The sequence below is a fragment of the Sceloporus occidentalis genome, unplaced genomic scaffold, assembly GCF_023333645.1.
Source record: "Sceloporus occidentalis isolate IW3139 unplaced genomic scaffold, rSceOcc1.0.p SCAF_3, whole genome shotgun sequence".
NCBI lineage: Eukaryota > Metazoa > Chordata > Lepidosauria > Squamata > Phrynosomatidae > Sceloporus > Sceloporus occidentalis.
This window is the reverse complement of record NW_028316983.1, coordinates 65,946,180-66,233,607: the sequence shown is the minus strand read 5'-3', so window position 1 is coordinate 66,233,607 and position 287,428 is coordinate 65,946,180. Positions and strand designations below refer to the sequence as shown.

The window sequence follows — 287,428 nt, the reverse complement described above, 5'->3', positions numbered from 1 at the left end:
AGTGTGTTTAGGACCGCAGAGGAGCAGAAGGGGCCTGACCGCCTTAAAGGCCCCAGATCCCGCCTGATTTTGGAAGCTAAGTAGGGCCAGCCTTGGTTAGTAATTGGATGGGAGACCGCCAAAGGCTAGGTTTCCTAGGAAGGAACTGGCAAAAGCCACTCTCAGTACTCCCTGCTTAAGAATTAAAAGCTGGGCATCCAACAAGAAAACACTCTGAATAAATTCCCAGGCTAAACAGAGAGGCTGAATCCGTACTGTAAGTTTGATCCAGTTTGACACCAGTTTAACTGCCGTGGCTCCAGCAAGTGTTTGGGTGTCTTGTCTGTTTTTCTGGGAAACCTTACTCTTTCCTCTCCTGGCCCAAATTCTTCAGCTTCCATCGCCTCTCCTTTCCACTCTTAAACTACCCATTACACTCAAAGCAAAAGGGCCAGGAGGTCCTCAGAGGTCATCTAGTCGAGCTCTTTTCCCCCTTGGAAAGGAGGCACTTTTGGTGGGACTTCAAGCCATGGATCTCTTCCATGGAGGCAGAAGAAAGATCATGGATGGAGAGCTAGTAAAGAGTGAGTGGGCAGTTGCGGCCGAAGATCCTAGAAAGCTACAGTAGATCCCACAAGGCAGCTTTCGAAGATTTTCTCCCTGGTCTTGACCCACGCGTGGATCCCCATATTTACGGAATTAAAGGGTCTGGGAATTCCCAAACTTTGGCCCTCCAGATGTTTTGGACTTCAGTCTGAAACATCTGGAGGACTCAAGTTTGGAAATCCCTGAGAAGTAAGACTTTATGAAGGACTTTGTTGTCTCATTTCTTTCAGCTCTGAGGCTGCATACTGTCACACGGAGACAATTAGAAGTATAAACGGTGATTATCCAGTGAAAACCTCTCATTTGGAGATAAAGATTTAATCGTGACATCACGATTAAAGCACCATTATCCCAGGAATATCCCATGAAAATTGCACAGATGGGACAAAAGGTTTCACACCACGTCACAATGAAAAACCATTAAAGTGTGATTATCCCAGGAACAACCAGGCAATAAACTCTTTGTGTATTGCATGGTTATTTCCAGGATAATGGCTCTTTATGTGTAAAATGTTAATCACTTTTCAATTGCGATTGTGTGATTTTCACAGGATGATCACCATTTAAACTACCAGTTTTCCCCCATGTGATAAAGTAAAGTGACACGTGCCTTTCCATGCCATCCCCTGGTCTCTCAAAGGCACCCTCTCCAAACAACAAAACAACAGACCAACCCACAGATTAACATGTAAATCACTTCCTCTCAACCAAGGGTCACATTGTGTGTGTGTGTGTGTGTGTGTGTAAATGAGTGGGATGTATATATGTGTATACACACACACACACATATCCCACTCATTTCCATGCCAGCATTCGCCATAGTTGCCAGCCACAGATGCTTGCAAGATGTCAGGAATAAACTCATCCAGAACACAGCCACAAAGCCTGAAAAACCCACCAAAAAACCCTAACAAAACAACACTTTGCCCTTAGATCACCCATGTTTTTAGTATTTGTGGATGACTGCCTTTGCACATCTGGTAGGTCACTTACCACCAAATCACAAGAGGGTGAGGATGGAGTTAAATGCTCACTGGACGCTTATTTTCCTTGGTTTCATGGGCTTAATATTAGACTGGCAGCATTATCTGAACACATCATTCTTTCCTATTTTGTCTCGGTGTGTGTTTTTGCATGCCTGTGAGATATATACCCTAAGGAAACAAGCTGGGAAAGAATGATGTGTTCAGAGATAATATATATGATTAAGGGGAGGAAGCCTTCTCAAGTCAAAGAGGAGAAACAAGTAACACGTGTAAGTGATGGAAATAATTTCTTTAATTTACTTTTCAAAAGGGGGGGGGGGAAGGCTGCCACCCAAGGTAAAGGGGGAAGAGAAAAAGCCGAATTATTCTCCTGTTGTCAGTTGTTTATGCATACATTTGCATATTATTAAAGGAAATAATATACTTATTATTAATGGGTGTTATTACAGGGTGAATGAATCGGTGGCACTCAGCCTTCTTTGACCTGGTCCCCTTCAGATGGACAACAACTCCTTTCATCTTTCTTTCTTTGTTTCTTTCTTTTTAAAATATATTTACTTTATTCAACAATTAGTTGCATACATAAACAAAAACACACACACACACAAACATACATTTATATACACACACAAAAAAAGAAAAAAGGGAGAAAATAAAAAAGTAATAAACACAGACAACACCTATGTCCGTCCCTCCCCTATTAAAAAAGAAAAGAAGAAAAGATAAAAGAGGGGGAAAAAAGAAAAGAAAGAAGACACCTTTCATTCTTAACTGTTGGCTATGATGGCTTGAGCAGGTGGGAGGCGCAGTCCATGGCATGCATAGGTTGCAACACGCATGATTTTAGAAGAGATATTCCATCCTAAGAAAAAACAGGTGATGGCCAAAGAAAAAAATGAACGATATATCTCAGTAATTCCTAGTAGAGATAATGTTGTTGTCTAACATGGCATCTGCCATCTTCAGATTTTTTATGACAGAACTTACAAAAATGCCAGTCTATTTCTGGCCACAAATCAAAAAGCTGGTTATGATTTGGAGATCCCTATATGGCTTAGATCCAGACTAAATGCCTGAACCTGAACCACTCACTCACAAACCACAAGGTTGTGAGTTCAATACCAGCCAGGGGCTGTGGGTCAACTCAGCCTGGTATCCTTCTGAAGTTGCTAAAATGAGTACCCAGCTTGTTGGGGGCAATTAGCTTACACTTTGTAAACTGCTTAGTACATCAGTAAGCTGTATAGAAATGTACCTGCTATTACTTGCTATTGCTTTCTGAGGGACTGCATCTCTTTATATGAGTGTTTGGGCTCTTAAGATCTTCCAAGGAGACCCTTTTCGTGACCCTACCACCTTCTCAGTTTTGTCTGATGCAAGCAAGCCATACTCCCCAGGCTTGGGTGGCTCCCTCCTTGTTGCCATTTCATCGTTGAGTGAAAAACTTTCTCTGCCCACAGGCTTTCCAGGAATTGACTGAGAGAGCTTTTAATGGTGCATTGTTTTATGATGTGCTGTTTTTCTCATTTTTGTCTTTTGACTTTTAATTGATTCATTTTAAAGAGTTTCAGTCTCATGTTTTTAATTGTATTTTAATAAAAACGTTTTATATAGTGTGATGTCGAAGGCTTTCACGGTTGACATCCATAGTTTTTCATGAGTTTTTGGGCTATGTGGCCATGTTCTAGAAGAGTTTATTCCTGGCATTTCACCAGCATCTGTGGCTGGCATCTTCAGAGAATGATAGCATGGAAGAATGCCAGCATTCTCTGAAGATGCCATCCACAGATGCTGGGGAAACATCAAGAATAAACGCTTACAGAACATGGCCACATAGCACAAAAAAACTCACAAAAAACTATTTTAATATAGTTATCGCCAACTTGGGTCCTATACTGGGAGAAAGGTGGGGTATAAATAATATTTATATTCCTAAATAATATTTTACCTCTCTTTTCATAACTGTTTTTAATTGCATTTTACCTTTTGTAAACTGCTTTGATTCTGAATATTGATGTTTCTGAGTTTAGATAGCGAACATATGTTTTGCTGAGTGAAAAGTAAAGCTTTTCAGTTGATATAAAGGTTTGTAATTTATTATTCTAATCTCCATAATCTCCACCTTTAATAAAGGTTTGTAATTTATTATTCTAATCTACATAATCTTCACCTTTACGCTGCACAATGACTTAGTCCCATTGAGTTTAAGGCTCCATTCTAAGTATGACTATCTGGATATAATCCACTGTGATTCTTTTTCAATCCTTTGTACAATTTGAGCAGTGAGACTAGTCTTTCACTTCACTTGTCCAATTAAATTTCAAAATGTGAATTGAATGGATCAGAGCTGAAGGGTGCCCTCAACTGTGAGGCTTAAATTGGTACTGGCAATGAGCTTTCTGTTTTTATAATATGAGCGTACAGTCCAACCTTCACTATTTCTATTTCTTTATTAGTTACAATACTATTCCACATTTCATCTAGCAAGTTCAAGGCAGAATGCATGACTCTTCTCCTCCCTACTTTATACTTACAATAACCACATGAGCTAGGTCAGGTTTAGACCTGGCTGTAGCTATGCCAGTCTGGAGTGGGCTATGCTTCTGTGCCTGTTGGACACTGCCTGGTATCCCCTCTCAGGTCCTGCAATGCAAGGAGGAAGAGGGGGTAATGTACCCTGTAATACTTTAGAGGTGAAAACTGGATCCCTGTGGCCAAGCAAGATCAGGTCAAGATGGCATAAACTATTAATGAGTAAGAACAGGCAAGCTAGGATTGGCTGCAACAGTTTGCTCTTCCTTGAGCAGCAATGGAAATAAATTGAGGATAAGGGGGGAAAGTGGGAGGAGGAGAAAAAACAGGGACGTTTGGAAACCATCTGGAAAAGTGGGATGACAGAGGATGAATTGGGACTGTCCCTGTGAGACAGATGGAGGGCATGGAATAGTGAGGCATGTGATGGCAGGTCTAGCAGCCTCACTCATGCACTGCCAATAGAGCAAAAGGAAAGGATGATGCAGAGTCAGCGGCATCCCTAGGGTTGGTGTCACCCAGTGCAGTAACTCATGGTGTCACTTCCCCACATTGACCTCCTCCCGTTTCATGCCATGCAGAATCCTTAGCAATGTTTTTTTGCACTGTTACTCATAAATTGTAATTCTCATATAGCACTGAGCATAATGCTAACAGTTGTGACATAAACAACTAGCAAAATTAAAATGATACTTTCAAATTACAATTTTATATGCACAACCTAAATGTATTTATATATGCATAGTGAAGATTTAGTTAAAATGTGATTTTTAAAATAAATTTTAAAAGAATATTTAAAAAAAATTTAAAAAATTAAAAATTAAAAATTTGAATTTTAAAAAATTCTGGGGCCTCTCCTTTCTCCTCCCACTGAGCTTCACCCCACTCCCACCATCTTTTAAAATGTTTTAAAGGGAAGCAGATGAATGCTACAGCCCATTTCTGCCAAAAAGTAGATGTTTGAGGAGCAGTGGTGTCACCCCCCCCCCCCCATTTAGGGTTTCATCTGGTGCTATCCACACCCCCTGCACCCGCTAGTGATGCCACTGTGTTGAGTTAGGCTATTTATGAATTCCTGTTGGAGTAAAGACATTGTGGGAGAATGATCTGACACAAGTGATTTTCCCACATTCAGGGTGATCAGCTTCCTGTCCAGAAGGAATTTCAAAATATCCTCCATTTTGACTATGGTGAAGAAGTATGAATTGACATATGTATTAGTGTTTTTACCTTTTATTTAGTAATGGCGTACATTTTTCTTGAATGTCCTACATTCTGTGGTGCCTTGTCCTCCTTTGCAATTCAGACATCTGGCCATCCTGCCCACATTGCTTGACTCCAACAGGAATAGAAGTGGGGTGCATTTGTAAATATCCATGTTCCATATTGCCCCACAGCCTTCTCTCTCAGTAGCATGTGAGGGAGGCTGCCATATCTACTGCTGATACTGCTATCTTTCCCTCCTCCTTCCATGGCAGAGAGGATGCAGAGGGAGTATGTTAGTGTGTGTGACCAGCACTGGGAAGCAGGTACAATGACTGCCCTTTAAAAAGAGAAGGCCCTCTTGGAGCAGAGATTGCTAGTGGGGAGGGTATAATAGGACATTTTTACTTTTGCCCCTGGGCCAGCAGCCCTTAAGTTACTCCACTGGGACAGAATGAAAGACAGTGTGTGGCCGAAGGTTACCCAATGAGTTTCATGGGTCAGTAAGGGCCAGAGCCTGGATCTCCCAAATCTTAATCCTTTTCAAAAGGCTGCTTTTTGTGTTCTGTTCCTTTTGAACATTTGCACATGTGCACCAATGATGAAAGAAGGGTTCACAGGGCTCATTTATTAGCATTCTCTGAAATGCTTGAGTTTGGTATGTGGTGGAATGATTGTGTGATTGCTTTGCCACCACTCAGCTTGCAACTGAATCCATGTGTTTGTGTCATTACCATGCAGCTGAAGATCAACTTGCAAGTAAGACATGTGGTAATGTCTCACATGGATTTTCTCAAACCACATTCCTAGCACATCAGGTTGAATGTGAAAGCCTCTCACTGCTTTAAAAAAAAACACCAGCGGATTCATACAAATGTTTTCTCTTTCTACTAGGTTTTAAAGGAGGAGGAGGAGGGAGGCTATGTTCAGGATAGCATGGGATCTGCATGATACCAGAACCATGCCATAAAAATACAGAATTTGAGACCATGCACCTTTTCTGATATCCTGAGAATCTTAGATTTTAACATTCAACATGCAAATTTGAATATGGACATGGGCACTGCCTGGTGAAATTTCAAACACTGAGTGAAAACCTAGGGTGAAAATAGTTCACAGTGGTATTTTCAGAGTCGGGACAGGGCTCTTGTGCACATTCAGTACTAAGTTTTGTATCTGAATGGTACAGTTCTTGGCATTACATTGCATTCAATGTGTATATAACTTGATTTTGCTTTGTCTTCTGCTCTTATCTCTATCAAAACTACTACCTGCCATGTAAAATCAACTAGTCTGTGTAAATCTGTTTAACTTGTATGACATGTAAAGACTGCAGAATCTCTTGTTTCTTGGTGTAAAACATGACTTTAGCATGGAACACCAGAGATTTAAAAAGATATTTTCAAAGCAACAGGGTAGAAACAGTGAAACACTGGACAACCTGTCTAATTGCTGTTTCCACAATTTTTTGGCCCAGCTTTGCTCTCTTTGGATTTGCTTGCCCTGATGTACTGATAGTGTGCATTCATATGGTGTTTGTGTACAAATAAACATACCACAGGGAATGTGGCACAACTGCAATTTGGAGATCTGGCAACCTTTTTAGAGGCCTCATAAGATATGGCTGTAGGGACACTGTCAAGGTGCTGGGTCATCCCTCACTTCTATTTTTTTAGTACTAAATGCCTCAGTCTCTCTTCACTCTTCACTCTTCACTCACTTTCTGCTGTGCTTCACCAGAAGAAGCAATCAGGGTTTTAAGATGGTGATAGTGGAACAGAGTATCAAATTGCACAATGGAGAGAAATGCATACATTTTAGTTTGTTGTTCTTGTTGTTAGGTGCCCTCGAGTCGACCTCAACTCATGGTGACCCTGTGGATAAGATATCTCGGAGACCCCATATCCTCTAGCTCTCTGCTCAGGCCCTGCAGGCTCAGGCCCCTGGCCTCCCTGATTGAGTTTAGCCATATGGCTTGCAGACTCCCCCTCTTTCTCTGCCTTCCACTTTTCCTAGCTCCTGCAAATAATCCTGAAATAACTTACAATATTTTATAAACTGACTGTTGGCTTTCCCCTCAAGTAAGAAAGTCAATTTATCCATTCTATCTCTATAGTCTTTTCAATCCACACCTCTTCTGTAGTATGGGACTTTGACATTTTTTACTTCTCATTACATAATCTATTTGATTTTTGTGTTAACAATCCGGTGATGTCCATGTGTATAACCTTCTTTCTGGCTGTACAAAAAATGTATTTGCAATGAATAGGTTGTTGGCTTCATAAAAATCTATCTGATGCTCAACTACTTTGTTTCTTTTGCCTAATCCAAATCTGCTACTGTTTTTAATTCTCTTTTGCTTCCAATTTTGGCATTGCAGACACCTATGATCACCTTGACATTCTGTGTTGCTATGCTGTCAATTTCTTCCTGTACACCCTCATAGAATCTTTCAATTTCTTCCTGTTCTGCCTTTGTGGTTGGTGCATATACATGAATCATGGTGATATTCATAGGTTTTCCATGGAGCCTTTTTGAGATGATTGTCTGATTTTGCAATTGTATCCTTTGATGTATGTAGAGAAATCTTGTAGAGCCTTTGAGACTAATTGAAATAAAGAAGTTGGTAGCATGAGCTTTTGTAGACTTCAGTCTACTTCCACAGATGCATACAGTGGACCCTTGTTATACTGTGCGCTGGGGTTTGGTTCCAAGATCCCCAATTGATAACAAAATCCGTGGATGCTCAAGTCCCATTAAATATAATGACATAGCAAAATGGTGTCCCTTATAAAAATTGGAAAATCAAGGCTTGATATTTGAAATTTATACTTTTTTTGAACATTTTCAAACTGTGGATGCTTGAATCCATGTGTAAAAAATCCGTGTAAAAGAAGGGCCGACTGTATGTGCATCCCTCAGGGGGAAATTGTCATCCATTCATGAAACTTCAGTGATCACCACTAATTTTTCTAACTTTTGCAACATTGGTGGAAAGACTCTCTACAATTACATAATCTCCTCTTCTCTTTCCAAGGACTTGTCAAGGAACACTAGTCACCACATTTGTGCACATAATCTACAACCCTAGGTGAAGTACGATATTAGAAAACCAGTATAGAAGAGCAACTGCAAGTAACATTATGGAAATACCTTGGAGAAGAAATTATTCCTTGGTCCTTAAATATGCATATTTGGATTACAAGTTACCTGCACACTTTGGTCTAGTCCAGGGGATTTTCTATCCAAGACTGACTGAAAAAGGATAACAAACTACAGTTTGATCCTGCTTGGTTTTACACATCCTGAAGAAACTGTCACTCTTTCTCTTACGTACAAAGGGATAAGAAGAAAGGGGGGGGCATCATGCAAGCATCTGCAGCCCATTCACAAGCATCTAAATCAAGACTGGGCAACTTGTGGGCCTCTAGCTACCTTAAGACTCCCATCAGTCCCAACCACTGGTTATGCTTGTTATAGCTGATGAGAGTTATAATGCATCATCATCTGGAAGGTAACAAGTTGCCATCCCTGGCCTAAACTAGAATAATTTGAACCAGGCATTAAAGTCCATAAAACACCTGAATTTATTAATCCCTAAAATGGGTTCACTGTATAGTAACCTTTTCAGAGAGAGAAAGGACAGTGCCAGTCTAGCATCTTTGGAAAGGCAGTCCCAGAGCCTAGGGACGAGCAACAAGAAGGCCCTTTCTTGTATTCCCACCAGATGTACCTGTGAGGGAATTGTGACAGAAATAATATCCTCCCCAGAAATTATGCAATTATACAAATTGGTCTGACAAAACAGATATGATCATGGCAAGTAAATCCAAACTAAAAAACACCATACTATAAAGGCTGTTCTTACATGCATGCACGCACACGCACGCACACGCGCACGCGCACACACACACACACACATTTTGTTAGGTTTCTTTCACTCAGAAATGTTGACTATGCCTGAAAATTTCAGCTCTGCAATGACATTAAAAGGTTATTGGCAATTTCCTTTCATAACAAATAGGATTTAAAGGTTATGTTTCAAAACACTCCTTACTTGTATTTTTCTGAAATCTGGCAGCCTCTCAGAAGGAACTATAGTACTACACTTACTAGTGTCATCAAGTTCTATCAAATAGTAAACATGTTATTCTCAACTTGTATGTTCACCATGCTGACATATAAATTAGATTTAATGTGACCACCCATGTTTTTCAGTTTGTATAAAATTGTTGACATACATCGGCAGCAACAGTCAATGGAGAGTCAGAAAGTTTCAGAGTTTTATAAGTGGGATTTCAATCCAGACCTAAGTCAAACTGGAAAACTTCCAAAATGGCCTGGGTGAAATTGAGCTCTTTCCATATTGCCCAGTTGGGGTCTGAATCAAATCTTGTGGTTGACAAGTCATCTGCAGTACACATTCAGGTGGTCTCAGATCATGTCATAAATAAGAGGAAAACAGCAAAGGCCTTTTCCAGAGCAAACAGCAATGAATGCCAAATTCAAATGCAACTCCTTCGCCCAACTGGGTCTCAGTCTCAGCTGACAAATATTTTCAGAGGCACTTAGAAGCCAGGGACCTAACAAAACCTACACCAGTCAGCCTGACATCCTCCAGATGTGTTCAAGCGCAACTTCCATGCTGGCTGGGGATGATGGGAGTTCTGGTTCAACACATCTGAAGGGCACTATGCTGGGGGAAAGCTGGCATACAAGGTAATTAACAACATTTCTCCATGTATTCACTAGAAGAACAACATTAGAGTGCAGTGGGAAGTGGATTTAATTCAGAAGGCTTTCAAATAAGCAACTGCCATTTATGTTGCCCCACAGAAGGAAAGCAAACTAGAATAATGATTTGCAGTACAACAAAGATCGTTGATTCAGTCCAGCTCCTTGTGGCCTTTTATGAGTCAGAAGGCAGAAAATCTGCCTTTTCTAATGGAACATTGGATTTTAAAACCGGGATGAATAATAGGCTTCTATAATATCCACGTCAATCTCTTCCACCTTTCACCCAACCCAGTGTTCTATATATGTTCAAGAGGAGCATCCTAGTTCCTATGGTAATCCATAGAAACAGGAAAACAGTGACAGGAAACATAGAAAGGGCCAGTCAATTTAGTGAGGGGATACCATGGGTCACGCATCCGGTACAAGTACGCCCCTGGCTAGGGCCTCCTTCCTCTGTCTCCTTTCAACTGCAAATGTACCAAACTTTCTAGTTTGTTTCCCTAGTGAATAATGACCGCAGGGATTCACGCTTTGGTTTATGTAGTGTCGTTTGTCTAACAGAACTCGGAGAGAAGTTTCATAACTGAGAGAATCTAATAATTATACCTTTGCTTGCTTTGAACTTTCATTGCTTTTTCAGGTTATTTATGTGTCTTTCCTTTAAAAAAAAAGTTAATGGTGTTAAAATGATAGGGAACAGTAAGTTCAGGTTATAACATCTGAGCTCCTTGCTATTCTCTCTTGTTTTTTATACACTGTATATATTTCTTGTCCTCAGTTCTCATGATCTAAAACAAAGTTAAGCAACCTATGAGTAAAACTAAAGTCAGCTCTCCTTATCCACGGATTTTTTATCCACAGATTCAAGCATCCACATAGAATCATAGAATCGTAGAGTTGGAAGAGACCACAAGGGCCATCCAGTCCAACCCCCTGACATGCAGGAAATCCCAATCAAAGCATCCCTGACAGATGGCCATCCAGCCTCTGCTTAAAGACCTCCAAGGAAGGAGACTCCACTACACTCCAAGGGAGTAAGTTCCACTGTTGAACAGCCCTCACTGTCAGGAAATTCCTCCAAATGTTGAGGTGGAATCTCTTTTCCTGCAGCTTGCATCCATTGCTTTGGGTCCTGTTCTCTGGAGCAGCAGAAAACAAGCTTATTCCCTCCTCAATATGACATCCCTTCAAATATTTAAACAGGGCTATCATATCACCTCTTAACCTTCTTTTCTCCAGGCTAAACATCCCCAGCTCCCTAAGCCGTTCCTCATAGGGGGATGATTTCCAGGCCCTTCACCATTTTAGTCACCTTCCTTTGGACACGCTCCAGTTTCTCAATGTCCTTTTTGAATTGTGGTGCACAGAACTGGACACAATATTCCAGATGGGGCCTGACCAAAGCAGAATAGAATGGCACTATTACTTCTCTTGATCTAGACACTATACTTTTATTGATGCAGCCTAAAATTGCATTGGCCTTTTTAGCTGCCGCGTCACACTGTTGACTCATGTTCAACTTGTGGTCTACTTGGACTTCTAGATCCCTTTCACATGTAGTCTCATTGAGCCAGGTGTCCCCCATCCTATATATCTGCATTTCATTTTTCTGCCCTAAGTGCAGTACCTTACATTTCTCCTTGCTGAATTTCATTTTGTTAGCTTTGTCCCAGCTTTCTAGTCTATTCAGGTCATTTTGAATTTTGATCTTGCCATCTGGAGTATTAGTTATTCCTCCTAATTTGGTATCATCTGCAAATTTGATGAGTATGCCCCCAATTCTGTCATCCAAGTCATTGATAAAGATGCTGATTAGCACTGGGCCCAGGACAGAGCCCTGTGGGACCCCACTGGTCACTTCTCTCCAGGATGAAAAGGAGCCATTGTTGAGCACCCTTTGGGTTCAGCCGGTCAACCAGTTACAAATCCTTGTAACACTTACCTTGTCTAGTCCACATTTTACAAGCTTTCTTTGCAAGAATGTCATGGGAAACCTTGTCAAAGGCCTTAGTGAAATCAAGATATACTATATCCACAGCATTCCCTTCATCTACCAAGCTGGTAATTTTATCAAAGAAAGAGATAAAATTTGTCTGGCATGACTTGTTTCTCTGAAACCCATGTTGATTTTTTGTGATTATGGCATTGCTTTCTAGATGTTCACAGACTCTGTTTAATGATCTGCTCTAGAATCTTTCCTGGTATTGATGTCAGACTAACTGGATGATAATTGTTGGAATCCTCTTTTTTTCCCTTTTTGAAGCTGGGGACAACGTTTGCCCTCCTCCAGTCTGCTGGGACTTCTCCTGTTCTCCAGGATTTCTCAAAGATTATTGCCAATGGCTCCGATATTACATTTGCCAGTTCTTTTAATGTCCTTGTATGTAGTTCATCTGGTCCTGGAGACTTAAATTCATTTAGATTAACAAGGTATTCCTGTATTATCTCTTTGCTTTCTGTGCTGAAATTCCCCTATTCTGTCTTCTGCTCCATTCTCCTCAAGTTGAGCACCCTTTTCTTTTTCTGAGAAGACTGAGGCAAAGAAGGTGTTGAGTAATTTTGCCTTTTCTCTGTCTTCTGTTAGCATTTTGCTATCTTCTCCATGCAGTGGCCCTACCATTTCCTTCTTCTTCCTTTTGCTGTGGACATATACAAAATAGCCCTTTTTATTGTTTTAAACCTCTCCAGCAAGCCTGAGTTAATTCTGCACTTTAGCTTTTCTGACTTTACCCCTACACGTGCTCGCTATTTGTTTGAATTCCCCTTTGGTGATTTCCCCATTTTTCCATTCCTTATACATGTTCCGTTTCAAACTTAGCTCAGTTGAAAGTTTCTTAATCATCCATCCTGGTTTCTTGAGACACCTACCATTTTCCTTCCTAACTGCAACTGTTTTAAATTGTGCCTTCAGTATCTCCCTTTTGAGAAACTTGAGAAACTTTGAGAAACAGCTTGAAAATATTTCAAAAAGTATAAATTCCAAATAGCAAACCTTGATTTTCCATTTTATATAAGGGACACCATTTTGCTCTACCATTATATTTAATGGGACTTGAGTATCCACAGATTTTGTTATCCACAGGGGATCCTAGAACCAAACCCCAGGATATCACAAGTACCCATTGTACTGCCTTATTAGGTGTCTCTGCCACAGGGACATAGGGAGGGGGGGTTGGGGGTCCGGACCCCCCCTTTCAGGCCCTGGGGGCCTTCAAGCTCCTTCCTCCCCCCTCCTCCCCTCCATCAAAACCACAGAGAACTCGGAGAGGGAAAAGGGGAAAGACAAAAGTTGCAAGCTCAGAGAGAGAGAGAGAGAGAGAGAGAGAGGAGGGGGAGGGAGGGGGTCCTTGTGATTTCTTTCTCTTTTGTTTCCATCGGAGTCCGGCTTCCACTCCTCCGCCTCCTCCTCGCTCCTCCTCCCTTGTGCTTTTGCCAGAATAAAAGTCTCTTCAGAAGAAGGGAAGGAAGGGGGGAAAGGAAGGAAGAATGATAGGGAGGGAGGGAGGGAGGGAGGGAGGGAGGGAGGGAGGGAGGGAGGGAGGGAGGGAGAACTGAAGAAAAGAAGGAAAAGAAAGGGAGGAATAGGAAGGGGAGAAAGGAAGAAAGAAAAAGGAAGGAAGGAAGCTTCTAAAGGGAAATATAAAAGAAAGAAAAGGTGACTTTTAACTTTCCTTTCAGCAGTTATATCCATATACAATATAGTAAAATAATAATAATAATAATAATAATAATAATATCCCTTACCCAAAATGCTGAGGACTAGATGTATTTTGGATTTTGGAGTTTTTCACAGTTTGGTATATTTATATACAGTATGTCTAATGGGATATACAGTATGTCTATGGGAGATGGGATCCATGTATGTCTCATATGCATCTCACAGACATAGACTGAAGGTAATTTAATACACAATATTTTCAAAATAATGTTGTGCTTCTGCACACTGAGCTTCAGCAAAACCCTGAGACCACTATTCCTTGTATAATTCAATAATTCAGTAACTGATCTAAACCGGGGTAGGCAACCTACGGCCCGCGGGCCGGATGCGGCCCGCGAGCACTGTAGGACCGGCCCCTGGCCGACCCTGCCGCCGATTGCCGCCGCCGGAGCGCTCCTTTTCCCCGCGCCTCTGGCCTCCCAGGGGGCGGGGTCAAGCGCTGGGGCCGCCGAGCGCTCCGTTTCCCCGCCCCCTGGGATGGCCTCTGGCCTCCCAGGGGGCGAGGGCAAGCGCTGGGGCCGCCGAGCGCTCCGTTTCCCCGCCCCCTGGGATGGCCTCTGGCCTCCCAGGGGGTGGGGGCAAGCGCTGGGGCCGCCGGAGCGCTCCTTCCCCCCGCCCCCTGGGATGGCCTCTGGCCTCCCAGGGGGCGGGGTCAAGCGCTGGGGCCGCTGAGCGCTCCGTTTCCCCGCCCCCTGGGATGGCCTCTGGCCTCCCAGGGGGCGGGGGCAAGCGCTGGGGCCGCCGAGCGCTCCGTTTCCCCGCCCCCTGGGATGGCCTCTGGCCTCCCAGGGGGCGGGGGCAAGTGCTGGGGAAGAAGGAGGAATGGAGGAGGAGGAGGGAGGAAGGGAAGAGGAAGGATGAAGAAGAGGAGGAAGGAGGAGGAAGGAAGGAAGGAGCAAGAGGAGGAGGGTGGGAGGGAGGATGAAGAAGAGGAGGAAGAAGGAGGAAGGAACCAAGGAGCAAGAGGAGGAGGGAGGGAGGGAGGATGAAGAAGAGGAGGAAGAAGGAGGAAGGAAGGAAGGAAGGAAGGAGCAGGAGGAGGAGGGAGGGAGGGAGGGAGGAGGAGGAGGAAGATGAAGACATGCAGTCTTTCTGAAGGTGAGACAGTGTGACTTTCCAAAGTGCATTTCTATGTATTTTCAGTGCTTTCAATGCTGAAAGGTGTGCTTTTACAAGGAGAGTGGTAGTGATGATGATATGTCAGTTTGTGGGACATGCAGTCTTTCTGAAGGTGAGACAGTGTGACTTTCCAAAGTGCATTTCTGTGTATTTTCACTGCTTTCAGGCACACACCTCCTCCTCCCCCCGGGGCTTTGGCAGCCCTGAGGTGTCTTTCAGAGGACACCTCAGGCCTGGCAAAGCCCCGAGGACAGGAGCTGGGGCCGCGCGCCTGTTGCTCCTGCCCCTCATGGGCCCTTACTGCTTCTCTGAGAGGCAGCTGGGGGCCACGGAAGGGCAGGAGGAGCAGGCGCGCGCCTGTCATCCCCTCTCCCAATCCACCCCTTCTAGCTGTCTCTCAAACAGCGGGAGGTTGGGAAAGGGAGCAGAGAAAGCCCCGCCCCCAGAGGGTGGAAGCTCTGCCCCTGGCACGCAGCCCCACCCCCAGAGGGTGGAAGCTCCACCCCCGGCACACAGTCCCGCCCCCGGAGGGTGGAAGCTCCACCCCCGGCATGCGCCCCCGCCCCCGGAGGGTGGAAGCTCCCCCCCTTTCGGCCCCCCAGTTGTCTCAGGGACAGCAACCCGGCCCCCGGCTCAAAAAGGTTGCCTACCCCTGATCTAAACCTTCAGGATTCCCAGGTGTCCTTGAGTTGGGGTCAGACCAGATGCTCTCAGGGTCAGTTTTGGGTTTTGGAATAATTCAGGTTTCAGAAGTCCAGAGAAAGGAGACTCAGACTCTACTCTGGACATTTCTTCTGATAATGAACTCAGGTTTTCAAAAACAGTCATTCTGGATTTTTGCAACAACAAAAAAGAGGAGGGTCTGTGATGCAAAAAGCAAGAGGCTTCCTTCCAGCCTTGTTTTTTCTCTTTTTTAAAAGACAAATAGAATAATATACAGTTAGCTGGCCCCTTTTTAGCATGTCAATGGGAGTGCTTTGATGGAGAGTTCCTGCATGGCAGAATGGGGTTGGACTGGATGGCCCTTCTTGGGGTCTCTTCCCCAAAACTCTATGATTTTATGATTAATTAATATATGGAATCAATCTAAGATGATGAACCAGGGCTCTGGAGTCCTATGGCCCTGCTCCAGGCAATGCTAGACTGCAGGCCCCATCATCCAGCAGCACCACAGACTGCTGGGAACTGCAGTCTAATAAGGCTGCACACTGCAGAAATAATCCAATTTGACACCACTTTAATGCTATGGAAAATCCCGGGATTTGTAGTATGTTGTGTCACCAGAGCTCTCTGACAAAGAATGCTAAATGTCTCACAAAACTACAATACCCAGATATTGTTGTTGTTGTTGTTATTTTCTTATATCCCGCCTTTCTCCCAATATACAGACTCAAGGTGGTTATTCTCCATAACATTAATCTATAGTATATCTTTCTACAATGTAGATGGACACCTCCATTACATAATTTGTTGGGGATGCTTTGACTGGGAGTTCCTGCATGGCAGAATGGGGTTGGACTGGATGGCCATTCTAGGGGTCTCTTCTAACGCTATGATTCCATGATTCTATAGCACTCTGAGCCTACTGTGATTTTAATTGTTTTTAAATGTATAAAGGTATAAAGTCTTATAATGCAAGCCATGCACTGATGGACTATTGCACTATAATTTTTTATTGATTGATTTTATACCCTGCCTTTCTCCCAAAATAGGATACTGTACTCTTAAAGGGGTTTGTTTTTCATAAAAAGAAAGGAAGGTATAATGTCTTGGAATTTAAAATTATGATAGATAGATAGATAGATAGATAGATAGATAGATAGATAGATAGACAGACAGATAGATAAGTCTTGGAATTAAAAATCGTGTGTGTGTGTGTGTGTGTGTGTGTGTATGAATAATAATAATAATAATAATAATAATAATAATAATAATATGTTTTATTTATAGACCGCTATTCCGCAATGATCATAGCGGTGTACAGTAAAAATTGGCCCTCTGAGGCCAAGATGACAGTTGAAAGAGGGAGGAGCCTCTTCCTTCAGGCAGTCCCTGACGTTGCTGGGTCTGCCTGATCGCTCCCTCTGAGGCCAAGAGTATGTCTTGGAATTAAAAATCGCTCTTGGAAGTGGGAATGAAATGTTGTGCGGATGCAGGCTGGGTTCTTAGCTCAGCTCAGAAGTTGGAATGCAGTGTCTCAAAGCATGAGTAGAGTGTCTCTGAGCATGAACAGAGTGGCTGCCGCTCATTGCGTGAGCAGCTGCACTTTGCTTTATCGAGCTGAATTTATCTGATGTAAACACCTTCAGAGGAAGGACTCAGTTTGCATCTGCACTGAAAAAATAATCCAGTTTGATGCCACTTTAACTGCCCTTGGCTCCATGTTGTGAAATGCTGGGATTTGTAGTTTGATGTGGCACCTGACAGATGACTCAACAGGTCCTCAAAACTACAGATCCCAAGATTCCATAGCATGAAGCCATAACGGAAGTTAAAGTGGTGCCATCGAGGTGTCGAGGGTAAACGCTCGACCCTCTTTTTGTGTCTTGGGGGGGGGCTCTTAGCCTCTCAAAATGGTGGCACTTAGTCTTGACCCCCCCCCTTCCCAAAATCCTGGCTACGTCCCTGTCTGCCACAATACTTCTCAGTCCCACCATAGCCATATGGATAACAAAAAGATTGAGGGGGAAGAGGGAGAGAGAGAAGGAGAGGAAGGAAGGAAGGAAAGCAGGCAGGCAGGCAGGTACAAATATGAGTTAAGAAACTCATGACAAAGTGGTAAAAAAAGCATAGCAACTTTCAGAAAGAGAGAGATGATCTCTGGGGGAATGTGGCACCCAGTTGAACATTTGTTTTCCATGTATGTACTAAGTCAGAAGTGGGAATCACTGGGAATTCAGATGTTGAACTGCAACTCCTAACAGCCCTTGACAGCACAGCTGATGGTGAGGAATGCAGTGCAACAACATTCGGGATATGTGTGTGTGAGCACAAGTCCCACCCTATCCAAACTGATAGAAATGAGGCTGCAAAATATGTAAAATACGTAGTTGGAAAGACTTTCATATTTAAAATTCATACTTTTTGTGGGGAGAGACTTTAGTAAGAAAGTGGCCGTTGGTCTTAATTTCTTTTCAAGTTTTTGACAGTGGCAGCCTGTAGCATACTTTGAACATAGATTGTTTTTCTCATTTTATATTCTTGTAAATGTTATACTAAAAACTCATACACCCAATTCTATACCAGTATGTTTTCTGGCATTCTGTTCTTTAAAAGTAACATTAGTATCACTATAGATCTATATATATCTATAGATATATAGAAGGCAGACAAAGAATGGAAACCAGTTTTTCTACTCTGGAAGTTAAAATGGACAAGTTTTGGGGAAAAAAATCATTTGAAGAAAGACCAATAGATAGACTGATGAAAGAGAAAGAGAAATTAGAGAGAGAATTGGAAAGAGAAATTAAAAATAACAATAAATAAACAACAAACAAACAGGGGGTTAGAACAAAGGGGAAAATCATGTACACATAAAGAACAACAAGGGAATGGGGAAAATATATTTGGAAGAACATAATGATTCAAAGAAATACTAGCAAGACTAAATGTGAAGTTGTTATAAGTAAAATGTAGGATATGTTAAAATGTAGGATATGTTAAATGTTTGTTTGAAATTTAATGTGATTTAATGTTTGTTTGTTTTAGATATGTAATTTCTTCTGTGGAATCTAAAAGATACACAATGTTTGTATTAATAATAAATCACACACACACATATATAAAATAAGTAAAATTAGTATTTCACCAAATGGACACTAATTTCCCATGTGTCTTAAAGCCAATAACATTTGTTTTCACAAAGCTTTTTATTTTGTCCCACCTCCCTGTTTATCTTTGGAGTAATCTTTAAGACTATTTTTAATCTGATAAGATTCCATGTATTCATTAATTTTCATTAAAATGCTTATTTTAATGTTATGTTTCTTTTAACTCCACTCTCCATTTGTATTATGTAAACTCTATGGCACATAGTTTACTGTCCTAAACTGGTTTTTTGAAGATTTCCTCCACTATTTTTAAAGAAGTGTTGGGGAATGTGTGGCCCTTTAGATATTGTTGAGCTGCAGCTCCCATCACCTCTAGCTGGAATAACCAGTCATAAGGGATGGTGGGAGTTATAGTTCAAAATATCTGAAGAGATCCATGTTCTCCATCCTTATTTGTTTGTGGGTTTAAGTTACTAATTCTAGGGCAAGTACCATACTGATAGCGTACTCTTTAGTAAATCTCTCAAAACAGAACAAAAAGAACTTACAACCACGCCCTAAAATGCACAGATGTCACTAACAGAGTGAGTAGGAAGTATACATCTAGTAGCATATCTACTAGTGGTAGTATGAACCACTATAGGGCCATTATATATGTCTCCCACTGCCAATTGATGTTTTCCCCCTCATCCACCACTTCTGTGACTAATCTTTCTCCCATCACCAGTTTTGCCTGCCTGGCATAGATTTTATATTCTCAGGGCAGGAACTATTTTATGTCTGTGTTTTGTATGTTGCATAACCTACCATTGGCACAAAATAAATGTTTCTTAGTAGAATGATGTACTGTAAACAGGATACAATATGAAATTTCATGAAGCATGTTACACAGAAACATATAAGTACAATGCAGAAACAAAACATTAAAAGTTGCAGTAGGAGTGTGCTGATATCTAAAAATTTATGATTAAGGATAGTTTAGTGGTAGTGGTCAGGACTGAGAGCTTGGTGTTTATTTTTTTACAACTTTGACTTGTGTGTGTGTGTGTAGTCACAGAGAGAATGATGGCATTGTCCCTCCCAAATAAGATTTCTGCTCCCCCCCACCAGTGAATTTTTCTTTCAGTCCCCAAATTTCTAGCATTGCTGTAACTTAAACCTTCAGCTGAGCACTTAGAAATACAGTTTAGGCACCGAAAGAAAGGGGACAGGTAAAGTTACCCAGGAAATGCAAACACAGCAAAATATAAGAATTCTAATTGTGAATGATTTCCAGTGTCTCACTCTCTGCAGTGCTAGAAATTTGGGGACTGCAGGAAAATTTCATTGGGGGCAGAATTCTTATTTGGGAAGTCAATGCGCTCATCCCACCCACCCTCATAGCTGCACCCTGTACCATGTGTGTATCATGCCAGATATTTTCACTAGCCAGAGAAAGAGTCATCTGGCAGAACTCCCACACTAGTATAAGATGTGGCCACAAAAATGGTGATTTGTTTTCTCCTTAACACTTCTCCATGTATTGTCAACTTTACAAAAACGATAACCAAAAACCAGCCTTTGCCATCCAGACAGCCCTGGACACAGGCATGTATGTTCCATTTTTACTTAGATCCAAACTGGTGCTGTTTTTAAAGAGAAAGAAAATGGCAAAGCCCACACTCAAATAATAGTGGTATTGACGTAAACCAACAAAACCCAGGAAATTCTCTGTTAAGGCAGCCACACTATCCTTGACTCACCCTGTTGTGCCTTGTGTATTGCAACAGTACATATGTTATGTAAGGCCACCTCATTCTGACAGCTTGGTAATGCTTATGCTAAAGCAGTTGAGTGCTGATCAAAATACATGCCTCAGAATTGTTGTCGTTCCCCACCTCCTGCTGAATAGGGAGCAGATGTAAATTGAAGCAACCATTACTCAACTTCTGATTCATTGCATTAGGACAGGCTTTCTGAGCCTCTGCCTGCATTGGTTTTGAATGTCTCTCCTCCTTCTCAGAGTTCACTCCCATCCTTCAATACTGCAGTTTGGAAGTAACTTATCATAAATAAGGAATTATGTGTAATTATTTCACCAGCATTCCCCAATAATGGAGAAAGGCATAATTTCACACTAATTGTCATGCAGCTGTAACTTTTAGTTACTTTGGGGTGGAACAGATGGGCACAAAAGAGTGGCCCAAGTCTGCTCTGGCCAGATGTGGGTCGGAACCTTGCTGTTCACACAGCCAGCTCCCAAGGCGGGCTGTGGATGCAGGGAGGAATTGGACTCTCCCGGCTCATTTTTGTTCCTGTCCTAAAGAGTGGAGTGCAGCTTTGGCATGACTTCCAGCCACTTTGGAGGCATGCATCATTTAAGCAACATGCCTCCAAAGGAGCTGGAAGGTGCTTCATTTGGCACATCAGTTTGGGCCTTTTTATACCATGAAAACCACTGGGTGGCCTTGGGCAAGTCACATGCTCTCAGCCACAGGAGTAGGTAATGGTAAACCTCCTCTGAACAAATCTTGCCAAGAAAGCCCTATGGAGTTTATCACATGGGAGGCTAAATGCCTAAATCTCATTGCAGAAATGGGATTTAAATCCCAGAAAAATTCACACAAACTGGGATCATTTTCAGACTCATTGGAAGCATTGAGCATTAACGCAAAAATAACCCACACAGACAGTGAACAAAATCGGCCACTTTTTACTTTCGTGGGAATCTGAAAGTATTCTCAGGATTTGCAGGATTTGTGCACTTTCTGTGTGGGTTATTTTCGCGTTAATGCTCAATGACCCTGACGTTGTAGGAAAATGATTCCACTTTTGTGGGATTTGGCCACTTTCAGTGGACGTTAATGCTCAAAGTCGTGTGAAAATGATCCTGGTTTTGTGGGATTTTCCCATTTTAAATCCTGTATCTGCACAGGATAAACCCCATGTGATAAACTAATTTATGGTGACTTATGGTCACCATAAATAGCAAATGACTTGAAGGCAGCAACAACAATTATGTTAATGAAGAGCAATTATGTCAGTGAAGAGAAGTGCATAGACACAGGTTTGGAAGCATCCCTATCACACATCACTTTACGAATTAGATTACATCTTATCTTTGTTATAGTTAGATATTCTGTTATAAATGTAAAAGGGGGGGGGGGAGGAAATTATTTGTACTGTATTGTATTGCATTAGAGTTATATTGCATTTTATATGTGTATTGGCTTTATTATTGTATTATTGCATTGTATTTTATGGATTTGCTTTAGCAATGTTGTAAACTGCCTTGATATTTGGAAAGACGGTATATAAATAAAATGTATTATGTATTATTATTATTTAATAGTTACAGGACTATGGCTAAATTAAATAGCGGAGGAACACCAGATGCTTGAAGTGCTGGCTTGTTTTTCTGCATCTTTCTCTGTTGCTAATGTTAAGGCCACACTGAGGTAGACAAAAGTGGAATCTCTTTTCTGCAACAGGCCAGTGGTTTGTAGCATTTGGATGCTTTCAAAGAAGTCACTAAAAGTAACTATTTTACTTGCTTTTCCGAAGCACAAAAGCAAAAATTTCACAGCTGTAACACTGTAACTACAATGTTTACCAACTATTGGAATGAAAATTTTAGCTAATTAGTTTTAAAAAGTAGCTTTCTAGGCTGTCTGAGTACTCTTAATCCTTTGTATTGCAAGCTAAGATCTTGTATCATCTGTCAACCAAGAGTCCACTTGGTGTGTCTCAAGGCATTTGTACCTGCTAAAGATAACAGGTCCTTAAATCACCCCATCCCTGACCCTGAGTCAATAGCATGACATCCCTCTCAACAAAATCAAAGGAGATGAAATTACTCACAACGGGATGAGATGACCTTAGGCAGAATGGGAAATCATTCATAATTGTTGGGAAAGAAGAGAAATTGGAAACACAGTACTAGAACAGGGAAAGCACACATGATGAAACATGAAATGGTGATACCTTCTTGATTCATAGAGAAAGCATTGTTTTATTGATACTGGACACTTTCCACATTCCTATTTTATTTTTGGTCCCATAGTGCAGGAGAGAATTTCTATTGGACAACAGCAAGCAGTCCCATTCCAGCCACATTTCCAGCAAGCCTTCATCTGGCCATAAGTCATGACTGTAACATCTTCAGACAATAAAGTGAAAGGGAAGGCCATCTGTAAATCTTACAGTATTGATAGAATAAATGAAATAATCAGATAAGATGGGGCCATTTTCATGGGGCAGGTCTAAACATATGATATACAAGCCATCTAGAAGATTCAGGTAGCCAACTGTTGCATCCAGTGTTTGACTTATACACATAAAGCTATATAATATAAGGAATATGCTCTGTCAGACAAAAACTTATAAAGCCCTTATACAGCCAGGGGCAGGTTATTTAAGCCCATTAGAGCTCTAAAATCCTCCAGAGCAGCTCTTCTCCCTGTCCCACCACCTTCTGAGGTTTGTTTCATGGGAACAAGGGAGAAGGCTTTCCCAGTGGCTGCTCCTAGACTTTGGAACTTTCTCCTTAAAGAAGCTGCTCTTCTTTCGGCAACAGATAAAAACATTTTTGTTCCATCTGTTTTTTTCCCCCCAAACTGATGAGGGTTGGGCTTTTAAATGCTGTGTGATTCAGATTTTAAGATATGTATGTAATTTTAAAAAATACATTTTAATATTTTTAATCTTTGATGCTTTTAATTTTATAAATTTTAAAATTGGTTTTTAAACTTTTTAAAATGCTTTTTGGTTGTTTTTATTTTGTATTGTTTTAAATTTGTGGTCAGCTGCCTTGTGCCCCTATACTGGGAGACAGGTGGAATATAAATAAGTAAAATGATGATGGTGGTGGTTCTGATGGTGGTGATGGTAATTCTTGGGAGTTATATGAAGTGCCAGCAGTTTTATCTGGCAAAGGGCAATAAATGAATGAATCATACTCATTCCCTCTACACTCTCCAAGGCATGTCTGATGATAATATGAGAACTGACTTTTTCTTTCTTTTCATTCCTTTTATTAGCATTTAAAAATCCTACCTATGCACAAGTTTCTCTAACAACATCCAAATAACACACAATATCTTCTCTGTACAAGCATGCACCATAAGTTTAAAATATGATTCCCTGCTTCTAATCTGCACTTCTAATTATAATTTCAAACACAAAGTATTAATTCTCAAAAGCTGCCAATATTTCCATCCCTCCTCTGTAAAAATTGCAAAAGGGGTTCTCACTTTTCCTGTAGTCTGTCCACTGATTTATTTCTTAACAAAGTCATTAATTTGTCAGTTTCTGCCAGGTCCATGATCTTCACCATCCACTCTTCTGCCAACAGAATCTCCATACGTTTCCACCTTTCCCTCTAAAATAAAGGTGTTTTCATTATCCAGCATTATCATTTTTAAAAAAATCTGTACCAGACAACAAGCCACAAAGTATGTTTTCACATCAGGCAATACCAAACCTCTTTCAGTCTATCTTTCTGCAACACCTTAAACCTTACTCTTGTTTTTTCCCCTGTTCAATGAATTTGGTCAAATCGTCCTGTGAGATCTTAAATAGTTTGTTATTCAGTATTATTGGGATGGTCTGAAAGAGATACAACATCTTCAGTAAAATGTTCATCTTAATCACTATGATTCGTCACAATAAAGATAGTTCCAGTTTATCCCAACTCTGTAAATATTGTTTAATTTCCCCCAGATCTTATTGAAATTATCTTGATATAATGCTGAATTCTTTTCTGAGATGGTATCTCTGTGGTATTTAAATTTCTTCTCTTTCTTAAATCCTGAGTGGACTTTATCAATGGCTGCTCTCAAGTTCTCAAAATGGCTACAGAGGAAGCCAGCCTGGTCATTTCCCAGTTGTTCTTCTGCTGGTGGTAGCTAAGCACCCTTTTATTCAGGGAGACATATACTGTAGTAGCTGGTTGATTACCGAAGAAGAGGATGAAGAAAAAAAATACACATAGGTACCTTAATTTGCCTTTTCACAATGCTTTGCTTTCTCAAATTGTTTTAAATTATGTTATTCCAATTGTGTTTTAATATTATCATTTGTGGCATTGTCCCTCCCAAATTTTTATTTTTTTATCTTTCTTCTCTCTTTTATATATTCTTTTCTTTCCTTTTAGGTTAATGGGTATTTTGTGTGGTGTTTTATCTTATATGTGTTATGTAATGTCAAATGTATTGTTAAATGTTTAAATGTTACAATCTTCAATAAAATTTCTTTAAAAAAAATATTATCATTTGTGCTTTAATTCTGTCATATTAAAATTCACTGAAAGCCACACTGAGTCTCATTTTAAAATAATAAGGCGGGATAAGAACAAAGAGACTATAGCCATCTTGGGTTCCATCCCAGGAGAAAGGTGGAGTATAAATCCAATAAATAAAAATAAAATACTTTATGGTCAGTTGGTAATCATCTGGCTCAGAAAGAACCTTAATATGTAGGTTTTTTTGTGGGTTTTGGGGGCTATGTGGCCATGTTCTAAAAGAGTTTATTCCTGACATTTGGTCAGCATCTGTGGCTGGCATCTTCAGAGAGTGCTGACCTGGAAGAGAGTGGGTATATATATATATATATACTGTGTGATCCTGGGTAAGGAGGAGTGATTCCCATGTTAATTTGTGTATTTTTCTGTTGTTGATAGCCGGGCCTCAGGGTAGGAGGATATGCAAAAAAGGATTAGTGTCTGCTAATTGGGGATCATTGTCTGTCAACAACAGAACAATACACAGATTAACATAGGAATCACTCCACCTTACCCAGGATCACACTATCTATCTATCTATCTATCTATCTATCTATCTATCTATCTATCTATCTATCCTCTCTCTCTCTCTCTCTCTTTCTCTTTCAGGGGTCAGCACTCTCTGAAGATGCCAGCCACAGATGCTGGTGAAATGTCAGGAATAAATTCTTCTAGAACATGGCTACATAGCCCAAAAAACCCACAAAAAACTATGGATGCCAGCCATGAAAGCTTTCGACTTCACAACCTTAATACGGTTGATATTCTATTGGTCAAAGAGAAACCTTAATGAAGAGTAAAGTAATTAGGATTATCAATTTCACAACCATCAGAGAGTTTGACTCATTTATGGGAGATCTAAATTCTAGTTCCAACAGAGCCATCACTTGGTGACTTTGCACCAGTATATATAACATTGTTGTGAGTCTGAATGGAGAAAAAATATGCTGCAATATATGTTGCAATAGAGGAAATCTGGAGGAAAAGCAGGATATAAATGTCGCTATTAAACAAAATAAATAATTAATTTGCTCCAAGACAGCATATATATCTTATCTCTAAACTGAAGATTGCACCTTTAAATAGCTATACCTTTTCTCAAGACCAGCAGGCAGGCTAATAACAGACTAATAGCAGGATAAGCATCATAAGACTATTTTAGTCTCTGAAGCTTTTTTAGAATTTCCTGTGAAGGCCTTTGTTAAAAACTGGTGTTAGATTATCTACCTTTCAGTATTCAGGTACCAAGGCTGAATTGAGCGGTAGTGTTACCATGGTTATTTCATGACTGCGTAGCTCCAGAACACTTAGAGCTGATTCAAATGCTTAGGAAAGGCACGTAATACACTTCTCCTGGGACTATACCATCTCGGAATGCACATGGAGATCACGTGGCTGTGCTCAACATCATGTCCCTGTGCTAACTGTCTTTCTACAGATCTAAAGCTGGTGTGCTAGTCTTTCCCATGAGGTGCTTGTTTCTTATTTGCTGAGCTTTTGTATTTACAAAGGATTTTTTCTGATACTGAGGTTCATTAAAATGTTTCAGCCTGCTTTAAGAGAACATCTGCATTGCAGGTTTGAAAGAGAATTCAGTGTTCATTACTGTAGTCAGAGAGTGATGGTTGGCTTCAATCCAGTCCGTGGTTCTTAGATATTTTGCATGAATTTGGGAAATCACACTAACAATTCCTTGTCCAGAGCATTTCAGACCAAAGTAACCAGAGGTTCTTCAGGTTTGTTAGAGACTATAGCTGTATAAGTCTCATGTCAACATACCCAAGGAAGGAAAGGAAACATAAGAAGGTCTCAGAAAGTAGAAGATAAGGATTTGTCTATTTTGTTTCAATTAACTTGTGCTTGGTTGACTTTGTATGGAATGACAGGAAGTTGTTAGTGTAATTTAAATAGATAACTCAACATGTTACTAAGCAGTGATACCTTTATTGGCCAACTGAAATGCACAATATACCTGTTGCAAGCTTTAGAGTGCATTCCAGTTGGCCAATAAACGTATCACTGCTTGGTGGATTTTTGTTTAAATTTATTAGATGGCCAACACAGCTACTCCAGCATGCTTTCAACATATTACTGTACTACGTATCTAGTGCAACCTGGGCAAATTAAATTTGCCCTTCGTTATTCTCAAGGTTAACAGCTTTCACAGAAACAACCAGGTTGTCATATGTTTGTATATGTTTGTATATTTGTGGGCACAGGGTAGCAGAAGGACATTCCTCAAGTAGTTATAAGCAAATGAACTTTTACTTCTACAGGGTGAGGTGTTACAAAGCTCTTTATGTGTACACACCATCCACTCCCCCTCCTCTGGAAATTAATTATGTACTCTGAAAGGAACAAGAAATAATGCAACATGCTTTTCTGTGTTGAGAAGTGTTGATCCAAAAAATGATCATCTCTTCAGCCAGTTCCTCTTCCGCTCTTGAAGCGTGGCGGTAGCATGGCAGGAATAATGGGGAGGGAAGCAGAATTGATGGAGTGTTTCTTCCCCTTGTGTGACAAGGCAGGACTGTTGATATGACTCCTCCAAAGAAACAGCAACCAAAGTATGTATCTCTTACCTAACATTCCCCAATCAGCCTCCCTTCAGAAGTTTTGATGCGATGCTCTAATTCCAGAGTTCACAAATGATATTTTTGGGCTCCAATTCCCACAATGCCCCAACCAGCAGTCATTTGTTGTACTAGTTTGAGGAATTCTGGGAGCAGCAGCCCCAAAAGTACATTTTCACATTTCTTTTAAACTCTTTCAATGTCTGAAGGAGAGGAGAGGGATTTGGGTGCAATACATAGAATACTGGCTCGTACCATTGGTCCATGTAGCCCAGTACTGTCAATCCTGACTGTGGCAACAGCTCTTTAAGGTTTTGATAGGATTCTTTCCTCACCCTGCCTAGAGATCCCTAGTGGTCTCTTAAGCAAATACTAACAAGGCTTGACCCCACCTCATTTCCAATATCAGACACAGTTCAGAGTGTTCAGGTGGCACTGCTGGCACTGTAGCCTATTGCCCAGTAAACCTGGTGATACAAGGTGACCAGATGCCCTCCTTTTCCAGGAAATGTCCTTCATTTCTGCCTTCTCTCCAGGAGGAATTCCAAAATGTCCTCCATTCTGAGCCTGTTTAAGAAGCATATATTCACATTTATATGTGTGTTTGTAGATTTTATTTGGTATTGTCCTCCATTTTACTTGAATGCCTTACATTTTGTGGTGCTTTGTCCTCCTTTGCAGTGAAGACATCTGGTCATCCTATTGCTGACAGGAGGTGCTGAAGTGCCAATCCACACAAAGTCAACAACAGTGATACTCCCACTCTGGTTTAAGGCTGGCACTAGTAGTGACTGAAGTACTCAGGCTCAAATCCAGGTTATTGGAATTACTGTATTACAGTGACACTGCAGTGTAGTGGTCTGAGCATTGAACTAGGATTCTAGAGACCAGAATTTGAATCCTGGCTTGGCTATGTAAACCCACTGGATGATCTTGGGCAAGTCACAGGAGTTTATCACATGGGAGGAATTTCTCTTAATTTTGAATGAAAAGAAAGTGGGGCCCGAAGCATTCATGTGTCACAGTGTCACTGTGAATTCACTAGTTCAACGAATTTACGTGAATTTGAATTGTGTTTGAACTGACTTCCCATTGCCTGAAAATAGCTTGCCATTGCCTGAAATTGCATGTGATCACCTCTCACACAATAACGTGAAACCCCATGATTGCGTTCGGACTGACTTCCCCTTGCCCGAAATTGCGTGTGGTAGTCTATCACGCAATAACGTTAAACCCCATGATTGTGTTCGGATTGCTATTGGGTTATACTTCCAATTTCCTTTGTCTGATAACGTCCAATGTCTCTCAGATTCAGGGGAAGGCTATGGCAAACCACCTCTGAACAAATATTGCCAAGAAAACCCAATGTTAGGTTTCCCTTTGAGTTGCCATAAGTTGGAAATGACTTGAAGGCACACAATAATAATTCTCCATTCCGAACTAGTCCATATTTTGAGATTTGCTGGAGAGGTCTTTCACTCTGTCCCACTACCCTCACAGGGACACCTAGTGGGAACATAGGAGAGGGCCTTCCCAGTGGATGCTCCCTATGGCACCCTCCTTAGGGGTTTATCACACCGGAGGAATTTCTCTTAATTTTGAATGAAAAGAAAGTGGGGCCAGAACGCATTCACATGAATTCGCTAGTTCAGCGAATTTAGGTGAATTCGAATTGTGTTCGAACTGACTTTCCATTGCCTGAAAGTAGCTTGCCATTGCCCAAAATTGCGTGTGATCACCTCTCATGCTACAATGTGAAACCCCATGATTGCGTTCGGACTGACTTCCCATTGCCCGAAATTGCATGTGGTAGTCTATCACACAATAATGTTAAACCCCATGATTGCATTCGGATTGCCATTGGATTATACTTCCAGTTTCCCTTGTTTGATAAACTCCTTAGTCTCATTCCACAGACAGGTGAAGCCCTTCCTGTTTTGACAGGTCTTTGAGGACTGAGTATACAAAGTCCATACCACCTAAACAAAGTGCTGGATTTACTACCTGTTATTTTTGTTGTGCTGTGGGTTTTTTTTTTAAATGGGTTATGTTTTTTAACTGGTTTTAATTTATTTTATTATTTTGAAAATTTAATTACCCTTTAATGTTAGTATTTTGTGAATTTTAACTCTTTGGGTTTTTTATCTGTTGTAATCTGTTTTGTCCCCCCCCCCCCCATCTGTTTTAAGCCAGCATGATTTGTTGGCTTGAGCACTGGACAATGACTCTGGAGAGCAGGATTTGATTCCCTGCTTGACCATGGAAACCCACTGGATGACCTTGGGCAAGTAATATACTCTCAGCTCCTGAAAACTCTGTGATAAATTGCTATAAGTTGGAAACTACTTCAAGGCATATAACAATAACAAAACTTTCTTGAATCCCAAACTGGAGAAAAGGCAGGAAATAATAATAATAATAATAATAACAATAATAATAATAATAATAATTGTAGAAGCATGGAGTTGGAAGATACCATAGGTGCCATCCAATCCAACCCCTGCCATGCAAGAATCCCCATTCAAAGCATTTCTGACAGATACCCATCCAGCCTCTGTTTAAAAACTTCCAAAGAAGGAGCCCCCACCATACTCTGTGGCAGCTCACTTCACTGTCAAACAGCTCTTACCAACAAGACATTCTTCCTAATGTTTAGGTGGAATCTCATTTCCTGTAATATAAATCCTTTGCTCCATGTCCTAAACTCTGGTGCCTACAACAGGCAGTTCTCTCCTGCCTCTATACCAGAAGAGTTCCACTGTAGAACCAAAAAGGGAAGCTATACAGGGTTCAGAGGCATGGCAAGGGGACAAGCAACTACTATATGTGGCCAATCTGACACCTCGGCCCCAGAGTTTCAAAATATACTTTTTAACAGCACATTATCACTGCCATCGACCTCTGTTAATCTTAGGTAAGGTTGCTGAGAAGGGAACAGAGGACACCTGATGTCATGACCTCAGAGTCCAGAAGTGACCCAGACACAGTAGCAGTGCTGACAGAGGTGAATTTCCAGAATGTCAGAGTTCTATAAACAAGCAGAACTGTTAGGTCTTGAAATAGAGCCAGAAACTTAGGACTGGTCCAGGGTATTTTGATGTCTAAAGCAGAATACATAGAGGGTACCTTCATTCCATATCCAGAAATAGACTTATCTTGCAATTGCATATACACTGGTGATGTGCAAGCGTGTCACCTGAGAGTAGCAGCCTAGCAAAGAGTTACAGGGAGGGCAGGCAGTGAAGGAGATACAGTTTGGACCTCAGGCATTTCACTTCCATTCCCCATCCCTTGGCATCTCTTGACTGAGTTAGCTGCTTCACTTTGCCTAGCAGCAGGGCAGAGTGGAGCCTGATACTCTACCAGCAAATTCATACCAACCAAAGGTACATTAAAGCTGGGCTAGAGCATAGCCCGTTGATCTCTTTTCAGTACAAAAAATTATTCCAGGGACATTGGCAATAATATTAAAGAAGAGCCTGCCTTTGAACATGTACTCAAAATTTCCTTCCCATGGTATATTGTATCTCCACTAAAAAGATCTGGATGAGTTGTCTGTGTGTCATTTACTCTTTCAGAACCACAGACATAAACTGGATGTGCATTCAGACATGCATTGCACTGTACATACCATAGCAGATGTCTGTTGCCCTACATTTCTTTCAGTGATCATACAAGTGAGTGTCCTCTACCATATTCTGGTGAAATAAATCACATGTAAATACACATTTCACTGATGTTTTCAGCTGTAAAAAGTTTTCATCGTAAAAAGGAGGGAAAAAAGAGAGAAGAAAGAAAGGCAAGCAGGCAGGCAGGCCTTTAAAACTACAGTAATTGGTTTTTATTTTCATATGAGCTTTTGTGAATATAAACCCACTCTTCTGTATTATTATTATTATTATCTATTTATATAGTGCTGTAGATTTACACAGATGGATGCAGTACAGGGTGATAATAAAGGCTCAGATATAAATATGTTCAGATGTAAATATGTTTTATACCTCAGCATTTATTACCACTCTGTATTGCATCTGAAGAAGTGGGTTTATATTCACAAAGTCCCATGTGAAAATAAAAACCAATTAGTCTTAAAGGTGCTGCCACATTTCTTTTTCTTCTCCCCCCACACTTTGTGTTACTAAAGAACTGTGTTGGGTTCTGAGTAACTTTTTTTAAAAAAAGTGCAATTCAAAGTGTTGGCTATTACCTTTAAATCTGTATGTGGTTTTGGGCCAGAGTATCTTAAGTACTGTTTTCTCCCATGCTTTTTCTGGCCATTTGATGCTTGATGTGTAAATAGGTATGCTTGACACTCAGGACAGTGTTGTGACTGTACAGACAGCTCGACAGGGACTGCTCTATGCCACCCCTGGAAGCACTGGGTTGGGGACGCAGCAACTGCATGCCACGCCCCCAATCTGGTTTAAAAAGGAGCCGCAAAATGTGGCTCTTATTTGTGCTGTACAAGGGGTGCCAAAAGCGCCCTGGTGCGGCATTGTGATGCCCCTCATGCAGAGCACCGTTTGGGCGCTGCGCATGAGGGATGTCATCATGGCACACGATTGTACAGGCTCACTGTTGTTTTTTTAGGTGTGGTCGGTGGAAACACAGCACAGTTAATGGTTTGTGTGTTGGGCTGTGACTCTGGAGACCAGGATTTGATTCCCAGCTCCACCATGAGACTCATTGGGTGACCTTGGGCAAGTCACATGCTCTCCGCCTCAGAGGAAGGCAATCACAAACCTTCTCTGAACAAATCTTGCCAAGAAAACCCTATGATAGGGTTTCCTTAGGGTCACAATTAGTTTGGAATTACTTGAAGGCACACAACAACAACAACAACACACCCAAGTGTGGCGTTCACTCTTCCTGAGGATTCACATGGATACCACATTGCAATTAAACAACAACAGTAAATGCTATTTTAATCTACAGAGATTTTAAATAATAAACCTCAGTATTCTTTTTTTAAAAATCTCTACTGTTTCTTGTGTTTTTATTCAGTACGTTTTGAAGTGATACTATTTCATTGCTGGTTTTGGATCTGATTCCTTTGCAAACTGCTTTGAATACATGCAAAGTGGGTCTACAAACCAATGAAACAACATATCATAATAAGTTTAGAAGCTCTCAGGACAACACTTATACTTTCACATAGGCATGAGCCTTGGTCACTCTCCATTTATAAGATTAGAACTTCTATAGCCATTTCAGAGTTGATGGTGCAAAACTGCAGCTGCTAAGCAAAGTAAAACAACAACAGGTACAATATCCATCAAAACATGATTATTGTATAAAACATACCTACTAGATCGGGGTGAAGGACCTATTTCTGTGTCAAAGAATTCCATTTTGAGTAAGCTGCCATGGCTCACATGGCCAGTGCTGAAACCAGCAACCAGACCCAAAAGTAACCTCACCCCTTCTCTTTGAGTATATTGCTTCTTTCTCTCTCCCTTTTTCTCTTTTTGTAGATATTGTAGATTTGGGGAGGGACAGATTGCTCTTTAGAGGCCAGAATCAATCAACTTCACATGACTTTTCATTAGAGTTGCAAGTTTATACGGCCTGGCCCCTTTTCTCCCATCTGCAGAGTGAGATGGAGGAATCTCAGAGTGAGAGTGCTTCCTTGAGAAGTGTGGATACATATACATTTTCCTCATTTGTTAGACTTAGTGTTTGTTAATTGGAACAGCATATTATGTGCAATTGTAGTTGACACTTAAGGTATTATACTTAATGACATCACCCTTGCAACATCACTACGGCTGTGACATCACAAAGGGTCATCCTTAAGTCCCAGGTTCTGGCCGTCAAATCTCAGGGACTGGGATACTCCTGACCTGGCAACCTTGCTTTTCATGTTAGGCTGATGGTCACTGAAGAAGAGGCCAAGAGCCTCTTAGGGCTACTGCTACAATAGTACAGTCAGAGGGCATGAACCACATTCATTAATAAAGCAGGTACCTAGCATTTAACTGAAGCACCAATTATTTCAAAAGGGCACGACTGCAGGTGAATCATGCATCTATCAATGCCTGGACATTTAAAATGTAGCATGCCATCATAAATAGACCAACAGAATCCATCCCACAAAAGAGTGTCTAATGATTTCTTTGTTGAACTTCAAACAGTTCCAAACCATGTGTTTGTGCTATCTATCTCTATCTCTATCTCTATCTCTATCTCTATCTCTAGATAGATGCCGTGTGTGTGTGTGTGTGTGTATGTAAAAACCCCACTGAGTAAATGCCTCTTGCATACTCTGGATAAACTATTGCCTCATGCAGGCACACTAATGTTGTTTTTTTTCTCTCCTTGTACATTTTTCTAAAAATATTTGTTCTGAGGCTAGTATCTTAGTGTGCCAAGTTTTAACCCAAACGAGGAGGAAGGAGAGTGTGTTCTAGTTTGAGCAAGAATCCTTTATGTTTTGGAAGTTTACAGTAGGGAGTGGCTTAGGCAGACTGAACTGTGCAGCAGTAGTAGCAGAAGGAGCAGCGCTGCCCTCCGCTGCTAAATGGAGCCTAGGCCTCCACACGTCAGTGGGTATAGGCTGTGTTTACAGCTAGCTGGGGCCTCTGAATTACACAATAGCCTGCCTACTCTTAGCACATTCTGTACCAGTTGTAAGCACTGGGTGCAGCAGCTGCTCCAGATGACAATTTAAGTGCTACAATAGATAGGTCTAAACAATTCTCAATTACCTTCCTTGCATTAGGGGATCTTCGCAATCATGGCATAGCCCCATTGCTTTACATTACAGCCTGTCAGTGCAAAACCAGGGACAGGATGTTCCAGCGCAGAAGGGATTAATGGAACAAACTAAAATGACTTGCAGCCACCTAAGTCTGCATTCTTTCTCTCTCTCCTGAAGACTTATTTTAAAGGAGTCAAGAGGATTCGTGGTATTTCATTTCCCAAATGAGTGGGCTGCATTTATAATAAGAGATGTTTTTAGCTGTGTGGCGCAAACTTTCAGAAGGAAACTTGAGTGACGAGTTTGTTCCAGCTTCCCCTATCCCAAATATTTACTGGTGACAATGTAAAGAGTACTTTATGTGCTGTTGCCTGAAGTGAATCAGTATGGGTAATTTGTGTCATCATAAGGCCCTGTGCTCCTAATGAATGAATTTTACATGCCTGTAAATTGACTTAGTGTTGAACCAAGTAGACTAAAGGGAAGTAGCAGTTGTTACAAAACCACAGAACTGATAACATGTCCTTGTTTCTGTACTACTGCTCTGATTATTCTAGTGGTAACATTCCAAATATTAAAAAAGATAACAAATACAAGTGACTCTAGGTGGGTGGGGTTGCAATTAAACTTTGTTATTCAAATGTTGCCGGGACTTCTTATCACATCCTTGAATGTCTCCTGATAAATTCTACAGCCGTTTTGTTCAGAACTATACATACTGTGTTCTAGTTTCAAGCTACTCTTTCCATGCACACTTTGATGCATATACACAAGAACAAGAGAAAATCAGATTTTGCATTCAGAATTCATGATATACATCTATGATGCTTACATAATTTGACAAATTGTTGCACATTACAGTCTTTGGGTTTTTTACTTGTTCCATCCTCTATGGCTTAATGAAGTAGACTATAAAGACATCACTGATTTATACAAATGATATTTACCCTAGCCATTCATTCCTTTTTGAGGAATAATTATTTATTAGCACTTGGATTACTACCCAACCTTTCCAAATTTTAGGTCTGCAGACTTTGTTGGACTACAGTTTCTTCAGTTCCCAGACAACATGTTCAATACTTGAGAACTACCCTGGCCCTGGCAAAATTATGGAGTCTGTCCTCTCTGTACTGTTCAGGAGACTCTGGGGCAGCCTGGAGTACCCCGCCCCTGTTACCTTGGCCTTCATTGCCATACAACAGCAGCTGTCTGCATGAGAATTCCACTGGGCTGCTCTATGCATCTGCAACTGCCACGGTTCCCTCACTTCTGAGGTCAGAATGAGGCACCCAGTGATGGCCACATGCTGGGTGCCTCATTTTGGCTGCAGAACAAGCTACAGGTGGCACCAGATGCACTGGGCAGCCCAGTGGCATGCCTGTGCAGATAGCCACCACAGCGTGGAAAAGGAGAACTCTGGATCTCTCCAGAAAGCTCCTGGTAAGATTTTAAAAAAACATTATAACATTGTTATGCTCCAGTTCTGGTGTGGAACATGCTGGATGTCATCTGGACTTCCCACACCAGAACCAGCTTTAGGGCCGTGAGTCATCTGAATTGGATTATTCCAGAATGGACAGGGAAACAGGCCTTTTGGCCCATGCAGACAAGAGCTAAATTTGAGTGAATAAAGCAATTGTAAATAAAACAATTTTATAAGCAAAATATAATGCAAACTGGTCACATTAGGTTTCTAACAGTTGGTTCTCTGGATCAGTTTGCATCAGATCTATGAGGCAACAATGAGTAGACACACAGCTCAGGACAGAGATGTTAGCTTTCTTCTCCATCATCTCTGCTATGTAGCAGTCTATGGCTTAAACTAGATTTCAGGTGTTCTACCAGTTGCGTACTACTTGTTGATTTGTCAGTTCCTTGCCTTCAGGTATTCTGGACACTATTTATCTGGGGATGATAGGAATTGTGTGACACATCTGGGGTGGGGGTGATATTAGATTAGGAAAAGCTCACCTGGACCATTGACCATGTTTGTGAGAAAGTCCCACAAAGACACTCAGAAACTATCTGGATATATTACAATCCAGGGAAACTCCATCATTATAAATCCCACAATATGTATATGGAAGTCAACAGCAGAATGCAAAGCTCCCTTGACAGACAGAGAGTGTTAACTGGTGATGTCCATACTATGGACGCAGTCCATACCCTGGGTTTTAGGAGCTATCCAATGAGCACAGCCTATTTTATGTGAAGAGCTTAGCATCTTAGACAGTTCCTTAAAGCATGGAATAAAACCCAGAGCAGATCCACTGGATCCTTGACAGAGAAGCCACTGGCTGCCACAGCAAGACAGCAACCTATCCTTCACAACCAACAATCCAACCAACAGTAGGCTCTCCCACTCCCACTCACCATGTTACTGCCAATCCAAGTGAACAAAATGCAGCTCCTCAGAAGTTCCTGGCCTATCACCCTCATCAGTTCTAGGCAATATAGCCAATAGCATCACTAGGTGGGTGCAGAGAGTGCACCAAGTGACATCCCACAAAAAGGGTGACAACGTGATGAGGTCCTCTTCCTGCTAAGGTGGAGCATTGAGCATACCCCTCATACCTTTGTTGCCCACCAGCTCTTTCCCTGGGGAGGGAGCTCAGTCTGTGATGAAACTATGAAGGGTGAACTGTGGGGGGTCAAATGGGGGGCAGGCAACTGCTGCCAGCCCCCCCCCCCCCCTCAGCAGCCCACTCTGCATCGGGTGTCACCAAGCCTGCTGACACCACTGAATATAGCCAATGGAGAAGAATTCTGGGAGCTGAAGTCGAACAACCTCTGAAGAGGCACTTGCTCATCTCGGCTCTAAACCAAGCCCCGGTTATGTCCTGTCACATGTGTGTATCCAGATATCATTTGACACAGGAACAGAGTTGCTGTGAGTATCATGAAATCCTGGGCACCACAGTTTAAAAAGGATGTTGAGAAACTGGAGCATGTCCAAAGGAGAGCGACTAAAATGGTGAAGGGTCTGGAAACCATGCCCTATGAGGAATGACTTAGGGAGCTGGGGATGTTTAGCCTGGAGAACAGAAGATTAAAAGGTGATATGATAGCCCTGTTTAAATAGTTGAAGGGATGTCATACTGAGGAGGGAGCAAGCTTGTTTTCTGCTGCTCCAGAGGCTAGGACCTGGAGCAATGGATGCAAGCTGCAGGAAAAGAGATTCCACCTCATCATTAGGAGGAACTTTCTGACAGTAAGGGCTGTTCGACAGTGGAGCAAACTCCCTCAGAGTGTAGTGGAGTCTACTTCCTTAGAGGTCTTTAAACAGAGGCTGGATGGCCATCTGTCGGGGATGCTTTGATTGAGAGTTCCTGCATGGCAGGGGGTTGGACTGGATGGCCCTTGCAGTCTCTTCCAACTCTATGATTCTATGAAACAATGGTCCCACTCTGTGACAAGGCTGCTCCTTCCCATTACAGGGTGAGTTGTGGTTACTGCTTAATTTGTTAGAATAAGCGACAGCAACTACGTATATGCAAAAGAGACCTTCACATCGAAAGGTCTAAAGAATCAGAGCCATTGAAACTCAGACCTAAATACCATCAGTACAGAGGAAAACAAACCACAGGCTAAAAATGTTACTTTCTGGACTACAGTTATCAGAATCCCCTAGGGTGCATCTACAATGTAGAAATAATGTAGTTTGACACCACTTTAACTGCCATGGCTCCATGCTAGAGTTTATGGTTTTGTAAGGATGCACCAGCACTCTTGAACAGAAAAGGCTAAAGACCATGTTCATTACATCCATGGAATACAAATGATTGTGTTGTTTTTTATAATTAAGATGTCATTCCTACATCGAGTACATTCATTTCTAGGAAATTGGCAAATTGCATGCATCCCACAGTACTGACTTTCTTGAGGCAAAAAAAAGCAAGATTGTTTTATGATTCAGAGAAGGGGGGCAGCTGAGTGGTAGCGCTGTCACTTTGCTTCCAAAATATTCCTGGCATAGTCTCTGGAATCTCTGAATAGGGCTAGGAAAGACTCCTATGGGTACCTAGAGCAGGGAAAGAGGGAATTTTTCATCCCCAACATCCATGGTGGAATGTCATATCATTTTGGCCCAATGTTGACACCAAAAGTCTCTTCTAGCTGTGATACTGGGTTTGTCAGGGCTATTTCAGGTTTGGGGGGGGGGGGGGGCTGGAACTGTTATCAACAAATTTTCTGGTGCTAATTCCCTGAAATGAAAGGGGGGTTGCAGTAATTTTGGAAAGCAACCAAAAAGATTGTTGTTTGGGCTATCAGTGTTGTACCTTCCCCACTCCTGATGTAGACCATTATAAGCTAGATGGACCAGTGCTCTGATGTGATAGAAAGAGGCTCTGGGCCCTCTTAAGATGTCATGATACCTGAGGTAAAAGACTAGATGGTGCTCACCTCCATCCTGGCACACAAGTTCTGTCCAATATTTTACCACCACTGTGAGCCTCTTGCCATTATCCACCACTTGAGTTGCCTGCCTCCCTCTGCCTTTTGGCAACTTCCTATGCTTCCATATGGTGAAAGTAGTCCTATATGTGTCAGTCTGCATCTACACTGCTGAATTATTGTAGTTTGATACCACTTTACATGACATGACTCAATGCTATAGAATTCTGGTGTTTGAAGGTTTGTGAGATATTTAGCCTTCTCTGTCAGAGAGCTCTGATGCAATAAAAACTAGAAATCCAAGGATTCCATAGGATGACACCAAAGCAGTGTCGAATTAATTCTGCAGTGTATCAGCATTAACTGGGACCAGAAGTACAACTTTGTGCATAAGACCATTGTCATTCTATGTTTTGTTTTGTTTTTAAGCAGGAAAGAACAAAATCAAAATCCTTTGGTGGCCAAGTGCCACAACAGACAACCACAAGGAGCATTTTAAACACCAGCAAGGCTTCTTTCTCCCAATATGATCTCACAATGGAGAGACTGAGGGAGGACAATGCCAGGAGTGGTGAATTACATGTCCTTCCATCATTATGACTGGGAAGAAAATTTTCCCCAGGACTGTGGACAACCTCACTCCAGTCCAGAGCCACAGTCTCTGTGTGCCTGGTCTGAGGAGTCATGATCCCCTCCAAGTGTCTAAATTTGGTGGGGATAGTTCCAATTAATCCTCTGTCATCCCATTTTTTTCCTGCTGCTTTTCAAAGGTCTCAGTTTCTCTCTCCTCCTCCCACTTTCTCCCTTCATCCTCACCCTCCTTCCATCACAGCAAACTGAATTCACAATACAAAAATACTTTGCACTCTATTAAATCAGCAGTAGGGGGAAGACGGTGTGGAATCTTGTCTTTCCCTGTAGACTCAGGCAAAAGCAAAGAGCTGAACCCTCTCCTAGCTAATCTGTTCCTCCTCATTAATAAATTTTGCTATCTTGGTCACACTCCTGGCCAGTTCCTTGGCCACACATGCCCTGGATTTCACCTGTGAAATACTGGAAGGCATGGGCCATTGTGGGCAGTGGAGGGAAAGGAACTGGGAGATTGCCTGTAGGTGATGATACCTAGTAAACTCACAATGTGCCCCAGGTATCCTGCCACAATGCTGGGCTCTGAGGAAGGACTTCTCAGAACCTGGCCAACTCTGTGGAGAACATGGAACACTTTCTACTTAATCTACCCACCCTTGTAGCAATAGGAGATGGTGGTTGTGATAATGGCAAGAGATGGCAGCAACAGTGGGTGGCACTTCTTCCACCTCAGATGACAAAGCCTTAACACTCTTGACAGCAATGCTCTGTCATTTCATGACCTTTCCCCTTTTTTTCCATCTGGTCATATGTGCTTCCCACCCTCCAGCAATTCAGCATATTGCTTTACAGACATTTTTTAAAAAGCAGTGACAAGAAGAGCAGGTTATTTCACATAATGTAATAAGGCAGCCCTATCCACTATACTGACCTGGTTGCAGGCAGAATGGGCAACGACAACAAAGGACAACAGTAGAGTAAGATCCTGGTCAAGTACACAGCTACCACAAATGTTGAGTATGAACCAGATTTGTCTAGATGCCTGGAAGGAGTTGCATGAATAGCTGCCTGGCTTCTTTAAATTTTTGCAAAGAGCAGCTGCTTGGGTGGTGGGCAATGACTTGGATTAGGACTGCAATGGATCATCTTTTCCCTCTGGTGTTTTTCTATTGCAAATTGCCTCCACCTTATTGTCCTATTAAGAAAAGAATAAAGAGAAATAGCCACTTTGGAGGAGCGGGTTTTCATTGCAAACAAAGCATGGGAAGAAATGTTAACATCTTCCTTCATGGAATCATTTCCATCTCTTCCAACCATAATTTACAAATATTTAAAGACAGTAGAGGTTACTCACACATCTGTGACCCATCGCCATTTTGGACTTAAGAAGTTTTTTGGTTTCTGTTTTATTAAATTTTTATGTGCCTCTCTCTAAAACACTGAAATCTGAACCATGCAAGCACAACACATATCATTGCCCACACGAACTCCTCATTTCTCCCAACCTAGACCAGTGATGGGCAGCTGTAGCCCTCAAAAAATGTTTGGCTTGCATCTCGCATCAGCTTTAGCCATAGTATCCCATTATGAGGAATGCAGGTGTTGGAGTCAAAACACATCTGGATACTCATCGCTGGTATAGAAAGTGAAGGTGAGCTACTAGTTAATCATATTAATCCCAATACTCATCCAGGAGTAGCAGTGTTGGCCATATAGTAAATCAAAAATCCACCAAAAAATTATACCTTTATTGGACCAAATGCATGTTGCAAGCTTTTAAAGCTCCTCTGGCTTCTTCATCTGGCAAGTTGTTAAAAACCATACAAGAGGAAAAAAATTGAAGATGTTAGTCATAGGTCTGCATTTTGCATCTGAGGAAGTAGACTGAAGTCTTACAAAAGCTCATGCTGCCAGCTTCTTTATTTCAGTTAGTCTCAAAGGTGGTACAAGATCTTCTACATACTGATTCTACAGACTAACACGGCTGTATCTTTGAATTCTACCACTTGAGCAGCATTTATCCCAGTGTAAGTCTGTTTGTTCAACCCAGATTAGGATACCATTTATGTATAAAGTCCTACAAATGCATTTTGGTATCTACACATGTCTAGAGCACCAAGAGGATTGCATAAGAACTTATGGTTATGCAAATATTTCTTCCTTGCTCAGTAAAAAGGTCAAGAAGCTGGTATAGACCATGGCTTCCCCTTGAATGCATTAAAACTTGTTCTCATTTAAAAGCCCTTTACATTATGAAGAGAATTTTAAATTCTGTTTCCCTTTCTAACTAAAAAAACCCAGGTATTTCTTTTTTCTATTTGACGTATGGTAGGAGGGGAGGGGAGGGGAGGGGGGAGGTCTGAAGATGAAAGGCAGTGGTAATTCACTCAATGCCATACATACATACTCTTCAACATTTCACAGATGAAAACCAGGACATGTGTGGTAAAGCAACATCAGGATGTGGTCAAAATGGCATAAATTATTGAGGTGGAAGAACAACAAGCTAGGAGAAAATACAGCAGTTTGCTTTTACCTGAGCCTGACCTACTAATGAGGGTAAGATTCTTCTCTTCTCTCCTTCACCCCAAAGTTAACTGAGTGCAAACTACTTGTGCCTTTTCAACTCATTTTGCAGCAACTGAAGCAAGCCAAGGACAAAGGGAGAAAGTGGAAAGAGGAGAGAGAAATTGGAACATTTTAAAAGCAGCTGGAAAATGGGACTGTCCCTGACAAACTGGCACAGTTGGAGGGTATGGGCATAATATATCTCCATGTCAATTATGGTCCATGAGTTCATGCTTTCAAAGCCTTCAACCTTTGTATCATATTGTCCAAATCCAAAGTTTGCCCTACATCAATCCCCTTAAAGTTGACCCAGTGAGGTCATTTGTCCTTTTGAGTTGTGAGTCCTCAGAGTCGTTCCAGGTGTTTTCTAGGACTGTCTGGTATCAGTGTGCTTAATGAGGAAATGATGAACAAACCCTTTTTTTCTTCCTGGCTCACCAGGCATTCTTAGCCAACAGCAGCCTGGGGCCCACTCTTCCCCAAACTGACTGCCCTCTAGACAGTATGTATTCCTTCCTCAGTCCAGATACCAGCACCAAAATAATGGATACCATTCCCACAATGCACACAGGGTTCTATTGCCTGTTGCTAGATCTAAATTAATTGAGGGTTTGTACACTGCAGAGAAAGGCAGGCAGAGAAGTGTTCAGTTTGATTTCTGCTCTTTTAATGATCTGAATGGCTTTTTAAAGGCCAGGTCATCCTCCTCACAGATAGAAGCAAGCAGGCAGACATACATAACTGACAGCAGGATGTAATTGAGCCTGGAGCAGGGAAGTATAAATAAAGTCCAGCTTCTGAGTGCTGGACCAGAGCCACTTGTAACACAAAGTACATTCCGGCCTGAGTGTAACAAACCGTACCAATCTCCTCCCAGGCTGCGCGACTTGAGGATTGAGAGTGGGGATCTGAGGGGAAAGGTTTCCTGCTGAGGAAGTTGCAGGATGTAGAATAAGAAGTGTCAGGTACTGTACAGCGTAGTGATGGGAGCAATGTAGCCAGTTTAGAAAAGATGCTTTTCAGGACTACAACTCCCACAATACCCCAGTGAACTGATTTGCTATTAAAAGCCCTCTTGCCAAACTATGGGATCCTTTCTCCAAAGAGCATCCTTTCTTTTCAGGTGTCTTATTCAGTGAACCCCAAATCGTTAGAAGGAGCTGACCATTGACCGACTTTCCTCCTCCTTCCCCGTTTACCTCTTGATCTAGGTGGTCATCATTCCTCAGCTTCTTTTGCTGCTTGTGAACCATGGTCTACGTACTTGCAATATGTAGTTTGGGCAGTTGGGAAAGCTGCTTTTGAAATTGGGCAGTTTCCTCTGACCATGTTGTTGTTGTTGTTGTTGACTGCCCTCAAGTTGACCTCGACTCATGGCAACCATATGGATGAGATTTTTCCAAGACCCCCTATCCTTTCAGGCCCATGGCCTCCTTGATCGAATGTATCCATCTAGCATGTGGTCTTTCTCTCTTCCTACTACCTCTACCTTTCCTAGCATCATTGCCTTTTCCAACGATTCATGCTTTCTCATAATGTGGCCAAAGTACAACAGCCTCAATTTAGTCATCCTGGCTTCCAGATACAGTTCAAGTTTGATCTGTGGTGTCCTCAACATTCTTCTCCAGCACCATCTCTCAAAGGAGCTGATTTTCTTTTGATCAGCTTTCTTCACTGTCCAGCTCTCATGTCTATACATGGTGATGAGGAATATGATGGCTTGGACCTTACACTTTAAGGTCTTGTCCAGTTCTTTCATCACTGCCCTTCCCATTCCTAGTCTTCTGATTTTTTTTGATTGCAGTCTTCATTCTGATCATTATTTGATCCAAGGTCTGAGAACTCTGACTGTGAAGAGAGCTGAAAACCTGCAGCAAAATGTGAATTATTTAAGTGCATGTTAGGGGGAGAAAGCAGCTGTTGGGATCAGGTGCAGGTGTTGTGAGGATGGTCCACACCTTATTTGGGGGTTTGGCCCTGCATCACGTAAAGAGGATGCAAAAAGCCTGAGGGAATTCAGGATAATTTGTCCATGTAGACAAACCCTGAAGTGTTCAGCAACAAAATTTTGGACCTTATCACACAAGAGGCAAAGTGCTCAAATCTCATGGATAAATGGGGTTTAAATTCCGGGAATATTCCGCAAAAGAAAGATTTCAGACACATTGGGCTAATTGAACATTAATACAACATTAACCCATGCAGAAAGTGGGTAAAATCGCACTGCTTTTTACTTTCGAGATTTTTCCAAAAGTAAAAAGTGGAACAATTTTGTGACCTTCTGCAGGGTTAATGTCACATTAATGCACAATTAGTCCAATGTCATCTGAAAACAATCCCACTTTTGTGGGATGTTCCTGGATTTATATCCTGTTTATCCATGAGATTTGGGCATTTTGCTCCTGTGTAATAAGGTCTACTGCAGGGGGAGGCAACCTTTTTGAGCCGGGGGCCGGGTTGCTGTCCCTCAGGCGACTGGGGGGCCAAAGCCAGGGGTGGAGCTTCAACCCTCCGGGGCGGGGCCACGTGCCGGGGGTGGAGCTTCCACCCTCCGGGGCGGGGCCGCATGCCAGGGGTGGAGCTTCCACCCTCCGGGGCGGGGCCGTGTGCCAGGGGGTGGAGCTTCCACCCTCCAGGGTCGGGGTCACATGCCGGGGGCGGAGCTTCCACCCTCCGGGGGCCAGGTCTCCCCATCTTTGCTGGCCCCTGACGGGGCCCCAGGCCCCATCAGAGACCGGCAAAAAAGCTGGTGGGGGCACCAGCGCTGGAGGGCCCCCGGAGGGCCCCAGCGACGGCACCGGGCCTCCGAGAGGCCCCCTGCCGCCGTCGGAGCCCTCATGGAGGGCCCCAGCGACGGCAAAGAGCCCCCCCAGAGGCCCCCTGCTGCCCTCGGAGCCCTCCTGGAGGGCCCCAGAGACGGCAACGGGCCCCCCAGAGGCCCCCTGCCACCCTCGGAGCCCTCCTGGAGGGCCCCAGAGACGGCAGCGGCCCCCCCAGAGGCCCCCTGCCGCCCTCGGAGCCCTCCTGGAGGGCCCCAGAGATGGCAGCGGGCCTCCTAGAGGCCCGCTGCCACTGCTGCCGCGGCCGCCCATCGCGGCTTTTTGCCGCTCTGGGCACCGCCATTTTGGGCGGCAAAATGGCGGCGCCCATAGCAGCCTCTGGGGCTATGGGCGCCGCCATTTTTTTGCCCAAAAATGGCAGCAAAGTCTCGCGCAATCTCGGGGGAGGTCGTGCGAGACTTCGCCGCCATTTTGCCGCCCAAAATGGAGGCGCCCAGAGCGGAGAAAAGCCGTGATGGGCGGCCGCTGCGGTAGCGGCGGCAGCAACAGAAGCCAGGGGCCAGGCGGCAGGCCTCTGCGGGCCGCATCCGGCCCGCGGGCCGGAGGTTGCCGACCCCTGATCTACTGTCTCTATGATTTGCCTTTGAAAAACATCATTGTGTAGCAGTGTCATCATTTGAAAAATAAAACTGTTAGCTCAACCTCATAGCATCCTTTAGCTCCCTTCTTCGACAGAGCTTGGAAGAGTTACTTTTTTGTTAAACAATTCCCAAGTTTTCCCTGGCCAGCATGGGTACATTTTGAACTAAAACTCCCCAAACCCTCCAGTCTTTTTGGACTACTGTACTCTGAATCCCTTAGGCCATGCTGGCTGAGGGATTCTGGAAGGTGTAGTCCAAAAAGTAACTTTCCCAAAATGCATTCTTAGGCGATACAAACACAGTAGTTGGTTCTTTTTTTTGCTTCCATTGATTACATGACTTCAGGAGGAACCCTGCTTCTGTAAAATTATACTGGAACCCAAGTCCACTGGATATAGCTGGACTGAAAATCCCATCAGCACTAACTAAAACAAATGGAGGATGATGGAAGCTGCAGGCCACAAATATCTGGATGACTACACGCTCCCCATAACTGTTTTAGATGGCTCCCCGGTCAGAAAACTATTTGTTCATAAACGATTCCATTGTGTAAAATAACATTTCAGTAACACAACAATGTGGATAGGTTACAGTGACAGGGAGCTTTCCATGCCTTGTAACCTGTCCCAAAAGTAGTGACTGAGTGGGTAAAACCTGTATGATTACTTTTCTCACACCATGTATGTGAATAGGTCAGTTAAATCTGAACAAGTGGTTCATGAGTAGTTGGTGGAACATCTAGAAGGCAGCAAAATATCCTTGTACTATTAACTGTTAACAAAAACCCAGTAAAACTAGGAATGCTAATCACTTTACATTTCAAGAACTGAATGATGTATTATTGAGCTACCAGAGTATTTTTCTTTTTTAAAAAAGTCTCACTGTAGTTACAAACAGCTTGGCAGCATACTTTCTCATTGTAAAATGGGTCCAAAATGGGCAGGTGAAATGCCAAAGGGAGCATCAAAGGCCATTTTTGTGTCTCTTAAGCCTTCCCATATTCCGCAAGCTCCTTTTTCTTGCTAAAGGTGAATTGCTTCTCCCAGAAGCCTCCAGGAGTAATAATTTAACTTTTAAACAGGTAACAGGGCTTTCCTGCATGTCGCAACATTACAAAATTCCTGTTGTTGCTTTTTTAAAAAAATCTAGAAGTGAAGTTCTAGTTTGGGAGGATTTTACTTTGCAGTCCATGGCCAAAACCCAGAGCGTCCAGGGGGCAGATAATTGGTCCCAGATCCACTACAGTTGCCTTCCCCAATTTAGAATGAAAATAGTATGTTGTTTGATCTTGTGGGACTGTGCAAGTTCAGAAAGATTGTTGTTAACAACTGCCTGGCCTTCTTGAAGAACCACAAAACATTCTGATAGCAAGGGAGGAGAATGGACTATGATAACAGAAAGATAGAGCCAGTTTTGATCATGGTGGTGTGAACAAAGTGGAACTTCAAGGCATAATGCAGGGGCTGGATTTTCTGCAAAGAGGAAACAAATGATTCAGACCGATTCCATATGAACCTGGCAAGGACCGAGGTCGATAAGACAACTGCCTCTGGTGGCAGATACTAAGGAGTAGAAACTGGCAGTGAGATACTGCTGGACAGAGCTGGACAGTATGTGCCACGTGGCCTGCCCTCAAACTTTCTACACAAAACTGCTGCCCCCAGGAAGATGCTGATCCAATGCAGGTATCAAGATTCACTTGCCAGTGTGATGAGCTTTTAAACATGCTGTGGGAAGGGTAGCATCTTGTTCTTTGCCTCCAGTGGCAAAATATATTGGGATAACAATGCTGAAGGTAAAGGCATCCTCATAGTATAATTTCACCTAGAAGAATAGTGCTCTCATTTCACAAGAAATTTCTGCATGGTTTATTAGAACAATGTGTGGCCAACATACTGGTCAGTGCAGTATCCAAAACTGGCTGCATATACCTCCCCCAAAGGGTCCAAAAATAGGATTTTTTCCACCTATAATGTAACATATATATTCCATGCAAGGGACACATGGTATGTATGCACCCAGAGACTGCAGGTAGGCTAAGAACAAAGCTAATGTCTAAATCAGTGTCCTTGCTGGCTGCTGAATTCTGAGAGTCATGGTTCAAAAAAGCAACTTCTCCAGGCTGCATGTAAAGAGAAACGGTGATGGTAGAATGAAAAGGCTTTATGCTGGGGTCTCTCAGAAACCACTATGAAGTATTACTGTAAGTGTGTGACAAACCTGTGTCTCCCAGGAGACGGTGCTGTACCCCTGCATGTCAGCTCTGTAAAGGGTCTCATGTCATTGAACTTGTTTGCCTCACTAGATCTGGGGGAGAGGGTGATGCTTTACATTCAGAAATAACAGACAGGCAGCAACGGGGAGGTGACCTGAGTTAATCTCTTATGAAACAAGTGGTTTGCTGTTTTCCCCACCCCACCTCAGCCATCCCTGTGCTACCCCATCTTTATGCAAGGGCTTCCTCCTGACTTTAGAGTCCCAGTCCCCCACCCTCCATAAAGCTGAGGAAGGGGTGGGGAGGGGAGGATGGCTGAGCTGCAAACCAGCCCTCAGTGCAAGCTGAGAACACAAACAAGAGTGAGAAGCTGATGTGAGCTGGGCTACGTGCCAGCGAGGCAGAGCTGGAACACAATGTACAGAGCGCAAGGCAGCAAAGGGAACAGCCTGACTCAGCAGCCGGGGAAGTGGGTGTGCTGTGTCGCTAGATAAACCACTCCTGCGGGCTTGTGGTCAGCAGCATCAGTCCTCCTGACACACAGCACCAGGCTTCTGAGAAAGCTGCAAAGGCATAAAGAGAGACATTCATAAAGGCCAGCTGTCTGTCTGTCGTTTGCTGTTTGGCCTGCCATTCCCAAGTGAAACACACACCCATGCACACATCCATAGGCCAGAAGTACACAAGATCACATTGTTGCATCGTATATTCCTCTGACTCTGGTTTCTGTTCAAAGATCATTAAGAGCACTAACGGGTGTCATTTTACCTGATGCTAAAATGGATGGGCTTGTACTCAGAATGAGGATGCTCACAAGCATTACAAGGCTGCTTAAGTAAGGCAATTGGAAATTCATGAATGGCACAAATATTACACCGTGAATGTTACACACTACTTTCAGAGCTCCTCATTTCCACTCAGAAATAACAGAGATCAGTTCACTATTAATGATGTGTAGTTATGACTAATCATTTACTGCTACAGTCTGGGATGAACAAAATACTCACAATGTGCATCCTTTACTTTAATCTTTCTTTTACAACCTTGTCAAAAAACCTTAGTACCACATCTTTGCCCAGTTTATTTTCAAGTACAGGTAGACAGATTTCAGCCTTTAGCTAAAAGCAAAGAAACAGACCTAGAATCCCCAAATCCACCAATCTCAGGGATGAGAATTGTGCCACTCCCCAGATGTTGTTGAACTACAGGTCCCAGCAGCCATCAGTATTGATAATGTTGGCTAGAGTTGCTAAGAATTGCAATTCAACAACACTCAGAGCTATTAGAACCAGGTCTAAATTCATGGCCAGGGCGTAGAGTCAATAACCCAGTCTAGTAAGCTATGGCTATGTTGGCTGGCTGGAGAATTCTGAACCCTGAAGTCCAAAAAAGTTAATATTTCCAAGCTTGGGTATTATTTCACTACAAACCAGTTTTACTTGTGACTAAGGATGGAAAGAATATTTGTCCCTTCTTGTTTCCTGGAAGAATAATGGATTTCCTGACACTTAGGAAATCCCCACTGAGAAGAATAGTACCCTGGCAAGATTCTTCACACTCTATGAAGTTTCTCAGAGATTTAGTCTGTGTCAAAGTATATGTTTTTTTCCTCTGTGCACAAAAAAGTGTTGCTGTTGTTTTTCAGGAAAAACAATCCATGGCCTGTTACAGACTGCCAAAATAAAGCTGCTTCGGGTCTCTTTGGAGGTATGCTGTTTAAATGATGCATGCATCCTAAGAATCCGAAAGCTGCACCAAAGCTGCACTCCAGTGCTTAGGAATGGAGTGTGGCTTTGGCGCAACCTCCGGACTCTTAGGACCCATGCATCATTTAAACAGCATACCTCCAAAGAGACCCGAAGCAGCTTTATTTTGGCAGTCTGTAACAGGCCCATGTTTCTGTGCAACATCGTTTCCCAAGAGACTTTACAAAGTGCAAATATGCGTATCTCTGGCAGATTGCACAGAAATTTTTGTTTTCTCTTATAATGAGGAGAAAATTAATGAGACTATGCTTGCATGGCAAGATAAAAAAAATGCAAAGATTTACATCCATACTTGTGACTAGAAAACAACAGGGTAATGGAAACCTTTGTTGCAAATCCAGTAGATTTCAATTTGTCTCTCCCCCCCCCCCCATTTCAGAGCATACAAAAGATCTGTATATTGATCAATGGAAGACAATGTTGCTGAGCATGGGGATATTTTATCTAAAGAATTCAGTGATCTTTCCTGATTTATATTGGAGCACTGGCTAATTTCAAACTGAGATTATTTGTAATTTATAGATTGGAAGCGGCTACTTTTATATTTCTCATCAAGTGAGTCATAAACTTCAGGCACTCACTCGTTGATTGGGCTAAGGCTCAAATACTCTGCATATGTTTGTAGGGCCAGTGAGGCTTCACCACTTGAATATCTCCTTTCTTTAAGCATTTATGGACCAAAGATGGAAAAAAGAAGACAATACTATTGGTAGCACAGCAAGCACACATATACACGATAACCCTGACAATTCTTTCACAAACTAAATATTTCAAGGTTCTTGCATGAGGCACTTTTTGACATAAGAACTTATCATTGTCCTTGGCATACCTCCTGAAAGAGAGATCAAGTACACAAGAAAAATAAACAGTTGAAATGGTGGCACTCAATAGAACCTATCTCCATGTGGTTCCTTCCTCCCAGGATAAACTGATGGTTTGGAGCTGGGGAAGCTCACTTGTCTCAAATGGTGGAAAGATGTGAAAAAAATCTCAGCTTAATCTCAGCTGACAGCAGTGTGAAAGAAGTAAAAAGAGAGCACATCTGTGGGTGAAATGGCTCTCTTCCCAGTCTGGCAAACAAACAAATAAAGACTAATTTTAAATGATTTTTTTTAACAAATCTTGATTGCTGTCTTAATTATCTTTTACAATAGCAGTTTGTCATTTTTTAAAGGAAATACTTGAAAATAGCTGCAGATCTCAACTCTCTACTTAATAAAACCTTTTGGCTCCATGATCCAAAACATGTGCATAATTTAAATAACTGATTTTTCTTCTGCAGTGTCCACTTCATCATCAAAACTAATGCTGTATTATGGAAATCATGACCCCTAAGCCTGTAAGTCTGTATAATTGTTCAGTCCTATTCAAAATAGCTTTGGTCTCTGTGGTCAGAGGAAAAAAGAACTGCATCAAGTGCAGGTCCTGGTACAGGTATTTTTGCTGGCTTCTCTGAAACCTTTCTGCAGATCATCTGAAGTAAGCTTCCAAGCTCACAGTGATTTGTGGAGTACATTTGGAGATCCTCTGTGCTACAGGACAGCCACAGATCTTAGTCAATGCTGTAACAAAGATGTTCATTTTTGTGTGCAAATAGAAACACTCTCATACAAACTATGTCAAACCTTCACCAGCAGTGTCATTCATATGTTACAAAAGTAATGAGCTTTTCTGCAGTGCATAACATTTCAACCATGCATGAGCATTTAAATAAAAATTGCTAGAAAGTTTAAGTTGTGCTTTTATCCCTGTTGAGCCAGAACATGGAAAAATTCCTCTTTGGGATATACAATTCAAAGACATAGGCCCCATTCCCACTGGGTGATAAAGTGACAAATCCTGCTGCAAGTCAGACCCAGAGCAACTTCCCGAGTCGTATTCGAATCACGTCCAACATTCCGATTACAAAAGGGAGCAAACAGACTCAGTTTTTCTTGACCCATGCTCTCGTTCCCATTGATATTTCTCCATTGTATTTTGATGTGGACTTTTTTGTTCCCCATTCCCATTGCCTGTCTGGAACTGGTTTTTCCTTTCTTAAGCTGTCAATCAAGTGCTTAGGCGATTAGATTTCACAGTGACATCAGTTGCTTTGATGCATTTTGATGCGGGCAATTTTTGTTCCCCATTCCCATTTGCGTCTTTCAAACCTGTTTTTCTGGGGGGGGGGAAGAGGGGAGGCTGTGGTCAATGGATCACTGAAGCACCTGAGGACTTGGGCAGCTAGGCGTCATTGTGATGCTGGCCAGACGCTGGAGCACTGAGGTGCTTAGGCGCTCAGCAAAAACAGAAAAAGAAAAAAAGAAGAAATAATAGTTATAAAAAGGGTGTGCAGTGGATCTCCTCACATGTCTATGTGAAGCGGGGGGGGGGGGGAGAGGTTGGAAGGGGGGCATTGTGTGCTTACCCCGTTTGGAAGCCAATGGAGCAATTTGCAATGTTCCCACACCCGACAGAGCACTTAGGGGATCAAAAGCTTAATTTAAAAAAAAATTCTCTACACACGCGATCACCTTGCCCTGTTTCCCACTCCACCAGGGGAAAGGCTACTACACAAATGGGGGAAAATGGTGCCGGGAATGCAGGAAAGAGAACAAAGCTGGTGACACCCCCAGGACAGCCCCTTGAACATTGCTCCTCCCCTCCTAAAATACCAATTTGGACACCCATCGTTTCCATTAGTTTGCCCCGGATCCAACACAGCAGCTGCTAAAAAAACCTCTGGAAAAGTGCAGTCAGGATAACCTGTGTTATCCACCACTGATTCGGGTTTTCGCTGGAGAAATCGATCAAAGTAGTATCAAACGCGAATTCAAATGGGAACGATTTTCCTTAAACAAGACTCGAACACGAGTTCAAATGGGAACAATGTCCTTATAATCCGATTCTTGATTTGCTTTATAGCCCAGTGGGAATGGCGCCATAGATATGTTAGTCTGGAAAATCAATATGCAAAGGGATCTTTAAGCACCTTTGAGACTAACTGAAAGAAAGAAGTTGGCAGCATGAGGTACGAAAGATCATGCTACCAACTTATTTCTTTCAGTTAGTCTCAAATGTGCTACAAGATCCCTTTGCATATTGATTTTTGGGATATAGTTCCCTGACTCTCACAACTGGAACAGACAGAGATCACGGGAGCTGTAGTACCAAAAAGTAACTTTCCCAAGCTGTGTCAAGAACTGCTAAATACCACCAGGTGAGTGAAAAAGGAAGCAATCTAACTGAACAGTGCACATATGTAATTATTTGGGTTTTGAACATGCAAAAGTTAATAGATAAATAACTGTCCTAAGAAAAGGTGACAGATTCTTGGTATAATTTTTGTTTTTAAAAGTATATAAACCAATGAAGGCATTTCTGAGACTGTGCACAAAGACCCATATATCTGAGAGACAAAGAGAGTGGGAAAGGGAAAAGAAAAAAGGAGGAGAAGTGGACTGAAAAAATGAAGTGATGAAGGATGAACCTGAAGGGCTGGCTGAGGAGAAAGAACATGATGTGTTGAGTGAGTCTGAGTGGCATGAAGGGGAGCCAGGAAAGGAAAGGGGGAGGCAAAAGGTTAAGAGGCCTCTGGAAGAGTCACAGAGCTCTTCAGGCAAATGTAAATGAAGAAACTACAAAGGCTAAGAATGGAGGAAGAAAAGAGGAATGAGCAGTCAAGGATGAAAAGAGAAAGTGTTTGGTTAGAGCTGCCTTTCCCAGCCTGACACAATCTGTGTGTGTATGCTTGACTATAGGTTTTTGTTGCACTACAACTCCCATCATTCAACCAGCACAGACAATGTGTCAAACTACTCATCTTACCATCCAATGCATGTATTGGTTGAGGCAGAAGGGGATTGCTGCCCCAGGACCAGGAAGGCTGTGTTAGAGGGTGAAAGTGAATACCATCCGTCTCTAGTTGGGATTGGTTCTTTTTCTTATGAGATATCTGCACAAGAAATAGTATGGCCCTAAACACACTGCAAAAGTAATCCAATTTGAGACCGCTTTAAGTGCCCTGGCTCAGTGCTAGGGAATCCTGGGAATTGTAGTTAATTATGACACCAGATTTATCTGACAGAAGGCTAAATGCCTCACAAAACTACAGTTCCCATAATGTCCTAGCATTCAGCTAGGGCAGTTAAAGCGGTCTCAAACTGGATTACTTCTGCAGTGTGTTTTGGACCAAATTCAACAGAGGAAGCTTTTTCCCCAGTATGTGAATACAGCAATCAGATTGCTCTGCCTGCTGGATTTCTGCCTGTCATGTAGTATTAAGAGTCACCTTTAAGACATAAGAAAACCCTTGGTGGAAAAAGAGGGGGAAATGGTCATCCTAAATATTAGTAATCTCTTCTCAAGAATCAATGTATATTTCCATACTTTACCCTTAATAAATAGGAATTCAAAGATAATTTATTCCTAAAGATTTAATACAAACACACACACGCACACACACACACACACACACACATTCCTATTTGTTTCAAGAGCATTCAGCAGAGCTGGGGGAAAACAGAAAGAATAGATTGTCCTGGACTGAGTCTTTTGCTTCTTATGTGCTAAAACAATAGTAATGACAATACTTTTTTCTCATCATCCATAAATAACAAAGCACATTGCAGAGAAGGCAGATGTAATTAAACTCATTGTACAGCTAGAGAATGGAAGTGGAGAGGAATTACACAACTAAGGAATTGGAACGATTGCACAGTAGTACAGGAGCCTAAGGAGCCCAATACAATGTGCTTCAGATGTTTTGGACTACACCTCCCATTATCCTTGAACATGGGCCATATCAACTGAGGTCTTATGGAAATTGTATTCCAAAGTATCTGGAAGGGAACAGCACCCTGAGGAAATCAATAACATACCAATACCCAGCAATTACATCTGCCAGAGAACCACAATGGCCTGCCTTGAAATGTTCTATTGATGCCATTCTCTCCAACATTCCACAGATGAGCACTGGGACCCATGTGGCCAAGCAACATCAGTGTGGGCAAGATGGCAAAAGTCATTAATGAGGAAGAACACACAAGGTAGGTGAGGCTGCAGGAGGTTGCTTTTGCTTGAACCTCCTGGGAGAAGCAAGATCCTGCCCCCTCCTCTCCTCCATGGCTGAACTGAGTGCAAACTAGTTTTGCGAAGTTAAAGGCTTTCACTAATTTTGCATTTTGAACTCAGTTTGCAGCAGTGTAAATAAGCTGATCACAAAGGCATAAAGTGGGAGGAGAAACAGGGACATTTAAAAGCAGCTGAAAAATGGGACAACAAAAAGATTGGTACTGTTCCTGCCAAATTTGGGACAAGTGGAGGGTATGTATCATGTTGCTGCTAGACAATTATGTTGGTCACCGAATCGTAAGGCCTCTGAAGGATTACAACAATATCCTGTCTGGTTCAGATATAGAGCTCATGGCTCCACTTCCATCCCATGTGGGGCCTGGAATGTGCACCAAAGGCAGTGGCTGGAAAAGCTGATTCATCTAAAGGACAGGCCCCCCCCCCCCCACCTTTTAAAGGGAAATTCCTTCCACAGATAGCTGAGATGCTCTTTGTTCTCTCCACCAAGGCTAAGCTGTGGTGCTTCATGTTCTCTCCCATGGCCCTGGCGAGCACTCTCTGTCCACAGGAATGTGCCAGAGATTGGGGAATTATCCTCCCCTGCAGAGTGGTAGGAATGGCTGCCAACCTCATTTCTGTTGGAAACACCAGATTTCAAGGTGGGGGAAGATCTTCTTGGATAGGTGCCTGTGAAAGACCTAGCAATCTTTTCTGAAATGCTGTTTGTAAGACCTGTGCGGTCCTTGCAAAGTTTAAGCATAGGGCCATTTTGTAGGAACACAAAAAAGTTGGTTCCTGCCTGCGTAAATGACACAGTCCCCACATGCTGGCTTTGGTGATCAGGACCAGGGACCTGGAAGGAATATCTTGGACTTTGTTTATTTATGCATTATTTCAGGTCACATTAGCCTCCTGTTCTAAAAAGCCTTCCAATTATTCCTAACAATTCTACCAGGAGTTGGCTTCCAGGCTACTGCGAAGGTTGAGAAATGGATGCAGAAAGTATAAATGAGAGGAGCACCCCCTTCTTAGTCATGTTCTCTCCCCAGCTTGAAACTCCATTTACCTCCACTGAGAACATTTCCACCAGAGGGATATGTGTAAAGGCACAAACCCTGCACAAAAAAACATGTAGGTTGCCCCTCCACCTGTTCCATGCCATTCTGCAGCCCCAAATTTGCTTATATGAAAATTAGCTCCATCAAATTCACTAGGAACTTGAAGAAAAAGAATGTTTCAAACTATGAGCATGTGTAAAATACGTATGTTGCTCCCTGCTGCTACAATGTATTTTGCCCTTTATAGCATGTCCTCATGTTCCCCTAGAAAACTAGATTTTCTAGTTTTCCGTGGTTGGATTTAGATAGACCAAAGCAGTTTGATTTCCCTGAGGACTGAACACAGGGGGTGGACAAGACAGAGGCTCCGAGGGACTCCTGGCGAGATTGAAAATAAATATATAAATAAAAGAAAATGTCAGCATTTCCCTTAAAAGTGAAGCCAGCTGTTACCAGATGGCTCTGCTTATCCCTGTGTGCTATCAGTGCATCCACGTCATCTTGTTCACAGCTTTGTTACCCAGGAACAGCCAACCTGTGGAGAAAAACCAGGGTCAGAAGGAGGGGCAAAAAAGAGGAGAAGAGACTGGCGTGAGCCACAGAGGCCAAGAAAAAGGAAGGCTTGTCTCCCTATTCAGTGACACCAAAGGGAAGATGGGGTGGGGGTGGGGGGGAAGAAGACAGGGAGAAAAAAGAGTGGCGTTCTATTAGCCACCTAAATAAACTGCACACTGGTGACGGCCCAGGTACCTCTCCTGCCAGGCTGCCAGCCAGCTCTCTCCAGGAAACCCCCTCGTAAAAATAGTCTGAGTTGCTAGTTTATGGTGATGAGAGGCCAGGGAGTTTGCTTTCCACTTCTGGATGAGATGAGCAATGTACAGGCTCCAGAGGAGCCTGGGGGAGGTGGTGCATTAGCAGCTTGGGTATTGTCTCAGCATTGACAGAGCAGGGGTTAAAAAGGTGAAGGCCACAAGCCTGCCTGAGAAAGAAGAACAGAAAGAGAAGGGGGCTGTGTATGAGAGAGAACAGAACATCCTGTACCCTTGAGCATTTTTTTTTTAAAAAAAAAGGCCCCTGTAAGGGCGGAGGAGGGAAGGAGGGAGTAGGGGAAGGAAGACAGGAACTGTCTTTGGGGAGTAGCTGCACGGAAAGAGTGTGTGGTCTTGGCGTGTGTTTTCTCAAGAGCAAATGTGTCTGGGGCTGCTTCATGCACTCCAAGAGCAAGCCAGCCGGAAACAGTAGGCAGGGCAATGACCCACACAGTGTCAATCCGCTCAGTCACACTCTACCACTTAGCCTACAAGTAGACAGGCTGGCTATATACAGTGGACCCTTGTTATACGCTGGGGTTTGGTTCCAAAAGATCCCCCGTGTATAACAAAATCCGTGTATGCTCAAGCCCCATTAAATATAATGACATAGCAAAATGGTGTCCCTTATAAAAAATGGAAAACCAGGGTTTGACATTTGAAATTTATACTTTTTTGGAACATTTTCAAACCGTGTATGCTTGCATCCGTGTATAAAAATTCTGTGTATAAGAAGGGCCGACTGTATACTTCCTTTTGCAGGACATGTCCTGCCTTTCAACCTTCTCTCCAGGAGAAATTCCAAAATGTCCCCCATTTGGAGCATGACTAAGAAGGATGGATTTACAATTATGTTAGTGGTTCCTCCCTAGATTTGATTTGGTCATGTCCAACATTTTTCATAAATGTCTCCCCTTTTGTGGTGTCTCATCCTCCTTTGCAGTTAGGGCCTCTGATCACCCTGCAAGTAGAGAGGAAGCAGATGGCACCCTGGCCTAGAAGTTGGGAGGGAGCTTCCATGTCTGCATACAGAGGAAACATTAGTACCTGTTTGCACAGATCAAAATGGAATCTGAGAGAAAGAACCATAGGATATGCAGTTAAGGATGAGTACATCTTTCAGTTCTGCTGTCCTCCCCACTGGAATTTTTTGATTTTATTTTATTTTATTGATAAATTCTGATTTAATTTGCACCAAATCCATTACTTAACCCGACGACGGCCTGCTGTGACGCATTTAACAACTTCTTTGCAGACAAAGTCTCTCAGATAAGAGCCGACTTAGATGCCACCATTGAAACAGAGTCGATAGGCGAGGCGTCCAGTGACTCCGCCGATGTAGTTATACTGGATCAGTGGCAATCTGTGAGTACCGAGGACGTGGACAAGCTGCTTGGTAAGGTGAGGAAGACAACCTGCCCTCTCGACCCTTGCCCATCATGGCTGGCCGTTCAGGGGGGGGATGCATTGATGAGATTCCTCACGGATATCATCAATGCATCCTTCAGGGAAGGACATGTTCCATCTTGTTTAAAGGAAGCGGCGGTTAGGCTGCTTCTGAAAAAACCTTCCCTGGACCCCCTGGATATGAGAAATTATAGGCCTGTGTCACTGCTGCCATTTTTGAGCAAGGTGGTTGAGAGGGCGGTTGCTCTTCAGCTCCAAGCTGTCTTGGATGAAGCCGATTATCTAGACCCATTTCAAACCGGCTTTAGGACAGGCTTTGGGGTTGAGACTGCCATGGTTGCCTTGACCGACGATCTGCGTCTGAGCATCGACAGGGGTAGTGTGACCCTGTTGGTGCTCCTAGACCTCTCAGCAGCTTTCGATACTATAGATCACGGCATCCTCTTGGACCGCCTGAGGGGCTTAGGTATCGGGGGCACTGCTTTGCAGTGGTTCCGGTCCTTCCTCTCGGGTCGGTCCCAGAGGGTGCTGCTTGGGGACTGTTGCTCAAGTAAGAGGAACCTCATTTGTGGGGTTCCTCAGGGGGCTATTCTGTCCCCGATGTTATTCAATATCTATATGAAGCCGCTGGGTGAGATAATACGGAGTTATGGTGCTGGGTGTTATCAGTACGCTGATGACACCCAAATCTATTTCTCCATGACTCGTTCGTCGGCCTCGAATTCCAATGGCATCTCTTCTCTCAATGAATGTCTTCAAGCGGTAATGGGCTGGATGAGGAAAAACAGATTGAAACTGAATCCAGATAAGACGGAGGTGCTCATGGTAGCGGCCCCGAAACCAAGAATTGGGTTGCAACCTCCAGTCCTGGATGGGGTCACACTGTCCTCCAGTGACTGTGTTCACAGTCTGGGGGTGCTCCTTGACTCGTCGCTCCTGATGACAGATCAGGTAAATGAGACGGTCAGGAGCACCTGCTATCAGCTTCGGCTGATACGCCAGCTGCGCCCTTTTTTTGAAGTAAGGGATCTCGAAACTGTGGTGCACGCACTGGTAACCTCACGCCTGGACTTCTGTAATGCACTCTACTTGGGGCTACCCTTGTGCTTGGTTCGGAAGCTTCAGCTGGTACAAAATATGGCAGCCAGGCTTGTCTCAGGAACATCTAGGAGGGACCACATTACTCCGGTTTTGAGGTCCCTCCACTGGCTGCCTATCAGCTTCCGGGCCCAGTACAAGGTGTTGGTTATCACCTTTAAAGCCCTAAATGGCTTGGGTCCAAGCTATCTCAGGGACCGCCTCCTCCCGTATAATCCTCCCCGCGTTCTCTGGTCCTCTGGGAGGAACTTACTGCAGCCTCTAAAATCTAGGCTTGCGGCGACCTCCCAGAGGGCGTTCTCTGCTGTCGCCCCCAAACTCTGGAACGACCTGCCAGATGAGATCCGTCAGATAACATCATTAGACAGCTTTAAAAAAGCGGTCAAGACGGATCTCTTCCGGCAGGCCTTTCCAGATTAACCATCCCGGCCCAGGTTCCCTGATTCCCTCATTCCTCCCGTGGCCCCATCTTTAGTGATGGTTGAGGATCTCCAGAGGGACACCAGGGTTTTTAGTTTGTTTTAATTATGTTTTATGTTTTGATATTGTGTTTTTATTCTGTCATATTTTTTAATACTTTCTTAAGGAGGGGAGGGATTATAATGTTTTTAATTTTATATTTTACTCTTGTTATATTTACTGTTGTCAACCGCCTGGATTGGTTCGCCACAGGGCGGTATACAAATAAATATTATTATTATTATATTAATATTATTATTAAAGTGAAATTCTCTCCTGTTCCTAATTGGGACAAACAAATTGGGACCCACTAGGGCTGACCTCCAATTAAAGACACCTTGGTTAACTAATCAAACTGATTTCATCAGTTAACTCTGCTTCAGTATGCTGAGCCTCTTTTCATGCTACACAATTATAGCAATATGATTCCACTTTAACTCCTGTGTCTATAGCCTATAGGATCCCGGAATATGTAGTTAGGCAAGGCACCCGAACCCCTGGGCTGGGAATTCTAAATGCCCTCTCCCTAAACTACAAATCCCAGGATTCCATAGGATGGAACCATGGCAGTTAAAGTGGGCTCATAGGGCTATGATTGTGTAATGTAAAAGAGAGCTACGATAACAGTTTTGAAAATGGAAAGAGGGCACCAGCAGCTTATGGTTTGAGTCGGGGGGGGGATTCACTTTGTCATTTTGGGGTGACCCCCCCCCATGCCCCCAAAAGCACATGTTCTTTGTTTTTAGGTACTGTACAATTATGTTACCGCAGGCAAAGGCAGAATGATTCTTTCTTCTAAGATGGTGTTGTCTGCAGCTTTTAGCAGTACTGATGAAAAACAATGGACTGAAACAAACAAGGAAGAATCTGTGTTGTCAACTAATGAAAGGTTCCTCTTTAGTCAACTGAATGATTTAAATTGTAAAACTAATTAATCCATATTAACCAAACAGACATACTACTCACTATTAACAACCAACAAAGGCCACTGTGAAAACTTCCTATCATACCTTTCCATCGGGTCAGAAGTTTGAAGTCCTATTAAGCTAAATGAGTAGAATAGCCTTTATATCCTCCAACATTTTACAGATGAAAACTGAGACACATGTGGCTGAACAATGAAAGAGTGTAGACAAGATGGCAAAAGTTATTAGTAAGGAAGAGCGGATAAGCTAGGAGGTGCTGCAGCAGTCTGCTTTTGCCTGAGCCTACTGGGAAGAACAAGATTCTGCCCTCCTCCGCTCTCCCCTTTCCACACTTTGAACTCTCATTTCCAGCAACTGAAGTAAGGTGAAAACCAAGGAGGACAGTGGAAGGAGGAGAGAAAAACTAGCAGATTTTAAATGCATCTGAAAACACAAAGAATTAATTGTGACTGTTCCTGCCATATTGGAACAGTTTGAAGGCATGAGCCTCTTCCTTTGAGACTTAATACACATTACTCATCTAAAGAGTCCCACCTTGAATAATCATTAATTTGAAAGTATAAAATAGGAGTGGGGAAACATGATTGTCCAGATGTTTTTGGCCTCCAAGTCTCAGCAGCCCTAGCCAGCATAGTTAATGGTGAAAGATTATGGGAGCTGCAATCTAAAAACATCTGGAGAGTCACAGTTACTCACCCATGGTGTAAAATTACCTAACACCACCAATGCTTATGATTAGTCTCTCTACAGTCTTAAACACAATTTCACAGGGATGCTAGTTCCTATTGTCATCAAGTGTGGCATATCTGTTATACAGCCAGCTGTTCAGGTCCTGTGGAAATGCAGTGACAAAATTTGTGCAACACACAGTAGAGGGCAGGAGGTGCCTTCTGCCAAATGTGGTTATTAAGCCAAGTACAAACAGTACTTGGTGTTTATCACACAGAGTTTATCTGGAGTTTATCACACGGGGGAAATCCCATGCAGAAATGGGGGTTTAAAATGAAAACAACAACAACACAAAAGCGGGTTGATTTTAACATGAGGTCATTGTTAAGGTGGTGTTAACCCTAACGGAAAGTAAATGGAAAGTAAATCCCGAAAGTAAAAAAGGAGTGGCTTTTGTCTACTTTCCGTTCAGGTTAACACCACTTTAACAATGATGTGTGTGAAAATCAACCCGTTTTTGCGGGGGGGGGGGGGGGGTCCAGCTTTTAAATCCCATTTTTGCTTGAGATTGCCCTCGTGTGATAAACTCCAGAGACAAGCAGTGACTCTCTTTGCAATGGCTGCATTAGGAAAGATGTAGAAATAAGCAGACAAATGTCATAACACCACAAAATAAATAACCTGGGACAAAATGTTAGAAGGTGCTACTGAGAACAATAATAAAGGTTAAAGCAGAGTCCTACAATGGGGAAATGACAGTTAACAAAGAAAAATGAATAACAGGTAATGTTTGGAAAGTTAAAATTACATGCAAGTAGAATTTTATGGACAGAGGCAATTTTTAAATGTTTGATGTACAAACCCCAGTATGATGTTCTGGATCAGGACAGGTCAAGTTGCATCAGTCACAAAGTTGTGTTTTCATGGATTGAGTCACATTGCTTATTAGCTCCTACATTGCTCTCTGCAAAATCATTCACATCAGAATTAAGAAATTGCACATATGTGAAATAGCTTCTGAGGGCCATGTCACAGGTTGCACTTCTCTGTTCTGGAAAGCAAGTCAGGGCCAGGAAAAGGTGTGTTGGCCACGTGTCTCACATTTTCACATTTCCCACAGCTTTGCAGATGACTTCCCCTGTAAATGATTTTAACCATGGGAATGTTCCAGCAAGTCACTTTTATGCCTAAAAATAATGAAATAATTTACAAATGGCTTCCTCAGAGAAGGTCTGGCAATATGAAAGGCCTTCTTGCCAACAGGGTTAAGTCATGGGTCTATTTTGAAAGTAGGATCTATAATAAAATGTTACAGCACAGAGTGCTGTTTTTCAGCATTCTAGACATTCCACGCCATTCCTCCTCTTCTCATTTTTTCCATTTCCTCTAGCCAGTAACCATTGTTACCTGAGCATGCTCAGACGTCGGTGGGCTGTTGTTATTTTTAAATCTTTTCCCTTTTAGGTTCCCCCACCCCCATTAAGATGTAATTTGTTTTACTTCTGCAAGCGTTGGGATTTCCTTGAGGCAGCTGGTACATCCCTGCACAGACTGTGCCAGTTTGGCTAAAAAAGGAACAGCCAGTGATGCAGTTAGAGATGAATCTCAGGACCAAAGTCCAGGTCCCAACAGAACAAGACTCTCCCCAAAATAACCATCCTGAGACTGGCAGGTGATGAAGGCAGTGGCAAACAGAACTGGGCTGACCATAGTCAACAAAACATCTTTTCTATTTAAAATAAATAAATAAATGTTTAGGCAGGAAGGGGGAAACTGGACAGACGTGAATATGGTTATAGATGCTATAACTTTACAAATATATTATCCTTTTCTACAACAAAATGAAGTTTATTCCCAAGTGATCTGCTTAGAATCAGGAAAGAAGATGCAAACTCCATTTTATTCTTGCAATCGAGAGGGTTACGTAACTGGGTTTAAAGTGTGAAAATGCTTTGAGGGGGAATATTTTTAAAAAGTAGTTGGGAAATCATGGAATGTTTGCTTTGTTTTTCTTCTTTTGCTCTAATATATTGGAAATGTATAACAAGTTGTAAAGCATGGAATATGAAGGTCTGAGGGGGCGGGGGGAGTAATCCAAGATCCAGGTAACTTGAAGGATTGTATTGCCCCACATGACTCTGCTCATGTTTTGAGATCTTTTGGGGAGGGTCTTCTCTTTTTATCACCACCTTCACAGATGGGAACATGGGAGAGAGGACCTCTTCGGTAGCTGCCCACAGGCTCTGAGACTCCTTTTCCAGAGAGCCAGACTGCCATCCTCCTTGCTATCTTTCCACAAGCAGGTAAGGACACTTTTGTTCCATCAGTCCTTTGAGAACCATTTTTAAAGGGAGGGAACTGGCCTTGTGTAACATGCTGAATTTTTTTTTTTATTTGTACCTCCTGGATTCCCTCAAACCTGGAAAATTGCAATTTGGGTGAGAACATGCCTCTGAGGGTGCACAGTTTTGAACTTAGCAACTGTTTTCTACTACCCAAGGCTTCTAACATACCCACCTTACTTTTGTTAAAAGCTCTAGAAATGTATGAGGCTTGATTTTTTGATGCCATGTTTTTCTCACTGGTGCAAGCAGATCTCTGCCACAGCTATGCTGGCTCCAAGGTTTTTTGGCTGGAGATCTTCTACTCTCCCTTTTACCAAATCCTACATTCTTTGATCCAAATTTACCTCCAGCTTTCCATGCTCTTCTTCTTCATTTAAGTATTTGCCTTTTTTTAAAAAAAGTTGCTCCTAACATTACTGAACACAGTTGAAAATTCCCAGAACTTGGCTGTGAGATTCTGGAAATTGCAGCCCCCTACCAAAAAACAAAATATAACCCCACAACATTTCCAAGGCATGTATTCACCTCAGAATGTAGTTGGTTGTCGGGTTCAGTGAAATGCATACTAAACATTGTGTGTCTGAAGGCAAGATAAATTCTAACTTCAGTCAATGCTGGTTCAGATAATCCATTTCATGATAGAGCAGCCCTTGACCAACTTAAGGGTTTTGCTGCCCTCTTCTGGGGCCTGTCAAATGTTCTGTAAGGCATCTGAAAGCTAATATCTGATATTTGCTCTGAGATCCTATCCTTGAGCACTTCCACTGCCTGCAAATGAACATTCATTTAACATGCAGTTGTAAATACGTGTGTGTATATGTGCTATCAGGTTGCCTGTCGATTTAATGCAATCCCAATGAATTTCATAAGGTTTTCTTAGCCAAAGAATACTGTAGAGCAGCAGTTCTTAACCTTTTCTTTACAGCCACCCCCTCCCCTTTTTAATAACTTTTGTTGTCACTGAGGTAGAATTCAAAGATACATCTGTATTAGTTTGTAGAATCAGTATGTAGAGAGATCTTGTAGCACCTTTGAAACTAACAGAAAGGAACAAGTTGGCAGCATGAGCTTTTGTGGACTAAAGTCTACTTCCTCAGATGCATTTGGACGTAGAAAAGTCTATGAAAGCTCATGTCTATGAAAGCTCATGCTGCCAACTTCTTTCTTTCTGTTAGTCTCAAAGGTGCTACAAGATCTCTCTACACTTTTTTGCCACTGGCCAACAAGACTTAACTCAAGATTTAAAACCCTAAAGTGCATCAAATGTTTGTTTAAAGTTGCTCCTCAAGGGTTTTCAAATTTGGAGGGAAGGGAGAAGTAAGTAAATGCACAGACTCCAATTACAATATTTATTACCAGAATGAAGCCATAGGAACTGAAAATAAACTACTTGTACATTTGAATAAAAGAATGAATGAGAAGGCTGCTGCTGCATTTCAATTACAAGCCTTGATAGAGGTAATTTCTGAAACTTGTATTCTGAGGCTTGGAAGATTCCTTATAGGTGGGTGAGCAGAGGCTGTGAAGCCCCACATAATGTCCAAGCCCTGAAGCCCCCCTCCTCTGGAACTGTGTGTCTGTATGTGTCTGTGTATGTGTATGAGATAGAGAGAGAGACCCAGTAGGCAGCCAGCTAAGCAGGAAACCCCATTCCTGGTAGGTCGGTCATTGGTCTGTTTGGGCCTTGGAAACCCACCATTGGCCTCCTATTTCACACCATACAGAATCCTTAGTAATGGGTTTTGTTTTGTTTTGTTGTTTTTTTGCACTAATGTTATTCGTAAACCATAATTCCCATATAGCACTGAATGTAACATTAATAGTTGTGACATAAAACAATGAGCAACATTAAAAGTACACCTTCAAATTACAATAGCATATTCACAGCCTAAATGTATTTACATACACATAGTGAAGATCTGGTTAAAATGTGATGTTTTTAGAAAATTTTAAAAATTAAAAAAAATTAAATTTTGAAATTTGAAATTTTAATTTTTAAAAAATTGGGGGGCCTCTCCTTTCTCCTCAAACTGAGCTTCACCCCACTCCCACCATCTCTTAAAGCATTTTAAAGAGATACAGATGAATGCCACAGTTTCTGCCAAAAGGTAGGTATTTGAGAAGAAGTGGTGTCACTCCCCCCCCCCTTTAAGGTGCGGTCCACACACCCCTACTGATGCCACTGCTCTCAGCCTCAGGGGAAGGCAAGCACAAGGCACTACAAAATGGAGAACATTCCAGAGAAATGGAGGACAGTATGAAAGGAAAGTTCAAAACACCTACAGAAATATGAATGAATTCCTTCTCCAAATGGGAGACCTTTTGGAATTCCTCCTTTACAGAAGGTGGGAATTGAGGTCAAGTCCTGGAGAAGGAAGACCTCTGGTCACCCTCATGCCAGGCAGGCAATGAGGTGTGCCCCCTGGGAGGAGAAGTCGCAGAAGCCGTTGACGCCTCACTGAGGGCCTGGGCCAAGAGGGAGAGAGGGAAGGAGGAGGAGGAAGAAGGGAGAGCTTGCTTTAGATCTGCACACTCCACTGCAGCCAAGTAGTTGGTGCAAAGGGGAGAGTGTGAGAGGAGAGGCTGGGCAGGTTAGGCTGGTGTGCGAGGCTCCCAGGCTCATGGGCCAGGGACCAGCTAGATGACTTCAGGGGTGCCCTTTCAGAATTCCTCCCTTCCTCTGAGGCCACCCATCCACCAACCCATCGCTGGGGGTGTTCCCACTTAACTTTTACACCGCAATTAAATACACCGATTTCGATAAAACCGATGTAAAATACCACGCTGTTTACCCCACGTTCTGATTCGTGTTTTTTTTCCATTCCCATTTATCCATTTATTCCTGTTTTAATGTTCCCGATCGTTCCCATTTAAGAAATAGATCGATGTATTTAGAAGCCGAATTTGCATATAAACCGGTTTTGTGGCTGTCAATCAATATTCGTCATTTGATGACGTAGTATTAACCCGGGTTAACATAACCCGATGTATGTTCGATCTTCGTTCCCATTTATCCAACTGTTATCTATTTCTTTGTTTTTGGCGCTTTTTTTTTTTTGAATGGACCAATAAGGCATCGCTTAAGCTGTGAAACATCATGAGTGCTTCTGCCTTTAAAAGTCCGCCCCCCCGCGCAGTTCCCTCTCCCTCTTGTGCTAGTGCTTCCCAGCCATGGACCCTTGAGGCGACCTACAACATATTTTTACCGTGATTAGCAGCGATGCCTTGGGTCTGAGGAGGGAAGGAGGGAAGGAGAAGTTGGCAAGGGCCGTTTCTTTTTCCCTCCTTGCTTCCCCAAACCGAAGGCAGGGATGCCTTGGGTCTGAGGAGGGAAGGAGAAGTTGGCAAGGGCCGTTTATTTTTCCCTTCTTGCTTCCCCAAACCGAAGGTTGCGATGCCTTGGGTCTGAGGGAAGGAGGGAAGGAGAAGTTGGCAAGGGCCGTTTCTCTCCTTGCTTCCCCAAACCGAAGGCAGCGATGCCTTGGGTCTGAGGGAAGGAGAAGTTGGCAAGGGCCGTTTCTTTTTCCCTCCTTGCTTCCCCAAACCGAAGGCAGCGATGCCTTGGGTCTGAGGAGGGAAGGAGGGAAGGAGAAGTTAGCAAGGGCCGTTTATTTTTCCCTCCTTGCTTCCCCAAACCGAAGGCAGCAATGCCTTGGGTCTGAGGAGGGAAGGAGAAGTTGGCAAGGGCCGTTTATTTTTCCCTCCTTGCTTCCCCAAACCGAAGGCAGCGATGCCTTGAGTCTGAGGAGGGAAGGAGGGAAGGAGAAGTTGGCAAGGGCCGTTTCTCTCCTTGCTTCCCCAAACCGAAGGCAGCGATGCCTTGGGTCTGAGGAGGGAAGGAGGGAAGGAGAAGTTGGCAAGGGCCGTTTCTCTCCTTGCTTCCCCAAACCGAAGGCAGTGATGCCTTGGGTCTGAGGGAAGGAGGGAAGGAGAAGTTGGCAAGGGCCGTTTCTTTTTCCTTCGGTCACTCTCCCAGGCCCCAGCGAGGCCTTGGACAAGGTTTAAAAATGTAGGACCTTTTTTAAAATTTCCTGGTCAGGAAATTTTTCCCGGTTTGGAGGTCCCCAGGGATGGCAACCCTATGTTCACTGGAACGTTTATGCCAGAACTGCCTGGTCTGATGCGATGTGGAAACAGCATTTCAGAGAATGCCTCGTGCGATTTTTAATATGCTTGTGAAGGAGCTGCGTCCTCATCTGAGAGACACAAGGCTGCGAAAGGCTGTCCCCCGTAGAAAAGCAAATAGCCATGGCCATCATGTACCTGGCCCAACCCATAATTTGCACAGTTTGGAATGGAATGTAGCACTTTAACTTGCCCTATGACATGCTGCCCATAAGGGATAGTAGCAGCTATCTCAGTTAACCAATGTTTGTTGTTCTCCCGCTTTTCTGTTGGTTTTCCAAGGTTTTGTGTAAAGCTGGTATTTCTATGTGCATGCTACTAAGAAAATGGTTTTTATTAAGAAATAAATGTTGTTTTTCATATTGTTTAGAAATAATAACTTTTTATTATTCATAGCATAATTCCATTTCTGCCTGTAAATTGTTAACTCCACAAAATAATAAAAAATAAAAATAAAAATAAAAATAAAATAAAAATAAATAATAAATAAAAATAAATAAATAAACCCTGATTTCTTTAGTTTGCAATTTTGAACAAGCCTCCTTATAGGTTGACGAGAAATCTTTCAAAACAGAAATAAACTCCATAAAATTTTAATTAGTTTTATCAAAAAACATTTCCTTCCACTGCATCTCTTTCCTCAGTCGATCATTGCTGTTTTCAATCATGAGTTTCACATTATTTTTCAGCACTCAATCAATTGTTCGCACATTTTCTCGCAACTAGTCTTTTCATGCTTTTTCTTGATCATTGCTAATCTTTCAAAAGTCTTCAAAGATGCAATTTTGCGGGCAGCGTCGGTTGCTGAAATAAGCAGAAAAAAATTTCTTTAGACAATGAATTCCTGCATGGAAACACACACTATCAGAACTTTTCCCCAGTCTTGGCTTATCTGATGTATGGGTTCTTTCAGGCTTGCAAAATGTCACTAGAGAGGGAATTCCTGCATGGAAGATCATGCATGCCTCTAACAAAACCATGTTTATTACTGAGCTGGGCATCCACGATGGCAAGGCCAATTCAATGGCAGATGTTTGAAAGTTGCCAAGAACACTGTCATTAGAGAGGGAGTTCCTGCATTCTAAGGTCACTCACTAAAAGCGGGTCCCCTGGGGTGACTAGACTGCTGACCATGAAAGGCTTGCCATCCTTCCTTTTGTCCTGCAGGAAGTAGTGCATGACAGATTCCAAGGGAGCAGCAGGACTGCCACCTTGCAAAGTGTCACTAGAGAGGGAATTCCTGCATGGAAATCATGCATGCCTCTAACAAAACCATGCTTGTTTATCAGCTGGCCATCATAGAGTGGCCATTTAGGTAACCATACAGTGATGGTTTATCCAAATTTAAATATTCCCATGTATATTCCTATCTTTATTTCCCTCTGGATTTAATATTCCCATTTATATTTCCCTCTGGATTTAATATTCCCATCTATATTTCCCTCTGGATTTAATATTACCATGCATATTTCCCTCTGGATTTAATATTCCCATTTATATTTCCCTCTGGATTTAATATTCCTATCTTTATTTCCCTCTGGATTTAATATTCCCATTTATATATCCCTCTGGATTTAATATTTCCATTTTTATTTCCCTCTGGATTTAATATTCCCATTTATATCTCCCTCTGGATTTAATATTCCCATCTATATTTCCCTCTGGATTTAATATTTCTATCTTTATTTCCCTCTGGATTTAATATTCCCATTTATATTTCCCTCTGGATTTAATATTCCTATCTTTATTTCCCTCTGGATTTAATATTCCCATTTATATATCCCTCTGGATTTAATATTTCCATTTTTATTTCCCTCTGGATTTAATATTCCCATTTATATCTCCCTCTGGATTTAATATTCCCATCTATATTTCCCTCTGGATTTAATATTTCTATCTTTATTTCCCTCTGGATTTAATATTCCCATCTATATTTCCCTCTGGATTTAATATTCCCATTTATATTTCCCTCTGGATTTAATATTCCCATTTATATTTCCCTCTGGATTTAATATTCCCATGTATATTTCCCTCTGGATTTAATATTCCCATTTATATTTCCCTCTGGATTTAATACTCCCATCTATATTTCCCTCTGGATTTAATATTCCCATCTATATTTCCCTGGATTTAATATTCCCATGTATATATCCCTCTGGATTTAATATTCCCATCTATATTTCCCTCTGGATTTAATATTCCCATGTATATTTCCACACATATTTCCCATGTATATTTCCACACACACTCACAAACACACATATGCCCACCCTCAGAAGAAAATGCTAGATAGATGTATGTATATGTATATGTGTATACACACACACACACACACACACACTGGCTTTTCTTCGGAGGGGGTGGAAATATGTATCCAGGTAATCTCATACATGTGCCATCTGTGAAGCTCACTGGGCAAGTCACACTCTCTCATCCTCAAGGGAAGGCCAGCCCCCCCTCTGAACAAATCCTGCCAGGACCAGTGACAGAGGAGGCACACAACAAAAAGGCATGAAAACGCTTCGCTCCTCAGACCTCTGGTGATTTTTGGATAAATAATTTGGTGCCACTTGAACTGCCATGGCTCCAGACTATGGAATTCTGGGAACGGTAGCTTGTTGCGGCACCAGAAGCCTCGGTCCAAATAATCCACTTGAGATGAGACTGCTTCAAATACCCTGGCTCAGTGCTAGGGAATCCTGGGAAAGGTAGTTTATTGTGGCTCCAGACATGTCAAACCAAAACAAAGAGTTCACAGAATTCCATAGCACTGAACATGGGCAGTTACAGCAGTCCTGGATTATTTGTGCAGTGTGTTTTGGGCACTGATGCTGTAACTGCAAAGACATCACAAAATGTAGTAAACCTGAGCAAAATTCAAGACATTACCAAACAAAACCTTACAACACAATTATTTCCTTACCTTCGTAACACAATCTCCGCAGACAAAGGGGGCGATGAGGAAAATGGCGACGGCCACGACGGATGGGGGACAAGGCAAGGCGACTCTCCCGAGCCAGCCCCTTGCGCTCAGCTCCTCCCATACAGGTAACCCGAATAACGGAAAATCGTTCCCATTTATATAAATATCGATTCCTATCCCGAATTAAGGGAAAGTAGTAGGGTCGACCCTAGTAATTTTTTAACCCGCGTCATAGGCATTAAATGCGGTTTAAAAAAAGAACCGAGATACGAATTGATTTCAAATGGGAACGCATGCGGGGTACTCTAGAACAGTTCTAGATTTAAATCGGGCTCCAATGGGAATGCTACTTCCTGAATTCGCTTCGTAACCCGCATTATACCCCAGTGGGAACAACCCCGCTCTCTTTATGCAGAAGGTGGCAGGAGTGGCGGCTCTCCAGTCTTCTGGCCTGACAGACAGCCAACAATCCCATAATGGGATTCCTAGTCTTCCTACAGCATTGGTCTCCAGCATGACCAGAGGCCCTCCTCACTGCAAAGGAGGACAAGGCACCGCAAAATGTAGGGCCTTCCAGGAAAATGGTGATGATGAGCAAAGTCTGAGAGCTAAGGTTCTGAACTGGCATTTTGTATACACTGGGGGCTGTTGTGCCCCTGCCTCTGTTAGATTCTAAAGTACAAGTAGAAGTGTTCTTTCACAAGGTTTCAACAGTATTTGTAAACAAGGTGTACAGGGAGCACCCACGCCATTCAAAAAGAAAAAAAGCAAAAACAGTGATTTTTCTTGGCTCTGTGCTAGGAAATTTAGCACATGCAAGGGCAGCAGGAAGCCACAACAGTGACCAGGTGATGAATGCAGTTTATGATCCCTGTATTGCCCACTTCAACTCATTCTGATCAGGCGTCGGGCTTTATCACACGGGGGGAGGAGGGGTTGCAGCTCTGATCTGATATGACTGCAGGTCCAACGATGCAAATTCACGCGATAACGTGATGTATTATCACATGTGATTGCTTTCCATGGAGGGTTGTTCTGTGGCACTTCCACAGTGAATCCAAAGTGACTCCTCATTTTGGTGAATTTGGTAAGAAGCGAATTCACAGAAGTTGCTTCCAAGCTCACTTTGATTTCACTCCGAATTGGTCTGGTGTGGAATGCAACTTTGCTTCTGTCCTGGTACACACCCTCCCAACCCTCCAAGCTCCCACATTTCTCATAATGCTGCATTGCAATTTTGCCCTATTTCCTTCCGGTGCTTGGAACATTTAGATGTTGATGACAGGGATGAAGGGAATGAAACAGGAGGCTGGAGGGAGAGAAGGAAGCAAAGGAGGGGGCCACTGGAGGCTGGGGTAGAGGCTCCGACTCCCAGAATTCCATAGTTTGAACCAAAGACACCACAACAAACTCCAACTCCCAGAATTCCATTTCCTCGAGCCAAGGACCCCACAACAAACTCCAACTCCCAGAATTCCATAGCCTCGAGCCAAGGACCCCACAACAAACTCCAACTCCCATAATAATAATAATAATAATTTATTGTTTTTAAAATTATAATAATTTATTATTTTCAAATAATATTGATGATAATAATAATAATAATTTGGATGAAGCAGAGGGCAGTTAGAGATAGGTGACACATTCGGATGAAGCAGAGGGCATGTAGGGATAGATGACATTCCCTATTATTCACGTGAGGCTAGCATTCACGTGAAACTGGAAAGGGATGGAGGGAATTAAACTTCTTCCCCCCCCAGAAGTGTAAAAGATCATGATGCGTTCAGACCCCCACAGACCCCCACTGATCATGCGCAAGGGTCCCAATTCGAATAGTTGAATCCACATGGTATGTACTGGTGTGGTAATTCAAAGTGCTTTCACTCCGCTTTGACTCAGGAATCACCACAATTAAGTTTTTCACATGTGATAGTTCATCACGTGGATTTCCTTGGATTCAAAGTGACCCTGCTTCTCCCTCGCTACTGAAGTGCTTCAAATTGGGGCTCCTGTTTCACATGTGATAAGGCTCATAGCCCTTTTGGGTCCAAGGGTGTCCTGGGGTCTTTTACAGCACTTGCTACCATGGAGATGCCCAGAATTCATCCTGAGGTTCTGACACGTGTTCTCCCTATCACTGAGCTATGATTTCTCCCATATCTTACTGCTCAAGATCACCTTAAGAAATAATCAGGTGGGGCAAGGGAACCAGAAGTCTTCTCTTTCATATGCTTTCATGGTGACATGCAACAGTTGACATGATGGATTTAGGTGACATCACAAACCATGTGTAATGAATAGTCTGGTATTTTATAGGTGGGAGACCTGCCTGTGGCCAGAGCTCAACCAGATAACCTGGACGTTCCAGGGAATATGAAGAAATACAATGAGCTGCTAACTATCAAAAATGTGGTAATGGCAACTACAGGAGCTACAGCCATCTATCTGGTATCCAAGAGTCTCCTAGCAATGTTCCAAAGTCCACCCTACAACCCGGAGCCATTCAGCTTAGCTAGTAAGTCCTCTGCACTTCAGGGAGATGGTAAACCATCCTCACTGTATGTTCACTTTTGTTATTTTGTTATTTTGAAGGGAAGAACAATGCAACTTAATAACCAGACCTTGGTAAAGTTACTTTTATTAAGTTGCATAGTATAGAACCTCAAAAAGCGGGTTCTTTTTGCGTTGCGTTTGCAATGCCCGAGTGTGCAAATGGCCCACTTGTGACATCACAAGTGCGACGGGACGTGCGGATGCTATGCATCCATCGCATCAAAATGGCAGCGCCTGTGTAGACAGGGCGCCGCCATTTTGACGTACTGAGTACGTGTTAGGGTTGCCTGGGAGCATCTGAAAAGGACACTCCCAGGCAACCCTTGCACGTATTCAGTACGTGCTTTTTGGCCCATCTGGACAGGGCCTCGGTCTTCCATCTTTTTGGGCTCTCTGATTCACATGTGTGTGTGTGTGTGTGCGCGCGCACACGCGCATGCCTTCAAGTCAACTGTCAACTTATAGTGACCCCATTAATTGCACAGTTTTGTTTCAGGGCCATTCACATTACCTTTTACACTGGTTTTGAAATCGATTCTTCCAAGTGAAGTTCGTATTGGGCCCAATTCTGTCACAATCCATGTCGAGGCTTGCACAAGGAAATGCCCCTTACCCCGGGGTATCCAGAATCGGGCTAAAATCTGTCTTTTCTCAAAAGACCCGGGTTCCACGAAATATGAACTTGCCCTCGATCATGATTGGGGCAAATTCAGGGAGGGATTAAGGTCAGAGGGCGGGCAGAGGTCAGAGCATTCCCTCCCCTCATCGGAGGGGAGGGGGAGGAGGAAAGAGCCGAAGGAAAAAGGGGAATCTGGATGCAAAGGGTGAAGAGGATAAAAGGGGAAATCAGGGTGACTTTGGGCTGCAAAGGGCTGTCAGAGGGAGGTGGGGGGGAGTGGAGAAAGTGATGGAGGAGGAGGAGGAGGAGGAGGAGGAGGAGGAGGAGGAGGAGGAGGAGGAGGAGGAAGGAGCCCTGGGAAGAAGGGAGCCATGGAGGGCATCCTATAATGGAGCAGGAGGAGGAGGATGAAGGAGCCAGGGCAGTTCAGAGGGAGGTGAGGGTCGGAAGGAAGGAGGAGGAGGAGGAGGATTGCCCAGGGAAATAGGGCTGTGGGGCCAAGCTGGGGGATGTAGGGAAATGGATGCAGCAGAAGCAGCCTCTTTTGACAATTTATGCGCATGATTTTTTGGGTGCTTGCTTGTTCTACTTTCATTTCCTCTTGCTCCTGGATTATTATTATTATTATTTGTGTTATATGCGGATGCTACATTCAAAATGCCTGCGCTGCATTTCCCTTTTATTCCCAATTGATTCCATGGGTCAGTTGGAACTGACAGGTCACTCTCTCTCAGCCTCAGTGGAAGGCAATGGCAAAGCTCCTCTGAAGAGAATGTCAGCAGGAGGAAAAGGGTCAGTTCAGGTCAGGTCAAAGGCAGGGCACCAACGGATCTCCCATCAGGCACCTTCCCCCCCTTTTTTATTTTTTAAAATTATTTTTGACAAAATATGCGCATGTTTCTTTTCTTGAGGCAGATATATAGATGCATAGAACATGGCTAGCTGCTTGTTCACTTTCCCTTCTATTTGCTGGCTTCCAGCAAAGGGGAAATGTTGCAAATGGGCTAGACTTTTTTTCCTTTGTGAATCAATGCTATAATTCGAATGTTACATTTGTTGCTCTTGTAAATTAGGCAACTGGCAAAACGATACATGCTTTTGCTACTGTCTCTTCAGGGCTAGCCCTGAATTGCTTTTAAAAGCAAAAAAGAATGCATGACAATCACATCCTTTTCTGGCATTTCCGAGGTGAGGAATTTATTGTTGTTGTTGTTGTTGTTGTTGTTGTTGTTGTTGTTGTTACATGTGTAAGAGACATTCTGGGGTGGCAAGGAGTGGGGGATACAGGATGCATTAACTTGCATTTTGGGGTTGAAAATGGGGCCAAGGGCAGATCATAACCTGCACTGACCCAAATGCCCACACACACACACACACACACAAAGAGGTTTTAAATTTTGACAAAATATGTGTACTTTGGGGCATTTTGTACATGGCTCTTTAAAAAAAGGAGGGAGGGAATCACACTTCCGATGCCCCTGCAAATGTCACCTATGACGATCGCTTGATTGACAGTAGGTGCCTTCAAGTTAAACCCGATAAGACATTCGGGTTAAAATGCCCCTCAAATCTAGTGGGCACTCGCTAACGGAGAGATTCAGGGGAGGGGCATCCGGATCTACCCAGTTCCACCCACGTTAAATGGGCCAGTGGGAATGGGGCCGAAGAGTACTCAGAGGTGTTTTGCCAGTTCCTTTCTCTAAAATATAGCCATCAGCACCTGGTATTTGTTGGCAGTCTCCCAGCCAAGTGCTAACCAAGGCTGACTCTGCTTTCCAAGATCAGATGGGATTGGTGCTTTCTTCCCTGAACCAAAATTAAAAGAGGCAAATTTAAATGAAGAAGAAAGCTGGAAATTCCAAAAGGAGATTGCTGGCTTGTGTTCCTTTCTGCACAAGGGGCAGTGGGTAGAAGAGGCCTACTGGGATTTGGACAGCAGCAGATCCTAATGGGATGTGTGCAGCAGAGTGCAAAAATGCTTGAGGTTAATATTTCTATTACAGTACAAGTGAGTCTTGATTCACATTGGGTTTGTATTCCTGAATTTGCAGTGTAAACTGAGACTCTTCTAAGAGATGTCGATTCTATAGAGAATCATTTGAGACAGGGTGTGCATTCTGGTGAAGTTGAAATAGCCATAAGGTTAACATTTTTACTCAACTCACCACCAATTTTTTAAAAGTTTAAACCACAAGACATCAGAGCTTACATCTTTCAGGCCAGAGAAAACACTCCTTTCTAGACAATAAGACTTCAGTTGTTCACCCTTCACCTGAGCAAGTAGAGGAAATGTCTTTCAGCCACACCAAAACTCTGAGATTCCAGTTTATTCCCATTTGTGTCCCCCTTCTAAGCAGGCAAAGGAAGCCCTTTTGATTCATGGTGCTCCTCTGAAAGAGGAACTTCCAAGAGCCACAGTCATCAACTGCCCTCTTCAGGTCTTGCAAACACAGGGCCATTGCTTCCTTAATTGAATCCATCCACTTGTAGTATGCCCCCCCCCCTTTTCCTATTGCCTTCCACCTTTAGCAAGCATTATCCTCCTTTCCAATGAGTCACATTTTCTCATGATATGTCCAAGATATGACACAACCTTGGAACCTCTCAGCTAACATGGCCATTAGCTATGCTGGCTTGGGAATTTTGGGAAGTATAAGCCAAAAGGTAACCTTTGGCAAGTCACACTCTCTCAGTCTCAGATGATGGCAATGGGAAACCTCCTCCAAAGAGTATTGCCAAGAAAACCCTGTGACAGAGTCTCCACAAGTATGAAATCACTTGAAGGCACACAACCAGACCAGACCCAACCTATAGGACAGACTAAATGAATTACATGAATTTTCCATATCTCCCATGTCTGTAAGTTGTTCCTGAATTTCTTTGATCCGAGCAAGGTAATATTTCACTTCTGGATGATTGCTTCTAGGACTTTCTGTTGAGTACTACCCAATTTCATCTGCAAGAGTGAACGTTCCTGGAGAACTCAGGAGGCTCCTACAAGCCCTCACCCCAAACCTTGATGATGACTCCAAGAGGACAACACTTCATAACATCACTCAGTATATTTATCTGAGGGAATCAGAGGTGAAAGTCACAGGACATAGAATGCAGTGTTGAAGAACAACTCTAAAGCAGGCCTATTCTGCAAGTCAAATCCTGGTTCTCTCTAGAGGCTCCTCATAATCTGGTTTATATTCCACTACAGATCAATGGGTTTCAATTACCAAGATTTTACATTTTTTATGGAAAAGGGAAGCCTGAAAAAGCAAACCATATGTTTCTGCTGGAGAGGATTTCAGGTGTCATTTTGTACTGAGAAACTCTAGACAAGAGTTTTAGCAGAAAATGACATATACCTACAAGAGGCAGGGAATTGTAGAGGTTGCAGAGTTACTTGGGTGATTCACATTCCAATCGCCCTTGAACTATCCAATTTACAAGGTGGCCTTAGAACAATTTACTTGTTATTATTTGTTTATCTTATTTGTATCTTGCTTTTCTTTCAAAATGGGATTCAAAGTGTCTTATAGTATAAATTAAAACAGAACAGTTAAAACAGCACAACGATCAGGAGCATCTGCTATCAGCTCCGACTGATACGCCAGCTGCGCCCTTTCCTGGAAGTAAAGGACCTAGAAACTATTGTACATTCATTGGTAACTTCACAACTTGATTTCTGTAACGCGCTCTACATGGGGCTACCCTTGTGCCTAGTCCGGAAACTTCAAGTAGTGCAAAATATGGCAGCCAGGCTGGTCGCCAGAAAAACTAGGAGGGACCGAATAACACCCATCCTAAAATCTCTTCACTGGCTGCCTATTAGTTTCCAGGCACACTACAAGGTGTTGGTTATAGCCTTTAAAGCCCTACATGGCTTGGGCCCAACCTATTTGAGGGATCGCCTGTTCCCATATAATCCACCCCGCACCCTCAGGTCCTCTGGGAGGAATCTATTGCAGCCTTTAAAAACCAGAGTAACTGCTACCTCCCAGAGGGCCTTCTCTGCAATTGCTCCCAAACTATGGAACGGTCTGCCGGACGAGATCCGTCAAATTGCCAGCTTAGACAGCTTTAAAAAAGCTGTCAAGACGGATCTCTTCTGGCAGGCCTTTCCTGAATTAAAGTGCCTGGCCACAGAATGACTGCCCCCCACATCATGTATTAGCCCACCGCTCTGTCCTCACTGTATTTTTTATTGTGTTTTTAATAGATATTTTAATTGTAACATGTTTAATCCTGTTTTAAGGGGGGGGGATTTGGGACATAATTTTGTAAATGTGGATATTTTAATATGTTGTGAGCCGCTTTGATTGTCTCATCACAGAAAAGCGGGATAAAAATAAAAGTTTTATATTTCAAAAAGCACTAAATACAAGTATATTCAATTAAAACATTATTTTTAAAACATTAAAACAATTAAAATAAAAAATAAATATTAAAACCACATATGCAGATTCACATCATTGCCTGCCTCAGAAAAGACAACAGTGAGGGGGCAAACTGAGCTTCAGTTATGAGAGAGTTCCAAAGCCTAGGAGCAGCCACCAAGAAGGCTTTCTCCATTGTCCCCATCAACCAAGCCTGGGAGGGTGGTGGCATGGAAAGAAAGCTCTCCCCTGATGATTGTAAGATTCACGCAAGCTCATATGGGGAGATAAGAGCTTTCAGATAGTCTGGATCTAAGCCATGTAGGGCTATATTTATCAAAACCAGCACTCTGGTGTAGCTTGGCTTCATAAAGGTGTATAAAAAGAAACAAAGGCCTGTTACAGACTGCCAAAATAAAGCTGCTTTGGGTCTCTTTGGAGGTATGCTATTTAAATGATGCATGTGTCCTAAGAGTCCGAAGGTCACTCCAAAGCCACACTCCATTCCTAAGCACTGGAGTGCAGCTTTGGTGCAGTTTCCAGATTCTTAGAATGCATGCATCATTTAAATAGCATACCTCCAAAGAGACCTGAAGCAGCTTTATTTTGGCAGTCTGTAGCAGGCCAAAGAAATCCTGTAGCACCTTTGAGACTTAGAGGCAGTACAGACTGGCACTTTGTGCTGGCCTGACTGTGGAATAGGGCTAAACTAGGGCTGAGCGTCCACACACACCCAGCCCTAGTTCCGTTGCTCGTCCGCCATCATGGCGCACACCTGTCCATACAGCGCATGCCATGATGGCATCTGTGGCGTGCAGCACCCAAACGGCACTAGCAAGAAGGGGAATCATCATAGCATGTGAGTGTGCTAATGACATCCCTTCCAGGAAGCTGCTCAGAGCAGCTTCTTTTGGGGTGCGGATCAGTGCAGTAGCGTGCGGCTGGTGCTGCACCGATCCGGGGCATACAGGGGCAGTGTTTAGCCACCCATCTGTATAACCCCAAATTGAGAAAAAGATACATAGCACAGACTTTCATAGACTCCAGGCCACTTCATCTGATGCATCTGACTCTATGGTTCATCTGAGGCATCTGACTTAAACTAGAAATGTCTTTTCCTCAGTTAATCTCAAAGTTATTACAGGAATTTTTTTGTATCTTCTTATATACATTTATGTAGTTCAACAACTTAACCCCTACAGAAAGACTCTCAAATAGTTAAATAAATATGAAACTATTTGGCATGCTAATTCAGGTTGACATTGTTTTAGTTTAGACAGGTTAACATTAGATAACCTTTTTTTCTTGCTTTCCAGGCCAATTCCTGCACCAACGACGATATTAAACTGATAGCATCATTCCTGGATGATGGAGATAAAGCCACCAAAACAGAGGCACTGAATGCCCTCAAAGCTTTCACTATCATCTGGAGGTTTAAAATTAAAATCCAGGTAATCATTTGCATATCCTAATTGTAACATGCTTAGGTTGTTGTATGTAATAGGAATTCATTTAAATTACTCTTCAATAAAACAGGTAAAGCAACGAAAGAAACATGCTATAAGCTAATGGCACTATACAACAGAATGGAAGGAATTATATTAAACACAAAACATTTGTTAGTGCTGCCCCCTCCCCAAACCAAATCAAAAGACCTCTTAAGGATTTCATCAGCAGTTATGCCATTCATAATCTTTTCTGTCAGGGCATGCTTTTAATTTTAATTTTATCTCCACTGGAATCATTTTAATTTTACCTCTTTAGCTCTGCTGTTGATTTTATCCTGTTGATGGCTTTCCTTTGCATTTTGCGGTGTTTATCCATTGTGTATAAAAAGTTTATTTCATCCCCCACCCCCATGTATTTTAATGTTTGTAAAATGCCCTAGGAATTTATTTGTGAGGATGAGACAGAAACAACAATCTTTTAATACATGAAAGAAATAAGTACTGGCAGGAAAAAGGCTTACCTCTGCACAGTACCTGAATGCTTTTCCTCAGAGAGCAAATGGCTTGGAAAACTGGCATGTAGACATTGGTAACTCTTCATTCATCAAGCTATGCTCATCAGTGGCTGCTTTTCATTAAAAAAATTATAGGAACTCCCAGATCTCCCTCATCTTGTCTAGTTTGGATCAGGACTAGGAAGTTTGCAACCCTTCCTTTCTTGTTGGAATGCACTTCCCATAATTTCTCATGGTTGAGTAGGTGGTTAGGACTAAGGGTAGTTGCAGTCCTACTACACTTGGTGGCCCATATGTTGCTTTAAACCAGGAGTGAGAATCAAGAGACCCTCCAAATGTTGTTGGGTTGCAACTTCCAGCATTTCATATTATAGACTCTGTTGGCTAGGGCTTCTGGGACTTGTAGTCTTACAATATTTGGAGGGCAATATGATCCCCACCCTGGGATGTAAATCATTCATGATTTCATCCTCACATGCAAGGATGAATAATTACTGTAGTTTTCTCTCTGGTATAGGAGAAATTGAATATTCTCCCCATATTTGAAAATCCTAAAGTTTTTTGGAAGTTTTTCTTGTGCAGCAAGACATGTGGTGGTGGTGGGGTAAACTCAATAGCACATTTTCTGTACAGAAAATGCATTTGTGAGAAAATGTATTTCTGCACAGAAAAATCTTGCCAAGAACATTTAGTGACAGGGTCACCTTAGGGTTGCCATAAGTCAGAAATGACTTGAAGGCACACAACAACAGCAACAATCATTCCTTTCATTAAGAGGCTAAATAACCTGAAGACATCAGATTCCATCTGATCTTGGAAGCTAAGCACAGTCAGTCTTGGTTAGTGCTTGGATGGGAGACCACCAGCTGATACCAGGTGCTGTAGGCTGAAAGAAAGGAACTGGCAAAACTATCTCTGAGTATTCTTTGCCTAAGAAAGCCATATGAAATTCATGGGATTATCATAAGTCAAAAGGCAACCTGAAGGCACACACACATGCACATTTTTTTTATTTGAAATCTAAAATAAATCACATATATATTTACATTTCCGCTATTACAATGTTACCATATACCATCCCTTCCACCACCACCCCCTTTTCCCTTACATATATTCTTTTACCATCTAGATGTCTCTTACACACATCTTCTTACATAGCTTATTCAGCTTTCTTCTTCGTTCCTCCTTGACTGTCAATTCCCTAGAACCATCTCGGTCTTTCTATTTCTTATCTTATGCTAAGAGATATTTCATCTTTGAGAATGTACATCTAATTTTCCCCTCACCTAAACATATCTTTCCATTTTCATTTTCAAACATAATAACATACATTCATCAACCTTGCTTCTATATTTTCTCTTTATACTAGTTGCCTTATATCTCTTCACTATTCTATTTTTAATTAATTTTTATTTACAGTTTTGCTAGTATTTATGCTTTCCATCTCTTTTCACAAAATTCAATAAAAGGTTTCCAACTTAAATCATCTTCCTCTTGTACTTCTTCTTTCAGCAATTTTGTCAGGTTGTCCATATCTATAACCTCAGCGGATTTTATTAACCATTCATCTATTGTCGGAACTTCATTATCTTTCCATCTCTTTGCAATGCTTATTCTCGCTGTAGAAATTAAATACAATATTTGTTTCAATTTCTTTCTTGCATTCACATCCTCTATTATATTTAGCAAACACATTTCTGGCCTTAGTTCCATCTTAACATCCAATATATCTTGTATTATTTTATGAACTTCTATCCAAAACTTTTTAATCTGTGGACAGGTCCACCACATGTGATAATAGGATCCAATGCCATCATTACATTTCCAACACCTATCATTTTTACCTTTATTCATTTTTGCTAATTTTTGGGGGGGTAAATGCCATCTATAAAACATTTTCACAAAGTTTTCTTTGATGTCCACACAAGATGTAAATTTCAAGTCTTTTCCCCATGCTCTTTCCCAATTTGTTAATGAAATAGTTCGTGTTATATTCTTTGCCCATTGGATCATATTACCTTTAATTGTCTCAGTAGCTTCTAGTTGTAACTTCAAGCAGACCTTATAAAATTTTGAGATTATTCCCTTTTCTCCTTTTTCCCAAAGTATGTCCAGTTCCGTTTTTATTTGTGTTATTCCTTATCACCACCAGAGGACACAGTGGCACAGTTTTTGACTTTGTGTTTAATTTATTCAGTTTCTGAATGTTGAATTGAGAGAGGCTGCACATGGGACAGAGGTTGCCCCCAAAATTAAACCTCAGATTCTATGACAAGGGGAACCAAAGGATTAGATCACAACAAATCTTAGGAATGTTGGTACTTTTGCCTCCTGTACAAAAATTATTCTGGTTGCAGTATTATCTTTTCCTGCAGAATGTGGAATACTTTGAAACTCTTGGGACAACAGAATGAGGAAAAAAGGAAAAAAACAGAGGAGTATAATGGGGATCATTAATCAATACCCTAAAGACACCTGATCATGCCTGATCTTGGAAGTTAAGCAGGTTCAGCCCTGGTTAGTACTTGGATGGGAGACTGCTAATGAATACCGGGTGCTGTAGGCTACATGTCAGAGGAAGGAATGGGCAAAACTACCTCTGAGTATTCCTTGCCTAAGAAAATCCTATGAAATTCACGGGAACGCCAAAAGTTGACAGGTGACTTGAACGCACATACCACCACCAGGGACCATAGAATCATAGAATCATAGAGTTGGAAGAGACCGCAAGGGCCATCCAGTCCAACCCCCTGCCATGCAGGAACTCTCAATCAAAGCATCCCCAACAGATGGCCATCCAGCCTCTGCTTAAAGACCGCCAAGGAAGGAGACTCCACTCCACTCCAAGGAAGTGTGTTCCACTGTCGAACAGCCCTTACTGTCAGGAAGTTCCTCCTAACGTTGAGGTGGAATCTCTTTTCCTGCAGCTTGCATCCATTGTTCCGGGTCCTGTTCTCTAGAGCAGCAGAAAACAAGCTTGCTCCCTCCTCAATATGACTTCAGTTATTTAAACAGGGCTATCATATCGCCTCTTAACCTTCTCTTCTCCAGGCTAAACATCCCCAGCTCCCTAAGTCGTTCCTCATAGGACATGGTTTCCAGACCCTTCACCATTTTAGTCGCCCTCCTTTGGACACGCTCCAGTTTCTCAACATCCTTTTTAAATTGTGGTGCCCAGAACTGGACACAATATTCCAGGTGGGGCCTGACCAAAGCAGAATACAGTGGCACTATTACTTCTCTTGATCTAGACACTATACCAGGGGTCGGCAACCTGCGGCCCGCGGGCCGGATCCGGCCCACCAAGGCCTTCCTGCCGGCCCCTGCGCAGTCCTGCCGCCGATTGCCGCCGATTTCCCCCATTTTCGCGCCGCTGCGGCCGCCATTTTGTTTTTCAAAATGGCGGCCGAAGTCTCGCGTGACCTCAGGATGGCAAAGGTCACGCGAGACTTCGGCCGCCATTTTGAAAAACAAAATGGCGGCGCCCACTAGGAGTCCTGGTGCAGCTCCTGGAGCACTCCAACAGGGCTTCAGGGGCTGCAGCAGGCCTGCATCGGGCTCCACCTTGCCCTCTGCCCTCCTCCTCCTTATGAATAGAAGAGCAGGGAAAGGAGGAGGAGGAAGAAGGAGGAGCTAGCTGGCCAGCAAGAGAAAGAGCAAGAGCAAGCCAGAGAGAGGTTGGTTGCTTCTTTAGGGGAGGGGGGGTTAGCCTTCTATTCTGAATTGCATTTTAGTAGTTTCCATGCTAGTAACTTGTTAGTATTATTATTATTTACTTGCCCTTGGTGGTCTCTTTGCAAAAACTACTCTCAGCTCCTTGTGCTTCTCTGGGTTGAGACAGTGGTGCATGCTTTCTCCCTTCTATTCTGAATTGCATTTTAGTAGTAACTTGTTAGTATTATTATTATTTATTTGCCCTTGGTGGTCTCTTTGCAAAAACTCCTTTCAGCTCCTTGTGCTTCTCTGGGTTGAGACAGTGGTGCATGCTTTCTCCCTTCTATTCTGAATTGCATTTTAGTAGTAACTTGTTAATATTATTATTATTTATTTGCCCTTGGTGGTCTCTTTGCAAAAACTCCTTTCAGCTCCTTGTGCTTCTCTGGGTTGAGACAGTGGTGCATGCTTTCTCCCTTCTATTCTGAATTGCATTTTAGTAGTAACTTGTTAATATTATTATTATTTATTTGCCCTTGGTGGTCTCTTTGCAAAAACTCCTTTCAGCTCCTTGTGCTTTTCTGGGTTGAGACAGTGGTGCATGCTTTCTCCCTTCTATTCTGAATCGCATTTTAGTAGTTTCCATGCTAGTAACCGTTAGTATTATTATTATTATTATTATTATTATTATTATCACTCCGGGGGCGGAGCATGCGGCCCCGCCCCTGGAGGGTGGAAGCTCCACCCCACTGCTTCGGCCCCCCAGTTGTCCGAGGGACAGCAACCCGGCCCCCGGCTCAAAAAGGTTGCCTACCCCTGCACTATACTTTTATTGATGCAGCCTAAAATTGCATTGGCCTTTTTAGCTGCTGCATCGCACTGTTCACTCATGTTCAACTTGTGGTCTACTTGGACTCCTAGATCCCTTTCACATGTAGTCTCATTTGACCAGTGAATTTAAGGAAACAAAAGGATAGAAGCTTACCCCAAGCACACATGTGACCACTGAAAATTGGACTGCCTTGATGCATTTACAGTGTCAAACATGGACCTTGAAATTCCTAGTGATTTCCAGTTTCAGATTTGTGTGTGTGTGTGTGTGTGTGTATGGGTGGGTGCAGTTAACTAGGTTGGGTAGAGGTTAAAAGTGGCCTTCAGTACAATCCACTACATAATTATAGTACTATGATAATACTTCATCCTCCGTGAGTTCATCCTATGGAATCTTGAGATTTGTAATTTAAGGAGGCACTAGAGCTCTCTGATTGACAATTCTAAATATTCTTTCTGAACTGCAAATCCCACAACTCCATAGGATGTTGCCATGGTAGTGAAAGTGTGTGTGTGTGTGTGTGTGTGTGTGTGTGTGTGTGTGCACATGCATGCCTGCCTGCCTGTTTGTCTGTTGTTTGCCTTCAAGTCATTTATGGTTACCCTAAGGTGAACCTATCACAAGACTTTCTTGACAAGTTTCTTCAGATGGGGGTTGTCATTGCCATTGCAATCCTCTGAGGCTGAATGTTATAACTGTGTTATGTGAAATGGCCCATGGAGTGATGCATTTTACCACCAGTGCCCCTCAAGAGAGCATACTAACACAGTTGGGCAGGTAGCAAGTAATAAGGGCATGGCACCAAAGGAGGAGCAGTGTTCCTGTGTCCCTCTGTAGCAGGATATCTGGTGACACCACTGATTCCTATTTAGATAGTGTTCTACTGAAGGACAGAATGTGAAATTTTAAAATAAACCACAGAAAATGCTGCTTTTGTTTTGCTGTGCAGGAATACGTCCCCAAAATCGCTGAGCTCGTAACAAGCAACTGGGACACCAATCTGCAGGTGGCAGGATTGAGGCTCCTGAATGGACTGCATATACCAGATAACACTCACTCGTTGCTGAGAAATTTGCTACCACATTTCTTCGATATTTTGCTCATGGCAAATACTTTGGCCAAGGTACAAAATCACACAGGCACCTCCTCTTCTTCCTCAAGGTTGCCTGGTACAGGAAAGTTAGCTTCCTTTATTTAAAAAAAAAATACATAACTTCGAACACATATTTTTGGTAAGAGAATCATGCTTCTTAAAGATTTCCAGGAATGTGATGCCCCAACTTTGTGCTCATGATTTCAGTGGTGGCAGGAGTTCTCAGGGATGTGGGGCCATAAAAACTAGTGCAGGCTTCATGCAGTCCATGGAACATAGGTCCCCCCATCCCTTTCTGCCTTAGATTACTATGATTTTCCAGTTTCCCCAGGCAACATTCTTTGGCTACTGAGTATGCTTTCTCTTGGTCCCACCACTGCAGATTTACTTATTGAGGACACGAGAAAGAGCCTTTTCAGTGACTGCTCCCACTCAGTAGCATCACTAGGATTGGTATCACACACACACACACCGATTGATGACCTCCTATACTACACCATACAGAATTATTAGTAATGTTTTTGGTACTAATGTTACTCATAAATTGTAATTCCTATATATCACTGAATCTAATGGCAAATAGTTGTGACTTGAACAACTAGAAAAATTAAAATTATACCTTTACATTACTAAATCATACACATAGAATGAATGTGTTTGCATATGCATAGTTTCTTGTGGTTAAAGTGAAAATTTTGTAAAATATGATGTCTTTTTTAAAAAGTGTAAACAAATAAAAAATATATTTTTAAAAAATTGAAATTTTATTTTTAAAAATATGTACCTCTCCTTTCACTAAACCTCACCCCCACTAATCTCATCAACTATAGCATTTTAAATAAAACCAGATGAATGCCACAGCCTGTTTCTGCCAAAAGGCAGATGTTTAAGGAGCGGTGGTGTCACCCCTCCTTAGGGTGTCACCTGGTGTGGGCTGAATCCTCCACACACCCCAAGTGACACCACTGCTCCCACCTTCTGGAATTCCCTTTCACAGGAGGCTAGGCTGGCCCTCTCCCGCCTTTCCTTTTGCTGGCAAGCAAAGACGTTTTTATTTAAGCAAACTTTTAATGGTTAAGCAGGAAAGGTTCTTATTTAGATGTATGTTCAATCTGTTTTTAACTTTTGTATGATTTTTAATTGGCTTTATAGTGTTTTAATGTAGTAATGTTTAATTGGTTTTTAAACCTTTTGCAAATGTTGTTAATTTGTTGCTCTGGAAGCCACCTCAGGTCCCATCCTCGGAAAAAGGCAGCATATAAATAAAGTAAATAAATAATATTCTCAGTCCTTATTGTTCCTCTCCCTCTCCCTGATTATTTTTGTGCTTCTATAAATCTTGGGGTTCCCTCAATCCTCTGTCTGTGCTGCCATTTTGGCTACCTAAGAAATGTCATCTCAAGCAGCATAGGATTTCCTCTCATTAATAGTTTCAAAGGGCTATTCCAGATTGGCCTAACAATGCAAGTTCTTACAATCACTTTTTGGATTTCACTGAGTTTTAGCACTTGTTCTTACTGCATCCACTTCTTCCATTCTTTTAGGGGGGTGTTTATAGCCATTTTCTTGGATCTGCACAAAATTTTTCAAGGTTTCTTAAACTGGCTGTAGCTTGGTAAGGTGACTGTATGGGTTGAAGGGCAAGTATTCTCCACTCTGATTTATTTAAACATATGGTTATAGAGTAATAATGCAAAAGTGTCATTTCATTGCTATTGCACTATGGCTGTGCGTATTCACCTGCACGGGGCAGCCCAGAGTATCCTGCTTCTGGAGCTGTCCGAACCCTCCCTTATTGCCCTCCATTTTGATACGGGGGGCTGACCACATGTGCACCCCACTGGGCCACTTCCATGTCCATCACTGCCATGGTTCACTTTGCTCTGAAATCAGAATGAGTTACCCACCAACGGTCACATAGGTGCGCGCCTTGCTTTGACCACATAGCGAGCAACTGGCATCAGTGGAAGACTCACTGGGTGGCTCAGCAGCACATGTTGTGCCAAACGGAGGGCTCTGGAGTCTCTCAGAAGATCCAGAGCAACTGGTGAATTATTAAAATCCAGGGTAAGAGGGTTAACACCCTTTTCTGGTGCTGTGTGGGCCAACCATCATCCAGTCTGCTTGCATCAGAACCAGACTTTGGGCCATGTGTTGTCCGGTTTCTCCACTGAGAGAACCAGGGAGTGCTTTGTATTTGAACTGTGCAGACAGGACCTTCAACTCTAAAATACCATATTTTTTAAAAAGAAAAAAAAATGAAGGGGGGAAAGGAAATATATTGTTCCTATATGGCTTGGATTTAAAATGATAACCACTAGACTAAAAAGTGGTAATAAAATAATGGAGCCGGTGCAATAATTTGGGAAAACGGAAATATTGCAGGGGCATTTTCAAACATCCTCACAACTGCAGCAACAAGTATAGTAATCTTCTGCTACATGTGCCTCATCTGATGGAACCCTAAGACATATATTCTCTGTTTGCTCAGGTGCAGGTTCTCAGGTTTCTCAGCACATTAGCCCAAGAGGAAGACCTGCTGTACGATATCATGAACTGTCGGGTAAGGGCCACAAAATAGTTTCATGGTACAATGGGAGGGGAATAATTTTTGGGAAACTGCTGTATATATAAAAGGATATATAGCTGAAACAAAATTATACACACATATATTGCCTGAATTCTGCAGCTGCAGAATTCTGATGTGGCTGAAATAAATAAAGGATTCCTATCAACTGCAAAAAACAAACAAACAAACAAAAAACCTGGCATCAAAGGATGTATCTACACTGTAGAAATAATGCTATTTGGCACTACTTCAAGTGCTGTAGCTCTATTTTCTAGAATCCTGGGATTTGTAGTTTTATAAGATCTTTAGCCATCTCTGCCAAAGAGTGCTGGTGCCTTACAAAACTTCAAATTCCAGGATACTGTAGGATGGAGCCATGACAGTTAAAGTGGTCTCAAAACTACAGTATTCCTACAGTGTAGGTGTGCCCTCATTTTGGGGGTTTATCACAATCTGCACAATTTCTGCTTCCTTAATCTTTTCATGTTTCTTTTAGAAATGTTAACTTTCCTGCTTACAGGAACTGGTTAGCTGGTTTTCTCATAATGGGGTTGTTAATATCTCATTACCATGGAAACCACAGGACCTGATGCCTTGGGAAGGTTTCCCACATTATATTGTTAGGAACTCTTCCTGTCATAACAGAGAATATTCTGGGGTGACTTGGTTTTGAATGTGTGATTAAGACCCATTACCTTTGCAAAGGATATACTCCTGGTGGAGATGAAAATTTCTACAACTGTTTTTTGACTTTGAGGTGCTTGGAAAAGGAAATCAAAAAATCTTTACCTGACGGTAGGTATGTTTATGTCTTATCTTGTTTACATCTTTCTCATGCAAACCCTGGCCTCTCTAGGGAAGGTCCAGCATGCTCCCAATGACATTGCCCTGTTTCCATTGCTAAGGGTATGAGAAGGAACTACTGCTTCATTCATATTGATCTCTTCCCAGAACTCTGCCTTTCAGTACATAGGCCAAGCTAAAAAACCTTTCTGTGGACAAAGAAAAGTATTTATTTATTTATTGAATTTATATCCCATATTTCTCCCCCAAATGGGACTCAGTGTGGCTGATAAAGATGGAATAACAACAGTGGGAGTTTCCTCTCTCATTTATTTTCCTGTTTCATTTCCTACAGCATTCCTGACAACAGTGAGAGACTGTCAGTAAAGTCAGTGTAGCGTAACAGCTAATGTGCTGGATGAGGGGAGATCTGAGTTCAGATCCTCACTTGACCTCCAAATTCACTATCCCCATACTTGACTTTCCTCATATGGATGTTGGAGGGAAGTCATACATTCCTCTTTGAACTCCTTGGAGGAAAGATGGAATAGAAATTTTAAAAATAAATACACAAATCAAGAAGTAGCATTGCCTTGAAACACTTATCCCTATAATCATCTACATGGGATTGAAGAGTAGGGAGGGAGGGAAGAAGAGAGATTGTTTTTACTAAATCCGGCTGTGATCTCTCTCTCCAAGGCCCCTCCTGAATTCCTGAGCCTTTTCCAGCCTTCTCTGCCTGGGAACCTACTTTGTGAGTTGCTAATCTTTGTGGAGCGGCTTAGTGCCGGGCGCCTGTCACCCCAGTACCAGTCAGTGCAGTGGCAGTACAATGACAACTCTCTTCATGAAGTTATCTTTGGGGACACCTCCCGTCTCTCTGACCGCTTGTTGGCTCTCATCATTCACCCAGAGGAAGAAGTGCAGGCCCAGGCCTGCAAAGTCATCCTCAGCCTCCGGCTCAACAAGGAAGAGAGTCGTGTCATAAGTGGACTCCCCTTTGGGGCCAACATCAGTGTCCATCCTCTGGAATCAACAAGAGCTAGCCAGGCCGATACCTCCAACCTCAGCAACCACCCTCTTTTTTCCAGCATCCACTCCGCTGATATCCGGGGAGATGACAGCCACATCGGCAGTGCCCATGACGAGAACAACCACAGTTTTTACCCCCTTCAAGGCACAGATGAAACTGGTCACAGCTTCTATCCCCTTGAGAGAGCTGACCTCAGCTTCCACCCCAGTATCCACACAAGTGGACGGGTCCTTGAGGATGACTCCAGAGGCAGCTTTCATCCAATTGGTAACTTGGATGACAGTAACAGTGACTGCATTTAAGAACTCAGTTTATAGCGAGGGAAAGAGAGGAATAATAAAGGAATTGGAGAAGAGGTGACAGAACCACTTATTGCTGGTCTCCATGCCAGAAAAAGGTCTAATTTCACCCAGCTGTGAAAGAGTTCAAATTTTTTGATTCTATTTAAACAGGAAAGCCCTTGACCCAAAGAGCTTTAGAGTTCTGTTTCTTTCTCTATTTCATTGCACACTGATCTGCTACCTACTTACCAGTGCCAGATTTATCCACAGGCCAAGTACACTATAGTTTAAACTCTCAGTTTATGATAGGCCTTTTAATTTAAAAATAATTAAACCAAAAAGACCTCCCCACCACCAATACCACTCGCTGAAATAACAACATTTTTGTCTAGTGCTGTTGGCCTCTTAAACTGGGCATAGAGTCCTGCAGAAACAGGCAACATTGCCAGTGGTGGGGGCCAATTTTCATTCCCACTGGTGGGAATAGGCATATTTTTTACTAACTCAGAAGTGACATGACATCAGCTGGTTTGGGAAGCATAGGGCAAAATAAGCAAAACTACCACATTTGAAGATGGTTTTGTAATTTTTTGCACAATTTAGGGTTTTTTTAAAAAAAAAAAACACCCTTTTTATTTTAGAGGTGCTAGGTGGGTGCTGTGGAGGTATCTGTGGTAGAATTCAAAGATATAGCCATGTTCGTCTGTAGAATCAGTATGTAGAGAGGTCTTGTAGCACTTTTGAGACTTACTGAAAGAAAGAAGTTGGCAGCATGAGCTTTCCTAGACTGCATCTGAGGAAGCAGACTTTCCATTTCAAAGATGCTACACGATCTCTCTACATATTGGCATCTGAGGAGTGTGTTTTCCACATTCCTAGATAAATTCTTAAACATGGCATAATCTGTTGCTTATGCTGATCATATTCTCTTTGCTATACATGCAGAATTTCCTCAGTTTGGTTACTCGAATTCAAAGTTGAGTCTAAACACTAAAAAGTTGTCTCATTCAAAATGTCTGTGAACCTGTATGCAAAATTGTCTCTCAAGGTGTGCCTGTGCCCAAAGGTCTTCATATTTAAGTTAGAATGAGAAGTCAGAAGACTACAGTGTATCAAACATGGTGACATTTTCTGCAGCAGCATCAAATGTTTGTTGGGACAACTATTAAGTAGGAAGGATGTCCTCTTTTATATTCACACTCAGTGTGGTAGCAAAGAAGACAAAAAGCATGACATCAAAGTAAATGATTGGCTGTAATATGAACCAGGTATAAGAAACCTGATGCTTTCTAATGCTTTTACCATGTGTCAGTTGAAAAGCCTTTATCTCAGACACAGGGTAGAATAGTGGATGGTTAGAGAGGAGAAAGCACTAGTTTCTCTTCTTTTATCTGTAGATTCTCTTCTTAGCAAAGCTGAGATAAGGGAACAGGCAGTCCAGACCAGCATTTCCAAACGCAGTGACTCCTAGATTTGTTGTACTACAATGCTCACCATACCCAATAGCAAAACATTCTGGATGCAGGGTGATAGAAATTGTAGTTCAACACATCTAGAAGGCACTTGATTTGTTATGGCTGGCCTAGATATTTAAATATACCAGAGCACTAACTCATAATCCTCCCCCCACCCAAAAAAAAAATGGGACTAGGAAGTACAGACATGCAGGCTGAGTGTATGTATAAGATTGTATTGAGAAAATGATAAGAATGTGGAATGTGCCTATGTGAAGGTTCCCAGGAGGCCGAATAAGGGGTTTGTTTGGAAGTATTTCCAGCATAAGCAAATAGATGAGTAGGATTGGTGGAGGTGGGGGTATGATGATATCCTTGACTTTGTTTGGAAAACTCTGAATGCATATTGGAATGCTTTTGGGTTGGAAACAATAACAGCCACAAAACTGATGGAACTAGCTGAGCTTATGCATCTTTAATGTTTTCCTTCACTTTTTCTCTGCTGGGTCTTGGCAGATGCCAAAGTCAGAGTTGGTGATACTCCCCACAATCGTCCAGTCTGCTTTACAAGTTAAGCCATTCTCACAGGGACACCTGTAATATACTCCATAAAGATGCTGCAAGAAATATGGAAAGATGGATCAGAATACAGAGCTTTATCAGACCAAAACTTAGACAACTTCCCTTTTTAGGAGCCCTGGTGGCGCAGTGGTTAAATGCCTTTACTGCAGCCACTCACTCAAAACTATAAGGTTGCAACTTGCGAGTTCAATAGACCAGCAAAAGGGCTCAAGCTCGACTCCGGCTTGCATCTTTCCGAGGTCGCTAAAATGAGTACCCAGACTGTTGGGGGCAAATAAGCTTACAGTTGTAAACCTCTTAGACACTGTCCAGGCGGTATGAAGCAGTATATAAATGAAGCTTGTTTTGTTTTGTTTTGTTTTAAGGGAGATATCAACTCCCAGAATCCTTTCCAATTGGCTATGCTTGCTGGAGGATTCTGGGAATTATCTGAAAGAGAGAGATTTTTACAAGTTGAATGCCAGAGTTTAGAGATACACATGCCACACCACTTTTATTCTATCAATCTAGTCAAGCTTGGATGCCACCCTGCACCCATAATTTCTCCAGCACTTGAAAAAACCCAACTCTCTAGTGAGTATAACCACTGCCCATGCAAACTGGGGTAGTCCTAGAGGCAGAATTTCCAGGTTCATCCTTTTCATCTTCCTTTAGGTCAACTTCATGTTATTTTTACATATGAAGCTACCTTAACATGTGGTCAGATTTAATAATAAATAAATAAATAAATAAATAAATAAATAAATAAATAATTTATATTTCCCGCCTCTCCTTGTGGAGCGAGGCGGGATTACATCCAATAAAATTGGATTGTAATGTTTTTATTTTCTTTGTTGATTGCTGTTGTATTTGTTACATTTGTATTGTATTGTTAAATTGCTATTGTATTTGTTAAATTTGCTTGATTGCTATTGTATCTGTATTTGTATCTTATTGTAATTTTTATATTGTATTTCCCCACTGCTGTTAGCCGCCCAGATTCCCCGTGATTGAGCGGGATATAAATAAATTATATTATTAAAATAAATACAAAATACAAATACAAAGATACAATCAATAAAATACTGACATTATTAATAAAATTGCATGACAATCATAGCAAACATGGCAGTCATAATCAAAGGAGTGGAACATTTTATTTAATATGGCTCCAATACAAGGTTGGGTGGGTAAGCCTGCCAGAAGAGATCTGTCTTAAGTGCCTTCTTAAAAGCATCTAAGGTGGTAATAAGACAGATCTCTTCTGGTAGGTCATTCCACGGTTTAAAAGCAGCGGCAGTAAAAGCTCTATGGGAAGTCGTTGTTAATCTAGTCATTTGGTATTCTATAGATTCTTCCCAGATGGGGCGGATTATATAAGGAGAGGCATTCCCGCAAGTAACTCAGGCCCAAGCCATATAGGGCTTTAAAGATGATAACCAACACCTTATACAGTACTGCGCCTGGAAGCTAATCGGCAGATTTCTGGCCAAGGTTATGAGAAAGGAGAATCTTTTGGGAAAGTAATGGAGTAAATTATAAATGAGCTTTTGCTGATGTAGTTCTTCCCATGTGCTGATTTTAATTCTTATTAGGCAGCATGGCTGCTATAAACAATCCTTTAATCTAACTCCTTTTCCTATAGTATTTATTTAGTTATTTATTTATTTATTTATTTAGTTATTTATTTATATCCCGCCATTCTCCCAAAGTGGGACTCAAAGTGGCTAACATACATAAAATACAATTAAAATTGTAAAAATATAAAAATTACAAATATAAAATTTAAAACATAAAAAGTTAAAATTAACAATCCAAGACCATCCCTCTCATCTCCCAATAAAACCAAGCCTGCCAGATCTCAAAAGGCCTGTTTAAACAAAAATGTCTTTGCCTGCCTGTGAAAGGCCAGCAGTGAGGGGGCCAGCCTAGTCTACTGTGGAAGACTATCTTCTTAACATCTGGTTCTTTTCATACTACACAGTTTTAGTGTGTTGATTCTAGTTCAACTGCAAAGCAAAGGATTCCATAGGATGTAGTCATGGGAGTTAAAGCAGAATTATAGTTTGGTAACTGTGTGGTGTGAAAGAATTGTTTTATCTAATACCACAACTTTTGACTTTTAAAATTTTTGTTATATTCTTCATCCCTTACAGAACAATCTTATGCTCTATATTCTCAGGTGTCATTTAATTCAGTGGGGTTTATGCTGAGTAAAGGGGTTATAAAACTGTAGCCTTAAATTCATTGCTTTCCTGCTACCTCTAACTCTGCTTCTTATTTAACCATCCCTCTACTATTTTGAGCATATTATTTTTCTCTCCTACCTCCATTGGCTTCTTTTTTTCTTGTTGAAAGCTCCCCATAATCTCTATCAACTTTATCAACTGGCTTACAATATGTGATACTAAATATATTTCAGTAAAACTGCATGTTGAACTACAGCACCAAGAATCCCCCAGCCAGATCCATACCGACTGGGGACTCTGGAAGTTGTTGTTTAAAAAGCAACTTTTCCAGGTTCCATGTAAAGGCCACTTTCCCAAGTAACAAGTTTTTTATGAACTATAGTGGTCAACAAACGGAGCACAGAAGAAACAGGAAAAGAAAAACCTTAAGTACTCCAAAGATGGTTGTTTATTGTATAAATTTAAGGCCTTCTTTAGGAGACTACTTAGCATCAGACTTCAAACAATTTTGGACCAGAAACTCCTGAACAATTTACTGTGCAAATGAAAAACTATCAGTGGTTTAAGAGCAGAATGGTGGAGAGGAAAGGTTAAATAAGAGGACACACAGATCAAAACTTGTTAGGCTTTTCATCCAAGGAGTAACCATCTTTCAAGTATCTTGAGATCTGTCTTTTCTATGGACTCCATTGGCTGCCCATCAGTTTTTGCCTCGTCAGCAACAGGCTATTAGTATTAACTAAATTGTAAGAAATTACCTTCCGGGAACACTCCTGGTTTTCAGCTGCTTTGTCTGCACAACGTGCCAGACTTAGCCCACTTTTTCTGTGACAGCAATTGCTTTTGCATTGGGCACTTTGCAAACATAGCTCCCCATTCTCCTAAAAGGGAAATGGAATTAGATCAAATGCAAGCAACAGGATAGATGTCCATGTCCCATCCTTCTCTCACTCTCATGCAGGTGCGTATGATCATCTTTTTATATGATAAAACACCATGAGTGATTTTTGGATGAAACGGTTAGGTTTACAAACATCCCACAAGCATATCATAACATCAGTTGGTGATAGTAGGGCAACAAGTAGCATCCTAATATCACAGTTTCTATCCACTGAACTAATTCTTACAAGTCTTACATTTAAGTGGCATAAGGTTAATTCAGAAGTTCTTATTTATATCCAGGCCTCTCTACTTGAGGTCAACCAGTCTCTTCCAGCAGGCTTATCCAGTTGATTTTTAAATTGTGAATTTTAAATGTGGATTGATTCAATACATGTATATGTTATTTGTCATTTTAAACTGATGTGTATTTTAACTAATGTATTTTAATTGATGTTGTTTATCTATTCATTGTTGTTCCCCACCTTGATTCATGGGGAGAGGCGGGTAAGAAATAATAATGGTGGTGGTGATAATGATGATGATGATTTCTCTGAAAGTCCAGGGTTATTGTTGTTTTTGATGTTGTTTGTTGTTGTTTATCTTCAAGTCATTTCCCACTTATGGCTACTCTAAGGCAAACATATAGTGGGGTTTTCTTGGCAAGATTTCTTTAGATGAGGTTTGCCATTGCCTTCATCTGAGGCTAAGAGCATGTGACTTGGCAAAGGTCACCCGGTAGATTTCTTGGCCAAGATGGAAATTAAACCCTGGTAACTAGAGTCATAGTCCAACACTCAAACCACTATGCAATGCTGGCTATCTCCGCAGGTATCTCCACACTAATTTGTAGATTAATTCAGTGAGAAATTGATTTAAAGTTGGCTGCAAATATGGGTTCAACCTATTTTAACAAGAAATGGGATCAATTCTCCCTGCTGTATAAGGTTCCTACCAAACCTATCCTGGCTCCACCCATACTTAGTCTTCCCTCCACCATCCAGATCCATGATTATGCTGCTTTCCACACTGTAAATGATGATAGCCATTCATGGATATGGGGCGTATGGAACCCTAAGAACCAACAACCAGAGCCTGGTACAAATCTGTGGTCTTAGAATTAAAGAGTATATTTTGAGTCTGAATTTGTTTTGTGTGCTAGAACTGTGCCAGAACTCACAATCCTTCCATGTGATAGTCCACTCCTGGTTACCCCCAACCTTTTTTTTTTTATTTTGGCAGCATAATTTAGGGTGTCATTTGTTGCAGATTGACAACATTTTAACTATCATGGGCCTTGTCTACATGGGCTGAAAGGACCATCCCCCTGCACCCCCTGCTTCTGCAATTGTCCTATATGCATGACACATGTCCCAAACTCCAGTTCTGGTGCAAGCAGTCTGGATGGACATTCAACACATTCCACACCAGAACCAGGCTATACCTCCCCCCCTTAACATGCATTTTAAAAGTTACCTGTTACTAGATCTTCTGGGGAAAATCCAGAGCACTCCATTCCAGCTCTACAGTAACTGTCTGCATGGGCATCTCACTGGGCCAGCCACCTGGCATGTTGACTGCCACCACACGTCACTTGTTCTGAAGTCAAAACTAGGCATACACCCATGTTTTCATTACTTGTTCTGACCTCAGAGGCAAGCAACCTGTGGTGGACAAGCTGGACCACACAGTGAGACAGCCATGCAGACAACCATCACATCGCAAGAAAGGAGAGCCAGGTAATGGGGACAAGTTGGGGCAGCTGCAGTGCCAGGATACTCTGGGCTTGCCCCAAGAGTATCCTGGCCAGTGCAGGCAAAGCCGTGGCTTCATCCTTTGGAATCTTGGGACTTGTTGTTTGTTATGGAACCAGAGCTTTCTGACAGTGATGACTAAATAGCTCACAAAACTACAAATCCCAGCATTCCATAGCACTGAGCTGTAGCAATTAAAGCAGTGTCAAACTACATTAATTCTACAGTGCAAATGTAGCCTTTGATAAAAATTCTGGTTTGGATCAGGTGCTGAAAACAAAAGAAGAATTGCTTGTGAAAGCCTTTCCCTATAACAGAATCATGGGATATTTGAAATATTAGAAAAATTATATGAATGCGTGGTAGGGAATCTTTGAAAAGGTTGCCCTTAGAAAAGGTGAAATAATATTATCCAGTGTTTCCTTACCAGATTGAAGATGAGTCCTCTTGGGCTGGCAAAGGACTCTGCAAAAATACAGGTGAGCAGCAGCAAGACCCAAACACTCTCCATTGTCTCTTACAAATAGCCAGTAAAGTTATTTGGTGCTCTTTTGTCAAGAAGTCAGAACTACTGAGGTGTTGCCATCTTATAAAGAATGTCATCAAAGTCACATGGACATTCCTTCCAATAAAATATGAATACGTGTCCCTGCAGGGCAAAATTCTGTTGGGGGCAACAAACAAAACCCCAAGCCCACAGGAAACTGAGATGATAGACAAGCTATAAAGGTCAACTGCAATCCTCTGCAATCAATGAAGGATTTTTTCCTGAGTAAATACACATAGGAGAGGAGTTCTTGGACATGTTCAAATCAATGTAGTAGTTCAAGTAAATTTAGTGGAATTGCCAAAGATTAAATTAAGCATATGGTGCTGTAGCTGTTGGACTATTTCTTCCACATCCAGAATACATATTGATGAAAAGTTGCTGAGAAAGCATAAATAGGATAAGCACAAAGTATCAGGAAACAACACTAATAATGTGACTTTCTTTTACAAACTTTTGTTTCAAAGGAATATGTCAGAGACTGAAATTGTTGAAATTTGTCTACATATGAATGATTTTCAAAGACTTGCAGAGATGTGTGCTGGTTGCAAAGTGGGACGTACCTTTCAGTGGCTGTTGCAAATCACAAAAGTACACATTCCCAAATTTGGAATGTTCACTCTCCAGTTGGGAATTATTGTTTTAAATGCTATTTTAAGGTGGGAGGGAGATAGGGAATTAGATTTTATATGTTTTGCTATGTTTTGACTTGTGGTTTGTTGTGTTTTATTTTTATTGTTCTTATGTTTGTTGTTACCCACCTTGATCCAATACAGGGAGAGGTGGGATACAAATAAATACTATTATTATTATTAGTAGTAGTAGTAGTATTAAGACCCAAGCAATGCCAGCAAAGATATTTATGGGGGGGGGGGACTAGCAAATATATTTACGGAAAAATGCAAGAGCAAGGCAGACACTATCCAAACTCTTTTCTACTAAACTAACAACCTGCCACCCAAAATGTTAAAGGGTTTGGAAAAATTACTATACTTTGGACCACATTTCCTAGACTCCTGACATCAACATGGCTACTCAAGGTAGTTTCCTCGGGCAGAAGAAAGAGCAAGGCAGCAAATGATGTACACAGTTTCATAACATTAACTGAAATTTCATATTTTGGGGGTGGAGGTCTCTCATGTTCTTTTGTATTACTGATATCTTTGTAGTCTGGAAAAAGTTGACATGTTCATGCAGATGCCTTAAATAAACGAGAAATCATTGCACTCAGAACAAATGAGTGCTTTACACCTCCCTTCATGGCTTGCAAGAAAAACTTGTATTCCAATACAGAGAATGTTTCTTTGTCTTAGGTAAAAGCAACAGAGAGGCCTGGTGGTTCAAGAATACTTTCCACAAAACAGTTGCTCATTTCATATAGTTTTTATCTAGAATATCAAACAGGGCTATCAGCCCAATGAAAAATTAGCTGAATAAAATAGCAAGTGTGAACAGTCTGCTCTTTCTCACAGAGGTTATTCAAACAACCTGAGATATAAAACTGCCTTCAGACAGTAACAGCTGCACCTGCTAGACCTTTCACAGGAGACAAGCGCATATCTGTAATATTGTGGACTGTCGCGTGAACAAGGCCAGATTCAGAGAAGCAACAGGGTGGCTTTTGGAATACAACAGAATTTGGAAGCATGACTTTTCTTGGACTACAGTCTATACTGAGATGTGAAGAAGAGATTTGAAGGGGACTTTAGATGGAAACCCAACGTGTTTTGGCCTGAAAATGGAGAGGAAATAATACATATAACAGTTACAAACAAGGTATAAACTAAGACTTCCATAAGACTTCCAGGTCCTTCCAATTTTCATATTCTCTTCTCCAACTCCTTAATTGATCTAACTGAGTAGAGCGGTTGGAATATTTACTTCACTGGAGTAAAACTGCCTGAATCTCTATTCTACATTGACTGGTGGACACTGGAAATTGTGGTCCAACAAGGCCAATCTGTATTCCAATCTCTGGCCCATTGTAGCATATACGTCTGACTACCAGCATTTGATACAACACTCTCTTCTTCTTATGATAACTGAGAGGCTTTCGTAAATGGAAGTTTCCATGGGCTTTGGTTTCAGTGTTGGACTATGACTCTGGAGAGCAGAGTTCCCTGCTTAGCCATGAAACCCACTGGATGATCTTGGGCAAGTCACATGCTCACAGCCTCAGGGAAAGGCAATGCCAAACCTCTTCTGAATAAATCTTGCCAAGAAAACCCCATGATAGGTTTGTCTTAGGGTCACCATAAGTCAGAAACAACTTTAAAGTGTGCAACAACAATAATCAATGGGCTCATCAACAACACATATAAAGCACATGCTCTATCACAAGTAGGCAGTGACTGCTTCAGAAATACACCTGAATGTTGTGAGTGGCTATCAAATCTAAAATTTCCTTAAATATATGTGGGGGGGGATGCTAGGGTAATGTTTGTACCTGTTTTGTTCCTATTCAAACTATATATTTATTATAACTGTCTTTCTGTGATTTTTCCACAATGGCCAAGTGTTTAAAAAGAAAGCATTCTCTATTAAAAAAGAACCACACATGACATGAACAGACCTTACATGTAAACATACATCCGGTAATGCCTTTGAGACTAAGTGGGAAGAAATTTCAATTGTTTTTGGTAAAAGAGACTAACGTTACTATCTCTTTGAAAACATTAAGTGTATTATCTGCTGGCATTTGAAAAGGAATCAAGTTCTCCCCTTGTGAATGTTGTTGTTGCTGCTGCTAAAGTGTGCTTTCAAGTTGTTTCCAACATATGATGACCCTAAGGTGACCCTATCAAGGGCTTTTCTCAGCAAGATTTGCCTACAGGGGATTGCCATTAACTTGCACTTAGGCTAAAAGAGTATGACTTGCCCAAGGTCATCCAATGGTTTTCCATGGCTGAGCAGGGATTTGAACCCAGGTTTCCCAAAGCCCTTGTCCAGCACTCAGACTACTATACCATGTTGCTCCCTCTGTGAACATTGTATGTCTGTGTGTATGTGCCGTCAGTTCCAAAGAGTTTTCTTAGGCAAGGCTGACCCCCAAGCAAAATGTCTTATCATTGTTCAGAGAACAGTAATCTCACTAGATCTTTTGACTTAAGCAAGCCAACTTTCCTTTTAAAAAAATATGGAAAGAAGTTTCATTGTTTCCAAGTCAGGCCATCTGTTCCTACAATCACTTTTCAGCTCAGAATAACCAGAGAAGTTGTTGAACAAGTGAGGAATTTCCCAGTTCATGTGGAGATCAAAGTGAAGGCAGGCTTTGATCTTCATATTTTTAAATCAGTAAAGTAACCCTCTGTTAAAATTATGCAAAATACCTGAACACAAATCAGGGTATAGGTGAGACAGCTAGGTTGCATTAGAGATTGTCCAGGAGAAGAAGAATTTAAATGTGGGAGGCTGGTGAACTTGGATGGAGGGATGAATTCCTTTTTCCAGAGAAGGCAGATCCTGGATCCAACCCACAGAGCCCATACAGACAGACCAAAATAAAGCTGCTTTGGGTCACTTTGGAGGTATGCTGTTTAAATGACACATGCACCTTAAGAGGCCAGAAGCTGCGCCAAATCTACACTCCAGTTCTAAGGACTGGAGTGCAGCTTTGGCACAGCTTCTGGCCTCTTAAGGTGCATGTGTCATTTAAACAGTATACCTCCAAAGTGACCCAAAGCAGCTTTATTTTGGCCTGTCTGTATGGGCTTTCATACCATACCTCAAAGCTTCTGGGAAGAGTTTTTAATGTTGAGCTCGTAAATATAATTTTTTTTGCTGCCAGCCGGACATCCTACAAAGCAATCAGTGTAACTCCTAGGAACCAAATATCCAGAAGTAGCCTAGAGGTAATGTAAGTTAGTGGCTAACAGATCACTCCTGTGAATGCTTACTCAGAAAGAGTTTCATGCATCTTAGGCTACATCCACACTGCAGAAATAATGGAGTTTGACACCACTGTAACTGTTATGGTTCAGTATTATGGAATTCTGGGAACTGTAGTTTTTGGAGATATTTAGCCTATGTCAGAGAGCTCTGGTGCCACAACAAACTACAAATCCCATTATTCCATAGCATTGAGCCATGGCACTTAAAAGTGGTGTCAAACTACACTATTTATGCAGTGTGGATGCAGCCTTAGAAAGCATGTTGGTGAATGAAGCTTATAAAAGGACTGAAAAAGTCCTAAATTCACATGTTGGCTCAGCCATTAAGGAGGTCTTAAGCAAGGCATGGTCTCTTAATCCCAGTCTTTCCCCAATCTCAGCCTCATATGCAGTAGGCAAATAAAACATAGTGATCTCTGTTACAGGGCCATTGTCAGTTCTGCTGAACTGCAGTGGTGAGTGCTTTGACCAGTCAACACACAAAAAACATAAATGATTAATTTGAGGTAGTAAAGTTAACAGGTGTAATATTCAGGGAACCAGCAGCTGGTGGTTCCCTTTTTAGTGGTGTATATGTGTGTGTGAGAGAGTGACTCCTGGGTTTGGGTCTGAATTTTTAAGGGATTGTCCAAAGTGGACAAAGTGTCAGTTTTATAATCTGCTTAGTTGATGTGACTCTATAATGTATATTGACAGCCAGCTTGTCATAGTGATTTGAGTGCTGGCCTACGACTGTGTTATCCAGCATTCAGTTCCCAGCTTGGCCTTGACACCCATTGGATGACCTTAGGCAAGTCACATGCTCTCAGTCTCAGGGAAAGGCAATGGTAAACTTCCTCTGAACAAATCATGCCAAGAAAACTACATGAGAGGTTCATCTTAGGGTTGCCATGAGTCGGAAATGACTTGTGTGTTGATGTGTATTGGTTTTGCAAGGTGTATAGTTGATGTGTAATAATGGGAAAGACAATAACTTTTTTAAAGAGACTGTCCAAAATGCTCAACCTATTTGGAGCAATAGCACATTTGTCAATTCTCTGACTGTTTGAACTAAATCTGGGGGGATTTATCAACCCACTGACCTGGAAGTCACCAGCAGCCTCTAAGGATCCTTACCAAGTCACAAAAAGCTGTGCACAAAACTGTGCCTGCTATCTTTTGTGAACCAAAAAGAGAACTCTTTCCATCCTGGACCAGCTCAACAAAATGGAGGTGTGCCAAAGGATATTATTTCCAACTCTAGGAAACAACTTCTTTTGAGGGCAAAGAATCCACCCATCAAAGGAGCGGTAGTCCTTCAAAACCACCCTCAGAAAAAAGCCAATGCCAGTGCCCCTGGGTCTCTCACACTGGTCCCCCTTTTGAGGGGATGCTTTTAACAATATATCTTCAGGCCCCACTAGAGTGTTTCAATATGTGTACATCTTATTTGTCCTTTTAAAATGATGTGTGTTTTAACTGATGTTGTGTGTCTGTTCACGGTTCTTGCTCCATGGGGACAATTACAAATATTTTATATTGGTTTGTTATTATGATTGGGAAGGGGGGATGGGAAGGGGACTGTTTTTAAATTGTGATTGACCTTGATGTACTGTTTTTTACTGGTTTTTTTCTATGTTGTAACCCGCCTTGATTCCTCGTGAAAGGGTGGGCTATAAATATATCATATTATTGTTATTATTATTATTGGGAGAGTTGGGTAAGAAATAAATATTAGTACAGTGGGCCCTTGCTATCTGCTGGGATTTGGTTCCAGGAGCCCTGGTGGATAACAAAATCAATGGATACTCAAGTCCCATTAAAGAGGATGAGCGCTCCCTCCAGTACATCTGCCTTGATCCAGGCCTCAGAGAGAGAGAACTACTGGACCTGATCCCCTTCCCCACCACCATTCCCTTCTCCTTTTGTGTCATCTCTTTTTAGATTGTAAGCTTGAGGGCAGGGAACCGTCTAATTAAAAATAATAATTGTAAGCCACTCTGATAGCCTTTCGGGCTGAAGGGAGGGATATAAGTACTCTAATAAATAAAATAAATGCAATGGACAATAAAATGGTCCTGGGTGCCTTGTATAAAATGGAAAAAAATCAAGCTTTGCTTTTCAGGATTTATATTTAAATTGGCAGATATTTCAAGCCGTGGATCCTCAAATCTGTGGATAAAGACGTAGATATCAAGGGCCCACTGTATTATTAGTAGAATTCAAAGATATAGCCATGTTAGAGCCCTCCCTCCATGGGCTGGCCCATCTCCATCAAGTCTAGCTTCAAGAAGAAGACTGTATTTTTATTTTTATGTATTTTACTTATGTATTTTTACTGCTGTAACCTGCTCGGATTCCTTGTGATTGGGCGGGCTATGAATAAATCATTTATTGTTGTTGTTGTTATTATTATTATTATTATGTCAGAGAGAGTGGCTTTTGGTGGAAGCCACTACACCAAATGCATCTGAAGAAGTAGACTGAAGTCTACAAAAGCTCATAATGCCAATTTCTTTCTTTCAGTTAGTATCAAAGGTGATACAAGATCTTTTTATGTATTATTATTATTACAGCATACATTACATTATCAAACATACATTAATTGTCTTTAGATTTAAAACCTTTTTCCCCCCTGATAAAACCCATCTTCGTATACAGTATTTTCTTCCCAACTGTATGCTGCTGCTGCTGCTGCTGCTGCTGCTGCTGCTGCTTTAGTCCTTTGCCTTCTTCCCTGGGTGGCTGTGTTTTGGCTGGGCGCTGTCCGTGGTGCTGAAGGAAAGGCCAGAGGAAGGAAAAGAGGCATAAGCAACAGCATTGAGCCGTTCCTCCCTGATCTGATCCCACCAGTGGCAGAAGCAGGGCTGGTTGCGGGGTGGGTTAGACCACCTGAAAGGGAGGAGGAGTATAGTTGGAAGCTGCCTGGGAAGCGTCACATCTAAGAAGAAAAGAAGAGGAGGAGCAACAGCAGAGTAAAGCACCCTTCAGGCTCCAGCAGCCTCTTCCTGGGCTGATCAAGAAAGAAGAGCACCAGGATCTGAACTCAGTGCCTGGGACTTCGAGGACAGAGGCTGCCTCTGCCAGGAAGGGCAATCAAAGCCTGCCGCTCCCAAGGACAGGGAGCCTGAAGCTCCCCATTTGCCCCTTCCCATTGCTTTTTTCTGGCAAAAAATAGCAAAGAAGCCCTTCTTTTGACTCTCCAACCCTGACCCTCCATTTCTGATCCTCTGACCATCTCTTTTCCTAAAAGAGACCACCCACTCCAACCACAGGCATCACCATGGCCAAGATGCTGCCAGCCCAAGAGGCAGCCAAAATCTACCACACCAACTACGTGAGGAACGCCAGGGCCATGGGAGTCCTGTGGGCACTCTTCACCCTCTGCTTTGCTGTCATCATGACGGTGACTTTCATCCAGCCCTACTGGATCGGGGACAGCATTGACACACCACAGGCTGGCTATTTCGGTCTTTATTCCTATTGCATTGGCAATGCCCTAACAGGTGAACTCATCTGCAAAGGCAGCCCACTGGACTTTGGCACCATCCCTTCCAGTGCCTTCAAAACTGCCATGTTTTTTGTGGGCATCTCTACCTTCCTCATCATTGGTTGCATCCTCTGCTTCAGCCTCTTCTTCTTCTGCAACGCAGCCACTGTGTACAAGGTGTGCGCTTGGATGCAGCTGGCAGCATGTAAGTTGGGCACAGGGAACCTGGGTGGCAAGGGGGGGTACCCATCCCTATATCTCACCTGTGTGCTAATATCTTCAGACCTTGGGATATCATGTTCAGAGGAAACATAACTCCTTGCCAAATTCCTCCAAAATGTTCTGTGAAGGCCACCTGTATAAAAAGAAAGCACATCTGCTAGGAGCCATTTAGATGAAAAGGGGATTGTCATCTGCAAAACCATGTTGTGTGTCATTAACTTTTCTGCTGAGACTCCCAATACATAGTGCTAAAACAAAGATGCTACAACAAGGTTTCAGTATAAATACGTTCACTAAAGATTTTCTAGACCCATTTGGATGAATACATTCGTTCTGAAAACTTGATTCTCAGTTGCTCTCAGTAATATTTTCATAAAATCACAGAATGATAGAGCTGGAAGGTATGCCCAACAAGTGAAGGAATCCATCACTAAAATACTCGAAGAGATGATCATCTAACCTCTGTTTAAAAACCTCCTGTGAAGGAGAGTGGAGTGAAGATTTTTCTAACAAGTTTACTAGTACTAAATATTTGTTGCATACATATAACATGTTGGACTAGTTAACACGGTGGAGTGGGGCTGGGAGATCTGGTTCTAGTCCCCACTGAGCAATGAAATTCACTGTGTGCCCTTGGGTCCCCCTCTTTCGCTCTCAGCTTGACCTGCATCATGGTTTTGTTATATTGTTAAAGTAGTGGGGGGAAAAAATCTAGGTATGCTGTCTTAAGGTCAATGAAAGAAAGAGGAAAATCAGTCAGTTCATGCTGCAGAAACAACTCCCCATCTCAAGAAGGGGTGGGTAATTGTGATCCTCCAGATATGACTGGACTGTAAATCCCATGATTTCTCACTCTTGCTTTGCTGGTTAGAGCTGCTGGGCATTGCCATTCAGCAACATCTGGAGGACTATAGCTGCTTAACTTATCTCTGTTGGAATAGGGCCCTGGAGACTAGGCTTTGGATCCCTGTTCATCTGTGGAAATCCACTGGGTGACCTGGGGCAAGTCACATTTCTCACTCTTAGAGGAAGGCATATGGGAAACTCCCTCTGAACAAATCTTGCCATGTAAACCCTGTGATAAGCTCACCTTAGATTCTCCATAGGTTGGAAGCAATGTGAAAGCACACAACAACAACAAAATAAGAACATTAAACTGCATTAGCAGTATTACCATTCTGTTCTGGATTAGCAGGACATTTTCACACCATTTCCAAAGACAGGCTCATGGACAACACAATTCATTTGTATCTTACTGCAGTACTGGTAACAGGAAAGTGACCTTCATTTAACTTGATGGCGGCAAACAATCTCAGGATTTTAAAGGCTGGCTGCACAGGATACGCACAACACTTTATTAATACATACCAGCTGACATCTATTTGCTGTCCACTCACACAGATGCTGACATTTTATTTCATTTACCTAGTTACTCCATTGTTTTCCTGTAACAAAGTTCTTTGGGCAACTTGCAATGAACAAAGATAAAAAAACAAACTGAATATAAAATGAAGCATGAAACAAAACAGTCAAAAACAATGTAAAAAGCTCTGCTAGATGTCCACTGTTTCTTCTCATCTAGCATCTTGATCCCCACAGTAGCCAAGGAATGCTTCTGGGAAACCCATAAGCAGGACATGTTGGTTTGGGGAAAACAGATTTGGTAGAAATTTTTATTGTTTGTTTGTTTGCTTTAAAAATGAGAGTGTATACAACTAGAGCAGTTTGAGGCAACAGAGAAGCTTTTTAATTTTTTGTAAAGGAGGAAAACTGAGCAAGGTATCTATGTTCTAATAAGAATGGTGAGCTGGATATAATCAAAGCAATGCTTTGCAATACAAAGTAGAACAGGCTTCTTAAGACTTTAAAAGCAGAGAGAAACAAAAATGTAAAAGTAATGGGGAACACTAAAAGAGTGTCAACTTCATTTGGATAATGTGAGTAACAGAATTCTGGAAAGAATTATGAAATTTAAAGATCAATTTTGTTCACATTCATAATAAGATTTCTCTAGATTGTGCAAGCAGGAACAACTGAAAAATAGTCTCTGTCCTTTCACTTTCAGATACTCAATTCTGTCAAGTAATTTCAGTGTGTTTACTCTAAGTATGACTGATTATTTATTTGTTGTTTTTATTAATATCAGAAGAAGAACTGAGGAAAAACAAAAAGGGAAGAAAAATGGAACTGAATATCTTTAAGTTTAAGAATATTGGAGACTACAAAACCAGGCAGGTTAATGGAAAGTATAGGCATTATACTGAACAGTGTGTAAATCTGAAGAACAGCCACAAGGAAAGGCAGAGAGTTAGAGCTTAATAGCATACGGTCACATTCACTTTTGCAGTTGCAACTGGGTTACCTTCTCCTTCTTAAAAGAGTAAAGGAGCTGAAGTATTTAATTCATATGACGATGAACGTTCTAGTTCTGTATAAAATGCACACCCAGACATCTAATCCGTATAAAAAGTATATTCAAATTGTGTTAGATTACAACTTTCCAACCTGCCAGGGATCGCCTGCTTAATCCAGTGTGTATGTGATTAACAAGACTGATTGTCTGATTAAATCCTGACAGTAATGGCAATGTCTGGGATATGGAATGATAAGCATTCTGTGTGGTTGCTATCCACCCCAAAAGTCCTGGGGGATCTGTGTGATTCCACCATGCAAACATGCTGAAATGCAATAAAGACATGTAAACCCTTTTGAAATATTCATGCCAAGGAGAAATGGCATTTTCTTGTTACATTATCTGCAGAGATCACTTTCAGCAGATCGAAATACATTGGGTCAAGTCACTGGCAGAATAAATTAAAACTAACAACACTGTGTCAGGGTCATTGCTGGCATTTTAAATAAGCAGTCGGGGGAGCAATAGCATTAAGGAAAGCTCTAATTCCAACTTGGCCCAAAGCATAAATAGCTTAAGAATAAGAAGCTTGGAAAAGACCTCCAAATAGCTCACAGTGGCCAAATACAGGAGAAATATAAGAACACAGATAACTAGCATGTGTAAGGATGTGCATGCTCCTTTATTATAAGCCAACATAAAGAAGCCACAGTTTGATTTTGAGCACAGAATTCAGCATCCTGGGAAATGCAATATTCACTCACATAAGTTCTCAGTAGTGGGTAGCTGTTGGAAGGTAGGAATTGGAGGCAGAATTCCAGGGACCCACTTAGTAGAATGTGCAGTGGTCCTTCCCCATCAATTTCAAAGGAACTGAAAAAACAAGCACTATCATCTCCAGGGGTGTGAGGGTGGGGGACACAGAGAGACTAGTCTAAACTTACTTGATTGTCCTTCTTAGGCTCCTGGCTTTTGGAAGGTGGTGAAAGCTCTGGAGTCAAAAGAACAAAAAACAACTCCTCCCCAAACTCTGATTTATAGAAATTAAACAAGTTTGATCCCTCCATGGACACCCCTTGAAGCACAGCCACCCACTCCTAAGAGCAATGAAATGGGTGGCATTGACCCCATAAATAAGAATTCTACCCCCACAAATGAATTTTTCTTTCAGACCCCCAGTTTCTAGCACTGCAAAGAGTGATACATCAAAAATGATTAACACCTACAAGGCTTATATTCATGGTGTTTGCATTCCCTTGGTAAGTTTGCCTGCCCCTTTTCTTTGGATGTCTGCTCTGTGTTTCTAAATGCTTGACTGATGTTTTAAGTTACTGCAGTGCTATAAATTTGTGGACTAAAGGGAAATTTCAGGGGAGGCAGATTTTTTAATTGGGGGACTATGAGAGCATTGCCCTCCTCCCAATAACTACCCATCTACTCCTCCCAGTGCTGTATCATACAAATTGCATTTGAAACCCTCCTCTGAATCAAAAGCAGCCCAACATGTAATGCCCAGAGGTTCCCTGGGCATACAGCATTAGAACTGGCTGAACTGTTTTTGACTTTTGACTGTAATGCCTGAACACTCTCCATTAGGGATCCTGCAAGCCCTTCTCAGCCAGTGGAGACAACTCACAAAGGTTCTCAACACCTGTTTTCTCTTCCTTACACCAGAAGTCCAATTTATACCTGTTCTCTTTTCACTTTCAAGTCTCATAGGGAGACTGGAAATGGCAGGCAGTGGAATTTCCATTGTCTGCTGTCTAGGAAACACAGAGAGGAGTCAGATTATACCATCCCTCCTCCTGTTTCACTTTAGCCAATTTGCCTCTCTGATGAAACAATGGATTTATCTCATTAAGATAAAAGGGTTTGGATAGGGCTGAGAAGCTGCCTTTCTCTTACCTCTACATCAAGGCAAAATAAGGTGGTGCACAGTAGCTCCCTTGTAGTTTACTGACAAAATGGGATGGGTGAGACACAGAATAATATCCTTTCTCAGATCCTGGTCAGAAGGGTGGAATCACACAAACATGTAGTTGTTGAAATAATAATCTTCTGCTTACTTATCTTCTTTTGTCATAGATCTCTCTCACTCTCACTCTCTGTGTATAGATGTAGACAGACACACAGTCATATTCACTGGATTATTTAAAGACCGAAGTGAGTTGAACAAGAATGAGTAGTCCCTGGCATGATCAGGAGCACTTTGCTCATCTCTTTTCAGCCTACTATAAATGAGCATAGTAATAGTAGTCACGCTATTAGCCTGTACCAGGCCTAGAAATATTGCTGCCTGAGCCGGAGGGCAAGAGGGCACCTCCACTCTCCTTAGACCACAACAGGACTAGCAGATAACCAGCATTGCCAATTTCTGGGGAATTCCCCAGAATCCAAGGAATTTAATTAATGTCTTTCCAGGGATTTTGACTGAATATTTGGTAAAACATTCCGAGGAATATCTTCGAGACTTGTTGGCAACACTGCAGATAACCATTACATCAATACTGGGGGTGGGGAGGGTAGAGCCCTCTGTCATATCTGAGGCAGCAACTCTCTGGGCTGGGGACCCAGGACAGGTTGTGTCACACACAGAACTCTACTCTCTTACAAAGGAAATTAGCCAGGTTAGCATCCCCACGTTCCATCATGTGCTGTCTAGGACAGACACCTCACTCTGCTTTATGGTAGAGCTATCCCTTTGATATGCAATCATAGGTGGGGTAAACTATTCCATAGTGACACAGAAGCCCCATGGGACAAATAAAATTGAAGAGATAATGTCCCCCCTAATGTGACCAAGTTACTTCACAGATCTTCATACACTGATCATGAAAGTCTGGATAAGCAATTGTAAGGGTATTTCGTTGAACATCTTTACAGAGTTCTATTTCTATGATGTAACTGGTGGTGTAGGGTGCTTGCAATGGGTGGATTATGCATGCTTACACGCATCTCATCCCGATTTCAGCCCTACAAATGCTGCAAACAAGTGCCTGAAACTGGCTAAAATTACCTGTGAATGACTCAAGACAACGAGTGATAGGTACCCAGAAGAGTGCTTTGTTGTCTCATGGGTCTTAGTAAGTATCTGACTTTGGTTCAGTGTTGATATACCAATGAACAGTGGCCAGAAACAATGAGACCTACTATTTCATGCAAGGGAATCCTTTCAACTGATCATAACAAGTATTATACAGAAACAGTGAAACACTTCAAGTGGCATGCATCTTAACAAGATTGGCTTTCATAAGACAGGCTGAACACCTTAAATGAACTCGTTCCATGGCAACTTCTGAGCTGAACTGTTTTCTTGATCAACAACAACAACAACACTTATTTATAATGCCCTTTCCACCAAAAGGTGGAACATCAAACATATATAATCAAACATGGATGATAAAACATAACACTATAAAATGCTAAAATACTAAAATAATATACTAATATACTAAAAACAAACTGAACATAGCATAGCATTTGTATCAATATAACATCTGTAATACTGAATTGTATCCTGAGGTCTCCTAATCAGTTTTCAAAGAGCTGTTGGGAAAAGCTGAGCGAAACTACAGTTGGCCCTCCACATTTGTGGCTCTAGCAATCTGTAGGTTTCTCTGCCAGATATTGACCACAGAGTTGTGCTGGAGAACCTTAGATGTTCCTAGAGAAAACACTTTTCTAGGCATTTGTAGGTCCTCCAGCATAATTCTATGATCAGTGTCTGGCAGATGCTGACCACAGAGTTGTATTGGAGAACCTGGAGATTCCTAGAGAGATGTTCTCTTAGGTAAAAACACCAGTGTTTTTTTTTTTATTTGCCATTTTCCCACATTCACAGGCATCCTTCACCCTTAACGCTAGTGAATGCAGAGGGGCTTCTGTATATTATATTGCCTTGCTTATCCTGGACCTCTCCACATATACTGGACCACAACTCCTATTGTCCTTAGCCAACATGGCATACTAAGTGGGGATGATGAGTTACCACCTCCCAAAGCCAAGTACCTGAAACATCTGGGTTAGCTTTTCCTTTGAGGGGGACAAAGATCTGGGCTTGGGTGAGGTTGGGGAAAGGATTCCTTGAGCCACAGCTTTTGAAGAATATTGCCTTCACTAATTCTACCCAGTATTTTTCAAAGAAAAGAAGCGGCAGTGCTGCTGATTCCTACCAAAGCACCAACAAGCTACTTGCTAGTTCATCTTATCTCACCTCCATACATTATGTAGTTCTTTGTGTCTCTTGTTTTATCCAATAGTGATCTCTTCTCCCTCCAATTGTTTCAGCCAGTATAGATGGGCATCTATCGCTATTGCTATCTGCTACAGTGTTCTCCTCTTTGGGCCTGGAGCATGAATGAGTTGCTGCTTTGAGGCATAACTGCAGGATGACTGATAGAAGAGTGTGTGTTTGAAGACAATAGATAAGAAAAGACTTGGGAGACAAGTGATTGAGTCCATCACAATCAAAATCATGATAATCAAACACCATACATTATTCCATCAAATAATAAGTCATTTTGAAGAGACTTCTCTGTTTAGATGAATTGATCTGTCCCTCTTCGAGGGAAAAAATGATATATTCATGGCTCGATGTATGACACAGCTACCATTGTATTTTCTAAGATGGAAAGAAGAAACATTTATGCCTTTTATGAAACTGTCTGGCATCATTATAGCGAACCATATGACTCTGCACCTTACCAGTTTTGTGCCTTAATCTCATGCATAAGTGACCTTTCATACTAGAAGGCAGGATTGATATATCATTGCATTGTAGCCTCTTTAGGTTAGTACATGGAGACTTCAGATCTCTCTGCAATATCTGAAATAGCAATCTCAACTATTATTGTAGCACAGTTCAGCTGCACCAGCAACTGTCACCAGAAAATAGGGAGGATTTGACATGTCTCCACATACCGTGGATTTCTGTTGTCACTTTGTTCTTATAGCATAGTACATAAAGCTCTTTCATCACGTGGAGAGCAGCTTTCATGTCTCTAAATACAATCTGTGCTAAAATAGCAGAAGTTGTCTCAAGGAAAGTCATTTTAGCATTGTATGCAAGACCTTATACTATAATATTTATATTAGAATTGTAGGGTGTTGCCATAGAAACAAATGTCACAGAATCATATCTAGCAAGAAAACATCCCAACAAGCTTCTCTAAAAGCAACAACCATCTTAATTTATAACAAAACAAGAGTAAGCAGGATACATGTATACTTTGGGTAACAGGCCAAATAATACAAAGCAAGAACCATGTTGAAAGTAAGGTGCATATCTTATGGTTTAGCTACCTTCTATCTCTCCCAGATACATTGTATTGAGCTGTAATTACTCAGCGGTGAAGGAAAGGCTTGCCTTTGAAAATGGTTTGCAGGGCTAAAACGTTGACTTTCAAATTGGGGTTGCCCAAATCCAAGCCATCATCAATTGACCAAAGCTAAAAACGTGATTTTTGAAAACACATGATCTGAATGGCAACAATTTTCAAGTCAGAATGCAAAAGGTGCAAGATGGTGTTGGACAGGTGGGCAATCTGCATTAAGGAACCTTGCCTTCTGTCAAAGATGATCAGAAACTGGAAATGTGTGGGCTTTGGACTACAGCTGCCAGAATTAGGACTAGTTACAACCCAAGTAACATTTCCAAATTCTGATGGTGTAATAGGGTAAATTGATTGCTTGGCTTTGCCTGTCCCTCTCAATGTGATATATCTTCTCCATACCTCCACTCACCCCTTTTTTCCCTGGGAGCCTCTCTGGCACATTCTCAGAACTGGAAATTACATTCACATACCTTCAGCATAAGTGATCCTGAATTGACATCTGCCCTGAATGAGACTCACATACAGGCCACTGGCATACCGTAACACCTCTCCCCTCCCCACTTCAGGTGCAGGTTTGGCAATAGGTTGCCTGCTCTACCCCGATGGCTGGGACTCCCCTGAGGTGAAACGGATGTGTGGAGAGAAGACAGACAAGTACACACTGGGAGTGTGCACAGTGCGCTGGGCATACATCCTCTGCATCATTGGGATCCTTGATGCTCTCATCCTCTCCTTCTTGGCCTTTGTGCTTGGCAACCGGCAAGACAATCTCCTTCCATCTGACTTCCAAGTGGAAAATAAGGGTAAGCTGACCTTTCACAGAATAGACAAATGCCTGGTTCCCCTTGAAGTCCCCGACATCACACAGTGTGGTATAGTGGTTTCAATGTTACACTGGGATTTTGGAGAACTAGATTCCACTCTCCACTGAACCATAAAACTCAGGGGATAACCTAGGGTCATTCACTCTCTCAGCCTGACTAGATAACCTAGGGCCATTCATTCTCTCAGCCTGTCACGATCAATTGTGTAAACGAAGTGCAATGTTTTGAGGTCACTGGAGGAAATGCGGATGTAAGTGTACATGAAAATTAGCAATATTAGATGTATTAAGAACAGCCAAGGCTACAGATGATTAGGGAATGATTGACAAGGCATTGCTGTTAGCCACAGAATTATATGGAAGCCAGCAAATGTCCAGAGATTTCAAGTTCTGGTTATGAGCACAGCTAATTATAAATGGTACTATTACAGCAATGGCAACCTCTGTAAGTTTAGAATTTATAGGTTGCTGGGAGAGCATGCCACACATCCCGACTTGCTGCCTCCTGAGATGCTTATGCTTTGTGGCTGTGCAATGAGCATTGATAGTAAACAATAGGAGGGGAGATACCTATTTTTGGATTATCCTTGTAATGTTCTTTTGTCTTGCAGAAGAAGGAAATGAATGATGATGAAGAATGGAGCGGTCTTAAGCCTTTGACTGAAATGGGCATATTTGCTTCCAGCTTTGAGACAACTCAAGAGGGCTATTTTGATACCCATGAGTGCCAAGCACCAGGCATAACCCATACCATGGATTTTTAAATGTTATCCATTCTGCAGGGCAAAAAGAGACATCTAGAAGGAGTTTTGAAGGAGTGGGGTGACAGGAAAGAGACTCTTGCAAAATCACCTCCTTATTACTGGAACACCTACAGCTACTTCATACTGCCCAAAAACAGAGCTGGCACTAGCACCTGGAGTCCCTAGGTAGCTGCTTAAACACCAGAACCCTGGCAGGGGCCTCCACTAAGTATCTCTTTAATTCTGCCGTCTTAATACCTAAACATGGAAACTGGCCACCTGGTGCTGCCTTGAAGCATTATTGCCCTCCAGTATCAGATAAGCCCAACAGGACCCATTGGTGTGTTGTTGGTGTTGGGGTTTTTTTTTGGGGGGGGGGGGGCGAACCTGGACACCAGAGCAAGTTTTCTTAGAACAAGATATTCTAATGAAGAAATCAAATTCATCGGGTTTTTTAAAAAGTGATGCATTCAGCCAGTAGTCAATGCAGACCTGCGAGATAGTAAGCAGCATATAGAAAATTATCTGATATATTTTGCTGGCACTTTTCACAGAAAAAAAAACCCTTACAGAATTGATCTGGCAAAACAAACTACTTTTGAAATCACCTTTATTTTGGCTTATCCTAAATAATGGGAAGTGCAGAGTGCAGTTGCTTGCCATGCTTTCTGGATTTTGTCTTTTATTCTGTTCTTATACTCAAGTGTCTCCTATTTAAGTTTCCCACAATTCAGAGACTAACTCCATTGCACATAAACATTGTGAATTCTATAGCAAATATGAGCAATACTGGTCTCCAAGAACAATGGTTCTATAACCAGGCTTCAGACTATAACTAAAAAAAGGCAGCATTTTCTTTGCTTCCTCTTACCCAAATGTACTCTTCTGGTCATCTCAACAGCTTTCAGAGTTCAGTTTACACAAAGGAATGATATTACATGCTAGTAGATTGTAGTGTAACTTTCCAACAGACTTTGCCCACTATAGAATGACTAAACTGAAGCTGTCATATTCTGGCCATATCATGAGAAGACATGACTCACTAGAAAAGACAATAATGCTTGGAAAGCTGGAGGACATTTAGAAAAGAGGAAGACTGCATTCCAGACACATAGACTCTGTCAAGGAAACCATTGCCCTGAGCCTGCAAGACCTGAGCAGGGTTGTTGTTAAGATTACTTGGAGGACTTGCATTCATCGGATTTCCATAAATCAAAGTCAGTTTGATGGCAGTTAACAACAACAATAAATAACAAATTGTTCCAGATTTGGTAAAGTGTGTAACAGTATTCCAATTCCAGCCCAGTCCAAACTCAAATGTTGAGTGACCAGGACATAGCACATCTACTATGCATCTGAGTATTCAAAGGTTCTCTTTGTAATTTAGTGTCAGATCTTCATTTTAAGACAAGTGTTACACCAAGATGAATAAATGTGTGATGATAAAGTACTAGTTCAATGATTATAAGGGTTAATTCAACCTAACAACAGAAACAATTTGCTGAACAGAGCAGTAGTCGAACTTCCTTATCTTCTACTTTAATGCTATGGCTACATCACCATATTACTCACATCCCTAAAGTACAATTATAATAGCATGCTTGAAGGGTGGGGGGTAATATGATGTAGCCATAGCATTAAAATAGAAAGGATGGAAGTTACACACTGTCTCATACATACTGTACAAATGTGATGAACACAGACAGCATATTGAAAGTACCTGTATATTATTTAATAATCTCTTTATTGTACTGCACTTACAAAGAAAAAAAGACAATGCGCCCAATAGAAAGAATAAAAATGTATTTGTTTTTCCTTCAGGTTTTAGGTCAACAAAACAAGTACAAATTGATTAGTGAGCACTTTATGGCAATTTGGAAGTAGAGTGAATCTGATAGCCACAAAATACAAAGGCAATCCTGACAAGTCACCATTTGTACTATGCCAGTATGTCTCTTTTAGTACAAAAGACATAGCAACAGCTCATATTCTATGGAGCAGAACCTGTATTAGATCCAAAAGATACATTTTGCACCATTCAGGTAGCCAAGATGGTTGTGTTGACACTGGAAATTCATGTCTCCCTGCCGACAAGTTTTCAGTTAAGAGAAAGTATTATTATACATTCTAGTCCCATCTTAAAATCTTTTTTAGACAGGCACAGAAGTGCTTTTGGAAGGTAAGGGAGATACTCCAGATAACAGGAATATAATTTAAAAACTTAATGTGTTCCTTTTCATCTTAAGGTTATGCACAGAGAACCTTACTTAACATCTCTTAAATGGTCATACAGCACAGATTCCACTTAACCCCCTGTCAGGCATCATATGATAGCATGGCCAATTTAGAACACGAAGGAGATATGGTAGTTCCATTTTAATTTTAAAAATCAAAAATAAAACTGTGCCACATATTTGTGTATGAGAAATATGGAGAGTAGACATTGAGAAAAGTGTTTCATTGCTGGCAGCTTTTGTCTTACACGGTGCCTGAAAATCTGAATCTTCCAGGGGTTTCCAGGCCTGGAAATTTTAATTACCTCAAAAGCCTATTTGGTCCATGGTCAAGAAAGGCTGTTGAACTTCCCAACTTCCTGAAACCTAACATTAGAGCAGGGAGCAGGGGATCTTCTGACAACCTCTTGAAGCTCAAGAGATAATCACTGTAAAACTAGTACTACATAATTTTTCTGATATAATAAGAAAGTTTAGGTGGGCAAGTCATGGCTAACTCACCTTTTATAGGAATTTAATAGCTAATGTGTTTGGTTGACCTACCAAATTTTTAACAATTCTGGAAAAGTGAATTTAACCCTTTATCTCTGGGTAAGAAAAATAACATTATTTCTCCTGATGTTAATACATAAGAAAAAAAATCTTTCCAGAAAGATCATTTCTAGTCCAACACTTTGAACAAATTGACAGGCTACATACCATTAAATCCTTTAACATCTGGAAATGCAGTGGGAAAGTATGGGCACAGAGAATGGCTAGAAAGACAACCTAATCAACTAATACCACATTTCCTTGAGTAACGAAAGAATAAGGATATATCCTATTTTTTTCCTGAAAACTGCTCTCTCCTAAATGTCCAATTTTACACAAGGCCCATATAATAGCACTGATGGCATAAGGCAGACCCACATGACAAAGTGGCTAGTCCCATCCTTGACAATACTTCTGTTTTTGTAACCCGGTTTGAATTGGAGAAATATATGCATTTTTCATGCAGCTCCTAGGCCACAGTACAAAGTTGGCAGACCACATTTTTGCCTAGGGTTTTAATGTTGGGCAGGTTTGGCACAGAACCGGGCAAGTGGGTTACCCTCCTGCAGCCAACAAATGCATAGATCCATAATTTTTAGTAGAACAGCAACTCCTATCAGTCCTAGTTAGCATAGCTAACAGTGAGGTGGGATCATGGAGTTGCAATCCCTCATCTAAAGGACTGCACATTCCTCACCTCTGTTGCAGAGACTGTTCCTTTTACCACTTCCCATTGCTTTGTGAAACTACTCAAGTACACCCAATTGAGTTTTGGAGAGCAGCTTATTTCACTGGGCTCGGTAAATCATCTGAACAATGAGGGAACAAAAATAGTGCATATATATATATATATATATATATATATATGCGCATATTTCATACAGGCATTTTCAAAAGGTTCCATGGCTAAAACTAGATAAAAGTATGTTTGAAAAGAATAATAAGAAAAAAAAATACACAAGCAGCTGAACAGACACCTAAGGAATGAGTTGAGTTCAGTGCTCCACATGGAGCTACCACCTTGGTGCCATCTGCCATTTCTCCTCTTACTGTCAGCAACTGGATGTGCACTAAGAAAATGACTCCCGGAGTCAGTGAGCTAAAGAGGGATTCACAGCTCTTCACATCCCCCTTGGGATGACTGCAATATAGTTAAAGGGAGTGTGTTCCAATGAAGATTTCCCCACACTTCAAAGGGTAAGGTACTTGAGTAAGGAAGAGAGTCAGAGGAAAGAGGGCGTAATTTCACATTCCCATAAAAACTCTTTGGCAAACTCCAATCACAGCAAAACATATGGACGCCCACTGGCTGACAACAGTCCCTACTGAGTCAAGTACACAAACTCACATGAACAGTTAGATTTATCTAAAATCTCAAAAGTCCTCAAGGAGAAGCTTCGCTCTGAAAATCAACAAGGAAAAAAAATGACTTGGGAGAAGAGGGAAGGGGCAGCTGGGACATTTATGTCTGTATATATATATATATTATGCTGTAAACCCAGTTAGAGGGCCCTGGTGCCAGGCTTGAAGCATCTAGGAGTTTAGCCAGGGATGCCTGAGACACTGAGCCGCTGTAGCTCTCTTCTCAGGATTCAGCTCCAGCATAGGTATTAAGAAGTCTGTGAACGCAGCTGCCTCATCTTGGGACCAGTCATATTTCTCCACCAAAACTTCAAAAAGGCCCCATGGCTTCAGTTTGGTGATGTGCTTCAGATCACCTAAGAACAATGACAAGAAATGTTAACAAGGTATCTTTAACATACACATCATGGTGAACCGACCCAGATGGCAAGACTCAAGTGCCATCTAAAACAGTGTTGTGGAATAATCATTTGCTCTTCCAATAATAATTTGCTCTTCCGAATTTTACACGAGATAGTTCTACAGGGATTTTATGGAGCAGTGAGAGTAGGCAATACTACGTCAGTTTGGCACACCACTACATCAGCACTTTGAGTCACAGCAAGATTGTTCTAGCACTATGTATGCAGATGCCAAAACAATAAAGCAAGAGCAAACCATACTGAGTCCCATGTCTGGAGGAAAGCAGGGCATAAATTAAATACATAAAGAAACTCTGTTAGCCTATGGGATCACATGTTTTAGGATGGTTTGGGTAGGCAACCTAGTGTCCTTGACTGGCAGGATCCTGCCCACACTTCCTATCACTCTGTGGGTTGTATCTGACATCCAGCACAATATCAAGGACACTGCCCTCTTACTAGCATTAAGTTTGGGAGAAGGGCTTAATTTAATTTCTGTTGTGCAAAATATAGTACAACACACAAGAACTGTAATCCTTTTTCCAATCTGAGAAGTACAATACAAATGCAAGAGTGCTCCCCAAACTCTCTCCCTATTATATGCTCAGGTGTGAAGCTGGGGCTTTTCATATTCCCCATGAGCATATTTGTAGTCCTTTGCTGTTAGAGAATGAACAAGATGTTGACATAAATGGTTCACAAGCTTCTGAAGCTTACATGCTATTTTTTCTTAGCATGAGTGAAAATTTAAAAATCCACATCTTTACAACTCTTGATTACAAAAGTCCTAGCTCCATATTTGACATTCACATTTTACCTCCTTAAATTCCTTAGAGCTTTAGAAATTAAAGCAAGTGTGACTGTTGCCCAACAACAGGTAACATGTTTTGCCATGCCTCAAGTCAATTTGTTAACTAAGTAGACAACTTGCTGTTAAAAAACAAATTAAAACCAAGTGTGAATACTGAATATTTTAGTCATGCCCAGAATGGAACTCGCATCTTTTTATACCTACAAATTTTTTATTCTTTCCACCTTACCTTTTTTGGTGAAAAACTCCTTGGAATATTTTCCAGCCATAATGAGTTTGCGAGGTATTTTCCCCAGAAGTTCTATGATTAATGCAATGTGGTCTATGGTCCCCAGGAGAAAAAAAAAAAGGGGGGGGGGACAAAAGCATAAGAATTAATTCATATTTACTTTCTTTGGACATGGAAGCTGCTGCTCTACAAGAACAATGCTAAAGTTACATGGCTGAGATGTCTTAGTTCTGGCCTGTTGCAGGCTGCTGGTATATAATGCAGCTATGTTCCTGTGGCTTCAGCCCAGATGGCTAAAACAAATTGTTTCAATTTCTTGTATTCTACCGTTTAGAACTGAGTATTAGTGATCAGCTGAATAGTTTCTAAGTCACTTTTTTTTAAAATAAACACATGAGTAGTGCCTTCTTTATCCTCTACATTTAGCAGTCATGTGCAAAATACAGCCACATAGTTTAGTGTACTTAAGTCTACTTAAGTGCTGGTTATGACCGATAAAGTCCTACACGGCTTAGGTCCAGACTATTTGAAAGACCGTATCTCCCCGTATGAACCACCTAGAGCCCTAAGATCTTCAGGAGAAGGCTTTCTCTCGGTCCCACCACCACCCCAGGCTCGCCTGGTGAGGACCCGAGAGAGCACCTTCTCGGTGGCTGCTCCTTCCCTGTGGAACTCCCTTCCACGGGAGACTAGGCCCCCTAATTGCTGGCCTTTCGTAGGCAGGCAAAGACATTTTTGTTTAAACAGGCCTTTTGAGATCTGGCAGGCTTGGTTTTATTGGGAGATGAAAGGGTTGGACTTGGACTGTTTAATTTTAACTCTGTATGTTTTAAAATTTTATATTTGTAATCTTTATATTTTTATGATTTTAATTGTAAAATTTTAACTGGTATGTTTTATACATGTTTGCCACCTTGGGTTCCATTTTGGGAGAAAGGCAGGATATAAAATAAATAAATAAATAAATAAATAAATAAATAAATAAATAACAAATAAGTCTTCTAAAATCCATAGATTTAAGCACATTCAATTTTGCCTTGGAATGTGCCTGTATTTTTCAAAATTAGGAGCACAAATAGAGTATCCTTAACCAGAAATCTGAAATGCTCCAAAATCTGAACGTGAATGCTGATGTGATGCTTCAAGGCTTCAATGTTAGAATATTTTGATTTTGTAATACTGTACATGGAGTGCAAGGCTGGAGAGAGACACAAGGCTGGGAAGAAACACATGGATCTGTAAAATGGCAAGAATCCAAACACAGTGCATGGCATGAATCCATGTCTCCCCCAGTTAACAAATCCTTGCACCTCTCTCCAGGCTTGTGTCTAACTCTAGCCTTGCAAATGCAACGTAAGTTTGTACTACACTACCTGTATTCCAAAATAATAATAATAAAAAACCCAATTCCAAAATATTCAGGTCCCAAGCATTTTGCACAAGAGACACTCAACTTTATCTAAGCAAGAATCAGTCCATGTCAGTTTTGCTCATTTTTACCTGTTAGTCTTTTTCAACGTTCATCTGCAATTATGAAATCTCAAGACAACCAGCTATGTATTTTGATCTATTTAAACTATTAGGTTTTGTGTCACAATACTAAGAAAAGTATGTGGAGTCTTGACCTTATCATGAGGTGTACAGATCCTGTCATATCATACAGAAAAATAAATTTAACTCCATCATCCCCCTATCCACTAGACCAAGGGTAGGCAACCTTTTTGAGCCTGGGGCTGGGTTGCTGTCCCTCAGACAACTGGGGGGCCGAAGCCGGGGGGGGAGCTTCCACCCTCCGGGGGTGGGGCCGTGTGCCGGGGGTGGAGTTTCCACCCACCGGGGGCGGAGCCACATGTCGGGGGCAGAGCTTCCACCCTCCAGGGACCAGGAGGAGGCCTCCAGTGCTGAAGGCCCTCGGCAGCTTTTTTGTTGGCCTCTGACGGGGCCCGAGGCCCCATCAGAGGCTGGCAAAAAAGTCCTAGAGGCCCGCTGCTGCCGCCGGGGCCCTCCAACAGGGCTCTGGAGATCACACCGGGCCTCCTAGAGGCCCGCTGCCGCCGCCGGAGCCCTTTTGGAGGGCCCGGTGATCACAACGGGCCTCCTAGTGGCCCGCTGCCGCCACCAGATCCCTGTTGGAGGGCCCTGGCAATTTCAACGGGCCTCCTAGAGACCCGCTGCCGCTGCTGGGGCCCTCCAACAGGGCTCCGGCGATCGCACTGGGCCTCCTAGAGGCCCGCTGCTGCCGCCAGGGCCCTCCATCAGGGCTCCGGAGATCGCACTGGGCCTCCTAGAGGCTCGCCACCATTTTGTTTTTTAAAATGGCGGTGAAGTCTCGCGTGGCCTTTCCTGTCGTGCCCCGCAACGGGAAAGGTCATGCGAGACTTCGGCTGCCATTTTAAAAAACAAAATGGCGCCCGGAGCGGCGCAGAAGCGGGGCGGCAATCGGCAGCAGGACCGCGCCGGGGCCGGTGAAAAGGCCTCGGCGGGCTGCATCCGGCCCACGGGCCGGAGGTTGCTGACCCCTGCACTAGACAATACACATCTCCCATTCTTCAACCTCTTTCACTGTACTGCAAACACATACATTAAATCACTTCCCCACCCTATATGAATAATTTTTAGCAGTTTAGACAATTCAGTGAATAATTCTTACCTTCATCCCGTGAATAGTCTTCACCAGAGTGAGGCTCAAACAGATAGTCACCTGTAGCCAATTCAAAGGCCTAAAGAAGAAAATGGCAGACATGTTTCAGGCTTTTTAATTGGGAACATTTTATCTAGGAACAGTCACAATCCTAATTAGATACTTGTGCACAGGAAAAGAGAAAACATTTCCAGAAGGCTGTTGGGTTAGTCTGTTGCAGCAAATAAATACCAACTATCTCATGGTATGTTGAAGAGTAATACTTTTTATTTGAATTTTTTATCTGGCCGGAAGAAAAGAACCGGCTCTAAATTACAGTGCTGAAAAGTCATCGTAAACAACTCCAGGCTTCTCTCAATTAGGCAAAATTGATTCATTTAGTTCCATACACTAGAATATCTCAATATAGATTATGTTTGATTCAGGCATTAGAGCTATAAATTACTTTGGCCAGTAAGTCTGAAGTAAGGGGGTGACATACAAATTATATAATGACTACTATATGCTACTAATTAAAAAAAAACAGCAAAATAATTTCCATTAAATGAAAGGCGTCCTTTAAAGTTTTCTATTTTTCTTTATTTATTTCAAGGATTTATATTCCACCTTTCTCCCACAATGAGAATCATTAACTTGTCTTAAAATAATTTTATATCATGCTTCATTGCATCTGATTTTAGGGACGTGTAGAGCATAAAACAAAGTGCCTATTCTGTTGTGGATCTGAAATTCTTATTGAATTGTGAAAAGAATTAGGTAACATAACATGATTGAGCTTACCATGCAAGCTGTGCTCCAAATATCAGCTGAAGTGCTGTACCCTGCTCCAATCAAGACTTCCAAGGATCGGTATTGCCTTGTCTGAATGTCCTCAGTGTAGTGTTTATGCTGCCAAAGTAAAGCATGCTATTTTAGAACCCAAGAGCAAGGAGGATTCCATGATCAATATAGGCATAAATGGAATCATTACTTTAAATTAGAGTTCTTCAAATCCTAGTTTCCAAGCTTCAAAATTTGACAAATTAGTTTTGCATAATATGAAATCCAGCATTGTAAACGTGATATCCCCCAGCAGGTTTCCCTTATGAGAGCATTCTGTACTTATTACATCACGACTGAGATCTATACATATACAGCCTGATATGTATATAAGGACAGAATAGCTACATAGTGCCTTTTGTTTGGCAGCACTAGAACAGCGTCGTCTTCGAATCTAGTACTGCCAAACAAAAGGCACTATGTAGCTATTCTGTCCTTCTATCCTTAGTGGGGAAACATGGAGTGGTTAGAAGTGTCTCACTTCCATTTCCCAAGTCAAAACTGAGTCAGGATGCTATCATGATAAAGACTTTGCCTAGAAGTGCCTCCAGTGAACTGAATGAGATGAATTTAGAGTCCTGAGCAGAAACACTGCTTTTAGAGATGTAGAAATGTTTCACAGTAGGCATCATTTTAAAAGGGATATCAATCTTGTAGAAGAGCAACAGTAGTTTTCAAAGATATAACCACATTAACCTGTTTCAGCATAAAATGGGAATGGGAGAAGATAGGATCAAGGAATAAAGCACATTTTTGAGACTGATTTATTTCAGTTGCAGGTTGTGGGAGGTAGGGTTAGAGTGTAATAATGTAAAGAAAGATATGTCTTTCTACAATTCTGAGTCTTCCCTAGATCACTCCAACTCCAATATACCTGTGGTTGTACATCTAATTCCATTAATGCATCTGGAAGAACTGGACTGACATCAATGAAAGCTCATGCTAATATAAATCAGCTAGGGATTAAATATTGATCAGAGCGGGGACTGCAGTCAAGAAATCATAAGACGACTAAGAATGGGGAGGGCAACTACGAAAGAACCAAAAAATATCATAAAATGTAAAGACATACAACTGAGCACAAAAGTTAGAATCATATAAGCCATTGTATTCCCTATTACCACGTACGGATGTGAGAACTGGATAGTTAAGAAAGTGAATAGGAAGAGAATTAATTTATTTGAGATGTGGTGCTGGAGAAGAGTGCTGAGGTTACCATGGACAGTGAAGAAGTCAAGCAAATGGGTCCTACCCATCAAACCAGAAATCTCTCTGGAAGCCAAGGTGCGTTACAGACCGCCCCTTTGGGGCGGCCTGTAGGCACTCCTTTCCCCGCCGGATCAGGGCCTCAGCTGCCAGAGCGGCAGCCTCCGAGGCCCCGATCCGCCACGATCCGCTTCAAGCCCCAAAGACACCCGACAGCAGCGGGGAGTAGGAGAAAGGGGCCGCTTGGCCCCTTTCTCCTTTGCGTCGCTGGCGCAGCCGTCTAAAAGCTGAGCCAGCGACGCAAATCGCAGAAGGAGCTCCGTTTCAGAGCTCCTTCGTGCACTGCGGAAAGGGCGCTCTATGCGCCCTTGTGCGGCATAAAGTTGTCACGTTCGCGCCGCCCCATTTGGAGGCGGTGTGTCTGTGACGTCGTAATGGCGGTGCCCATCTAGAATTAGTATTAATTCTAGTATTAAAGTTGGGGGCGTCCGGAAAAGATGGCCCTTTCTAACCCTAGTACGCGCTCCTCGCGTACTAAGGTGCCCGTCTGTAATGGGCCCAAGATGACTAGACTGAGGCTGTCATACTTTGGACACATCATGAGGAGGCAGAACTCACTGGAAAAAACAATAATGCTAGGAAAGGTTGAGCGAAACAGAAAGAGAAGAAGGCCACATGTTAGATGGATAGACTCTATTAAGGAGATCATGGGTATGAATTTGAAGGACCTGCATTGAGCAGTGGATAATAGGGAGTCTTGGAAATGTCTCATCTACAGGGTCGCCATGGGTTGAGATTGACTCAAGGGTGGATAACCACAACAGTATCAAAGGTACTGCTTAATTCCTTCTTTCCCCACTCTTCTAACTTCTACAACAGCAAGTTCCATACAGGTTTTTGGTTTTTTGGGTAAAGCCCTTATATTAAACCGTGCTTAGTAGCTGGTCAAGACTGCAGCTTTACTAATTGATCAAAGTGCTTTAAGACTAATTAATTAGCTAAAGATTTACTGCAGTAGCTTACACTACACCAGTCACAAATGATTGCTGACTGGTAGCTAGTCAAAGTATGCCATTGCCAAAACATAATACTGGAGCCATTTGGCATTAATTCAACATAAGCCCCTCTGAAGTTTGGAATGAGTATGGGGATGGGCTCCTGCCCTCCCAGCTCCAGGCAATGTTTAATGGAAAAACAGACAGGACCACCATTAGCAACCTTGTATTTGTACAAGCAAGTAGCCAATCCTAAAGGTAAGAGATACAGTGGTTACATTCACCAAAGCTAACGTCAGAGATCAGCAACTCCTGCTACTCACCAAGGAAAGAGTTTTAAACTTACCACCCAGCAAGCATTTCCTAGATCAGCTATCTTCACTTTAAGCTTATCTGCATTCCCAGGCTCAAGAGGATTAAGGAGGAAATTTCCAGCAGCAGATTTTCCTAGATATAGCATGAACAGCCAGTTAACATCACATGGGCAGATCCACCATCTGCCACACACATTCAAATAATATTATTTCTCATGAAAAAACAAATAAGAGACAATTATGATATGTGGTTTATTGTGACAGAAAAAAGCTTCAGGTTCATATGCTCCCACCTCTTCTGTGACATAACCACAAGGAGACTGATAGCTTTCATTTCCACTTTTGATTAACCAGAATTCGTTGAATGCATCAAACTTGTGGTTAAACCTACTAAGGGTGGTTTGAAACAAGCAAACGTCAAATCATGGTAAATAAAGCTGGCTTCTCTCAATGAACAATAATTAAGATTAATTACAGATAAACTTACTGGATGACCTTAAATAAGCCATTATTTGTCAACCTGCCTTTCCCTTGTTGTTGTCATTGTGTGCCTTCCAAGTACATTTTGACTTATGGCGACCCTGAGACAAACCTATCATGGGGTTTTCTTGGCAGAATTTGTTCAGGGGAGGTTTGCCATTGCCTTCCTCTGAGGCTGAGAAAGTGTGATTTCCCAAGGTTACACAGTGAGTTTCTATGGTCGAGCTAGGATATGAACCCTGATCAGAAAAACAATATGTGAAGCATTTTGATCACTTAGCAAAAGTTCTATATGAATCTGAAATTTTGTGAAACATAGGTTAGCCAATGTTCATGGGGTCGCATGCTCCCATGCTAACAGGAGCAACCCTATTACTGCATTAGCTCTCCATAGTAGAAAAGGATGTCAGGGCACCTTTACACACACACAGCAGAGCCCTGCCAGAACATCTGTTTCTTTTGGGGAAGACTTGTGCTGCATGGCTGGAGGTAGACTGGTTTTCAGCAGTACATTGCCAGAAACACTTCCGTGGGGGGCTACAAATGAGGACTACATATTGCCTATCTCTTCTTCAGCATATTTCTCCACAAAACTGCACATTTCTCATACAGAATGTTAGTGGCGTACCTTTATTGTTCTCAGAAGATCCATTATTCTCATTCTCATCCTCAGAAGGTATTTCTGCTCTGATGCTCGCTTGTAAGTGGCTAATCTGCTGCTCACTGAAATACTGTTCATCACTTGATGTTCCCTGGCATACCATGGAATCCATAACTTCTGAAACTAAGGATGCACAGGACTCTGATACTGCCTCTCGTATTCTGTTCTCTGAGCCACCATTACTTTGATCGTAAGCACAGGTCTCATCCTCTTCTTGTTCCTGAGAGGGACCACTGCAGTCATTGGCATTGTGAAGGTCTTCCTCAATACTCACTGACACTTGGTTAATGGAATCCGAAAAGGCAGTCATTTGCACCATTCCATTACAATTTATTTCTGTTAGGCATTTTTCAACCCCTTCCATTAAGATTGTTTGCTCTGATACAAGAGAAATATCTTCTAGAGAAAATGGGTGTGAGAAAATAAAGGAAGGTCAGGCACATATAAAACTTGATATATTTTAGTGCATGTTGATCAGATATACAAATATATTAGTCAAACAGCTGTACTGTAAGTGTTCTGAAGATTTGGACAACACAATCGAAACTTAAATATCCATCATACATGCATGCAAAATGCTGAACTAACACTGTCCTGCTCATGTAGTAATGCTCACACAATACAATGCATTCATATTTGTCTTTTTCCACATTTCAGAAATGTGCAACAATGTCTACCTTAAAACTTATTTATCTTGAGAGCATGAACTTGTACATACATACATATATTTAGAGAACAATACCTGTCTTTCCTGGTACTCCTTCATCTGGGGGGTTCTCTTTCAAAAGCAGCTCAAGTGGCCTTGGAACTTCTTGCTGGTCTTCAGGTTGAGCTTCCAGAGGGCTTGCTTCCTTCTCCATCTCCTCAATTTCCTGTATCCGCTTTTCCAGCAGTTCTGCTTGTCGTTTCTGTTTCTTTTTCAATTTCCTTTTTTTATTTTTGGACATTTTGTCTGCCTGCAGGTTAATTGCAAACAAGAAAGCTCTGAGGCATCTGTTCCCTACTTCTCTTTGAATAAGATGAAGGGAAGGTCAAAGAGGAAGGAAAAAGGAGTCTTGTGGTACTAACCAATTTATTTTGTCACAGGCTTTCTTGGACTAGAGATGTAAGAAGGAAATATTTTCACTCTAATCATAAAGATCCAAATGCTGTTAACACTTGAAAGTGCAATCCTAAAATTCAATGGGGTTTACTCGAGCTAAACAGGTATAGGATTTTAACCTTAATCCACTCTTTCAATTCTATTCATACTTCTGGTATGACATAATGCCCATTAAATGCACAATATAAAAGGATGCAAAAAGAAAATATTCTATGGAGCACACATGGTGCAATGGTTTGAATGTTGGACTACAACTCTGGAGACCAGGATTTGGACCTACTGACCCCTTTCAGCCATTGAAACCTTTGTCAAGTCATACTCTCTTAGCATGAGACTCAGACTTAGTCTCACACTGTCTTAGCATCAGGCAATGGCAAAAACTCCTCTAATCAAACCTTGCCAAGAAAAACCTGTGATGGGGTCACTTTAGGGTTGCCATAAGTCGGAAAATGCCACCTTCTTTAACAAAATGCATCTTTTGTAGTAGAAAAACAGAATGAAACTTGAAAAATTATCAATATCTTTTCAACTTATCAACTGCCAGGTGCATTTAATTCTTACTGTGCTCAAGTTATTTTAGACATTTAATTAAGAGCAATCCCTTGCTAGAGAACTATTCATAAAATACTTATTTTATTCATGTAAGCAATGCAGGCTGCCCCTAAATATGTGTTGACATGTTAATATGTGTTTTTTTTTTAATAAAATGAGACCAGCCCAAATGTTTATCTGATTCAGAATACTTTTCCCACAGTAGTCAATGAAATGCCTATGAGATCTACACATGTTCATCACAAGTAGGATCAGAAGCAATTACTGCAATTGCAATAACCTGGCCCGGGGGGGGGGGGGGGGCAGAGTCTGACAATTCCCAATACCAGTGCAGCAAAGAACGAATGTTCCATACCAGAACTGAAAGAAACATGCTTATAGCAGCATGCTACAATTTAACCCTGGTGTGGTGCCTACAAAGTTAAAGTATTTTACATTACTCAAACTACTCTATGAATATTATCTAAATCCAAAGGCAAAGTCTAATTCAATTTGAAAAGGCACAAGTTGCCACACTTACGGGTTTTGGCTGTGGTGCAGTACTCACTGTGAAAAGAGAAACACAATTAGTATGACTGCAATCATACGCTGCAATAATTCTACAAAAGCTGTGTATGATACTACATAGAAAAAGAAAAGCCATCACCAGATTTCAATCCATTAGGAAGCATGCACCCACTTAAATCATCTCTGAAATGATTGGGCTATGTGGCCATGTTCTAGAAGTGTTTAGTCCTGACATTTCACCAGCATCTGTGGTTGGCATCCTCAGAGAATACAACTTTGTTAAAAAAAAAAAAAACTGTTGAACACTAAATGCTACTTATGTCAGTTTCAGATTTACAGGATGGATTAGTAAATCACTGGTGACAAGATGAATTTTCTCTGGCCAATGTGCCACATTTAACTGAGCAGAATGAACAACCATGATAACTTAACAACCCAACTGTTAAAGGGGATCTTAAATATGAAGTATCAACAGGCATCCTAGTTATGAGCTACTTTTTTGGTTGTTTGTTCCAACCACATAATGGCCAGAATCACCTTCCAGACCAGACCTACCTTTTCTATGTTGTCATCCCCACCCGACCCCCAGCCATTTCTGTGTCAGTGGAGAGTGGAAGCAGCAGAGATGTGCCTTGCTATAGTTGGATACACATCATCATAATTACCAAGGAATTTCCAAGGACCGTTCGAGGTTTTTGAGGATACCAATCAAAGTGCATCCAGCTTAAGGACCATAACTGCTTCTCTGCTCTCCACTGACACTGAAATGGCTTTGGAATGGAGCTGCAGTAGAGAAATGGCAAGTTTGAGGGGCCTGCATTAGGAGATACACACTGGAGATACATCTCCTGATACAGGAACTAATCCAGCGTTTAGCAAACAAGTATTTTCCATGACCTTAAGTGTAAACTAAGGGTAGACTCAGATAGGGCTTTCAATTCAATGACTGAAATTCTGGTGGAAGTAGCTGGCCACCTAGTACTTTAATCAAGTGCCGATCCTGAAGAAACCCAAATGTGCAAACAATGCCCATTACCAACACTGAATCAGATGACTTTTCTTCAAATTGCCAAGTGAGGAGAAGGGTAAAGACAAATGGCACTGAACACCACTGATGGTTCATTTCACTGCTGACCAGCTTCCGTTGATTAAAAAGTAATGTTTTTTATGCTAGTAGAATTCTCTTCACTGTATCACAGCTAAAAAGCAATAATATAAACACCCACAGGCAACCCAAGCAAAACTAACTATATGTCTCACAGAAAGTAGGCAAAACCCAAATTTCAACTGACTGACACAGTCACACTGGTAAATTGAGAAATCTTGAGTCAGGGGTGAAAACATATATACACTATGATTGTAATGCTTCAGTAGCATCCATTATGGTTTGACCATGTGCTTTGCCTTACAGGACAGGATACCTACAATAATAAAATAGGATAACAGAGCCTCTAACTCAACATGTATCTGTAACACAGAAGTTGGAAAGAATATTTAAATTCCTGGGAGTATACAAAAAAGATTAAGATATACAAAACACATCTATATATACCTCACTATACTGATCTTCCAAAATGGAACTCCACAAAAGTTCCATTAAGGTGTTTTTTCCACCACTTATATAAACTACAAAAGATTAGAAACAATATTTTAAATATGCATCTTCATATCAGTTTACATGCTATTGCTTCTAATGGAATGTTTATCTAATCTTGCAGAAAAAAAGGAATATTTCATACTAATAATGCTCAAAGAGATCCAATCACAAGTCACATCCTAACTAATCACTTCAGAAGGAGCTATTTTAGAACCAACAGGTTTATTTATTTTATTTATACACCGCCTTTCTTCCTGAAGGGACCCAAGGCAGCTCAGATTTAAAAAGCATTACAATAAAATGTAAAACAGTTAAAATCACGTAAAAACAATATAAAATTAGATTAAAATATAATGGAAGTTAAAATGCAATACACAAGCTCAATATAAAAACCATTGTGATGTGCTTATATTTTAAATGCTTGCTTAAATAAAAAATGTCTTGGCCTGCTGTCAAAAAGCAAGCAGGGAGGGGACCAGTCTAGCCTGCCATGGAAGGGAGTTCCAGAGGGTGGAAGCAGCCACCGAGAAGGCTCTCTTTTGTGTCCACACCGAAGGAGCCTGGGATGGTGGTGGAACCAAGAGAAAGCCTTTCCCTGATGATCTTAGTGTTCTGGCAGATTCATATGGGGAGATACGATTCTTCAAATAATCTGGACCTAAGTCATATAGGGCTTTATAGGTCATGACCAGCACTTTGAATTGTGCCCACAAATGAACCGGCAGCCAGTAAAGCTGTTCCATCAAGGAAGTTATATACTCCCTATAACTAGCTCCACTCAGCATTCTGGCCGCAGCATTATGGACCCGCTGAAGTTTCCAAACAGTTTCCAAAGGCAGCCCCAAAACTGCGAGCCTGAGATTTCAAAAACAAGAATAAAAGAGTACCTGCAGAGCCAGAAGGAGGGGGCGCTCCAGATCTTTGCCACTCTGTTGCTTCAGCAGCAAGTCTGCGAATGTATTGGTCATTAACACACAGCAGAATGTTTTCTGGTTTAATATCAGTATGGATAAGCCGACATTTGGCATGTAAATAATCTAGTCCTTGCAAAACCTTCAAGAGAAAGAAAACAGGCATTTAGGTGACTTACAACATCAATGGTACAACCTATAGTGAGAAGTCAGAATTTGTGAATCTCTCCAAAAATAAACTGCAATAAAATGTTTTCCCTTTACTTGACTGTCAACCTATTATTCTTAAACTGTAATCCCCATTCAGTTTAGAATTGTTTTTCTATCTGCTCTGTCTGAGCCTACCCATCCTTCCTAAATCTACTTGTGGTATGTGTGCATATGTTTTCAAATCGCTTGCCATGTTATGGTGACCTCATGAATTTCATACACAGTTCTTAGACAAGGAATACTTGGAGGTAGTATTGCTGGTTCCCTCCCTCTGAAATACAGCCTATAGCACCTGGTATTCTTCAGCAGTCTTCCAACCAGAGCTGACCCTTCTTCCTTCTTTGCTTCTAAGTTCAGGATCTGGAGCCTTTAGGGTATTTAGGCAGCCCAAATCTATTTACTACTGTTATATTTTGCAAGTGGACCAACAACTACAATTAAATTGTACTTTATGGTATGTATTATTAGAGGGAACAATGCCCCAAGAGCTAAAGAGTATAACTAAACTCATTTGCCAGTGGATTGGAAGTTTGGAAGATACATCCTACATCCCAAGGCATCTAGGTAAGAGAATATGTCCCAGTTCTCTTAAAAGGATCTTTGCATGGGAATCATGCAGCCCTCCTGATGTTGAACTATACATCCCAGCTGCCCTAGCCACCATAGTCAATGCTGCAGTCCAACAACATGTGAAAGACCACTGTGTATATGTTGGGATTTCCCAGGGTAAGCAACCCCATTGTTTACCAGTGGCTGCATCTTACTTCCAAAAAAATCAAAGCAGGGATACTAATTTTGGTCTTAGATGAAACAACAAAGAAGAAAAATAGAAAAATAGACTCTATATTTACAGCAACTAAATATTCTTTTTAAATCCTGCATAAAAATGCCTTGATATCTTTTCTTAGGATTCTAAAGCAGGAGGAAAGGATTTATATCAAAGTCACAGTGCAGTTTAGACTTGTTCCATTAGCCTGAGTGCAGCAACTAAAACTTGTAACAGTTGCTTTTTTTGGATCAAAAGTCCTAGTACACGGAAGATTCTGGGAGTTGTAGTTCAAAAACTTTTCCGGCTCTGGCAGCAAGATGAAACATTACAGTCTCCAGTTGCACAGCTAAATGGGCACAATTTGAATTAGCAGCATACATTCAACAACATAGGCTTCACAAAGAACTATAAAGCTGAAAGCTAATCTATTTTAAGAAAATTCTCAAAACTGACAACATATAACTTTTAACAAAATTAACCCCTAAAGTGTCAAATAGAGGAAGAACATACTTGTTGGATTATTCTTTTTACACAAAGTAGTGGAAGTCCCTGATAATTTGATTTTATGATCCATTTCAGAAGATGGTGCCCTAAAACTTCGAAAACCATACAAATATCTGCAGCTGAGTCAAGGCTGAAATTTCTGAGATTTTTACAATATCAGTCATTGCTGAAAGTATGGCTACTCAGTTACAAGACAAAACAAAAAGAAACTGTATGATCTGTTAGTATACATCTCCTTTTCCTTCCAGATTTTCTTATTCCCTAGAGCATCAGTAATGCTATCTATATTACTCTGTGACAACATCTGTTCAGAAAGTATGGATGGAGTAAATCTAATTATTAACAACTGTACACTATTTTGTCAGTAAGCCCTACTGACAATGTGAGGCTGAAGCGTCATAAGGCAACAAAACAAAACTAGATTACAAGACAATGGAAGACAACCCAAACCCCTCTTCTCCTCCAAAAACCTTTCATTTTTTCAAAGCTTCATTCCCATATTTTAATGGGTTTTTTAAAGCAGTTAATGATCATAAGATCCACAGGCAGAACAGGATGAGCTTGCTACACAGTTACCTAGCAATTCTGATGACCTGCACATAATACAAAGTCCCCAGGAAATGAGTTGCATATTTTATCATATATTTGTTGTAGATTAAGATTACAGACAGCTGTAATTTTTATCTCCCACTTTCATTACAACAACTGCTCTATATGACTTTTTGAAAGAGACACACATTCCTGCTCTTGCCGCCTACTCTATAAAAAGGATACGAGAACCATTTACTCCTGAGATTTTGAAGTCATCTAATAGCTGAACCACTCTCTCTCTGTTTGGATCATCGGGGTCAGTGTTGCGGACCTGTATAGGTGAATGGTGGGGAAAATCAAACAGCATAAGAAATCATTTAACAAAGATTCTCTCTTTATTAAGCTTCATCATTTCTCTACACATTTCATTTTGGAAACAAAAAGGTAACATGTCTAGCTATTTATAAACAGACAAATATCTATGAAAACATTGATCTTGCTTTGGTCTCCAAATGCCAGAGAGAGAGAGAGAGAGAGAGAGAGAGGAGGAAACAAACAAAAAGAGGTTTAATACATCCCTAAACTAAAGTTACATTGTCTCAGAGCTGCACTGATACTGGTGCATTTCATGGGCCTGTACTTCCCCTTCCTGAGCCTCTCTTAAAAATTCCTTTAAAACTTACTGTTAGATACATGGGATGAAGTAAACCCATAAGCTATGTTAATGTGAAAACAAGATGTTTATAATTAACAATATAAAAGCACCAAGATCAAACTACCCTGAAGAATTACAACAGCTATATCCTAGTTAGTGGCTGAAGTCTCAGCAGGTGATGAGAGCCTCCCACCATACCAACTGCCTCTGAAGGAGGGAACAGTAGCTAGCATTTGCTGGACTTAACCCCCACCCACCACTGCCATTTTCTTTTCCTAGTTCACATAAATACATAAATAAGTTAGCTGGTTCCAGAATATTTTAAACTGCCCCTGAAACTGAAGTGAGTCTCTTTACTGACAAAAGAAAATAATAATAATAATAATAATAATAATAATAATAATAATACACAATAAAAAACCTAATCTCTATTCTTGTACATTATGGATGAAATCCAACACTGCTGGCAGCCAAGTGCCAATGCAACAGTACTTCTTTCCTTCCCCTCTATCCCACCTCAGCTTTCTCCATCACCTGAAAATCAGATGGGGTGGTGGTTGTTCTAGTATCCCAGAAATGGTTGGGGGTGCACAGGCAGCTGCGATGGGAAGAGGGAATCAATCCCTTCTAATTCTGTTGGAAGCCCCCATACTGCCAGAAAAATACCACAGGGGGATTCTCTAAACTTCAGTAGAACTAAGAGCCATTTCCTGTTATACCATATATACTTGTCTGTAAGTCAAGAAATTTATGCCCAAAAATTGAACCCAAAATCCCAGGTCGACTTGTTTACTGGTCAGTATGGTAATGTGATAGCAGCTCTTTCAGATTTCCCCATTCAGTTGGGAGAGCAGTTAATGTCTCTCTTGCGCCAAACAGAAAGAGTCCTGGGTGACTGATTACTTTAAAACAAAGAGTCCCTCTCCTGCCCACTGTCTGGAGAGTGAAGGATGAAGCAAAAGATGAAACACTGAAGCATAAAGCCTCCAAGTTTTACCCTCAACGTATCCACAGATCGTGACAAAATCCATAATTTTGGCCCCAAAACCTGCCCTCGACTTATACAGGAGGTCAACGTATAGTTGAGTATATATGGTAACATTTGAAATAACCACTGCTTGTGCATACTTACAGACTTCAGCAGCTTGATTTCATCTAATGCTGTTTCTGTGTAGTGTTCTGCACTCTTTACAACTTTCATTGCCACAAGCCTCTTCCCCCTAAACAGGTACAAAATTGTTTTGTGGACTCAAACAATAACAACATATAATGTAAGAACTGAATGTTAGACACTTTCTTTGGGAAAATATACAAGCAAGTTCTAGGTCAACTTTTGAAGAAATAGTGGTACCTAGAGTTTATTAAAAAATGAAATTAAAGAAATTATATGCATTGATGACTGAGTAAATTTGATTATATAACTTGAACATAATACTGTTCCCATTCTATTATAAAATGCATGAGATAATTGCTTTGGATATGAAAACAAGTAGGATTTTGATGACAAAGAGTCTCATGTCCTTAAGTCCCAAACAGTATCCTGAGTGATTAGAAGCAATTCCATCCAAAGTGCAATGACTTACTGGATGTCCCAAGATAACCACACTGTAGAAAAGTGTCCCCATCCCAGCTTCCGGATCACATGGTACCTTCCGTTGAATAAATCTCCTATTTTTACAAGATGATAGCCCCCTAAGAAATGGGAAAAGAATTATTCTATTAGAAATCACAGTGATGTTGAAGAACTCACAGGTTCTACTCATCTAATCATTCTTTTCATTTTTAAGTTCCAAAAAGAACAGTTTGACAGTATGACTTTATTGACAGAGTCATGTAATTTCTTCATTTTGAAATCATTCTAGTAACCTTCAATAGCTTACCAAATAAGAAAAGCATCAGAATATAGAATAGGTGGTATATATCCTTTCTCAATTTCTGAAGGGCTAACAGCTCTATAAAATGCTATGCCTCTCCTTAGATGGTTGGAAAGAGCATAGGTCGAGTGGTAAAGCTATCTGTAAGTGGGACTGACCTACTAAGAAGGCTCATCTGTTGTTTTATCTAACATTATAAGTAATAAAACCACCCACAAACCTAGTACAAATGGAATTCCAACTGCTAGATTAGCAGAGTATTATGCAAGTATATTTTGCATTATAGTAGTGGTGGAGACATAGTTTACCATACCAGTAACTATAGCTGATATGGCATTCCTCTGTTCTCTATAGGGACAAGAATGTTAATATGATATATCATTCATGTGAGTATGACATGTCATCTGCTGCCCAAACAGGCATACACCGATACATCTTTTAACTGTAACTTCAACTGGAAAAGGCTATTGTATCTGTAAAGTCCACTCACAAGAGTCAGAAGGCTAGGTGGTTATTCTGAAAATTTCTCCACAAGATGCTAAAGCACAGTCATGTCACAAAAGAACATCAGCCTAGGAGGATCTAAAAGGTTCCCATAACAGACATAAGCATCAGGGGGGAAAATGCTTTGTTGGGTAATGTGCTTAGTATTGAGAACAGACTAGAAATGTGGTAGTTTTTTTTCTATTTTGTACATAACTGGACACTCGTTTGTGAAAAAATCAATACTAAAGCACACAGTCAATCCCTACCCCTGATCCAATGCCTTGTTTAATATTTATAGAAATTAAGGTTAACACATGGTTGGAGGAGTTGCTATGGAACTCTGAATATAAACACATATTCCCTTGATAATTATTTCTGCATTAAAAATTACAGGTATACTTCAGTTAACAAAGTAGATGTGCTCCTCAGCATTACTTCTTTAACAGAAAATTTGGTACCAGAGGTAAAAGCAACATGCAAATAACAGAGATAGATTCCTATGCCACAAAAATGAAGCACAGTTCAACATGTTTCAACGAATCTTTTAGACAAAACAGTGTACACATGTGAAATAAAACAACCAGATTTGAATAAGCAAACATTCTGAACATTATTGAAATTTGAAGCCTTCTTCCAAAAGGCACGCAAGACTTTTTCTTTCATCAGCTTGCTCTTTTCTTGATTTCTATTTTGGTGGCCAAACTTCCAAATCTATGGTTTTTTTAAAACAACAACAACAACATGCTGGGGTAGCTGGAGTGACAGTCTTGTCTACTCTGCCATTTTCTGTTTTACTATATGAACATGTTCAGTAAAGGACTCTGGAGGTAGCTGCTGTTTACATTGTCTGTTGTAGACAGACACACATAGCTTCTTAGCATTGGCTAGAGTAGAATCCCACTCTTTCCCAGCTCAAACTTTACTACACATATGCTTTGCATACAGCCTGACATTGAAAGTCTGTTTTTCTCCAGTCCTCCTTCACCATTCATCCAATGCAAATGCTGCTAAACAAAACTTCCAGCTACACAGAAGGTAAAAAGAGAAGTAGGGCTGGGCAGAATAAAAAGATTTTGTAAAAAGAAGCTTTACTGTCAGACGTATAGTTGAGTAACACATGTAAATGCACTCTGGAGATATCTCATAAACCACTATCTGGAACCTTTTGTCCAGTTCTCATATTACCTTTATGTACAGTTCTCACCAATGTGTGAAATAGTTCATACATCACTCAAAATCACCCCTTCACATATGCAAGCAACCAACTGTTCCCACAAAGTGTGGAATTTTGAATGATGGTTGCTGTCAAGTCATAGAATCATAGAGTTGGAAGAGACCACAAGGGCCATCCAGTCCAACCCTCAGCCATGCAGGAAATCACAATCACAAATAATTAATATGAAAATTAGACTTAAGAGACAGTTATACAGTCATATGTCTGATATCTCGCTAACTTCATGTTTGGGGCCTGCCACTATACACAGTACGCCCGCTTTATATGTGGACTTGAGCGTATGCGCTCAAGCCGCAGGGAGTGTGCAGGGTGCAACGGGTGGCACACGCGCACCACCACACACATGAGCCCCATTCAAATGAATGGGCTCGAGCATAGGTGGAATTCACCTTATGCAGGGGGTCCCGAACGGATCCCCCACGTAAGACAAGGGTCCACTGTACAAAAAATAATAATGAGCAACTGTGTTTCTCCTTGTGAATAAGAACTGGTATAAAATGAGACGTATCTTCTCTACACAAAAGCGTCAGATGACCAATTTAAGATAGGAACTAATGCCAGAGTGGAAACATGTTGGATTCTAGATACTGTTGACTTCCAACTCACACCAGCTTCAACTGACATAGAAAATGATCATGGATAATGGTAGCCATAGTCCACCTTCTTTGCAGGGATATCATACTTGCAAGAGCTCACCTGCCAAAGGTAGGGAGTGAGGGGGTAGAGGATCTTAATTTCACACAACAAAAACAGGCAAAGAAAACATTGAACAGAAGATTTTATTTAGGGGAGAAAAAATCCAACTTCCTATTTTACCACCCTTCCAAATGAGCATACATTTTGTAAGCTACTTGTATCTTCCAGTTACCACACAATGCACAAAACAAGAGTATCACAAAGAAACTGCTTTATGTAAGGAGAATGGAGTAATCCATTCCAGAACTATGGCTCTGACAAGAGAATGTCTCAGGAACAGATTATACAGTGGGCTATTGACATCCGCAGGGGTTTGGTGCCAGGACCCACCATGGATACCAAAATCTGTGAATGCTCAAGTCCTATTAAATACAATGGCATAGTAAAACGGTGTCCCTTATATAAAAGGGCAAAATCAAGGTTTACTTTTTGGAATTTATATGTTTTTAAAAATATTTTCCAACTGTGGATACTTGAATCCGTGGATTAAAAATCCATGGATACAGAGGGATTATTGTAAATCTACATTCACCCTTCCAATACTTTCTGATACATCCTTTAAAATCCACAGCTCGCTCACTAAACTCGTTATACTGTTTAAAAGGGGGAGGGGGGAAATCCAACCAAATTTACCAAATAGATTTATGTGTTAAATAGAACTTCTTCCCCAGGTGCCATTTTTTTCTACTACATTTCTTCAAATATGAAAACATTAAGAGGGCATGTTTTTAATGAAATCCTTTCTCTGACTACTGCATCTGGTAACCACACCTTTATGACTCACAAAAGCAGCACATCAATTCTGGTCACTCAGCTACATGATACACCTACACTCTTCATGGTAATATTGCACTGTGCATCCAGGATAGAAATGGAGCAGATGAATTTAACTCTCAGTCCTTCTGAAACTAGCCTCACTGTTTCTATGCTGGACACACAGATGGTTAAATGATAAACAAGGACTTGTTTGGAGGTTCTAGCAGGCGAGCGCAGCTATCGTATACCCTTGACTGAAGAACGGTACACTCCTTCTATCTGGGATGGTCGTCCTCTTCCACCGAGCGCACAGCTTCGGGAGGGACGCACATGGAGCGGTGAGGGAGGAAGGGGACACCCGCCTAGCCAGCCAGATCAGCTGAATCAACCCTGGCGATCAATGGGGTGACAGATGTCGCAGCCAGATCACCCTCACATAAACAAGAATACTGAAAAACACATGAGCCAAAATATATTCCTTCTTATAAAGATTTTTAATTCAAGGTAAATCTTGTTTGGTAGATCAGTAGCCCTGATATAAAAACGAATTTGTCTTTCCAACTGTACTATAAACTGCATAAACAAGATTCCATTTCCATATACAAAGTGAGTTAATTTGCTAGCCTACACAGTAGAAGTTCCACAAAGGTTTACAGCCTTAATTACTGGTCTCAAAAGAGGACATTAAAACTGTAAAAACAGTGACTTCACTCACCTTTACAATAATCATTGGGATCCTCCTGCTCATCATCATCTGATCCCAGGATTTCCTCTTCTTGTTCAGGCTGATCATTCTCTGAAAGGGCAGCAGGTCCTCGATGTTGTGTTTCAGGCCTGGAAGACATAACGGATTTATAAATTAAAACTTATTGCATGCAAATACTTGAAGCGGGGGAAAGAGAGTGAGAAAGAGCAAGAGAGAAAATGAACACATGTCAAAACAAAAATGCTTTTTGAGGATGGATACTGATAGATAAGAACAAATTCTCATTTTAAAAAAATCAAACCTTGAAATGCAGACGTATCATTTCTGTCAGAAATTACAATGGTTTTAAATTGGGCAGAACACACTACCTGACCAAAAATATGTCAGACTCATGATCAAAAGGGTGGTACAGTGAATTTCATATTTACAGTAAACCTTACACTCATCCCTTCTGATGGATAAATATTCAGAATTGCTTCTCATGAAGTTCCTTGAAAGCATTCCATTCCACCAAACCAACATTCAATCATTCCTTCACTAGAGATGGAGTATATGGGTTACATCACTGACTCCTTCATGGTCCTGAGAGCTGTTTGCTGATAATGGGAGGGAGGAACCTCTGGATTAGGAGTAATAAAAATGGCTCACATAATTCTGGCAATGCAAGCTGCTTGATGGTGGATTCAATGTAGATTGCAAATCCTGGAATTCTTTATTTTGGTACTCACAGCTCCTTTGATGGCTGTCTGGCTGAATGAGTGAACAGGGGAGGTCAATGCTTCCTTATAACAAGGCAGAGTTCCAATTTGCCTACAGGAGGCAGTTGTTAGGCCATTGTTGGGAAACAAACCAATCCCAAACCAGCTCTGAATCTCTCCACATAATTATCTATAATGGACAATTTATAGGCCAGTGTCTAACAGACCATTTTTAGGCAAGGTGTGTTGTGGCCTCAGCTCCAGGAGTTTCTGGATGAGATGGATTATACAGATCCAATTCAATCTGGCTCCAGGCCTGGTTATGGAGCACAGACAGCTTTAGTCACCTTGGTGGATGATCTACACAGGGAACTGGACAAGGGGAGTGTCTCTGTTGGTTCTGCTTGGCCTCTTGGCAGCTTTCTATACCACTGACCATGGTATCCTTCAGGGCTGCTTCCCTGGGATGGGACTTGGAAGACACTGTCTTACAGTGGCTTCATTCCTTCCAGAGGGTCGAACCCAAAAGATGGCACGGGGGGGGGGGGGGGGAGACTCCCGTTCGACCCCTTGGCCATTTATCTGTGGGATCCCCACACTATTCAACGTCTACATGAAACCACTCAGAGAGATCATCTGGAGTTTTGGGGTGCAATGCTATCAATCTGAGACTGACACCCAATTCTACTACTCCTTTCAAACCCAATCCAAGTAGGCTGGTTTTAAATCAGTGTCTGCCATCAGTAATGGACTAGATGAAAGTAAATAATAATAATTAATAATTTGTTTTATTTATATACCACTATTCCAAAGATCATAGCGGTGAACAGCAAGTAAGCTAATTAGCAAGTAAGCTATTTTGCCCCCAACAGTCTGGGTACTCATTTTAGCGACCTCGGAAGGATGCAAGCCTGAGTCGAGCTTGGGCCCTTTTGCTGGTCTTGAACTCACAACCTTGTGGTTTTTGAGTGAATGGCTGCAGTACAGGCATTTAACCACTGTGCCACCAGGGCTCCTTTAGCCCTGAATAGACTGAAACTTAACAAGACATAGGTACTCCTGTTCAACCAAAAGGGAACAGGGATTTGGCATATGTTAGAAGGGGGTTACACTTTCCCTGAAGATGCAGATTCAAGCTATGAACCCAGAAGCCCAGGTTTCTGTGGCAGTCAGGAATGCTTTTGCACATTTAAAAGTTTGTGTGCCAACTGCACCTGTTTCTTGAGACATCAGATCTAGCCATGCGTCAGTTCCATCTCATTTGGTTTACTGTAACATGCTCTACAGAGGGATGCATCTGAAGAGTGTTTGGAAACTTCAGCTACCAACAAGAACTGCAGATAGAATGTTAACTGGTTCACGCTACAGGAGTCACACTACTCCCATGTTATGACAGCTCCACTGACTGCCAAATTCTTTCTGAGAACAATACAAAGTGCTGGTTATGACCTATAAAGCCTTATGTGACTTAGGTCCAAATTATCTGGTAGACTGTATATAAGTCTATCTAGGTCCTGAGATCATCAGGACAGGCCCTTCTCTCAGTCTCGCCATCATCACAGCATGACTGGTGAGGAGGCAAGAAAGGGCCTTCTTGGCAGCTACCCTTAGACTATAGAACTGCCTTCCAAGGGAGACCGGAGTGGCACTCTTCCTGCTGTCCTTCTGTCATCGGGCTAAAACCTTTTTATTCCAACAGGCTTTTAAAACATGGTTTTATAAAAAAAATGGGCTAGGAAATGCAGTACTATCTTAAAGTGAACTGTTTTTAATAGTTTTTAAATGCCAATTTCACCCTAGGAATGACTTATTTTGCAGCCGATTAAAGGAGGTTTTCAATCTAGATAGTGATGAAATTGAAATAGTTAAGGAATTCCCGTACCTCTAATCAAACACTGACCAGAATGGTGACAGCAGTCAAGAAATAAAAAGACTAGGAATGGGAAAGGCAGATATGAAAGAACTAGAAAAGATCCTGAAGAGTAAAGCCATACAAATCAGCACTGAAGTCAGAATCGTTCAGGCCACTGTATTCCCCATTACCATGTATGGATGTGAGAGCTGAACAATGAAGGAAGCAGTCAGAAAGAAAATCAACTCATTTGAAATGTGTTTCTGGAGAAGAGTACTTAGGATACCATGGACAGTCAAAAAGACAAACAAATGGGTCCTTGAACAGATCAGACCAGAGCTCTCCTTGGAAGCCAAGATTATCAAGCTGAAGCTATCATACTCTGGCCACATAATGAGAAGGCAGGGATCACTAGAAAAAAACAATAATGCTAGGAAAGGTAAGAGGGTAGAAGAAGGAGGGGAAGACCACAGGCCAGATGGATGGACTCAATCAGGGGGTTTCCAAGCATGGGCTTGCAGGACCTGAGCAGAACAGTGGATGATATGGATAATTGTAGATGTCTTGTCCTCAGGGTCGCCATGAGTCAGAATTGACTTGCGGGCAGCTAACAACAACAAAAGAGGGGTTTGCAGCAATGGCTCCCCCCCCCCCCGGTCTCCTTTCCTGCCAACAGTCTCCTCCAGTCCACGGTGCATGTGGTCCAGAAGTGGCTTCTCCCTGTAGCTCACATGCCCACTCCCTCACCTGTCCAGTTGCTTTCCCTCTTGTTGGCTGGCTGTTTGCCTCACTCAGCAAGCCAGCCAGTGAGAGGGAAAGTGAGTGAACGAGCAAGGGAGCAGGCAGGCAAGCAGCGGGCAGAACCCGCTTTGGTTGCAGACTGCACACACCATGAGCTGGAGGGGGCTCTTGGTGGGAAAGGAGACAGAGAAGAGGAGGAGGGCAAGGAGGATGAGTTGCTGCCACTGCCAGCCTAATCCTACAATGACTGCTACAAACATCTCCTTTAGTGTTGTCATTCTTTCCTTCCCTCTCCTCAAGAGGAGGATGATGACACTGAAGGAAATTTCTGCAGCAGTATTATCATCCTAGGAGGCAGAGAGGGGAAGGCTTGGAAACTGGCGATGGAGGTGAGGCGGCCTGAGAGTGAGGAGAGGCATTATGGTGCCAAGGCGGTAAAGAGAGGTACAGGCTGAGGTTGTTGGTGGAAAAGGAGACAAAGAGGAGGAGGTGGGTGAGGAGAAGGACAATGAAACTAAAGGAGATTTTCCCAACAGTGTCTTCATCCTAGAAGGTGGCAGGGGAAGGCTTGGAGACTGGCAGCGGAAGCAGATACGAACTAGTGAATAATAAAATCCACAGAGGTAAAACCCATGAAAGCATAGAGACAACTGTAATAACACCTTTCAATTCACTTATTTTACTGCAAATAAGTATATGCACTGTAGCTTTACAAACAACTCAGTGTACTTTGAAAGAACATAAAACTCATTTTTGGAAGAACCTGAAAATTAACATTCCATGTGGAACATCTGACCATTTTTATAAATTGTATGTTTTTGACAATCTTTTTTAAATTTGTAAGCCATTTTGATTCCCAGTCTGGAAAAAGGGTGGGAAATAATAATAATAATAATAATAATAATAATAATAATAATTTACTATTAGGTCCATCTAGCCTGTCTACACAAATTGACAGCCAGTGCTCTCCCACAGTTTCATACAGGATCCTTTCCTAGTCTTACTTGGAGACTGAAGCTGACACCTTCTGCGTGAAAACCACAAGCTCTACTGCTGAGCTATGCACTCAACTGTTGCCATTTAATAAAGGTGAATAAATAAAGGCACTATTTTATTAAAAAAATGGTTGAGCTCACCTTGAAGGATAGTGCTTCAGTAACTGTTGTCAGTTTTAATCTGATATAACACAGTAACTCATACTATAAATTATAAATTACCAACAAAAACAAGCTCAATTTAGTCATTCTTGTGACTTACTGAAAAATTGTCCTTTTAAAAAAAATAATGTGCAGTCATTCTTTAAAATAATTAATATAGTCTTTTGTGAAAAGTTTCACAATGTAACTGTGAAATAGAACTATTCTAAGGCTTGGTGAAGGGCTATTTAAACCTTAAGAAAACCTTGATGCAAAGAGAGTACACACAGGAATAAACAAAAAGCCAAATTTATGAAGTAGTATAGCTTAATAGGAATTTTGACAGCTGCAGGCAATGAAAAAACATTAAAATGCTAATCAATAAATCCCAAACCTAGAGAGGAAACAATCAATATGATCCATCTAAAAACCACACCCAGCAGAGGAAAGCTATTTTTATTAATTACGTCATAAATACTGGAACACTGTATCACTATTATATACTTCAATTAGAAAATGCTTTAGGGGATGGACAAAAAATGGATTGCACTGAGTCGTGGTGGTAATGATCTGGTCACCATACTGTTTGAAATGCTACAGATAGTGAGCCATCACTTGTCTCTTCTACAAGCATAATATTCCTGCAGCAAGGAAGTTACTAGAAGGCTTTTCACAACTGCCCTGGTCCTTCTTCTAAATCAAATCAAAATGTCATATTACTAGTGGATATTATAAATATGCTGGAGCCCTAAATCTTTGAAATTAAGCATTTCAGGATTCCATAACCTAAAACATGATTGAACCATTATTTGTCAGACAGTATACATGACTAAGACGGACTGTAAAGACAATACCCTTTTCAGAAAAAATGTGTAATTTTGAAAATGTTCAGTATTCTCCTTCTAGCTGCTTCTGCCCCACCTTCCTAAAAGCCCCTTCAATCTTTATAGGTATCACATAGAACTGCAAAGCATGCCTATACTAAACAATGCTATGCCTGTAGTATACAAATACTTTAGAATCAAGCAGTGTAAAAAATTGATGAATTCAAATAAATTGTTAATCAAAAGACAGAGAAAGCATCTTCTGTTCATTTTGTCCATTCAAACAATTCCAAAGCCAGTTTATAAGGAGAAACAAAAGGGTGGTGGTGCAAGAATTCTAGAGAATGCATTTCAACAGAGGCAGGTGGCTATCTGAATTGTTACACTGTTATAAAGACATCAAATCCTAACAAGAAGCCTTGACAGCAGTCTTTTTCATGCATCAGAACATTTCAAACCATCCTCTTGACAAGCACCTCAGTATTTTCAACATCCCTAACTTCACTGGATGTGTTCTCAAGCATCTGGTAAAGATTACGTATCAGGGTACGGTGAGTTTTCAGGCAGATTTGTGTGCTTTCATGTAATTTAGGAAAGTCCTCACTGAGGAAATCAAACTCCCCTTTCCTCCCCAACAAAACTGCAATAAATGGAAAGAAGAGAAAGCCTTACCTGCATGAAGCATGGACTCCCATTGATAAAGATATCTCTGAAGATGGGCCAACCGTTTTCGAAAGAGCCATCAAAAAACAAACGGCCCACAGGTTCAGGGAACATAAATGGCAAGTAGGATGCTGGCTGTCCCTGAACAGAGCAAAGCTTTGTGCAGAAGCAAAAGAAAAGGAATTTGCCTCCACCACCTAGCTGCAGATGCACAACACTGCAATGCAGGTAAATGGCTTGCAGCAACACTGGAGAGGTTTGATCTCAGCTAATTTGCTTGCTGCAACATTTATTCACACTCTGGAATGACCAAAGATTCTCTACAATTCTGATATTTTTCAAATTCTAAAGTCTTTCCATACATACAAACTGTTGTCCAAACTTCCTTTCCCTAAACTGAAGAGCCAAGGATTTTCCTGTTCAGCCAGTCACTTCCTTCAAAGCTTCTAAGAAAGCCAGCATTAGGGCCAAGGCAGGAAAGAGATGTTGAAGTGCCAGATCTCACAGTATCAGATGCAAATTTGTAGATATCAATGATGTCTCTAGCTCTGCTTCAAGTAACTCAATGGAAAATGACGATTACTACTTTTTTGGAAACTCATTCCCAAGTAAGAGAAGCTTCTCAATCCCACAAGTTCACAACAGCCAGAAAGTGGAGAACTGCAGAAACAAGTGCCAATATAAAAATAAGAATGCAGTAAGATAAATGAAACCACACAGTCTGAATAACTGTGGTAAGTGGGTTCTCCTGCAAACAAACTCTGGTTCTAATATGCACTTCTTATTCAAGAAAGGATAACTCACTTGCCTGAGGATGTCTGGTCAGATACAACAAGGCACACACTGTCTGTGTCTCCACTGGCACTACTCATCAAGATGAAGACTCTTTCAAGCATGTGAATTCGCCTGGCTTTGATTTTATGTAGTTAGCCATTTCACACAGCTCCTTTTAGTTCCTCCTCTCAAACATACCTCATTGCAAGAAAGAACTATAACCAACTGTTTGAGGCACCATATTGAAACTTTTTACTGCTAGATCTAAATTAAACAAATAACAAATGGTTAACCACAAATAGCTTCTACTGTGCTTTGGGTGAGCATGGAGTATGCAGAAATGAAGAAGAAAACAACTTTTTAACCATAGGAAAGAAGGAGAAATTCTTGCAGAGAACTTTTAAGGACTTTATCCTTAAAATACTAGTGTAGACATAGGATACTATTATGAAGCAATGAATCCAAATGCAAGACAATCCTTCTAGAAGGAGGTAGCACAGTGAACGCAATGCCAAAGGTATGCCATCTCTAGACCAGGACTCAAAATAGCAACCCACTGCTAACCTTTCTAAATATACTGCAACTGATTTTTCACATTTATGTAGTTACTTTTCAATATACAGGTGAAATGCAATTTGCATTGCTCCAATTTATTACATTCCAACACTTCTCAAGAAATAAATAAATGAAAGTATAACCCACAATGTATGGTTCTCTCAGCATGCCTGTGCAGTTGAGTGAAGTGGGAGAGTGAGGAACATGAGGTGAGTCAGTGAAGCTGTCTGGAGTTTTTGGTATGGAGTTTGGAGCAGGAAGAAAAGCTGGCTGAACTGTTTCTTTTACTGCCTAGAGTGGGGGAGAGGAAGAAAGAAAATGCAGTTTTGGCACTACAGGAAGGAAGGGGTTTTCTTTGCCTGCTTAAAAGGATGGGTGCGATGGGGAGGAAGATAATGGAATCCTCAGGTTTTGGTGTGGCTCAAAGGGATTTCTTTTTCTGCAAAATTCGACTTGCCACTTCATTTCCATACACAAAGGATTTTGAATTTGAATTGACATTCTCACAAACTAATGGCATATATAGGTCTGTCCCTGGCTTTCCATTCCACCAAATGCATCTGAGGAAGTAGACTTAAGTCTATGAGATCTCATGCTGCCAACTTCTTTCTTCCAGTTAGTCTCAAAGGTGCCACAAGATCTCTCTCTGTTGAGGTTAAAAGGGGAGAGGATGGACAGTATGACAGGACCTTCTTAAAGATCTTAGGTTGCTTTTACCTTTCAACCTAAAAAGGCCTCCTGTTACTAACACTTGTCCTGTTTTTATTTTATTAACACTTAAGGGCTAGGGTCCCAAGTATCCCCATAAACCAGTTCAATGTTTATTTTTCTTACAGTTTATAGTAATCACTTCAATCAGAGTAAAAGGCAGTAAAAAAATGGGCTAAAAATGCTGATTATAACATACAGATGGAGTAATGGGAAAGGTCTAAAGATTTAGATATGGTCTAAAGATTTGAAATGTAATGTTATAATCTTAAAAGAGAATTTTCGTAAGTTGATGTATCAATGGTATTTAACTCCTGAAAAGTTGTCTAAACTGTAGGGTATTGATTTTACGTTGGAAATGTAAGTACTAAATGGCACTTTTTATCACATGTGGTGGACTTGTGAGAAAGCAAGAAAAAAGTGGAAGCAGATCCATTCAGAAATTTTAAAAAATAAAACTACAGTTACAACCAGAAAGGTTTTTACTGGGATTGCTAGATGATCAAACAGAACATTCTTACAATAAATGATTGCGGCAGTGAGGCTGTTATATGTTCGGAAATGGAAGAACACTAAAACACAATGTAATCGGATAATGAAACTGATAGAATTAGCAGAAATCGACAAATTATCTACTTTGTTAAGAGAGAAATTTTAAAGAAAGACTTGGAACCGCTTATTGTATCAACAGAAAGACAAAGTTTTAATTATGGGTTTTGAAAATTAATAGTATTAATGTAGATGTAGCAGCATGAAATATTGATACACAAGAGAATTATAATTTTATATAATCTATAACCATTGGTAGGAAAGATGGAGGTCATTTTTTTCTTTAGTAGTTTCTTTCCTTTTTTCTTTGTATGGTTAATCTGTACTATTTTATTGTAGATTTTTCTTTAATTCTTAATAAAAAAGATTTAAAAACTAGAAATTCTACCGTTATTTGGCATGCATGAAGGTGTTGCTAACAGGAGCAGGGAAATGTTCCCATGTTGAACAACATAGCCAACAATAACCACATTGTACATAAACTACTATCTCTTCTCTGGACACGGGTGGGCAATTATGCTGAGATAGGAGTTGCATTCTGGGGGCTATATAATGGGTCTGGCAAAGTACTTGTGGCCTGCAGGCTGCACTTTACCCATCCTCTGCTAGAGCAATATGCAATCTAAGAGAGTGCCAAAAAGCAAGGGCATGAGTGTTGAACATTAGGATAGGGGTGGGATTAGTTGTTTTGTTTCATAAAAATAAACACAGTAGGGTTTGCTAAAAGAAAAGAGAAGTTTACTGATTTTGCCTAAAGCCAAGTTAACAGTAAACATGTGAAGTGACAAGACACATTTGCAGAATTATAGTATTTAGTTGCAGGATACCACCATACTGAAAGAAAGAAAAGCAATATACTGGGACCCTCCTGTATATTCTCCTGTAGTGCAGAACTAGGTACCACCCTGCAGAGAAGCTGGCAAAAACACAAGACATACAGAAAGCAAAGGTAGAATTACTGGGAGAACCAGATTCTTCACAAGCCATTTTCATAATAAAGGTTTTCACAGAATTATTCTGGGGTTTCCTCTACCCCTTCATTAGTGAGGACTGGGATGTTGCATTTTTAATTGTGTATCTTCAAATTCTGTTCTTGGTTGTCAAAGAATCTCTGGATGTTACTGGAATGGGAGAAGATACCAACAAAAGCAGCACTCAGATCCCATTGCCAGGTAAATAAAGGTTGTCCTCTATCATAACTCAAAACTGTTCCCCAGATTATTACTAAACCCCAAAGATGATTACCAAACCTCAACTGTTGTTCCTTCTCCACAATTTACAATATACATCTGCCAGTCCACTTTGTAATCTCCCCCAGTGCCTCTAATTCAATTTATAGATTTAGTAGCAAAGCCTTTTTTGAAACTGAAAACTGTCCATTTATGTCCCACAGATTCATTCCTAAACTCTCAAGAAGCTGAAACATTTTAACCACCTTTGTTGTTTTGGTGTGCTTTTAAGGATAAGCTCTTTAATTAGGAATATATTTAACAGTTACCATGCCATGCAATCCCACTTCTCTTCTATCCCTCATAAGAAACCTTTAAGTACACAGGCTTCCAAGTATCAAGTGGTTAGTGGGTTTGAGAAATATGGCATCTGACAAGGTCTTGGTTAAAAGCTTGGTTGTATGCTTTTAACCAAGACCTTGTCAGATGCCATATGTTTTCGCAACTTGCCAATAACCATTTGACTGGTTATGAAAATTGCCTTCATGTAGAAAAGCTTGACAAAAGTTTATTCTTTTCTTTTTGGAAAAAGATGACTAATTCTTAGTGTGTGAGGGCAAGCAGATTAGAAATATTCCATATATGGTTTTGCATGCTTAAGGACAATATTTAAATATTTCTATGGACCTCATCCCTACACTTGAGGAGGTTTTCAATAAATTGTTGATAGCTCTATATATTTACAAACACAGCCACTACTCAAAATGATTCCATAAAAAGAAGCATAGCTTAAAGTCAGTTTTCTCAAGGTATGTTTGTGCTTACTATGGACAAAAGACTATATCCACCAATTCAAGACAGGAACCACCTTTCCCAGAACAGGCAACAACTTTGACAGCAAAAATCACCCAAAGGGCTCAGAGTTATTTTTCTTCTATCACTGGACAGTTTATCGATGGGGAGAATTGGAAAGGCTATGAGGATGCAAACATAAGACTTCAATTTACCCAAATGGCTACTGTATACATTCTAAGATTGCAAAGAAATGGGGCTTTGCTGTGCCCTGGAGGATTTCATAGTCCAGGGAACAGCATGTACAGTACTGAGATCTGAGATGAATTTGAATGATACAGCAAAGCTCTGATCTCTACTGTTGCTCTTTTTACTGTTGCTACTCTGTGCTAAAAGACAGTACTACCCATCATAGATATGGAGATCTAAAACAACATATGATCATCATGGCTACTGTTGAAACGAGAGTAAACAACATTAACTATTGTCATCTTGACAAGAATGGGAACATATTTACTTATCTAAGTACTAGATTAAAAAAGATTGTTCCTGGAAAGCTGTGCCTAAATGAGAAATTACTTTGGTGGAACATATTATAAAAGTCAATCAACACAAGCTGCTATATCAATTTTGAGAATAAAGTCTTAGGCTGTATAATTTGAACTGTCAAATGTTTTCCTTTAAGGCAGGGATGGGCAAATCTGAAAAGACTGGAAGCCATTTCCATTCCTCATGCAACCATTATGGGCATTACTTGAGATGAAAAATTTGTGAAACTTTTGAAGCTAAGGGAAAATGAGGAAATATTCAGAAAAACTGAAAAAATGCAATATTGGTACCTTTTACATATTTAAAGTCACTTTGTTACTATGCATTATGCATAACCTGTCTTAGTATAAAACTACCATGTTTAATATTTCATCCATTCTCCTAAAAGAAAATATTACATATAATCTATTTTTCAAATTTTCTGAGAAAACATGGCTTAAGAAAAACATGGAGAGGGCAGGAATTAATAATTTTTTCCAGTTTCTTTCCAGGCCTTCACATCTCTAGGCATCACCAGCCATTTCCAGTTTCTCAAAACTTGTTTGGAGGCTGAAACAAGATGGAGGCACACCCCTTGTTCAAGAGGACTTGAGGCTTCCAGAGACACAATTCCCTTTTGAACACCTCCGCAACTGAAAGGCTGAGGAAATGGTATGTGATTCCATTCTTAGGATAATAAAATCACAGAGTTCGGAGAGACCACAAGTGCCATCCAGCCCAACCCCATATACTAATTTCTATTATATGAAAGAGCTGAAGAAGTTTCAAGTTCAATTTCCAAATATGATTAGCTTGCTACAAGAATGTAGCATATCTTTTAATCCATAGTGACAGTTCATTGCACAGTCTCTAAAGGGCAGACCAAGGCAGAAGCAAATATTTTGAGTTGTAGGAATCAGTGTTGGCAGAATTTGCAGGAAATGTAAAACTGGTCCAATTCCACTGATGCTCATTTTTGTAGGGGGGGCACATGAGAAATTGAAACAATGTGGGTTATTTCTGATACCATCCAGAACAGGGCAGGAGTCATCTGTTGGATTAGAACTCTGAAGAAAACTCCCTTTGGTTTTCTTCTTATATAGCCAAGCATAACTGACATAAGAAAATACGGAGACTACACATCTATTCTGAGGAACCATCAATCTGTAGTCTTCTCATCAATGAAGATAACTAAATCTGGGATAGATACAGAAAAAGGTGTTTTAAAAGATAGATTGATCAACCTAGGGAAAAACCCAAGACTAAGATAGAAGACAGAAAACTGATCAAAATTTCCATACAGAAAAAGAATGAAATTGCTGTAAAAGTTTGCTCTAGGCAAAGGCAGGCAAGAAAAATGAAGAGGGAGCAAGATGTTATCTCCTGCTTGATTCTCGACAGTGAGAGAAGCAACCTTATTGTGGGATTGCTCCTTTGCACTATCCAGAAAAAATGAAGAGGACTGGATTATCAATTCAGTCAACCCAGGCCAGCTCATAACAGCTACCCCAGAGTAATAAAGTACCTTATAATCAAGGGCAAATAAAGAGCAAGCTGTCTTCCTGTCTTTGTCAGAGATGTAAGGATCCTGTTCTGCCTATGGCTTTAAAATAGTCACCCTTGCTTGGATCCAGTTGTGTAAATCTGCTGATGGAAGAAACCAGAGGATTCTGGAAGGGACAATACCAAACGCCATCCCCATGCGGCCTCCACAAAACCTCACTATCTGTGGGGAAGGTATGGGGAGTAAGAGAAGGTCTTGATGGGAGCATGAGGGAGAATCTACTGGCTTATTGCTTTCAGCAGAGCTACTCAATAGGATTGCAGATTTCATAAAGAGAAGAGGTATGCTTTATTGTGCTAATAGGAAAATTCCTGTGCTTAGAAAATATTCCAAATAAAGAAGTGTCAAATCACTGGGAAAACTTTAATTTGTTAGCTGCCATCGATGTGGTCTGCACTGAGCGTGTAGCGTTATTTGAGACATTCAAGCAGTTTGTGTAGGTAATACAATTTGATGTTTTTAAAGAAATCAACATGTCTAGAAATAAAAGGTATGGAATACTTTATCGTCAAAGCTGTGTCTTAGTTACAGTAACAGAATGAGAACATGCTGGAAGCTACTGAAATATTTAAAGTAACTTCTGCTTCAGGGAGGTATTTCTAGTCTTTTAAGCAGGATTCTGTTACAGAGAAATCATACCTATTATTTATTTATTTGATGTATTTCCCAGCAAAGAGAGACATGAAGCATAAAACTAGCATTCTCAGAGTTTGTAGATGTAATAATAAGATAATAATAATAATAATAATAGTATATTATTCTGTTGTTGAATGGCAGGTCTCAGGGTGCCTTTTTAACTAGTGATCCACTGTCTGCTGGGAAAGCCCCTGACCCTGGGTTTTAACATGTACATTAAAATAAACAGATTAACACGCAAATCATTTCCTCTCAACCAACACTAGTCATCCCTCCATATTTGCGCCTTTGATTAATATGTTCTCTCTAGGAATATCTAGGTCCTCCAAGGCAACTCTATGGTCAACTTTAACCAAAAGTCGCACTGAAAGACCTAGAGAGGTGTCCTCTTTAGGTAAAAATGTGGTGTTTTAGGTTTGTTTTCGGTTTTTCCCCATTCACGGGGGCCCTGTGCCCCTGACCCCAGTGGATCCAGAAGGACAAGTGTAGTTGGAAAAGCCAGTTTTTGGGGGGAGGGAGGGGGCAGTGGTTGGTTCGCACTTACTTTCTCTGGGCTTTTTCTTTCTTGGCTTTGGTCCTCTTCTTCCTGGCTTGCAAGGCTAGAACTGGGGAAGACATGGACAAGAAGAAGAAGAAGAAGGAAAAAAGAGTCAATAACCTCATCCACAACAATGGGTTGCTTTGCTGAATCCACATGGGAGGAATAACCCGGTTTGGTACCGCTTTAACGCTTTGTCTGACTCCCTGCTATGGAATTCTGGGAGTTGGAGTTTGTTGTGGGGCCCAGAGCGGAGCGGAGCTCCGCTCTGGGCCCCACAACAAACTCCAACTCCCAGAATTCCATAGCCTTGAGCCAGAAAAAGCGGTACCAAACCGGGTTATTCTTCCAATGTGGATGCAGCCCTGGGAGGCCTAACGGTTAAGACTTTTAGGAACAGGACCCGACTCAGAACCCACTCCGCAAAGAATGACAAAGGCCTAGGAAGGGGAACTGCTCTCCCTGACGAAGAACGGAGGGACTCACCTTTCCGCTCCATGGCGGCCAGAGATGGAACCCCGCCTCCTCCTGCTGCTGCTCCTCCGCGCGTGCGCTCTGAAGGCGCCCCCTCCTGCGCATGCGCGGGCCGAGGGCGAGGCGGCCTGAGCGGCGTGCGCACCGCGGGGATCTTGGCCCGCCTCTGCGCGCGCCACCAGATCTCCTCGGCCCTGCTGTCGTCGCTGCCTTCGGAGCTGGGGCTGCTGCTGTTGTTGTTGTTGGCGGCGGCGGCGGAGAAAGCCACGCCCACCGGTTCTTCCGAGCGGCTGCGGCACCGCCCCCTGCTGGGCATGAGTGGCAGGACGAGAGGGAGGGGCGCGGCGTCGGGCGCCTCCCCGCCTCCCCCGGGCCTCTGTGAGGAGCGCATGCGCCTTCTCCTCCGCCTCCCTCCTCCTCCTCCTCCGCCCCCCTCAACGCTCTTCTTCCACTCAGAGGGCCTTGCGTTGGGTTTTATGGCGGGAGGGAGGACGTAAAAATTGGCGCCGCGCGCGCGTGTGTGGTAACGCGTGTGACGTCGCTGGTGCTGGCATTGTGACGTCACAGGCCAGTTTTAAAGCGCTACAGACAGGAGGGGGGACTAGCGCTGGGTCCGCACTGCGGATATAATCCGTTTTGATACCGCTTTAACGTCCACGGCGCTCCAATTCCCTCTTTTTGCCTCAATTCCCAATTGAGCAGCTTGTGACAGTATTATTTAAATATAGATTATGGTTGCATTGTTTTAGTTTGGGTAGCAATCCTACAAATTTATGAATTGATATGTGTGTGTGTGTGTTTTGTGTATCCTAACTTTTGTTGGTTAGCTTCTCTTGGTATAAGTTATGCTACACTGACTTCCCCCCTTTTCTCCTTTGGTTCACAACCTTGTGACAGCAGCCTCCTGTGAAGACCTGAAGCAAGTTAGCTCTCTGTTTGTGCAGTTGTGTGTACAACACAGATAGTGAAAAGACTGTAGTGGCTGGAAACAGCCTACAGTGTTGCCATATGGCAAAGGGGCGATTCTGGTCTCTCAAAAGCTGAGGATCAACAAATCTATACTGGCTGAGTAACAGCAGAAAGAAAGAAAGAAAGAAAGAGAGTATTGATCATAAAAATTAATCAGCTTCTACAGAACTATTGATCAAATGAGTTGCTATTAAACATCCCGTGAATGTAGGATTATCCTTATCATCACCTCACTGCCACTGAAAGTGAGAGCAGCAACTTGAGGCACTCCTCCCTAGATGCAGCAGGAAGAGTTGGAAGAGAACCCACAAATGGGCTGCAAACTCCTGCAGCATACAACAACATCCAAGTAAACCTTGTGGAGTCACTAGGGCTGGCGTCACCCAGTGTGGTAACCTCCTCCAATATCGCACCGTACACAATCCTTAGTAATGCTTTTGGTAGTAATGTTTCTCATGAATCATGATTTCCATATATACCGCTGGATGTCATGGTAACAGTTGCGACATAAACAACTAGCACAATTAAAATAATACCTTTTAAATTACAATATCCCATACACAGCCTAAATTTATTTACATGTCCACAGTTTTGTGGGGCTAAAGTGAACATTTGGTGAGATGTGATGTTTTTAAAGAATTTTTTAAAATTAAATTTAATTAAAAAACCAACAAACGGGCGCCTGGCCTTTCTCTTCCCACTGAGCCTTGTCCCATTCACACTCTCTCTCCTGCCTTTTAAAGGGATGCAGGCAAACATCCCCAGCTCCCTCAGTCATTCCTCCCTCAGTCGTTTCAGCAGCCCATAAATGTTTGGGGACCAGCAGAGTCACCTCCCATTAAGGTGTTGCATTAATATATTTTAAAATTTGGTGTGTGTTATGGGAGACTGATCAAGTGCAGACCGTCAAACGATGGCCCCATTCACACTATGGAAATAACCCGGTGTGAAACCAGGCTATTTCCCTGATGTTCACACTGGCCCTGAATGTATCCAACAGCGGGTCCCTTACCGCATCTTTTGTCAAGATCCAGAGCAATCCAGATCTTTGGTAGTCTGAGTACGAATCGATGTGGATCACGCAGATCGTTTCTGGAAATGGAGGTGCCTCCATTTTGAATTGTGTGTGTGTGAATGTCAACCAGGTTTTTAAATGCCACAGAGAGATTCAGACACATAAACTGTAGCGGGAACATCGATCCTGTATTGTGTCACTGCACAGATCTGGATCTCAGGACAAAAACGTAAGTGTGAATGAGACCTAAATCTCCAACGCTGCAAACTGTAATGCAACCTTCTGAATCTCATAACAACTCTGTAAACCCAATAATTCAATAGGAAATAATTCAAAAACCTTCAGAGATTTAGAGAAGTAGTGCAGGCACTCGTATGTCCAGCAACATCCAAATAAGCCTGGGGTTTTGGTTTCGGGGGGTTGTCCCTAGGTGGGGGTGAATCTTGTCATCAGCCTCACAAGAATGACCATTCTGGGTAAGAGTCAACCACTCATTCTCTGTGTGTTTGAAGACACAATGCAAAACACATGGGATATAGCCAAGCCACCAAATCTCAGGGTCTAAACAAGCTGTTGATCCCCAACAGCATGGAGGACTGTCCTCCCAAAGGCTGCTTGACTAGAGTCCAAAACACACTGCAGAAATAAAACACTTTGAGACTGCTTTGACTGCCCTGGCTCAGTGCTATGGAATTCTGGGAACTGTAGTTTTGTGAACATGAGTGCACTGCAGCTTTGGCTCAACTTTTGGCCTCTTAGGATGCATGCATCATTTAAAGAGCATACCTCCAAAGTGACCCAAAGCAATTTTATTTTGGCCCGGCTGTTCAGGCCCAAAATAAAATTCAATACGGAGAAATGTAAGATACTGCACTTTGGGCACAAAAATTAACTGCATAGATATAGGATGGGGGACACCTGGCTTAAGAAGACTACATGTGAAAGGGATCTGTGAGTCCAATTGAACATGAGTCAACAGTGTGATGCGGCAGCTAACAAAGCCAATGAGATTCTAGGCTGCATCAATAAAAGTATAGTGTCTAGATCAAGAGAACTAATAGTGCCACTCTGTTCTGCTTTGGTCAGGCCCCACCTGGAATATTGTGTCCAGTTCTGGGCACCACAATTCAAAAAGGATGTTGAAAAACTGGAGCCATGTGTCCAAAGGAGGGCGACTAAAATGGTGAAGGGTCTGGAATTGGAAACCATGCCTTATGAGGAAGCACTTAGGGAGCTGGGGATGTTTAGCCTGGAGCAAAGAAGGTTAAGAGGTGATGTGATAGCCCTGTTTAAATATTTGAAGGGATGCCATATTGAAGAGGGAACAAGCTTGTTTTCTGCTGCTGCAGAGAACAGGACCCAGAGCAATGGATGCAAACTGCAGGAAAAGAGATTCCACCTCAACATTAGGAGGAGTTTCCTGAGAGTAAGGGCTGTTCGACAGTGGAACACACTCCTTCCTCGGAGTGAAGTAGAGTCTCCCTCCTTGGAGTTCTTTAAGCAGAGGCTGGATGGCCATCTGTCAGGGATGCTTTGACTGAGAGTTCCTGCATGGCAGAAGGGGGTTGGAGTGGATGGTCCTTGGGGTCTCTTCCAGATTCTAAACCATTTCGAGACCTCTTTAACTGCTCTGCCTCAGGGCTAAGCAATCTTGAGAATCGTAGTGTGTTGTGGCACCAGAGCTCTCTCTGACAGAGAAGGCTAAATGCCTCACAGAACCACAATTCCCAGAATTCCCTGCACTGAGCCAGGGCAGTCAAAGCAGTCTCAAACTGGATCATTTCTAGTGTGTTTTGGACCTTTGAGGAGAAGGAGGCTTCCCCTTGCAGCCCTCAGCCACCGACCCACGTGGCCCCTAAGGAGCAGCAATAGCTGTCAGAGAGAAAGAAGCAAAGCAACACAAAAAAGCCCAAGCCCTTCCTCTTGGGGGCGCTTCAGCAAACCCCTCCCTCCCTTTCTTTCCTTTCCCCCAACTCTCGCGAGACTTCCCCGGGTTGCTTGAGATTCCATATTGGGGCATGGCTGGGAGGCTGTAATGTCTGTGTGGTGTATTTATTTATTAATTTCCCCTTCCCTTTCCCCAAAGTCTCGCGAGACTTCAGCCCTCGATTGGTCAGAGGCAGGCGGGGGGGGGGAATCTAGGAAGAGGTCGAGAGGAGGAGAAGTCAGTCACGGGCGAGTCCTCCTCGCTGCAGCTGCAGCAGAGCTAATAGGAGCCCCTTTGGCTGCAAGCTCCGGCCTCCGCAGACCACCGACTGCCCCCGCTTCCCTTCCCTTCCCTTCCTCTCTCTCTGCCGTAGGAGGAGCCAGCGGTGACTCTTCGAGGGGTCTCCCCTCCTTCCCGGCCTCGGGGTCGCCATGACCCAAGAGCGGCCCAAGTTCTACCGCCAGGAGCTGAACAAGACGGTCTGGGAGGTCCCCGAGCGCTACCAGAACCTCTCCCCCGTCGGCTCCGGCGCTTACGGCTCCGTCTGGTGAGTGGAGGGCGTTGCATAACACAAGGGCTGTCCACACTGGAGGGATAACCCGGTTTGGAACCGCTTTAACGCTTTGTCTGACTCCTTGCTATGGAATTCTGGGAGTTGGAGTTTGTTGTGGGGCCCAGAGCGGAGGTCCCACAACAAACTCCAACTCCCAGAATTCCATAGCCTTGAGCCAGAAAAGACATGACAGAAAAGGAAAAGGGAATGGTAGGCAGTGTGACAAACAGGGACCCTCAACATTAGGAGGAACTTCCTGACAGTGAGGGCTGTTCGACAGTGGAACTTACTCCTTCCTCGGAGTCTCTCTCCTTGGAGGTCTTTAAGCAGAGGCTGGATGGCCATCTGTTGGGGATGCTTTGAGTGAGAGTTCCTGCATGGCAGAACAGGGTTGGGCTGGATGGCCCTTGGGGTCTCTTCCAACTCTAGGATTCTGTCATCCAGATCACGCTCACTCACACTTGGGAAAGTGGAAGGCAGCAGGAAAAGAGCAAGACCGCATTCCAGGTGGGTTTATTCCAGCAAAGAAGCCAGAGTCCTGAATCTGCAGGACCTGAGCAGGGTGGCTGAGGAGAGGGTGACCTGGAGGTTTCTCATAGGGTTGCCATGGGTCGGACATGAAGGCAGATAACAACAACAACAATTGTTCAGGCAGGGCCACAGTTCTTTAGGTATCTCTTGTAGCTCCATGTCTCCCCCCCCCCCAGTCTGTCATTCAGAGGGTGATTATGACTGCCATGTCAGCCTTAGGAGGCAGCTCTTCTCGGCTGTCCACCCCACCTGTCAAGACGGTTAGATTTGGGCATTTCAGGTGACCTAATCCCAGCTGCTGGTACTACAAGAAATTCTCGTACATTGTAAAACGAGGAGGCTGGGTAGCGCTGGCTGCCTGTGCAGAGGTGCCTTGTGCACTGTCATTGTGTCTGCTGCAGTTCCCCATCATCTCCTGTCCACCTTCCTGACCCATTTGGTTCTGCCTTGCACACTCCCCGACTCAAGCGTCTTGCCTTTTGGTGCCTAGGTGGCAGCCCTTGGCAAAAGAGGATTGCTTAATAGTTTTTGAGATCTCAAGCCTGGGTGTCTAAAGGAGGCTTGGTGTTTAGAGCGGCGCATCAGCGTTTTATCAGCTTCAGACCTTTTCATGCCAGCTTAATACTGCGTTATTTTACTGCATGATATTGCTCACGCTGATAAGGCAGCGTATCCATCTCTCTCCACAACAGAAGCATTTCTGGCTTGCTTTATTAATTATGGCGTGCTTATCCTGGTCTGTCTCAAGGAAGCTCACAGTGGTGTATATAGTCTCCCTCCCACCCTGAACAAGTTTATGAGTAAGTTAAGTTGAAAGTAACTGGCCTAGGATCACACAGCCAGCATCATGAATGTGGCTATCCAGCCTAAGGCACACATTATGCCATTAACTGCTACACTTGCCTAGCTGCATCAAGAGCAGGATAACCCTTTCCTTAAAACCAGTGAGGGTGTGTACTGAAGAGACTGAGTAAATAGCTGGTGTGAGGTGGCATAAACTAGTAGGAGAGGAACTTGTAAGGCACATAGTAGTAATGCAGCAAGCATCATACATAGGTGTTAATGTTACCACCACTTTCTTTAGAAAAAAAGACATGTTGCATTTTCTTGGAAAAAGAAGAAAAGCTTCAAGAACCCCATTTTATCTGAATGTTGCCATGACTACAGACTGTCCTCTGTAGTGTTGTACTAAAGGTGTTCTGTTTATATGATATTGTAATTTTGTGGTGCTAGACTGAAAGTAAATAAAGTATTGGTTGCATAAAGATTTATGGTAGATCTGGCAAATCTTCAGCCTGAAAAATGCACTTGTATTAGTCAATCAGCACAGGATGACCACATGTAAAAGCAGTGCTGTTGCATAGACAGGGAGGATCAGAATATAGTCTTGTATTTTTTCACTATAATCTTGGGTCCTTTCTAGATGCTGTAGCCTTCCTTTGGACGCTTGCAGCCAGTATTGAAACACTCAGGTGACATTGTCTTGGCAAACTGCTTCTGTTGTGCAAGGATGCAAACAATACTCCAGATTGCTGGTGAATTGATTTCACAGTTCTTTCCACACTGTTTTTGAGGAGAGGATATCAGAATAATTTTTAAATACCATTTATTGCAGTTTAAGTCAAATTTGGCACAAATATGTATTTACATTGATGGAGCTAAATATAATTTGGCTATATCATTGATTGTTAGTTTTCACTAACAGATTGTTCTATATGCTCTCTAAGTTTCAGGGGCAAGTACTTATAAAAAGTATTAGTGTTGAGTTTTGCTTAGTTTTTATGGATTCTAATTGGTTTGTCACCTCTGTGAAATTTCTGTAGGACATGCGCGCACACACACACACACGTTTGCTATTGAAAAACATGGGCTCAGACTTCCATGTATATGTCTGTAGCCATACAGGTGTGTTTTTAAAAGTTGTTGTGTGCCTTCAAGTCATTTTTAACTTAGCCAACCCTAAGGCAAGACCTATCATGGGGTTTTCTTGGCAAGATTTCTTCAGAGGGAGTTTGCTTTTGCCTTCTTTTGAGGCTGGGAATGTGTGACTCGCTCAGGGTCGCCCAGTGGGTTTCTATGGGCAGAGTGGGAATTCAAACCCTTGGTCTTCACAATCGTAGTCCAACACCTAAACCACTAATATTTACTATATTAAACAAGACTGTTAGAATTCATGTTCTTCAGCTTTTCTGTAGAAATTAGCATTTCATTTATTTGCCTACTGTGCCACATAAGTACCAGTGAGTGCTGGAAGGTTCTCAGCCCTACCAAGAATGGAATGTCCTAGAGCCATGAAACTTACATGCTATTCCACATATTCACCCTAAAGTTCAATACACTTGGCCAGGAGTAGGCAACCTGCGGCCCACAGGCTGGATGCGGCCCGGCGAGGCCTTGAGACCGGCCCCAGCCCGGTCCTGCCGCCGGGGCCTTTGGTGTCTCGCGCGAGGGGCATGGTGGGGCAATTGTCTATAGAAGCCTCAGAAACATGGATTTATCTTAACATTTTTTTAAAAATCAGCAAATTTTTCCGCATGTCCTCCATTTTTTATTTAAAAAGTGCCCTCCATTTGAAAATTTTGTCCTACATTTGTCCTGGTTTATTTATTTATTTAATTTGTTAAAAATTATTTAATTATTTATTTTTTTGCTTCGGCCCCCCAGTTGTCTGAGGGACAGCAACCCGGCCCCCGGCTCAAAAGGGTTGCCTACCCCTGCACTTGGCCCATCATTTCTCAAATTTCTTTATCCCTTCCAAAAAAATTCTGATGTCAGATCACTGAAATACTGCTCTGCTGCTGCTATCACTGCGGAATCATTTGAAGATTTCCTTCCTTTCAAACTCTTTTTAGGGATTGGAAACAGGAAATAGTCAGATGGAACAAGATCTGGTGAGTAGGGTGGATGGTCTATGCACGCAAACCCAATATTCTTCAAAATATCTGTCACCTTGCCAGTCCTATGAGCAGGTGTGTTGTCCTGCAAAAGAACGGCTTTCTGAAGCTATTCTCACCGTTTTTCTTTCAACGCCTTCTTTAATTGGAACAACAAGTTAGAGTAGTATTCTTCATTAACTGGCTGTTCTGAAGATTGTCACCCTTATCCCCGAAAACTGTGACCATGACCTTTCCTGCTGACATTTGAGTCTTGAAATTTTTTTTGGCTGTGGAGAACCTGAGTGCCGTGACTATCAGGACTCTTGTTTGGTCTCCAGTTCATAGTAATGTATCCATGTTTTAACAGTGACAAGTTGTTGCAAAAATTGGATGGCTCAAAATGCTGCAAAATCAATTTGGTGGTATCCACTGGATTTTGTTTCTGGTCAGCCTTCAAACATTTTGGCTTCTAATTGGCTGACAGCTTTTACATAACCAACATCTCATTGAAATATAAACCCAGTGAATTCCAAGGCTATCTCTAGTGTCTCAGCAATTGTTTTAGCTGAGATTTGGCAGTCTGTCAAAACAGGTCATGAAAATGCTCAGCAATTTCAGGAGTTGACATTGTTGAAGGCTTCACTCATAAAGGGGCTCGAAACACCACCCCCTTTAGTGCTGGATCAGGGCCACTGCAACTACATGCTGCAGTCTCGGTCTTGCCTTTCGCCAGTGCAAAAAGAAGCCGTAAAAAGTGGCTCCTTTTTTGCACCTCTGAAAGGGCTCCATAGCCATTGGTGCGTGGCTTTTCTACACTCCATTAGCGCTGCGTCATATAGGCACAGTGTCAGAGGAGGCCAGTCTGGGGCAGTCGGGTGTTGCATCGTCATGATGCACAACCCAACTCTGCCCCCAGGATGTCATGATGCTGCACATGGTGCAGTGCACGGCATCACACCAGCCTGGGGGTGGAGTTGGGCTGTGCACCATGACAACGCAACACCCGACTGCCCCAGGCTGGCCTTAATGGCCAGTCTTTACAGCCCCAAAGTCTTTGAAATTTGAATTTAGGGATAAGAGTCATGACAACGTGATCCTTTTGGGTTAAAGGGTTTACACCTGAGTAAATCCACATGATATAGATGTCTCAATCTCAATATCCGCTGGGGTTTTGTTCCAGGATCCCCCATGGATACCAAGGATGTTCACATCCCATTACATACAATTGCATAATAAAATGGTATCCCTTACATAAATGGCAAAATCAAGGTTTGCTATTTGGAATTTTATATTTTTGGAATATTTGAATTATGGGTAAAGAATCAGTGGATATGGAGGACTGGCTGTATTGTCACCTGAGTCTCAAGTAGGCATGTATGATTGATTTCTTAAAACACATCATGGTTTTAACAGAGATACACACACACGCGCGTGCACTGTCCTTCTTTTACAATTTAATCAGGATTTTTTTTCTCATATTCTCCCTTTGCTTGAATTATTTCCCCCGTATATTTGGTCTCATAATAACTGCAGGATGACAAATGGTCCATTCTCCAATTCTGACTCAGAAAAGATAATGTCGTATGCCCTGTAACCAAAATAAAATACCATACACATATATGCTCCGTGCAGAGATGCATCTGGGGACAAGAGATGTCCCTTTCACAAGTTCCAGAAACACTTCCATTATATAACTAAAATGAACTGAAGTAAAACTCACACTGTGGCCACAATCTCGGGTTACACAATATAGCAGGGAAGGGCCTCAGGTGGATTCAAAAAGGAGAAAATGAGTTTCATTTTTCTTGAATCAAACTCCCCAGTCTTATTTAAACAGTTCTTTTAAGATTCCCATTTCAAGCTAACTGCAGCCCTGAACAAAAGTCCCACTGTTAAGGCCTGCAGCATGTCATTATGGATATCAGTTCTTTCTCATACCCAACTTGATGATCTGAACTATTGAGAGCACTTTTCTATCCAGATCTCTGCACACATGCACATAGGAAGTCATACTGTCTTGATGCATTTAAAGGGAGAAAAGGCATTTAAATTATTTTTTGTTATTTCATATCAGATATTTTCCTTAGAAATGGTTCCATAGTAATATTAGTTTGACAGTTAAATAGAAATATTATACATTTAGAGTCTACTACTAAGTAATGTGCTGATTTCAGGGTATCTGTACTGCTATAGAAATGATTGCATAATATGTTGCTTATTGAATAGCTTTCATATTTACCTTGGAGGAGTAACTGGAATATAACCATATGGAGTTCATAAAAGGGAAGCTTCACTTGCACAAGTGGAAGTCCACTTGTAATGCTGGATTTATCCCTGTACTTCCACCTTGCAGAAACAATTTGACTATTGTTCTGGAAAAATAAATACCACGGATCCTTTTTTCCTTGTTTGGCTCTAGAAGTGGGTTAAAATTATTGTGCAAAGAGCATTGCAGAATTTGGGAATGGGTAGAGAGAAAAGTACCTCTTCTCAGTTTGATATTAAAACTCAGGCTGATTAGATTGTCAGTGTGTTGGATAAAAGGGAACTCAGTCTAATTGAACACTTCTAGGATTCATTTCATCAAGAGAGAAAAAGAAACACTAAATATGCCTTTATGGTATAGCTCACTGACAGGTGACAGTTCAGTCGAATAATTTCCATTCAAACATGTTTTAAATTACTTGATTGAACTGTTAGGGGCATGTCAAATGTATTTATTTTCAGATGTGAGGTAATGGTCTGCACCTCTGTAATTGAGTAAATCTTCCAAAAACTTGAGCTGCATTCTTAAAAATTGGATAGTGCTTGTTTTAAAGTGTGCAAGAAAGGTAAATGTATTTTTTTCAACAGTAGTCATGCAAACCTATGCCATAATAAAACTGTTAAGCTGGAATCCAGTTGTGGACTTTTTCTGGAATTAAAGCAGTTTCCAGTAGAACTGAGACAGAATTCTCCCATACCCACAGCTGACTCCTGTATAACCCCAAATTGTTCCAGAGAGCTGGGAAACTCTTTGGAACCAGTTTTGGCCATTGTGGAGAGATTTTGTGGGTGGGGTGGGGTTCTGTTGCACACACAGGACTGATATTTATATGCTGTTTCCCTTATTCCTAACCTTCCTCCCTTTATTTTAATTTTAAATAGTTTAGTTTTCAGATGGCAGTATTTTTATCAGGCACATCTTGAGTTAGACTGAAAGGGTAAGAGAGCAGAAATCTTTTTCCCCTGGTTAAACATGGACACTGGGTGAGACATCGGCAAATGTTAATGAGCTAAAGTAAATTAGAGTAAATTAATTTGGAGCTTATTCTTTTAAAGTAAAATGCAGCTTGCTGTTTCAGAGATGCTTTTAAGAACCACATCTATAGTACTTTATGGAGCTTTTTGCAGAGAAATAGAAGTGATTTCCCTTTTAATGCTGGTATGACAATAGCACGAATCTAAAGTGAGAAATTAGTAATTGTTTTAGTGCAACAAGGAGAGACTTGTTGAAAGACTTTCTGCTTTAAATAATTCTTAATTGAAGTCCTTTTTCCTCTGACTTCACATTAGTCCTTTGTGAACAGTGGAATCAGTGTCTGTTCAGTGCTCACCCTTTTTCTGATGTTCTTTTTTTCCGAAGGCATAGATAGAGAGAGAGAGAGATTCATTCTTTTTAGATACTAAAAAAAGAATAATGCTAGAAAAAAATAAAATGAGTGTTTAATAATTATTGAAACTTGTTCAATAAATGTCTATGAGTACATGCTCAGCTGTAGTAGTTTTGCTGGGATGAGGTATCCTTCGGTTTTTATTTACAGTATTTGTATTTTGTATGCCGCTTTTCTCCCAACCTGGACCTGAGGGGGCTCACAGAAATTTAAAAACAACTGTTTTCTATGGGAAAGCCTTATGTGCTGCAAAATCTGCAAAGCCAGCCAAATCAGAAACTGTAGAATATGTCCATGTGTACCGTTTATACTGAAAGCTGTACCGTATCTCTGAAGATGCCAGCCATAGATGCTGGCAAAACATTAGGAACAAACTCTTCTAGAACATGGCCGCATAGCCCGAAAAACCCACAAAAAACTCTACCGTATGATTTCTAATTCACTAAAAAGTTATTATGTAGTAGCTATCTAGACAGCTTTTAGAAAATAACTCACCCCTAATGTTGTTGGGATACTTAATTCTAAAAATCCCTTGTTGAGAGGCATGCCTTATGTGTTTACACATGCTCTGATCAGGATGTAAAAGAACTTGCATCTAAAATGTCACAACACATGAACGTTGAGGTTGAAATGTTCAAGGAAGTTGCAGGAAGATATTGCTATATCTTGTGAGTCACTATGTTACTGCAAAATTTGCCATTCTTTGTATGTAAATCCAGTCCTGCTCTCGAAATTTATCAATACATACATAGGATTCTCCTAATAATTTATTTTAATGTGATTTCTGAATGTTGAGTAAGCACCTTCAAAATTATATTCTCTGAATGGAACAAGATACCTTTAAATCATTTTTACAGAGAAATCACATTTCAGTCCAAATTTGCATTCTTAATACTGATTTTTCAAACTATTATTTTACAGCTCTGCCTTTGATACCAAAACTGGCTTGCGTGTGGCTGTGAAGAAATTGTCAAGACCATTTCAGTCTATCATACATGCCAAAAGGACATATCGTGAACTACGCTTGCTTAAGCATATGAAGCATGAAAATGTGAGTTTCACTAGAAACCTAAGTGTCCATTTTGTTTGTTTCAAATATTAGGTTACCTATGAACCTTAGTTTGTTAACCCAGTGGTTAGAATTTCAAACCATGCTGAAGGGTAGTTGATGGTTGTACTAAATTTTAATAATTGAAAGTACAAAGGATCAGGGGAGGAAATGAATTATTCCACATTTCATTTTCAGTTCTTCATTCATGTTAATGGCTAGTGAAAATTTACATCTATATCACTCTGAATGGTTATTATTTATTATTATTATTATTATTATTATTATTATTATTATTAATTTTAAAATACAGGTTGAATATCCCTTATCTGAAATTCTTGGGACCAGAGTTGGGATTTTTTTCAGATTTTGGAATACACAAATAGTGTAGTATGTACCTGTACTGTATTTGCAAGGCTAGAGAGAGAAGCAAGCCTGGAGAGAGACGTGGAGATCTGTGAAATGGTGGGAGGTGTGGATTCGCACAGATCACTATGTTTGGATTCCTGCCATTTCACCAATCCTCAGTCTCTCTCCTGTAGCGTGTTTTTGCTGCCAGCCGTCTGCAGGCAGTGGCTGCAATGCTCCTCCTTGTTCATCCCTTTCTAGCTTCGTGCCTTGTTCGTTCACTGCTTGTGTTGGGTATGAGGCATTAGGCTGTAGTGAGATGGAGAATTTGAGAGACAATCAAGCATGAGTGTTGCAGCCGCCTTAAAGGTAGAAATGGATAGCTGGAGGCTAAAGGTTTTAGGATTTGGAGGGTTTTTTTTGGGATTTCTGCATTTGGGTGCTCAACCTGTACCAATTCTGGTTTTAAACTGTTTCAGCAATTTCTGACTTCTGGTTGGGTGTTGTTGCTTGTGTCCTCTGCAATGAAAAAACGTATAAGCTCTCCTTGCTTGTGAAATTTTATTGTTTTAGAGTTTAAAGCTTCATGCAAGTATGTTTTCTGTTAGTATTTTCTCATTGCAGGCATTGGTTTGAAAAAATGTCTTGTAGACATTCAGATGTTAGGATTATCTCATGGAATTGACTAGAGATAGACCAAGATCTTGTGGAAATAACAGGTTAATACTGGAATCTTCAGCTGTAGGAACAGTTGCAAAATATTGCACAGAGTTAGATTGTTTCTGTAATACTTCAATAGTAATGTTGCAAAAATAGCTCTTCCCCTTTTGCTGCTGTTAAGACTTTTAGTGCTAAATGCTCCTTTTGGTTGTATTCATTAAAGACAGTATATTGAAATGGTATATGCATTGGCTATAGTATTTAATTTGTTCACTTCTCTAGCTCTATACCAAACAGTTCTGCAATTTTAAAATGAATGTCACAGTATAGGACGGTTTTATCAAGTTTTAAAGTAAAATTATGGCACAAGCATGCTTTCTTTTTCATTTTTAACTAAGACATGTCTTCAAGCATGCTGACAAACATGAGAAGGTTTGGAAAGAGCAAATTTGCCAATTTGTGAAAAGCACCTCATATTCTCCCTTTAAAGTCTAGTAAAAGCAATTGCAGATGAAGCTATAGGCTTAGACTGTCAGCAGCACTTGAACTGCTATAGCAGCCTATTGCTTTAAGTCTTGTTTCTAAATTGCATGCTATGCAGATGCAAAAGTTTTTCTCTTTTTTGCAGATAATAACAGCACTGAACATTTTAATTCCTGTCTTTTTTGAAATAGACTAAAGAAAAGCCTATTGAATGACATTGATGTTTGGCAAAATGTGTGATATGAAAGATAATCTCCTCTCAGGTTATCCATGTTTCTTCATCTGCTTGTGCTTCACCTCAGTCAAAGATGTGACTGATAAGTGTACAGGAAAGGGCTTTCTTTGTCACAGCATCTAGACTATGGAACCTCACTTTGAGGGGATTAGTTTGACTGATGCTTTTGGATGCCGGGTCAAAACAGTTTCCAACATATTTTACTGTAGTAAATAACTGGGTTTTGTTCATAGTTTGTCTTATGTTAAACTATTCTAATTTCTGAATTGTTACTTAGTATTTTATTTCTATTTTTTTAGCTCTTCAGCAGAGTAATGGAGTAGAATTTTTAAAAATATATATTAAGAAAGGCCTTTCAAAATACATGTGTATATCAGCTGCTTTTAGCAGAGAATCATCTCTGGTAAAATCTTTAGATTGCCAGAATTTAGGTAGAGTTCTGTTATTATACTTATTGCTTTTTGTGTTAATTGTATTGATGTCTGGCCTACAGTATCTAATCTTGTAAATTTTGAAAAATGTTATATTCTTCCAGGAAGTTAAGTCTTGCAGTAATTTTACAATGCAGTTACATTGAAAGCATATTCTTTACTCTCAGAATAGCTTCTTAATTATGGCTTTTTAGTATACAGTAGTAGAATCTTGGATTGAGATCATAGTGATAAGACTATGAGAGGCCAAAGAAAGAACTAAGAGTAGAGGAAGGAAATTTGTCAGTCAGATAGGATAATAATAATAATAATATGTTTTATTTATAGACCGCTATTCCGCAATGATCATAGCGGTGTACAGTAAAAATCTTAATGCAATACAAATACAAGGTGACAAAGGAGGGAGAAGTCTCGTCCTTCAGGCAGTCCCTGATGTTGCTGGGTCTGCCTGATGACTCCCTCTGAGGCCGAGATGACAGTTGAGGAGGGAGGGGCCTCTTCCTTCAGACAGTCCCTGATGTTACTGGGTCTGCCTGATCGCTCCCTCTGAGGCCGAGATGACAGTTGAGGAGGGAGGGGCCTCTTCCTTCAGACAGTCCCTGATGTTGCTGGGTCTGCCTGATGGCTCCCTCTGAGGCCGAGATGACAGTTGAGGAGGGAGGGGCCTCTTCCTTCAGGCAGTCCCTGATGTTGCTGGGTAATAATATTTTTTTTGTGACATAGGATGTAGGTGAGGAGCCATGGTGAAAGTCAGGATATTAAATATCATAGAATCTTGTCCTTAGTTTTGACTGCAAGAGCCATGCACAGAGAGCCTTTAATTTTTGAGGTGGCTGGTGGTTAAGATGCTGACTCTGTTGATTGCAAGATCGGCAGGTTGGCAGTTCGAGGCCCAGGTGCTGCATAATGGGGTGAGCTCCTATCACTAGTCCCAGCTTCTGCCAGCCTAGCAGTTCGAAAGCAAGCAAATGCAAGTAGATAAATAGGTACCACTTAAGTGGGAAGGTAACAGTGTTCGGTGGAATCATGCTGGGCCACATGACCACCAGAGCAGTCCTCGGACAACGCTTGCTCTTCGGCTTAGAAACAGAGATGAGCACCACCCCCTACAGTCGGTTACGACTAGACATTCATGTCAAGGGACTACCTTTACCTTTATTGTTCTTGTATGCTTCTTCATAGTCATAATAATTAGATTTAGGTACTTTTATGACCATTACTCAAAAGGCACATGACAGCTATTTTAAATGAAGTAAAATGATGTATATTTAAAACAGAAAAATGAGGCTGTTAAGAGCCCAAATTCTTATTAGAACACATTAACAGAAAATGGTATGCCCACTGAATAATTCAGAAACATTATATGCTATATAAATAATAATAATAATAATAAGGTTGGGGGTATATTTTAACCTCCAGATGTTTTGTCCTACAACTTCTGTCAGCTCCATCCATTTTACTATATGCATTATAACGAGGACAGAGCGGTGGGCTAATACATGATGTGAGGAGCAGTCATGACAACACCTATCTGCAGCAATCCTGAGGCCTGTCCTCTCCTGTGGCATCTTCACCACAGTCTTTATTACCAGAAATGAGGATGGTGGGGTTTGCTTTGTTCTTAATATAGATTGTTTGCGTCTTTCTTTTAAGTTACTGAATGTACTTAGACTAATAAATCAATAACATACCTACCACATAAATTCTTATATCCTACTGATATAGATCAAAGGGGAGGCCCATTGACTGGTGGAGCCATCAGCATGGAGAGTTTCTAGGCAAGAACGAAATATTTGAAACCAGTGGGCATACATATTGTACCAATCCCAGCAAACTCTTGTTTCTGCTAATTCCCTTTGGATTCATGTATGACAGTAAAATATAGTTCATCTAAAGTGAAAGCTTCCTGTTCACTTGTGAACTTGTAAATATGCTGGAACAGGAAGGTAGATTGTGTAAACCGAAGGTCTGAATTGTCCAGGGATAGCCGCGTTAGCCATATAGCAAAGTACAGTATCATCTAAAAGCCACAAAACAGTGATACATTTATTGGGCCAACCAAAATGCACATTATACATATTGCAAGCTTTCGAAGCTCCACTGGCTTCTTCATCAGGCAAAGGTGTTAAAAATGATACAGGAGAAAGAAAAAATAACAATGTTGGTCATAGACCTACATTTGGTCAAGAAGCTTGCTGTCCTCAATTCAGATGGAATGGAAGGGAAGGGTATTCATACAGGTTGGCCCCTCCTCCTTCTGGCCATGTAGGCACTGAGAGATTCAGTCCAGGAAATAAACTTTAAATTCCATTAGCAAGACAAAAAGCTACTGCCTTTGGAGATCTAGTTTGTTTCAAATCCTCTTCACTGAGAACAGTGATCTAGAGGCATAGACGAAGCATGAAGAGACTGCATACAATTTATAACATCTCTCTGATTTTTCACACCTGTAGCTTGCACCTATAACATTTCAAGAGATCTGAAACTGATATAATTTAAAGGAGTGTTGCCAGTGTGTATTTGTGTGTACAAGGAGGGCTGGAACAGATGGGCCAAATAGAGTGGCTTCTAGCCACTTTGGGGGCCTAGTGTGCAGATGATGCATGCCCCTGAAGTGGCCAGAAGCGCTTTGAGGCAGCCAGAAAAAGGAGAAACAATAAAACCTTTCCTGCCACCGACTCATTTGGGACTGTGGCGGCAGCCCACTTTGGGAATGGACCAGCTGGTTGCTGTGGTCTCAGGCTGATTGTGGCCCGATTGCAGCTGGAGCAGCCAAGGGCTGCTCGTAGCCATCCATCTGTTTCACCCCCCATGTACTGTTAATGTGGTGACAGGGCAAACACTTTGAATTGCAATTTGTAATAGTGTACATGCTTGAATTGGAAAAGGCCTGATTTATGTGTAAAAATTTGTGAATCCTTATATATGTCTTTTTTTTTTCTTTTCAGGTTATTGGTCTTCTTGATGTTTTCACACCTGCAAAGTCATTAGAGGAATTCAATGATGTGTACGTAGCACTTTGAAACTACATTACAAGTAATTTAAAATTCATAGCCGTATTGGAATAAGTTTGCAGACCCACTTTACAGCCCTTCTCAGTTGTGATAGAACCAAAGGATTCAGTTTAGAGAAGGCTTTGTACTATTATTGTCTCATGAGATTTTATGTATTGAAGAACAGTTATCTTTTAAGCAACTTTGCTGTTACAAAAGTATACTTTATAGATTTTTTTGTTCAGTTCTTTATTAGTCAGCATGGGAGGTTGGCAAAAGATTGCTTCACATACTGTACAGCGGACCCTCGATTTACACGGGGGATCCGTTCCAGACCCCTCTCGTAAAAGAAACACCACAGAACCTCAAGTCCCCTTGTTTTCAATGTTGTGCTATGTGTGCATCATAGGCGCACGCACCATTCATTTAACAGGAGCTCACCGTCAGCATTTACACGGGGGATCCGTTCCAGACCCCTCTCGTAAAAGAAACACCACAGAACCTCAAGTCCCCTTGTTTTCAATGTTGTGCTATGTGTGCATCATAGGCGCACACACCATTCATTTAACAGGGGCTCACCGTCAGCATTTACACGGGGGATCCGTTCCAGACCCCTCTCGTAAAAGAAACACCACAGAACCTCAAGTCCCCTTGTTTTCAGTGTTGTGCTATGTGTGCGTCATAGGCGCACGCACCATTCATTTAACAGGGGTTCACCGTCAGCATTTACACGGGGGATCCGTTCCAGACCCCTCTCATAAAAGAAACACCACAGAACCTCAAGTCCCCTTGTTTTCAGTGTTGTGCCATGTGTGCGTCATAGGCGCACGCACCATTCATTTAACAGGGGTTCACCGTCCGCATTACATCAAGTCTGCATATGGTGAGCCCACGTATAGCGTGGGCACGCTGCATTTTCGGAACACAAAAACAGGGGATAGGTCATGTACACCACCATATGTGAATATCATATGAATACGGTTGGCCCTCCACATTTGTGGATTTGACTTTTGCAGATTTGATTAATAGGTTCTCTCTAGTAATCTCTAGGTCCTCCAATCCGACTGCTGAAAGTTTATAGAATTATGCTACAGTACCTAGAGATTACTAGAGAAAACATTTCTCTACACTACTACAGAAAACACTTCTCTAGACATTTGTAGGTCCTCCAGCATGATTCCCTGGTCAGTTTCTGGCAGATGTTGACCATATAGTTGCCCTGATTACTAGAGATGTGTTCTCTCAGGTAAAAAAGTAGTGTGCTTTTTTATTTGCGGTTTTCCACTTTCATGTGGAGTCCTGTGTCCCTAATCCCAGTGAATGTTTAGGGCCCACTGTATACACTGTATATCTGTATGTGTATCTGCTGTACAGAAATGGTTGATAGCTATATCTGTGCTTAATGGTAGTTTACATAACAAATCTATCCACGTGTATATCAGTACACGTACAATGGCCCCATCCATATCTGCAAATTTCTGGACTGCAAATAAACAAACAGACAAATAATACCTGAGATCTCTTCAAACCAGATAGGTGGCTGGCAGGCTTCTTGGGGTCAGCTGAAAGAGGTGTGGGCAGGCACAGGACTGTACAATAGTAATATGGCATAGAATGATGCAGATGGCGCAGAAGGAGGAGCGGGAGGATACTGCTGCTGGCGGCCCTGCTCTAAGACAGGAGCAGCAGGGAGCCAAGGGCATCGGGGCACCATGTGTGCAGCTCTCCTCAACAGCCTCTCTAGTGATGGCCCAGACTACTTCCCCTGCTCTCGCCACCCTCACTTGCTGTCAGGCTCCAAAGAGGCTGTGCAGGGCCCTGCCACATTGTGCTGTGACAGGGATGCCATTAATTTCCCATCAGTCCTCCCTCACAGCAGGCTGTGTAGCAGACACATCCTCCTCTTTCTGTATAGCCCGTGTTGCTCTATGACACATTATTACTGTACGGTCTTGCACCAGCCCACATTTCTCTCCTCCACCTCTGGAGAGCCTGCCTTGCACATCCAAAGAGTGTGCTTTCCTCCACTGCTGCTCTAGAACTGGTTTGCCTCTTTGTGGAGGTAAGCAGCTTATATATCAGAGTCTTTATATATCAAATGCTAAGTGGCTTGAGTCAATGGCAGACAGCCATATAAAATGGCAGAGGACTTGAACATTCATTTATTTGTGTGTGAGTGGAGGGGGGGTCATGGAATCAAACTCCAGCAGATATGGCAGGCCCACTATAATACAGCATGTTGTATTGCATCATAATTCTCACATTCTGTATCTCAGCTCTTTACTGCACTAATGTGCAATTCTTAGTAAAATTGGTGTCCTGCATGATCCCAGGTTAATTTTCTACCACGTTTGTTACTCTGCTGGACTTGATGTCTGATCGTATACTGCATATCATGAGACACACGGCTGGTAAACCTTGGCTTACCAGTTTAGAACAGTAGCAGTGTTACTAAAACCTTGTACTATTCAAAGTTGACTTGCTAAAATTATTTCCTTTTTTTAACTTGGCTGTTCGACTAATTATAAATATGATGCATAGGAGTTTCTTCACACTCAGTAGCTTTGAAGCAATGCTGTGTCAAATTTTGATGGTTTACTCCAGTTGAGCTGAATGGTTCTGTAAGCAGAATTGCAGTGCTTATGAAAACATTTCTAACTCTGTGTCCTGTTATAGTTGTGTAGATTTAGGGCTTTCGAATTCCCTTTTAAGTACATATGAATATTGTTTTAAAAGATCCTTATGTAGCTGCAGTTAAGCGAAAATTATAATTTTATTTGTTAAAAATTCTTTTATACATTGTGTAAGGGGGAAGGCTGCATACTGAACATAGTGTTTTAATTGGCTGGGATGAACTTTCAGGGTTGCAGAGAATTGCTAATATTAAGAAGAAGGGAAATAACACTAGATTTGTATTTGGTACATCAGCCTTTTTTAGTCTGGAGAAAGTGAAACCTGTTTTTTTCAATCATTACTTTGCATTAAGGCAGACTCATGGATAGTTGTGACTGTAAGAAGAGACTAAGACATTTGCCATTTGGTAATCTACTAAATAATCGTGTTTGAAACCTGTTAGGCATGTAGGTCGCAGTTTCAAAGCACATGTTGAGACAGGCTTTCTATTTTAAAAAGTACATTGTTGATAGAATAACGCTGCAATTTCCTATACCCTGTACACACCTTTCCCTAGTTTCTTTTGTGGAAAAGTGAAAAGACTGAGATCAGCCTTATTTCATCATTGTTGAAAGGGAGAGGTAAATAGTGAAATCACTAATTTTAAAAAGTCTTTATTCTCTCACAGCTTCATATCTAAAAGATGTAGGATTTTTTTTTGTGTTTGTCCTAGCATCTAGTTCACACATGCCTTTGGCTTGTGAATGGAGTGTAGTGGAGTAGAGTGTGTCTGTAAATCCGTATGGAATTGGGCACTATTCCTGCCACCGGGGGGGGGGGGGGGGGAAAGATAGATGATGTCTGTGAATGGGGTTTAGTCACTTAGGCCGTAGTTCATATTTAGAGTGGTGACTGCAGGTTGTGCAAACTTGAGGCTTTTTCTTTCATCTTACCATATGTACATTCTGCAGGTCAGGGAGCAGTATGGAGTAGCTTTAATCTAAGCCAGGGGTAGGCAACCTTTTTGAGCCGGGGGCCGGGTTGCTGTCCCTCAGACAACTGGGGGGCCGAAGCCAAAAAATAAATAATTAAATAATTTTAAATTTTTAAAAAATAAATTAATAAACCGGGACAAATGTAGGACATTTTCAAATGGTGGACACTTTTTTTAAAAAAGTGGAGGACACGCAAAAAATTTGCTGATTTTTTAAAAAATGTTAATATAAATGCATGTTTCTGAGGCGTCTATAGACAATTGCTCCCCTTGCCCCTGCGTGCGAGAGGCCAAAGGCCCCGACAGCAATCGGCGGCAGGACCGGGCTGGGGCCGGTCCCAAGGCCTCACCGGGCCGCATCCGGCCCGCGGGCCGCAGGTTGCCTACCCCTGATCTAAGCTTTCACTGAACTGTTCCTGTTTACTGTATATACTCAACTATAAGTCACCCTCATGTATAAGTCGTGGACAGGTTTGGAGGCCAAAATTATGGATTTTGATAAAACCTGAGGATAAGTCAAGGGTGAAACTTAGGGGAATGTAACAACCCATCTTAAGGATGAAGCAAAGGGAAAAGATGCCAAAGAACTTGCAAAATTCCAGCAGGCATAACTGTTCATACTAAAAGCTGGATGGATGAGAGAATAGACGGGGGTCAGTGTTTCCATGACAGATTACGCTCTTGTCTTTCACCAGGGGATGGTTGCTTTTTAACATAAGAATTAAAGTACAGTACTTACACTGACCTGTGGATAAGTCATCCCAGGTTTTTGGGGTCAATTTTTAGACTAAAATTTCTAGACTTATATGTGAGTATATACAGTACTTAAGAGATGATCTGGGACTTCCCGGTCTGTTTACATAAAATGTATCAGTTTAAAAGATTGATGAGCTGCTTTTTAGAGTATAACCTCTTGCAGTGGAATCCAACAATATACACTGGTGCCTCGGGTTACGAAATTAATTCGTTCCGCCATTCCTTTCGTAACCCGAAAATTTCGTAACCCGAAAAATAATCCGTTAGCACTGGAAAGCCTATAGCTGCACTTTGCGGCATTTGAATTTCGCGCCGAAATGAATTTCGTAACCCGAAAAATATTTCGTAACCCGAAACAGTTTTTGCCAATCCAACTTTTTCGTATCCCGGAAATTTCGTAACCCGATCATTTCGTATCCCGAGGCACCAGTGTATTCTAGGCCAGTGATGGTGAACCTTTTAGAGACCATGCCCAAACTACAACCCGAAACCCATTTATTTGTCGCAAAGTGCCGCGTCCCTCTGGCTTTCTACTGACAAACCCTAGTGAACTCTGTGTTGGAATGATGGTGCATGTGCTCACAGAGAGGGCTCTGAGTGCCACCTTTGACACGCGTGCCAGAGGTTCGCCACCACTGTTCTAGGCCTTTAAGGTGATACCCATGTTTAAATACCATTTAGGATGGAAAAAGATACTTTTCAATGTAATCACTGTACAGTTTTAAGAAGCAACTCCTTCTCTGCTGGACTTTTGAATCTTAAGCAACAATATAATATGCAAGACTATTAGCATAAATTCAACTAATTCAGAACTAGTCCACACTTGCTAGTTGGATTTGTTATATTGTGTATACTGTGATGGTTTTATCGGTATTTTGTAATGTTTTATTGAAGTTTTATTTGTATTGCAATTTTTATTCCCATGTTTTCTTGTTATTGCAATTCGTGTTGTAAACCGCTTTGATCATTTGGAAAAGCGGTTAACAAATAAAATTTATTATTATTATTATTATTATTATTATTATTAGTCTTTGGTGTACTGCAGGTATGATGGATGGGCTGCCTTAGGGGACAGATTTTGAGTGTCATAAATGTAGGGGTTCATCTTAGTTTTTTAATTGCATTCACCAAACTAGTTGTCAAATTTCTTTCTTTCTTTCTTTCTTTCTTTCTTTCTTTCTTTCTTTCTCTCTTTCTTTCTTTTGCCATATTCTATTTACATGTTTTTAGTCAAATATTTTGAATGTCGTACCTCAAATTTTAATTAGATTTACTTACTTATAAGAAGGACTGTTTATTTTATGCAGAATTTATATAATAGTAACATGGTCAGCACATACTTCATACATATAAAATTGCATAGATATATGTAATTATATAATAATAATAATAATAATAATAATAATAATTTATACTTCCCGCCTCTCCCTACGGATCAAGATGGGATCACAGCAATAAAACAATTCCATATAAAATACAGTCATTAAAACAATGACATTACTGTTAATTCACTAAAATAATGGATCATCAACTAACATTCACACTAACATGCCAGAGGGACATGGCACTTTGCAATAAATAAATCGAAGAGGACCAGCCCTCCCTTCAGCCACCATCTGGGAGAGAGAGGCAGGCGAGCTCCAACTGCCTTCCTCGAAGAGGACCAGCCCTCCCTTCAGCCACCATCTTGAAGGGGAGAGAGGCAGGCGAGCTCCACCAGGCCTGCCTGAAAGAAGCAGAGCCCTCCCTCCAGTCCATCTGCCTTGGTCCAGGCCTCAGAGGGAGAGAAGAATGCTGGACCTGATCCCCTCCCCCCTCACCATTCCCTTCTCCTTTTGTGTCGTGTCTTTTAGATTGTAAGCCTGCGGGCAGGGAACTGTCTGGTTAAAAATAATAATAAATGTAAGCCGCCCTGATAGCCATTAGGGCTGAAGGGCGGGATATAAATACCTAAATAAATAAAAATAAATAAACATTCATACAATATAAGAATTATTCCATGGAATTTTATCAGGACTATTCCATATATGGTATATCTGTAAATCCAAGTGCTTTGGAACAAGGGGGTCAAGCAGACCTCTGGCCAGTACAGTGCCAATCACTCCCCGTTTGACGGGGGAACCATGGCAACCAGACACTGCAGTCCTGAGGCCACCACAACCCACAACGAACTGCTGGCAAGGAGCACTTTTTTGCATTCCTTTCAGCTTCGGCCTGATTGAGCTGCGTGCATCATCTGAATGCTACGCCCCCAGATTGGCCCAAAAGTGGTGCTTTTGGCCCATCTGTTTAGGGCCAAGGTTCTGCAAATGGAGCCTTGGGGTGTGTTCAGAGGAGGATGAGGAAGAAGGTTGGCTGGGAGAGAGGGTAGAAGGAAATACTTCTGTGGGCGTGGCTCCTATGCCCGCTGAGGGCGCCCCTGGGACTGGCTCCATCCTACTCTAGAGTTGGTTCACAAACAGTCCTTGCAGCCGGAATGATGCTTACAACCAGAACACAACTTTATTAACTCTTCACAAACTGAAACCAAAAATACAACTCCTTCGACACAGTTACTTTCACTGATGCCGTCTCACTTCCGGGAAGTATTCACAGGGTGTGGTGTCGGGCCGGACGGTAGTCACTCACAGGCGTCTCTACTCGTCTTCTGGGCTCGGGGCTGGGGCTGGAGTCAGGAAGTTGCCGCCGCTCCCTCAAAGACCACCACGGCTCTTCCCCTTCTCTGACTCCCTCTCTTCCCTGGCCTATTTCCGGGTTCCACGGCTGGGACCGGGTCCCCTCTCCTCCCCGTGGGCACGCCGGGTGGGTTGTAAGGACTGGCCCGACTTTCACCCGTCCTCCGGGAGTACTACCTTCCCAGTTCCTCTTATCCACTCCACTGGTAGTGGGTTCCTCTCCTTTCCCTCCTCCGTACCTCTCTCCGCGCCCCAGTCTTCCGCCAAGTCTCCTCCCCCCGAGCGCCTCTCCCTTCCTCCTTATTAAGGCCCCAGTCGGCCTTCCCCGCCCCCAAGGTGGGGTCTCTAATTCCTCGCCCGAGACCAGCTGGGCTTCCCCCTCCCATCTGCTTGCCTCCCTCTCCCCTGGGTCCTCAAACTCTTCTTTCGCCCGCTCAACCCGACCAACCTCCCTCTTCTCTCTACAACTTCTGATTGTAAAAGCAGATGGGATGGAAAGGGGAGACCCAGAACTCAGCCACCAATGCAGTTGCCAAAGCCAAATCCTAAATACCAAAGTGAAAATACAGTTGAATGGCCAGGGGGAGGGGAGCAGAATAACCCTGTGTGAAAGAGCAGCAAATTGGAAGCTAGCCAATTTGTAATTATTTCATTTCTGTGGCTAGAGATTGGATGAGATGCTTGAGGGATTTTCTGTCTCCTGTGCCAAAATAACCGTTGACTTCAGGTGCCTTGCATCTTAAGTTGGGGTGGGATGGGGAACACCATTTGGTACTCTGCGTCAGGCAGCAAATTGTTTTAGACAACTCCTGTCAGTTAATGTATACTTCTCCCTCCACATTCACTGGGGTTAGGGTCATAGAAACCCCGTGAAAGTGAAAAGAACATGAATAAATAAACAGTAGCTTTTTAACCTGAAAGAACACCTCTTTAGGAATTTCTAGGTCCTCCAGCAGAGATCTGTGGTCAACATCTGCCAGATGTTAACCATAGAATCATGTTGCAGGTCCTACAAATGCCTAGAGAAGTGTTTTCTCTAGGACCCTTTAGGTCAGTGATGGCGAACCTATGGCACACGTGCCAGAGGTGGCACTCAGAGCCCTCTCTGTGGGCACACATGCTGTCGTCCTAGCACAGAGTTTGCCAGAGTTTCTTAGTAGAAAGCCAGAGGGACATGGCACTTTGCAATAAATAAGTGGTGTCTGGGTTGCAGTTTGGGCACCATCACTGCTTTAGGTTCACCATCACTGCTTTAGGTCCTTCAGTGCAACTCTGTGGTCAACTTCCAGCAGAATATGAGGACCTAGAGATTCCTAGGGAGAGAGCATATTAATCAGATCTGCAAATAATCAAATCTGCAAAAGTCAAAGCTACAAATGTGGAGGGACGAGTGTACACTGCTATCCTGTATGCTAGGTGTGAGTTTGTGCAGCCGTTGACTGATTTTCTGGCCAAAAAAAGAGTAATTTTTTTTCTTTTGGAAACACCTGGAAGCAGTCTCCTGCATTGTGAAACATTTTTTAAAAATCATTTTAGCAAAACCTGAAATGGACCCTAGCTGTATCCTTTGGGGATGAGCTTTTATGCCATCTCGCTGAGAATAATTTCCATTTAATATCATAGGGTTTATTACCTACTGCTATATAGACAAATATGAGATTACACTGGTTGTCTGAATCCAGACAATAATGTTCATTAGTTGCTGTTCATTTTAAGTGGTTCTAATATTCATTCATTGATTATTATTTTAAGTGGTTCTAATTTTTAAACTTAATCCCTGGAATGCATTACCTTCCTCAACTTTCCTGCAAAAAGGTAATATCTTTTGCTTTTTCTGTTTGTTTTCTAGATACCTTGTAACCCATCTCATGGGGGCAGATCTGAACAACATTGTAAAATGTCAGAAACTGACAGATGACCATGTCCAGTTCCTTATCTATCAAATTCTTCGTGGTTTGAAGGTATTGACATTAATCCTATTACTGTAGTAAATGATTGTAAATGGAGTGATCCATATGACTAGCTTGTATCCAGATGAAGGGATGGGTGGATCTGTTGAACTTGGATTTTGTTCAGGTTCTCATTTTACCACTGCTAAATTTCTGTCTTGTTTCTTTGTCCACTTATTTCATTTTACATTTAAAAATGGTATGTTTGTGTGAGTTTTTCCAAAGCATGCATGCCAATGCATTTTTAAAACAAACATTCAGTTTTAATATTAACACACATTTTTGTGCACATCTTTTCAAATGGAAATATTTTTACATTAAATAAAATGCTTTCCAAGCAGACTTACATTATTTTGTGTGCACTCTTTCAGATGTCTTTTTAATTTGGGAGTTGTAAATTTGGAAAGATAAGGTGGAAGCACTACACAGGTACTCTCCTGATTTGGTTAGACTAAATTTTGTTACGGAAAACTTGTATAACTAATAACTTTTTTAAAAACTGTGAAAGAAGAGAAGATGCAGTTGCCTGTTCTAGGAATCAGCTGATGCTAGCTTTGTCTATTCTGTGCCTTCCCTCATATTTAGAGGAACTACATGTTCTCTCTGAGTAGGAGTTTTTGTTCATTTTTTGTTCCTTATTTTTATTAGATTTTTTTAAAAAAACAACAGCATTTCAGAATATTGGAGGTAGGGAAGGATTGACTACAAAAAACTTCACCTAGGAGATGTGAAGAAACCATCAGGGATCATGCATCACTGTACTAACAGCCTCCTACTCTCACTGACTCTTTTTGTATTACTGCAGTATGTCTTATAGGAAAATGAGGAAGATATCTGAGAAGCTTTATCTATTGTGTGTTCTCCCACTTTTTGTAATTCTCCAGCCTATCTTCCTTTGTTGGCTTAGATAAGGAACATGTTCCTGATTGGTTAGAATCATCCATATGAGTAATTCAGGAAGAATTGTGCTTGCTCTCAGCTGGCCGAACTTCCCCTTATTGGTACTATCTTGCCTACAACATGGTCCCTGTTAGAGTGCGGTCATTCTAGGAAGAAAAACTAAAGGAAGGGGGGCAGAGTTACAGGAAAACAAAGGCTTCAGACAGTACCACAAAAGATCAGATAGCTTGGGTCTTAGACATTGTTTGCAGATGAGCAATTAGCATATCTCTTTTAAGAAGCATTTTTATATTATATTAAATGCTACCTTTAAAATTACAGGTTGAGACTCCCTCATCCAGAATTCCAAAATACTCCAACAGTGAAAACATTTTAATGGGTGGCTGAGATACTGACACTTTACTTTCTTATGGTTCAGTGTACACAAACTTTGTTTCATGCACAAAATTATTTAAAATATTGTATAAAATTACCTTTAGCTATGTGTATAAGGAGTACATGAAACAAACAAATTTTGTGTTTAGACTTGGTTCCCATCTCCAAGATAACCCAGTATGTGTGTATAGGCAAATACAGGTATTCCGAAGTAAAATAAAAAATAGCTGAATTCTGGAATGCTTCTGGTCCCAAGAATTTCAGATAAGGAAGACATAACCTGTATTTGGAGGGAGATTTCTGCATTTGACTGGTTAAACACAAAAGCTGTACTTTCAAAAGCATGACAATGCACCAGATTAAAAGGGATAGTAATACTAAAATCATGCCCGTTCTTCATGTAGGCATCGGTCTGCTCTTCCTTCTAACTGGAGCTGATTTTCTGTACCACCATTTAAACCAAAATTTTTTAAACTAAATACTATTACAAAAACATTGAATATTAGATAATTAAATGGGGTGGTGACACAAGCTTACTATTCAATTTTTTTTTATCTTGCAGTATATCCATTCTGCTGACATAATACACAGAGTGAGTATTTGTTACTATAACTTAAATTATGCAATGAAAGAAATATGTGTACAGAATTTGATTAAAAATAATTGAATAAAATCACAGTTAAAATTTCATTAGTGCTGGAGATGAGGAAATTGACATGGCTTTTATTTAGGTCTAGTTTTCTTGGCAATAATATAAACTACTTAGCTTATATCACTGTTTTTAGGAGAATCATGGACAACTTATTAATCACCAATACATATATGTGTGGATGGATGGATGGATGGATGGATGGATAGATAGATAGATAGATAGATAGATAGATAGATAGATAGATAGATAGATAGATAGTATGTGTGTGTATGTATAGCATAGCATAATGTCATGTAGGGCATCTGTTTGTAGGCTACTAGAAACCTCAGTAAAGATTGTGATGGCATTGTAGTTAGCAGCTGGGAGTTGGTTTAAAAACTGCAAGATGCAATAGATATCGTCAGTACTGAATTTCAAAATGGAGACAGTATCATTAGCATTGTAATACTGATAAAGGTGTCTCTTTTTCTTTTAGGATTTAAAACCTAGTAACCTAGCTGTAAATGAGGACTGTGAGTTGAAGGTAAGTGCAATCAGTGTGTATGCATGATTTTTTGTTTTTGTATGTTGTATAACCTAGAGGTAATTTCTGTTCTTACTGATCAGAAACTTAAAGGTGTGGGTGGAACTAGATAGGCAGGTTGGTTTAATAATGTCAGAACAGATAGATCTTGATGTATGAGGGGATACTGAAAAGTTTTCAGCCTGACCAAGAAGGGAATGACCTAGAGACATAAAATTCACATGCTATTGCACATATTCACTGAAAAGTTTGAGGCACATTGTCTCTCGAGTTTCTTTAAACATTCCTCACAAACATTCCAATGTCTGGTCGCTGAAATTCTGCTCTACTACTGCTGCTGTCACTTCTGAATCATTTGAAGATTTCCTTCCTTTCAAACTCTTGTTAAGGTTTGGTAATCAGAAATAGTCAGATGAGCAAGATCTGGTGAGTAGGGTGAATGGTCTGTACACTCATTGTTCAAAACATCTGTCATCTTGCCAGTTCTATGAGCAGGTGTGTTATCCTGCAAAAAGAGAACAGCTTTCTGCAGTTTCCCTCACCATTTTTCCTTCATTCCTCTTTTAATCGGCCCAACAAGTTTGAGTATTATTCTGCATTAACTGTTCGGCCCTTCTGAAGATAGTCATCAAAATACCTTCCTTATCTCAAAAAAAACTGACCATGACTTTTTCTACCTGCTTTATTATTATTAAGCTTTATTTATATAGCCCTGTAAATTTACACAGCACTGTACATAAAATCATTTAATTAGACGGTTCCCTGCCTTCATGCTTACAATTTAAGACACGACACAGAAGGAGAAGGGAATGGTTGAGGGGAAGGGGATCAGGTCCAGCATTCTTCTCTCCCTCTGAGTCCTGGACCAAGGCAGATGGACAGATGAAGGGATCTGTATCTTAAGGAGAGGCCTGATGGCATTGGCCTACCCTCTCTCCCCCTCTGAGGCCAAGATGGAGTTGGATACCTTCGGGGAGGGCGCAGTTCCTTTCTCTCCCCCTCAGAGGCCAAGATGGAGTTGGATGCCTTCGGGGAGGGTGCAGTTCCATTCTCTCCCCCTCCGAGGCCAAGATGGAGTTGGATACCTTCGGGGAGGGCACAGTTCCTTTCTCTCCCCCTCCGAGGCCAAGATGGAGTTGGATGCCTTCGGGGAGGGCGCAGTTCCTTTCTCTCCCCCTCCGAGGCCAAGATGGAGTTGGATGCCTTCGGGGAGGGCGCAGTTCCTTTCTCTCCCCCTCCGAGGCCAAGATGGAGTTGGATGCCTTCGGGGAGGGTGCAGTTCTTTAATCTTTAATTTAAGAGACTTTAATCTTTTTGGCCATGGAAACCCCAGGTGCTGCCACTATCAAGACTGTTGTTTGGTCTTGAATCATAGTGATCTAACCATGGTTCATCAACAGTGACAAGTAATTCCAAAAAATTATCATTGGGTGGCTCAAAATGCTGCAGAATCAATTTGAAAGTATCCACTCAATCTTGTTTCTGGTCAGCATTCAAACATTTTGACACCCAGTTTGTCATGCCCTGCCTCCAGGAGCCAGGCATGTCGTCTGAGTCTGAGGAACGGGCTGGGAGCCCAGGGGACATACCAGGTCTGCCAGTACAAGGACCAGGTTCCCAGGAGCAAAGCTTCCCCCCACCCAAGCCAGACCTACTAGTGCCTACTCCCTCAGAAAAATGCCGGGGGGAAAGAGACAATGGCATTGTCTGCGGTTAAGTAGGATGCAAGCTGCTAACAGAGAGCATTTGCAAGATGCAGATGGGCTTTAAATATCCCAGCACCTCTCATGGTCTGACATGGTTGACAACTATCCTTCATGCTTGGGAAACGGCTTGCTGTTGCCTTGACCCTTGATTTCGTTCTGTCTGGAACTCTGCTTGAACTTGGACTATTCTTTTGGATTTTCCCTTTGAACCTGCTATACTGGACTGACTGAAGCCTCATTATGAACCTGCACTGAATTATACAACTACTGGTTTTGCTACCAAAGACTTGGTGAGACAAGCTTCCTTTCTCTCTCTCCTGCAATGCTTGAAATGCTGAATTCCTGGACTGGTGATTTGATTAGACTCCCAGGAACAAAACATAACACAGCATAGCCAGCTGCTCATGAATTATAAACACAATGTGTTCGCAGGATATCTAGTGTCTCAACAATTGTTTTAGCTAAGATTCACCGATTTGCCAAAATCAAGTCATGAGCATAACTTAATAATTTCAGGGGTTGACACTGTGTGAAGGCCTCCCAAACATTGCTGCATGTTTGTTCTCAAAATCTCCATACTTAAAGTTGGCACGTCACTTGTTCACAGTTGAGTATGACAATCATTTATCACTCAGTGTTTGCATCATACATTCATGGATTTCTTTGGGGGTTTGCTTCTGCAAGAACAGGAACTTCATGATGGCCCAGAGTTCAGCACTTGAAAATTCCATACTTTTCATTGATATGGTTCTGTCAAAGGTCTGACAAAAATCAGAAATGAAAGCTACGAAATGAAAGGAGAGATCCTGAAAATTGTCAGTTTATAATACCAAAGAACACTGTTTCAAGCTACAAATTAGTTTGGCAAAATTATGCCCAGATAATGGGAAGAGTGTGTCAGGATGAGAACTTGTCAACATCCTCTCTTATTGTTGATACAAGAGATATTCAATAAAACTTTTAAATATTTTGTCCCTGTAGTTTGTAAAAGCAGTACTTGAGAACTATGATGTTGCTACTCTTGCATGTACCCTCAGTCCTTCAGATACACAGATTCTGCATGCATGTATTCAATCATCCATAGCTTGAATTTTTTAAATTTATTTTTTAAATCCCAAAAGCAAACCTTGATTTTTGCTATTTTGTATAAGGAACACCAGTTTACTGTGTGATTGTATATAATGGGACTTGAGCATCCACAGAGCATCCTGGAACGAAATGCCAATGGATACCAAGGGCCCACTTTAATTAGTAACAATAGAATTAAAGAATCACAAGTATATAGTAGTAAGTAAATAAGTTTATTTGTGTAGCATATACCATTACAAAAAGAAAGCAATCCATCAAGACACATATAAAATCAATACATTGTAAAAATCCTTAGAGGCATAAAAAGTAATAAAATAAAACATCAAACACATCAAATACATTATAAAATAATACATTGCTTACGAGGTTAAAATCATATTTAAAACAGAATATCGCAGAGAAAGGCAAAGACAAAAATGAAGGGTTAAGATAAATCTAGATAGGCATAAGAACCAAATACACTGAGACTATATATGGTTGAATTACAGAGCTGGGAATATTCAGGGATAGTAGAGATTCAGATCACTTCTGTAACCCAACCATTGTCTTTACAGTGCTTCCTCCTTATGATTGATAATTTAAAAGCAAAACAGGCTGCCTTTTCAGAGATACTTGTTTTGGTGTCCCCTAATAACAAAATTATTAACTGTAAATCAGAGTCATAGTTGTTTGATACCAATCCTAATTATTTGTACACTGCTACCCCGGGTTACGAAATTAATTCGTTCCGCTATTCCTTTCGTAAGCCGAAAATTTCGTAACCCGAAACACATTTTCCATTGAAAATAACTAATGCGTTCTATGACCTCAGACTGAACCTGCAAGTCAAAACAAAGGCACAATAGAGGCCTATTAAGCTAAGTACCCTACAATACAATGTAATACAAAGTTGCCTGAGGCACTAATGATCTTAACAATGACTGGCAGGTCCATTCTAAACTTTCTAAAGGATAAAGAAAAAAAGTTTTTTTCTTATCTTTGATGGTTCTGGCATCTCAGAGTGAGGCAGGAGGAGGAGGAGGAGCTCTCAAATCATCACAGCCATGACCAAAGCAACCCCAAATCTAAAAAAGCAACCCCATGGTCACACTCTATGGCCCACATCAAATCAAGGCCAGACTTTCAAAACTCACACCCCACACCCCACACTCTCAAATCATCACACCCATGACCAAAGCAACCCCATGGTCACACTCTATGGCCCGCATCAAATCAAGGCCAAACTTTCAAAACTCACACCCCACACCCCACACTCTCAAATCATCACACCCATGACCAAAGCAACCCCCCATGGTCACACTCTATGGCCCGCATCAAATCAAGGCCAGACTTGCAAAACTCACACCCCACACTCTCAAATCATCACACCCATGACCAAAGCAACCCCATGGTCACACTCTATGGCCCGCATCAAATCAAGGCCAAACTTTCAACACTCACACCCCACACCCCACACTCTCAAATCATCACACCCATGACCAAAGCAACCCCATGGTCACACTCTATGGCCCGCATCAAATCAAGGCCAGACTTGCAAAACTCACAACCCACACCCCACACTCTCAAATCATCACACCCATGACCATACCACCCCAGAACTCAAACCCAAAGGCCAGAAACCCCAAATCTGAACATGCAACCCCATGGTCAGGCCCATTCTAAAGGATAAAGAAAAACAGTGTTTTTCTTATCTTTGCTGGTCTTGGCATCTCAGAGTGAGGCAGGAGAAGGAGGAGGAGGAGCTCTCAAATCATCACAGCCATGACCAAAGCAACCCCAAATCTAAAAAAGCAACCCCATGGTCACACTCTATGGCCCACATCAAATCAAGGCCAAACATGCAAAACTCACATCCCACACTCTCAAATCATCACAGCCATGACCAAACCACCCCAGAACCCAAACTCAAAGGCCAGAAACCCCAAATCTAAAAATGCAACCCCATGGTCACACTCTCTGGCCCACATCAAATCAAGGCCAAACATGCAAAACTCACATCCCACACTCTCAAATCATCACAGCCATGACCAAACCACCCCAGAACCCAAACTCAAAGGCCAGAAACCCCAAATCTAAAAATGCAACCCCATGGTCACACTCTCTGGCCCACATCAAATCAAGGCCAGACTTTCAAAACTCACACCCCACACCCCACACTCTCAAATCATCACACCCATGACCATACCACCCCAGAACTCAAACCCAAAGGCCAGAAACCCCAAATCTGAACATGCAACCCCATGGTCAGGCCCATTCTAAAGGATAAAGAAAAAAAGTGTTTTTCTTATCTTTGATGGTCTTGGCATCTGGTCCTGGCATCTCGGAGTGAGGCAGGAGGAGGAGGAGGAGGAGAGGGGCAGCCCAAAAAGCCAAATTTAAACCAATTCAAGCAATTTAACCACTTCAGCCAATTCAAGCAATTTAACCACTTCAGCCAATTTATCCAATTCAAGCAATTTAACCAATTCAGCCAATTTAGCCAATGCCACCAATTTAACAAAGTTAACCATGTTTTAAAAAAGAATTTGGTGTTTTTTTTAAGGGTCACCTTTTTTTTAAGGGTCACCTTTTGCCTTCTTGGATGACGGTTCTCCCTCTCTAGTGAAGAACTGGCCCAAGGATGTCTGCTTTTGCCGGCCCTTAAGCAGGTTCTTAAAATGGCTAAGGCAGACATTATCAAAATGGGCAATGGCATGGCTGGTGAGCACCTTCTCAGGGTGGTGCTTCTCAACATATGAAGACACATTGTGGAATTGCCGCAAAATGTCTTTAATTTCTGCTGTTGGCAAAAATGCCCCCGCAGCCTCCTCCTGCTGGCCCCTGTCGAAATGGAGCACGTCCTCATCCACGGCCGAGTGTTGCATGGCCGCCAAGGCCTTCAGGTCCTCTGTTGTCAGGTCCTCGCTGTGCTCCTCGATGAGTTCCTCCACGTCCTCGTTGTCCACGTCGAGTCCCAGGGACCTTGCGATGGAGACGATCTCTGCAACCTCTTCTTCTTCACCTGGCTCAGCACCCTCGGTCTGTGACCCTTCCAAGGAAGAAGCATCAGGCCACAGCTTCCTCCACGCAGCAATCAGGTTGCGCCTGGTGATCTCCTGCCAGGCCAAGTCCACCATCTTCAAGCACACGACGATATCAAAATGCTGCTTCCAGAACTCTCGAAGGGTCAGCTGTGTGCTCTCCGTCACATCAAAACAACGCTTGAACAGGTGCTTGGTGTAGATCTTCTTGAAGTTCGCAATCACCTGCTGGTCCATGGGTTGCAAGAGGGAGGTCGTGTTGGGCGGCAGAAACTGGACCTTGATGAAGGAGAACTCATCAAGGATGTCCTTCTCCAGGCCATGCGGGTGCGCAGGAGCATTGTCCAAGAGGAGGAGGCACTTCAAGGGCAAATCTTCTTCCTCCAGGTACCGCTTCACTGTCGGGGCGAAGACACTGTTGATCCATTCCACGAAAAGGAGGCGTGTGACCCATGCGCGGCCATTGGAACGCCACATCACTGGCAACCTGTCCTTCTGAATGTTGTGTGCCTTGAAGGCCCTTGGATTTTCGGAGTGGTACACCAACAGGGGCTTGATCTTGCAGTCCCCGCTGGCATTGGCACACAACGCAAGTGTGAAGCGGTCCTTCATAGGCTTGTGGCCTGGCAGTCTCCTCTCCTCCTGGGTGATGTAGGTGCGGCGAGGCATCTTCTTCCAGAAGAGGCCCGTCTCGTCGCAATTGAAGACTTGCTGCGGGACGTAGCCTTCCTCCTCCACCATGGCCTTGAACTCGACGACGAATGCTTCGGCGGCCTGGTGGTCTGCGCTGGACGCCTCGCCGTGACGGACGACAGAGTGGATCCCGGTCCTCCTCTTGAACCTCTCGAACCAGCCACGTGATGCTTTGAAGTCCGGGGTGGCTGGCTCCTCCTGCGAAGAAGTTCCTTCGCCTGCCTCCTTGCTGGCCAGGTCTTCGAAAATGGTGGTGGCCTTCTCGCAGATGACCGAGGTGGTCACAGTGTCCCCGACTCGCTCCTTTTCCTTGATCCAGAGGAGAAGCAGGCGCTCCATCTCCTCGTGCTTCGGTGTCCTCTGCTTGGCAATCGTCGTCACGCCTTTCGCTGGAGCCACAACAGCTCTGATGGCCTCCTTCTGCTTGAGGACAGTGCCAATTGTCGAAGGGTTTCGTCCATACTCCTTGGCAATGTCCACCAAGCGCACGCCCCTCTCGTGCTTGGCGATGATTTCCTTCTTGTCCTCCAAGGACAAGGGAGCCCTCTTCTTCTTCTCACCGCTTGGCTTGGGAGCCATAGCTCAAGCCTAAAAAGGACAAAAGGCACAGGCACTGAGCAAAAGCCACAATTGGAAACCACCCCCACCCCCATGGTCACACTCTCTGGCCCAAACTTGCAAAAGTCACACCCCACACTCTCAAATCATCACAGCCATGAGCACAGCACCCCAGAACACAAACCCATAGGCCAGAAACCCAAAATCTGAAAATGCAACCCCAAAGTCACACTGTCTGGCCCACATCAAAGCAAGGCCAAACTTGCAAAACTCACACCCCACACTCTCAAATCATCACAGCCATGGCCAAAGCACACAAGAACACAAGCCCATAGGCCAAAACCCCCAAATCAGAAAATGCTACCCTATGGTGAGAGTCTCTGGCCACATGCGACCATGGCCAAAGTTTTAAAAGTCACACACCACACTTTGAAAACAGCAGAGCCATGAAGAAATCAAGGCAGCAAATGAAGCCCATCATCCACAAATCAGAGCATGCCACCCAAACAGCAAAAAAACCCAAAAAAAGCAACCCAGCACCTCAAGCCCATCATCCACAAATCAGAGCATGCCACCCAAACAGCAAAAAAACCCAAAAAAAGCAACCCAGCACCTCAAGCCCATCATCCACAAATCAGAGCATGCCACCCAAACAGCAAAAAAACCCAAAAAAAGCAACCCAGCACCTCAAGCCCATCATCCACAAATCAGAGCATGCCACCCAAACAGCAAAAAAACCCAAAAAAAGCAACCCAGCACCTCAAGCCCATCATCCACAAATCAGAGCATGCCACCCAAACAGCAAAAAAACCCAAAAAAAGCAACCCAGCACCTCAAGCCCATCATCCACAAATCAGAGCATGCCACCCAAACAGCAAAAAAACCCAAAAAAAGCAACCCAGCACCTCAAGCCCATCATCCACAAATCTGAACATGCCAGTAGCAAAACCCACAATCCACACTTTGAAAAAAAAAAAACCCAGCACCCCACAGCAAAAGCATGGTCACACTGTCTCACCCCACCCCACCCCACAAGAAGAAGGTAAAAATCCATCCACCTACCTGTAGAGAAATTCCTGATGGCCGGTCTTGATCCGAAGAATACAGTACACCTGGCAAAGGCTAAGGCAGAAAGCCAGGAAAAGTCCAGACCAACAGTGGAACCAAGTTAGAGCTCAGAAGAAACTCTTGCTCAGATAGTCCACAAGGCCAGACAAAGGAGCAGATCAATGGAAGCCGGCTTTTGTATCTCAAGCCAGGCCACCCCCCCAATTTCGTTAGCCAATCCAGATGATCAGCTTGATTTCTCAAGCCAATCACTGCTGCTAACGAAATTCAAAATTCGCGCCAAAGCTAACCCCTAACCCAGCCCCCTTAGGTTTCCGTTAGCCCTGGAAATCCCTGGAAAGCCTGTAGCTGCACTTTGCATCATTTGAATTTCGCGCCGAAATGAATTTCGTAACCCGAAAAATATTTCGTAACCCGAAACAGTTTTTTCCAATCCACGTTTTTCGTATCCCGGAAATTTCGTAACCCGGTCATTTCGTATCCCGGGGCACCAGTGTATAGGGCATTTCTTATATATTTATAAATTGGACACTCCAATAAGTAATGAGATAGGTCTTCAACTGTGTTGAAACCACAAGGGCAAGCTCTTTCTTCCCACATAGTCCTTTGATAACGCCCGTGTACCACAGCCATGGTCATAGACTGACAGCGTAGGGCTGTGAAGGTATATCTCTGTTTGAAGTTAGTTATATTATTTAAGTATTATGGGTAGCTTCTTTGGAGAGGGAGTTTGGCATACCAAGGAGCACATTTTGATAGGCCAACAGAGGTACAATCTAACTGAAAGTCATGTTTCAAGATGTGGGACTTCATATATTTTACAGCTCTGTCATAGTTTAGAGAGCACAACAAATCCTTTGAGAGCCCATACAAGTCAATAAGTTGTAAAATTTCTTGATTCCAGGATAAAAATGTTTTGTTTTCAAATTCCAACATTTCTTTGAAACCAATCAATAGACGAACTGTTCCTATCTCTTTAGTAAGTTTCAGCCAGTATTTAATTGCTTGAACCTGAGTAATGGCCTTTACAGTACGGAGCCCACCTTCCAACCGAAGGATAGAGGTCTCAGTTCCTTTGGGTAGAGCCAAAATTGCTTGTAAGTAGTTATTTTGAACTGTTTCCAAGTTGGATTTCATCTTTGGCCCCTATATTTCAGCCTCATATCACATCTGAGCTATAACTTTAGCCTCATAAATTTTAATGGCTGGAGAGAACTGTTTACCATCTCTGCTCCAATAAAATCTTAATAAAGAGTTGGCTTTTGTATTTTTAAAGTGACAACCCCAAGACTCAATTGAGGAGAAATTTAGTCCTAGATATTTAAAGGACTTCACTTGTTCTATGGATTGCCCATCAATTTGCCATGTATGTTTTTTATATCTATTGGCAAAAACTAGTATTTTTGGGTTTTTTTATAATTAATTTTCAACTTGTCTTGTGTTGCTAGTTGACTAAAAGCTTTTAATAATCTTCTTAAGCCTTGTTGTGATTGTGACAATAAAATAGTGTCATCTGCATACATTACAACTGATATTTTCCTAGGTCCCAGTTTAGGGGGTACATAGTTGTCATTTCCCCTTAAATCAGTTATTAATGAGTTAACATAAACATTAAACAGTGCTGATGCTAGCAGGCAGCCTTGGCGGACACCTTGAGTAGTTTATGTGAGGGCGATCTGGCTGTGACATCTGTCACCCCATTGATCGCCAGAGTTGATTCAGCACAAGTATATAAAAAACAATGTTTTGGTAAATGTATTTCTAGAAGCATTCAACAGCATTTCACTATATGTACTGTTAGATCATCTCCAGCTGGAGCTTAATCAGATGAGAAGTCCAGTGTTTCTTCTTTAAAATAAACTATGGAATGAAAATATAGTTATTTTCTTCATTTTGTAGATTCTGGATTTTGGATTGGCACGACACACAGATGATGAGATGACAGGATATGTAGCAACCAGGTGGTACAGGGCTCCTGAGATCATGCTGAACTGGATGCATTACAATCAGACAGGTACTATGTAACATAGAATCCTAGACCCTTAAAGATTATCAATCAGCACTGAATGTGCATTCTTTGAAATAATGGCATTATCTAATATTACCCTAATACTGGATATACAGTTCTTAAATGTTTCATTTGATAATTTCTATGTATTTGAAGCATGTTTTGTGCATCTGAATTGTCAGATTTTTGGATGAAGGTACAAATCTGTGCTTTTTCATGCTCTCAAAATTTAAGTTAAGCATTTTAGGACTGGGCTACCCAAAAGGAAATAGTATGTATTTATGTATGTATTTAAAATATTTATATTTTGCTATGTAGGCAAAGATAGTAAGGGAATGTACATTAAAAGCTATATTAAAATATTAGAACAGTGATAGATAATTTACAGTTTGAAGTATTATATTACAACTTTAACATATGTTAAAACTGTATGCATGGACAAATTGGATAAGATCATATAAACCTCAAAGGCACATTTTAACTTGCTGCCAAAAATCAAAGTGGTAGTTATTTGGGTTCTAACTTTATTGTGGTTTTTCCTCAGTTGATATTTGGTCAGTTGGATGCATTATGGCTGAGCTACTGACTGGAAGGACACTGTTCCCTGGTACAGACCGTATCCTTTAAGAGCATGCAAAAGTAAATTGAAACATTTATTTTTGCACATTGCAAAATGTGCCAAAAAAGGGTTAGGGACTAGCTCTTAATTCTAATGTTAGACTCATTTCTGTAAAAATGGTTGCAGAACTATTTTGTGAACCACTAGTGAGAACTACTATGTATTCTCTGAAAAAATACTTTTCACATATGATTCAAATTTATGTTTATGGTTTGGAGTTTAGGACTGATGGTATAGTTCCTGTTTATGCATGTTTCTACTCTTCTTTATGAGCTTCAAACACATTTCCCTTTGAAGACAAAATGTAGGTAAACGTTTTTAATCCTGTGGGATATGTTCTTCATTTCCAGTGATCCAGATACCAATCCAGCAATATAAGTTACCTACAGAAAAAATTCTGATACTAATGGACTCCCTCATAATTTCTGGAAACTCCAACGTAAAGGGAATCTCTTGACAAGCCTGCCATCACAACCAGACATCATAATAAACCAGCATTTTAAAGATTTCTGCTTTAATGTGAATTAAGCAGTGCTCTGATACATGCTGCTGAACTGCTCCTGCTTGCAGATAGAGTCAAACCTATTGTGGGTTGTTTTAGTATGACATCTGAACCAAGAGCCCTGTTTTGCCATCATGACAGGACTTGTTCTTAGTTTCAGATGACAAACCATAGTTTGTAGTTTGCACATACAAAAATATCCATGTTTTGTTTAGCTGCTCCCACTTGTAATTGTAGTGATCAACCAGTGTGCACATGCTTGATGTGTGAATTGGGCCAGTGTTTCAGATAGTAAAAAGAACAATAAATAATCTATAGTCTGTTAATAATCTGTACCCAGTTAGTCACTTCTGATATAACTACTGAATGATATTTATCTGTCTGAATGTACTGAATGCTGGTTCTATAGGCATAATCACCAGAAACATGCACATGCAATATCTGCTTTTTAGTTGTATATAAATATTCTTTATGATTGTTGCAATAATAGAATGTCTGTATATGATTTTGTCTACTGGCATTATTAAGAAAGACATTTAGTATAAAATTTAAAAATCCCACCAAAAAGTCTAAAACTGTTTGGTGGGATCAGGGAACCATTAAGGAATTTTTAACATAGAAATTTGCTGTATCTAGGAACATCCAAATGTTCTTTTTCTTTAAGTTTCCACAAATACTATCTAGATCTATATCAGGCCTGCACAACATACGGCCCGAAGGCCTCATGCAGCCTGCCAAAGGATTTCAGGTGGCCCTGCAAGGATGTGGAACAAATTGAAGGCTCCTCACAATTTGGCCTCCTCCTCAGGAGCCATGCAGAGAAGGATGAGGAGGAGGAGAGAATGCTCACCCTGCAAGGCTCCTCTGCTACTTGGCTTTCTCCTGAGGAGGAGGCCAGGTGGAGGAGGAAGATGAGCAAATAGTTGCCCTGTAAGGCTCTTGAGAAGGCCGGGAGGCAGAGGAAGAATAGGGGCCCTCAAGGCTCCTTTGTCTCCCAGCCTTCTCCTGAGGAGAAGTCTGGGTGGAGGAGGAGAAGGATGGGCAAGTGTCCTCTGCTGCTCAGCTTAATATTAATGAGTTATTATTAATTAATATTTAATTAATGCCTATCTGCAAGCCAAAGAAGTTTAGCCTATTTTAATTTTGGCCCCTATGTACTGCCATGTTATGCAAGTCTGATCAAAAAGCAGACCAACTACTTCTTCTAAGGTTGTCCTGGATCCCAGAAGGATGTAGCTAATCACTAAAATATGTATACAGGAGTAATTAACAAACTGAACTGAAAAATAAAACATAAGCAAAACATTTCATTTTTCCACCTTCTTCGCCTGCTAAAGATGAAGTGAGCTGTGCCTAAGTCGAGTATATAAGGTAAGTTTATAAATCCAAAAGTGTATAGGTTACATATATGTACAGTGCATGTAAATTCCTCAAGCAAGCAGACAGTCACTTTTAGCAGCACAGTGACAGACAACACCTACTATATTACATTACAGATCATCTGCCAGTTCTGCAATCTTATGTGATTGAATGCAGACATGCAGTATATCATCTGCAGTGTGTGAGCAAAACAAGCATGTACAAGATGTCATACTTACATGCTTCAGGAATCATAGGTTTGCAATCCTGACAGGAAGCTAGACCAACTAGTAGCCAGGCATTTCACTCAGAATGTCATAGCCTCTCTGATTTGTCCCTGTTTGGTATTGAGGTGCCTTTTCTTTCAGACACTTTGGACAAAAGGGAGAATATTTGGGCTTAAGACATTTAACACCACATGGCCTCAATTTAGAGGATAATACCATCATCCACTAAGAAAAGTGGAACTTGAGTGTTCTGAACTGCTATTGTGTGCAGCTCAGTTTCATCTATAGCTGCTGAATAAAGTGAAAGCCAAAACATTTTTTGTTATATTTTTCACTTCTCTTTGTTACTTATAAATACAAACACGCACACGTGAGTAGATTTTAAAGGCTGTGTTGAATATTGTACTTGAGTTAACTACGTAAAAGCATTGGTTATTTAGACATTAAGCCTTTTATATATGTATCCTATGATAACGGATCTGCATCTGTTCAAATATGGTCTAAAGTTTATATTGCTCTTAATTTTATCTTCTAACCCTTTTGCTTTCATTTCTTCCTGCTAACTTTATCTTCACCCTTTTTAATATCTAGCAGTCGCCTTTTTCTTTTTTCTTGGAGGTGCGTTTTTTCCACAAAAAGAAATAAAAGCACATAACAAGCGTGAGTAGGATCTAACTGTCATTCCCAATAGGTAGATATCATATGCTTTTCCTCCATTACTACATGAATCTACTTTTTGAATGTTTATGAGTAGGGGTATGTTTACTTTCAGCAGATAGTCTGGGCTAAGCTTTGTGATAAGCTTAAGTGGGATGTAATTCCAATTCTTTGGGATGTCTACTCTTTGAAAGAGTTATGAGCACAAATAGTGAAATGAATAATATAGACCACACAATTGTTATAAACTTACAGATGAGTACCACAAATGCTAGCAATCTGCTAGTATTGACAGCTCTTGAAACATGATTAGTAGTTTATCTTCTGTAGCTTCTTTGGATCCATTAATGGGAGTTGCCGACTTAAAGTACCAAAGATCAGGAGGGAAGAAGATGTCATTGGTTAATATCAAATTTGTTTTACAGAGTTGACTTCTGTTGTTAGGGTATGTTTCAAGACTTTCAAAATACACCTTTGATGAGCTGATACAGACTTAAACATATCAAGACAAGTTTGATTTGGTAGTATTGAGTAAATTCTGGTGCTGTAGTGTATATTTCAGAGGAGGAGCTGGCAAAATCACCTCTTGAATACTCCTTGGCTAAACAAACTCCATGAAATTCATGAAGTTGCTGTAGGTCAACAGGTGATTTAAAGACACACACACACACACACAAAATTTCCAGACATCGTTTACATATTCTTACCACTATCCCCATCACTTATTTTGCAATTGTAATTTGTTGCAGAGTGTGGGCAGGCAAGAATCATAACCTGGATTAACCAATTTGAGATTGCATTTGTAATGTAAACAGTTCTTGTGACTTAAACACTAAAAAGAACTGGTGTATGTTTAGGGTGTTCTGTGGAATTTTTGTCATGAAGATGTTCTAAGCTAGAAAGAGGAAAAGGTTATTAGTACAGAATAATGTTTTCTAGGTAGTCTTGTTCTTCATCTATATCTACTTTAGCCAGTGATGTCACTCCAGTTTGTGTGGTTCATGGTGTGATCTCCATGGCTGCATCCCTCACCAGCCAGAAGGTGTGGGGCAGGCATCATGGGAACTGAGGAGTCCACACATATGTGTGCGTGAACCCCCCTGCCAATGTTCAGCTTCTCCACATGCAAGAGCACAGAGAGGTACCTATCCCCACATTCTTGGCTTGCTGGGGCACTTCTATACATGAACTACCAACCTTGGGGATACATAGCCAGCCCAGCCAGGACGAGGAAGGCGGGTATGGTGGATCCTCCTTCTCCTCAAAAAGAGCAACTGTTGCAGGATCCAGTGGGAAAAAGGCAGTGGAAGCCAACACAGACCCAACTCAGCACTCACCCCCCCCCCCCCGATAACCAGGACAAGGTCTACGTAGACCACCAGGCACCCCCTGGCAGTTTCATACCCTCTGATGTGTCTCAGCTGGTGCTGTGTGCACCCCTGAGTGACGCCACTGACTTTAACCTTGCATTTGCTTCTAACATGAATAAACTTCTTGGCTTAGTAATAATCAGTACCAGTGGTGGTGACCCCCCCTCCCCCCCGTCAGTGTTGAGATTAACCCATCCTTAAAGGCAGTTACCTTCTAAGATACGCACTCTTTCCTTCGCTTTGCTTTGCTTTCCCTGTGCTTTCTTTTCCAGTTTGTTTTCTATTTCATATTGTTTTTAGATTGTTGCTATACATTCACAGATGAATTCATTGGTTATAATTCTGTTGACATTGGTAGATCTAATGCAATGACTTTTTATACAGTGCCTTGCATAAGTTTGCAGCCCCTCAACTTTGAATTTTGCACATGTGATGTCACAATCTAGAACTAAAATGAATTCAATTGGTGTTGTTACACTTGATGTGCGCAAGATACTCAACATTGTGGAAGTACTAAATTTTAGTCATGGTGGCACACAAATGAGTAAACCAAAACAAGCTGGCTCTTGTTGATCAAAGAAGTATTCACTCATGTCTCAGTGCCATACCTAAACAAACTTTTGTACAACACAGTACTTCCAAAAGCCACATTAATAGTTGAATGAGTAATACAGTACTTCCAAAAGTCACATTAGTAGTTGAATGAAGTCCATCTGTGACACAAGTCTAGCATTAAATTGTTCAGAAACACCCATTTTTAAAAAAGAAAATCACAGCTGTGAACATCCCCTGGAAGACTGTTAAAACCATTATTACAAAATGGAAAGGATATGGCTCGACCACAATTCTACTTGGAGAAGGCCACCTCCCAAAATTCAGTAACCAAGAGGCCTGACTATAAAAGAGCTGAAGTATTACATAGCAGAGATGCTTAAATTCATCAGTGTGACCACTGACACCCCAGACACTTCACAAAGCTCAGATTTATAGAAAGGTAGTGTAAAGAAAACCATTGCTGAAACAAACAAATATCAAACTTTTTGACCATGGTGCAAAATACTATGTATGGACCAAAGCCAACTTTTCTCTTCCACACAGTGAAGCATGGTGGAAGTATGCTGTGGGGATGCTTTTCCTCAGCAGGGACTCAGAAACTTGACTATTGAGGGTAAGATGGATGAAGCCAAATATAGGGCCTGTTAGAGGCTTACCTATTTCAGTCTGCAGGAGATTTGGGATTGGTGTTGAGGTTCACCCCAGGATAGTAGTCCGAAACACACAGCCAAAGAAACACCAAAAAAAGAACCTGGTTGTCTTAGAATGTCTAGTCAAATCTCAGACGTCAGTCCAGTTGAGAATCTGTGACACGATTTGAAAAATGTCATTGCTGAACCAGTGATCTGCAACCATCTGACCTTTAAAAAGTTGGGTTCATAATAAAAATTCTGTAAACTGCCTTACTTGCTCAAAGTAAAACTGCTGGCATCTGTAGACTGTAACCTAGAAAACTTAGGTTACATTGATTTATTTCAGCACTATTTAATTCAGACATTTAATTGTTAATAAGCAGTACTTCTTAATGTCATTAGCACCTGTCATAATGTCATTAGCTCCCCTACACAATAGACATCCTGCTTCTGTTTCAAAATCTGTTGTTGACTAGAAATATGTACCAAAAACCACACAGAGCCTGAATTAGGCAAGTTAAGATTTACTCCGATTGCAAAATACATGTTTGCTAAAATTAGGACATGGTTTGGATGTGAGGAAAGAAACACTTTAATTCTCGTTCCAGTGGAATGTAGATCACAAATCTGAGTAGAAGGTGGGAAGTTAGGCCTATTGACCATAAAAGCCCAACTGAGCTTTCCTTAATTTTGAAACATTTGCTATTTTTTCTTATTTGAGAGTAAAAAAGACATAGACAACAGCCATGTTCTCCAGATTTTGAAAAAGTGGCTAATTTATTTGGTGAAGTCATTCTGTTCAAAATTAAGGGTTGCCTCTTCCCTACTCCCCAATAAACAAGAAAATATGCAGCTTGTGGAAGAGGAACCATAATTTGGGATGTGTTTGCACTTAAGGCATTTCACTGCTCATGTGAGTAGTTGTCACCAGATGGCAACCACCTGCATAATGTCTGTACTGACTCGATGCCCCATATTTATTGAGCAAGTTTGGGTAGAGGATTTCCAATGGGTGGGTATGTGTGGTTACGTGCTTTATATGTGAGAAATGTGTTACTCTTACTCATAATTTTTAGTTGACATTTCCCCCCTTTAGTTTTATTGGCTGCTGCTATGATTTTTTTTAAATTTTATTTGTCCCAGCATTTTCCTTTATGGTCCATCGTTAGATATTGATCAGTTGAAGCTCATTTTGAGACTCGTTGGAACCCCAGGGCCTGAGCTTTTGAAGAAAATCTCTTCAGAGTCTGTGAGTCTGAAACTTGATTGTAATGCCTTCTGTCCTTGGATTCTGTGTCATCCTCCTCCCTCATCCTTTTTTGTTTTTGTTTTTTGGCTTTTTTGCCACATGGTCTGCCTTTATTTCTTTCCTGATAGTTAGTTTTCCACTTTCTTCCGGGTGTATATTGAAGTCTCCCTTTTCTCCCTTTGTGCTGTTTTCCATATAACTAGCTTCCCCTATCTTGAATACGTTTTGTTTTTCTCTGTATGTAGGCTATACTAAGCTTAGCTAAACTTTCAGCATAGTTACTATATGCTATTCCATGTATTCTACTAAGAATAATCTGTGTCTTCACTCTCCAAGTGAATAGTGCACAGAACCTGGTTGGATGGTTTGTTTAGTATGTTCTTGCAGATTTGGCAATTCGGAGAACATTTCAGCAGTGTATCGTCATCATCATTTATATGTCACCATTGGCGTCCATGGCTCTTTACAAGTAAATCAACCAAAAACAGTGGTTCCTGCCAAAGGTGTACGATGTAAAAATCTATGTGTACACACACACAGAGAGAGAGGAAAAATAAAAATGTGAAACTCTACATTTGTGAAACAAATTATCCAGATAAAATACAATATAGTGGAAAGCAAACTGACAAATACATGTAATCAAAATATAAAAGATTATAAAATAATAATAATCTAAAATTCCAAAAGCTTCGGAAAATGAAGTTTTTAATTGATATTTTAAAATAACGAGAGAAGGAGCAGTCTGCAAATGTTCAGGGAGGTCATTCCAGGAGTATGGAGCAAAGAATGAAAAAGGTTGAAGCTAACCCAAGGAAGAGGAAACCCTTGGTTGGGTAAGAAGCCTAGCATTCTTAGAATGCAGATCTTGAGCAGACTGGTGAATAGAAGTAAGGGCTGAAAGATTGGGGGAGCTAGGTTGGTAGGGTTTTGAATGTTAAAACAAGAAGCTTGTACTGAGTCCTAGACGTAATGGATAACCAATGAAGCGATATCAAAAGTGGAGTATCATGATCAAAACGATTGTCCCAAAAGATAATCTTAGCAGTTGAATGGAAACTAGAGGGCTAAGGTGAGATAATGGAAGACCATTCAAAAGATTACAATAATCAAGGCAGGAAATGGCCAAGATATGAACTAAGGTCTTAGCAAACAGGAAGAAAAGGTCTGATTTTGACAGTGTTTATAAAGACAGGAAAAAAATCAACATTATTTTTCCACAGTCTTGATGTGAGGAACAAAAAACAAAGAGTAAAAAAATAAAGCCAAGACTGTGCTTCTTTCACAGGATAAATGGAAAATTTTTACAGTGATAGAGAATGTACAGTATGTTGTTAAGAAGGTTTTGGAGGGGATAGTAGTAGTTCTGTGTTTGCATACATATTTGATATACCAAAAATTTAATACAAAACAATTAGTTAATTATACCAGTAGCCCTACTATGACCTTTCCCTCTTTCCTACACTCACTCCGATAGGGAACAAGGTTATCATTTATTCAAAAACCCTGTCCTTCGATGTGGAGAATCATATTAATTGTATCTTTTATAATTTTGTACCATCTTTCTTCTGTAGTTATTTCTATTCGTTTATTCCATTGACAATTGCTTCCTTTCATATAGCCCATTCTATTTTTTGGTATTCTGATATAAAATCAAACATTATATATTCTGAAATATGATACAACTATCTATCTTGTTCTTTTTCTTATCTGAAGGTTATAATTGCACAAGCCACACTTAACATTTGTTTCAGGAAATACTCTTCATCTTTATCCAATCCCAAACTCCATACGTTTAAAGTCATACATTTTTCTTTATTTAATTCCAAAGTTTTCTCTATTATTCAATTTATTTCATTATTTCCCACAAAAATCTCTGCACCTTACAACATTCCCACCACATATGTATATATGTGCTTTTACACCCCCACGTCCACATCCATGCCCAAAAAAACCCCACCTAGTGCCAAAAATTCATCTTGTGTTAAAAGTGCAAAGTGATTATATAGATGTCATCATTGGAAGCAGTGAGTAAGATCAGTGTGTATTCAGGAGGAATTAACATTTTCTATTTTCATTGATGATTTTAGTTTTATATAAGCACTTTGATTAAGAATTCATTTGAAATATATTTATAGCAACAAGTCTGATTCCCATAAGAAATGCTTTAAAAATTTAGACATGTTCAGAAGTAATGAAGGAAATGAGCACATAGAAATTACTGCATTTATTTAGTGTTACTAAACAAATGCTTTCTGGTCTGGTTATAAAGTACTGTATGTGCATCATGGAGTGCTATTTATATTGCTTAAATGTTATGCGAGAAATGAAATCCACATCCTTTCTTCTTCCACCCCCAACACTTGAAACCTGTTCATTTTTGATATTGTATCTGGGATGGTAGAATAGAAGAAAGGTTCTCTCTCACATTCTCCCCTTTACTGACCTCCCTGATTGAGCTTAGCCATCTGGCATGAGGTCTCCTTCTCTTTCTACTACCTTCTACCTTTCTAGCATTATTGTCTTTTCTTATGAATCATGTCTTTTCATGATGTGACCAAAGTATGACAGTCTCAGTTTTGTCATCTTGGCTTCCAAGGATAATTCAGGCTTGATTTGTTCTAGGACCCATTTGTTTGTCTTCTTTTTCTGTCCACAGTATCCTCATCACCCTTCAGCACCACATCTCAAATGAGTTGATTTTTTTTTTCTATCTTGGATAGAAATTAATGCTATGATTTTATAGCTGCTGCAGTCATTTGTGCCTCCTTTTTTGTGGATGGGGATGTATATGGATTGTTCCCAGTCTGTTGGTCACCGGTTTGTTTTCCATATTTGTTAACATATATTAGCACTAGAGTTGATTCTATCTGTACGGATTGTAGCAGTTCAGCTGGGAAGTTGTCTGTTCCTGGAGATTTATTCTTCCCAGTTTCTTTGAGTGCAGTTAGCACCACTCTTTCTAGAATGTAGGTTTCATTTTTGCATGCCTCTTCATTACATGTGCCATTCATTTTTTCATCTCTTTTATATAGCCCTTCTGTATAATTGGTTCCATCTTTTTATTTCTTCTTGATTGTGTAGTGTGTTCCTCTTGTCATACAACATCCCCACCCTTGGTTTGAATTTCCTTTTGAGTTCATGGGTTTTGTGGAAGAGGTCTCTCATTGTTCTTTGTTGTTGTTTTCTATTTCCCTGCATTTATTATTATAGTAATTATCTTTATCCTTGCGCACTAGTCAATGAACAGTTGCATTCATGGTGCTGGTTTATCTCTCTTTTCTTTTGCTTCTCAACTTTCTTTTACTGCTTGAAACTTTCTGTCTGCGTTGTTTCTTCTCTTTCTTTTTGACCACCAGTAGTGTTTTTCTGCATTCTTCCTTCACTGTGTCACTGGCTTCTGATCATAGTTCTTCTGGTTCCCAATTATGCCTAATCATGCAAATCTATTTCTTACATTGTCTATAAATTCTGTTGAAATGTTATTTATATCATATTTTGATATGATGACTGTTTTTGTGTTCTTCTTCAGTTTTACTCTGATTTTTGATATAAGCATTTCATGATCTGTACCATAGTCAGCCCAGGGTTTAGTTTTGGCAGAAAGAATAGAGCTTCTCCATCTTCTGAATCAAATTATGTTATCTATTTAATTTTTGTATTGACTAGGTGATGTCCATGTGTATAGTCACCTCTGGTTATGTAAAGAAAGTCTTTGCATTAATAGATCATTGACATCATGAAACTCAATCACTCTCCCAATTTATTTTTTGTTCTGAATCTTCCTGCAATTTCTGATTTTTCCTTCCTTACAACTTGAGCATTCTAATCACCTATCACTATCAAGCAATCCTGTTTTGGTGTGTTGTCAATTTCCTCCCGGGCTTCATCATAAAATCTCAGTTTCTTCTTCCTCAGCCTCCATGGTTGGTGCATATACTTGAATCATGGTAATGTTTGTAGGTTTTCCCGGACATAATTCAGTCTGTCCTTGCATTGTATCCTTTGACTACTCTCACTACTTCTCACTATGAAAGCCACCTCGTTTCTTTATGTCTTTTCATTTCCTGAGCAGAACACTGTGTAGTTATTTGAGTCAAAATGACCCATTCCTGTATATTTCCCAGCCACTTTACAGCCAAGCTAGAAAGACATATTTAACAAACACATGTACATTTGGTTTGTTCCTTAGTGTTTAATAATAATAAAAAAATAAAACTTTTATTTATATCCCGCTTTTCTGTGACAAGACAATCAAAGCGGGTTACAACACATTAAAATCCACATTTACAAATTTATGTCCCAAATTCCCCCCCTTAAAACAGGATTAAACAAGTTACAATTAAAACATCTATTAAAAACACAATAAAAAAATACAGCGAGGACAGAGCGGTGGGCTAATACATGATGTGGGGGGCAGTCATTCTGTGGCTGGGCACTTTTATTCAGAAATGGCCTGCCGGAAGAGATCCGTCTTGACAGCTTTTTAAAAGCTGTCTAAGCTGGCAATTTGACGGATCTCGTCCGGCAGACCGTTCCATAGTTTGGGAGCAATTGCAGAGAAGGCCCTCTGGGAGGTAGCAGTTAGTCTGGTTTTTAAAGGCTGCAATAGATTCCTCCCAGAGGACCAGAGTGTGCGGGGCGGATTATATGGGAACAGGCGATCCCTCAAATAGGTTGGGCCCAAGTCATGTAGGGCTTTAAAGGTTATAACCAACACCTTGTAGTGTGCCTGGAAATTAATAGGCAGCCAGTGAAGAGATTTTAAGATGGGTGTTATTCGGTCCCTCCCTGTTTTTCCAGCAACCAGCCTGGCTGCCATATTTTGCACTACTTGAAGTTTCCGGACTAGGCACAAGGGTAGCCCCATGTAGAGCACATTACAGAAATCCAGTTAGACTGATTAAAATTAATCTGGAAGTCAAAATTATCTACACTCTAGAGGCTAGTTGTAGAAAATAATGAGAAAGAAAATGGATCTCAGTCCTGTAGAGTTACTGGAGGTTAAAACATGTTGATCACAAGAGCTTTGCTTCCGGAGAGTTAATTAATCAGTGAATCATATGGAAGAGATTTAGTAAAACCTGTCATCATCATCATCAGTATTATCTTTGTTGTCATTATTTCTATAGCATCATCTATGTACTTGGCCATTTACAAAGAACAGGTTTAATAGGGTGCTGTCCTAAAGAGCACGAGCTTACAAAACCATTGCTTTCCTTATGTTGCATATCCATTGTAGAGACAATATAAAACACTGATATTCTTAATAACCCTTTAAATCAGGGTCCACTTTATCAAGTAATGGATCTTTCTATGACTATTTGACTATACTTGCTGTTGTGCTTTAAAAATTTATGGTTTGGGGTTTGCTCTTTTATTTGCCAACTTGAGCCAAATCTGTGTCCAAAACAGAAGGCTGAGTGATGAAAAAAATGTAAAATGGCAGTACAGAGTGGGACATAGCAGTCTTTCACCCTAAGTATCTTCATGCAAATAATGAGATGGTGACAAACAAAGATTCTGCTTTTCCATATACCAGGTAGTTTTTTTGAATGCTTTTAAAGTGAAATATGCATATATCTGGACAGGGTGCCCACTAAAAAGTAAAAAATATAACCAGCTTTAATAAAATGTAAGCATGATCATCAAGTAAAGGTATTAAATGACAGAGCAAAGTGTTTGTGGTTAGATAGTAGTATAAAAAAGTGCTTTATCCTAGCCTGAGCCCTTGGGGATAGAAGACCTGAGCTACTCTCACTTGGTTTAGGGCATGGTAGGAACTGTGCAACCCTGACTCATACCTTCTCAACCCAGGTTTTTTAACTGTGTGAAAAACTATTTTAGCCACACACAAAATGCCCTCTAGGGTGTGTGGTTTAGGCTGTGAACACTGTTTTCCCCACCCTTTTATGCCCACCAAAAAGCATAAAAATAAGCAGAAGTGACTTCTAGTTGCCTGAAATGTCACTTCTGATTGGCACTGGATGTGCTGATATGACTTATTAAGAGGTGAGGAAGAGCTGAAAATGTCCCGCCAAGGTACCCACCCCTGCTTTAGGGTCATAGAAAAGACCATGGGATATTTTCCTGACTGAAACAAAGCATAGCTAGCAATTTTCCTCACTTGTTTCTTTGCATAAGATGCACAAAATGGAATATTGCTCAGTTTTTAGCTTCATTGATCTCTGGCCCTTGTAATACTCTTGTAGTACGGAATGTATTTAAACCAAAACATTACCTTTGGGCTGTATGTGTTTCCAGTGTCAGCTCACTGGGCATTAACAGAATGAGTGAACTTTGCAGCCTGTTGAGGGCCTGCTATTTTCATGAAGGGTCTGCAAGACGTTTTCCTGTTCTCTGACCAATTTGGACCCCAGTTTTGACACATGTTCACCACATTGTGCTGGAAAATACTTTGGAATCTGATTTGTCCATCCTTCCCCATTTGATCCATTGGTTTGATAAAATAATGTTACAATGGAGAAATAACTTTTGAGAGCAGGATATTGATCATCTTGTGATCCATGTTAAAAGAGAGGCAGAACATTATTTACTGGAGCACAGAAAATAAATACATGATTATTTCTTTTAAGGATTTCATTTGGTTCCATACACACTTATAACATAAAGAGTTAATATAGTAGTTAAAATTTTGTTTCCTTCCTTCCTTGTACAACACAGGTGGTGTATAAATACATAAGTTACACAGAGCCAAACTGACTAATATCCACCAAGTTTGTTTGCTAGCTCCTTGTGTATATATGTTTTCCTTGCTTGACTTGCCATTAAATCAGTTTTCTCTTCTTTGGTAACAAACTGACATTTCTTGTGCATTGCCACTAGCCTTCTAACTTAGCATTTTGCTGTTCTAGCATTCACAGCTACTGCAAGAAGACTGTCTCAGATGCTGCAACTGTAATATATTATCTTTTGCAGCAAAGGAATGAAAACTAAGCTTTGTCAGACAGAAGGATAAAATAACATCTCTTGTTTATATTCATCAGTTGGCTAACTGCATTGCTTCATGGGACTTGATTTTAACTGAAAGAAACCAATATCCAGTTTAAGGCTGATTCATGAATTAGCATCTGGCTTTATTGAAAAGTTTTTAATTGTGATTTCTAACTGAAACGTGCTTTACTTCCTAGTCTTGTGTTTTGGGGGCTTTAACTTGATATGACACAGAGTAGTTGCTGCCTGTTCTGTGCAGAACAGATGCTTTGTATGCATTTGTCTTGATTGTATGTTCACAGTGATATTGAAATATTAACAAAGCCCTTGACTAGGCACCTAAGATATTAACCAGCTTCAGCAGATCATGCGCCTGACGGGGACACCCCCTGCATATCTCATTAACAGGATGCCCAGCCATGAGGTGAGATCTAACAGGGTGTGCATCATGATCTGCAGTTCAGAATATTCCCTCACTTATGCTCTCATATATGAACAGCATTAAACAATGAATTACTACAGTTGCAACTCGTTCTAAAAGAAAAGCAATTTTAAAAATATTTGAGCATACTATACTTCAACCAAAAGTAGAATGCAACAAAAATAACTTCATAATCTTTTTGAAGGTTGGTACAGATGAAGCAATAGGAAGAGCAATAGGCAGAGGATTCAAAGATGTGGAGACATGACCCAAATGGTCTTGTTTGTGGACTCACTAGTCTGATGGAATTCTGTGGTTGTTCTTAAGCAGGCTCATTTGGCTTCAGCTGGTTCTTCAGATTGTATAGCCTCAAATGGTTTAGAGATTAAATGACTAAAACCATTATGTTAAATTGAGCATGGAAACAAATAAGCAACATGTTACCATATCAGTGTAACATGTTCTGACCGCTGGCCCCCACAAGCATTCTCAGAGCTGCATACCAGTTGAAGATTTCATTACTGTTGTTGTTTAATTTTCATTTCATCTCATTTACAATCAAAGTAATATGGATTTAGGAAAAGATAAAAAAGGACTAATACACAATAGGGGTCTGACCCTCAACCCTGACTGTAATGAGAAAGAAAGGGGTGGGAATATACCATTACAGATTCAACTAAATAATCCAGTTGTAGTTACTAAAAACAATGACCACAGATTATTACGTTGTTAGATTTCTTATTGCTTAAAAAATACATAAATTGTTTCCAGTCTTTCAAAAAGTCTTCAGTTGGCTTATCCCTTAGAACGCTGATTAATATGTCCATTTGGGCTAAATCATCACCTTAACAATCTGTTCTTCCCTCATTGGTGCTTCAGTCCCTTTCTAAGATTGAGGAAGTAATATTCTTGCTGATGTTGTCATATATTGTAGAAGTAATCCATGTTTTCTCTTCAATCCTTATCCATAATACTGAACAAAAATATTTCTGGTAACATTACAAAAGCTACTGTGAATTTTTTTAAATTAACATAAATCTTAGACCAGTAGCTTTTCATCTTTGTATATATCCGTCACATAAGGGGAAAAAAAGAGCCATCCTTATCTTGACATCCCCAACATTGATTTGACAAGTTCTGGGACATTTTTGACAGCTTATTTGCAGTCATGTACCATCTGTACATCATCTTACATTTCAGATGAATTCAAGGACAATGTAAGAAACAGATTTGAACTATTGAGTATAATCGACCGGGAACCTGAAGAACTGTGAACAGAAGTCAAAGACATAATTAAGGATGAATGCAAGAAAACACTAACAGTGGTCATAAAGAAAGATAATAAACAAAGGATGGCAGATGAAACACTTCATGCAATAAAAGAAAGAAGAAAAGCAAAAGCAAAGGGAGGTAGGAACAAAGCCAGATGTATGAACACAACTGTCCAACATCTGACATGCAGGGATAAGGAGAAATATTACTATGACTAATGCAGAGAAATACAGTGGTGCCTTGGGTTACGAAATTAATTCGTTCCGCTGTCAATTTCGTAACCCGAAAGGCTTTCGCAAGCCGAATTCCCATAGGCGCTAATGGGGAAAAGCCGCGATTCCGTGTGAAATCGCGCAGAAAAGCACCAAAAGTTTTTTCGTAACCCGAAAAAACTTTCGCAACCCGGAACAATAATTTCCTATGGGTTTTTTTCGTATCCTGAAAATTTCGTAACCTGGGTATTTCATATCCCGAGGTACCACTGTAGAAGAAAACAACAAAAAGGGAAGAACGAAAGACTTATATTGAAAAATCCAAGAAATTAAAGCCAAGTTCAAACTGAGGGCAGGGATGCTCTATGGAGAAAAAAAAGAGCATTATACAGGAACAAGAAGAAATAAAAAGACGTTGGAGGCAATACACATAAGAGTTATACAAAAGAGATGAGGGAATGAATGATACTGGGAATAAGGAGCCATATGAAGATGAACCCCACATTCTAAGAAGTGAAGTGGAATCTGCAATAAAGGAAATGGGGGGGAAAATAAATCACCAGGAACAGATGATATCTCAATTGAACTGCTACAGTGACTACAGACAGATGCAACTTTAGTGCTAACTGAAATATGTCAACAAATATGGAAAACAAAGCAATGGCCAGCAGACTGGAAATGCTTGGTATACATACCAATCCACAAGAAAGGAGATGCAAAAGACTGCAGCAACTATAGGACAATAGCATTAATCTCACATGCAAGCAAAAACATTCTCAAAATTCTGCAGCATAGACTCCAATCATACATGGAGAGAGAAATTCCAGAGGTGCAAGCAGGATTCAGAAAAGGAAAGGGTGCTAGGGACCACATTGCAAACATGTGGTGGCTAATGGAGTGCACCAAAGAATTCCAAAAATGAATCAACATGTGTTTTATAGACAATAGCAAAGCATTTGATTGTATAGATCATAAAAAACTATGGAATGCACTCAAAGACATGGGCATGCCATTACATCTGATAGTCCTGATGAGGAATCTGTACCAAGGACAAGAGGCAATTATCAGAACAAAATTCGGGGAAACAGAGTGGTTCCCAATAGGCAAAGGGGTCAGGCAAGACTACATCCTATCACCTTACTTGTTTAACTTATATGCTGAAAACATAAGAAAAGCAGAGTGAGAATCAGAAAAATGAAGAGGGAAGATAGGAAGAAGCAACATTAACAACTTAGGATATGCAGACGACACCATAATATTAGCAGAAGTCATTCAGGAATTGGAACAGTTAATAAGGAAGGTCAAAGATGAAAGTGCAAAAGGAGGTCTGTTGCTGAACATAAAACAAAAATAATGACCACAGAAGAAATACACAAATTCAATCTACTGTATATACTCATGTATAAGTCTAGAAATTTAGGTCAAAGAATTGACCCCAAAAACCTGAGTAGATTTATCCATGGGTCAATTTAAATGCTGTATCTGAACTCTTATTTAAAAGAAGGAACCATCCCCTGGTGAAAGGGGTATAACCTGTCCTGGAAGCACTGCCATCCCTGCCACTCTCTCATCCATTTAGCCTTAAGAGTGAGCACAAAGAATTATATCTGCTGATATTTTGTAACTTCTTTGACATTGTTTTGCTTTGCTTCATCCTTTAGATGCTTTGTTATATGCCCCTAAATTTTGCCCTCGACTTATCCATGAGGTCGACTTATAGTCGAGTATATACAGTATACAACAATGAAATTGAAATAGTTAAAGAATTCCCATATCTAGGATCAAACATTGACCAGAATGGAGACTGCAGTCAACAAAGAAGACTAGGAATGGGAAGGGCAGCTATGAAACAACTGGAAAAGATACTGAAGAGTAAAGACATATATCTGAGCACTAAAGTCAGAATCATTCATGCCATTGTGTTCCCAATTACCATGTATGGATGTGAGAGCTGGATTGTGAAGGAAGCATACAGAAAACAACTCATTTGAAATGTGGTGCTGGAGAAGAATACTTAGGATACCATAGACAGCCAAGAAGACAAACAAATGGGTTCTTGAACAGATCAGACCAGGGCTCTCCTTGGAAGCACAGATGATCAAGTTGAGACTATCGTACTTTGGCCAGATAATGAGACAGCACAGATCATTAGAAAAAAACAATAATGCTAGGAAAGGTAGAGGGTAGAAGAAAGAGAGGAAGGCCACAAACCAGATGGATAGACTCAATCAGGGGTTGTGGGCAAGGGCTTGCAGGATCTGGCCAGGGCAGTGGAGGATAGGGATTCTTGGAGATGTCTCATCCATGGGGTCGCCATGAGTTGGAACCGACTCAAGGGCAGCTAACAACAACAATACATCATCTTATACAGGTTTTCTTTCAAATCACTGCACAACGTAAAGTTTAAGTCTTTAAACCACATTTCCCCCCTACATCCATATGAAAATTATGCCTAAAATTTTGTGCCCAACTTATCATATACTCTTTTACAGGTTGATCAGCTGTCTCTAATTTCAGAAGACATTTATAGTCACCCCTCCAAGTCCACAAAATTGAAATCTGTGGACTTGGAAATCCACGGAGGGGCAACTGCCATTAACTTTAATGGGACGTGCGCCCGCAGCACACACACACACCCTGCATGCATGCACCCCATTCAAGCCTATGGATCTTGAATATGCACGAGATTTGGAACTTGGAGTGGGGGGTCCGGAAAGGATCCCCTGCAAGTTCCAGGAGACAACTGTATACACTATTTAATTACGTAGTCAGTACTCTAAATAAAACCCATTTTCTCTAAGTTCTATGGCTTCTTTTCTCTTGTCTTTATTAAATCTGTCCTTAAGTCACAAATAAGCAAACCAATTAAGATCTTTTCCATTCATAATAATCATCTCTTGATTTAAACTTCCAGCTGTCTTGTTAAAAATGCAAAAGTTCATCATAAAGCAACCATTTCCAATTTTTAACATATTTGTTCTTTTAATAAGCTTCCTGCAGTCAGGTGGCTAATATTATCTTGAAAAAGAGTATCTATTTGTACTTATACCAAACTCGTAGGAATTTAATACTATTACGTATTTTTAAAATCAGCATGTCTCTTAACTTTATCATATGAAAGATAACCATGCCAACCAAATCTTAAACGACGGGCTTCAAGTTCCAAGAGTCTTACTTCTCTAAACAATTTCCATTCCTTCAACCTTGAAAACAAACAAAACAAAATACCCACAACAAAAAGCAGGTCTTGTAATACAATTTGACACTGGGGACTGCCAAGCTGCTCCTTTCCTTAGCATTGTACAGTGTTTTAGATTTTAGTCTAGGTATCTTTGCCTACCAGATAAATCTAGAAATCTCTTTCTACTGTTGCACAAAAGGTACTGTTTCTTATGACAGGGTTCATTTGAAAATGAAATAAAAATCTCTTTTAATTTATTTCTTTGTGATTGTAACTCCTAAATGTTTAACCACCACCACCCATTTTCAACTTTAAAATTTGAAAGAGGAGTTAATTCATTATTCTTTTCTGAAGTCATATTTTTAGTCAGGAATTTTGTTTTCTCGCAGTTCACTTGAAACCTGGAATATGTCTGAAATACCTTTTTTTTTTCCAGAAGAGGTTTCATTGAGTCCAATGGGTTTTGTGTCATTATCACAAGATGATCAGCATAAACTCTCCCTTTATCCTGTGCCTAATCCTGTCATCTTGTCTGATATCTCTCAGTAGGGTCTCTAATGACACAATAAATGGTAAAAGTGAGTGGGGACAACCCCTTTTGTATTTCAGTCATTCTTACTGAATTGCCATTTTCTAAAATCTGGGCTTTCTGAACTGATTAAATTGTCTATTGCCCAAATAATATTTTCATCTAAGTCCATTTTCTCCAGTACTTCCAGGAAGAAAGTAATTATGGAAATATTATCAAATGCATTCTCAATATCTAGAGCAATCAAAACAGCCTCTTTGCCATTATGTTGATCCAAGAATACATTAATGTTAAGAATAGTTATTACAGTGAGCCCTTGGTATCTTTGGATGTTCAAATCCCCTTAAATACAATGGCATAGTAAACTGGTGTCCCGTATATAAAATGGCAAAATCAAGGTTTGCTTTTGGGGGGTTATATATTTTAAAAATATTTTCAAGCCATGGATGCTGGAATCTGTGGATAAAAAATCCACAGATAAGGAGCATTAACTACGGATTAATGATGGTACGTTATTCCTTAATTGTCTTTTTAGCAAAAAAAAAAATACTGGTTTTCATGATTATTCTAAGAAATATTTTTTCTTGCCAAGATGGTAGTAAATATTTTATCATTATTGTTTAGTAGTGAGATAGGTATATAATTCTTTGTTAATGCCTCATCTGTATTTTCTTTATGAATCACTGTAATTTCTCCAGGAATCAGTCACCCACACTTTTTCTAATAGTTCACCACATACCATTTTAATGGTTGAAGTAGCTCATCTTCAAATTTCTTTTAATATGCTGCAGGTAGTCCATCTGGGCCTCACACTTATCCAGATTATGGCTTCAATAATTTCCGTAGTTGTCCCAAGTTCATTCAAACTATGCGTTTGTTCAAGGCATAATTTGTCAGATTGAAGTTTATTCAAATAGTTTTCCATATCTGAGAGTTTCTCATTACTCCTCACATATATTTCTCTGTAAGGTTTTTAATATTTTCATAGTAACCATTAAAAATTGATATCCCTTGCTGGTCTATCTGATATTTTCTTTATCATTTCCTTCTTCAACTTATAAGAAAGCTACTTCCCAGGTTAATTTGTAAATCAAAGTTGAAGATTTCTGAACCTTAAAGACAAGCATATGTATAACCCATTATAATATTAAAGTCTGGATACATGAACATGTGCAATTGTGTCAAGGTCTCCCTCCTCCTGAGTAAGTGGCAATTGTTACACTATATTTAACTAGTAACAAGCTTTCTTTTTTTGAGGAGACTCTTGTCTTAATATAATTCCATGCTCTTAGGTTGTCTAGTTAGATCTGTCGATGTGGTGTTCTGTTGCTTGATGCAATGAAAGAGAATTTGAATGGCATCTCCTTTTTAGTACATTTCATTAGTAATGTTTCTGTTGACTTAGTATTTAGGTGCATTAAGGGTGTGTGGGTGCCACTGCTGTCTTACAAGAACTCATCCTTGCTTGCAGACCTCCACTATATAGATAACTGTGCTCATCCAGTTTTATGTAACGCATAAGGCACAAATTCCAGTACTTGTTATTAACAGCATCCCTCACACTCTGGTGAGTATGAATGAGAAGCTTAAAGAAATGATTCTTGAAGAACTAAAATATGCTCAGGAAAAAAATCCACACGTAAGTGCTCATGAGTAACAGTTAAAATTGTATTTCCCTCTCCCCTTGCAGGCAAGAAACTACATACAGTCTTTGTCTTACATGCCGAAGATGAATTTTGAAAATGTATTTATTGGTGCCAATCCACTTGGTAAGACTAGCCACTGTTTCATTGCCATATGGAATACAATAATCATTCATTAAAATGGTAAATGTCTTTTGGAATGGTACAGTATGTTGATGCATTATTATTATTATTATTATTATTATTAACCTTTATTTATGAAGCACTGTAAATTTACACAGTGCTGTACATACAATCGGGCTTACAATCTAAAAAGACATGACACAGAAGGAGAAGGGAGTGGTGGAGGGAAAGGGTAAGAGGTTCAGCAGTTCCTCTCTACCTCCAAGGCCTGGACCAAGGCAGATGGACTGGAGGGAGGGCTTGGCTTCATAATGGATGGTTAATCTTCTTCCAGGGAAAATACATACTCTCAAGTAGGATAATACATATACAGTACATAGCAATACAGGAAATGGTTTGATAAACAGGCACCAAAAGAACATCACATGGTAAGCGACAGTTATGCAATGGTAAGTGACAATTATGCAATGCCTGGGAAGGCTTCTCTGAACAGGATGGTTTTCAACTCCGTTTTGAAGCTGGTTAAAGAAGTGATGGCTCTTGGTTTGTGGGGGAAGAAGGTTCCAGGAGTGAGGGGCAGCAAGTGAAAAGGGGCGAATCCGGGATGGGGCAGAGGAAATCCTGAGCTGAGACAGCAGACCTTGACTACTAGAATGGAGGGCCTGAGTGGGAAGGTGAGGAGAAAGAAGGTCTGATAAGTAAGGAGGGGCCAGTGCATTAATGTAGAGGTTTTTTATCCATAAGGTGGAGATGCCATTAAGTCAATTGGAACAGAAAGGGCTTCTAGGTAGAATTCCCTTCTGAAACAGAATTCTGATACTGTAACTGTTTGTCTTGTTTCTTGCCATCTTTTCAGTATTATTGGTTTCTTTACATTTAATCATTGTAATAGTTTCTTATTCTAGTTATAGAATTTTCTTCATCAGTTGTGTTTAGTTCAGAAAGAAACAAATTGTTCAGTATTTACTTATAGCTTCCTGTCTAAAAAGAACACACACACACCCAGGTCCCCTCTCAAAATTTTCTTCTTGACAGTCTTCAGCAGCATAAAATGTTGCTTTATGGCAGTGATTCCTACAGTAGACAGAAGCTCCCCCCCCCCCCCCAGGAGCAGTGGTAAAATTCAGGAGGGCAGCAGGGGAAGAAGGGCCGGGGGGGCAGTGAGGAAAAATTGGACAGCAGGGTGCTTAGTACTGGCATGAAAGAAAAACAAGGGAACCAGAAGCCTTTGGGACCATGGAGGAGATGAACAGAGGAGAGGTGGCAAAAATAATAATACAGTGGATCCTTGTTATACGCTGGGGTTTGGTTCCAAGATTCACCGTGTATAACAAAATCCATGTATGCTCAAGTCCCATTAAGTATAATGACATAGCAAAATGGTGTCCCTTATAAAAAATGGAACATCAAGGTAAATTTATACTTTTTTGGAACATTTTCAAACCGTGTATGCTTAAATCCGTATATAAAAAATCCGTGTATAAGAAGGGCCGACTGTAATAATGTGTTTCAGCAGCTTTTACAACTGGGACCCACCATAGGCTTTGTGAGCTTTGCTTGGACTTGCTGGCAGGTTTTATAAGGTCAGCATGGGTGAGATGGAGGAGCAGGCCTGAGCTGCTGCCACAGCTGCAATCCAACATGGGAGGTTGAGAACAAGGAGGAGGAGGATGAGACATTGACAAACTGGGCATGGCTGAGGTAGATGCTGCTGGCCAGCTGACTGCTGCACAAATAATAGACCTAACATTAAGAAATAGGCATTGGAGGGGCACTACGGTTGTCGCACAGGAGGAAAGAAGATGGTAAGCCAAAATGGTTTGGGGACCATTGGTTTAGGGACATAATATTACCATTATATCACCTTGAACGTCACTGATAATTGCCTGGTTTTGGAAGCTAAACAGGGTTGGGCTTGGTTAATGCTTGGATAGGAGGCCACCTTGGAATACTTGGGTTTCCCAAAAGGCTAGGAATGTATCCTATCTGAAACCCTAGAGAGCCACTTCTAGTTAGAGTTGTCAATACTGAGCTTGACGTACAAAGGGTCCAACTTAATACAGTCGCCACTTCTTATACACGGATTTTTTAATACACGGATTCAAGCATACACAGTTTGAAAATGTTCAAGAAAAAGTATAAATTTCAAATATCACATGATTTCCCATGTTTTATAAGGGACACCATTTTGCTGTGTCATTATATTTAATGGGACTTGAGCATACACAGATTTTGTTATACACGGGGGATCTTGGAACCAAACGCCAGCGTATAACAAGGGTCCACTATACAAGACAATTTCCAATGTATATGTTATGTACAACAGTTGTTTCTCAAGTAGTTCTTAAATAGTAAAATACTGTCATTAGGAGACTTTAGCATTTCTCATACTGCTAGGTATAGATCCTGATCTAGCTGAGTTTTTAATTGACTTCTTATATTTAAACTCCCGTCCCCTTTTTTTCTTTCATGGTGTTCCTGAAGCTGTGGACTTGCTGGAGAAGATGCTTGTGCTGGACACAGACAAACGAATCACTGCTGCTGAAGCTCTGGCCCATGGTTACTTTGCTCAGTATCATGACCCAGATGATGAACCAGTGGCAGATCCCTATGATCAGTCCTTTGAAAGCAGAGAACTAGATATAGAGGAATGGAAAAGTAAGTGTCCTAGGGAGACTGAACTAGTGAACCAAGTTTTGACAGGTGCCATTCATTAACATTATATTCACACTCCGTGTTGTAAGAACAAAACCTGACAGGTGGGCATCCAATCCAACAGTACTGTCCCTTCAGCATTAGCATTTCCTATTTATCAAAGAAAATAGCACTTTTCCAATTGTGCATCATCAAAATAATGGTTCTAGGCCCTGATGAACTTTACTAATGGTGCACAACTCACCTTCCATATTTCCATATGCTCTGTGCTGTCCGTTTACAGTAGTTTCCCCAGTTTGGAAATTCTGTGCCTTAAAAAAAGTGTGAGGTGGTGATGGAAGAGGAGCCTTCAATCTGACTGAATGAGATTACCTGGGCAATTATTATGGGCAGCATAATGTCATTGTGCAATTAATATGAGTTGTCTATGTGAAGTTACAAACAGATTGGGCTGAGGGTGGCTCTTCAAGAGAGTGCCAGCATATGAAGATGCTATTAATAACAAGTGAAGTCTTTTGTGAAAGGTTCCCTTGCTTTTTCTTCTCAGTTATCTATCAAGTGGCTTCTCACAAAATCATAGTCTAATTTAATAGCTCCAGTGTCAGCCCATTACAAGCCTCTTGAATACACATGTCCACAATGTAAATCACTTAGAACTAGCTAGGAAGGACAAACTCCATATTCGAATTTAGAGTAATAGTTGATTTTGAGAACTGAAATTGAGCTGAGTAAATATAACTCAAGGTGGGAGATGGGGGTGATAATTGTTACCTGATAACTAAAGTCTGTACCTCTTTTTCCTCTAGGCCTGACCTATGATGAAGTAGTTAGCTTTGTGCCACCGCCGCTTGACCAAGAGGAAATGGAGTCCTGAGAATCTGTTTATCTTTGTTCCATATCACTGTGAGGAGAAGGCCTTTTTCATAAGGATTCTCCATATATCATTCAAGTGCCTCTTGCCATGAAGATTCTCCTTGGTGGAGGGGGAGGGGTTTTTGTGTTTTTGTGTATGCTGAATGGAGGAGTTGAGGAGGAAGAGGAGGAAGATTTGGAGGAAAGTATTTATGCAGTAACTGTATAAATAATTTGCATGTTCTCTTGTATTTTTGTATACAGTTTGGGACATGCTTCTGAAAACCTGTTTGCTTTTTAGCCTTTACAGTTGGCAACCAGCTTTCACTGCTCTGGATCAAGGCAGACATTATGCAGGGAAGCTGAGATTTCTCAGTAGTAATTTCTTGCCATTAAATGGTTCTCCTACCAAGAAAAGACTTAGATAATGGAAACTGAACTATTACTTGAACTGTGCCCTCTGCTTTCTAAGATGAGAGAACAGAGGGTAAGGGATGTCTTTCCATTCCATGCCATGCCAGCTGCTTTACACCCAAAGCCTCTTCCCAGTATTTTGAACAGCAGGAAGGATGATGCCATGAATGGCTATCTGTCTTGGCAGCTTTTTGTCTGAAACAGTGTAAAAACATTTTAAAATAAAGACGTTTGTGCCTTAAATAACTGAGGGAAAATAGAGTCTGGGTTAATGCTATTAGCAGTGGACCTCTGAGCTTGCTGCTTTCCAGGGTATGGGTCACAGGATACCCATGTATGACTAATTGATGGCTGTGGCCAGGATACATTTCTTCCAATAATAGGATGTATCCCATATTAATTGAATTTAGTCATTTGTCTTTCTGTGCTGTCCAGCCCTGAGATGTCTCAGCAGTAGCTCCATCACACGCCTGTTATTTTTGTGTATCTTCCTAATATGGAGCATGGGTTTGTGTATGTTGTAGCTGTGTGTGCATATAGAGGTGCTAGTATTTTCTTGGAGGCAGCACTGGGGAGGTAAATCAGCTAACTAATTGCTGGATTCAGTATCATAGTCTCATGAAGAATTGCAGCATCCATCTATTTTTATTCAACTTCATGTTGACATTCTGGGCACTTTTTGATAAAAGGGGACTGATGACATGCACCTTTCTGGGAGCTTCCTTTTGGGGCTTTAAAAACGAATTCATTTATCAGCTTGCATTAGCCCAGCACAAGATTCATGTCATTGTATTCATAGATAATAGAAATCAAGTAACCTTAAAATCTCCCTGATTAGGGACTTTGTGGGCGGGGGGGTCAGCAGTTCAAGTATTTTGTGTTCATCAGGTATTTTAGGTATCCAAGATCCTATTTTTAAAATATTTTCTGAAATTTATATAAATGCAGGTATCATGCATGGATTGTATGCCTGTCTCTGAAAGAGTGTGAAGCTTTGCAGTATTTTTGTCGTTCAGATGGATGTGGGATTTTTGTGTATTTATCCCTTTTGTACAGAAAAGCTGTAAAAGAAAAAAAGGCATGTGAATAATGAAGCCATCAGATCTTTCTTTTCTAGTGATCTCCCTTCAGGACAGTCCCTCTGTGGAAAAACCTAGGCTTGGGGTCCAGAGAGCAGCATTCCTTCATGCTTTTTGTTCAAGGCCTTCTTATTAAGACCAAACAAAATCAGCTCCCTCTGCTGAACCTGCGGTCTTGAATATTCAAATGGAAATGTAGATATACTCTGTAAAACATACAGGAAGATAATTTTTTCTCTGTCATTATATGTGTAAATGCTACCATGTGACTTTCATGCAGAAACACAACAAAAGGAATTTTAGGTGTATTTATGAATGGGATTATCTTCAAGAATGAGATTCTATGTGGGAGCTCCTCTGGAGTGCACTCTTTGTCGTTAGTGTGGTGCTGTTCTACTGCCTGAACTCTGGATGGAAAGTACAAACTATAGAGAGAAATTCTGCATTTTCTGTATCTAAGAAGTTTGCTCTAACTGGTTATGCCATATAGGATATCCCACATTGCCACTGGTTTTAAAATAAACCTATTTTTCAGACTTAATGGACTGTTGGTTATAAATTAATGTTTCTTTATAATGAAGTTGTTTCTTTCATTTTGATGAAGCAACGATGATACAGGATGATTGATTCTAGCACGACATGTACTAAACAAAAATAATTTACATGATTGGCCACTGTGTGTGTGTTGGGTGGTAACTTGTGTTGCCTGTTCAAATACTGCCTTCACTTCCTCTATTCTCTCCTCTGCATCAAACTGTTGCCAAATAAAAATGCAAACTAAGTCTTTTCAAAAACTAGTTTTGATGATTAAAAACTGTGTTTTACTAGCAACACTCCCAGGATTTTGTTAGTGACACCACCACCACCACCACCACCACTCAAGTTTTTAGAAGGGTATATTTATCTATGAAAATGGGCTTCATAATCAATTGTGAAAAAATAGTATTAGTGTATATTCTGCAAGATATTCTGCTTGCATATGTATAATTCAAACTACCAAATAAGCAATAACTTATTGAGTCCTTTTTAAAAAATTTATACAGAAAACAGGTGGGCATTGTTTAAGGAAAAGTTTAATGGTTACACTTTTTCTAAATATACATTTCATTTGTTATGTCAATGCTGCCTTTATCTTTAGTGTTTGACTTGACAATTTCATTGCTATTAAACAAAAGGGGAGGCAGCAATCTTTGGAAAAAATGCATGTATGGTAAGGGGTCAGATTTAAGGCATTCTTGCAATATTGCATGTGCCTGAGCTTTTTTTGAAATACTAGTTGTATGCAAACAAGTTGGAATACTGTATTCTGAATTAGAGCAGGAGAGTAGAGTATACTTTTGTGGGAGGCCCTGCATAGAAGAAACTGGAACAAGGTTAGCAGCTAAAGCTGGGATTGGTTTTCTACTCTTTCAAAGAGACAGCTGCCTTCAGTGTAGAAGTGCAACACCAGGATGGCTCAAACTATTCTGCTTATTCTCACCAGCTTCATTTTCATATTAAGATTGTAATACATGGAATTGCTTACAGATCACATAAGAGACATTAATTCTAAAAGAGGAGCCTTTGCTATCAGTGGGACTTACTCCAAGATTAGTCTGCCTCAGGTCTCATTCCCACTATGATTTAATGCAAATTGCCGATCCATTTATATGACTGTCATTCCCATTTGAAACCGGTTCTGATCCTAGTGTGATCATTTTCAATCACGATGAAGCAAGGCAAACACAAATAACCCACTTTTCCCTGACACTAGTTCCTTGGTGGTTCTTTGGAAAATAATTGATTCTGAAGCGTATTCAACAAGTAGAAATGACAAATCTGAATTGAATCATTCTGGAAGGGAGGGACTAACGGCAAAGGGGTGTTTACTATCCCTCCTTAGTTTTTGGTAGCTCTACCTTCTATCCCCCTTTCAGCACTGACTTTGTGGTTGTGGTGTGACCTATGGGTGCATTTTTTTAAAAAAAAATCATAGAACATTCAATTCATTGATTTTGCAGAGGCGTAAGTGGCTGCAAAACCAATGAATCAAATCTTTTATTAATTTGTTTAGAAAAAATATATATAAATGTTATGGAGTCTTTTGAGGGTTTTAGCACTGTGCTCCTGAGCATCTCTTTGAGGAAAGCACCTTCTGAGTGATGCCCAGCGCCTGCCAGTGCCTTCTCCCCACTCAGAGCCCGGACTGTCTCTTATGACACTGATGACACACAGATGATTGACATGCATTTTGAAGCGGTGCAAACTAGTGGGGACGACAATCATGTCAAAAAAGAAGCAATTATGAGGACATCATGAAAAGATCCGTTTTCATAATGGGAACGATGGACCTTTTGGAATCAATTTACCAACATGGAGCGAAGGCGAATCCCAAACCGATTTAAATGTAAGCGGGAATGAGCCCTCGGAGGGCATTTTATAGCAACAGAACAATAAAAATATGGGATATTTTATCAGGCAAAGTTTCATTGCATGAACTATGCCTGCCACACCTGTTCCCTCTCTCCATCATGGAAAACAAAGCCACATATAGAGGGGTTTACTGTTGATCTGTAATCAAGGTACTAATCAATCTGCTTTACCTCCAGAACACTACTGCAACATACTGTATATGCTATTATTTTCATAATGCATTGTGTGCATTTAAAATAATCATGTTCTTTTAGCCTACTTCATCACAAGGGTCTAATCTACACTGCAGAAATAATGTAGTTTGACAATGCCTTAATTGCCATGACTCAGTGCTATGGAATTCTGAGATTTGTAAGATGTTTAGCATTCTCTGTCAGAGCACTCTGGTGCCTCAACAAACTACAAATCATGATAGTTAAAGTGATGTCAACCTACATTTCTGCAGTACATACAAGATCAAGGACTTGGAATAATACAAAAGTGAGTTCTGATGGCTTATTTGCAGGAGTTAGGAACTGAACATGTTCTGAGCACGGTCAGCAAGTTTGCTGAGAACCACAACTTGGTATTTAAGAACACTTAACATTTGGTTTTGAATATGTAATCATCATAGTGTCATCTGCATATTTTAGATTGTTGATGTTCCTTCTGTCTTCACTCCTTCTAAGTCTACACCTGATGACATCCTTTCAAATATTTAAATATGGATATAATGTCACCTCTTAACCTCTTCCCCAGGCTAAACATATCCAGCTCCCTAAGCCACTTATCATAGGGCATGGTTTCCAGACCTTTCATCCTTTTTGGTTGCCCTCTGAACATGCTTCTGCTTTTCCATACCCTTCTTGACTTGTAGTGTCCAGAACACAAGCAAAATACCATGGCACTATTACTTTCCTTGATCTCTAGTCACTATACTCTTATTGAAGCAGCCTAGATTGCATTCGCTTTCTTAGCTGCCACATCACATTGCCGACTCACGTTCAGCCTGTGGTCCACTAAGAGTCCTATATCCCTTTTGCATGTACTGCTGCCAAGCGATCTGTCCCCCATCCTATATCTCTGCATTCCATACATTTGTCCCTCTTGAAATTCATTCAAAATCTTGCTATCCAAGAATTCACTAGAAAACAATTGCTGCTTGAATAACTTCACACATCACAAACTATTTAGCCGGAGGACACTTCTTTCCCCTTTTGTCCTGGAATTAAGTGACCCTTGACCATCTACGTTGGAATTTCCTACTTTCTCTTGAAAATACTTAGAGCCTAGTGTTGGAAAAATGATCCACGCAACCACGCTAACACCTAGTTCTACACAAGATCTGATTATACAGATAAACCTTTTTAGTGTCACCATACTTATATCCTCATTACTCTTTTGAAATATACTAACTCCCTCATATATATTCTATGCCAAGAAAGGCATTATAAAAAGATGCAACATTAGCCTTTTACAAGAGTGTGTTATATAATGTGTGTAAATCAAATAATATTGGTCCAAAAATAGGTAAAGGTATAGTGCCACAATCTTTGGTATAGTGTGGATGGTTTTAAAAACCCAGCCTAACCTCAAAAAAATTGCAATCTCTTTATTTTGCAGCTTTATTGAATACTGACCACCTTAATTTTGCTTCTACGCTGAATTAGTTTAGTTGCACTAAAAACATTATGAACTGTGGCTACTAGATACAGCCAATATCTGTAGTAAACTCCAAACATCCATTGCCCATGACACAATAAAGTCCAAAATTAAATGGGAGGGTAGGTGTGATTTCCCCCTTTAAAGGAATGGAGACTGTGACTCCAGCTGTTGGATTGCCAATTCCATGAGCTATGGGCAGTTTCCAATGAAACCCCTAACCATTCTATTGTCTGAGCTCATTTTCCCTAAGAAGAATAAATGATCTCTTCTTATGGGTACATAACCTTCATACATTTACTGTAATAGCACACTCCAAGCATTTGCTAAAATATATGACCCACACATGCTAATTTTAGCATAAGGTGTGCCTTCTGCAAAATACCAGATGTCCTCATAAGTATATGGATGAAAACAAAGTCTGCAAGCACGACAAATGTGTTCATGCTAATTCTCTGCTGGAATGTATTAGCTCCAGACACACATTTTTCACTGTGACCAACCTCTGACCTATTATAATGAGAGAATGCATTAATTTATCAACCTAATTGCAAAGTCTTGTAATCAGCATGTGATGATATGATCAAGGGAATGAGAATGACCTGTGGCACCACAAGCCAATTATCCAGGAATGGAAAACAAGCTGAGAGGCACCAAGCCAACCAACTGGTTAATATTGCCCATCAGATTATGACTATCATTCTGAAGTCTCTCTCTAGTCCTTATGTGTGAGCTTCTGAAAGATACATTCCTATTAAAACAAGAGCAGTAATCTACAAGTCTGTAGTCAAGGCAATGGAACTGCTTAAGCATAACTCCAGAACAAGTAAACTTTAGCTGGAAATAGTCTGTTGAATCTAGTGTTTTCTCTACAGATTTCTGAAATGCCTCTAGTGATTAACGGTCTGCTTGGGTGGATCTTCCATTTGTTCAAAGTTCACTTGATGCCTAAAATTAATTTTATTGCTTATGTTGTTTGTTTTCAACACTTTCTTATTCTGTCTAAAGTTGAATTCCATATCTTGAAAGCTGAGCATTAATCAATAGACTAAACATCTTTATGAACACTAGGGCCTTGCTGGATCGAGTAGGAAAATAGTCTCAATCCAACTGTGTCAACACAGCCTGGTAGTGGCACTACAACACTTCAAAACACAATCTTTTTCTAACCCTGCTTGGAGCTGCCAGGCACTGAATAGAATTCAAAGATGTAGCGGTGTTAGTCTGCAGAATCAGTATGTAGAGAGATCTTGTAGCACTCATAAGACTAACTGAAATAAAGAAGTTGGCAGCATGAGCTTTTGTAGACTTCAGTGTACTTTCTCAGATGCATATAGTAGACAGGTGGTCTTCTCTGTGCAAAAGATGTGCTCTTTCTCCATGAGCTGTGACTGTTTTGTGTCATCTGGTATCCTGTTTTACATAGGAACTGGAAGCCTGCACAGGCAAGGCATGAAGGCAACAGTCCTCTTCTCTGGCATCTTTCAAAATGAAGAAAGCTATTGCTTCCATTGCCATACTTTGTCTTCTACAGGATAATTCCACCATCACAAACCTGCTGCTTACAAAAAAACAAAACAAAAAACTTTCTTTTTGTTCAGATATCAAATCCATACTTTAATTTTGCTGGACTTGCCTGTTCATAAACTGCTTCATAAGCTGTTTCACAGATCCTTGTTCCAGCATTTACACTCCTTGTTTCACATAGTAATACACTAGCTGTTGTACAAGTCATTGTTCATTGCATTCCACAACTGTTGCACAAATGCTCCTAGTGGTTTTACAAGCCAGTGCATTAATTCTTTTGCAACCCTCCTTACACAGTGCATTGCAATATAATTACCAATAGGCAAAGTGTAGCTTGGGTTAGTTGTGTTTGTTAACCTGCCAGCAGCTGTGTAAGAGCAGAACAACAACAGCCCTTGTATTTCTTTTTTGTTAGTTAGTGTAATACTTGGTAAAGTGGGAAGCAGACCAGACTACAGATGACCACACTACAGATTGAAATAGATCAAATCAAGGGAGCCACAGCCCTAAATTTGCAAGACTTGAAAAGGGCAATGGATGGCTGTGTTCCTGGAGTTCTCTAATTTATATGGTCACCATAGATCAAAGTCAACCTGATAGTAAATAATAACAAAAATAGTGGCTGCAACTCAACGTTACTGCAAACTCAATGTGCCTTTAAATAACCTGTCTGTGCTTTAACTAGTTTTATACTCTCACTGTAAGGTCCAAAATAGCCCCCTTTATGATTTGAATTATGATTCTGTCCCTCAAGCAAACAGGTTTTCTTTGAAATTCTACTAGCGACCACATGGCCAAAGGGGGAGGTGGCAGTCTGCAGATAGCCCTCCCTACCATCTGAACTAAGAAAATACAGGTCTATGACTAACATCTTTAATTTCTTTCTCCTGTATGCCTGATGAAGAATCCAGTGTTGACTTCAAAAGCTGCAACATGTAATTGTGTGTTTTGGTTGTCCCAATGAAGGTATCATTGTTTGGATGTTATTGGATTTGCTATATGGCCAATATGGCTACCCCTAGATGTTTTTCGGATTCTGTCCCTGGTCAGCAATTCTGAGGCAGTGCAGAGCTTTATTAACTGGCTGCAGGCATTTCTACCTAATGTAACATACAAATTGTGCACAACCTTGGCATGGTATGCCTGTTCGTTTGTAAGCAGAGGTCCAGACAATGCATGCATTCATCCTGAGAGAACATGCCGATGGGTGGATCTTGCATTTCTTCAAAGCCTCTGACAAGGTAGCCTATTGGCCACCGAAACTCTTAATACTACAAAACTTGGATGCAAGTTTCATTGAGTTAATTCTTAAATAAATGTTCCCAGGTGTTAATTGTAGAAAGCCAGTATGGTGTATTGGTTTTAGTTTGGGACTGCGACTCCAAAGACCAGGATTTGAATCCCTGCTCAGCTGCGGAAACCCCACTGGCTGACCTTGGCATACTCTGATCCTCAGAGGAAGGCAAAGGCGAAAATGCCTTTGAAAAATCATGCCAAGAAAACTCTGTGACCGATTTGTCTTAGAGTTTCCATAAATTGGAGATGACTTGAAGGCACACAAGAACAAAATGGTTGTTTTTTAAATCATTTTTAACATGATCTAATTTACAAACAAGGTAATTATACATTCAGAAAATAAAGAGACCAAAAAGGAGGTGCAGAAAGACATATAGCAAATAGACAATAGGGCTCTGACCCCCCCCCCCCCATCCTGATTGTAAATATATCAAATTATATCATTAGATTTCTTATTGTTAATAAATAGATGGTTTCTAATCTTTTAAAAAAATCTTCAGCTGGCTTGGCCTTTAGAACCCATGTTAATTTGGTCATTTGGGCTAACTCAGTAACTTTAGCAAATTCATTCTTCTGTCATAGGTACTTCAGTCTACAGTATTTCCAAGACTGAGCAAGTGATATTCTTGTTGCTGTTGTCATATATTGAAGAAGTAAGCAATTTATACTCTCCGGTTCATTCTTCATAGAGCCTAAGAAAAAGATTTCTGGTGACATTACAAAATCCACTGTGTTTTTTTTAAAATGAATATCAGTGCGCCCTTACTTTACGTGGAGGATCTGTTCCGGACTCCCCCACATAAAGCAAATACCACCTATGCTTGAGCCCCATTTAAATTATTGGGGTTGTGCATGCGGTGGCGCGTGCACGCCACAGGCTCACATCCCATTCATCCCTATAGGATGTGCCACCCCTTCTGCCCCCACAGCTTTCAGCATATGCTGAATGCCACGTAACGCGCGCCCGCGTCATTGTATAAATCTTAGACCAGTCATTTCAGAAGTTTCACCAGGATTTCAGCAACTTGCACCCTACCATCAACCTGAGCCTGGAATGATGCTCACAAATTAACTTTCTTGACACCACTGTGAAACTGCACAATAGACTTCCAAGAACCATGTTTTATTGAAAAACCACAAACTGCTACACATACCATATATACTCAACTATAAATTGACCTCATGTATAAGTCGAGAGCAAATTTGGGAGCCAAAATTATGTGTTTTGCTATGACCCATGGATAAGTCAAGGGTAAAACTTAAGGGCATGGAACAAAGGATGTAACGGATGAAGCCAAAAAATCGATGCTAAAAACTTTACAAAATCCCAGCAGGCATAAATGTTACCTAAAGGCTAGATGGATAAGGCAGAAACAACCACCACTATTTTCCAGCCAGAAGTGGTGCCACAGTGAAGAAGTAGATTCCTCCAATATGGACTTTGGCGCGTTACAGACCGCCCCTTTGGGGCGGCCTGTAGGCGCGCCTTTCCCCGGTGTATTGGGGCCTCAGTGGCGAGAACGGCAGCCTCTGAGGCCCCGATCTGCCGCTTCCCCGCAGCCTGGAAAGGAGTGTCCTTGGGGCTTCAAGCCCCAAGGACACCCCGTGGCGGCGGGGAGGAGGAGAAAGGGCCGCTTGGCCCCTTTCTCCCTTGCGTTGCTGGGCACAGCCGTCTGAAGGCTGCGCCTAGTGATGCAAACCAGCGACGCAAACCAGGAAGGAGCTCCAAAATGGAGCTCCTTCTTGCTCCGCGCAAAGGGTGCATTAAGCGCCCTCACACGGAGCGATGGCGTCACGTCTGCACCGCCTCATTTGGAGGTGGCGCATTCATCACGCCATCATGGCAGCGGCTGTGTGGAACGGCCGCCGCCATTTTGTGCGCGCGGAGCACGTGCTAGGGTTAGGGGGGTGCGGAAGCACCGCCCCTTCCTAACCCTAGTACGTGCTCCGCTCGTACTTTAATGGCGGTGTGTAACCCGCCTATGTTTGCACTTTTTGCCACCATTCTCAGAGAAGGGGATGATTTCTTTTTTGATAAGTGTTAACATGCAGTATTTATCTTGACCCATGGATAAATTGACCCAGGTTTTTAGGTCAATTTTTTGACTAAAATTTCTAGACTTATACATGAGTATATACAATACTTACACGTCCCCAGTATCCACTCAGAACACACTACAAAATCTATTGTTTATAGCCAAGCCCTCTGATACATCCACATCTGTTCAGAACCACAAGACAAAGACTGAAAACTCTTGGGTTTACAACAGGCATTTCTCAAACTACAATATCCTTCTAAGGAGGTGAAGGAACTACTCAACAAAGCAAGATTAGTACCCCAAAACAATACATTGTTGTTGTATTCCTTCAAGTCAATTCCAGTTTATGACAACTCTAAGGTGACTCTATTCTGGGGTTTTCTTGGTAGGTTTCCATTGCCATCCTCTGAGGCTGAAAAAGTGTGACTTGCCCATGGTCACCCCCTGTCTTGATATGAAGCCCTTTGAAAATTTAGGGCAAGGGAAATGATTTGCATCCCTCTGGATCCTATTATATTCCATCCCACTCCTACAACTGTATATATGCTTTACACCTGAACATTTATTATCACTCTGTAAGCACCGGAAGAAGTGGGTTTATATCCACAAAACATCATACAAAAACAAAAACCAGTTAGTCTTAAAGGTGCTGCTGCATTCCTTTCTTCCCCTCCCTTCCTCCTTTTTTGCTGCAAGAGCTGAGGCAGCATCTACACTACTGAATTAATGCAGTTTGACATACCTTTAACTGCCATGGCTCAGTGCTATGGAATTCTGGGATTTATGATTTAGCCCTCTCTGTCAGAGCACTTTGGTGCAACAACAAACTACAAATCCCAGGATTCCATAGGATGGAGCCAAGACAGTTAAAGTGGCGCCAAACTCCATTAACTCAGCAGTGTGGCCACAGCTACCTCTTTGAAAACATGTACTTGTTGTTGTTGTGTGCCTTCAAGTCGTTTCTGACTTATGATGCCCCTAAAACCTATCATTTCTGGGCAATGTTTATTCAGAGGAGGTTTGCCATTGCTCTCCCCTGAGGCTGAGAGAATGTGACTTGCCTAAGGTCACCCAGTGGGTTTCATGGCCAAACTGGGAATTGAACCCTTGTCTCCAGAGTCACAGTCCAACACTGAAACCACTATGACATGCTGCTCCTGAAAACTTGTATAAGAGAGAGTAATATTATTAAGTTGAAATCTAAGACTTGTTTTATCATCTCAGACAAGTAGCTGTATTTCTGAACAGTTCCACAAAATGTAAAACAACAAAAAACAAACAAAAAACCTCACAAACTTTTTTCCTGAACATTCCCAATATTTTTCCACTAAGATGTCCAAAGTTATCAGTATCATCCTGCACAGTAAAGATTATCTGAACTTCCTTTCCATGCCCTTACTTGCCAAAGGAATATGTATGTGGAACTAACAAACATGATTTCTGAGCTTTTAAAACCCAGATCATTGGTTTCATTCAGAATTTTCCGAGTAAGAAATCTGCAGTCAGCCCTCCATACCCATGGAGTCAAGCATGCACAGCTTGAAAATATTCAAACAATATTTAATTTCCTAAAAGCAAACCTCCATATAAGGGATAAGGGACACCATATTACTATGCCATTGTATTTAATGAGACTTGAGCATCTGTAGATGTTGCTATCCATGGGGGATCCTGGAACTGAAGCATGATGACCCGATGTCCTCATCACAAAGGAGGAGAATGGTAATGGGCTGGATGAGGAAAAACAGATTGAAGCTGAATCCGAACAAGACGGAGGTGCTCACGGTAGCAGCCCCGAAACCAAGAATTGGGTTGCAACCACCAGTCCTGGATGGGATCACACTCTCCTCCAGTGACTGTGTTCGCAGTCTGGGGGTGCTCCTTGACTCGTCAGTCCTAATGACAAATCAGGTGAATGCGACGGTCAGGAGCACCTCTTATCAGCTTTGGCTGATACGCCAGCTGTGCCCTTTTCTAGAAGTAAGGGATCTCGAGACTGTTGTGCACGCGCTGGTAACCTCACGCCTTGACTTCTGTAATGCGTTCTACATGGGGCTACCCTTGTGCCTGGTTCGGAAACTACAGCTGGTTCAAAACATGGCAGCCAGGCTTGTGTCAGGAACATCTAGAAGGGACCACATCACTCCGGTTCTGAGGTCCCTCCACTGGCTGCCTATTGGTTTCCGGGACCAGTACAAGGTGTTGGTTATTACCTTTAAAGCCCTAAATGGCTTGGGTCCAAGCTATCTCAGAGACCACCTCTTCCCATACAATCCTCCCCGCGCCCTCCGGTCCTCTGGGAGGAACTTGTTGCAGTCTCAAAAATCGAGGCTTGTGGCAACCTCCCAGAGGGCTTTTTCTGCTGTCGCCCCCAAGCTCTGGAATCCTGCCAGATGAGATCCGTCAATTAACATCTTTGGACAGCTTCAAAAAGGCTGTCAAGACGGATCTCTTCAGGCAGGCCTTCCCAGACTAAAATATCCCGGCTTCAGGATCTCAGGATCTCCCCCCTCCTCAGTAATGTCTCCAAAGCCCCCTTTTCTTTTCTTTAGAACTGAAGTTGCAGTGGTTTATTGGTTGGTATTATTTTGTTTAATTTATTGTTGTTCTAACTAGTTATTTTGGTTTTAATTTAGATATGCAGTTTAATAACTTTTTAAGGGGGGAGGGAAATATATTGTTTTTATGCTGTATGTTATTTTAATGTTGTAAACCGCCTGGATTGGTTCACCACAGGGCAGTATATAAATAAAATTTATTATTAAATTTATTATTTAAGGCACCGTCAAATGCAGGATGCTCAAGAAAAATGCAGGCCTTTACAAAAGAAAAGCTAAAAAGGCCCCTTGAAATGTAAATCCATGCTTCTTAGCCATGTGCAAAATGGAAGACATTGTGACATTCCTTCCGGACAGCAGGTTGAAATCTGGGACATGTACATCTGATCACCCTGAACCAATGTGTAATCGACACTCTCCTTTCCCTCTTTTTTAAAAGGCTAGTTTATTAAGATATGGACCTGTGGGACTCAGAAGGGATTGCTTCAAATGGAGCAGCAATTCTCTGTCTGTCAAGCAGGGATTGCTACTGTTGCAGGTGTCTGCCTCTTAGCCAAGAAAGGTGAGTCCTTTGGAAGTACCTGGGAGAGAGGAGTGTCTTAACCTGAAACCTGATGCCTCCTTCCTGGTGTGGTCAGAGGGAGGAGGGCTGTGTCTTACTGAACACAAGGCAGCTGAGAAAGAAACCAACCACCATTGACTTTCCCAAGGAAAAACAGTAGTGGGGGGTAAGTCTGGATTTCACCCTGATTCTCTCTGGAGCCCTAGGTGTGGAGAGATCAGTTCCAGACACACAGGAGATGAGCTTCCCCAGCAGAAAGGGCTTCTACAGGCAGGAGGTCAACAAGACAGTCTGGGAACTTCCTAGGCGATACACTTCCATTGTCTCAGTGGGCTCTGGAGCTTATGGATCTGTCTGGTGAGTGTCTTTTTATATATACCTTTGGGTTGTTGGCCAAATGGGGAGTGATGGAGACTGGGGTACAGGATACTGCAAGCCTGAAGTCTTGGGAAGAGTCATTGGGAGTTTCCCTCATCTCCATTAGGGAAAAAAAGGTTGGCATTTTGGAAAAAGGTGTTTCATTTCCTCCTGGCTTTAACCTGCAATGTCATTCAGCTGTACTAAGTTTTCCAGGGTTGACAACAACAACAACAACAACAACAACAACATACTTTTCTATCAGCCCATTCCCTACAGATTTCAGCTGTTCAGTGCCTTGATGGATAAGCAGTCGAGAGTAAGCCTATGTTGTTTGTTTACAGATAAGAAGAAAAACCTTTGGGTATTGTTGGGAATGAAGAGCCAGCCTTATCATAAGGTAGACTAAGGTGGCAGCCTCAGGCAGCAACTCTACATTCTGACAGAGAAGCAAATTGTCAGTTATTTACTTCATTAATATTGTATTTTTATTGCTGCTGTTGTTGTTGTGTGCGTTCAAGTCATTTCTGACTTACAGCAACCCTAAGGCAAACCTATCGCGTGGTTTTCTTGGCAATTTTCTTCAGCAGGGATTTGCCATTGCCGTCCTCTGAGGCCGAGAGAGTGTGACTTGCCCATGGTGACCCAGTAAATTTACATGGCCGAGCTGGGATTTGAACCCTGGCCTCCAGAGTCGCAGTCCAACATTCAAACCACTGCCCCACACTTGCTCTCTGTTTTTATTACTAGGGGTGGGTGGGAAAAGGTGCTTGCTAGATTTTCTGCCACATGTGCCAAAAAAATCTGTTTGCTTTTGTATATTGGACCCTTTGCCTTGAGCAGTTGTGGGGGTGCCATTTTGCTACTCAGTCTCAGAAATAAAATGACTTGAGCTAACTTTCTGTTAATGATAGATATGTAAACAGACATATCTTCTCCAGTGGGGATAAGCAACATTCCCAATGGTCTAGTTTAAGAAAGATTGCACAAAACTGGAATGCTTAGCATCTCAGGGTGAATCCACATATCCCCAAAAGACTCCAGCAGGACAAAACTTAGAATTGTTGGCTGCATCCACACTGCAGAAATAATCCGGTTTGACACTACTTTAAGTGCCCTGACTCAATGCTATGGGATTCAGGAGATTGTAGTTTGTTGTGGTACCAGAGCAGAGCTACCATTCCCCAAATGCCTTAGCTTTGAGCAAGGACAGTTAAAGTGGTGTCAAACTAGATTATTTCTGCAGTATGGATGCAACCTTTGAATCAATAAAGTTGTACACAAAGGTAGACTCACCTTCCCCATTATAATTTGTTTGTGTTTATGGATACAACAGATGTTTAAAGTACATGGCTACAAACATACAAGACTAATATGACAAAACCTATGTTTGGGAGCCTTGAAATCACAAATGTTGCTCACCTGCCAAAAAGGGTACTTACATGTTAAGAGGCAGATTGGGCCGAAACTCCTAAACTTCAATAGCTTTGCTATGGCAAACATTTGACTAATGTATGAAACAGACATATGACATTAATTAGCATACAGAATATGCTCTGACCTGCCTTGAACTGTATAATGTTGAAGGATTTCACTTGCTCCAGACTTATGTCCTTATGGAAGAGATCACATGGGCAATGAGAAGAGGTACATAATACCCTTTCAAGTGGGCCTTCTTTCCAGCCTTTGCAGAAATCTCAACAGCAGCCTTAAAAAAAGTAGGGAGGTGTTTCATTCATAAAGTCACCATAAGATGTAGCCAACCTAGCAACACAACCTTTAAAAGTGCTTGCTTGTATTTAAAGTATGCCAGGACTGTGTATCTGAGCACTGGTGTGTTGCTTCTCTAGGTTCTTGGAAGAGAATCAGAAAAATATTCGCTTCTTGTCTTAGAGGTTCAGCGTCTTAGTGGTGTCAAATTAGATGGGAGGAAGCCATTATTTATGTATTTAATACATTACTCTCTGCGTGGAACTCACAGTGGATTACAACAACAAGGCTAAAACAAGATGAAACTAATAACCTGAACAAACAAACAAACAAACAAATAAACAAAGAAAACATACAGGCACATACATGTCTCTATTCTCAGCTTGAAAAGTTGAACTGGAACTTGATTTGGAAATATTCCATTTTGGAATAAAGTCTCAAACTGGAGTATTATAGGAGCAACAGTCCAAAAAGTAACCTTTCCAAGTACTGACTACACACACATACTCGACTTTATACACACAAAGTCTTAAAATACAAATACATACTGACATGTTTTTAACAATTGCACAGTATTCAGTATATACAAATGGTAAAGTGGGGTTGCCAGTTTTCAGGGCCCAACCGTGAGTCTTCAGTTTTCTTGCATTAACTGCATGCGAGGGAAAAGGGTGCAAATTCTTCCGTTTTTGTGGGCACAGCTCCAGGCAAGAAAAAAGGACTGTGTGCTAATCTCCAGTTCAGCTATTAAAGTAGTAGCTTGCTATAACTTGCAAGGCTTAATTGATTTGTTGCTACAACTTGCAAAGACTCTGTGTGTGTGGGTGATGATGGTGGGGTCTATGGATTTTTGTTTGTTGTGTGCCTTCAAACCATTTCCGATTTATGGTGACCCTAAGGCAAACCTAACATGGGGGTTTCTTGGCAAGATTTGTTCAGAGGATATTTGCCATTGCCTTCCCGTGAGGCTAAGAGAGTGTGACTTGCCTGAGGTCATCCAGTCGGTTTACATGGCTGTCCATGGATTTACTTAGGGGTTATTCAGACGGTGAAAATAATCTAGATAGAATCTGGATTGTTCACATGTGTTTCGTATGCATCTGATTACGTTTGGGGGAGGAACTGCCAAAAACCCACTTAACCTGGGATAATCGATGTCAAATTCTTTCCCCAAGTTTTTCTAAAAGATTTGTGTTCTCGGCTGTGTGAATAATTGATGCGAATAGACCCAGGATAAACCAGGATAAAACTCTGCATGCTTTGAATGTGCTTTGAATACATTTGCATTATCAATCCTATCTTTATTCAAGTGCTGACATGTGTGAGCAACTGAACTTGCAGAGATGCGTATAGATGAGGCTCCGTAGTGTGAACAACAAATCCATAATGTGTTAGTGAGATTATTTGCATAGTTGTGCTTAAAAAAAATGACGTGTGAATGACCCTTTAGTTATCTTACTTCTTCCCTCTCAGACACGGTGGCACAAGGGCTCACCTTCCCCTCTGCTCTGAATCTATTTTCTGGCTAGAAGCAAATGCAGTGGACCTTTGATTTATGCATAAAAGCAACCCTGTGGGACTTCAAGTTCTGTTGTTTCTGTGGCAGTGTGCTCCTGCATGCCATGCTGGGTGCTCGCTGCTGGTGTGTGCCCCATTCATTTAATGGGGGCTCGCCATTCACGTGACGTCAAGTCCATGGATTGAGAGCTCGTGTATGGTGCGGGTGTGCTGTAGTAGATTAAATATTCCTTATCCCATCTCTCCTATATAACTGAAAAAGAATAATCCATTTCACCTTTCTTTCTCTCTGTGTATTTAAGTATGTGTGTGTGTTTGAATGACAAGCTGTGAGCAACTGAGCTTGCTACTTAATGCATAATACTTAATGACATCAGCAGGAAAGGTCCCTAGGTCTCAGGTTTTGGCATGGAACCTCAGGGCTTGATATGTAACAACCCTAGTGACTAGAGCTTCTGCATATCAATGTACTAATGCTTTAAATACTATAAATAATTTTTTCTTGTGTGACTTCAAGTCACTTCCAACTAATGATAACCCTAAGGTGAACCTATCATGGGGTTTTCTTGGCAAGTTTCTTCAAAGCAGGTTTGCCATTGCCATTCTCTGAAGCTGAGAGAGTGTGATTTTCCCAAGGTCATCCAATGGGTTTCATGGCTCCATGGGAATTTGAACCCTGGTCTTCAGAGTCATAGCCTGACACTCAAACCACTATGCCACACTAGCTATTTAACTATTGATACTTAAATTTAGACCTATTTTTTTCCAATATGCTTAATCTTGAAATCTCACAGTTTTTAAGCTTGTATTTACCAATAATAAAAATTAATTTCTGTGTCAAGAACTTGGAAGATGATATACCATCTATGCTTGTGTATAAGTCAAGAAATTTAGATTAAAAAATTGACCCCAAAAAACCTGGGGCAACTTATACATGGGTCAATACTGTACTTGACCCAGCCTCTCCCCAGCCAGGCCGCCTCCACAAGAGAGAGCCCAACTGGGGAGAGACTGAGAAGAGTGACCGATCATTCTGCAACCTCTCCCCAGCCGGGCTGCCTCCTGAAGTCTGACCCTTGACTTATCCATGGGTCATACCAATACCCATAATTTTGGCCCTAAAAGTTGACCTTGACTTATACATGAACTTGATTTATAGTCAATTATATACGGTAATTTTTCACATCCCTCATATGTGCCTATTTTGTTAGTCTCAGCATTTTTGCTATGTCATGTTCTATCTATCACTGGCTTTTAATTCGGGGTACTTCATTATTTCTCCACTTCTGGCTGCCATATATCCATTCCAAGGTTAACTCCTGATATTTGCTTTACATTCTCCTTTTCAAATATTATTATAAGTACAGTCGCCCTGCCCCAACTGCAAGCGTGCCATCTGTGGATTTGAACAACCATGTATGGCCCTGTCCTATTCACCTCAATGGAAGCACATGCACGTGGTTGTGCTGTTGGGGCCACATACATGGCGCATCACCATTAAAACCAATGGGACTTGAGGTCCCATGTTTGTTGGCATCTGCAGAGAGGTGAGCTCCAGAACGGAACCCCTGCGGATACGAAGGGCTGACTTTATTCTAGTTGGATCTAATGGTATCTCATAATCAGAATACTTTAAGATCCCTACAGCACAGAGCTGGGCAATTTAGCAGTGTTGTTTGTGTATCTGCAGGCAGGATTGGATCTTGCAACACACTAGATTACATTGCCACTGTTGAAATTCAACAGTTAGCACTGCTGCTGCAGTTGTTGCCCAAACTGGGTAGCAACTTTATTAGGTTTCGGTGGTTAAAGGGAATGCAAGGGTGCCCCCTCACACAACAGAGCAGCTTTTCAAGAGTAGTAAGGCAGAGGGTTTTTCCCCATCTTTCTCAAAAAGGAAGATAAAGGACTCCCAGCAGCCTCAAATTTCAGATTGACAATTTTATCAGTGATGGTGTGGAAGGGGCTGCAAGGGCTGCAAAAACAGGTGGGAAAGGTGTGCACATGGTACACAGTTTTTGTGCTGCCTACTCCCAACTGAAATAATTTGTATTATGGTTATATGGATGGATTTTCCCAGAAGTCGGTCATATTATTTGGTTAGATTTTGCATTATATCTTTTTATGGTTTTTGCTACTTCTCTCCTCACTATAAATGCCACCCCATTTCTTCTTGGGAGTTTATTGCATTGCCCTTTTTCCAAGTCCAGATGTGTGCTGGAACCTTTTAAAAATAGATTTTATTGCACGCCTCCAAAGTCTGGATCGGATACGGGATGCCTCCTGCCTGGTCATGGAGGCGTGTGATAAAATCCGTTTTTAAAAGGTTTTAGTCTGCGCCTGGCTCGAGAAAAGGGGTAATGAGATAAACTCCTTAGATTTTCATTTTCTGAGTGAAAAACTAATTATCAGACTCAAAATGCCTGTATTCCTGTCCGCTTTAGCTCATTCATCCCAAGAATTTGCAATGTTTATATGTTCCATTTCTTGTTTTACTGTGTCTAGCTTGCCCTGATTCATGCTTCTCACATTCCATATTCCTATAATATGTGTTGCACAGTTTCTGACTTTCCTTTTCACCTCTGAGCACATCAACAGCTGAACACCCTTTTGGCTTGAGTCCAGTTGCATCATTAGCCACAGTGCCTCTCATAATTGTCCTCTGCTCTACTCCAGTAGCTTGTTGCATGCCATCTCACTTGGGAGTTTCATCTTCTGGTACTATCTTTTTCCATTTTGGATTGACTTAGCATAGGGTTTTCATGGTAAAAGACATTCCAGAGGGGTTTACCATGCTGTCTTCTGTGCACTGTTAACAAGTGTTAGCTATGGTGCCACTGCCATTTTCTTTGTGAGAGATTCTGCCAGCGTTGTCCCTCCACACACACACAACTGCTGCTGCTGCCTGGTAGCTGTTTGGCATGTTTAGTCTGGCTCTTCAGCAAAAGCCTGTCTGTTAAGGGAGATCCTACCCCAGCACTGCTGCTGTCACTCTTGCCTAGCATGAATCCCAGCACCGTGGAAAGGTAGTGCCAGTGATGGATTGAGCATTTAGAGGTACAGTTAAGGCACACAAAGAACATGCGCAGGAAGACTGATCAAGGGAATGCAAATGCAGCAAAATATAAGCACTGTAGGTTATAACAATTTACAGTGTCTCATTCTGCACCGCTAGAAATTTTAGTAATCAAGAAATATTTAACAAAGAGAGAATTCTACATATCCTTCTCTAGACTGCAAATTCCAGGATTCTATAGGCACTTAAAATGAAATCACAGTGTTATAACAGTAGTGTGAAAGAGACCTTGGTCTGACATCCAGCAGAATGCTGTTACCCCTCTTTATGTGAACAGAAATCCTCCTGAATAGTCTTGGGAAATTAGTGAAGAAGACATCTAAAATATCTGCATCAGCATGGTTCTGAATATTTTTAGAATGTTTTTCTTTTAGTACTAGAGACATGAACCAACACTTCCTACTTACAAGTTGTGTACCATAATTCATCATATGTGGAATTAATCATTGATTGTGCTAAGCAACTCTGGTGTTGTACAGCAACATCATACAATCCACTGCACAAACTCAATGGGCAATGGCACCATGTGTGCAGTTCCACTGCTGAGATCTTAAAATGAATGGGATGGTCAGTATCTGACAAAAAGTATACCTGCATGTGCACCTTACCCATATGTAAGACATAATCTTATGTAAGAAATGTATGCATGTGTAAGACACTAAAAGGATTCCAACCTTACATTGTTGATTCTAAGATTTCTGTTTTCCAGCATTTATAAATTCTGTTCCTCAATTCGTGTTTGATATTTTCTACTTCTTCTTCGTGGTCTCTGCGAATCATACAAATGGGTTTCACTGCGCCTGCGCAGTGCTGTTCGGAACCTTCTGGAATCACTGGGCAAAGTTTACTTTGCAACATATAGAAACTTTTTGGCGGTAACTCCGCCCACCCGTTATAAGGCCCCTGCCTTCCCGCTCTTTTCCCCAGTTCCTTTTTTCCACCGCGCTAGCTGCTTCTAGGAACTTTCGCTCGCTCTTGCTTGTACGGAATCACTTTCACTAGACCTCGGACTGTTTTTGACCATTCTCTTTCTCCCGCCCCGGTAACTTCGGACTTCTTCGGCTTGTTTTTTGACTTCGCTTTTGACTCTCCCTTGGATTTGACGACTCGGAAGGATGCCTGCACCCTTCAAGAAATGTGATGCCTGCGGGGGCAAGGTGCCCTTCCAGGACCCTCACTCCTCCTGCCTGTTTTGCCTGGGAAAGGACCATGATGCCAGAGCCTGTCACCTCTGTAAGTCTCTGTCCTCCCAAGCCAGGAAGAACCGGGAGTCCCGGCTGACTTCGGCTATTGCCCTGGGAAAGGTCCGGGAGGGACGTCCCCGCTCATCTTCGCTTCCTCCGGCTGCCCCGGCTGCTCCGCCTGCGTCTTCTTCACGGGCCAGCGCTTCTAGTGTGGTCTCTGTCCCGGCCGGGACACGATCTCCGACCACCTCCGATGTGACCCGTGGTCCCCCGAGACCCAGTGTCACCGACGAACCCTCCAAGCGCCCCCAGAAAACCTCGGGGACTGAGGGTTTCGAGCCCAGGGAGAGATCCGGGAGGAAGCCATCCCCGGAGGGCTCGCACTCGAGAGAGCGTCAGGAGTCGGAAGTCCGGACCGTCTCGCTACCGTCCTCCAAGGCGTCGTCGAAGGCATCTCGGCACGCCTCCAAGTTGCCCGAGATGGGGGCATCTTCCTCTGGAAAGGCGGTACCATCGGAGAGGGCTAAGCCAGCCAAGCCCCACTCCAAGGGAGCCACTGTCCTGCATGACTTGCCGGACAATCCCTTCTTTCCGCCTGAAGACTTGGCGGTGACTCTGACGTCTTCCAAGAAGAGGCGTCACGCGGAGGTGACCGAGGCAGCTCCACCCAAAAAGTCTAAGACCAAGGACCACTCCGGGTCGGAGCGTCCGGCCAAGTCAAAGGAGCGTGCTCCACACAAGCAACGCTCCCCCTCCAAGGAGACCTCGGAGAGGACCCCCTCCAAGGAGACCTTGGGGAGGACCCCCTCGCGCCCGAAGACGACTGTCTCAGCGCATGTAACCACGGTGCTGACCACACCACTCCCGCCGGCCCAAGATCTTGCCGCCGTCAGCGAACCAACCTCTCCCCAGAGGGAGCCATCTCTGCTCTCCGTCCACTCAGATGACGAGGAGGATGTCCCTGTTTCTGACATCGACGAGCCGCGGGAGCTGGACACTGACATGTTCTTTGACTCTGAGACTCAGAGATACTACATGTCGGTCCCGAAGGAGAAGGCTTTCAGGGAATTTACCAGGCTTAATTTGCGCCCGGCGGTTCCCCAGGGAGACAAGCCATCATCCTCCCATGCTGTGGCCTCGTCCTCGGTACCTCGCCGCCCGCCTTCCGAGCCACCGGCCCCGCAAATCCCGGCTCGCACTCCATCCCGAGCCAAGGTGACTGACATTCCTCTGACGTCTGACTCCGATTCAGACCAGGATCCCTTGCCTCCATCACGGGAACCTTCAGATGGAGAAGAGGACCCATCCGACCCGCCCTCACCGCAAGAGTTGCACCACCCGGGCTCCTCATCACCCACTGATGATGTTTGCTCCTTCAGCGAGCACATCATTAAGATGTGCCGGACTCTTGATATCGAGCTTTCCCCACCTGAGGAGGAGGCTCGCGATCCGGTAGAACGCCGGGTCCTCGGTCGTGTCCCCACTCCACCCTGCATCCCGATGTTGCCCTCGTTGCAGTCCATTGTGCAGAGGTCATGGGATGCCCCGACTTCGCTCGCCGCGTCCTCCAGGAAGGTCGAGACGCTGTACCGGATCTCCCCGCCGGGCTGTCCGTGGTTGACCGACCATCCCAAGCCTAACTCGGCCATTGTGAAGGGGGCACAGCAGACCTTCGTGCCGAAGCAGGCGACGTCCCCGGCAGATCGAGAGGCCAAAAAGATCGATGGCCTAGCCAAAAAGGCCTATTCTTTGGCCGCCCTCACCATGAAGGCTATAAATTACAACGCCTGTATGGGGGCATACATCCAGGCCTTGATGGAGGGGATTTCGCCCATCATCCCTGACGTCCCGGATGAGGTCCAACGTCGCTTGGTGGAGATCCGCGATGAGGCCCACTCCATAGGGAGTTGGATCATCACCGCCTCCAGGAACGTCGCCGACTGCGCGGGACGAGGCATGGCAGCATCGCCGGCTTTGCGCCGGCATGCTTGGCTGAGGGGGTCGGACCTCAACGCGAACGTTAAATCGGCCATTGAGGACATGCCCCTGGACGGTACCGGCCTTTTCCACGCCAACACGGATGAGCGTCTGAACCGCAAGTTCAGAATGAAGGTGGCAGCTAAGAAGCACGGGATGTCGTCCACCCCCGTCTCTCCCTTCAGAAGGAGGCACCGTCCTTGGCCACCGCAAGGTCAGTCCCAGGGCTCCTTTTCTCAAGACCGACAGCCTCAGCAGCAGGGCTCGCAGAGGCGCCATTACCCCTCGCAGTCTTCCTCCTCCTCTGGCCGTCGTAATTTCCCGCCTCGGTACCGCAAGTCCCGCCGGCAGGACACCGACCAGGGGAAGAAGAGAGCCTGAAGGGACGCAGCGCACTTCGTTTCCCCTTCGCCCTTATTCTTTTTGGACATCCTGAGGCCTTTTATTAACATCTGGGCCTCGATTACATCGGACTCGTGGGTTCTTAACATCGTCCGCAGGGGATATGCCCTCGAGTTCCAAGAGCTCCCTCCAACCGGGGCCTTTATGTCCACTCTCCCCTCGGACACCCTTCTTGACGAAGTGCGCACTTTGCTGGAAAAAGGGGCAATCTCCCCTTTACCGCCCGAACAATGCTCTAGGGCTTTTTTCTCCAGGTACTTCACGGTACCGAAGGCGGATGGGGGAATCAGGCCCATCCTGGACTTGAGACAATTGAATCTGTTCCTTGAATACCGTCGCTTTCGAATGGTAACCTTGGCCTCCATTCTGCCTTTACTCCATCAGGGTCTGTGGTTCGCGACCGTCGACCTGAAGGATGCCTACTTCCACATCGGGATCCGGGAGTCTCACCGAAGATTCCTCACCTTCGCTGTGGGCTCCGCCGCGTACCACTACAACGTCCTCCCCTTCGGCCTTGCCATGGCACCAAGAGTCTTCACGAAGTGCATGGCACCGGTGGTGGCCTACCTGCATCAGAAGGGGTTCATGGTCTTTCCATACCTGGACGACTGGCTGTTCGCTGCCGAATCCCAGAGAGAACTGCAGGAGGCTCTCTCATTCGCCTTACACCTTTTGGACTCCCTCGGTCTGGTGATCAACCGAGAAAAGTCCCATTTCACACCTTCCAGACAGGTCAAGTTCATCGGGGCCATCCTCGACTCCGAAACATGCTCCGCCTTTCTCCCTCCAGACCGTTTCCAGGCGCTGATGACTTCGATCAGGCCTTGCATCTCTCACAGAAGGGTGAGGGCCAGGGACGTCCAGGTCGCCCTGGGCCACATGGCATCGACGACGTTCGTCACACCATGGTCAAGACTCTGCCTTCGACCTCTTCAGTCCTGGTTCCTCTCGGCCTTCTCTCCGATGACAGACCCTCTGTCCAAATGGCTCACGGTACCGAGACCTGTAGCCGCCTCCCTCAGATGGTGGTTGGACTGCCGCAACGTGTGCATCGGAATGCCCTTTCATCAGCCTCAGCCCCAACTGACTCTGACAACAGATGCATCCCTGGAGGGATGGGGCGCTCACCTGCTCGACCTGGTCGTCAAAGACAGGTGGTCTGTCCAGGACAAACTCCTCCACATCAACGCTCTGGAAATGTTGGCGGTGGAGAAAGCACTGAGGGCATTCGAATCCGCGGTCACAGACAAGGTGGTCCTCCTGAGAACGGACAACACCACCGTGATGTACTACATCAACAAACAAGGAGGCACCAAGTCAAGGACCCTGCTCGACCTCACTCTCCGCATCTGGGACTGGTGCATCCAGAGGCGCGTCCTCCTCCAGGCGATTCATCTTCCCGGAGAGGACAACGAGCTGGCGGATCGCCTAAGCAGATCCCCTTCGGTGTGCCACGAGTGGAGGCTCCATCCCGAGACGGTCAGCGACCTCTTCGACCGGTGGGGAAATCCCCGGATCGACCTCTTCGCAACCGATCGGAACAGCCACTGTCCCCAGTTCTGCTCCAGGAAGCGAATGGACGGATCCCTCGGAGACGCGTTCGCTTTCCTCTGGACGGGGGAGCTCCTCTATGCCTTCCCTCCGTTCCCTCTCATCATCAGGGTGGTGTCCAAGATGACAACGGACCGGTTGCATGCGATCCTGATCACGCCGTGGTGGCCGAGACAACCGTGGTTCGCATCCCTTCTTCACCTCTCCAAGAGATGCTTCCTCCGTCTCGATCCTCGCCCGGACCTGCTGTCGATCCAGGACGGACGGATTCTCCACCCGGACATCGAGAGCCAACCGCTGGTGGCCTGGAGGATACGGCCCTAACTGTCTTGCCGGAGGCGGTGAGGACAGTGATCCTGGCTGCAAGGAAACCTTCCACCCAGCGGTCTTACGCCCTGAAATGGAAGAAGTTTGGCCTCTTCCTTGATCGAAAGGGCTTGTCTCCAGCTCAGGTGTCTACTCCAGTGGTGCTGGAGTTTTTGATGGCGCTTTTGGATGAGGGGCTGTGCCTCGCATCCATTAAGTGCTATTTGTCTGCCATTTGTGCTAAGTACCAGTTCGGGGGGAGGGATTCTTTTTTCAAGGATCCTTTGGTGAAGGGGTTCCTTAAGGGATGTGCCAACCTATACCCTCCGGTGTCGGTACCAGCACCGGCTTGGAGCCTGGAGGCAGTGTTGTCTGCACTCCAATCCAAGCCCTTTGAACCGATGGCCACAGCGGACTTGAGACTTTTGACTTGGAAAACCGCCTTTCTTGTGGCCATCACCTCTGCCCGCCGTGCAGGCGAACTCCGTGCCTTGCGGAGGGACCAGCCCTTCCTGAGGTTCCACAAGGACAAGGTGGTCCTCCGGACAGACATTACCTTCCTGCCTAAGGTTGTCTCCACGTTCCACATGTGCCAGGACATTGTGTTGCCGACCCTCGCTTCCAATCCGACTTCAGATGCGGAGCGGAGCCTGCACTCTCTGGATGTCAGGAGAGCGCTGGCGTTTTACCTGGACAAAACTGCTGCCTCCAGTCGGTCCGAGAGACTTTTCCAATGCTACTCGGAACCGAAGAAGGGGTTGCCCGTGTCTGCGCAGAGGTTCTCCAAATGGGTGGCCGGTACCATCCACCTCTGCTATGAACTCTTGGGCAAACCTCTCCCTGGCAGGGTTCGGTCCCATTCTACAAGGGCAATGTCAGCGTCTTCCGCATTCCTCTCAGGGATCCCTTTGGAGGATGTCTGTAAGGCTGCTGTCTGGTCCCAACCTTTGACTTTTATCAAACATTATAGGTTGGACACCAGAGCCATTCGAGACGCAGCTTTCGGGAGGGCTGTGTTGGTTTCAGGGTTGCATTGATTGCACTACTGATGGTTTGTGTTTTTAGCATTTATGTGCATAATGCCACTGTTTTACATTCTGTTGAATGTTGATTTGCACAATTTCAATGGGATTGGTCTTGCATGACCTTTTATTCCCTTCTCAGGGTTTGCAATGTTATTGCTATGTTGAGTTTGTGCATGAACAAAAAGACTGACCCTTTTTATGGTTCAAGGTTTTTATTGTTACAATAAATATACCCTTGGTTTACCATAGCTTTGGTTTCAGGACACTCCCTCCGCCGCCTACCTAAGCTTGTCAGTCTAAACCCATTTGTATGATTCGCAGAGACCACGAAGAAGAAGGACAGGTTGCTTACCTGTAACGGTATTTCTTCGAGTGGTCATCTGCAAATACATACAAATCCCACCCGTCTGTCCCCTCAGTGTCCTGCTCTACTTGGCTCTTCCATCGCCTGCTTGGCGGAAAAAATTGCGGAACTGGGGAAAAGAGCGGGAAGGCAGGGGCCTTATAACGGGTGGGCGGAGTTACCGCCAAAAAGTTTCTATATGTTGCAAAGTAAACTTTGCCCAGTGATTCCAGAAGGTTCCGAATAGCACTGCGCAGGCGCAGTGAAACTCATTTGTATGTATTCGCAGATGACCACTCGAAGAAATACCGTTACAGGTAAGCAACCTGTCCTTCATCTCTCTACAATTTTTGATATCTGTTAAGGTTTTGTTATACAAGACTATGACTTATTTCTTCATAATAAATCTTACTGTCCTTTATATCTCCATTTCTAGGAAATTATCTTACTATCATATCCTCCCTTATGCTTCTCACGAAAAATGGGGAACCTCTCCATCTCTATTTTACTATTTACAGACCAAAAAGGAAGAAGAGAGGAACATAGGAAATACAAGAGTATTAGAAACATTTTCTTTAATTACCTCTATTTTCTTTGTTTCATTCTGCATCAGCTATAAGTTCTATTTCCCATAACCATTCTTATTTATCTATGTAAGTGCCCATCTTTTTTCACAAAATTGTATCAGTAGTTTCCATACACTCTCAATATTCTTTTCGTACTTATCTACATCTCTTAACCGCATAGTAATCATATCCATCTCTATCACTTCCACTGCCTTAATCAGCCATTCATCCACTGAATGTAAGGAATGAGGGTTTTTGTACCGGATGTTTTGTCTTTTTTTTTGTTTGTTTGTCTGGGGGTGGGTATAAGATTAATTAAGACTATGGATGATCTACAATTAGTGTTTATGTAGCCAAGGGTCTGTTTAGGGGAATTTTATTATTATTATTATTAGCTCAAATATTGCAAGAGGGGGGCTGGCTACAAGAGCCCACCGAGATCGTCTCCCGATATGTATACGGAGTAGACCAGGGGATCCCACTAAATGGAGCTGAGACAGACTTCTAGAATTAATAACCAATTTATTTATAAGGGGAAATAACACATACGATTCACTAGCATACACACACACATATAAGGCTCAGGAAAAGCATAGGTGAGCATGGAATAGGATTTTAGGCATCACTGGGGTGATACGTACCAGAATGTAGACTCCCTCCAGGAATCCAGATGGAATATGATGAGGATGGCATGAGGCTCAGCCATGGAATGACTAGCCAGGAGCCAGGTCAGGGTTCAAGGGGACAGAGCTTCCCCCTGAAATCCAGACTGGCCCAGTGAACAAGCAAATCTGGGAGTATTTATAGGCAAAATCTTGCTTCTGGCAAAGGTGCTTGATGGTGAGAACAAAGGTGTTGAATTACTTGCTTTTCACCTGGATGTCCCTGTCTGATTGTCTTAGTGGTCTTAAGCTGCTCAGACAACAGACCCTGGGGAGGGGGTAAGAGCCTCAGGCAAGGCAAACATTTGCTCTTCCTGGTCATATGATAATCCTCTTACGCGACTCTCTAGATATGATGATGTGGGTGCCCCTCAGGGGTGTATGTACATGTCCTCATGTCTTGCTGGCAATGGTGGACAGGCTATTAGAGTTCATCTAGGGGTCATTAAGGGTTATCATTTATACCAATATATATATATGGAGCAGCATGGGTAACATTTATGTATATATAGTATTTAAAGATTATTTTAATAATTAAAAAAAAGGATTCCAACCATGAAATTTTAATATACTCTGGTTAAATTTTAAGAATTTTAAAAATACAGTAGGAATTAGAGAAATTGCACTTGGTATGCTCTGGTTTCTCTAGCCTGAACATTTTGCTTATGCAGTCATATGTATAGGGTGAGTGAGTTAGTTTTACTGTTTTTGTTTTGCCTGTTTGCAATATACAGTCAGCCCCCTGTATCCATGGATTCTGCATCCACCTTTCCCTGCAAAAATATCACATCTTACCAATTTTCACTTTAACCACATGAAATTATGTAAATGTAGATACATGTAAGCTGTGTGTATGATATTGTAATTTAAAAGTATAGTTTTAATTTTGCTAGTTGTTTGCCACAACTATCTCCATTACATTCAGTGAAATATAAAAAATTATGATTTATGAGTAACATTAGTACAAAAAAATGACTAAGGAGTCTGTATGGTGTGGTATAGGAAGAAGTTAATGGGTGTGTGTGTGTGTCACTATGAGTTACTATACTGGGTGACACCAATCATAGAGACACCACTGCTTTCAGAGATCATCAGAGCACTCACATCTCACCTTCTGCACCATGCTGAGCATCCCACCATTCTGTACATTCAACCACTGTAAAAGAATTGGATCTAAACTGGGAAACATACTCTTTGAGTGTCCATAGTGGAGCTGTTGTTGCTGAAAGTTGCTTAGCTCTAGACTGTTACAGACTAAGCTTTTTACAGATACAGAATCCATACGTATGAGTAGCGGGAGTTGCCATGGTAGCCAAATACAGAAAAGGATGCAACTCTTGTATCTTCAGTTGCTGTGTAGAAGAGTGAATCTGTGGAGGTGTAGCACCATGACAATCTGAAGTACTATTCCAGTTGAGGGCCAGCTGCACTAAATGAGAACAAGATGGTTCCTCCCCAAATTCTTGTTGCTCACGTGCTGCTGAAACTCCTAGCATGCAAAAAAACTTGTGACAGCAAAAGCAAATCAGGCATTGCTTTTAACACATGGGACATAAGTATTAGATTAAACAAATATGGTTTACTTTGTGTTCTGTTAGGTTTGAAGTGGTATATAACTAAGGGTTGATTCATACCTTCATGATTTTTGTATGCTGAGAGCAACTGCCACATGACGTCCTAATTATTTGAAGTGTTAATCATGCATTGACTTGCTCTGAGCAATGTGTAGTGTAATATTTTGCAGCAGCAGGATGATCATAGGAAGATTCCTAGGGCTGCATACACATGAAAACATTTAATGCATGGTTACAACTGGCTTACCAGGCATTCCTTAATGCTGAAGTTCATCTCAGTAATGTTCCTGCATTTGTAAAATTTACCCTCCCCACACATCCCACAGCTGCATGCAGCTCCATCATGATAAGTTTTAAAGAAATCTTTGAAGCCTTTTAAAATTTCAGTCTGCATATCACTGATTGCTGAGCTGTGGGTTTTTAGCACTGTTAATTTTAGAATTGTCTGTATAGATATCTTAAGAATGTGATGTTCTTTTTGCATTCTTATTTTTGTATTATACAGTTACATTGTTATTATTGTTAGTATTTGTACACTGCCTTCGATGGGCTTTCAGTCCTGAATAATTTAGAGAGTTCACAATAAGTTAAAATGGGCAATAAGAAGAAAAACAAGAAAGCATTGGTGCATTAACTGAGCATTGTATAAAGTCTTTAACATTTATACAGTCGCCCCTCGTATTCATGGATTCTTTATCTATGGATTCAAGCATCCACAGCTTGAAAATATTTTTAAAATATATAAATTTCAAAAAGTAAGCCTTGATTTTGCCATTTTATATAAAGGACATCATTTTACTATGCCACTGTATTTAAGGGGACTTGAGCATCCACAGATTTTGTAGCCATGCGGAGTCCTGGAATTAAACTCCAGGGGATGCCAAGAGCCCACTGTAATAGGACTTACTGATGAATTTCAGCACTATCTTACTCTAATATTTTTTTGATGTTTGTTTTCCCCAAAGCCACAAAGGCCTCCTTAAGGAAAGTGACAGAGGCTGACATCTTGTTAATGGTATATGCAGGATGTTTTCTGTGGACAGTGCACAACTGTTGTATCCACCGCATGATAGCAAAAGTGGTGTTTTGCCAGCAGTACCATTGCACATGCAGTTGTAGTTGCACACTGACATTCAGAGAGCAGTGTGCAAATCAGTATTGTGCATAGCACTATATGATGGCAGCCATGCACATTGACTTCCTAAGTGCATTTGTTGAGCTATGTTGCTATCCAGTATAGGAATTGTGTAATGGGAGCAGAACATAACTCCACTAGTGGTTATTTACACAGCATGGCACCTGGGTATGATCTTAGTCAGAGTGTCCTAAGAGGTTGAGGTGTCTCTCCACTGATATCGAAATATCAGTCTAATATCAAATCTATGTCCATTTTTTGTGCAGAGAATGGTGTGTTTGCCCTATATAGACTGCAAAAGAACACTAATGATAGAAGTTAGTATACATCAGATTGTAGGATGAGCAGGTAAATGAATCTCTGATGTTGTGGGCACATTATTAGGTCCCGTAATGGCATTTTCAATGTAGATGGAACTGATAACCAACAATACCTTGGTTTTTTATTTCCTTTATTCTGTAGCCTGTTATGACCAATATATATCTCCATAACCTAGAGGGTGAGTTTTAAGCAAGAGTATTCCTACTACTACCAAAGCCTAGTGAAAAATGAAGAATAGCAATGGAAACAACATAAAAAAACTAAATATGCTCCCTAGCCTATATTCTGAACCTAAAGGGAGGAGAGGTGAAAACACTGCAACTTGCCCCCTTTTTTGTTAAATGGAAGAAAAGTAATTTTGAGGTAAGAGTACAGCAAATGTGCATGTAGCTCTTCAAGGTCTTGTAGTTCTTATTCATCACCTCAGACAGCCTAGTAGGTCAAGAAACAATAAATAAATGTCATTAATTAATTAATTATAGGGGCAAATGTGTCCTCACTAGTTTTTCACTCTGATGTAAATTCTGCCCTGTTTGTCTTATGTAGATTTATGTTTGTTGTAAAATGCCTTTGGCTCCAATTCATGGCAATCCTATCACAGATAGGGGGGCTTGCCATTGTCTTCTGAGGCTGAGAGAACGTGACTTGCTCAAGGTTACCCACTGGGCTTCCTTGCAGGGACGTAGCCAGGATTTTAGGAAGGGGGGGTCCAGACTAAGTGCCACCATTATAATGGGGCTTGGGCACGGTGGCGCAGCAGCACGCACCATTCTAATGGAAGGGGGGGGTCCGGACCCCAAGAACCCCTCCCCTTGGCTACGTCCCTGTTCCATGTCTTTGCAAAGATTTGAACCCTCATCTCTCAGAATTCTAGTTGAACACTCAAACTACTACACCAAGCAGACTCTCTGTGGTATATGCAAAATACATGAATTTATGTACAGACATGCACCATGCATGAAGTCAGGATTGCCTAGTGGCCATAGCTACATATTGTAGGAAGCTATGTTTGATGTTGTTTTTGTATGTGTTCAACATGTTTCCAACTTATAGCAACATTATGGCATGTTTCATGGGGTTTCCTTAGCAAGATTTGTTCAGAGGGGTTTATGTCTTTGCCTTTCCTCTGAGACTAAGAAAGTGTGACTTCCCAAGGCCATTTAGTGGGTTTCCATGGCTTGGTGACCTTGGACAAGTCACAATCTCTCAGCCTCACAGGAAGGCAAAGGCAAACCACCTCTGAGCAAATCTTGTCAAGAAAACTGTGTGATAGGGTTGCTCTAGGGCTGCTATAAATCAGAAATAACTTAAAGGCATGTCATAACAACTGCAGCAGCAGCAGCAGTAAGCACAGCTTACTATAATATGTATCTGTGTGAGAAATCCATTTGTCACCATTTTATGTGTGACGGCTTTAGGCTTTATGTAGATATAGATATTTGCTTATGCATACAGTGAGAGACTGTTCTATGCAGAAATTCAGTGGACTGTCATCCAGTTGAGGAACTGCAGAAATGGGGATGAAACCACAGTCCATAACATGCAGTGTACAATATGTTGGTCAGATCTTTCAGAAATCATTCAGCCACCAGGTGGAACAGACAAAACTCCCTCCACCCAAATTTGAAAGGTGAAGACTGAGGTTTATGGAGGGTTCCTCCTTAATGGAGGAAACATATATTGGTTATTAAATTGTGTGTGTGTATGTGTGTGTGGGGGATTAAAGAATACAAGTGACATCACGGTTCACTGGAGCAACCTTAGAGGAACATAGGAATTGCTGATCAAACTGTAGCTATCAAACTTTTTAATGCCTGTTACAGAAGTGGTGGCCAATTCAATGCCATGGTTCCCAGATACACCTTCTTAACCTGAGCGTCCACATATTTGGACTAACAGTGGATTTAGTTCCTAGTAAGCATACCTGAGATTTACCTGCACATTAACATAGTACAGCTTAATTTGCTTCTGAATGTTCCCCTCCTGTTTGTCACAGTTCAGCAATAGATAAGAAAACAGGAGAGAAAGTGGCTATCAAGAAGCTCTGCCGCCCATTTCAATCTGAGATCTTTGCCAAGCGAGCCTATCGAGAACTCACACTGCTAAAGCACATGCAGCATGAGAATGTGAGTAATGACTTTTTCCTTGCAGTTTGTTGTTGTTGCTGTTATGTGCCTTCACATCAACTCCAGTTTATGGTGACCTTATCATAGGGTTTTCTTGGCAAGATTTATTGAGAGGACAAACAAATAGATAGTGGAAATCTGTGGGCTTCCATGGCTGAGAAGGGATGTCAATCCTGATCGCTCAGAGTCCTAGGACAACACTCAAACCACAACACCATGCTGGCCCTGTAGATTTACTTGCATATAAATGGTCGTGTTTTTTTCCCCACAGAGTTGGCAATGCCATTAAGTGTCCAAATTTGCATCATCTCCCAATGTTTGGTAGTCAAAGGAAAATCAGATGAAATGCCTAATGTCAGAATTTGAATAGCCAACTGATGGTTCTCTTTTGCAGCATTAATGATTGAATTATCACAATCGGTATTCAGTAAATCTCAGTAATCCTCAGTAATTGATTTCTGGCTTAACCTGGATGTTCTAGAGAGCTACTATGCTGAGTTCAGTCTGGGGTAAATCTCATTGCACACAAGTACATAGATGGGGAAATCTAACTCAGTCTGAACACCAAATTCAATTTCACAGAACTTCTTAGAGGCCACATTCCCCTGGTGGGTGAGGCCAAAGGCAAAAGGGCTGAACCAGCAACACCAGTATATTTTTTCTTACAGCTCCTACTGCCAGTAAGTAAGAGCTCATCAAGATTGGTGATTTCTGCTGATTCTCCAAAATGTAATAGATGAAAACCAGGACACTGGCTGAGCAGCCTGAGAAAGTAGTCAAAATACAAACAGATTTATCTGGGAGTATGTCCTGCTGAAATTACTGTTATCTTACACTGTTAATTTAAGTGAAAAACTGATCTTGTAAATGCAGACTCTAATCTTCCCTCTCACAGATATGCAAGCACCATCCCTCTCCCCTCTCTTTTACACACATACTGATACACCTACAAACACTCTCCTGATTGCTGTCTTACTCACTCTACCCCTTTTTCTCTCATGCATAGAGATATACCCCTCCTTCCTCATGCATACATGCAGGTATACACAGAGTACACAAAAACACATGATATCTCATGTTAGTTTCTCTCTGGCCTCTCATGGCTCCTGGAGTAAGCTAGAGACCCAGCATGCATGTTCGTAATGTATTGAAGTCAGCCAGCACTTACTGACCACTAAAGACCCAAAACAAACAACTGCTGGCTCACTCTCAGTCTCCTACAGGCCTCACACTGCACACACAAAAAGATATTTAAAAATACAAAAACAAGCATTGCAGCGCTTTGCCTGTGTAATCTATAGTTTTCTGGGAGTGAGAAAAACCTGGACTTTTATGACCTTCCAATGCAAAATGGGGCTTTACATTTAAAATGGGACTGTTAGAAACTATAGATTCATATTGCACCACATAATATTACTATTTGATGTATCTTGTTGCTTCTCCATCCAAATGTTCTGCTGACTCAAAAGAAAATGCTTTTCCTATGCTTGGAAACATCAGCCCCTGTATACCATTAATCAACCTGATCAAAGCATCTATGGACACTCTCCCCTTGAAACTAGCATAGGAGTGGGGGCACTGATATTTTCAATTATAGGAGTCTGTTGCTATATTGCTAAAGTTCTAGTGTTCTTAAAAAAATTATGGAGTATGGAGAAGAAGAGAGAAAGGAAATAGGGAAGAAGGTGGAACATTCTTAAAATAGACAGGGGATCAAGAAATTAGAAATACATGCCTAATGTGTGAGATAGTATCTGGATGCAGCCAGAATTAGAATTCAATTCAGCATTAGTAAGTCACTTTTTAAGCTGTGCAATAAGCTCCTGAGTGTGTAGGGGGTAGACCTATCCTCATCCATTCTTGTGGTCCCAGACTCCTGAGTTTCAAGATCGGACAGTTCCTATGGGAGTCTTGCTTGCTGAAGGCTCTGGGTCTTCATCTGGACTCTTCTGGTGGTAGCATGACACAACTATCCATGGTAGCAAGTGTTGATAGTGGATGATAGCTAAGAAATTTCTGTACCTAAAACCTCTTCTGCTGCTTCTGAACTACACACTTCATGCACTCAGTTCCCTTGCATGAAATGTGAACTAAAAAGGGGGAGTGTGTGTAATATACTGTATTAATAACATCTTTCTGATGTGCTGAGGTTTCATGTACACCACAAAATAGGACTGAAAGACTTCTACATTCTAGTCCTAGACTGTGCACGTGCAGAGGAAGGGAGTTATTTTCTTCTTATATTGAATATTCTGTGGGGATGGGACTCCATGGTCTTTTCTGTCAAATGATAAACATCTGTTACCAGCTATGCTGGTAGTATTCTAATTCTGTAAATAATGCCTGCTTTTTTTCAGCTGTAGAAAAAATTCTACTGTTTTAATTGGGCATATTAATAATATAATTATTATTATTATTATTATTATTATTATTATTATTATTTCTTGCCTCTCCCTGCGGATCGAGGTGGGATTACAACAAATAAAATCAAACAATACAATTACAAAATGTCAATAAAAGCACACAAAAATACATGCACAGTTATTAAAATAGCCAAATCATCATCTGTTTCTATTCTTACAATGTTTGCAAATTTTGCAGTATTAAGATGAAAACACATGTCCTAATATTCCAATTAGTCCTTGGACTTGGAGCTTGCTTGGGTACAACCCAAAATATAAAATATAGGTACCCCACCATATTGTTTGGAAAGTTTTCAAGCTGTATTGAAATATGGCTCAGCTTTTGGGGCTTATGAGAGGGTATTTTTATAGTGGGGGGAAGCACTACTGTCCTATAGTTTTCTTCATAATCTTAGAAATATAAATCTACCTCTTCTACAGGTCATTGGGTTACTTGATGTTTTCACATCAGCTACTTCGTTTGACGGATTCCAGGACTTGTAAGTTTGCATTTTGTCCCTTAAAATAGTCGAAGTTCATTTCAAAAGAAAGAAGTATATGTCAATCACAATTACATAATGCCAGACCTCATTTTGAAAGAAGGTAGTATGTATCAATCACAATTACATAATGTCAAAACCTGAATGCCAAACAGATGTTCTCTTTTGTAGCAGCAATATCTAAAACGACTGAGTTATCCTAGCAAGTACCCAGAGATCTTTCATTAAATTTTCAGTGACAAATTGAATTTGGTCTTATGTGCAGAATTCAACATAGTGGAAATTTTAGCTTTAGTCTTTATTTTTAAAAAACTAGGTTGAGGGGTCGAACTAGATGAGATACTAGAGCCAGTGATGGCGAACCTATGGCATGCGTACCAGAGCTGGCACTCAGAACCCTCTCTGTGGGCACACATGCTGTTGCCCTAGCACAGAGTTTGCCAGCATTTCTTACTAGAAAGCCAGAGGGACGTGGCACTTTGCAATAAATGGGGTCTGGGTTGCAGTTTGGGCACTCGGTCTGTAAAAGGTTCACCATCACTGCTGATCAGATCATCTTTCTTAAGGAAAAAGCAACCATGATTAAAAAAAAAAGTATCCATGATTAAAAAAATAAATAAAAAGTAGCCATGAATTTTCAACTGGGATTGCAGGCTTAAATCCAGTTTGGTAGTGATACTCTCATGCCAGCATGGCTGAACTTATTCCCTTCCTCTTCAGTCCTCAAAGCTACATGAAAACTGGTTCTGGAGAATTCTACAACCCTCTTGATCAGTTTTTTGGAGAGCAAGGGGCTGCAATTGGAAGGAAATATCACCCCTTTCCACTTCCCCTGAATTCTGCTGTTTTGCCAGCAGACATCCAGCACTGGATCCTCCTCTTGGGCTATATCTACTCTTCATGCCATCTAGTTTTCTTCATGTAAATTAATTTCCTAAGAGTTTTGAGGAAGGGAAATGACATCTAGAAAGTGATACAGTGTATGTGGAAGTAAATCCATGATTCACACTGTGAATCCAAGCCAACCTAACTTTTCTCTACTACTCCTATAGCAGCTTTTCAAGGGATGGGGCATCTAACATATTCTGGCCTTAACTTTATATCTAGAAATACAATGCTCAGAGATGGTGTGCAATACCTGACAAAATCTCGAAAGCCTGGCCAGAGATGGTGGTGGGGAAGGGAGATCTACAGCATGATAACTGGTTGGCAGGCAGTGCCTCTCAGCTATAATTTATCATAAAATCACATAGCATTAATCATATCTATAGTCATGTTGATAATGCAGCATAATCAGCTATATCAAATTTTTTATAGTTGAAAAATTACTTAACCTAGTCCCCGCACAGCCCAGCACCAGCTCTATAATGCAGGATGCATCCTCAACAGATGGTTGTCTGGACTTTCACTGAATACCTCTTGTAAAGGACAACCGAACCCACTGCTTCCCAAATGTGCACTGTCAAACTGCTCTTGGCATTAGGAAACTTCTCATAATGTTTAGCCAAAATCTGGGCCCCTGGAATTTCCAGTTGCTGGTTCCATTCTTGTCCTCTGGAGCAAGGAACAGTATTAATTTATTGCACAGACATAGACTGTCCAAGTTGCTCACTTTGGTTGCAACAAAAAAATAAAAAATATTGTAAGCAGACCACCAGCAAACATACTTGGCATAAATCAGAATCCAAAGTGTTAGAAGTGAAAACTAATCCTAAAACTGGGTGAGAAAAAAAAGTGTTAAATAAAGGTCCTCACCTTGTGCTTGAAATACACCTTGTAAACAAGTAGGATATACCGGTAATTAATTTGCAGAATTTACACAAGTTGTAAACTTCAGCTTTCCTGGCACAGATTTTTATTATTATTATTCATGTTCTCATGACTTGAATAGAATCACTTCTGTATTCATAATTAACAACATAATGACTGAAGGACCAGAAAGTGTATTTTTGCCTTGCTCACTTGCAAAGGAACACCAGGAATATAACCAGAAGGACACAAAAGCATTTTAAAGCTTAATCTTTGTAACAGTGTTGTAGGATGTATTTCTGATCCTAAAAGAAACATACATTAGTTTCCTCATACAATAGGGCCTAATTATCTCAGTGACAATCCACGTAATCTTCTGTTTGTAAGCCACCAAGAATAAGACAATATAGAACCCTACATCTTTGTCCAAGACTTAAGGAATTGTCTTACTGCCTTTTAGCTACCTGGTAATGCCTTACATGCGAACAGATTTACAAAAGATAATGGGACATCAGTTCAGTGAAGAAAAGATCCAGTATCTAATCTATCAGGTGTTGAAAGGGCTGAAGGTAAGTGACCCTGGGGATACTTGACAGGAATTTGATTCTGCCAGATATGCTGAATTAACTGCTAAGATTCTTTTTAGTTTTTCTATGAAGGTAGAATATTTTAGCAGATTCTGAAAGAACGGCTTGCAAGTTTCCATCAATGCTGCTGCTACACTGCAGAATTAATGCAGTTTGACACCATTTTAACTGCCATGGCTCAGTGATATGGAATCCTGGGATTTGTGGTTTAGTGGGGTTCCAGAGCTCTCCAACAGAGAAGGCTAAATATCTCAAATGCCATAGCACTGAACCATGCCAGTTAAACTGGTATCAAACTGCATTAATTTTGCAGTGTAGATGCAGCCTTTATCAAACTTATGTATGTATGTTTGCCCATTAATATGTGCTCATAAATCACTAACCTTTTTAGATGATCTCCATATGTTCTCCAGTTACAGCTTCCAGATTCAAAGTCTACATGTTTGGTGGGTGGTCCAACAAATCTGAAGGATATCAAGTTGGAAAATATTCCTTTAGTGGTACCTTTAGCAACTGAAGTAAACCAAAATAGAGAAGAGAGCCTGCTTTCACTGTGATCTTGGTGGAGAGGCGGGATAGAAATAAAGATGATGATGATGATGATGATGATGATGATGATGATGATGATGATGATGATGATCTCTTCTGAATTCAAAATAACTTATCATTGCTATACTTACTGAAAAGACATTTTGAGCAATGGTAGCAGGTAACTCCAATATCAGAAGCCCTATACCCAAAATAAGGTTGTTCTGTAAAATGATTCCTTTAAAGTTTTGATTAAATCCCAGAGTGACATGAAAGCAGCCAGATGCTACTGGCTTTGGGGAAGTCTAGCATATAACTGTGTTGCTCATTCCACCTTTTCTTTTGGTATATGCAAAAGACTTCAGTTTGCTCAGAACTGCTGCCTTTAGGGAAGGTACTTCCCCTACAAGTTATAAAGGAATAGCAAGATACTACATAGAAACATATTCTATTACTCAGGAATTATCCAGGCAGATTATTAACTGTTGAAGGGGTGGGGGCAATATTTGTGCACTAAGGATCAAACTCAGACTTTTCTTTTCTTTCTTTTTAATTGCAGTATATTCATTCTGCTGGAATCATTCACAGGGTATGTGCCACTTTTTCTTCACTGTAAAGTTGTTTTCTACATGCACTCAGCCCACTCTTGTGGTGTAAGCAGTACGAGGCACTACAGATGTTGTTGGACTATAGCTCCAAGGGTTCCTCACCATTTGTTATTCTGGTTAGAGCTGCTTTGTGTTGTTGTCCAATAACATCTGGAGGACTGTACTTTGCCCACCCCTGCCCTAGCACATGCCTCTGAACATGGTATCTGTTCAAATGTTTTCTTATTCCATCTTGTTTGAAAATACTAACTCATCCAAGTTTCGGCAGACAGTTTTGGACCATAGCATCCATCATCCATGACCCTTAGCCACGCTGGCTGTTGATGATGGGGGTTATACTATAAAACATCCATTACCCGGACCCTTAGCCAAGTTGCCAGTCTCTAATCTGGTCTTTATTCCAACAAAGTGACACTTAATGATACAAGCCAGCTTGTTTCTCCCCACCAGAGAAAAATAGCCATTGCTGGTACTGTCCCTTTTTCTGCCTTAGAGTGTAGTTACTGGAAGGAAGTTGTTAACCCCTCAATAAGCATTCTACCTTCCCCAAATAAAATATTCCTTCATTCCCTAAATTTCTAGCATTGTAAAGAGTGAAACACTGAAAATCATCCACACCTAGAACCCTAATATTTGCTGTGTTCTCATTCTCTTAGTAATTTTGACTACTTCTTTTCTTTGGATGTCTAAACTGTATTTCTAAACTCTCAGCTGTAGTTTTAGGTTACTGCCATGCTATTAATTTTATTTTAGAGTACAGAATCTTTATTTAGGGGCCATGCACCCCTTAGCTACACCACTGTTTCTGCCTTTGCAGCATGTTAACACGAAAGGTATACTGTGTCCAATGGTCTGTTCACACAGTAGCCAGTTAGTTGTCCACAGGGATCGTTCCAGAAGGACATAAGTGTAATAGCACCCTCCATCTCATGCTCCCTCTAATACACAAAGGTATACTGCCTCTGATTCTGGAACTGAAATACAGCAATTGTGACAGTGTTGTGTTGTTTGTGACTGATGGCGACCCTATCATGGAGGTTTCTTGGCAAGATTTGTTCAGAGAAGGTTTGCTATTGCCTTCCTCTGAGGTTCAGAGGGGTTTCATGGCCAAGCTGGGAATCAAATCTTGGTCTCCAAAGTCATAGTCCAGCACCCAAACCACTATGCCATGCCAACTATGCCACCATGACCAGTGATCAATATCCTTATCCTGACTACACCATCAATATCCTTATCTTCCATAAATGCATTCAGTCTTCTAAAAGCAACCTGGTTGGCAATCATCAAAGTGTCATATGGCAATGAGTTCCAAACTGTGTGTTGTGTGAATGAGTACTTGATTTTATCTATCCCGAATCTCCTACCTTATAGCTTTTTTTTAAAATGTATTTTAAAAAAGAGGCCTTGCTGCACCATTCAGATAAAATGACTTTCCTCATCTACAGTATTTCCTAACTCTGGGGTTACCTGAAAATGGTCCCTTCATACTCTTGCATATCAAGACTGGTCCTGAGAAAAGTGCTCCTGCCCCTGTTCAGAGATATTTCATTTGAAGAACTCTTTTCTCATATGTTCCAGGGTGAAGGCCTGGATTCAGGGCTGTGAGGCCTTTCTGGCTTCTCTCTGAGAGAGTAAAAAAAAAAAATATCAATCTGAAATTGCCTGAGGAAAACATATCACATGTTACCTGGGAAGACATCACTGCACAGAGCCTCTTGCATACCCTGAGGCCAACTTTCAATACTGAAATAGTCTAAAGAGAACAATTTGCAACTGAGAGGGAAGAGGCAGAGGAGGAGGGGAGAGATGCACTCTTTCACTTTTAAGATGCTAAAATATCTGCCTAGCTTTTCACTGTTTAATAGAAATCTTCCAGACTCCATTGGTTACATTTGTGGGCCAAATTTGGGGGATTACTGTGCAATTCTGAGAGCTATGGTCCAAAATAAAAAGTAGCTTTGACTTTTGGTCCTTTAGAAATAATGGGAATAATATTTTCCCTACTAACTACCTTAGGATGGGAGACTGCCAAGGAATATCAGGTGCTGTAGATTATGTTGTTGTTGTTTGCTCTTTGTTTGCCTTCCCAAGCTATTTAGGGCTTTAAATGTTATTACTAGCATCTTCAATTGAGAATGGAAATGTATTAGCAGCCTGTGCGATTCGTTCAGAACAGATGTTATATGATATCTGAACAGAATCCCAGTGAGCAGTCTAGGTTTTTCTTTTGTACTAGCTGCAGTTTCCAAGTCATCTTCAAGAGCAGCTCCATGTAGAGTGCATTACCTTAAGTTGCCAGTGAATAGACTACTGTGGCAAAGTTATCCCTGTCAAGAAAAGGCTGTAGCTGGTGAACTAGTCAAAGTTGGCCTCAAGCACTTCAAGCCACCGAGTCTATCTGGGCTTCCAGTGACAAGGATGGATCTAGGAGTATAAGAGTACTCCTGTGCAACCGTTTCTTCCAAAGGAATGCAACCCCATCCAGGTCAGGCAACCTACCCAGTACCTGGACTTGAGAACCGTCTATCCAGAGTGTCCATCTTATTGGGATTCAGCTGCCCAGCCACCACATATTCAAATACCTTCCCCAAATATAGGATATTATTGATAAGATAATGGTTATCACATCCCTCTGGATCCAGGGAGGTCTTTTTCAAAGGAAGGTGCCTCTTCAAGGCATTAGGCACCTCCCTCTGATGTAGTGAGGCATTTACCATCCTTTGATTCCACATTTGCTAGCTTTTAAGAGCCAAGGGTCGAGACTACATGTGGTGAGATGGACTGATTCAGGCTTCTTGTTTACATCATCAACTGTACATCATCAACTGCAACAACTGAAACTGATCTCAAGAAAATTGACAAGATTTTGGACACCTCCCTAGGCTCTACAATAATGGTGGCATCAGTTTCCAAGTTCAGATGAACAACTTTCTGCTCAAAGTACCTGGCAAATTTTTCACAGCTGACAACCAAGGCTTCTAAACCTGTCCTCTCTGCGCCTGACCCAAAACAGCTCTTCAGTACTTGGAAAAGCTCTGCTGGGTAGTGTGCTGAAGATAGGATAGAAGAGGCATAATAAATTCTTTTTGCCCCTTTCACTGCCACATAATAGGCATAACTAAAGGTTTTTACTAATTTTGGGTCATATTCACACCATATCCTATGCCACTTGCAATGTAGTTTTCATCCAGCCTGTTTCATTGCCTGTAAGTCAAGATCTTCTGTAAGTCAAGGTACTTGCTCCATAGCACTGGACTTGATGCTTAGGAGTGCTTGCATCAATGGCCCTTTCCATTCTATAGTGAGACCAAATCCTCAGTGGAATCACCAGCTTTGTCAACTGGAAAATCCTTCAGAGCATTCATGAATCCTTCAAATACAATAAGTTGCTGGGGTAGACTATCTTAATAAGTCCCCCACCCCTGCAGGATCTGCTACTGCCAAACCAAACTTCATAAGAAAATGATCTGACCATGAAAACAAACTTGTTGTACACTCCCCTAAAAACAGATGATTCTTCATCCCTCCAATAGCAAAAGCCAAGTCTAAGCTATGTCCTGCTATATGTGTTGAACCATCATGTAATGAAATGTGGTAACATTGTCATGGTACCACTGTGAAGTCCTGAGCAGTTCCTGTCAGGACCACCTCAGCAGGGATGTTGATGTCCCCCAAAACCACAGTCCTGGGGTTCTCCCAACTCCTCTGAGACTACCCTTTCCAGCTCAGGCAGGAAGGCTGCTGGTCAGTGGGGTGGGCAGTACAGTGGTTGTGTTATTACAGACTGACGTGGCATTCAGCAGCAGTACCAGCAGAGCAGATGGCAAGCTGACAGGGTAACTTGGGTCTTGAGGGAAAAGACATGGACCAAAACACAGGCTAATTTCAAATACTTATCCCATCTTTCGCTTGCCTGGCTTTTTCAACCCCAGCACCATACATCCTCCTGCCCCAGATTACATCAATTGGGGCATCCCGTTCTTCCTCCTCTCCCCTGAGATTCACCCATGCACATGTATAGACAAAACAAACACAAAAACATAAAGCAAACTTAAGCAAATTGTTTTCAAATTATCTTTTGTTTTAGATTGTTTTTAATTTGCTATATTAAATTGTTTTTAATTTAATATATTTTAATCTATTTAAAAGAATTTAAAATAATTCTTTTAATGTGCTGAAGTTAGACACTGCCTTGAGATCTCTTGAGATAAAGTGGGATGGGTTTATTTATTTAAACAGACAAACAAACCGTTCCAAACTCGGGTTGTCCCATGTCATGTGTCCCATCCTACTAACAGACTTCTATTTCCACCAGTGCGTTTGAGGACCCTGTAGTTAGTCTTCAACCACAAATAGGATGACACCCTAAATTGTTAATATATCAAGTTTTAAATTGTCCAATAATTAGCAAAGTTTTAAATAATTTATTTTCAGCACAGATTTTTATCTTGTTTCCCTGTCATGGGGACCCCTTGAAGTAAGTTCCACTACTTTCAATGAGGCTTATTCTTAACAAAAGGATGCGGGATTGCTGGAGCCTAGGTTTTATAATATAAAATGTTAAAATGGGAGGAAATTACGATGGCAATGGTTATATTACAGACTTAGTTATTTCCCTTTTTTTCCCCCTCCCTCTGTCTCTCTCACATTGCAGGATCTGAAGCCTGGTAATTTAGCAGTAAATGAGGACTGCGAACTAAAGGTAAGACTTTTTAAAGAAACATGTAGTTGCATGTCGCATTGTTAGCCTGATAACGCCCTTTTGAATCAGCAGCACATAAACAATCTAAACTTATATGTGCTTACTTTCAGTACTGATTTGAATGGATTGCATCAACCATAGAGTGGACCCACTGAAAGAAATTAGGCTTAAATTTAGTCATGATTAACTTAAGTACCCTGGGAGCAAATATAGTGTAGTGGTTTCAGTATTAGACTATAACTCTGGAGACTAGGGTTTGAGTCCCAGCTTGGCTTTGGAAACCTACTGGGTGACCTTGGGCATGCCACACTCTCTCAGCCAGAGCAACCCCCCTCTGAACAAATCTTGCCAAGAAAACCCAGCGATAGGTTCACCTTTGGGTTCCCATATGTTGGAAGCAGAAGCACAAAGCAAAAATGTAACTCCCATTGATTTCAGTGGAAGTGTGGCTAAATCTGGCTCCACCTCAGAGAGATTTACTGCAAAGAGTGCATAAAGTTCTTACATTTTGTTTAGGTGCATAAAGTTTCTACATTTTTGTATGTATGTTGCCAAATTTAGTGCAGAGGTGAGTCAGAGTAGTAATACAGGGAAGCATCAATGTAAGATTTAGAGTCATACTATGAATACTAAATGATTCCCCGAATTCTGATTCCTTAGGAAGTAATCATAGAAGACCTCCTCTTCCCATACAAGTGCATCCATACTTTTCAAACATAGTCAGAGCCCTGGTATATGTCCATCTACCAAGACAAGACAAGTTAGTGGGTATTTGGTTCAGGGTCTTTTTGACAGTAGCACCCCAAATGCGCAACTCATTTCTGAATGAGGTGATTTTGGTTCCTTCATTGGAAACCATTTTACACAGGAAATACACTGTTTATTTCCACCAGGCTTTCAGTGTTCCTTAATGTTGTGTTATCTCACTTTCTAACACTAATTTCCATTGTTACCATTTTATTTTATTTTATTTACAAGAAATAACAAGATTAGAAAAAATATATGTGACTAGGGGCACTTTGTATAACTATCTATAATGAGATTTTAAGGGGGAGCTGTCTAGTGCAGGCTTTGTGTGAAGCAATGATTCTTCTGAATTGCCTCCCCAATCAGTCAATGATAAGTCATCCTAGTCCACCTTTTAAGCCGTAACCAATAATTTGTAACTGGCCAGGTGATAGGCCTGATTGTAACTTGTGACTTTAAAATAACTTGTAACTGGCTAGCATAGGACCCACGTGAAAGTGGGGGGGAAATGCAAATAAAAAACCCTCCTTTTTTGACCTGTTTAATCTCTAGGTCCTCCAGCACAGCTCTATGGCCAACATCCAGCAGTGGTTGACCATAGAATGGGGGACCGACAAATGCCTAGAGAAATGTTACCTTTAGGAATTTCTAGGTCCTTCAGTGTGACTCTGTGGTCCATCTCTGGTGAAGTCATGCTGGAGGACCTAGAGGTTCCTAGACAGAGCATATAATAAATCCTCAAAAGGCAAAGCCACAGATGTAGATGGCCAACTGTGTACTTGTGAAAAGAAAAGACTATCCCTTGAGCGCATCTGCAATTACTGGTATTTATTAAAGCTTAGTAAATGTTACTCTTTGAGACTTGTTATTGTTATGTGCCTTCAAGTAATTTCGGATTTATGGCAGTCTTAAGGCAACTATATCACACAGTTTTCTTGGCATGATTTGTTCAGAGGACATTTGTCTTTGCTTTCCTGTGAGGCTGAGAAAATGTGACTTGCCCAGGGTCAACCAATGGGTTTCCATAGCTGAGTGGGAATTTGGACCCTTGTCTCCAGAGTCATAGTCCAATGCTCAAACCACTACTCTATGCTGGTTCTCATTCTTTGGGGTTACTGCTTCCAGAATCTCTCAGCCAGCATGGACACTAGTCATGACTGTTAGATGAATTATGGGAGCTGTAACCCAAAATATTAAAAAGTAAGCTGTTATTTATCATCACTTTTTTTTAATGTGTGTTGTAGATCTTGGACTTTGGCTTGGCAAGGCATACAGACACTGAGATGACTGGCTATGTGGTGACTCGTTGGTACAGAGCACCGGAAGTAATTCTTAATTGGATGCATTACAATCAGACTGGTATGTTAACTAATTTCATCATGTGGCTTTTCCTCATTCAGAGAGGAATTATTGACCCCATTCAGTGCTGCTATATATATTAATTTGCCTATTATTATTATTATTATTATTATTATTATGTAATATTGTCCTTGGCTGAGTAAGGACAGCAGTTCTCTTACACTGCCTCTGACTTATTCAGACAACCAATAAAGATGGGGAAGAATCTGCTAGCACTTCCCTATACATGTTTACTCAGAAATAAATCCCATTCTTTCTTCTTTTCTTGCAATGATGCTTAGCCCCAGGCAAATGAGCATAGGATTGCCAGCTGAATCTGTGACCTCTCCCTTCCTTTGTCTTGTCCATGGGCAGCTACTCTGGACTTGTTGTACATCTCCTGCTCTGGGAAATGCTAAATCCCAGTACTTGTGTTTCATGTCACTGGTCTGCCATCTGTCTCCTGATGCTGACATACAGACACACATACACAGTTTTCCCAGTGGATGTATGGTTTTAATCTGTATTTTGAAATGTTTTTATTGAAGTTTTATTTATGTATTGCAATTTTTATCCTGTATTTTGTATTTGATATTGCAATTTTTACCTGTATATGATAAACACGGAATAGTGGTTTATAAGTAAAACTTATTATTATTATTATTATTATTATTATTCACAAGTGTGAATAGTTCCCTACCCTGACTCAGCTGTGTTCTATGTTAGTTAGATCTCTAGAGTTGAGATCCCAAGTTAGATCTCTGAGGGTGGGTATACTGGGGGATCTCTAGATACTTAAGTGTATTAGTGCACATGTAAGACAGTGCTGCTGCATTTAGGGACTCTTCTACTTATTCTAGTGCCTTGGACTGCTGCTCTGCTGGCACCTCAGTGTGACACATGCCTCTGCTGTTGCTACTTCTATTAAAAGACAATTGTGTTGCATAAAGAAACATTACTAACTCTTTGACATACCATACTATTTCCTTCAAGGGGGAGAAAATCAAAATATTCAGTAAGTTCATTAAGACTAGGCATAGGTGAAACCTAAGTCAACTACCATATAGAAAACTTCCATGCAAGCCTGGAACACATATAGTCCTGCAGATGGACCACCACATCTTCCTTCATCCCTTACTATGCTGACTAGGGTTGATAGAGGCGCAGTCTAGAAATACTTGAAGAGCCACCCATTCTCCATACTTGCCTTAGTGCCAGAGTCTATTTGGTTGTCTTCCAAAACAATATTTAAAAAGTTATGCTAATGGGAACAAAGAAGTTCTTAACATGCAAACTTGTTATCGTTCAGCAAAATAAGCAAAGTGTTTTCTGTCTGTTTCCAAACTTGAACGTTATGCTCCTTTTCTTGTTTTTCGTATATTTCCTCCCAAACAGTGGACATCTGGTCTGTTGGCTGTATCATGGCAGAAATGCTGACAGGGAAAACACTGTTTAAGGGTAAAGACTGTATCCTTCTGAAAGCCACATGAACTTGCTAAGAGAATGTTTGAGACTTGGGAGATTTTCACATGGGGAAAAGTGACAGGAGCATAGCAGGATGCTCCCATCACCATCGTGCAATTGCATGAAGATTTTCAGATGACATTGTGATAATTGCATCATTAACCCACGAATAAAGAGGAATTCTAGTGCATTTTCATTCATGGGACATGGAAATGTGGTTCAAAATGATTCAGGGAAACTAGCTTGCCATTTTACAGTGAGGCAACCCACAGAATGAGGGAACATGTGGCTGCTTAAGCCAAATTTGCTGCAATTTGTTTCAGTGTCCTTAGTAATAGTGTAGACAAGCTCAAGATTCCTGAAGTCTGGAACATCTGGGGTCCACATGGATTTTGCAGTACATCTAGCTTTGTCCACAGTGAGAATGCCCCCCCCCCCCCGGCCCTGGAAGGCATTTTTAAGGTGTATGTGAAATCTTTGAGGTTTTTCTGTGGTAGCAGATGGAGTGAGGGTGATGGGCAAATCCAGTACTGTATGTCTAAGTGGAATCTGCAATCTACTGGTAAAACTTCTTTCCACTATCAGAGGGATACCTTCTTATCATTTCTAACTCCTGCCAGCCAGCAGATCTGAAACCTGGGATTGTTGTGTTAGACCTTTCCCATTTAAATGGATAATTTTAAGCTCTCTGAATTATTCCTAAAGAAATTGTTGTGGATCACACCTTTTTAGAAATCAGTAAACAGGAAAGGTTCATTATCTATATACCCCCAAAAGCTAAAAACTGATATGGACACTGATCAGCCAGTATATTCCTCTGGTCTCCTTGAACAAAAGGTAGGATTTAAATAATAATATAGAGAATTGAGTTGTGCAAATGTTTGTCACCTAACCTGTTTAATCCACTGGTTCCAAACTTTGGCCTCTTGTTGATAACCCTTAATTCAGCCTACCAGACCTTGATCAGCTGACTCAGATTTTGAAAGTAACAGGAAGCCCTGGAGAGGAATTTATCCAGAAACTAGAAGACAAAGCGGTAAGAGAAATGCAAATACCTTGCACAGAAAACTGACATATATATTTTAAAACTTACAGTTGTTCACCCATATTATATATTTCTCCTCTGTTTTTAAGGACATTACATTTTATTACTTTTATATCCCACATTTCTATGATGGGTTCCAGGAGGTATGTATGGTTCTCAGTCCATTTTTGTCTTAATAATAATAATAAAATAAAATTTTTATTTATATACCGCTTTTCTAAAAATCAAAGCGGTTAACATGTGCATATACAATATAAAACCATCAAAATACAAAACATCATACAAAACATCAAAACATCAACTACAACAATAACAATAAAACCACATCTCATGCCAGCTCAACAGTGCTGACAAGGGGGGGGGAGTATATCGAGAGTCAGGAGTCAGGGGTATGCCTGCTCGAAAAGGTGTGTTTTTAACCACTTCTTAAATTGGTTCAGTGAGGTGGCCGATCGGAGCTCATCGGGAAGCGAGTTCCAGAGGTTGGGGGCCGAGGTAGAGAAGGCCCTCCTGGTGGTAGTAACTAATCTGGCCTCCGGAACTCTTAACAATTGCTTCCCAGTTGATCTGAGTGTGCAGAGCGGATTGTACGGAGAGAGGCGGTCCTCCAAGTACCCTGGGCCCAAGCCATTTAGGGCTTTATAGGTAATAACCAACACCTTGTATTGCGCCCGGAAGCGAATAGGCAGCCAGTGAAGGTCTTTAAGGACCGATGTTATGTGGCTGGTCCTAGGTGTATTGGTGACCAGTCTTGCCGCCATATTCTGCACCAATTGCAGCTTCCGGGTATGGTACAAGGGTTGACCCATGTAGAGCGCATTGCAGAAATCCAATCGAGAGGTTACCAGAGCATGTACTACCGTTTCAAGGTCCCCCCGGCCCAGGTAGGGACGCAGCTGGCGTATCAGCCTAAGCTGATAACAGGTGCTCCTGACCGTCGCATCCACCTGAGATGTAAGGTGGAGCGACGAATCAAGGAGCACTCCCAGACTGCGTACTGAGTTCTTCACGGGAAGCGTGATCCCGTTTAGAACAGGTGGAACCACCGCCATCCCTGGGCCAGGGGAACCTATCACGAGTACTTCCGTTTTCTCTGGATTCAGGCTGAGTCTGTTTTCCCTCATCCAGCCCATTACCGACTCCAGACAGGCAACGAGAGGAGAGATGCCATCCTTGGTCACTGAATCAGTCGGAGACATAGAGAAGACTATTTGGGTGTCATCAGCATACTGATAACCCCACGCCCCATGCCTCCGGATGATCTCTCCCAGCGGTTTCATGTAAATGTTAAAAAGCATGGGGGACAGAATGGCTCCTTGAGGGACCCCAGATGTAAGGGCCCTCTTGTCAGAGCACACGTCCCCCAGCTGCACCATCTGGAACCTCCCAGAGAGATAGGATCGGAACCACTGGAGCGCAGTGCCCCCGATTCCCAGCTCCACTAGGCGTTCCAGAAGGATACCATGGTCAATGGTATCGAAAGCCGCTGAGATGTCCAAGAGCACTAACAGGGACACGCTATCCCTGTCTATGCCCAGACGGAGATCATCGACCAGGGAGACCATAGCAGTCTCAACCCCATAACCTGCCCGAAAGCCGGTTTGAAATGGGTCTAGATAATCCGTTTCATCCAAGATCGATTTAAGCTGGATTGCAACTGCCCTCTCAATCACCTTCCCCAAAAATGGCAATAGCGATACTGGCTGATAATTGTTATGCATCAGGGGGTCAAGGGAGGGCTTTTTTAGCAAGGGTTTTACAATGGCCAATTTCAAGCTAGATGGAAATTCCCCATCCCTCAATGATGTATTAATTATACGGTATAACATGGAAGTTACTACCGTTCCCCCCTGAGCCGCTAGCCATGAAGGACAGGGATCGAGGGAGCAAGTTGTCTTCCTAACACTTCTAAGGATCTTGTCCACATCTTCTTCACAATAACTTTGTCACAAAGTTAAGACTGGCATAAAGTGGCTAGCCCCACATCAACCAGTGAGTTTCACAAACCTGAATGGGGATTTGAACTGGAGTCTCCCAAATTCTAATATAGTAAGTGAGGAAACTCCAGGCTACTATATATAAGAAATATATTGTAGTGATACACAGCCTCTCTTTAAAAATCCACGTGATTTATCAGTCACTTATTATATACATGGTTTTACTTTTCCAACAACCCAATATTATTAAAATTGCCTAGTAGGTTTAGCGAGGGCTGTGATTGGATCAATAGTGTCACAATTATGATTAAGTAGCAATTGTGAATATGGAACAGTTACCTCGATTTACTCATTCACAATGGTTCCCTATCAAGATCACTGCTTAGTCACAATTTTGATACTGTTGCTATGATTGTAACTCTCCCATATGTACTTTACTGGGGATCAGCTGCATGGTGAGAAGGAAATCATTTCTGCTGGCGATTGGAGTGCAGGGCCAAGAGAGGCTACATAGCTAAGTAAACTGAAATATACTAAATTGCTGATATAGGATTCCAGCCATCATGTTGCTTTATAAATAATCATATTGCCCTGATAAAAATCACTAGAAATTCTGCTGTAAACTTCAGTGGGATATTAGGCTGCACTAGGAGAAGTAATAGGGAATTCCCATGATCCATGATTTGCAAGCTCCTTTTCATCCTCTAGAACAGAAGTCGTATGGTGACCAGTTGTAAAAGGAAACAAAGGTACGTTACAGACGCGCCAAAGAGGCATACTAGGGTTAGAAAGGGGCATGTTAGGGTTGAGAAGGGGGGTCCCTTCCAGACACCCCTCAATCCTAATACAGACTGAGTCCGTACAAAATGGCGGTGCCTGTCCACAAGGGGGCCGCCATTTTGATATTGTGGACGCGTAGCATCCAGACGTCACGTGGCAGAAGTGACACCGCGAGTGTGCAAATAGCGCCTCATGGTGCCACTTCCGGGGCCCAGAAAGAAGATTTGGCCGCTGCGGTTCCCGGATGTAGCAACCGGCGGTGGTGGCAGAGTGCCTTTCTTAGGCGCTCTGTAACGCGCCATAGCTTCTGCACCTTTAATAACTGTTCAGAAGAGAGCATTTCAGCAGGTGAAGCTTGTATGAGAAGAAGGAAGGTGGGAAGGCTGGATATTACAAGGTTGCTGCCCAACCTGGCAAGATACAGTGTCCCTCCGATAAAAAGACAGGAGATTGTACTGTTAAAACAGAAAAAGAGCTGGTAGTGGTCTCATGGAAAAGCAGCTGATGTGGTTGGAACATGCTTCAGCTGATTAAACAAAAGGGGTTTATCAGAAGATCTCTACAGACAAATGAAGTATTTTTATATCTGGTGACATGCAGATATTCACTTGAAACACAACTGGCATTAGGAACGCCTTAGGTCAGAGATTTGTTATGTGACTTTGCTTACATCCCACTTCTGTACTCAAAGTCCACAGTGCAGATTTACTCAAAAGTAAGCTCCACTGTGTCCCTAATAAGTGTGTTTAGGACTGCAGCCAAACATACTTCCTTGAGAAAGGGAGGGACAGCCAGATATGTATGCAGCAGGCAAATGATCAAGTAAGGTGAGAAACTTTTTTTCTGCTGAGGACTGGATTCCTGTGGGGTAATCTCTTGTTCCCTGGGGGGGGGAGGAATCTGTTAGAAATTAGGGGGCACATGCCAGTGGTAGACAGGGCCTCCTCTTATCTTGCTTATCTTTTGAAATTGCTTTAACTGCAATGGCAACATCCTGTGGAATCATGAGGTTTCCAATTTAGGAAAGGATATTTAGAATTTTGAGTAAGAGGTGTCCCATGCCTTCCCAGACTATGAGCCCCAGGATTCAGTGGCATGCGGCCACAGTGTTTAAATTAGAATTATAGTGCTATAAGAATGCACTGTGAAAGCAAATGCTTCTTACCAGTTGGCTGAACCATTCTCCCCATGCTGCCCTTCTCTCCTTTCGGTCTCATTAGCCACCACATTCATGAAATTAGGTTGCCCAGCCCTGATATAAAGGGACCTGAGAAATAATAATAATAAAATAGAGATAACATAATAAGAGCATGTGAGGTCATTATTGAATCCTAGTTTTAGGCATACCCTGAAAGAAGGTAACATATATACAACGGAGTAAATTTTTGGTTTCATGTCTGAAGCTTTGGCTTCTCAACATGATATAAATTGTTTAATATTGCCCCTTATATGAATATGTAAGAGGTGATACATGTGTGAGCATGTGTATGTTCTTGTCTCTTTTAGGCCAAAAGCTACATACAGACGCTGCCCAAGATTCCCAAAATGGATTTATCTCGACTTTTCCCCAAAGCCAGTCCTCTAGGTAAGTTGTCATGAAGTTGTCCTCCAGCTAATTGTTCATTCTCCCCAAAACACATCACATGCATCCTATGATGCCATACCATTGTAGCATGTTAAAAAATAAGGAGCACCTCTTGCCTTACATTGGAACCAGCTAGTGTCTTCTTATGTTCATAAACATACGCTGGAAAGCTGTTCCATATTGCAAATATCCAGGCCATGTAAATAAAAAAGGGATACTATAGATATGACTTCTGTCCCAGACTGTCCCCACTGCATTAGTCTTCAAAATGGCACTGTAGTGTAGAAACTGTACTATGTACATTGTTTCTTTAGTGTTGAAAAACAGCAGCTGTTTACAATATTGTTATAATGTAAAATAAAGACCAAAGTTCTTGCTGGATGTTGTTCTTCCCTTGGGGGTAGAGCCAAAGGCAAGTGAGCTGTGTTGACAGAAAAAGTGACAACTTAGAAGAACAATTTAAAACAATGGGAGAATGTATCTGATTTATTTTATGGATTTATGTCAGATAATCTGATTTTTTTCCCATACAAAATTGGTCACTGAAACTGCTGAACACTGGGATACCTTCATATCAGTTGTCACTTGTTCCTAATCTGTCCTAATGGTCATAGATGAGAATAAGCTTAGCATTTGCAGCATCTGAAGAAGGCAGTGGATTAACTGAGAAGGGAACTATCTTGTAAGGCTGGTTAACTTTTGAGTTTTTTGTCTTTCTGTTCTCCAAGTCTAGTATAGTTTAGCTGTCTTTAACTTACTTCTTTTGCATTCATTCAAAATTTAGAACATGAAATAACTGCTTGCTGTTATATATTCAATATTTACCTTCATTCTTTTCAGTACATAAACTAGTGATCATAGAAATTCACTAGAACCTATATTCATGTTCTATAAAATCTATAGGATTGTATAATTCTGATGCTTCCCAGGTATGTATACAATCACATGTATATGAAACAGTCGATCACACCTGAGCAAAACATTCTGTGATTAAGTTTGCTTCCTGCCTGACTTGCTGTTTTACTCATTGTATTTCTTCACTTGAGTACTTGCCCACAGTTGTTTATAACTTTCAGATGGAAAATCATACTCTGTGTGAACTATCCCAAGAATATTCACTCCATAAGTTATATTACTCCATACTTTTGAATCAAATTGCTGAATTTGATCAATCTTAACATAACTCCTTGAAGTATTACTGGACTCTGGGAGACATTTCTGATAAGCATGTGTTGGAGTATACTAAAAATACATTTAAACAAAAAATTATCGATTAGATTTCCAGTTCCACATGCAACACAGCTGAACTAAAATACTGAGAACTGAACTGATACAGTTGTATCAAAATATAATTTGTCAATACCTAATTTAACTAGAGAGAAAACTGCAAGGATTAGCTTTCTGGGGATCGTGTGTTATTTTGAGCCGAAATTATTTGGTAATAACCTGAATTAGAGAATGTGTTGAAGAGATTTTATGTAGTTTCTTCTCTTATAGTTATGAATGTTTGGAACTGTCCTGTACCTGAGTGTGTTTCCTCTTAGGGAAATTGCTCTGAGGGTTCCCTGCAGTGTTCCAATAAGCCTCAAAGATATTCCCCAGAATGTTTTACCAAAATTCCCGGAATTCCCCAATATTTATTATTATTATTCAGTCAAAATTCCTGGAAAGACAGTAATTAAATTCCCCAGATTCCAGGGAATTCCCCAGAAACTGGCAACACTGTTTCCCTGCCCTTCACATTAGTGGAATTCATATACAGTTGTCTCTCCCTTTTCACAGACTTGGAGTCTGCGGTCTCGCTTTTTGTGAGAGAAACAAAATGGCAGTGCTTGCCCACACGCGGCCCTGCATGCGCACCTCGGGTGTGCACACCATTATTTTCAATGGGACTCAAATATTTGTGAGTTGCCATTTTCATGGGGGGGGAGGGTGTGTTCCGGAATGGATCCCCTATGAATTGGGAGGGGCTACTGTATAATGAAGAAACGTATTCTGGGTCTGTTTAATGATATGGTTCAGTTGCATCACAGATGCAAGTAGTTAGTTTGGTCTTCCAGCCACGTTACATTTTCTAAAGGATAATACTATACCCCAAACTTCAATATTATCCTTATACAGTAGCTGGTTACACTGGCAGTTGCATCTTACTTCGATACCAATAGTGGGACAATATCTTCTTTCACAGCTAAGGCACAGCAGGCTAGTTTAAGAGTCCCAGGGCAATTCTGTGGCCTATAACATTCGATCTTAAACTTTGGTCCTCTATATGGCCATGGTGGCTGGGATTTCTGAGAGCTGAAGTTTGAAATAAGTGGAGCAGGAGTATTTGAGAATCACTGGTATATGCAATTCTGTCTTCTAACCGAAGGAATTAACTGGGGAGTTGAGGAGGAATGTCTAAGAGACTCTCACTGAGACAGTGCATCTTACAATCATAGAATCATAGAATAATAGAGTTGGAAGAGACCACAAGGGCCATCCAGTCCAACCACTACCATGCAGGAACTCTCATCATTCTGCCAAACAATAGAGCTGGTCCCCTTTTCATCTTTCTCCCATACCCACCAACATTTGATTGATGAAAACTGGGACATGTGAAGCCAAGCAACAATAGTGTACTCAAGATAGCAAAAGTTATTAATGCAGGAGAATACACAAGCTAGGTGAGGTTGCAACAGTTTGCTTTTGCCTGAGACTACACAGAAGGGCCAGCGTGATGTAATGGTTTGAGCATTGGGCTATGACTCTGGAAAACAAGTTTCAAATCTGGGCTCAGCCATATAAACCCACTGGGTGACCTTGGGCAAGTCACACTCGCTCAGCCTCAGAAGATGGCAGTGGCAAACCCCCTCCGAAGAAATGTACCAAGAAACCACATGATAGGTTTGCCTTGAGTCGCCGTAAGTCAGAAATGACTTGAAGGTACTCAACAACCAACAACAAGCACAGAAGGGCAAGATTTCATCCCCTCTTTTTTTCCACTGCTGAGTTGAGGGCAAACTGGTTTTGCACTTTCAGTTCAGTTTGCAACAAGTGATGTAAGGTATAGCTTGTGAAAAGACTTGTAAAAAGCAGCTGAAAAGTGGGGGGAAAGCGAATCAATCAGGACTGCCTTTGCCAAACTAGGACAGTTGGAGGGTATGTTTCCATATGTATGATCATTGTTCCATAAGTATTAAGCAATATTCACCTCCCTTTTTGCAGCTGTGGACTTGCTTGACAAAATGTTGCAGCTGGATGTGGAAAAGCGTCTTACAGCCACACAAGCTCTTGCTCATCCATATTTTGAACCATTTAGAGATGTTGAGGAGGAGACAGAGGCACAGCATTCCTATGATGACTCCATAGGGGCGGAAAAACTTTCAATCAATGAATGGAGAAGTAAGTTTCACTTGACAACTTTGCATAAAAACTTGGAGCCTTACTACACATGACTTTTAAGCCACTATTACAATCACAAAATTGCGCATTTGGCAATACTTACTGCACAATGTCACTTCCAACCCATAACTGATGTGTCTCTGAAGCATGGTTAGGGCATCCCTTTACATTGATGGGGAAACTATCAATAAGCACCCAATCATGCTGTGGTCTCATTAGTCTTTGGGTGCGAAATGTCGCTGCTGCAGTAGTTCCAATATTAGCAGTCACATGAAGTCAGCTTTTCCTCTTCTCCCCCGCCCTCCCTCCCATTGTTATTCCCAAGCAGCCTGATTTTCTTTATTTTTAACTTAAATCGTTATGGCATAACTCCAGAACTGCATCAACAAGTAAAATGAAAATTAAAAAAAACTTGAAAGACATGCTGGATAAGGCATAGGGCAGAGAGGCAGGGCTAAGGGGGAGTGCAGAAGAGAGTGTGGGATGACAGAAATAGCCCCAGTCATGTGACTGCAGAGATGTATGATAATGGCTGCTCTCAAACCGGTATGTGTTCGTTTTCATTAATTAACATGATAGTGGTTAGAATGGGTTTCTTGAGGTAATGTCCTTGCTTTCAGACTGTTGCTTACCTGAAAACCTTAGATAAAGTGCACAGCCAAAACTGCAGGTTAAAGTAAGCCCCTTGCTATATAGTCTATGAAGACACCTGATGGACTTCTCAATTTCTAAAATCATAACCATTAAAAAAGCTTTTAATTCTTTAGGCAAGTAGAACCACAAGATTTTTTCTATGTAGCCTCATATCAGGATAGGGTTGCCATAACTGTCAACCTCCAAACTAGGACAAATGTAGGACAAAATTTAGCCCCAAATGTAGGACATATTTTTTAAATGGAGGACATGCAAACAACTAAAAAAATTAATAATTTTAAAAAGCATTAATATAAACTCATGTTTTTAGGCATGCTCAAAATGGAGGACATTTTGGCATTATTCCTAGGCAGATGGCAGAAATGTACTTCCCTTTCTGGCCAAACACCCCCCCCCCCCCCATTTCAAAACACACATGACAGCACATTTGGGCATTTAACATGGCTTTATTTAACATGGCCTCTTGCATATTTTAGAGGCTTATTGCATAACTAAACCTTTTGGGTTTAACACTTAACATAGTTTAACATGGCTATGCATATGTAACATGTCTGTGTGGTTTAACAAGAAGTGGATTTGCCTCGGTTTCAGGTTTCTTACACCAACTCTACTTCTCAGAAGTGTGTACTTGGTCAAGGTACTTCGATTTTTATTCACTGCCCAGGAGTTTGTAAAAATCAGAGCATCTTACATTGGCCATGCCTCAGAGGCTGGCTGATATCAATATCATCATCATCACCATCATCACTGTCAAAACAAGGCAGACTTGTTAGCATTAAAAGCACAAAAATACACAAAAAACACACTTTGGAAGGTTACACTCTCTCGCCTTCAGAAAGAGTGGGCCCATGTCTCAGAGGCTTGCTGATACCAATATCATCATTTCATGCTAATGTTTCAATTGTCTTACTCTTTGATGTACACCGCTGTGATCGCTGGAATAGCGGTATAGAAATAAAATTTTATTATTATTATTATATTATCACCATCATCATTGTCACAACTAGGCAGACTTGTTAGCATTAAAAGCACAAAAAATACACAAAAAGCACACTTTGGAAAAAAACACTTAGGAAATGGCCACCCACTTCCACCTCCTCCTCCTCCTCAGTGCCATGTGGTGTCAGAAAAGGGCTCTTTCCCTTCCCACTGGCCCATAGGCCTACCCTCGGTCCTCCTCCTCCTCTGCCTCCGCCCCTCCTCCATCTCAGAAGCTTCTCCTCCTCCACCTCCTCAGAAGCTTTGCCTCCTCCTTGAGGATGGCCAGTGGCAGACTGGGGCTGGAAACAGCCCCGCCCCTGCTGTTCTGCCATTGGCCAACCAGCCTCAAGGGGACAAGCTCCTTTTTAAGCCCAGTGCACAAGCAGGGCAAGTGCGAGTTGCCGCCAGCCACGGCCCGGGCAACTGCTGCAGGCGGCGTGGCCCGGTGAAGGCGGAGGAGGAGGAGGAGGAGGAGGAGGAGGAGGATGGCCGGCTGCCTGTGTTAGTGGCTGTGGTGATGGCTGCATCCAGGAATTGATGGCAACTGGGACGGGACCGTCCCAGTACCGCCAAAAACGGGACAGTCCCGGCTGCTGGTGGGATATGGCATCCCTATATCAGGACAGGAGAAACAGCAAACTGCATCTTCACATTTCCAAGAGATAGCATTCAGCTTATTCATCCTCCCCTCATTCTAGATCTTGGTATCATGTGAGGAAGTAGCTTAGCTTGTGAGGGAAATGATCCTTGGGCTGTCCAAAGGATGCAGTGAAATTCTAGATTCTAAATTACTGTCGGTTGACTGGCAGTTTTCTAGGATCAAAGCAGTGTGTGTCTCTGCCTGTGTTGGGTTGCATGTGGGATGCTCTGTATGTGATATGTAGGCCAGTGAAAGATGGTGCAATTTAATCATTCTGGCAATTAAAGTGAAGTTTTGAAAAGGCAGGTGTCTATTCTTAGCTGTTGTCTGCACACCTTACAAATGAATGCAAGAAAGCAGCCATTGCAAATTACTCAGCTTTCATTAGTTCCATGTCTGGCTGTGTGGGCCAGTAGGTGAACCACTCCCAGATGTCTAGACTGCAGGCTGTGCTAAAACAAGACTCCTTGGTCCTGAAATAAGAACTGCCTGGATAAAGTGAGACCAAAATTGTTGTTGCGGAATGGCAGCCAAAGTTCTCTTTCCCAATGCCTTGCACTACTTTGGCCCTCTCATACTTCAGAATCCCTTTCCTCTTTGTGTATAGCCTTATCAAGCTTTCCTTTTTCATCCCATATGCCAGTGGGCAGAATTGTTTGGCCCGCCAGGTGTGGCTGGGCTGCAGCTCCCAGAATGACTAACCATTGGCTGTGCTGGCTACAGCTACTGAGACTTGCAGTGCAGCAACTTCTGAAGGATTGCATGATTGCTGTCTCTTTTCCACCAGATGAAATTTATTTCCTTTCAAACTGTTAATAAACTTGTCCTAGACATGTTAGATTGTGGTTGCAATGGATTTGCTATGCAAAATATGCCTAACTTCCTTTAGACTATATGTACATGTCTTTTATTATATTTGTAGCTCTTCTCTTAACTGTTCTTTGTGACTTTCTCAAATATTTTCAAATTCATAAAAATATTGCCCCTGACCTTCAGGAAGAAGAATGATTGCACAGATGCATCATGCTCAAGATTTCTGATAGTGTTACATATCAGTATCATTTATTCATCTGAGTTTTTGTTGTATCACTTTTTCTTAAGCATCATTTTCATGTTTATATGTGTAATGTACTATTTAAAAAAAGTCGAAGCATTCACTGCTTATAGAACAAAAATGCACTCATACCTTTTCATTCTCTTTCAAGGACATATTTACAATGAAATACTATCATTCAGCCCAATCGCAAGGAAAGACTCCAAGAGGAGGAGTGGTATGACACTGTAAACTGATGCTGGACCAACTTTTCCATGATGTAACAAACACCAGTGTTTTGACTTCAACAAGGCTTAAATAGTAATAGTATGAAAAAGGTCTGTATACTGTATGTAGAATAAAAGGACACTGAGTATATAGGATGTTTAGCCTTAGTATGAAGGCTGGAGCTGCAAAAGTAACATCTTTCAGTGCCAAAAATGGATATGCTTCTTATTAAAGCTCTTTATGATAGACTAGCCTCCATGGTTTTTTTTTTGGGGGGGGGGGGTTACCTTTTCTTATGTATTGGTTTAAAAATCTACAATGCTTTTAAGTTATAGCTTCTGGAGTGTTTCTCTGCCTCCTCCAGATCAGCAGCTTTGTATCCTAATATGAACAAAACAGATTCCAGCCAATGTAAAATAAAGCAAACATTTATATACAAAAGCAACAGTTTTGTGTACCTAGTAAAGCAGGGCATATCCTTCAACATTTCAGAGATGAAAATTTGGACACATGACCAACATCAGAATGTGGTCCAAAGGATGTGGCCAGACAAGACAAGGAAAGCTATAAATGAGGAAAATCACACAAAACTGCCAGGAATTCCAGAATTTACTGAGTTTAGAAAAGCCTGGAAAGAAAAACAAACAAACCTCAAATCAATAAACAAACATACTCTGCACCTGCATACATGTACACAGTATGGTTAACAATATAATAATATATATTACATTATTCTAAAGCCAACACTGCTTTATCAGACCTGCCTCAAATCACAGTTTTCTCTCAGATCCACTGTATGAGCTTTGTGTTCATATCCACCCACCTCTGCCCAATGCACATTACAGATCAGGTGAAATCCTAGTTTCCCAGTAGCTTTGTGCCTGCATGGCCCTTTTTTGCCCTTATTTGACTTCTGGAACCTGTGATATCTGAACAAGGAATGTGTCATTTAATCACTTACAAATCTGGATATTAAACTAGGATATCTGCCATCACAATTGTCACAAGATGGAGTATTTCTACACAAAACAAGACATTAGTTTCTCTGAACAAGGCCTAGATCCAAAACACATTGCAGAAGTCATCCAATTTGAGACCGCTTTATCTGCCCTGGCTCAGTGCTAGAGAATCCTGGGAATCATGGTTTATTGTGGCACCAGAGCTCTCTGACAGAAAAGACTAAACGTCTCACAAAACTACAGTTCCCAGAATTCCCTACCATTGAGCCAAGTCAGTTAAAATCATCTCAAACTGGATTATTTCTGCAGTGTGTTTTGGACCCTTGACTATAAATTCTGTCCCTGATCCAATTTTCCATGAGTATCTTTTTGTGTGTGAAAAACTGAGGAGTAATCCATCATCCGTAGTGCTAGTCTAGTGACAGGTTGACTCTCCTACATGGTATTTGTGAAAAGCATTTACTACACCACAATCCAAGAGAGAAAATGACTAGCTGGGATATGTCCAGAGAAGATTGACCAAAATGGTAAAAGGTCATGTCCTATGAGGAGCAGCTTTGGGAGCTGGGTTTGTTTAGCCTGAAAAAGAGAAGGTTAAGAAGGGACATGATAGCCATGTTTCTCATAGTGAGGATGGAGCAAACTTGTTTTCTGCTGCTCCAGAGACTAGGGCCTCATTCACACTATGGAAATAACTGGGTGTGAAACTGGGTTATTTCTGTGACGTTCCCACTGGCCCCAAATACACCTGGTGCCATTTGTGGAAGAGCAACAGAAAAATCCACTTAACCTGGTGTATTAGATATCAGGTCCTTAAGCACATCTTTTTTCAAGGTCTGGAGCAATCCAGATCTTTGGTAGTGTGAGTACACTACCAAATCGATCCGGATTTGGCGGATTGTTCCCATACATGGAGGCGCGTCCATGTTGAAATGAAGCGGTGCGTGTGTGAATGCTGGAGAGGATTTAAATGCCTCTGAGAGATTCAGTTGCATTAAATGTAGTGGGAATATCGACCCTGTATTGTATCACCACATAGATCTGGATCTCTGTGGGACAAATAATAATGATGATGATGATGATGATGATGATATTTATCTATATCCCACCTCTTCACTTTTGGGGATCGAGGTGGGTAACAACTGATGTTAATACAATATAAAATAATCAGCGTGAATGCCCCCTAGAACACAAGGCAGTGGATTCAAGCTACAGGAAAAGAGATTTCACCTAAAGGTTAGGAAGAACTTCCTGACAGCATGAGCTGTTCAAACAGTGGCACACGCTGCCCTGGAGTGTAGTGGAGTCTCTTTCTTTGGAGGTTTTTAAACAGGGGCTGGCTGTCCATCTGTCAGGAGTGTTTTGTGTATTCCTGCATGGCAGGGATTGGACTGGATGGCTCTTGTGGTCTCTGCCAACTCTGATTCTATACAGTACTTTATATGGCATTTCTTGGTGGGGAAGGGGGACAGGAGTCAAATTCTCTCCAGAAAATGTATTCAGATCATAAATCTCCACCGAATCTATTTTCATACAGCTGGAATCAAGGCTAAAAGTTCCAATTTAGGCATGGTCTCCAAAGCAGGCATGTGATGCTTTAACATCACAAATTACCTTTAAAATAAATGAGGACTATGTGATATGGAGAATGTAGTTTTCTACAAAATCCAGAAAACACAAATGCTGTATAACACCACTATTTAGCAGTGCAAGAAGTTCACCAGACAAAATATTCATACACATTCTTAACAAAAAGAAAGAGAAAGGCATGGAGAAATATATTTTGAGAAAAGTTGTTTGCAGAAGAACCTGCACTATTTCTGCATAGAGGCCATTTGAACCTTAGTAAATATATATATATTTTTCTTCCACATTATTTCTGCTTTTTCTCGCCTTTAAAAACAGGAGGAACTATGTTGGGAAAGGAGATGGTGAAAAGTTGGCCTTGGAAATCTAACTAAAAAGAGCTTCTGTCAAGGCTGTTATAATCTAAAGTCATGTTTTGACAATAAAGGGCAACTATTACACTTGGTGTAACTAATGCATCATTCTGAGGTACATCAGGCCTCATCTCTTAGCAGTGTGACTCTTTTTACTTTAGGCCTCAATGATCCTGTCAGGGTTTGTTTTTTTAATCATGCTCCATTTATGATTCTCATTAAGGCTGCTGATTTCCCTGGAAAAGGCAGAGTCCAAATTCTTACAGAGTTCATAACAGGAAGACATTTAATATGCCCAGCTTTACCTGACATATGAAGATGGAAGCAGCACCTGTCTGGAGCTCTGTATTAAGAGCTGAGTGACATAGAAAGTGAAGTTTCCTCCAGAATTTGGATGTGGTAACAGCAACCACTGAATCAGAAAAGCTGCAGATTACTTCAGTCATTAAAATACTAAGTGGACAGGCACCTATTCCATTGTTTTTCTTGTCATAAACCTGGCAGGACTCCTGATCTCTTACAAGGAACTCAGCAGTTCCTTTACTTTATGTATTACAAGACTGGAAATATTTTGCACTGTGACTAGCTCTTGCAATGCTTTCACACCCACTGGGTGGTTCCTATGCCTTCCCCACTAGGCTTTTCATAGGTTCCTACAATGCTACTCATAGTGGTGCTCCATGGACCACTTCTGATCCTGAGTTTCCAGGAAAGAAAGAACATTATAGCCAATGGCACAAATAGGGTGCTGGTCGATGGAATATTGAGAGAAAAGCCCCATCAGTCGTGCTCTGCCACACAGTTACCAACCTTTAAAGTTTTACCAAGTTTAAACTGCTTGTGCAAGACTGTTCTGAGGCTGACTACTAACAAGAGGGCACAATTCCATTAAACAAAAAACTCAATATTGGATAGTGCTGCCCTATTCCATTATGTGGAAATATACTTGGTTAGAGTTAGAAAACTGCAACGAGAAAACCATGTTATGTCCATGTGAAAGTACCTTTATTTTGCTTTCAAGGGTCAACACCAAGGATCTTATCTTCCCATATTTTACAATACAGAATATAGTTTATTTTAGCTTTTTAAAAATAATGTTGCTGCACTGGAAACTTTCTACTGTATATTTATATATCAGAGGATATGAAAAAGCAGAAAGCCATTATGGGGTAGTGGTTTCAGTGTTGGACTATAACTTGGGAGACCAGGGTTCGATTCCTGGCTCTGTTATACGTTCCACTGGATGACCTTGGGCAAGTCACATGCTCTCAGCCTCAGAGGAAGGCAATGGCAAAACTCTTCTAACAAATCTTGCTAATAAATTGGGAACAACTTGAAGGCACACAACAACAATAAAAAAACACAACTTATTCTGAAAGGTTACAAAACATAGTACCAGCAGAGAAAAACTAACTACATATAAATCTGGATGCAATTTTTATACATATACTGACCATAATTGCACAAATACTTGAAGTGTTTGCCCATGATGTTCCTGCTGAGTGCCCCTCCCCACTCCAATATACACAAATCAATCCAGTCCTATATACTCCAAGATCCTATCACTGTTTCTGCAAAAGTTTTTACGAGTAATTTACTTTGGATGCTCTGCCAGAAACTGAGTGGATGAATTTTAGGAACCAATTTGAGGCAAATGGGACATAATGTGCCAAGTCTAAATGAACCTCCCAGCCTGCAGGGCTAAACAAATTCTTGATATTGCTATCTTCAAATACCAAAACTCAGAGCTTTATCATTTTTTAAAATGAGCAGTTCATCTCCACTTTCAGGTAATTTAACTTTTTCCAAAAGTCTCACAGAATCAAGTTTTTAACTACCACCTTATGGCTGCTATATGTAATTGTGAAATAAACTTCTTAGTACAGCCAATTAACTGAAATGACGTGTCTTTGCTACCTTTGCATACATCTATCATTTGGGAAGTACAAGCCCCAAGCACTTTACCCACAGATATTTTGAGAGACATCAACAAAGCAGTATGTCTACTGCCCTTTAGTATAAAGGTACTAGAATCCATATGAAGCCTTATATCTTTATCAAGGAAGTGCCACTGATCATATTACTCTATATTGTATACTAAAGGACAAAGTTATAACCTTTCCATCTGCTTTTCATGTAATATGTATTATTAGGTTTTCTTATTGCCTCTTCTGAAAAAAAATCTCATTAAACTGATAACATCGACAAACCATAATGTCTCCTGAATGTATTGAAAACTTCTTGGAATTAGGTTATCTGAAGGTCTGCAAGGGATTTCAGTTTCATTCTACTTAGCAGAAGCCAGCTCATGTGGGACAGGTCTTGACATGCTTTCACAGCAGCTACTCCTGTTCTTTGTTTAGCCCTTTGCTTATGTGCCTTCAAGCCACCTGTCCATTTGAGGTGACCCCATGCATTTCATAGGGTTTTCTTAGTCAAGCAACACTCAATGTGGTTTTGCCAGTTCCTTCCTCTGAAATATAGCCAACAGCATTTGTTATTCATTGGTGGTCTCCCATCTAAGTACTAACCAGGACTGACCCTACATAGCTTTAAAGATTAGATGGGATCTGGTGCTTTCAGAGTATTTAGGCAGCTGCTTAGCAAACCAGAAATAGGTTGTAATCTGAAAATAATAGTGTGACATGATCAGGCATTATTTTGAGGACACAACTCAAGCCAGCCCATTTTCTGCACACCACTATTTATCCCCTATTTGGTAAGTGTGTGATGTGTGTGGCTTGTTTACTGCCAGAGTAGCAAAGGGAGACAAAGATGTCCACTATGCTTGTAAGGCCAGACTATAATGGTTAAGAGCTGAAATGGAAAACCTACACAGAAGGGCAGGGAACCGTCTAATTAAAAAGATTTTATGTACAGCGCTGTGTAAATTTACAGCACTTTAGAAATAAAGGTTAATAATAAATATGAGCTTTTTCCTGAACTGACACAGATTATGACACAAATTCATCACTTCATGTTTGAGTAGGCCAATTTCATATAAGATTGCCAATGACTCTCATGACTCCATGCCAATGTATAGCTCATACCCCAAAACCCATTATTTGCAGGCCACAAACACTTAATGCATGTGCCTGCAGAGACACTCATACACATTAGATTCAGAGATATAGCTGTTAGTCTAGATAGAATATCAGTATGGAAAGGGATCCTGTAGCACCTTTGAGAGTAACTGCAAATGAAATTGTAGCATAGACTTGCTATACCTTCCTTCAGTTGGTCTCAAAGATGCTACAAGAACTTTTTGTGTGTGTCTGTCTGTGTTGTGTACTGGTGATCCCAAGTTGAACATACCATGGAGTCTTCGTAGCAAGCTTCTTCATGGGAGAGGGGGTGCCATTACCATCTGGCTGAGAGCATGTGACTTGCCCAAGATCACCCAATGAGTTTTCATGGCTGAGCGGGCATTCAAACCCTGCTTTCCAGAATCTTAGTCCAACACTCAAATCACTTTCCACACATGCTAAAAGGCTCAACATGGGACAAATCTTCAAAAACAAATCATCATAGAATTCTACAAAGATTACATACAGGAGGGAGATCAAGGCCTCAGGATCAGGGTGACCAGACATCCTCCTTTTCCAGGACCTATCCTCCATTTCAGCCTTCTGTCCAGTGGTTCCAAAATCTCCTCCATTTTGTTCCATTTTTAGAAGTATGTGTTTTGAGCTTTTCCTTTGCCCTCCCATTTTTTTAAGCCCCTCCATTTTGTGGTGAGGAAGACCTCTGGTCACCTTGAGGTTAACCCATAAACCCTTTGCTGTGCTTTTTGTCCCAAATGAGACAATTGTGTGTGGGTAGGGTGCCCCTTTCTTCCCATCTCAGGATGATCTTCTAAGCAGGACCCAGTCATAGAGTTGGAAGAGACCTCAAGGGGCATCCAGTCCACCTCCTTGGCATGCAGGAATATGCAATTAAAGCACCTCCAATAGATGGGCATCCAGCCTGTTTGAAAACCTCCAAAGATTGAAAACACATTGCAGAAACAACCCAGTTTAAGACCACTAAGTCCCCTGGCTCAGTGCTAGGGACTTCTTGGAATTGTAGTTCATTGTGGCATGAGAGCTCTCTGATAGAGAAGGCAGTCTCACAAAACGCAGAGATCTTGTAGCACTTTTGAGATTAACTGAAAGAAATTGGCAGCATGAGCTTTTGTAGACTTCAGTCTACTTCCTCGGATACATTTGGTGGAGTGGAAGCCAGGCAAGGACATATATATGCCACTGGTTTGTGAGGATGTCAATTCAAATTACAAATCCTTTGTGTATGGAAATGAAGTTGCAGATCCAGTTTTAACGGTCTTGTGCACAAAGGCATAGGAAACTGATCTTTTGTGAAAGGAATGAAGGGCAGATTCAGTTTTGTAAAGGGACTAGCCTGTGCTGAGGGGTATAGATGAACGTAGGGCAAAACAAGTGAGTAGAGATATCTTGTAGCACCTTTGAGACTTAACTGAAAGGAAAAGCTTGCCACATGAACTTTCCTAAAGTCTACTTCCTCAGATTCCTAGTTTAGGAAAGCTCATGCTGCCAACTTCTTTTAGTTAAGTCTCAAAGGTCCTACAAGATCTCTCTGCATACTGATTCTACAGACTAAGGTTCAAAACACATTGCAGAAATAATCCAGTTTTGAGACTGCTTTAACTGCCTTGGCCCAATGCTAGGGAATTCTGGGAACTGTAGTTTTGTGAGACATTTAGCTTTCTCTGTCAGACAGCTCTGTTGCCACAATAAATGACAATCCCCAGGATGCCCTAGCACTGACCCAGGGTAGTTAAGCGATCTCAAACTGGATTGTTTCTGCAGTGTGTTTTGGACCAAAGGTGAGTCCATCACACTTAGAGAGGAGTGTGTCCCACTATGGAAGAATTCAAGGAGATAGCTGTGTTAGTCTGTGGAATCAGTATGAGAGATCTTGTAGCACCTTTGAAAGAAGTTGGTGGCATGAGCTTTCGTAGACTTCACTCTACTTCCTCAGATGCATTTGGTGGAGTGGAAGCCAGGCACAGACATATATATGCCATTGGTGTGTGAGAATGTCAACTCAATGTGAAACTGAAGGCTTTCATGGCTGGCATTCATAGTTTTTTTTGTGGGTTTTTCAAACTATGTGGCTATGTGGAATTTATTCCACTAAATGCATCTAAGGAAGTAGACTGAAGTCTAGCAAAGCTCATGCTGCCCATTTTCTTTCTTTCAGTTAGTCTCCAAGGTGCTACAAGACCTCTCTATGTACTGATTCTACAGACGAAGACAGCTATGTCTTTGGATTCTTCCACAGTGGGGCACACTCCCCTCTGAGAGTGGGGGGCTCACCTTCTTTGGTCCGAACCACACTGCAGACATTCCAGTTTCCACTCCATTAAGTGCATCTGAGGAAGTACACTGAAGTCTAGGATTTTGAAACTGAACTGATATTCTCATATACCAATGGCGCATACATCTGTCCCTGTTTTCCACTCCACTAAATGCATCTGAAGTAAGACTGAAGTCTAGGATTTTGAACTTGAATTGACATTCTCACATACCAATGGCATATATTTCTATATCTATCTGTCCCTGGTTTCCACTCAACTAAATGCATCTGAGGAAGTAGCCTGAAGCCTAGGAAAGCTCAGGCTGCCCATTTTTCTTTCTTCCAGTGAGTCTCAAAGGTGCTACACGACCTCTCTCTCTCTCTCTCTCTGCAGCCTCTGTGGGAGCGCTCTTAACTAGTGTCCAGCCACTAGGCCCCCTCTCCTTTCTCTGGCCAGGGCTAAGGTCAGCCCCCAGTCCCCTGCTTGGGGAGTATCCACCGACGGGCCTCCTCCTGAGCCTCTCTCTCTCTCTCTCTCTCTCTCCACTCCAGCCCCCTTCGAGCGACCATTGCCCCCCAGGCCTCCAGGAAGACTTGTGTCCAGGGAGGGAGGAGTGACTGGAAGGGAAAGAGGCAGCAGGAGAAGGAGAAGCAGCAGCAGCAGCCCCTTCCCTCGCCGCCGCCGCCTCCTTCTTCTCCCCCTCC

General features: G+C 41.5%; 6 protein-coding genes and 1 long non-coding RNA gene across 10 annotated transcripts; 4 read left to right on the top strand and 3 right to left on the bottom strand.

The window, feature by feature from the left end:
• Positions 1 to 72,379: 72,379 nt before the first annotated feature.
• Positions 72,380 to 89,774, top strand: LOC149316096 (armadillo repeat-containing protein 12-like). Its single transcript, XM_089518290.1, has 6 exons — positions 72,380 to 72,521; positions 76,105 to 76,262; positions 78,862 to 78,996; positions 84,944 to 85,117; positions 87,579 to 87,650; positions 89,139 to 89,774. The coding sequence occupies exons 1-6, from the start codon at positions 72,380 to 72,382 to the stop codon at positions 89,772 to 89,774; spliced, it is 1,317 nt and encodes a 438-aa protein (XP_089374416.1).
• A 1,921-nt stretch (positions 89,775 to 91,695) lies between these two features.
• On the bottom strand, positions 91,696 to 97,101 carry CLPS (colipase). Its single transcript, XM_089518614.1, has 3 exons — positions 97,018 to 97,101; positions 94,716 to 94,838; positions 91,696 to 91,824 (listed from the first exon to the last, which is right to left on the bottom strand). Exons 1-3 carry the CDS (start codon positions 97,099 to 97,101, stop codon positions 91,696 to 91,698), a joined length of 336 nt encoding a protein of 111 aa, XP_089374740.1.
• A 6,597-nt stretch (positions 97,102 to 103,698) lies between these two features.
• On the bottom strand, positions 103,699 to 107,932 carry LOC149316094 (uncharacterized). The gene is made up of 3 exons (XR_016280438.1): positions 107,836 to 107,932; positions 104,760 to 104,851; positions 103,699 to 103,781 (listed from the first exon to the last, which is right to left on the bottom strand). It is a non-coding gene; the product is annotated as an uncharacterized LOC149316094 (long non-coding RNA).
• Positions 104,025 to 114,293, top strand: LHFPL5 (LHFPL tetraspan subfamily member 5). The gene is made up of 3 exons (XM_089514791.1): positions 104,025 to 104,701; positions 112,971 to 113,207; positions 113,839 to 114,293. The coding sequence occupies exons 1-3, from the start codon at positions 104,290 to 104,292 to the stop codon at positions 113,853 to 113,855; spliced, it is 666 nt and encodes a 221-aa protein (XP_089370917.1). The 5' UTR covers positions 104,025 to 104,289; the 3' UTR covers positions 113,856 to 114,293.
• Positions 114,294 to 115,693: 1,400 nt separating this feature from the next.
• SRPK1 (SRSF protein kinase 1) lies at positions 115,694 to 154,276 on the bottom strand. Of its 3 annotated transcripts, none has more exons than XM_089514789.1 (16): positions 153,958 to 154,276; positions 153,478 to 153,538; positions 139,754 to 139,872; positions 135,576 to 135,684; positions 135,125 to 135,212; positions 133,581 to 133,668; positions 132,813 to 132,919; positions 131,300 to 131,465; positions 128,829 to 128,854; positions 127,397 to 127,610; positions 126,622 to 127,050; positions 125,546 to 125,646; positions 122,960 to 123,067; positions 122,189 to 122,258; positions 119,539 to 119,631; positions 115,694 to 118,453 (listed from the first exon to the last, which is right to left on the bottom strand). In XM_089514789.1, exons 1-16 carry the CDS (start codon positions 154,259 to 154,261, stop codon positions 118,269 to 118,271), a joined length of 2,268 nt encoding a protein of 755 aa, XP_089370915.1. In that variant the 5' UTR covers positions 154,262 to 154,276; the 3' UTR covers positions 115,694 to 118,268. The 3 variants fall into 3 exon arrangements, with proteins under 3 accessions (XP_089370915.1, XP_089370914.1, XP_089370916.1); XM_089514788.1 differs by having other exon boundaries at positions 126,622 to 127,053; positions 153,958 to 154,170; XM_089514790.1 differs by lacking the exons at positions 135,576 to 135,684; positions 153,478 to 153,538; positions 153,958 to 154,276 and having other exon boundaries at positions 126,622 to 127,053; positions 139,754 to 139,836.
• Positions 154,277 to 158,092: 3,816 nt separating this feature from the next.
• MAPK14 (mitogen-activated protein kinase 14) lies at positions 158,093 to 220,289 on the top strand. 2 transcript variants are annotated; one of them, XM_089514787.1, is made up of 12 exons: positions 158,093 to 158,403; positions 166,391 to 166,520; positions 171,623 to 171,681; positions 180,555 to 180,666; positions 182,492 to 182,521; positions 183,057 to 183,104; positions 193,138 to 193,252; positions 193,791 to 193,862; positions 207,712 to 207,791; positions 214,673 to 214,751; positions 217,233 to 217,406; positions 218,210 to 220,289. In XM_089514787.1, exons 1-12 carry the CDS (start codon positions 158,288 to 158,290, stop codon positions 218,275 to 218,277), a joined length of 1,083 nt encoding a protein of 360 aa, XP_089370913.1. In that variant the 5' UTR covers positions 158,093 to 158,287; the 3' UTR covers positions 218,278 to 220,289. The 2 variants fall into 2 exon arrangements, with proteins under 2 accessions (XP_089370913.1, XP_089370912.1); XM_089514786.1 differs by lacking the exon at positions 207,712 to 207,791 and adding an exon at positions 200,337 to 200,416.
• Positions 220,290 to 231,906: 11,617 nt separating this feature from the next.
• Positions 231,907 to 278,720, top strand: MAPK13 (mitogen-activated protein kinase 13). The gene is made up of 12 exons (XM_089518612.1): positions 231,907 to 232,140; positions 251,487 to 251,616; positions 254,460 to 254,518; positions 256,728 to 256,836; positions 257,942 to 257,971; positions 262,645 to 262,692; positions 264,684 to 264,798; positions 266,173 to 266,244; positions 267,198 to 267,277; positions 271,510 to 271,588; positions 274,796 to 274,972; positions 278,453 to 278,720. Exons 1-12 carry the CDS (start codon positions 232,022 to 232,024, stop codon positions 278,530 to 278,532), a joined length of 1,098 nt encoding a protein of 365 aa, XP_089374738.1. The 5' UTR covers positions 231,907 to 232,021; the 3' UTR covers positions 278,533 to 278,720.
• The last annotated feature ends 8,708 nt before the right edge of the window (positions 278,721 to 287,428 follow it).

Bases quoted from the DNA above. Each gene is read 5' to 3' on its own strand.
- CLPS (XM_089518614.1), bottom strand. From the start codon at position 97,101: ATGGAGAGTGTTTGGGTCTTGCTGCTGCTCACCTGTATTTTTGCAGAG. The intron at 94,839-97,017 runs GTAAGGAAACAC...TTTCCCTTTTAG, and splicing joins GAGGACTCATCTTCAATCTG to GAGAATGGGGAGCTATGTTT. The intron at 91,825-94,715 runs GTAATTTCTTAC...TATTTCTTGCAG, and splicing joins ACCAGGAGTGTTCCCGGAAG to CATCTTTATGGAGTATATTA.
- MAPK14 (XM_089514787.1), top strand. From the start codon at position 158,288: ATGACCCAAGAGCGGCCCAAGTTCTACCGCCAGGAGCTGAACAAGACG. The intron at 166,521-171,622 runs GTGAGTTTCACT...TTTTCTTTTCAG, and splicing joins AGCATATGAAGCATGAAAAT to GTTATTGGTCTTCTTGATGT. The intron at 183,105-193,137 runs GTAAGTGCAATC...TTCATTTTGTAG, and splicing joins ATGAGGACTGTGAGTTGAAG to ATTCTGGATTTTGGATTGGC.
- LHFPL5 (XM_089514791.1), top strand. From the start codon at position 104,290: ATGGCCAAGATGCTGCCAGCCCAAGAGGCAGCCAAAATCTACCACACC. The intron at 104,702-112,970 runs GTAAGTTGGGCA...TCCCCACTTCAG, and splicing joins TTGGATGCAGCTGGCAGCAT to GTGCAGGTTTGGCAATAGGT.
- SRPK1 (XM_089514789.1), bottom strand. From the start codon at position 154,261: ATGCCCAGCAGGGGGCGGTGCCGCAGCCGCTCGGAAGAACCGGTGGGC. The intron at 131,466-132,812 runs GTATGTTCTTCC...TTTCTCTTGAAG, and splicing joins TAAAAAGAATAATCCAACAA to GTTTTGCAAGGACTAGATTA. The intron at 127,051-127,396 runs GTATTGTTCTCT...TTTCTCTAGAAG, and splicing joins AGGAGTACCAGGAAAGACAG to ATATTTCTCTTGTATCAGAG.
- LOC149316096 (XM_089518290.1), top strand. From the start codon at position 72,380: ATGAAGAAATACAATGAGCTGCTAACTATCAAAAATGTGGTAATGGCA. The intron at 76,263-78,861 runs GTGAAAGTCACA...CTTGCTTTCCAG, and splicing joins TTTATCTGAGGGAATCAGAG to GCCAATTCCTGCACCAACGA. The intron at 78,997-84,943 runs GTAATCATTTGC...TTTGCTGTGCAG, and splicing joins GGTTTAAAATTAAAATCCAG to GAATACGTCCCCAAAATCGC.
- MAPK13 (XM_089518612.1), top strand. From the start codon at position 232,022: ATGAGCTTCCCCAGCAGAAAGGGCTTCTACAGGCAGGAGGTCAACAAG. The intron at 232,141-251,486 runs GTGAGTGTCTTT...TGTTTGTCACAG, and splicing joins GGAGCTTATGGATCTGTCTG to TTCAGCAATAGATAAGAAAA. The intron at 264,799-266,172 runs GTATGTTAACTA...CCTCCCAAACAG, and splicing joins GATGCATTACAATCAGACTG to TGGACATCTGGTCTGTTGGC.